Source organism: Athalia rosae, chromosome 2, assembly GCF_917208135.1.
Source record: "Athalia rosae chromosome 2, iyAthRosa1.1, whole genome shotgun sequence".
NCBI classification, from domain to species: Eukaryota; Metazoa; Arthropoda; class Insecta; order Hymenoptera; family Athaliidae; genus Athalia; species Athalia rosae.
The window spans coordinates 12838066-13075767 of NC_064027.1; the positions used below are offsets into that span (position 1 = coordinate 12838066).

Consider the following 237702-nt stretch of genomic DNA (forward strand, 5'->3'; position numbering starts at 1 on the left):
AAACGTCAGAAGTTTGGAACTTAGAAATTAAACACGTTGCATATTGTATCACGCCCATACGTAACTCATGCGAATGTATTCACTCGGCTGACCATCCTATTGAATATTTCATCATCGTCGGTTGTGTGTAGTCGAGGGTGATATTTCAGACCCTGAAAATTCGACTATAACTTTGATGTTCAGCGGTAACGTTGCCTTGCGGAACCTCGCATATATCGAGCGCTGAGAATCAAAAAAACGTAAGCTCTACGGTCTCAACGTTGCAGGCCGCTGAGCTCCCATGAAAGCCTTTCCCCCAAAAGTGAACAATGCAATTATGAAAAAAATCGAAACGAATCAACAATCGCACATTGAAAACATGTTCGTTCTTACCCTGGATAAGGGTTACGGTTTCACGAAGCTTCGCCCTGGATACAATCACCATGAGTGGCTTCGCTATAGTCGAGTCGAATTAGAACAACGCTTTCACGCTATATGGATTTGCTTGGACCCGGTGCGGAGCAAGTAAACCTCGAGGCTTCTGGCTTTGCCGCGCCGTAGTTGGTTACCCAATATTGGGTAGAGACAAAGGATTACCGACTGCAGTTAAGGTAATCAATCCATAGTATCGGATAGCGAATGCAATTACTCGTGTTGTAGATCGCGGGATTTGCAGATCAGGAATCATGGCTTACCTCGTGATTGGGGAAAAATTCGATAGCCTGTTTCCGCGAAAGGCCAGACGACCGATCATACAAAACTTACGGTACCACCGATCGCGATGGATTTCGTCGAATTAAGCTGGAATGCTTAATCAATCACGGATCCAAAAAACTGACTTCGTCGCTCCACCTTACGAAATCCAGTTGATCCTTCGTGGTGTCGACGTTCGATATGAATGTCTAGTGAATCCTGGGCCATGTGACCAGGTTCTACATTTCCTGCAAATTAAGGATCGTCAGTAGCTGAACACGGGAGCATATAAAGCACCCTTGATTTTGAATCATCGAAAAAAAATTCGTGGCAACCGCGGCTACCGATGATCGTTTCAAAAATTCGCATAAAAGCTGACGTATTCACTCTGCGCTAAATCGTCAATATTTATTCACATATATGTATACAGAAGGAGTTTTAGCAGGAATAGCGGCAGCCCACGTAGACTCCGCAATCAGCTTCACACGGTTTCTATTTACTTTGAGGCGTATAGCGATGTTGATGGATAAAATTAGATCGTATCAAGTGCGATATTAATGAACACTGAGTTCGAGCGTAACGCCCTAGAACTATCGAAGCATCAAATATCATTTGCAATTTCGTTGAATTGATTCAAAATTATAACCACCCGCGCTGACGCAGGATGTTAATTTTCATGTTCAGCTGATATCCGTTAATTTATCACCGCGGATGAATGCCCTGCGCGAAAGTTTCGCCCACCGGCATATGCGCGGTTATCATTGGAATTCGGCCGAGCCGAATTTTCAAGGGAGGATTAAAATCGGGATCGGGGATTCAATTATCTGCCGAAATATCGGTAATTTCAATACTGACTGGTATTCAGGCGGGGAAAGATTGACCAAGCAGAAGGGAGAACAATGTATCCGTAAAAAATGACGGCATAAATTCAAACGCATGGGTATTAGCATCAGACTATGTAGTCGAAGGGGCTAACGCATGAATCATATATAGAACCAGACTCACTTGAGATATATGCGTTGCGAGGCAACGACGCACGAGACACAAATGTGGGCATAACTTATCTCGTATGACTAGGTCACTATAGAGATGAGGCTATATATATATTTAACCTTATTCTGAAAACCCACATCAACGGCAATTCAAATGCCAGCAAGGCACCGAGAATACTTTCAGCAACGGCAACCCTAACGATATTTTTTTTTTTCTTCTCATTTTGCAGTTTCCTCTGCTCGGCTCCTGCGACACGTAAAAGCTCTAAGGCAGGTGAAATTTTTATCGAAGAGAAAGAATATCACGGCACCACGACGTGCGTGAATCATAATCTTTGATGATAACTAAAATTATTATAACACGGGGTCTCTTACCGGGACGCCCGACCTTAGCATGACAAATGTCGACCGGAGCGACAAGCGAAAAGTTATTCTTCTGGAGAGGAACTGAATTATTTTTATCGTGTATCAAAGGAGGTATAAGATTATTCCGTGGAATGTGAGAAGCTCCAAGTTTTTTCGAGCGATTTTCAATCGTTGAGTCTCGGGCGAATCAAGTTCCACGAAATTGGTTCTTTCTTTCGCTTTTCTACCAAGTGGCATCTCTTACCACTTGCGATGCAAAAGAGAAAAGTAATAACGTGCGAATTGACTGAGAACCCGTCAAAAGTCTTACGAAATAAGGGGAAAACGAAGGGGAAAAAGAACGTCGCAATACGAACGTAGTATAAATTATCGCAACAAGTTTATAAGTTCCACATTGAAACCGACGGTTTTATCTATTACGTTTCTTCCAATGCAGATAGTTGCAAGCTATTTTTATTTTTCATTAGTTTTACTTATTGTCCACGTAATAGACATCTCTTCCTGTAAATCCGTCCTTCTTTTTCTATCAGGGCACGTTCAATATTTAGATTGTAGATTGGTACAATGCAAGTTCTTATTTGAAGATCAATTATAAATTCGATTTCATATATTTCTATCCAAATACAATGCAGATATACTGCAATAAACTTCAACAAACTTAATGGTGGATATCTTCTCCTTTTTTTTTTCTACTAATTACTTAACGATTAATCATCCTCCGCTGATGATACTTATCTGCTACGTTTTTTGGACATAAATGCTATTTTCAGTAGATTAACAACTGGAGCCTCCAGGGCTAAAGAGATGCAGAATGATAAGAGATAGGATGCTACGAGGTTTCCGAAATACACAATCAACTGAAAAAACAAAAAAAAAGCATTAGAACCGCCCCCGTTTAGAGGTAGGAAGAATTTATCCGTCGCTCCCTGAACCTGTTCCACACAATTCGAATCTTGAATCGCAAATGGAATGAGAGAAAGCTCACTCTCCGGAACATTTTCCAAATCGAAAAACACAAAAGCTCAACGCGCTATGTAGGTTCTTTGCATTTCGTCAAAATTATTTCGAACAAGTTCGGGGGTGACGGAGTGAATAATCTCTCCGACGCCCAAATAAGGGCGACCCTAATTAATGTAAATAGGTATATAGTAACCAGGAGGATGCTTCTTACGGCATCTGCTGGTTTCAGTTTTGTTTTTTTTTGTAGCAAGGACGTAATATACGTTCGTGACAACCATCTAATGACCTTGGGCTAATAGCAAAATGTGGTCGTTGGGAATGACATGGAATGAAAATCTCGTTAACGAAGGACGTGGAATCGGGCACGTAAGGGTTGCAAAAAGTTGCCGATGAAATCATCTCAATGGGGAAAATAGTTCTGAACCCTAAAATACACAATGCGAAAAATAGAACAAGTATTTTCAACCCACCACTATGCCGTTGTGTAAATGCAACGGTCCATCCATCTGCGTTGTGGTGACCAACATGATGATGGGGTGAACGAGGTAAGCGCAATAGGTGAGTCTGGACATGGGATACATGAGTCTGACGGAAAGCAACCCGTCGAGAAGAGGCGCGGATCCGGTACAGCACTGTATGACGACAAATGCCACCGCCAACGCCCACGCGGAATGACCCAAGGAAGCGTACACTGAACTCAACGTCACGCTAATACTGCCTGGATAGAGACCGTAGACAACGGAAAACATGGTAGAGGTGGACATCAGCCATCCAACGAGTTTAGCGTACTGTTCACGGACAATAAAATCCACCGATAACGGTGAGTTGAGTATTGGTTGAGAATTGCGTTGATCCTGTTCGAAGGATTGAGGCAGCGAATATGAGGAAGAAAGTTTTTACTCACCAAGGGCGTGCGCAACTTGCAGTTTGTCTTGAACAAAATGTAGCCGGTAATAGTACCGATCAAATAGGGCCCCGCCCTGAGCCAGGGCTTGTCGTAGAGCTCGTCAAAGAGGGCGAACGGTTCCTGAATTCTGATCAGGGGGAATCGAATAAAATTAGGCAAAGGAGTTATTCAAATTGTCGTGAAATCATTTCTCGTGAGATTAACTTGCCTGGCCACGTAGTCGTTTTGATAGGCGATGAAGAAAGTGGTGAACCAGGATGAGACGATCAGGAGAATGACGGAAACCGTTACGAATTTGAAATACTTTACCGAAAGAAGGAGCAGAAATATACCCAATACGTAAAACTGGGTATCATTCGCCATGTACCAACTCCAGAGCATGCACTAGAAAATTTATTGTACGTTCAAACAATCCGACGATCGACGACACTCGATTATCTATACAGCTGGTCATCGCTTAGTCGCCGATACCGATATGTCATCGTTCCCCGTATACCGCCGATATAAATAATAAACTTCCGATAGGGTAATCGATATTTATGACCAAACTGTTAACTGCAGCGGTAAATTTTACTTGATTCTGATTTCTGCGCCGGATAATTGACCCCCATTACTAAAAACTGATCAAGCTTTATGAATTATCGCTATTCGTACGAAGGGAAGAGTTTGCACGGATCATTTCGAACGCCTTGGTTTCGAGACTAGGACAGCTGAGAACGTGAACGTGAATGGAAAGCAAAGAAAACTGACAAACTACCGGATAAAGAAGTTTTCACAGATCGTTTGCCAATGACTAATTTCGCTTCTCGACGAAGAAAACTGCACTAATTACCGCCGTGAAGGGTAAAACTTCGTCTGCGGTTGATTTCCATGGATAATCCGCCGTGTCGTTCTGGCGTACCATCGGTTCAGTTTCTAGCGCTGAATGGTCTGATCTAGATTTCCACGATTCATTCGACTCGCGGTTCTTTTGTCAACTCACCATTTCCGTACGGGAGTAGAGAGAGTTCAGATAAAGAGCGTTTCTCCACCAATATTTATCGCAGGTAAGATGGTCCATAGCTATGGGGAAAAAAACCGTTCGAGCTTGCGCTTGTCGCATAGCAACTTCGTTCATTCCCAATGCAAACAAGTAGGCAGGCGTCAATCTGTAGGATTTTCATGAGTTACAAACTAGTTGATCCGTTTTATCCTTCACCTTTTTATCCACGTACCTGATGAACCGGTAAAGAATCATGACGAAAAACTTGAGCGCACTGGATTTGAGGAAATTATTCTTGTCAGTTCTCACTCCTCCGAGGGATCGATAGTAGAGTACAGTCACTAGGAGACCACTGTGAAACAGTTGAAGCGAAAAATTACGTGCGTGGAAATTCAACCGTTTAGTTTTTCGAACGAGTTTGTTAAACGTTTCACTGCGATTCGGATAATCTTTCGGAATATATTTTTACTTACCTAATGAAGAAAAACGTGTCAACCGAGAAGGTAGCGTTGCTTATGGTTTGGAAAGTGAAGTTTCGTTCCGTTACGGTCCTCAAAGTTTTGTTATCTACGACATGAGAAATTGCAGAATTAAAATGACAACAATCTCATAATTGCTGTTCCATGCGAAAGTGACGAAGCGTCTCGGTCTTGCCGCAGAGTCCATCTTTTAACGTGAAATCAGAAAAAATAACAAGGACAAAGAATGAAACCGAAAAAGAAAATACAGAAAAAAAAAGGACCGAGAAAGTAGGAAAAGAGTCTTGATGTTGAAGCGTGCGAAAAGTGGTGCGAAAAATTATTGGTGTATAGCCATAGATATATTATCTATCGTATAGCTATTTGAAGTTTTTAATTTTTTAGCCCGAGAACGATGCTAGTCTTTTCCAGACACGCTGAATACGTATACCAATATTTCTTCCTCCGTATTGTAGCGAGAGGTTTGTCTGCTCAAGAACTCAGTTTCAAGGTCATAGAATATTGGCCTTCCGACCTCGGGGTGACCCAGCCTCACTAACATTACGCGTACCACTCACCGGCGATTCGAAACATCTGTAAGTAGGTGTGAACCAGAATGACCCAACCCAACGAAAACACCCTCAGTCCGTGAAGGCAAGTTAAACTATTTTGGGCCGCCGGTTCTGTGCTTATTATTTTGCTTCCATTTTTGATCGGGTCAAACGCCAATAAAAATTTGACCCAGAATCCTGTAACAAAAACAAATAATTGTATATAATAATACAATCATGACGGGAAAGGTCAGCCAGACTTTGAAGCGTGTCAGGTTAAATTCAGGTTTCTTGGGATTCGCTATTTGCGATCGTAAGCTCTGGCAACTGCCGAAGATCCTAACACTAGTGATCAGAAACATGCTGTATGAAAGTGAGCCGATTCGGAATAAATTACACGGGGTGGTTTGTCTCGCCTCCCTGCACTCGCGGTCGAGTGATCGTGCAAAAGTAAAAACCCGATAATGAATATACCAGCAGTTGTATCGAAGGTAGTTTGGAAGTTGAAATTCTAATAGCGGTAAGCAAATTAGGCAGCGTATGGCTAAGGTACCGTCGACGAGGCGTCTAGACCACGTATGGAATTTCGTTAATCTCACGATCTGCTTTATGCGCGCTACGGACCTGGAAAAACATGTCGGATAATTATTCATGTACGTACGACGTTTGCTCTTCGGCTGTACTGACGCCCTTCAATTCACCGGCTTACGAATCACTCGTTACGCCGTCACGTCGGATCACATTGAAAATTTGAATTCGCTGATATTCACCCAAGATTTAATTAAGATACGAGAATTCCAGTGTGTACCTTACGTCCACAACACACGCGTATATTCCCTTTATTTACCCACGAGACAAACGCTCTCGTAATCTATCCGACTTTAAGTGAAGATTGAACGCGGTGAGATATGCTGACGCCCAGGACGAACATTATTATTGCTTATCTGTAGGGCCGCGCCGGAACCGCTTCAGAAAAACGCCTAGATCATGTATGTGGCAAACGAAGCCCTCGCCCGGCGAGAGAAAACCACGTTACGAAACCCGCCCCCGCGCCGCTCCTCGCCCAGCTGCGGCAATCTTTTCGCCGTTAGCAGTAGAGTCCATGATTTTCGTTGCCAGATGAATGAAAAATGATGTAGTACGAATACGTATTATTTATAGGCATACCCTTTTCCCCGTTCGTCTTCGATTTCGTATCTTTGTCCTCGCGTAGCTGCTCATTTTTTTCAATCAATTCCTTGCTGTTATCTTGAATTATGGATATCCGGCGTTCGTCTTGAAAATTTTTATCCGGATACGTGCTCTTCCTTTCATTGTTGTTGCCACTGCTTGAACTTTCTACGTCTCTTGACTGCCGATCTTTTTCCGCTACTCTTCTTTCGTTGTACTCGTACAACGTGGCGACTATCATCAGAACTAATATCACTCCGGCGACGCCTCTGAAAATTAATGATCCATCGCATGCGTTATCCATGTACAGGGTGAAAAGAAATCGAGTGAAAATGGTAAACTTTGAATGGCGAACGCCTCAACGAATCGGGTTCAATTTTCTCCAGTATTGTGAACTAGAGGGATAATAAAGCATTCGTTCGACGTTGAACCTGCACCTAAACTTCTTGTTGTTTTTGTTAAAATTTGCAGTTTAGACTCGAAATTTATCGCCGAATCAGGTTGTAGTCTGCTGCACATATTAGGTAGATAAATGTCTGGGTATAAGCATCGAGTCGGAGATACCACGTTACCGAGGGAAAGAAGAAACGAAAAAATTGGATCAAATGCCACCCGCTTTTGTCGCGAGAATTAATGCACGCGCTCTCGTGTTAATTGAATTCGATTGAAATACGCCCAAATATAGATCAACGCCACGACGAGAAATCAACTCGACGATCCAATCAACCTCATTGCCCGATAGAAGGTACCCCTTTTATGTGCAGTGGCCCATATTTACCCCTTCGTTATTTACGATGATTACGGTTAAATGGCCCGCGATAAGGGTGATTTTTACGGTAGCTTCATGAAAGCAATTTTATAGCATCACGTATTATCCGCTCTTAATGATAATCAATTAACGAATTGAAAGAACATGCTTCTTTCGGTTTCACGAGAAACTGATTCTAGCCGGCGAGTTGTATTCGTTGTACAAAGATTAATTATTCTTTCAGAGTTGTTATGCGGCACGAACGAAGAATATACAATGACACAAATTTACAGAATTAGATTCGATGCAACCCAATTGGAAGTTTTCGAGTAAGAGATATTTTTGTTGTGCTTCTAGTGACAAAATCGAAGGCATTTTGATTTAACTTACACACATATTTTGATATGTACGTGTAATAATAACATTTCAAATAACAGAGAAATTACATCGTACGTATATTAACATCAGATGTCACGCCCAGCACGTAACTTTGTTACTATTTTCTGAGGCAAAGTAAAATTTTCTGGGTCCCCCACGTCCACGGTGTAAGTTTACGATCGAGCGGCTGCGCTGTGCACCATTCCGGTGGTCTTACATTCTCAGCTTCCGCAGCTACGAGACGCTGTTCTCTGAATCATTTCGTTATTAAAGCGCCGTAAAAAATGTGGCTTACAATTCAACCTGCTGCAGGGGTTCCGAGGTTTATTAGAGGGGGAGAAAGTAGGCGTCAGACGGGTTCCCATAACATTGCGGGACGGCGCTCGGCGAAACACAGGGCTCTCTCTCTCTCTCCACTCCGTTAATTATGGTACTCCAGGGCTTAAGGTTCAATCGTCGAATCACGCGGCCTTCGCCCCTGACACACCTCCTTCGCATTTTTGTCAACGACGGTCCGAGAATATTTCACGATCTTTTATCGCGATATCGCCCCGACCGTAAAGAAAATTTTACCCTCTACCGGCTCGAAGAGCACTCTAGACTCGAACGGAGGAAATCCGAGAAAAATCGATCTCGAAGAACGAATCAGTGAAAGCAAAAATCATTTTCAGGGATTGTCTGGACGTTTTTTGCTTTTTGACAATACAGCGATCATGATTTCGAAAATTACCGAATATTCTTTGCGAGCATATTCTGGAACACTGCACCCTGGTTTTTAGGTCAGACGAAATGGTCGTGGGGATTTGAAAAAAACACGAAGTCCTATGAGGATTTCTCAGTTCTTTTTCGGGCGGTATTGAGCATTCATGTTTTTTGAGATAGTCGGATATTTTCCACAGCGCATCTCTCGGCACAAGTTTAGCACATTAACCTTCCACAAGCTTCACGGTAGTAACGCTGGACAGCTCGTTTAAGTGCAAATTAAAATGTATGACAAGTCGGATATAGAAGGCATCATGAATTACAACATCACGACGTTTAATGAGCCTGCAAAACGAAAGTAATTAGGAAGGCATAACTAATTTTAAGTTGTTAATCGAAAACGCGATTCAATCAGAAAATCAAGTTGCTTTTTGCACGAAACGTGCTGCAACGTTTTTATTCGATAAAGTTTCATTTTCAATCCGAATTTTCCAGAATTTTCCACACTGCATGAGTGTTTCGCTGAATATCCTCGTAACTTGATATGAAATTTCACTGGACGTAACGATTCCAATTCATCGTATACATACCCGTACTTTGTACATAGAGATATATCAAACCCTCGTAATATGAATACTATGGATACAACTTTCGATCGGATTGCAAATTGAATCGAAACGGACCCAAACGTTCACATGAAATGCGTTTAAGGACGACAGAACTTTCACAAGAGTGTTGCAACGTTGCAATGAATGAGCTTTCTATTATCAGTTTACATAAGATAGGTGTATGCAGTAAGTATTATGAGTCAAAGTTATATGTTATGTCATCAAAGTGTCTTACCACCGATCTCCGTTTAGTTTTGCACAATTTACATTCTCGATTATAATAATTAAGGTGGGTCAATTCACGGGATCACCTGCACTTGTGTCATTGCTGCGCAATTGGGGCTGCGGTGAACCGCAAGATATACACATGGGAAATTCCATTTCGACTCACCCGACGATTTACCCTAACATCGTTTTGAGTCTAAAAAAAATTAACGTAACGGTAACGCATCGCTATATTCATCTTTTTTTTTTTTTGTTTCTAGTTCTACAAATACTTTGGAGATTATGGCGCAGGTTTCAAACTTTTTAACGCCATGATAACGGACCAGTTCTTGAAATCTGAAATCATTTGCGGGAATCTTGAAAAAATTTCCAAGTTTCGAGTCAAACTAGGCGATGCTTGAAAATTTTGATCACTATTTTCGAAAAGCTATGTCCAGAGTTTTCCTGGGGGATTATTTTTTTGGTTAGTCTACCTGCACTGCACGTTGATGAAGTCGACATGGGACTCTCGACTGTGGGGATAAATTTCATTTACCCTGAGAAGAGGCTCGTGATATATAGACCGGTGTGATTTATGGATTTTTAATCATCGGTACGTTCGCTAGTCGATTAAATTTTCTGCAAGCGGTGTTGAAATTGATATTATAATAATTGCCTCGGGACAGAGCTGAAAAACAATTTTCGCAACGATCTATTTCCATCGCAAGGCGATAATCGTAATAGGTATCCGATTTAAAAATGTCTCAATCTGATTTTTTCTCTGTGCCCGCGGTAATCTGCGGTAAAAGAAATCCTAGATACTCACGGGAGCCAAATCTCCATTGAATTTCGAAGGAATTACCCATGAATAAATCTTTCGATCAAAAAACGATGGAAACTGCGGTAAACGTAACAGTCACCCGTAAAAACGTCTCGTACACGATGTGACGTTCTTCATTCGCCGCAAACATAGAAGTAAAAAACGTCTCTGCGTGCAAAGCTTGCACGTTTGTATGTAGATTTAGAAGGTGAAATAGATGCATATACGTGGCTTCAGAAGTTGGAGTTTTGTTGCTCGTATGCTACGTTGAATCTGGAGCATAGATTGTAGATTACCTTGAACCTTGTCGACCATTTTACCTTCATTATTATCGCATATCGTATGAAAAAAAAAAGTTACATAAATCGATCGCAGATAGATCGAGGAAAAGGTCACAGATTCCGTGATTTGAAAATTGGATCGCCTCTTTTATTACATCTAAGAGAATTTGATTCGAACGGAACCTTCGCATGTGAAAAATATTACACACAAAAGATGATACGCGCTTGAGACATATGAATATACAGCTAATGTATGTGATGTACCATGTGCGCTTGAAACAGAATTTTAACAAGATAAGCTCACATTTTTCAGCAAACAAGCATAAGGATTCCGCTTTCATGCCTCAGAAATCCTACCCACAATGAGCTACACTGAGCATGCAAAAACGCTTCATGAAATAATCGCGTCATTCGCGTTACCGAGGGTAGCAAGAAAATAAAACGACACACACACAATAAAAGGGGGCGAGGTGGGAGGTCGGAAACAGGCACAAAATAATCACCATCGGGGTACACCACCCCTTTGACTCGTCGATGTAGCGGGAGTGCGCGAGTGTTGAACCTTTTGAACTGTTGATCCCGCGTTGTTAATTTCTTGAAAATTCGAACCCTATTTTTATACATGAAACAACCGTCGCGATTGTAGGATACCTACGTCGTATTTCTGATGGGTGAATTTTTTTTCGTTCATTCGGTTATTTATTTTTCGAGTCGCGATAGAAAAACGAGAAAATTTGTTTCTTCTTTACAACGGGCGGGGCGTGTGCGGGAACTACGCGGTGTGTGTCCAAAGTTTCAAACTATTATATACGCTCCGGGTTTAATTTACTCTAACTTTGAATATGCTTTGAAAATAAATTTAATTTTCACGGTAAAGCTCCTCTAGTGTAGATACCGAAGTTGTTCATGGGCGACGCTAGTGTACGGTGGACTCTGCACAGGTGTGTTTTACAAATATTATTCGCTATTGTGCGAAATTTCGAATCGTATGGAACGGGAGAATCGGAATATCTCCATCAATCACGGTACACGGATATAAAGCACAATCGCATTCTGCCGTTGTCAGCTCGTATTGTCGTTCGATAAAACTTTCCTAGCTAACGTCTCTTACGTAATCCGAATTTAAGACGCGATCATGCAGCCGAGTTTATATTCGGCAACGTCACTGCGCTCCGCCGCAACAAACTTTTAAGTCTGCACCGTATGTACATAGTGGAAATATGATTTGTATCTTCTGGAAATCCATTACCGTACAGGGTATCGCATTTCAATTCATGCATTTTTATAACTCTATAGAATGGAATCGTGCCAAAAAATGTATCTTGGAAATTGGGGAGAAAGAGGACTTAACGTGACGGTAGTTTTTCACCTGAACTAACCGTTTTCCGCTTCGTAATCGGACGATTGAATTTTTTTATCCCAAGTCAACGTAGGTGAGAAAATAAGGGCTGTACGTAATTTTTGAAACGATCACGTTGAACTGTTAGATTTGTTGCTAAAAGTTTTCTAAGTATTGATTGCTAGAAGAGATTTTTCATTCGTTTGTCAAATTTTAACCGTGGCAAAAGGTTACCTGACCAACAACGTCGAGCTATTCGCTTCATATTGAATGAGAGAAACTCTGTACAAAAAAAAAAAACATCTTTTCACACGACCTCGTTATTTCGACGGAGCAAAATGCATCGATTGAAATGGAACACCCTGTGAAAACCGAAACAGCAGCTGCTGCTCCGCGAATTATATTCTCCATTGTACAGGGTATCCTATGTCGATTTAACCAGACCATTGCATGGCATAGCCATATCAATTCGTTATATTTCATATCTTTTATTTTTTCAGGCAAATGAAATCTCCTCCGTATGCTACAGGGACTGCCATCGCGAAATTAATTTCAAAATACTCGGAATGTGAAATTTGAGGATTTCAATTTTTTTGATCCGAAAAGCGAAGAATCGGCGACAATTCGATCGTTTCTGTAGATAGATCGTTAACCATTGAACGGTCACAGCATTTGAAAAATCTAAAAGCAACGCAAAAAGCTGGAGTTAAAAAAAAAAAAAAAATTATAAAAACATCGAATCAACAACTGGGGTTGTTTTGAGAAGCGCTGTTATATACGTATAACATTCGAAAAAATTTCAGCTTGAATGCTTTATATACATAGATGTGCCAGATATCTATGCGGGCTACACATCAAATGTTTGAGGTTTGAATTCCCTCGGTAAGGAATTTGTAGTGCAGAATATCCCAGCTGCGATTGGCCCGACGTTATTGTTCTCCTCCATAATTTCGAACATCTCAGGATTAATTATTAATTCTGAGGCAGCTGAAATTGCCCACCTGGAATTGTGAAATACCCGGAACCCTATACGAAAAGGCCAACCTATGTGCGTACAAGTACACATAACTTTTTGGTATACCATCCCACAAATCTAATTGAATGGCTCTCTGACAACGGTGAAGATGATTAAAAATGTTTTGCACCAAAAATAGAACGCTATCAAATTCACGTTCCGCGTATCTACATTAGCAGCCTAATCATCCAAGTGGCTCGGCTTTGTATTTACTTACTCCAAGAAAAGCTTCAAATAATAATTCCACACATCCGCAGCTCTTGTCGGTTAATGCCATTCTTGGAAGCGAGATCCAGATTCCGCTCAAAATAATGAATCAAATCTCAAATGATTGCGTATTCTTCAGTATGTGAAAACAAGACACAAGAAATATTCAAGCATGCTGACATCTGGATAATACCAAAAGTTGAATGAAGATGTTTACTCGAATTGACTGCGGCTCGAAATTTATCGTTTTTATTTCTACGGCACGAAACAGCTAGGAATTTCATGCCGCCGTGCATTTATTATAAGGACAAATTATGCCGCCTCGCAAACGAGACAACGCAACACGTGCAGTGTACACAACGACTACGGCACCTTGCGTAAGAGAACTTGCAAATTCAGGGAAAGAAAGTTGAAAGTCTAGCACGTTACACGCGCGAACGCATCCTACGCTCAATCCTGTTCAAGCTTATGTTAATTGCACGATCCGAGTTCACGGCGACGGAAATTCTCCACTCCTTTTTCAGACGGTATTTATCGATCGGTTTTTCCTCGCGTCAATTACTGGGACATCGAAGGCGATTACGAGCGTAGGCCTGGATGTGATTACGAGCATATGATGAGGCGTTTATCTCAAATAATATCCCATAGAAATTTACTCAAACAATGAAACTAATTATTGCTCCGATAATCGTAAAAATTTGGAGCAACGGGGAGATATTATTCCGGTGCAGTCTCGTGCCTTAAGCTGCATTTTCAATTTAATTCAAACTAAAACGGGGTCATCGAGCATATCCCGTGCATGTTCTTGAACCGTTGAAAACAGTTATAACTAGTTGGCGCACTGCAGAGGATGTGTCAGAGTTAGCAGCGAGAGTTGGAATTTTCCGGAAATATGGCCAAGTTTCGCGGCAGCTGAAGATTAACACCTTTATCTTACCACACGATACTCAACGTCTGTCATCTAACCTCCGTTTGATTTTTATGACCTTCATAAATTGATTTTTATTTTTGTTGCGAAATTTCAATCTGACCGATTGTGAGGATCCGGTTGTTTTTTGAGTAGCAGAATAACCGGTTTGGTTCGTTGATGGAAAAAAAAAATCCAATTCGGAAAATACGTGATATTTTCTTGAAATTCACGCCCTAGGTGCGATTTGACCTCTGCAGGGTAAACTAAATTCCTAAGCATTTCAATTTATCGCTTTCAATTTCAGGTACAGCCTCATTCGTGCTCCGTAGGGTATAGGCAGGGTGGATATAAACAGAGCGCATAAAAAATAAATATGAAGAATTCCACGCCGAGTCGAACGGCGATGGTTTTCCCTCGCCACTTCTGTCGTAATTATTTTTATGTTTTACCGCGTCCTGAAAAGCACTTCTGTTCCTTTTTTCTATATTTCTTTTTTTTTTTTCATTTTTTCATCACTTGGAATTTCAAAATGATCAGCATATTTTTATTCATCTTCCAACGTTGTTATGGTTTTACTTTTTTCTCTTAAAATATGGCCAAAAATAAGAACTTTCGAGGTTTAATTTCAGGGTAATCAAAAATGCCGATGTGTTCGAAGTTCCAAAAATCTGTGAATCATTAAAACGACCCACCAGGAAGACTGAAAAAATACAGAAGTACTTTCAAGGTACGTCATTCGCAAGATGAAAAATTGAGTGCATTCTATCAAACGAGACGGTATAATTAGAAAAAAATACGATGAGATTCACAGATGCCCGTTGCCTTGGATATGATCCGACATTTTGTAAAAATCGTTCGACGTACTATAATTAGCGTATTGGTGTATTTTATAATGTTCAGAGCGTGAGAAGGTGTGCCATATATTTCGTGCAGAGAAAGAACAAGCTTTTCCGTTTTTTTCGTTTCATTCGCGGCACAGACACGCAACCTTGTGGCTTTTCATCGTTACTTTTGCTTAGAATTCCTTTTTTCTTTCAACTTTTCCGGGTCTTCTTCTACTTACAAGAGAACGTGAACCTTCGGATCAAACCAGGGAGAGTAGTCGCTTCCTGGAACAGGCTTGACTTTGGCTATGTGAATTTTCAGTCCTGAAGAACGGTGCGTGGAATTTCCTTCTCTCTCTATTCTGTCGGCAGTCGTCCTTAGCATAGACGTCAAGGAGACGCGATCGCAGGAGGCGGGTAAGCAAAGACCAAGAAAAATCTGCCGTGCCTGGAGGAAGAAATGCAATTTTTCCATGAACCGATTAACCATTATCCGAACAGTAAAAAAAACACAACCTCCGTATCGTTCGTATTTGCATCACATTTCGAGCACCTCACAAAAATATCGTGATTTTCTTGATCACCGGCGACCAGAGCAATTTATTTTTTGAATGTCATTACACGCCCACGCCCCCCCGCTGAACGTCATATTTGATTGAAAATTTTTTCGGAATCCCATTAAAGACACGAAAAGTGTGATTGAAGCTTTGAGCCCACGTCTTCACACGATTCTCCGTTCTATTAGGACACGATCGAACTCCAATTCGCGTTAATCTTTGTTGAATCTTCAAGCTTTATTTGCCGGTCTGAAGAATCGTTTAAAATTGACAAAAGAACTCGTCGGTGAAAATAGACCGGAGAAGGTAAGTAAAGTGTGGAAAAGGTTTACCGAATTTTATCGCTAGAATTTCACACCTGAAATTCAATTTTCGCAACTGCAACTTACCGAAGGTACTACCTCGGTGGGAAAAGTCAAGTACATCCTGGCAACGTGGAATCCAATGGGATAAGGAGGGAAATCCTCGGAAGTATTCTCCAGTAGCTTATCTCTATTCGTTGTACTGCCCAGTTCTCGGCAAAGAGTGCTCGAGCCTAGCCAAAAATCATTACCGAAGTAAAACTGGGAGGAGTATCTTCCGCTGGCGTCGGACACTGCAAGAAGAAAGGACATACAGCGGCTTGGAAGTATTGATATCCTAAAAAATTACCATTTTTTATTGCGCAGCATCATTTTCAAAGAGCCGAACATTATTTGCAAATAGATTTTCGAATACGTGATACGCGTTCCAATTCACCTATAATATCTGCAAAATTTTTTTTTTCCCACTCCACCGCCCCATAGCAAGGAATCACATTTCTTCGGGTTTATTCAAGCTTACGACTTTTGTAACCGTGCGATTACTACAAAGGACTCAATAAACCTGACGACGGTTCTCGATATCTGTTCTTCAGTTTATGTGAAAAGAAGTCTAAAAATATACGATACCATTCACCCAGTTTTATTGTCATTCGTATGGGAATCTTGTTTAAACAGAAGTATACATATAGGTGCAGACGACATTCGCAGCTCAGACAGGGGATGATTTTTATGTGAGGTTGGGCTGTGACATTTTATCATATTTCTTCTACGAAGCCACGTCACATAGAAATAGCGAACTTGGTGTTTTTTTTTTTTCAGAAGATTATGAAACTAAAGAGTTTTCTTTCAGCCGTTATCGGAAAGCGGACAAACAAGACCGCGCTAATTGCCGCATGCTCTCCATGTTTGAACGAACGTTGTGCGGGCACGCAGTCGTCTTTTCAAAGCGCCCGCGTTGAGCTGAGCAAGCGGTTTGGTTACGAGAATTGAAAAGTCTAAACAAACTGAACTGGTGGAGATAACGAAACGCTGCGGAGTCGCCTGAAAATTCAACGACAACCCGAAATAGTTAGAAACCGTTGAACGAAAACATGGAAAATTAATTTTCGACCGTTAAATATGTGAGAGAATATTGAAACATAATATGCCTTGTTTACCCAATCGATGGTTTTTAAAAGTTTGGGGATTTCAACCCTCCATGGTCACATAGGGTTCCAAGTACCCGGAAAACAATTTCGGAGGGAGATCGCCATAAGATCACCATAATGTATCGTTTGGCTCGACCGTTACTCGAACAGTTGCATTTCCGTATTGGAAAAGGTCCAAATATTTGTCGACCATAAATTTTCTCTACTCTTCTCAGCAATGTTTTCGGATCATCCCCCCGGTGCATGTGAGACTATTTTAAGTCGTGTGAATTTTGCACATATTACACGTATATTCCGGCTGTAGGGTGAGTGGATTATCAACACCTGTAATGTCACACAGTTACAGAGAAAAAGTAAAAAAGGAATCGAAAACCAGATAGATAAAATAAAATTGTACAGGAATTCCGGAAGGGGAAGTTTAACTTTGCGGAAGAGGCGCGACGATGCTGTTTGCGGAAACGGATGGAAATACTCCGGAGTAGGTGCGCGATCGATATTATACTTATACGTGAGTAAAACTGCAGCAGCGATTCGAGATAAATTCACATTCGGTTGTAGACAGCAAACTTTGTTGGGTTTGCGCGGGCCCGCTCGCTCGCCGCGGCAAGAGTTCATTGCCAGTTACATAAAATTACCAGTCAGAAACGCGCGAAGAAGAATAAAAAAAAAAAAAACCGAAAGGAAGTAAAAAGTTCGTACGAAGTGTAGAAAGTGCAATCCTCCTCTCCGACGCGCGTAAAGTCAATGTATGGCGCAACGTGCACGGACGTGAAATCCAGTCGTGTACAACCTGACCTGGAGGAGGAACTCGAGAACGTGCAGTCTCCCAAACTTTCCGGAAGTACAATATATTCCAACCTCGATGATATGTATTTTCACTTACCGCGTCGCTATTCCCCGTATATAACTTTGATATCCCTCGAGATATATGTGTGTATCAGATATACATATCTTTATCCGAATGTCGGAAAAAGGTTCAAGATAAATCGAATAAAAAATGACAAATATATATAAATATATATGTCGTTTATTTTTATTGCAAAGACGAAAGAAAGTTTTCTCTTCCTTTTCTTTTGGCTTTCGTTACCCTTGTATATAAGTAATATTATTGTCCGTAGAGTGAAATTCGTTGGAAAATTCAAGTGACAAGTTACAAAGCCGTTAAGGATATCGCCGATAAGGTCAAGTCGATGAATCGTTGACGATAAGTTTTAGGATATCTATATACACGTATCCTTCTAGGTACCTACTTGAGTTTTAATCAAATCTAGGTCAAGCACTTTTGACCCAATAAAATTTACATGAGTGCTATACCTGCGGCGATGTGTGTACGTATGCGATTCAAACTCACCAATTTGTTATAACTTTGCTATTCAGTGGGCGTATTAAACCGAATTCTAATAACTACATCTGTCAGATTGAACCAGCTACGTGCATCAAGTGCAGCGGTACTTAGAGCGCGGGTTAAACTAGGTTAAATAATGCACGCTATAATCATCGGTTAAAAGTGCAACTGGACTTTCTCTATTATATGCAACTCTACATAGGTATAGACATAACTCGCGCGCGGTAAATAAGGTGTATATTGCAACATTACGTGACAAGATTATATGCGATACACGAAAGTTGAATTTTCGCGAAATCGAGTCCGGATTAAAAATTTACCTCGACGGTATTTATATGTATAGATTCCGAATTATTCTTCGCGCACAATTTGTTCGTGCGGAAATAATTTCACGCCATTAAAATATAGAACTAGGATGAAAAATAGAGCTCATTGGCAGCACGATGATCCTCTCTCAGAATCAGAATGAAAATTAATACATCGATCTTTGAAAATCGTCTTTGTCAAGCTCAGAGATTTAGGACGTTTAAAACTTCTAGAATTTTATAATGAAATTCGATTATCTACCAATCAAGGTCTACCCTAAATACTATCATGTAGATAATATTGTACGTACATGTATTTCAATTTTGCTCTGCTCAATTTACTTCTTTTTGAACATCGTATCAAATAAATGGACCGTAAAAATAATTACTCAAATCAATATTTGTTGCGTTCGTTATCAATGTGAATCTTTTTTTTTGTTTTTTTTGTTGTTGCGACAACGGCGATAATCATAACATCAATAACAATGAGAATAACAGTAATAATAATGAAGAAAAGAACGAGCAGAGTAGCGGAAATTTAATGAGATTGACTGGAATTTTTACAGTTAACGTTGTATAAATTCGATACCCTACACTATGGGACGAATATTTCATTACATCGCCGTGTACTTTTTTGCCTTGGGCAGATGGAATATGTATAACGATTCAATTAAAAACTTGTTCAAAACCCAGAATAATGTATTATATAGAGGATACCCGAATGACAGTTAATGTACGAGATTTTTTTTTACCAAAAAAAAAATAAACGAAATGTTAAAGAGTCAGAAGAAAACGTATGTAGAGATTGTGCGGCGATAAAAGGTAAGATTATGAGGATCCGTCAGCTGGGTCGAGATCAAGGCTTTTTGGGAAACTTCTAATTTAACGTTTCTTGAATTGCTCGTGCGGAAATCTCGACGTATCACGTTATACGGTGCCAACATGTGTTTTAGATTGCAGACTCAACGATAACAGTGATGAACTGAAATGAATTAGAAACGATAGCAGAAGAATTGGAAAAAAAAAGTGCAACGATTACATTTGCTACAAAAACTAAAGTAAGTTTTCTTCATTATCATTGTTGTACTTATTATTCTTTTTTTTTTGTACCAGATGGTCTGATAAATACGGTTTTATAAAACAGGGGCGGTACAGTGATGCAAAAGTTCATGAGATCCGGAAGAAGAGCTGCGAGAGCGAAGAAAATTTCACTTACTTTTAGCAGCCCATAGGCTACCGTTTTTCAGAGAGTACAGAAAAACATCCATGTCTTTTCTACAATTTTCACTCAATTTCCCAGGGATCTTTTTCCATTTCAGGGGATCGTACAGATCTGACAGCCACTGAATGCTATTCGCAGTTTTACCCAATTTCTCCTCCATAAAATCCAGGTCCAAATCCCCGTCTATCTTCACGTCTTCCTTAACCGAGATCGTGAGATATTTTTTCCAGTCCTGTTCCGGATTGTTTTTACTAAAACCAACCAGCGGTTTTCGGTCCACGATAACATCCGCGGCCTCCGTAAAATCTTTGCTCGAATTTTTATGCGGTATTTCTACTCGAAATGGTAACGATATTCCTGGCTTACTCAATCGAAGAATATTCGATTCGTTTTCGGACAAAATCTCTCCGATGTTATAAAATGTCACCGTCAATATTACGAAATTTTTCAAAAAAGAATTCATCTTTCTTTTAAGTTTCTTTTTTCTTCTATACTCTGCACGTGATAATTTTTGTTCTCTTATTTCCTATTCAAGAACAATCTTCGTTGCACTCGAAGTTAAGATTAACGCATTGACGAAACAATGTTGTTCAATTATTCAACTACCTAATGAAAAATGTTCACATTCAAAATCTGCACTCATCGTTCTTCGTATTCTATTGATATTGTGATCAATCGACCGTGGGTAGGTGAGTCGGAATTTAATCAGTATTCAAATTTATAACACGTCTATTTAACACCTTATTTAATTCAGCACTTCCTTTTTAAAATTAATTAATGTACGTTACGGGTATTAATGTACGTCAATTATTCTGAACTTTTTCTCCCCGTTATCAAAAGATTATCTCATTTCAAGGAACTCGTTGGACCGCACGTTGGGCAGAATTTTATCGTTCATAAATTTCGTCTTTTTTTTCTGTTTCTTTTTCTTTCCTCGCGAGGGGTCCTTTCACCGATCGAAAAAACGGAACAAAAAACAATAAAGAAATAAAATTCATCAACCCTCTTCGTCACGCGTTTATTCTACCCTCCGGTTTTGATAACTTGCAATTACGTTCGGTGAAAGTTTCAATCGAACTACCGCATGTGTAGGTTTTATCATATGCACTGCATCGAATGCACTGACATACTGTTGCATCGAACCATGCCATTCCCTTTCCAAGTAGATGCATTTCTCTTCGAAGTCCACGGTAAATGTATACTGGTTTTACACTCCGTGTGTATAGCTATACATCTGATATACATGTACGGGGCGTTTTACGTAAGATCAGCCTGCACCCCAATTCGAAACATCGAATTAGAATGTAAGACGAAAATCCTCGTGGGTGACAAGACGTTATTCTTAATTCGTTTTGTTTTGTCTTTATTTCCGTGCGCCGTGATATTCATTTGATATACTATGCAGGTAAACTTGTTTGGTATGCGCTGAGGATTCATTCAATAAATTTTACGACCGACGTTCTGAAACTTTGATGAAACGCGCCCATTACTCCCATTACCCATTTCCAGTAAACTGGGAAAAAAAATTAATTATTTAGTCAAACTACGCCAAAATTTTGTTTCTTTTTCAAGTCGTGAACGTTCACCTATTGTGAACGTTGATAACTTCGGCAAAAGTGTCACGAAAATACAAAAACAAAAATCGAGTTATTCTAGACTCATTCTAATGATTTGAAAAGTGGTCGATGAGGTCGTTGCAATTGCCACGGACGCATTGAGGAGCACCGACGGTAGCGTGTTACATAAAAAGCTGTTACTCATATTACGTTCAAATAAAATCTAGCATTACTCTATGAAAATCACTTTCCACCGAACTACTACCAGAGTGTGGTGTTACATTACTTTAATGAGTGGATATAATTTTCACTCGCGTGCTCGAATGAGCTGTAGGTACGGCACAATTCCACATTGCTGTAGTACAACATGTACGATATGGTAACGAAATTCCGCCAAGGAATTGTTCGTAGCATAAATTAGTAACTTATATAAACTATGGATGAAAAATAAAAGGTGCATTGCGGTAAATAAAATTCCTATCCGCAGAATGATCTGTTACATTTTTTCAACTGAACTGCACATTTTCCATCATGGATTTTTCACCTTACTGCCATGATCGTGATAACACGAGGGGGTGGGATATTTTCAGAATAATTAATGATGCAAGGATGATGATGTACCAAATTTTGTTATCGCACCAACCCCAAATTTTCTACAAAAATATAGGAGAATACAAACGAAAAAAAAACGACCGACATCACGGTAGCATTATGACAGCGCGTGCGGTCAATTATTTTTGGACATCCATGTTTTTTTTTGTCCCGTTCGAAAATAATCTGACGACTAAAAAGTGCGAAAATATGGTGCTGATGCTGCTGTCGCGCACATGACTACCAAGCATATAGCGTTGAACTTATGGTGTATCATAGATTAAATCTAGAGGGTGTTGAGAAACAGATGAATATACTCGTCGTTGATTAAACGCGTGCACGCTATATGCGTACGAAACCAATGACGTTATTATTCGACAAGACATAAGATCCCCTCACGTATTCGCGCCTGAAGCTTGGAGATGATGTCGATAGACGCTGGCATGTGGGCCAATATTTTCCATCAACCTCCCTCGCGACGCTAACAATACCGTTGAAATTCTACGGTACGCTGTATCGACGTCGAAGTTCAACCTTTGACAGATTTCCTCTGACAGATTTATAATGCCTGTCGTTATTTATCGATAGATACAATGCGATGTGACCTTAACTTATTTACGACCCATCCACTTTTCTCTACTTCATTTTTACTCGCTAATTTTACGTGTAGTGCGTGTGTCGAATTTTTATCGAATGGTTATTTAATTTCTTACTCGGGATGGTTCTTGATTTCAAAATCTGTTTCACGCGCTGCGGGAAACGTCAGTAATGATTTTTTTCGTCCGCATCACGTCGGACGTGATGAGTATTAATTGGAAAATGCGTCTGGAATGGGGTGAATATAATTTTTGTAAGCGGAATCGTTGATGAAGATTACTTTTCTCTTTATCTCCTCAGGTCTCGAGAACGCCAGTGAATTTATCGCGCTATCATTTCACCGCCGCGCCACCCCCCGGGGGGCCGTGACACATAGCACCCTTTAACACCGCCGCATGAACCAACCTATAGTAAATCAGCGCCTCCTGAAACTTGCTGTTATTGTGCCTTCGTGTATAACTATTTCAAATAAGCTAACTATAATGCAAGCCACTAAGAGATGAGGGCTCGCTTCACAATTCTACAATTCAAGACGTTTCTATCTCATTTACAAAGTTCATGCGGCTAAATGATACAAGGCGTGCATACCGAGCGATACAGAGTAAAATTATACGCTGCACAAAACGGACGTCATGGTAATCAGCCCTTAAAAATTGATTACCTTACGGACGTTCGGTTGATCGTAGTAGTCTGGAAAAATTAGAATGCTTGAAACAGTTCAATGTTTATGAGTTGATTATGTGAGCTGCTGACTAGGCTAATTCATGCAAACCTGCAGCAGTCACTAGAAGACTTTTCAATGCGTTCACATAGCCGCGCATCCTTGAGACATTACCTCGGACATTACTTAATCGCAGAGCATGTTAGATCTGTGTGTCGTTACAGAAACTGTATTGAAAGCACGGAGTTTGGACGACCTATTGGTGTAATCGTTGGGTCAAGTGAACGCACAACTATCCAACTTATCGCTCGTTAACGAGTGCGAAGAGTACAACCAAATTGTTAGAAAAAACGAATGCAATACATCATGGTTGCGTGCGGGACCAAGCAGACCCTTTCACTTTGATCTGTCGCGTGCTTATACAGCTGTAAACTACCAAAACTGTTGGGACAATTTAGGGTGATATTAGATTTTTTGGATTTCATTTCCACCTATTTTATTTGACAATTTTTCTAAATGTCGAACCAATGTCACTGGGTTAGCTAGTATGAGATCTAAATAGCAAATACCCACGTGTTACCCACTGACTTAACGATTCGACGGGTCAAAAGTAAAAAATCATCGTCACTGCGACCTGGTTCAGGAGGTGTTGAAATGAAAATTTTCTAGTTCCCCAAACAAAGTAAACTAACTTTAATGGATCTCGTTCAACTCGCCTTATTACCCCGCAAAAAAGGGTGGTACGAAAAAAGGTCCAGTTGTTTTTACGCGTCTGGTAAAAAGCTGACGTCGGAATCCGCGCGCGGAACAAACGAAATTCTTCCCATTCGTTCACGTTATGTACCGAGATCTGCATCACTGTATTTTCTGGGCTTTAAAAATAGGTATTTGCGATTCCAGGAAACTCATCGATTAGAATATTTTGCTAAAACATGATTCGTGATTCCTAGTCTTACAGAATGTAGTGTAATCTGTAACTACTACGCACAAAATTATACCATTAGAAACTGATGGGTATTAGATTTTATGGAGGCGCGGGACGTCAGTTTTTTATTATATTTCTTCAGACGCACGTGGAATGTATGGGACACTGTGGGCCAAATCATCTAACCTACGAGACCATACTGTACAAATATGAACGTACAGGGTGACTAACGAAAAAAAAACTATTGAAAATTTGCTATCGTCTCTGCGAGAATAAACGATCCCGATGAATGAGGACTATTTTATGCGATTCACGTAATCGCACACTGTCATTCCCAAATTTGGTCAATTGGCGGTCCGAATTACTCTCAATATTCAGCAGTCGTCGAAATTAAATTCGACGTTCATCGGCATCACCTGCCGTTGTTCGCCCGACAGTGAATTTTCAAAAACCCTTTTCTCCGTAATCACGTTCCTCGTGAAGTACGTGTGGTAATTTTTTCAAATTCCAAAAACGAAGTGAAAGCCTTATTCTCCTAGTTTTCTTACAGAGACAAAAAATGGATAATATTCGTGTGAACGTTCGGCTTTAATTCGCGTCGTTTGGGTCACCCTGTATGAATACACATGTGCGCACAGTTGGTTGTGAGTATACCTATAATACAGGGCTGAAGTTGCACATGATACAGGGTATAAATAAGTAGACGGTATTATAAGCTTTGAAGGAGGAGACCAACAGGGCGAGAAATTGGCTTCAGAAAGCGTGTGCTACCCCATTTGTCATGTTCGGGTAAATGATAGGACTCCGGACGATATTCGATACCAAGGATTATTGGCGAAGACTTTCGCGAGGAAAGAAAAATGAAATAAAATGGAATAGAGAAAGTAAAGAAAATACAAAACTCTGTAACATGCCGGTGATTGATATTTGAGCCGATCATGCACCCGTTCAATGTATTTGGAGAAGAAACAGCGATAGTTCGATATCGGAAGATCAGAGAGGTTTATTCACTTTTTTCCGCATCACTTTACCCCATTGAAACAGCTGCGATCTGAAACCGAGAAAATATACAAAAATAACATTCGCAGCGTAAATGTATGTATACGTACAAAAAAGAAAATTTTCGTTCAAATACGGGGGAAAAATATTCAACGTTTTCGTCAATGCAAAGAGATATCATGGAAAGATTTAGGACATGGCAGTCTGAACAATTAATTTGACAATAATTGTATACTCAACATTACTTGGACAGGGAAAAAGATTCGCTCAACATTTTCACTTAAATTGCATTAATCAACTACGAATAAAACGTTTTGTTTGCGATGATCGGTGAATTTTTCGCGTCATTCATGATCTAGTCACTGACTGCGTTATGCCTCTGGAAAAACTCACTACACATGTAAATTGGCATTCAAGTATTACGTACGTATAAACGCATACAGACGTCAAATAAACGGAAAAAGATTGGGGAAAAGATTGAGTCGCAAATCTTGTATGCCAACTTCTATAGGGTTTTATTTTTCATGCGCAGGAGGTAATCGCATCGGTCCATGTACGGAAGTAATATAAAGTTTGTATTAAATTTCTCTAGACTCGACTCAATAGAGATGTAGATCTGCAGCTCGTCACGCTTACGTAATGTGTATAACGTTGCAGGAAATGCTATAAAAATGTACGTATGTACAACAGTACACAGTACATACATGGTCTGCTTTTTGAAAGCAATTATCGAACCGGAGGGTTCCACTACGAAAACGGCTTCAATGTATCGATTATATCATCATTTTGAAAAGCCACGTAACGTGTAACAGATCTATTAATAGCTGATACAGAACTACAATTATTCGATTTTCAATTATTCTGTGGGGTAAGAATTTCACTTTACGTAATGGACGATCGGTGTATTACGTAGCAACGGGGAATTTTTTCGCGGGAATAGCGTGTAGTGTATAAGAGAGGGCGGGAGGGGATTTCTACAATTGAGAGCTGCAGGTCCAAATAGACCATTCAATGAATGTGGAAAACTGACGGGCATCTACCGCACGTTCCTGTCGGTTCGGCGGTGTTCGAAGAATTTCTATGCTGCACATAACGACAAACTTTGACGCGTGCAGTATGTCTGGTATCGGAAAACTCTACAATTGCGACTCGCCCAAACCCACGCACGATTGCTTTCTACGCGATATCGAAATCCGCTCAGTTGATACGTCGTATCAGTGGCTCACAACCGCAAACGCACGGTGGCTACTCCACGAATGAGTTGAGACACTATACAGAATCTTCGAAAAACAACCAGATAAACGAAAAAAAAAACATAATTGAAGATGTTCCGCTAATTCAATCTTCGTATCTGTTTGTCATGTTTTTCTCAATTTTCCAGTTATAGGCGAATCAGTCCAGAGGTAGTATCATCAGTACATTATAAGTTTAGCATCAGGACGCTGATTTGGAAAAAAATGAAGCTATTCGTCTTCTTAAGTGTTTCTCTTTCTTTATATTTTTTGTTCGCACCAGGTATTGTATATTTCATTCTGAGTAATTCCAATGAATTTTGATAGAATTGTGGCAAATATATCCAATTATATTCTTGGCGATGAGTAAAAAGATCCAAAGCAACGAGTGGAGGGGAAATGAAAGAAAAAGGAAGAATGTTTTCTCGGCAATACGGGTAACGATGTGATTCGGTTCGAAATTGTTCGACGCGATTCTGTACAGAACCGACGTTTGATTAATTTCAACGATAATATTTCTCCTGGAATCAAAATTTATCTCCCCAATTTTCATTTCGCATTTTATTTCACAATCTGTATTAATATCATACGATTACCTCTTTATACCGGAATGTACACTATTACGATTGTCAAAACCTGAAATACCGCTCAGCCTCTTCGTTCCTAACTTTTAAACAAATATTTCGGGGTAAAGCAAGTGCTATCAATTTAAATTCAAGTATAACGAAATTCATCTTGTTTTTAATACCACCCTTCACTCAGGGGCAGGGTCATATCGTTGTACACAAACCGTGATCATAAGTGGAGCATGTAAACATTGCGCGATTTGATTTAGGTTCGTGCAAAGGTATCCCTAGTCGAATTTACAGCAGCGTCACAGCAAAGGTGGGGGGATCGCATCGACCGGCCACGATCTGTTATGATCTAAATCAGATAGCGTCGTGTTTACATATTTCACTTATGACCACGGTCGGTGTACTATCGTAGCCATTGTCATTGTCGTTGTACTTGTTGTCGTTGTTGCTGTTATTGTTGCTGTTGTTATTGTTGATGTAATTGTAGTTGTCATTATCGTTGTAGTTGTCATAATCGTTTTCATTGTTATCGTTGTTATCGTTGCCGTTGTCGTTGTGTATTTGTTGCTGTTGTTATTGTTGATGTTGTTGTCGTTGTTGTCGTTGTTATTATTGATGTAGACGTTGTTATTATCGTTGTCGTCGTTTTCGTTGTTATTGTCGTTGTCGTTGCGTTGTTATTATTTTTTCTTCCTACCCTGCTCGAAAGTGCGTGTTCGTCCCTGCTTTCAGGGACGTATGTGCTACTTTTTCTCCCTACTACCGCGCCATCACTCAGCAGGGAGCAAATATTTAATTGCCGGGACGTAAGTTTTTAATTTTGCGAAGATAAAAACTTTTTCCCATCCCGGGCTCGAACCTCGAACGTCTGAGTAATGATCCGCCACGCTACTCGCTAGACTAGCCGACGCTCATAATCATTAAGTTCAATTTTTTAATATTCTGGGCAACCATGGGAGGAATAACCCATACGGCTACTTCCTCCAAAGCCAATCAATCAAATTCAATATTGCAATGCGATGATTTTGATGATGATTTGAATGAAAACCAAAAAGAGGATTTAGGGAATTCAGAGCTATCTATTTCCAGTAATCGAATCCTTTCTCCAAACTTTGTAACGGCCGGTGAAAGTGCTCTGAATCCGAAACGGAGTTTCATGGACAAGCCTCCAGTAAAAGTTTTTCAAAATCTGAAAAACGCTGAAAGACCAGCAATGAAAACAAAGACCTTATTGTTAGACCATGACCGACGATCTGAGACCATAACCTCAGAGACTTTCAATAATCTACATTTCAATATTGATCGGATTTCATCTTTTGTAAATTGTACTTCCAGTAATTGTGTTTTTAATATTACACCTTGCTCGTGTAATAAAAATGACCGTTCCTAGATAAAAAAATATAGATTAAAATGTTCTTTCTTTTCTTGATAATCTGGGAATGCCCGCCGTCGGCCAGCAGTGTTTACATGCTCCACTTATGATCACGGTTTGTGTACGTATGCCACTTGTCTCAATTTATTTATTACAACCAAATCTCGTGGTATGGATTCGGAATCATTTCAAGTGCGAAGACGAACAAACTGAATTGGTCGATTATCGCCATCGAAACGAAATTCCCAAATCGTTTGACTTGCACATATCATTTCTCACGAATGAGTGAGTATTGAAATGAAGGTAGAGGTGAATCGTCATATGCCAAATAGATTGAAGCTGCAGCGGTTATACGTCCGGTAGCAATTTAACTGCGGAGTTTTGTTTTATCCTAGTGCAACCGATATAATTGACTTTTGGAGCCTCGGTAAAGGTCAGCAGCGCGTAAGGGTTACTCGGGTAGGTTCACTATGCTAGTAACGTCATTCAGCTCACACCTATCGATACATCAATTGGTATTATTCTAAACGATTTGCATTTAATTTATGATCGAAATAGATTCTCATTCACGTGAGTTGCGAGGGGCTCATTACCCGGAATTGATGTGCGGGTGATTTTTGGTACCATTGCAATTTCGAATGAAATGAACATTCGATTCGGGTAAGTTTTAAGTTGGCGGATTGACCTTCAAAAGAAGCCAACCCTCGACACGTTTACTGAACCAATATTCAATCGACGCTCGACAATCCCTTTATCATCTAATTAGACTAATAGTTAATCGTTTATAAATCAGTCGCGCCCATTGACTGTATTTTCAGGTCAAAGTCGTGCCTCACACAAAGTGCAACGAGGTTCACAACGCAACGATCTATTAAACCGTTTGTTCTTCGCTAGAGAAATATGCTCTTTGAAAAGTCAACGCGGTGGCTCTATCTATCGCAAAAGGTGTCTCAGATCGTAGTTCTCCATTTTACCAACAGATCACGATGCAATCAAATACCCGGTGCAACGATCTTCAATTGGATACATCCAAAGATGATCGTATGAAAAAAAAAACTAACGCCAAATTTACCTATATGGAAAAAACCAAACGATCCAATTGGTTCTAATTAAGAACCAATATTTGCAGACTGTAATCAGAAGAACATCACTTAGAAAGAAATGTTATCCGTATATGCCTTTTTTTATATACCGATTTTGAAAATTCTGTGGTTTGAAAGTGACCAATATTTGATTTTCATGATATGAACCGTTTCTCGTAGTCAGGATGGCCGAGCGGTCTAAGGCGCTGCGTTCAGGTCGCAGTCCACTCTGTGGGCGTGGGTTCGAATCCCACTTCTGACAGATCTTTTTTCCCCTGCAACTGCGATGATCGATTCTTTTTAATCTTTGTTTACTAGAGATCGTCTTTCCGTGCTCTTTCATTTTTTACCTTCCGCGTTGCGGTTCTTCTTACCCGACGCGATTAAATTTTCAATCAACGATTCTCATCTGCATCTATACACAATCAATATATTATCTAAATTATTACTAGGCATGTACTTTGGACGCTGATCGGTACTTGAGGCGATATTCTTAACCGATTTAAATCTGGATATTGAAAACTTGTATGGACAATTATGGAACACGATACTCGGCCATTACCGATTACCCAGATTACTACGGCATCCGCAATAAATACGGATGTGTATATCGCATGTGTTTGTAATGCACACTGCGCTTTTGCGGCTGCAGGGTTAAACACCTGCGGGATAACCGGTAGATATTTTTAGCTCCAAGAATGAGTATCTCTTACATGTACATATGCATCTTTATACCCTGCACCGTACGCATACCGGCGTGAACGAAGTGAGATGAGAGAAACCAAAAAAAAAAAAAAAGAAAGATTAAGGATATAAAAAAGACCCGATACAAATAACAAAAAAATAGAACCGTTTTTGCATTAAAATCCATGCTGATGCATGCTAATTTATGGAATTCAAATTAAACTCCGTTTTATGTACAGTATAGAGGTACGTATTATAGATATAGGTATAGTAGATATACTTTGAGACGTTTTGTAAATTCGCTATTCGCCATCTGTTGGTACGTACACGCGTACAAGAGAAGCAGCTTTTCGCTAAGTTATTCGGATCCTGTTAGGGATAAAAGAGAAATAATCTATTTGATAATCAATGTTGAATTTTTTTTATCGGATTACCAATTATCTTCACTTGTCTATCGGTTACGTGCAGTTGGCAGGGATTCAATTAGCTTTTATGTGCCTGCAGCATCGCTGCAAGCGTCTATCTTGTATCATCTTGCATGTCGCCATTGTTCTTTTTTCGACCGTAAAATATCGTTCGCGGTTACAGGGGCTGAAATAAAAATCTCTCTAAGTGGACAAGAAATACTTCAAGGCCGTTCAATGGCTTCAAAAATTGCAGTTCTCGTGGAAGAACGTGAGTATCATTTTTTATTTTCGATCTTCCGATTCCCTGTGACCGATAAAGTTTTGCAGTAGCAGGGCAAAATGAGCCAAGTTCTCGGGGGTGAATGTCCACATCATTCAAAGGTCGTCTTGTAGTCGAGAAGGGGCTTTCAGTTTTCACTTGGATTTGTTCCAAAGTTACCCCACTTTCTGAAACATTAAAGAAAAATGTAACATAAATAGATAAATAAGAAAGCTACGTATAATACATAGACCTACTTTTGGATCAGGATAATATTGGAAGGATTTTTGCGAATGTATTTTCAGTTCACCCGCTATAGTCGTAATTGCAGTACTTATTTTTTTATTCGCTTACTTTTTTTTATTTTTTTTTTTTCAATTCTACGCGAACTCGATTCCAGTTGCGCGCTATAGCTAATTAATAGCCTGCAATAAACTATTGAGAAGTACCAACTGTATCGCAAAAACAAGTCTATAAATATGATTATATGGATGTGCAAGATCCTCGCAGGGTAGATGGACAATGGACAAAAAAAAAATCTCGACGCTTCGTAAGATCTGAAAATAATTTTTTTTGCTCGTATACGTAAAGGAAATATATTTGATACTTTCTTGTATGAGAACATGTTGCTAATACGTCTTATTAAATAATTGAGTAGCACAAGAGCGAATCGTTAATTATTACTGTACAAGCAAAGTATGTTGCAAAATAGTAGCCTGTCGTACCCGACGCTGTGAATAAAATAATAATCACAATGCATCAGACGTGGTGCATAGATAAAATTTTTCTTATTAGCGCGCCTGAGTGATTGATCTTTTATTAAAAGGTAGCTCAAGAATCTCATATCATGCGGAGTAGAAAATTGAAATTTTTCCCGTTAGTCAATCTTAATTGAGTCCTTTCCCCCTCGTACATACTTCCACAGTTTCTCTTCTCTTTTTCATTCCGGTGATACTTCACCGTTCATTTTCGTATTTATATGTACATATTAGGGTGTTTCAGAACAAACTTTATAATTCTTATTCTTAAAAATAGCTTCAAGTTTTATTCGGGCTTAAAAATGCAGGCTGAAATTTCAGTTCTTACAATTAGTATTAATATTTACATATCCCTGATCGCAATTTTCCATTCTCCGGAAGATTAACGTAGGAAAAACGTTGTTCGTTGCTTTCGAACTTTATTAGACCTTAATACATATATATCTAAAAATAGATTTGCCCTCCTATCTTGAGGTCGATCTACGTTCTACAGTTAGCCTTATACACTCTGTATCCCCGATTTTACTCATTCAGACAGGAAACTGTACACCCATTTTTACGTTTCGGCGAGTAATTTCGGCACAGACAGACTATGTGCAGTCTGAGATAAATTTGGAAAAAAAAGTGACAGAAAACGTTTAGTTTTTTCACTCACGATAAGATGACCTCCTTTCCGCGCCCGTTCGCGCGTTAATCGATGTTGAGATCACTACCGTAGACGCGGACCAATTACAAAACCCCCCCGGGGTGCAATAATTTTCATTTATTTGTACGTATTAAAATATAAATGTATATTCATCGGATACACCGCATACTGTGATGGTCGAGAATTGCCGTGGTTATTTTGAATTTACCGATGGGTCGCCAACGTCACGTTATCCCGCAAGGAGGCTGCAGTTGAGGTTGAAAAACTGAATTGAGCTGTAACAGTTCTTTCTTTTTTTTTTTGCTTCTGTTCTCGATAGTTTTGTCATTATATTTTCGTTAATAATGACATCATGACTGTGTTACAAGCCGTACAACGAAAAGACTGGATAATTTGAAGAAGAAAAATTATAACATTCGGTAATAACATTGCTCGAAAGTAGTCCATATCATTTTAGCAGTCCGTGCACTTAAGCGATTTTTTATCGCTCCTCTTTTTCTCCCTCTCTAATGATTTTGTCAGGAATCTCTCCGCTTTCATCCGTATGGCGAATGTTATATACGTTCTCCGTTTCGTTGAGAAATAAGACCCATTTGTACATGAAGATTATTATCCGTACCGTTCAAGTATCAACTTTTTAGAGGTATTATAAAAATTGTAAAAAATTTGTGTAGAGAAAAACGAAAGAAAAAAGAGCAAAATTAGGTGGAAAATATTCGAATCGGACAAACCGGTAAAAAGGAACGTTAGTCCAACTCTCTGTAAGTATGCGCCAAAAATTCCGGTGCGAACAATTTTCGAATTTTTTAAATCACTGTAAGAGTCGTTACCGGTAAGAAAAAAAATCCCATACTTTTTTTTAATAATAGTTCTGTTGAGAATGTTTTTTTTCAATCTTTCCGACTTTGAATCAGATTCTTTTTGAAAATAAGAAACAATAAAAATCATGGATTTTTCATCACGCATTGCGCCGCTGTACAGTAATACGGCAATTTGAAGTTCATCGGCATGAAGTGATAATCATCATATTTCGATCCCGAAGTGTTCGATGTCTTGCGGCGATCACACGACTCCTATTCGATTGACTTTAGAGAGGCGCATATCGCCCTTTTATTTAACCGGCGCCTATATTACAGGAGCCGCAAGGATTACGACCACGTTCATGATTCAGTCGTTCCAGTTCTGTAATACTTTTCAAGGTTGGGAGATGAGTGCGTGGAAGAGCGGTGAACGTACGAGCTTATGTAGATAGAAGATACCTCATACACGCACGCAACGTGCATACGGTTTACCTTGACCAGGTGTATTACCACGTAAAGTTAATGTCTCGATGGAGATGAAAAATGAAGCGATGTCGCTAGGTGACTAACAAAAAGAATAATCAGGTGGTCCACGTACCTTCCTAGAAAAGAGAAGAAAAAAAAAACAAAACATACACGTAATATATCTTTCACGTATTTATTCCGTTCTCGAGTTACGTACTCTCTTCGTCTCTCGCGCTCCGACGACCACGGCCTTCCTAATTCCTTCCGCGAACGTTGCACGGAGATCTTGAACCTGGACGCTATGTACTGTACGTATATATAGTTATGTACCATATACTGTACACCATAGCCGCAGCCTTGCCTCGAGCGACGTGGTCCCGTTACTTTAAACTGTTGATGACGAGCGAGGCTCGGAATATCCGAGTTACGAGTGATTTTGTGGATCAAAATTCATCGTCTAACGGCCTCGCCCGACTTGGGTGATTTTTTGCAAGATCGTTTGAAAATTCAATTTTTTCTAATCGATTTCGGTTTCGAATTTGACACCGAAGTTTCGCCCGAGTCACATAATTTCCAAAGTCAGGCCGGGGCAATTGGGTCGATTCGCAGCGATATTTCTTCACAGATCACCGCTTGATAATTTCCCGCGTTTCAGATTTAATCTCATTCCTCGCGCACGAGTTCAGGATCCTTACTCTGATTTAATCGCAAATAGATGAACGGAACCTGACCGTTATTATTATTATTCAAGTTTCTGCGTGGAATACCGCCGTTTTATTTTTAATTCATCGTTAAATTGTACCCGCATTTACCGTACGCCAGATTGTACCTTTAAAATTCCTGATTTCTCACAATTTGTTAAACCGATATAGAAAAAATGATAAATTGCGTACACGATAAAACAGTATTTCACTGAAATTGAAGTACATGCATACGTGCATGTATTGTCAATATTTATTTTAGTTTGACAACCGAGAATTTTACGTCGACAGACTATAAAAGCAGTCTAGACTTCGCCCTCCGGGGCCATTTCACGCTTTTATATTACCCTCAAAATCCTGAACGACCTCCGAATTTCGCTGGTGAAAGTTGAGAACCGGAAGGACGTAGCCCGCAAGAAAGTGGGAATACCGTATCTTCGAGAAAGAGTTAGGAAAAATAAGTTGATTCCAGCATAAGTTTCAACCTTATGCGACGTTCTTGTCGAACAATTTTCGAAGTTTGGAGTCTTTCCCGAATTAATTTTCAAATTTTTCCACCCCGTTGAATTCTTTAGAGTCATAAACCCTTCCGGCATCACGCGAGGCTTGATTTTTCGAAATCCCTCTCTCAATATCCGAAAAATTTTCTCTCCACTTTCGACGAGGACGTAGACTCTCCACAGCAGCACGACGACTCTCAACCGAAATCCCGCGGGCTACGCCCTTTCGGTTCTTGTCCTTCGATACGAAGGTCGAATCAAGACGGCGCTAAGATATGCGATGGCAATGACCCAGTGCCGGTTTCAGACGTCGTTGTGTAGGTGTCTCGTAATTCACACGGCGATCAACGTCCTCTGCACCTTCACACCTTCACTTTACCGCTCGGAGAACGTTTGTGAAAACAAAAGAATGTTCGTATGTATGTACGTATATCCGACGCCACTTATTCTTCATTCGATATCTGCACGTAGAATATTCATTAGCCAAGCTTCATAATCCGTTGTATTTACATAGACCGGAATAATTTGCTATCAAAGTTCACAGCGAGCGTATACTGCATTTTATGGGAAGGAATAGGAGAACTTGGTCAAAGTAATTTCAAGCAAGAAAAATCGAAAAAAAATGAGCAGCTTGCAGTGTACCCTTCCAGTTAAAATTGATGAGGAAAAGTAATGATCGGAAAAAAAACATGAATGCTTTACCCCGACGCGCAAAAACGAGAACCCAAGTAGTACACGAGTCGCTGACGAGAGTCGACATGCTTTGATCGAATGGCAATGATTAATATCGTAATCGACAATTATTGAGCAACTGATATATTCTCATTATCTGGGTCGATCTTCACTTCGATCCTCACGTTCCCTCGATAGTTCCGAAAAAATCCTTGTTTTTTCTGGTCGGGTAAGACGTATCCGCTCATCACCGTCCAATTACCCCACGGTATATGAAACTCGTTGAGCCAATATCGCCAATTTTTCAAAAGTGTCGTTACACTGAAATTTTTCACTCTCGTTGAGCGTCAAACAGACTGATACAGTGCTCTAGTAATTTTCAAAGTAATCAAGAACCCCCACTGTAGCGGAAATGACAAAGGCATTGTTAGGGTCTCGCGTGTCAAAGTTGTGCGAGTTATTCGTCTTAGTTTCGCACGTCACGCGTGTAGGTATTGGTAAAACTTCGGTGCAAGTAGAAGCAACGTGTGAGTCGAGTCATCCGTATTGAGATTATAGAGTTCAAGGAAGTGACAACCGTGTGTATGCACGTACATATTAATATACTATATGAATATAGAGGTTACTGGCACTCACTGTTATAATTGCCTTCGCCTTCCGACTAATGATTTGATTGTCACTAATTACTAATCATCACCAACTGCATTCCGGGACAGCATTAAATTTTTATTCAAAACTCAAAGTGCACTTCGATATCTACAGTTATAATATTATACTCGTTATATCTTTGCCAATATTGCGTCAAATTTCCGCTCTAAAGACGCTGCCTCGAATCAATATCCTTACAAAGCAAGGAAATGGATCAACCAAATTTTACAGCCCAAAAATTCCACCGGTCATTTTGATTTTCGTAAAAAAAAAAAACAATCATACGCTAGTCTTTCACTACGTACCACATGTCGCAAGTTTCGATTCCTGGTCCCGGTGAACATTTTTTGAGCCAAATATGGCCATTTTGTTTTGAAGGAATAGGAAGTGCTAAGTTCGAACACGTCTGTTGTACGGATACATCGCTACTCGCGAAAGAAAAAACGACGGCAATCTGAAAACAAAAAGAATTCGAACACGTTGTAGTCCTGAACTTTTGGCAGCCTTAGTATCCTCTTTCCACTCTTCAACTCCTTGAACCCTGGGAAGTAATCCCATGAAATTGGCCCCGAAAGTGTCAGCAACAGAAGTAAAACCATGTTTTCTAACTCTCCTATTTTCATCCCCCAGCAAGGTGAACGGAAGGAGGTTTAGCGTATCTTGTACTTTTTTTATCCTCCCATATAAACCCAAACCTTCGTACAGGTATATTTTTTACGAACGTGTTCGACGCATAGAGATCAGCCCTGTCAAAGCTCCTATGAAAGCTTCTGTGAAAAAAGGGAAAAAAAAATGGACAAGAATCGTTGATACGTTTCTTTTTTTTTTAGACCAGTTTCTGAAATTTTTAGTATAATTACGTTTCACCGTCCAGGTGAAGATACACGGAGAGTTCCAAAGTTTACGGCAAAAAGCTCGATCCGTGGCGAATCGTTGCTCGCTTCATCGTCCGTTTGGCAAGATTCAGGGAATTCTCATGGACTTACGAAATTCGGTTCGCCTAACTGTATAATACACCAGCTGGTAAAACTCTCGAATATGGGGCACATGAATTTGCGGTTACGTTTTTCAACAATATTCACATTAAGTTATTCACATATCTTCTTTACATCGTATACCCACCCGTCACTCTTCTGTCGTAGGCAAATAATGGGTACACTCCTCTGATGGTTGAGATTTTTTTACGATTACGCGTCTTTCTCATATTAGAGTGTGCTACCTGGTGAGTCAACTATATAACACCGGTGATTCAATGTATTACATACGAATGTACAGGGCGTTTCGCGCAACATTAGCCACCCCAATTTTATTGAGTAATCAAAAAATTCCCCTTAATTTTCAAACTCCTGATATGCATTCCAATGTTGGTTTGATGCGGGATGCCGCGAAACGTGTTCAGAAGGCATTTTCATGATTTTATTCTCTATGTATTTTCCGAAAAAGGTTGAATAAAACTATGAAGAAGTGCCGGTCAATGTCTTTGACTCAAAATTCAGAGATTGTTACACCCGCCATAGGATCTTTGGGAATGGCTTCGGAATGGCCGAACTCGAAACAGAAAAGAAATGAGGAAGTCGACGTGAAATGCCCCATAGATGTAACTATTTTCAAACAGATGTGCAGAGTTATTTCCTGCGATGATGACTTTTTTCCAAGTGCGAGTGTACGTCATACACGAGGGGGCGTTGTGCCAATATAAATGGGCCACGCGCAACGGTACAAAAACCTCTGACGCAAGATTCTATAAATGGAAATGGTCAACAAAAGTTTTACTTGAAAACCGAACACGACTATAATTTATTGGTAAAATTTCTGCATATATTATACACGAACCATCGTTTATGGTTTAACTATTCGCGTAGTAAATTTACCTATTATGCTAAAATAATACAAAAGTACCGGGCTTGAAATCACCGCTTGCGGCTTCATTCAATTGCTAATTATTTTCTGCATGCTACTCGAATAGGTCAAGCAGAAGGAAACTCAAATTGTTTATTATAATGAAATGGTTTGGCGAATGGTATCTTTGCTCCGGAAATCCAAAAATATATCCGTGTAAAAAAATATTTATAAAATTGATTTGAATTTTTTTTCGTCCACTTGAGGAAGACCCGAATTATTCTATTTCCCATTAGGATCATTCCGACGATCATGTCTACAGGGTGTCTCAAAAACCAGGAATCTCTGCAAATCGAGTCTTTTTGTTTTCTCAATTATCAAGAATTCCGGCAGAACGAAGTTTCAGTCTTGCGTTCCTCGAAAACTTAGAAGTGAAGTTGAGTTGTGCTTATTTCGTAGAAAAATGAATATTACGTCTGGATTGTGTATTTTTCACGATGATCGGACCTGCTATCGGCATTGGCTTCGTAAAGTTTCAGTTCATGTAGCAGCAAATGACGCGATGATGAAAATGAGATCATCTAATCAGAAAAAGGACAATTCCGGCGGTGCGGGGAATCTAATTAGTTAGTTAAAGGATGAAATAAATGGGGTAGAAAAATTAACGGGGTTGGTTATTAAACGCGACTCCCCGCCGGAGGTGCAAGGCGTTGTATATAACCGTTGAAGAAGTCTCTGGTCCCCCGAAGCGGTGTCAAGGTGATGATGGTAAAATGGTGCAATTAACTCGGTTGGGAGGCGAGTCGGGGTCGTTCAGTTAGAGTTGCGTACAGAAATGTTATTATAATTCTCGCATACTTACTCGCAGGCGCGTACAATCTACTGGTTTTAATCGAGCTACCGCCACGCGGTCCTAGGAAATAAATTCAAGTTCACGCTGAGATTAATAGATATTTAACGGTATTAATTATCGCGATTCATTTTTCAAACGGACCTGGTATAACTGCATTAGATATTTGCGAAGCCGCAGCACACTCACTCATACGTATTCCCGTATTAACGGCTCCGAAAGTTTCGTAATCAGAAAAGAAGAGAAGGAAAAAAATAAAAACCTCTTCAAAAGCGTGCCGTTATCGTGTGAACGAGAAGAAACGTTATGACGAAATTTTCAACAATTCTTAGGCAATTAAACAACGAAGCTTAATTGTTCTAAACTTTTGTCACATCTTGCAACGACCGTCTGACGTGACGTTATTCTCTTACATCACCTCACGTGAAGGGCATATTGTGTTAAATTCGTTAAGAAACTGGTCTGGTCTTCGGTGAGAAATGTCAGGATGAAAATATATCATGCCAATGAACTTGTGCTGCAAAAAAATATTTATCTCTGTTGTATTCACACTTCCAAAGATTCTGGACATCGTTTTTTTTTTTTTAGTTTCGTCAAGGAAACGTCAGTTCGCGTGGCGCGGTCGGATCAAATGGATGGAGCATCACGTGAATAAGTTTGTGAGTAAAGAAAAAGATTGACGTATAAATACTCGTGACTTGGCACGTCGTTTGCAACTATCTCGAATATCCCACCGACTATTTGGCAAATAGTTCAAACATTACATAATTTAACGGCTATGTAAACGCAACAGTTCTTTGGGGTTCATCTTCTTTTTTTTTCATTTTTTTCAAGTTAAAGTTATGGAAAAATTCCAACTTGAAAAATACGCTCGGAAGTGACATTCGGCTTCGAATACTTGTGGAAATTTGCATTTCCATACAGTAATGATAACGGCACTTGTTACGCAACGATTCGGATTGACCATTAATTTTAACTTCCGTGATCCGAGTGACGAATGGTGAGACTTTTTGGTTTTTCTTTTTTTTTTCTTGACTTCCTTGGAGAACGTGATATTATCGTCGTTTGATATGCGTCGCGAATTCGGAAAATGTACCGCTCGTCACTTTTGTATGAAATTCATCCGAGGGACGAATTTGCGTTCGCATGCACGCTTAATACCGAGAAACAAAGTATCTTGATTGCATTTAATAGACGGTGCTTCATCGCTGATTACGAGCGGCTTGATTTCGTTCATTGAAGTTTACTTTCATTTCTCCTTTCGTACGTTTCATTTCGTTGAAATTATGTGCACCAACTTATATCGCGTTTGGATGTTGCTCGAGTTGTTTGGTTTCTTATGCAATTACGCGTAAACGTTATTATCTGTGTGAATGCTAAGAGAAATCCGACGAGCGCTGATCTCTCTAGATCGTCTCTAAATCTCACTCCGGAGGATCGGTACGTAATTGCAATATTCAAATAATTACGGAATCGGAACAAAACCAAGTATATGATAATTACTAATTAGCCAGATGATTTAGATAAGGACTTCTCGATCCTTACGTTATTCCGATGCAAATTTTTATCCAATCATACTTCAGGTAATGACTTTATTGTAGGTGCGGTATCCACGCTGGAAAAAAATGGATTCTACATATATCACGTCACGTGACACAGTGGAAAAAAAGTGCGTGCAGACGTGAACCGAAGGGAGCTAGAACGAGAAAATTGTGCGTGTGGTACACGACGATGCATTATCCATGTACAACGCACGACTGCAGAACTTGCTACTATTAATTCAGCATAACCGACGACCGAGATTCTTAATGATTCCTTCGCAATTATGCCACTGAATGTTCTGAAAATCTAGAATCCCTCGATATTATACGATGCAGACAGTTACCGCAAATCTGTTATTAAAATGTAACGACCAACTGAATCTCCGACGTGACGCCGTCGCAGCTAAAATCACGAACGTCCGACGTCTCGACGTGTTGCCATAAATGTTACTAATTCACAACCAAGCTGCAAAGATGCATTTTGACTGGCGAGGAAGCTGTCTAGGAACAGCGGCATCGGCTGGCTCCCGTTAACCCGAAGTAAGTGTATACCGAGCAGATGACACCACCTTCTCCGTGCCGCGAAACCCGTTCCCAGAGCGTGAAAAGTATGAACAGAAACTATAAAAAGAAATTGAGGATCGCGTAGAATCTCGGATCGTGCCACTTCTTGTAATCGATTGAAATTTCGTTGCATGTGTAACGGGGCATTTCAGATCAATTTCACCGGAGTTCAGCACTCACCCGCATCTTCGACTCGATTCAAACTCTTTCAGGCGATAATCTTACCCCGCATTTGAATCAGCGTGTCCCTGAAAGCATTGCTTCAGCTGAGGCGCCGATAAGAATTTCGCTCTCGGGTTTTTACCGTTGGCTGCACTGATCGATGGACGCCATAACTCGCGCATGCTCAAATTGGGTGTACAGTTTCACGATATTTACCTCCTCTACCACTGATTTGGATATAGGCATGTGCCCTCTTCGCATTCTACATGTATGAATTTTTATAAAAATCGCAAGATATCGTAATGCAAGATATCTTCGAAATGACAGTAGCCCTTCTCGCTCGATTTACGGTTAACTATCTCATTAGAAAAAGTCGAGTACGATTTAATTAAGGAGTCACCGGCTTATAACGAACCTTGACAGTCAAATGAAACGTTCAGGCATTCCGGCAGCTACACCATTTTTTATTATGCGATGTAGGTAGAGGTACGGGCACTAAAACTCTTAGTACACCTCACGATCTTCTCTTTTTTTTCTCTCTCAAAAGGCTGTGGACGTTTTACCGGTACATTCCGTACCGTAAAATAGGAACAAAAATTTGAAAAACCGCGTCCGACGTACGTTGCACAGAGGTTCTTATTTCCCACCTATGCAGGACCATGCGGTCCTCGTGGATACAGATCGGACGCGAGTAACAGCTGAGCGTCGGTCTTTACCGCTGGCTGTGAGCCCCGTTAGCCCACGCCATGTTTTTACCAATTAAAGTTATTTTTAATTGTGACGTTAGCCGTGAATTCTCGCGTCGCCGAGTATGCTCCGTCACTTCGGAGACGCTCTGGTCCCATGTAGAAAATTGTATAATTCAAAGATGATGTGGGAATGGAATTGCGATCTCGCTATGACGTTCACAATGCGTCGCTGATTGCGAGCTGCCATACGTCAGAGTGTCGTTGACTGAACTGATTTTCATTTTGGCACATATTTTCCGACAGTTGAGGTTGCATGAATCCAAAACGAAGATTCGACGGAAAAAAAAGGAAATATTCAGAGATTTTCGTAGGATTCAATTTTTCGATCGACAGTCTGGGATCGGTTAATCGCTTCGGGGCAAAATGATATTCATACGCTTTTCGGCATTCTCGCAGGGTGGGTAAGGTCCTCGTGACGTTGCGTATACACGCGACCTTATAGCACACGTTGAATACACGAAGAAACACACGTACGGGTATAGCTATGAATACACGTAGCGTATCAGTCGACTAATTAGAACGATGCGAACTCATTACCTCTGCACGATAATATCGATCCTCGATCCCGTCATCGACCGATGTAAAATGCCTCACGAACGGCGTTGCATAAATTATTTTCCGGAGTGAAGCGGTATCGTTGCGACTGCTGACATCGCAGCTCTAATTTGGGTTAAATAGCCTCCTGGCGCCTCGTTCTTCTTTTTCTCACTCGGTTTTTATCTTTTTTTTTTTGAATAAATTTTTTCTCTCCTCTTAATTCCCTCGAGCAGGTTGTTTGGCTCGTACCGTGTACTACGTGCACAAGCCCCGGGCGTACCAACAACGACCAAAATTACAATGGCCCAGAATCTAAGATGGTAGATAGAACACGTCCTCTCGTACCGTGTGGTCCTCCGTTGAACGGTTCGCTGCCTCCGTACAATGTGCACCAAATTACTGTACTCCAACGTCTCCTATCATCTCACGAGCTGTTATAGGGCCGCAAGTTTGGTTTGTGTGTAGAATTTTATTGAATTCTGTTACTCCGGAGTAGGTGTGGGTGTACGTGTAAGAGTTACGTGCAACACCCGTACACGTCCAGAGGGTGGGTAGAAAAAAAAAAGAGATGACGATTGTTCCCGCGTCACGATCCTTGTTACCTTTGTAACGCGGTATCGGGATGTCATCTCGGCGTAAAAAAATTGTGAAAATTTCATTTTTTCGAAAGACACACGGTTCCGAAAGGCCACACTGTACATACATATCAAGGTCCGAAACAGAGGGCGAAAAGCGGAGCAAATCTAGACGGAATAGATTTCGGAGGTATGTACGTACGTAGAAACGTGAGAGGGTGTTCGCAAGGTTGAGAAAGTATATATGTCTGGGTATTAGGGAAATAGAGATAATGCAATTTATCACCCGAACTTTGGCAGTTTGTTTGAATTTCGCACGTCACCGTGTTTCAGCTGGGCGACGTTGCGTACCCGATCCGTAAATTTCGCTCGTAATGGGATACCGGGATTCACGAGCGGTTCGCCAGTGTCTGAAGCATCGCGTGTATATTACACCCCTCTCGCTTCGGCTCCAATTTTATATCTCGATAGTTTTCTGCTACAATGTGAAATATAGCGGAAAATGTATACACGGTATAATTAACTTGTCTTTTAATAACGACGCGCGCATAATATACTTTAACTATTATACGATTATTATGTAGTTTATAATACAGCCGTTGCATGAACGTCCTCCGCGTAGCTATACTCTTCCGCTGCACAAAAGGTCGTCTCGTGATTACAGTTTGATCGAGTTGCTTTGCCTCTGGCAATTTTCATCGTTCATCGGAAATCATTAACCACACGTACGGTGTGTGTGCCTCCGCTTTGCACTTAGCCATATGTCTGTATACCGTAGGGTAATAGAAAATTTTCTAGGACAAATTTATCCCGGTTACGTGTCTATGGGTATGGTGGCTCATTTGCCTTTGCTTGTCAACTAGCTTTGTAATTACATTACAGCGTCATTATTTTTCTCCATGTACATACAACCCTGTAATTGCTAATTAATTTCTGCTCTTCAATTATACCACTTGTACGCGGGGTATCCCGTGTCAACCACATATCGGCTCCCACCCTCGTGATAAATCGACCCGGATTAATTATTCAAAATTTATTGTGAGCAAACTGTGATTTGATTCGTCAAATTTGATTTATTCTATTTTTACCCACAATTTGAATGAAAATAGAAGAATCTGATGCTTTTGACTTTCAAATTGGCGTTAACAGCCGCTCGAGAGTCGATCAGATATGATCCGGAATCATCAACCTCATTCGTTAGTGACCGTAATGATAACGAACGTCGATCAAAGCCCTGACGTTGAAATTGTGGATTTTATTTCACATTAAATCGAGTATTAAATATTTTATTTTGTGTAAATAAAGATTTATTTGCATAAAAATGCAAATAGGGTTAGGCTATTAGGTGTCTTATATCGCGTATCGTTCCACTTTTATTATACAACGAGTGATAATTGCATATACCTACGTTGTAGTACCTACGCGAGCCCTTTGCTAGGAAAGGAATACGGAATATGTTTAACTCTAATTGGTGTTCGTTTCTGTATTTATCTGTCTTACGGAAGAATAAATCAACTTAAACATATTATTAACTTCGTGCACATTACTTTAATCTATGCGGCATTTAAACCAGCCGCAATTGGGATGTAAATTCATTTTTATCCGAGTTATATCAACATTACACAGCAGGCGATAAACTTAAATTGAATATGAATCCTCCTTTTTTTTCTCGATTTATGTACTCACGTTTTCTGAGAAGGGAACGGGGGGAGAAAATCATACAAAATCACGAGATTCACGCTCGTCGCAAAATTGATCCGGACACGTGAAGTGCGAAAGCAAATCTGACAATGAAAGAAATAATCGTTATCGATCACATGTAATAACCCGCTCGATGAGTCTATATTTTTGGTCTCGTATTTCCTCCTTTGCTGCTGCCGCATTTTATTCTTATTCTTATTCTTATACTTATATTATTTCGCCTTTTTTCGATCGATCGGTATTTCAATTCATACGCTGCAGACTGTTCGCCTGGGTAACTTCGCCGATGTTACGTTCGCTCCGCTCTGCGTTCGTGCCCTAGAAGGACTCGCGGTTGTCGAACATCTGCATACTCCGATGCAAGAAAGTCTTCGATTGCTGTAATCCTCTATACAGGATTTTCGGAGTATTGCTCGGATTCTTACTTTATTCGTTATTGCTATATTTGGTCTCAGGCATCATCTCGCAGGACGAGCCGGTCGTTCAAGCACCCCTTCGCTTTGGGGATCCTCCGTCGAACGCGCCGCTCAGCTGTTACATGCATTTCATATCTTTCGATACGGATTTTTTACGACTGAACGATGTACTCTTGTATAGCCTATACGTGCACAAAGATAACGAGTAAAACCGTTTCGATATTTGTCCGCTTTTGCATGCGGTTTCAATTTAAAAAAAGTAGAAAGAAAAAGGAACCTGCGAATCTGTTCCAGTGATCGGTTGAGACGGAGCGATTCTCATCGTAAGTCAACGTTCTCGCAAGCTGCACGGAGATTCTTACTTTCACGATTAATCATCGTCACTTCTACCGTGAAAATCACCTCGGCTACATTTGTATATGATTTTACAACGTCACGATTTCTTATTATGTAAGCGCAACCGTGAAGAGACAGCTCACGGTCGAGTCTCGCGCCAACTAGATTGAAAACGAAAGAGACGACACCCTGGTAAACCAGGGCCACCGGGGGCATCTTCCAGGTCGACTTGTTTCGTCGGAAAAGCCTTTCGAAGACACCGTTCAGTTTTCAACGGCTCGCCGTCTCGAATTATGAAAGTGCGAATAAAAGTCGAGCGAACAAATCGGCGGAAAAACTTACAACTTACAGGAGTTTTATGTGTTGGAAGTATGCCGGACAGTGTATAATAGGAACAAACCTAGGGTCCCGTAATAAAGTTTATCCTCGTTGAGCCAAGATGCCATTGAAGCCGCACACCGCGGTGGTTGATTCCGTGGAATTCCTGCCCTAGCACTGCTCGGTTACCAACCTCGGCATATCCGAGTATAGGTTTGCGCCGTTGAATAGTAGCCGTGAAGCGGATGAGCCATAGGAATATTCTTATGATACGTATTACACGAGTACACATGTAAAACGAATATGCTTACATATATGAAAAACAAATTTCATCATTGCAGCAATACCACAAGTCGCTTGTATGTGACATCGTTCAATCGTTCGGTCGCTATGGTAGTTGAGAACGGATTCATGATGGACGAAAGGTCTTTCGCGCATTCGTCCTTGAGCTTCGGGTAAACGTGAGTTTGAGGTAGGCATGAATATACATGTATAATAAGATTAAACCCGATGGAGTAGGCGACTCACATTACCCCCCCACCAACAGTTGAAGACCTTGATTTACGTAGGATATTATATTCACCGAGTTCACGTTGGTTCGGGGTATATAACCTTCCGTCGGAATTTTGAATAAGATGAACGAACCGAAGTCGAGTTTCCTCGTGAAACACGACAAATGCACGTCCTCGAAGACTAGCTCTCGAAGGCCTGGATAAATGCGAAATACCTGAACCCGTTTTTACGGCTGAAGTGTGGCTGCGAATGAAATACAAAAAGGAAAGTATTATACACACAGCATGCACCGTACCGCTGCACGGTTACGTAAACATGACGTGCGCTCGGTAAAAAAGATCGATGGAAATATCAATTTCCGGTTATAGGCTTCCGTTGGATACGCCGGTACGTACGTTCCATTATTTATTTTCATCCTGTGTTTGCTACAGACTAATGGCTTGCGATGGCGATCCGGTACAAGCGGGGAGAGACCTCGATGAAATTTAGATGAAATCAGAATTCCAAATTGAACAAACAAAAATGTCATCCGAAAATGAAACTTACGTCATCTTGGTTCTTGAAAAAAAAACAGAGAATTTGTTGAAGCTTTTCGCAACGAAAATTCCCTTATGCATACAACTTGATTGAAGGCAATCGAAGTTTGGGTCTTTTTCATTTATTCGAAACACGAAAATGAAACTCTACCGTGGTTAATTTGTGATCAGAAAAAGCGCGCAACAGCTCGATGAATTTTTCGTAATCAAAAAGTTGTTCTTCGAAGATCATTCGGTAGTTGTTATTCAGTTATTTCCGTTGTCCCGCAAGCCTATACTTATAGTTTCTACGGCAAATCTACCGCGGTACGTATAATGCGGATGTTCGAATACCCGGTAACGATAATAGTTGTAGTTACACCAGTAACAAAGTAGGCACATATCATTACACATGTAGCCTCGGTAACAACAAATGCAATGCGGCTATACCGCACCAATTATCCAGGCACGGAAATTAATATCGAAAATTCAAGTAGTTTGCCGCACACCGGTGGCAATAACGTTAAGTGTTTTGAGAGCGCACGTTATTACGGTAAGTTTATACAAGTGTGAGGCCATACAAGAGTCATTAAACTACATAGATACCTTTTCCACGCTATCTATGCAAAGGTGGAGTATGAAAAGAGATGTTACGACCGTCAGATATAGCTATCCTATGACCGCTTTAGAACTTAGAACTAATTGAACCCGCGACGTGTATTGTATACTAATTTTAACCATCGACGAGCCTAGCGTTACATACTTTTTATTCGTTTCATCGTTCGCACACTTGTGTACAAGTTTTTGAAGAGGAAATTTCATCCTTCCATCCGTACATAGGTAATTAATGTTGAAACAGTCGAGCTGTGCAGTTTATGAGTCCGGTCTGATTACGCCTCTCTACCGCAATAAATGTCTACACTGAGATAATGAACTATTATTTGCCACGTATCGATCAATTATTTGCTGCGATTGTCGACGCAACGGAATAGGCCTAAGAAATTATAGAAAGAATTTGTTACCAGCTACCGAACAAAGTTTTCTCGTCGAATCGCGAGCTATCTCCGCGTACAAATAAATACTCGCGATGTGTACGGCGTAACACGTGTATTCCGGAAGATCTTATTGTCTAGCCGTTCTACGGAGGACTATGCGCAATCTACGGAGAGAGGTTATTATATCGTCGATGCGGCATGAACTCGAGTACGGCAAATCTAAGGATTCACGAATGGAACGAACTACGCCATAAATCTCAATAATTGACAGTACATATACGAAACGATATTCAACTACGATATATATATGTATATATATGTATACCTTTTACACACGATTCCAATAACGTTGAACATCCGGTTCTAAGGTCGGGGTTACTTCTCCGACTGTAACGCAAAATTTATACACGCAAAACGACGATGGATTCGCACGCTATGTACTCGAAACAATGAAAAATTTCACCGGAATTCGGGTTTGAGAAACTCAAGTGTGCGTCGAGGAAATTATTTTTCACGCGTCGTGAAAATTCGATGTAAACCAGAAACCGAATTTAGTTTTTCAAGAAAAAAGAACGACTAATGAAACGTCGGATAACGGTCGGTCGAAGAGGAGACTTCGACCTGTCTCGGACAATCCATAAATCGTTGTGACCCGTGTGCATAGATTTCCTAACAATTAATGTGGTCAGAAGAAAATCCGTTCGTATTGCCGTATATCGATATACATCCCGCTGTTGACCCTCTTGACCATTTGTGAATAAGGTGGCATTATTGCTTAGAGGCCTTTGGGTTACGGGACCGTTAACGAAGTGGCTTTAGAAGGTACAGGTCAGGCATATCCGATGCCTTCGATGCGCTAGCGGTCCGACGGCGTTATACCTTCGGTAGCCTGGTACCATACGTGTAAATAAATACACACGATGGTTAACGTCGACTTTTGTACATGTGAAAGTACGCTGGTGTGTGTGTGTATATAGAGATTGTGAATATATATGTATGTAATACACGTGGGCAGAAGTCGTCGTCGCCAACGCGGGAAAAATGAGAGCGGGTCATTTTTGAACCGTGCATGTGATTTTAACGGAGTCGGTGAAGGCGTGAAGTAGGGACTATGTACGATTAAGAGTCTCGTAATTACATAGAACCTTGATCCGAGCCGCACGCACATTTCTGACAGCATGATGAATCAGGAACCGGAACGTTACACGGAGGCGTTACAACTTATCGGAACGTACGCGTTACAAATCCAGAGGTTTACCGTTTTCGGTTAAACGATCTACCCATATACCTATATATTCAAACGGTAATTCTTACTTTTTATGGATAGACACATCTGGAACGTGTAATTTTCAATATTGGCACAATTTTGTCTTTTCTTTTTTTATTTTATTTTCCTGACCGTTAAAGCACAAACGTATCATCGGCAAGTTTTTTTTCAACCCTCGTCAGATCTGTGCTTGAAACTTTTGAATCTGATTACATTTTCTTTAATCCGATATAAAACCGAATCTGTTACAACTGTAAATCTGCCCAGATCGGATCATTTCTGAATAAATCCAACCTCTGGGATTTTCAAATCTGTCTGATCAGATCTGCAGTACTGCGATCTTGGTCCGGAATCGTTCGCGTCTAATTAGATCTCGGATGACCCGCGGATAAAAATCCGATTAGATTTAAAAACGGGCGCTATGCAGGCACCACGTTTCATTAAGAAACTGCGGAAACTGTGTTGAGAAATGAAGGGTAAAAAAAAATCGTAAGAAAACATGGCCATTAAATTTCTCCCGATAATTATCCATCGGGAATATCCTAGAACCTTCTTTTACATGAAAAATAGTTGCTCCACCGAGGCTATATAATATTACATCGATATACTTACAGCCTCGTACAAGTATACGAATCTAACTGTACCTATGGCAATCGGGTGATCTACATAACCATTTAGATGCATATTTGCTTTTTGCCACTTGCTTTTGTTACTCCCTACGCTATGTTATTGCATCTTATTTCCTTCGGGTAAACATTAACTTCGTGTCCCAGATATTTATTCAATCTAAAGAGACGGGGCGCGTTCTGAGCCAACGCAAATAACCGCGATGGATTTAGAGTCGATCAAAATTGGCACACGTTAGGCAAACCAAGAAATCACGTGCTGCACCTGTTTTATTCGTTGACTCGATCGATGAAATTATTTATTCGGGAAAAAAAGTTTCTCTCTGTTTCTCGATCTAAATATAAAGCCGGCGTAAGATAATTTTGGGAAAATGGTTGGCCTGTAAGTTATTGCGGATGAGCAAAATTTAAACGTTTCTCTTACTTTTCGTATGAAGTTGTATAAAGAGTGATTTTCTCCTTCTGAAGCTGACAACTCTACTTCGATCAGCGGAATCTGCACTCCATTTATAGTGTCAAGTTCAGAGTCAACACTTTTCACGATCTGCAGCTCGAGCACGATTAATCTCTTTATATAAGGTAATCTACTTGGTTTATATAACCGCTAATGATCTCATCTCTACAATGACTTATCCATAACTGTACAAACACCTTGATACAAAATACGTTATAAGACTGCATCTAGATTCTGGTAAACGCTGTAGCATTAAATGTCCGTGGTAGACTAAACCGCACGCTTTACGATCTGAGGATAATTCGAATATGCCTTTGAAAAGTGAAGTTCAACTTCACTTGACTTGTGAGTTCGAAAAATCGTTGTAAATTTGTGACCACAGAAATCATCACTCCTCACCTCATTTTCATCGTAATAAACACCACATCGGTGGAAATGTGAATTTTCGACATTCGTAGTTTTGGAAGTTCTTCGCAACAATTTGCAACAAAGTTTTCGGACTAATTTCACTTTCGTCAAAGATATTTTGCAGGAAAACTTTCTTTTCAAAAAATTTCTACTATCTTTCAGCTGACTTTTCCATTCTCAATGGTTTACCCGGATACCCGGAAAGTGCAGATTCCGTCGAACGGCATCATAAGATGCACACTGGAACAAATTTGTTTTCGAATGATTCGTGGATCGGCCTTTTTTCTCGTCATTTTTCCTCGAAGTGTGTCGTTCAGAGGTTGAAAAATTGGAAAACTGCAAAGTCAACGAATAAATCGGTCGAAAATGCGGGTTGAACGGCCTCAATTTGCTCTGTTCAGAGGGTGCATATCAGCTCTGCAGTAAAATGAGTCGATAGTTAAATCCTTTTGCCACGTACAGTGGCCTGCCTGCCACACCCGGCTATAGCGGTATTCGAAAGAAATATCTCCAATCGTAAATCCCCGTACTGCAATATACATGTTACACATACACTCTGGTGAGAAGGGCCTGCCAAAAGAAAGAGAAAGATAAATACGAAGCGAGAGAGAGAGAGAGAGAAATTATACCGAGGGTACTGTAGGAGGTTCTGTGAGATCATGTTCCTCGGTTCTATTATTTCCCCGTATTCATCTCGGAGTAGTTTCGCCGATGCTACTAGGTATACGGTGTATCGCGTGATTGTAACTAATGGGGCCACGAGTTTACGATTCGCAACACCATTGTCTTTTTACTCACGGACCGTCCGGTTCGATGCAACGCGGTGAATCGTTGCCTCAAATTACTCCGGCCGTAGAAATTGTTCTTGGTCTAATTTTTCTTCGACCAGTCGTCTTCGCCGCAGAAAGAAGGCGATGGGGTGCGCGCGACGTCCGAACGTCCGCAACGTTGGCTTGCTTAAATTTTCCGTGAAGGCGAGCATTTTCCGAACAACAAATACCTGCAAACCTGGCGAAGACGCGAGATAGCCGGAGCGTTTCCTTCTCGCAATTAATTGCAAGACGCATAATCACGATGATTCTCAGCCAACGTTTCTCGGAAGCCATTTCACTCGACACGTAAACACCTTAGTTGGCGATACCATGGAACATTCTCGAAACACTGAAAAGGGCTGAAAAAATTATACGCTCTTGTTTGTGATTATTTTTATACCGTTCCTGACATTTGTGTACACCTTGTTAACCTGTGCACCATAAGCCATATTTTGATTTCGCCACCACGTCAAAAAGGTTGAATCACTTTCGTTTATTGTAAGGCTAATTTCAATGAAATCGGTTGTCGGACAGCTGAGATATGATCACCGATGACCGATGGGTTCGTTTCACGAAAGAGAGACTTTTTTGCACCCGAGGTGCTTTGTTCGGTCGAAATTACATCTAGAAGATATGATCGGACTGACTAACTTCATCGTAATATCGGTGAAGAAATTTCATCATCATCGTAGTCTGATTGTAATTGACGGGAGGCGCCGTGGAGTGTGAATAGGAAATTACAACCGACGGGTTGTAAATGTTTGAGGAAGTTATTTAGTGTTCAAAAACGTGGGTATCGTTACTACTCCGTCACGTGTTTCATAACATTTTCAATTACGAGCGTAACTGCGAAGCCTTCTCATATTAGCTTCTACACATACTACTACGTGCCGTGTATACCTATTGTACACATATTTGCGCATACAAGTGTATTGGAATGTTTCACGCATTCTTTCATCCCGTGGGAATTTCCGTTATCCTGTAGTACTACCCGTACGTGGATCTTTCGCTAGATCAGTGATCTTCAACCGGTAGTTATTCGTTACGAATCTCGTAAAAAATTAATAACGATGTTGAAATTATCAAAAGAAAATAGATGTCCTAAGTCTGAGAATCAGCTTCTGGCAAACTCATATTTTCAGTTTTTTTCAGTTCATGTCGGATAGAGTTATTGGAATCCATCCTAACGTACAATATGAGACGCGGGCTATTTTTATAAGGTACCGTATCTTCGTTCGACTAATATCCATCGAACCTTGAAATGATTCCGAACCAAATCGCGTTAGTCAATTAAAAGAACTAGCACTGAAATCGAATTGACAAGTAAATGAAGTGATCTCTGATCGTTGTATTCCACCTCACACAGATCATTGAATTTCGATCCAATCGATAGCCGATGCTACGCGCTGCAGCTCTCGATGAGATCTCGCGGTTCTTCAGATTCCTTTGTAAGATGAATTACCATGACTGTGAAAATCTTCGTCGGACTGTTGAATTTATTGTTATATTAATCAACCGCTTCCAATTGTTAACATCATTGGATCGGAGGCGATACGAAATCGAGATGAAGATATCGCGTGCATTCGAAGCTGTGATACTAACGCGGACTTATCGCGAACGTCTAGCGATCGAGGTTAAAAATTTGTCCAGCCCCAATCTCGAGCTATCAATAACAATGGAAGAGAAAACTCGGAATAAAGAAAAATTATCGGAGCAACGGGCTTCAAGTAAAATCGTTCGCACGCTCACTGCCATACCAAAGTTTTGTGCATGCTAAACGAAAAGGAATAAAAAAATTGGGTGATGATGAATATATCCCGTCAGAATTAATACGTCTTTACATTATTCGGCATGTGCATCTATGTTACACATAATTTTCCTTCTCAATTAAATGTTGTTCTCGTTATTCGCAAAAGTGTTCATAAAATACACCTACGAAATTGCGACCAACCGAAAAGGAAATCGTCAATTATAGCCCGAAGGTTCCTTTCGAGCTCGTCCAAAAAAATTGAAAGTCCTGAACGCAGCTTTGAATAATAAATGACTAACAGTATACACCGCATAGCGAATTAATCGTGCGGGAGTACGGTAGCTCACCGTCGATTGATCGTGAATTTTAAGTCGTTACAACGATCGATACGATCACCCCGAGTGTGGTTATTCCAATTGAAAATTCCAACGGCGATTTAATTCCTCCGCAGTTATACCGGAGAACTTCCAAAGGCTATTATTTGTATAAACGATCACGCGCAGCGGATCACCGTTCGCAAGAATCGTCATTTCTACGGTAAAGAGAAAGAATAGAAAAAAAATTTCTACTCAAACCAGATGGAAATAAGTCAAACAAGAAATCATCATGAATGTGAGAATATTGAAGAAAGATCAGTTGCGGTCAAAGATTATATAGCGCTGTTTCTTTTTGTACATATTCGCACATAGTAGAAATAATTAACACCTGTTGTTTCAGGCCAAACAGTTCCGTTATACGGAAACAAATCACAAAATCTCTCTACGATCATTTTACTAACAATAAGTAAAAAGGGCAGTGATTTTTACAATCTTAATCAAAAGACTTCGCTTAGAATTAAATCACTGATTGACTAGATAAATTTTAAATTATCCTAATTGAACGAAGATATTCAATCAATTTTCAATTAATATTTGCCTGCTGCAACAAATCCCTTTTTTTTTTGGATGCTTATTGGGGTGGGTTGAAAAAAAAAATTTCTTCTTATTTTCTTAGCATGGGGGCAGAATTTGTACCTTATAAAAAAAGAAGATTTTTCAAATGTGCAAAAAATTTTTTACTCGATATTTTGAGGTAGCTCACTCGTTTTTTGAATGAATAATTAATCAAGTGGGGTACCTCGAGCAAAAAAAAATTTTTTTCGGTCAAAAATCATAGAAAATATCTAAAAATTGTCGATTGTGATTGTTTTTCACTCGTTCACTGTTCGAAATTTGTTTCCTTTTATTTTCGTAATTCAAGTATAAAATCAAAGAATGACGTGCTCTTCTTTTGACTTAAAATTGAAGTTGAGTCGGGGAGCCCGAGCTTTGCTGGAGTCAGCGTAGCCAGCAGCGAAGCGCTTTGTTGTGAGACGTCACCTTCGGGGCTGAGCAGAGGTGACGCCCCAAAACAAACCGCGCGCCCGTGGCTACCTGACTCCAGCTAACAATAAGCTTGGGCTCCCTCGTAGACCGAGAAATTCGAATATTTCGACCCATGCATGGATTGCCAAAAAATGCAAAGAAATGGGGATAACTCGGTCATTTTTGAAGATAGATCAATTTTTCTTTCAGATTCGGATCCCTTTAAAATTCGCATACAAATTCTGCCCCTATGCTAAGAAAATTAAAAAAAATATTTTTTTTCAACCCACCCTAATATTAATTCATTTCGAGTGTTTAGAAAAAGGGTGTGGGAACAAAAAATATTCAAGCCGAAATTATAATGTTGTGAGAATGTTAATTCACGATCCACATATTCTTAACTTTGATGTTTATTCATTTTACTCACTTTCGTGGGTTACGTTCCTCAGGCAGCGTCAGCAGTATTGGACGAATTACGCCGTTGTGATTATCAGACGAATTACATGTGGCTTTATGCGCGTGTTTTAGTGAATTAGAAAATGTCGAGATCTCGTTCACCCAAAGCTGCATCGCGTGGGTATTCAGGCGTGTAGAATAATCGAGGTTGTGAATCTCCGAACGTCGTAGTAGGTTCGGTATAAATTTATGGTATAGTCGGTACAGGTAGGTATAGGTAGGAATAGGCAGAGACCCTCCTCACGATATGTTATTACGTATAATAAACTCCCAGCAGTCTTCCAAGTATCGAAGCAATTGGAAGACTACCGCAAGAATTCGCGACCGGTATCGAATACCCATCTACTACTACTGGTGAGTTAGCTGAGCCGGGTGCATGTTTAAAAACTTATGGTATGTATATCTGGATATACGTAACAAGAAATAAGGTAGCGTCGTAAACAGGAACCGTATGTATTATATATATATATGACGTCACGGACGAGTAACTATACATACCTTATAAACGTAGGTGTGTATTCCGGAGCGTGTACTACAGATTATAGGTAGAAGCCGTACGTATAACGTTCGCACATAAGATATGCGTACCTACGTACGCCGTTCGCGGCCTACGGTGAAACTTGGTCGATTCAAGAGATGGCAGACGACCTCGTATGCTCGCACGGTTAATCTAATTCATATTAATAAATTATCCAGACTTGATCACGCGGTAATTTAGTGGCGAGTTCGTAGCCATCGTCAGCCGTATACATGCACCTAAGGTGCCGCTGCTGCGGTACCGCGACGGTTTGCCGTTGCATTTCTTCAAAGCTGTGTGAAAATTTTATCGTTTCTTTGATGCGGCGCACGTTGATTAAATATAAGACGGAAAAACTATTGGCTCGAATTCTAATTAAAATCCCGTATAATTAACGGACAATATATGAACGCCCTCGCTTTGTGCAGTATGTACGGGAGTGAAGTAATATGAAACAAAAGAGGGGTAAAAAACGTTCTCAAGATTCCGTTGAGCGGTGTAAAATGCTATGCTATACGTGCGCTTGGTTAAGAAAAAAAAATAAAAATGAAGCATCGTAATTAACTTCTAACAAACTAAACTTCGTAGGTTTAAAAACTATAACGATAACGATTTCGCCCCGGGTTTATTGAGGTAACTTTTTCCCTTCAAACGACGTGCAAGGTTCGAACTGAACGAATCTTGCATTTGCATAAGCTGAGCAATTTTCAAACACGTGATCTTCGTGTTATACGAGTAATTTTTCTTTTTTTGGCTTATCTAATCTCGCACGAGTTCTAGTTTTATCGAGGATCTCAACTTCCGTCGATGTGCAACAGAAAAAAAAATGTAATCGTTCGATTTTAGTCCATCGTGTAGTCGGCGCAGCATGCTCTACGAATACGTTATAAGCAGATCATCAAACTCTGGGGGCTGCCAAGTTGGGAGAAAAGCTTGACGGTCGCCACGTGGTGATTTTCCTCCTATTTCTCGGTTATCCGATCTTACGTGTCATTCACAGACAGACACGTGATAACTTGGATCAAAAAATTATAATTTTTTGATTGATAAAATTCATAGATAAATCATCATGGAGAGCTTTGATTATCTGGGAAATATTTCTCCACCGTTTGTGTGGGTGAAAGTGAGAATGACCGGATTACGAGGTCAATTGGAAAATGCGTTTTATAAAAATATACGAGGCGAGCAACGAGCTTCTCATATAATGGTCCAATTGACCCGGTGGTCCAATCATCCTTAATTTCCCTTGTATGTTTTGTATATTGCTCAGCGTTAACGTGAACTTGAAACAGAACGTAGTTATACGTGAGGTAGTAAATGTGGTGTACAACGCAAGTGTACAAGATTCACGTGCAAGTTATTTGAACCGCGAATAGTTGCAGGTAGAAATAGGTATTATGTACGTATATATATTCTTTCGTGCGGTCAACTCGTTTCACTATTACGATGAGATAACAATTGACGGTTACGTCATTACGAAGCGGTTGTAATTCATTGTCCTCGTCACAAGTTCAACTTGCACTGAACGTTTCTCCTTCCGGTTCACTCGCACTTCGATTCAGTGGATGGTTTTCAAGTTTTCTTTTTGCCGGATCGGCTGCCGCGCTCAACTCGTGCTTTGGTATTAACGTCCGTACGCACGCATATCGCGTATATTCCGTAAGGACGTGCATCTTCGTATAACACATGTAGGAAAGAGGAGAAGAAAAAAAAAAAAAAAAAACAACATTTCAAGTCAACATGTGCCGGTGGTTCGACGAAGCACACGTTGTTGCGATCCAAGAATGGACGATGTGACACGAGTTAAATTGGCATGAAGCGTGACCAGTGTCCACTCGGTGATTTCGCTTCCGCATCGCTTTAATTAAAATTACAGTACCGTTTTTTGCTGTACTTTACTAATTGTCTTATAATTCCTCGGGACGCGTAATATTTAGGTTACTCACGCACTGCACACGAGCCGGTGTAAATCTCTACGTGAATCGTTATCGCGTATGATCGTATAAGAAAACGTTACTCTGCGACGATCAATCTCCCGGGGTTTCATTTTTTTTTTTTTTTTGCTTGGCGTTTTTCTCTGCTTTTTTCCGCGTCCGTTTTTCGTGGATGATTTCTGAAATCTATCACAAGCGTCGATTCACCGTTCACTCTTCATCGCGGTTTCGGAATCGGGCATGCCTCGGCAACGAATAGGAACACAAAGGGCGATCCTATGAATTCCATGGGTGATCAGCCGGCACCCAAAGACCAGGGATAAACGTGCGGTAAACTTACGGAGTGTTGGCGTTGACGTAAAAAGTAATGTTCTGCTCGAATACCTTCTCTCCTTCTCCAGACATCTTACCATACATAAACCACCCAGCTGGGGGTTAAAACCCTGTAGTGAGACAAAAAATCAGCTGAGTGGTTACGCGATGCCTGCGAAGCCGCCATTACCTTCGTCACGTGATAAAGAACCCTCGTTCTTAGCTCGTAATATTTTCAAGCGGAATTCTTTACGCTACCTTCCTATTCCTGTTATATTTCGCATCCTTCCACGATTGCCTCCTTGCCATGAATAATGAGCATGTTCCCGTAGATGGGGATCAAGTCGTTCCCATAAGACGAATTATAATTAGTAATCTTTCAGATGGAATAATTTACAATCAGTTACACCTGTTACGAGAATATTATATACCTTTCCATCATTCGTACGTCTGTAATAAAATTTTTAACTTCCTACCGCCGCTGTTACTGCACTCGACTTATATTACTACTACGTATCGCTCCTTCGCTGATTGTCCACGCTATTTTATGAAGCCATCACAGTCGCCAGAAAACAAAAAAACAAGCGAATATACAAATAAAAAAATTAGAAAATCGAAACAAAAATCTGATGCGATAACTTTAATACCTAAGACTTCACTCCAGCTTCGGGCATCGGTGTTGGAGAAGACCTACAACTTCTAAGAAAGAGGTCGTAGACCCTCACAGATCCATCTCTTTACACGCTGCGCTTGATTACCCGACGGTATAGAAACACCTTCGCGAATAAAAACCAGCTCTATTTTCCCTTTCTTTGTTTAAGAAGTTTCGTGTGCTCGGATCGTCTTTGTTTCAGGTTCTGAATGGTCTTAATATTCATCAGTTCAGACGAAATATGGTTTGCAGCTACGGAGATGCACGGATTGTGAGGTGGGATGAAGGAAAATAGAGGTGCGGATGGAAGGAAGTCAAAACTGAGGCACAAAAAAGAGAGGAGATGACAAAGAACGTGGTGAGGGTGAAAGAGGAAGAAGCAAAAGGATGCGCTGAAGCTGCACGAAGGCGTGACGCAAACCAGAAACCAGAAGTCGACGTCCCCTTGGGTTACAGTTATGTCATCCAATCTCGGTAGAAGATACTTCTCCGCGTATCGCGCTAGCCGGTGATGTCATTCTGAGATTTAGACCCTCTGAAGATAACTTTATTATTGTAGTACAGAACTGTTAGTTGAATATATATGGATTTATGGATACAATTACTACAAGTTTCGTCTCTTACATTTTAACCAATTAACTCCCCATCGCAGGAACCACTTCCAACGTTACATCCACTAGGATTGTAACTTCCGCATTCTACCAGGGGAGGATTCTTACGGTCGAACTCGTGTCGTATGGCTCGATTCACCACTCGGAAGAGCTTTGAAATCCGGTCCTCGTCGTACCGAAACTTACAATAACGTCATATGTCATTGAATTTAACGATCGACTCGTAAACATAACATGGTATGCACCTCGGAGATGTCGTGACAGCCGTAATGAATCCCGACGCGTAAATTTATCAAGTTTAATTGGAAACGACAGACGTTGCAGTTCTGACAGTATTTGTTTCGTTCGGATTTCACGAGAACGAAAGGATCGAGTGACGATTAATTTTGAAATTTGCAAATGGTGCGGTAGAAGAATATTTTTTTCTCTCTTTTTTCTCTCCAAGACCAAATCGGGTAATGGAGAAATGACGGGAAATCGAGTGATCATACTGAATTATCGTCGATGAGAAACGTGCAGCTATTCGTATGGTACATCATTCATACCTCACGATATCTCTTATTTCTCATGGCTTCGTCTAACATGTACCTTTTACAATCATCGGCAAATCGTTTTCTAGTATCTGTCGAAGACTTGGAGAGACTTAGAGTTGGTGGGTTAACCTTTGACACCGTGCAACTCAGTCAACGTAGACAACTACGTGACAAGCTAGGATTATCCGCTGTTTCGCCGGACAAGATAATCCTGAGAGCCAGTTATTTGTGGAGGCAATGATCGACCGGCTGCCCTGAAACCGTTAGTCTTTTTTCAACCCTCCCTTGCTCGTACAGCTATCTGCGATCCTCGCTCCTGAAGGCCCAGTGGGTCGATGTTCGACTGAAATCCCACAGCCTACAATAGACCGAATGATGTCCGGGCAAAAAACCGATCCAACTCAAGCCCGGAGCTCTGCTAAAAATTTCGACAATTATCGATTTCTTCGAGTTTTTTTCACACGACCGAGCCGGTGTTCACTGAATAGCCCACATCGTAACCGTTTAGCATCGACCTCGATTATTCCGAACATCCAATACACGTGTAGCTGGACCTTTGTGACCTCCCCCTACGCAAAATTTTTACTCAATCACCTTGCGGCTATGGTCGATTCGGACAGTTCATTTGGCATGGTTTGGAATTGTACGAAACCGTTGGCAGCGATGTCATTCAGAATAAACCTCGCTAAACGTGAACACAACATGTGAAAAGTTGTGGAAGTATGTGCGTATGCAAGTTTGGAAATATGATAACTTCGGTGGAGTGATGATACTCAAAGATAACGTGTCCCCGTAACGTTCTATTTATAGAAAGCGTAATTCATTCCTGGATCGCACAGACGTAGGGTCTGTCGGAGGCCGGAAGGCTTAGTCGCAATGTTGGTTTGCCGTCCGCTCTCACGGTCAGGGCGAGGTATGACTCCTAGTTCGACATCTTCGACGTCCCGTGTAGTTTGCCGCACTCCGGTAGATGTACACTTAGTTCATCTACCGTATTTTCCGGAACGTAGTTCACCTCTACTTCCATGCGTGGGATGCGAGTCAATTATAATCATCTGACCTGAGCACTGCAGACTTCGGAACGTGCGAGACATCCCCCCATCTGCAAAAGACGATAGACCAAGTATCGAGGAGTTGGGAAAACTCCACTTTCTGCGATTGGTAACGTCGAGTAGGTTTTCAACCGCAATCAAAAGCTCGAGTCGCATGAGTTGAAATTGTAGTAATGTGCTACTCTTCTGAAGACTGCAGTCACTGATTTTTCGACAGAACCGAGTAATCTTGTACTTCTCTACCGTCGATTGCAGGGTCTTGCCAAATATGAATTTTGAAGTTGCAATCTACCAAGGCGTGTCCATGACCTGTCAAAAGAATTCAAAGAATTCATCCAGTAAAAGATTGTCCAGTTCCAGAAGAATATCCAGTTTTATTGATACCATTTTCCCCGATATTTGGTTCGTGTAAATGTATCTTCGTTTGAAGAAATATTGGATTCCCGTTATGGAATTGTTGCTGCAGTAAATATTTACGTCTACCAAAGTGCCAGGGAACCAGATACAAGTATTGGTATGTAAGGTATTGTATATATACACAAGATGCAGGAATTGAATATCTTCGCGGTGTTCCATATCTGCGATACTGGAATTTACTCTAGGTGTTGTTCGGTACGGTGAGAGACGGACCTCTCAGGTCATGGTATGCAGTATTGACCTCCATAGAGCGAAGAAGCTGGAATCGCGCGTGCCTATTTCAAGATATTTCCACCAGGGTTCTAGGTAACGTTATAAAACTGAGCCTGCAGATGGTTTCACTGTACAAAACGACCGCGGCGCAGACTAGGCGCCCCGGTAAAAGTATCGCGAAGTGGTCCATGGGAAAGCCGTTAAATCTGGTATAAAATATACGCATATATTTATGGGGTATCGAAGCTACGGTGCCTCGGACATCGCCGCGAAATTCCACGAATCTAAACGATGCAGTTCTTCCAATGGAGAGAAAAAAAAAAAAACCCATTCGAATCGCTTCGGGATGCATTCGTTGTTCTCGCATTCGTTTATGATTTATGCCCTAATAGCTAATCACCATATAATTATCGTCTTAACGACCCTTCGCGGAAAGATTAACTGCATCGCTTCGAAATTGGACCTATGGGTTGCCACGAAATATCGCATGGAGAGAATTTCGCGAAAGTGGACGTCCGTTCTGCGCACGAGCAAGTTTTGGGATTTATCATTGGCTACATCTGACAACCAATGAAAAACAGCAATTTCAGAAAATAGCGCTCGCGCATAAGAATGAGGTGTACGGTTTCACCGGAATCCACCCGTACAACTTGGTCGACGGAGGTCTGCGAGGTTTAGCAAAGTGAGATGTAACGTACGTGCGATGGGGGACCTCTCGCCTCGGCTCAAGTCAGCCGTTATTGCGTTAGGTTATGTTACGTATTCGAAGGCAGAGAATCGGGCGGGTGAGAAATGAGAGGAATAAGTAAAGCTGGGTAATGGTTAGACGGGAGGGAAAAACAAAGTAAGTATTAGAGATCGCGTTCGCTTGGGGTAAAGCTGCAAAAGGAAGAGGGAAGGGAACCTTCCCTCGCGCAACGAGTCCTTGACCGACCGTGAACCTCGAAGGAGATGGTGAGGCGTGTACAACGCCGAGAGCTATACGCCGCCGCTCTAAGACCAAGACCTAAGCGAAGAACTAAAATATAGTGATTATACCCGAGGGAAGGAGGCGCACCGAAGGACGCGATCGCACGGGAGGAACATCAGGGAACAGGTACGGAATAACATGGGGAGTGGTAGTATAGCCGAGTGTATATGACGTTCGGCTACACAGGCCTTTTAGCTATGTCGTAGCAAAAAAAAAAAAAAAAAAAAGGAGAGTAAATAATAAAAACCGTAAGAATCTACGATAAAGGATATCCTCTATGGGCTTCCAATCCTCCGCGATAGCCCGAAGAAGCCCGAAGAAGCTTGCAATGAATATCGTCGGTATTGTAATGAAAATAAAAATAAATCAAACGTGTTTCGTAACGTAGCACTTCTGATTGGACTTTTGCTTTATATAATGGTAAATGCCATTTCCTGCTGCGGAAAAGAGCTGATCCGATCGCCGTGGGAGCTAAACAGTTCGTTGAGAGAACTCGAAGTCGTTCGCCGCTGTTATTCCAGCCGCTTTACAATTAAACAGACGATTAAACTCTGCGTACTGCATCAATAGCTCGTTGCAGCGGCAGAAATTATACCGTAAAAAGGGATTCTCCATGGTCAAAAACAGATTATCCTTATTCTCACTCGAAATTCCCGATCGTATCAGAAGGTACGAGGTGCTTCCTAGTTCTGACGTATGGAAGTCCGTTTGCAATGCGGTTGATATTTAGTCGGGTCATACCGATGTTGTATAGTACGACGTATACTCTCAAAAGTTGTGTACTCGGGAGTGATCAATTCTTGCACGTCGTTCGCACGTCTCCGACTGTGACTGACCAACCACGACATCGGGAAAAACTATTGACAGTCGGACCCGTCCATCTTTCGATCGGTCGGACAAGATCCGTCCATTGGTTTAACGAGAAGGCAGCGCCCGATTCACCGCATCAGAGTTTCGAATTGAGTTTATCGACAAGTCGAATACCGATGTGCGAGGCAGAGCAAATCAAGGTACAGTAAACTCGCTAACGTTCGTTTCTGAAGAACTTTGATTGAAGAAAAACAGCCCGAGAGGAGGTGTCAAAAATACATCTGCAAAAACATCGATACCACGGATACCGAGGTCTGCTCGTGCCGCGATTTCACGAGCTTTTTTCCAGCAGCGTTGCATCGAACGTTACCCGTTCTTTTAACTGAAATCTCGACGTTCGAAAAACAAAGGACAATGCATCAGCACCAGCCCAACAAAGCCGATAACAACGTACCTCTTATCTGACCTGAGTATGAAAGGCGGTCCAAAACAGCTGAGATAAAAGAAGTTAACAAATTACTTCCTGGAAAATACTGCCGAGCGGTAGAACTCACTGCACATCAAAACCATTATATTATGTAGCCGGCCTTCTATAGTCTTCGCGGCGTTTTTATCCGGACGCCTCCAGGATGCTCAAGAACTTCCGTTCAACTTTTCACTTTTTTACACCTCTTACGTACCTCCACTTCTCGAAGAAAATGAAACAACTCGAAGCGATCGTAGTCACATTCCAAGTATCTTCAACTACGACCGATTCACGTACACCGAGTACCTGATTCGTTAACTTCCAGTATAACTCAACCCTAACGTCTACATGTATGTGTCTGAATTAACCGCGGACTTGATTTCCGACAGCGCATCTCCTCTGTGTTCGTGAAAAACGGTGAAAAAAAATAAGAGAAGAGCTGCACAGCTCGGATTTACCTTTATGCATCATGTACCCATCCATGGGGATGTAATTTTCTAGTTAGTGCTGGTTAACTTGTTCCTACATCGAGTTAGAATAATTTCCGATCGAGAACGTGCTGAGATAGAAAAACTGACAATGTTTCGCATCTTTTTCCTTCACTTTTCATACAGGTAATGATAACATTGCAAAGTCAAAAAGACTTGAAGTTAGATACTTAAGTTTGAGTCAAAGTGCAATTCCTACTGATTTTCAGAGTTGCGCACCCTTATCAAAACGACTTCCTCGTCTTTGGACTCTCTGTACGCTGCAGACATCAAGAGGTAAAAATTGTCTACTCTGTACCTACATGCTCGATTCCTGTATGACGGTAAATTTTTCTTCACCTCCAGTTTAACGCGGTGAATTATCTTTTTATCCCCGTATCACAGTCTGCGATTTATCACGTTCTCGAGCTTCCCGGAATGTCTCACGGTTTGAAAATGAAATATCAACGACACGACGATAATTCTGCCATAATGTATCATACGATTCGTGCGGGTGTCGAACGTGGTAAAATATACCCGTAGTCAGTGAAGCGGAAAATTCGTCAAAATTCTTTTCGACGCGTACCTATATACATAATATACAACAAGCGACAAAAATTGTTGCTACATTATCGCGTTATGATTATTGTATAGTTTTTTTTCACACCTAAACTGCAATATCGAGACCACGAAGTGCAGAGATCTCAAGACCGTCCGTGCTTCGGTCGCACGATGATTCGGTTAGCAGTTATTCCTATTTTATATAGATGATTTCGCGACCACTTCTACCGAGAGTTTTGAGACGGAGAAAACCCAGAAGGAGAAAAAAAAAAAAACCGAACCGCCGATGGTGGCGATTCCGTAACTCACGAGTAGTGGTGGTCTAGGCGAACAGTTAGATACTTAACCTGACCGGTCACACTAAATTCGGACGGAGCTCGTGGCATAGCGTTTCCTTTCCGCTTTATGATCAACGGCGGCGATCGCGCCGCAGCATCGTTTCTTTTTCGTACAGTAAAACGTGGAGAACCTCGAGATCATCTCCCTGTGACGACGTGCGGCGAGTTTTCAACTTCGGGGGGAGACGCTGAGCGCCGTGCGACGTGATCGCGTTTCTTTTATGAGAATTTAATTGAACCGTGAATTACTAAGAACGCGGAAACTGGTATATTGTTGGACGGGGTCGCAGTCGCTAGACTAATGTAGAATTACTTTGACCCTCCATCCGGCTAAGGTGTCACAAACGTTACCTAATAGTACCATAATCTCCAACAACCATGATGGATTATATCCCCATCTCGTTTGCCATGCTACGGTTAATTCACGGACGCTGTAACGATCGGAGAATTGTTCCTTTTTTATTTAAACAAAAGCTTCGAAAAACAACCAACAATAACAGATCTGTAACGGCACATTGTACGTGGCATGTAGACCTATACGCCCGTTGAAAAGAGTTTCAATTAAACGTACCATGCATGGTAGCCCCGAAGAGAAGAGATTAAAAAATTCCCAACTTTTCAACGCCGAGTGAAATCTGAACTCGCCAACGAATTTTGGCCAGCTTTTTCTTTTTTTTCTCTGTATTCAAACTGCAGAAATTACGATTCCATTTCATTTTTTGAATTCCACAAAAATCTCTCACATCTGTCGAGTGTTCCTCGGCAAGGAATGGTGATCTTTGAAAATATTTCCTAATTTTCAAGAAAAATAAAATTCATCGACCCGTTCAATTTTTATTCACTTTCGAGGATCCACCCTGTATCCTGGGTTCCGCATCAAACGGAATGCACATTTCCGAAAGAAAACTGAGCAAAACATTGAACCTGAATTATGGTATTGCCGGTAAGTAAACCATAAACGAATTACCTGCTCGTACCATAAATTCGCCGATCGGTATAATAGCCCGTTATTACCGGGATCGATTACTGGTATTCATTCCGAAGGGAAGAAGAGTTCGAAGATGCAACTTCGGATTAGGAATACGTAATTTGATAATTCTTGTGTAGGATATAAATGAAGAGGCGATCTCGCAAAGATATTCGATCCGATATCCGATTTGGAATTAACAAATAATTTTTGTCGTCGCGACATGCGTTTGTTATCGACGCTCAATGCGATCATTCTACAGGTACACCTACTCCGTATAGATGAACTTTGCGGAAGGGATAAAACCGAGGGACAGATACCGAGAAATAATTTTCCTCACTCTCCGTAGGAATTTCCGTCTTATCCGCGCCTTGCGGCTTCGCTAACGAGTTGCAAATGCTTTATAAAGGTCGTTGAAGTCTGAGTTTCTCCCTCGTTTTCAAGGCGTTGTTAATAACCCATTTCTCCTATTACCGCTTCTTTGAACACCCATGCGTATATACATGGATATATACATATAATCGTAACAGAACGCTTCCCTCTTTTTCCCATACATTCGTTCACTTTTGAATATTTCTTCCGACATTGTGTAACCGCTGACTCCGACGTGACCGACCGCTATGTAATATAATGCGGTTGTTTCGTTTCAACAGAGCAATTGATCGACTTAAATTATTCGTCAAAAGTAAACTTCAAATCGCAGCGGGATCACTACAGCTTAACAGGAAAAAGTGGCAAGACTGAAGAATTCCACAAAATATGATCTCCCCCTGCACTTAAATATTCTACGTCTATATTCAAAGTGAGAGGAGCCTGTGATTCATCGTCAGAAGAGATGGGGTAAATCAGTTTTCGAGTAGTATACGCTGAATGAATAGGCAAATCGTGTTTTTGCCAAATTAGGCTCCGCCCAGTTTGGGGTGTAGGTACAAGTCGCCCTGTACACGAAGTACTTTCTCAGTTGACGTTATCTCGCGAGCCCCGTTGCAAAAAAACTAAACCAAATGAACTCCACGCCGATCTGTATCAAGCATGAAAGACGTAAAAAAATGAACGAAGGAAAAGGAAGAAAAAGACTCCCATCGCGTGTGTTGCACTCTGATTGAAACGGTAAAAACTTTTATCTAAGTTTATATATTGTATGAAACGAGCGCTCGGCAAACTTTGCCGCTGACTATCATATGTGGTATAGGTGTATATCCGACGGTATCGGGTTGGAAATGTATTTGTACTCGGAAATTCTTCAAGTTTCACCGTTGTTTGCTGGAATATTTATTCAAACTTTTGTTAATTATTAAAACTAACCCATTGTTACTATACCTATTATAGGAGCTGCAGTTCACTACCTCAACAACAGGGATATCGTAATTCTGCATCGGTTGATCCTCGACGGCGAGGTAATCTTATATCTTTCGAAAAAAAAAAAACAACTCGTACCAACCACGCATAGTTATGAAACCCTTATTACGCTGAAGCGTGTACGATGGAATGTTGTGCAGGAAAACGAACGTGTAACAACCTTATCAAATGAAGGTTTTCATGGGATGAATGAGAAGCTACTATTACCTACAGTTTCTCTCATGTGGACTCTTTTAACAAGTAGGTACCTACTCAAGCAAAATACAAAATATTGTGTCCGATATCGAAGTCATTTCGTTGACTCTATGCACTTGCTGTATAATTCCATTGTAATTACTTTCTTCACCTGCTGAATACAAGTTGTGACTCTTTAGAATAAACTTAGTGTTTCGAAAAAGAAACGATTCAAAACTTCGATTTTGTTTTTAATTATTCTACAAACAATCTAATTGCATGTGATGTTCACTGCAAATTGAAAAACTTGTAATTTGATGAGCAACTCACGCGAAATAAATGATGTTGAAAATGGTGTCTCTCCCTTCCTCCTCTGCAATATCTCAAGTCGAACTTGATAAAGCATTACCGCAATAATCATCGAACGAAAATATACCGCACACGTGATAAGATATAGAATAATTATCGAACGCTCGCTGTGTCAGTTATTTGCTGGTAAAATTCAATTCCGTGTGGCTTTATAATGGCGCACAGATGCATACATATATATGTATAATCAAGTGCATCACGGTCCCTCGGTTTAAACTCGCAAGCCATATTATTGCGATCAAGTTCACATTCCACTTCAATAAACTAGTTGCACATCTAGATAGACGTACCTTCCTTTCACAGTTCAGTGGATATCTGGCATCGTGAGGCTCGCGGAGGTATAGAGGTAGAGATAGAGGTGTTGGGTACATTGTTCCATTTTCATTTGCATGTTCGTCCAAGCTGGTGCGGCGTCTACCAGCCTCATCGATGACTGCGACGAAACTACAGCTGTGTATTAATTTACCAATCCTTTCGGTCGAACGCTAGAGAATCGATTCGATCATCCGCGAACTTCGATGGTCGTATGAATAATTAAAATTTTACTGCTAATCGATATCAGTTTTTTACAATAATAAGGGACGATTCGCAGAGTTTGGGTTCGCTATTCGAACACGTCTTCGGAGGTTTTCAAACTGGTCAGTATATAACGATAAGCTATAACGTAAGATACAAGTTACACGCACTTCATTTGTGTCACCAAGTAGATGATTTTTTTTTCATTACAGTTTTGCAGGCAAATAAAATTGATGATACTTCAACCGACAGAGGGGTCGGTGAAACGGGCGAATAACGTGACATGTTTTTTATGTCTTACATGTACAATACACTCAAGATATAAGATGTATATTAATAAACAAAATTCTATATCCATTTCACCTTGCTCATCCGTGCGACACATCAATTCCACCTCCGTTAACCGAAACGTGATATTGTATATCAACGGTCATCAAATATCCGCTTCCTGGATCGGATGAATTTTTTTTTTCCTCCAAATAGGATTATGATATAATTCATTCGCGAAACACAAACTCAAAATGTATGGGTCATTTTATCCCATGAAAAATGAGATCGTTTTTGAGAAGGGTCGAAGAGAGGGAAAAGAATAAATAGTTTTTCGGGGTGTTCGATATCGCCTTATTCTTCGTAATCAATTTGTCGAAAAACATCATACAATAATTCAATTCTATGAATGGATACAAAATGCTTAGGACGAGCAAATTTTTCAAATCAAATACACGTACAAAAACTATAATATAATTGAATCCGCACTGCATCACCACGAAGCAAATAAACGGGCGGCCACGCATTCGCGATCGTACACGTCTCTAATATTCTTCAAACATTCCATGACATGGTATGTAATAATTCATGTGTACCTGTATCTATAGGGATTCCGTTTATGAAATATACAATATATTAATTATAGTATATATAATACGAGACCAGCTGCACGATGCGGTCATTATAATATATAATCTCTTTCACCCAAACAAGAGATGGAAGTCCGTTAGGTAGCGGCACTATATAATTTAATCGCGGAATATTATACAGCTATGTGTGTGACGCTCGTTAATTATTTGATTTGCATTACATAATACGGTGCATCAAGATACAGGAAGGCTTACGAAATTTAGAGGCCAGAAAATAAGGAACGAGTAAAAAAAAATAATAATAATAATAATCAAAGAATTTTCACACGTGCAAATACCAACTGTACACTCGTATCGCATGGTGGAAACTAAAAATGTGAAACGACGAACGAATGCGAGAGATATTTCAGAGGAACAGAGAAGAAGAGAAAAAAAAATGGAATAGGGGCGAGGAAAGATCGGGAGTAAAAATGTAGATAGAACGGTAACATGTCACTGTAACATGTTCCCTAATTACACAGAGTAACCAGCCTTGAATGTTTAGTTTCCCCCCCGACGATAAGAGTCGCGGAAACATATCGAAGCAGATCCAAAGGACGTTCTGGTACTTGTGTATAGCTGCGGAGGAGGTCTGTCTTTACGTGCACGCGGGTACCGCTAGGCGAAAGGCGAATGAGAATCGCTCTTTGGAAGTCAAGAGCCAATGGTGTAAAATTTTTAGATAGTAAACTCGTCGGAGAGGCTACCTTGGTTTATAAAGTCACGGCTGCCCGTGGCCTCCAAGACAGAGCTGTCGCGGCAGCCCAGCGCTCAAGATATTTCATTTGATTTTTATACAGAATACACTAAAAGTGCGGGTTTTCATTATTTCACCGAGTATACATACGAGTTTTTAATATTAAGTTAGTTTTTTATTTTCGTTCAACCGTTCGATCGATTTGTCATCGAGTTTTACGAGAAGGAACAATTTTTAAAAAGTGCAGGAAGTGTTGATCTATAGTTGGCCGAAAGGTGTCCTTCGAATTGTCTGACTTCGAATAATTTACCCCTTCAGTGACAATTCCGAGCGAGGTGAGTGTGAATATTTGTGACAGTATTTGAGATGGATATTATCAAGACTGTAATCTTCCGTCACACCGGTAAAAATTATACAAGGATTGTGATATTGATTCACGCGTTACCAGTTAATTATCGATTCGAGTCGAAATGAGCAAATATTAAAATTAACGGAAATCTGATTGGCCAGTAGAAACGAGGAATCTGTAGAATTGGAACTGAAGCGTGACATTATCGATATAGGTATCTTGAGAATCACCATATTAATGTCGGCTATTATAATCCCATAAAAATTCAACAGATGTTAATTTATCTTTCTTTTCATCGTCCACATATAAGACAAAATGGGAATAGAACCTTCGGATTGATGAAAATTCATGGAATTTTGAATAGAAAATTTTATATCCCCACCGCGCTACGTTATGGAATGCAGATTTTTGACCCGTTATAAAATCTCTCCGTAAAAAAAATCAGAATAGTCAATTAAAAATTCTAATAAATTACTCAGAAATCAGGGGATCGATTGACGCGAGAATATTTTGCATTTCCTTTTTTCGTTCGACTACTATTTCACTTATATTTTGGGTCTGTCGGAACCGAAGTTACCTCTGCAAACAGCGGCAATAAGTGCTCTCGTATTCCCACGGTTGAGATAGCACGGTTCAAAGTCAGGGCCGGTGAGTATATGAGTTGCCATGTTGAGTAACTCGTTGATGTCTGTTTCGTTATAGGTTAGATATAATGTATATTACATACACGTTGGGATCCGACGAGAGAAAAAACGAGACAAAAATGAAAAAGGGAAAAAAAGTGTCGGAAGAATAAGTAAAGAGTAATAATTAATACAACCTATCCATCTTGGTATAATATACTGGGAAAGCCGACCACTTTTTTATCTCTTATTTTAAACGTATTCTAATCATTTTACTGCAAGGAAATTCAAAATCTATACCGAATTTTATCAATCTTTTCTTTTTTGCAATCGTCTATGAATATGTGTATAGCCGCCTGCCAATTATTGCGTTTACAAGCGAGTGCAGAATAGTTGCAGATTTTTAATTTTTATGGCATGTAATTTTTGATTTTTTTAAACACGGGCAATCACAACAAGGATGATTTAAATGAGTTTTTTTTTTTTTCTAACAAAATTCTTACACGCAGAGATAAAATTTGAACAATTTTATAACGAGTTAATTAACGAGACTGTCTAAGATCGTCTAATTTTTGACCGCCGTATTTTTAGAAGCTTAATCACACCTGCACATTCAATGAAACCTTGGAAAATAGATTTTGAAAATTTGTAGAACGGAAGAGAAGAGCTGAGATCGATTATCACCCACGCGATTAATTGTAAGACATCCACGAATCGAAGCCGATCTACGCATGAGAATGCGCGTGATCTGCAGTTCGTGCTGTTGAGTCCGGAGACTTTAACGCGCGGACAAGCACATCGCTCACACTATCATGTACGCTGTGCATGCATATAAATTCTTCGCGACTGTTTACTTGAAAAAAAAAAAAACGTGTGTATTATTCATTTACTCTAACTTCTGGTACATAAAAGTAATTTGTGGCGTTTTCCTCTACTAGCGAAAATTGAAAATGGTTATCGAATTATTTGGTATAATTCAAGGTTTCTCATATCCGAATCTGAATGACTCGATGCTTTTTCGCTTTAACGAAGCATCGATCGGAGTGCTGCACGTGATGTGGAATTCATGCAAAAACGAAAAGGGCGATAAAAAAAAAAAAAAAAAAAATTTGTCGCAATGCCACATCTCGATGAAATCGTTGTAAAATCTCATGCACCCAAAGGCATCAGATCCGAGTATTCTCCATATGTTCCGACCTGCCCCACTAGCGGCTGTTGTTTGTTATATATACCTATGCATACCTATATATAGTACAAGTTGCCCGGCGCTGGACTCTCCGTGAGGATCTTCGGCGCCTACGTCGACGCCTGGGCGTTGACCCCTCCGAGTTCCAGCGGCAGCAGCAGCAGCAGCCTCAGCCGTTTCATTCTCCGTCCCGGAGAGCAACTATAACGCACGTTATGAAAGCCACTTCGTCTATATCGAAATCGACTTTGGTTTACTTAGAATTTCATTTTATCATTCGCAAAATTTTTACAAGCTCGGCGCATTTACACACGTAGAGCTCGCACGATTGGGTTCTACGTGATAGTTTTACGTTTTCATTTTTTTAGGTCACTTCCATCACGTGTCACATACATGCGTAGGTATTTTCCGTACACACGCATCACCTGCATACCTGTTCTGCACCTGCGTCTCACTAAAAATTCGAAACATCGAATGTGGGCGCGATTAAAATTACGGTTTCGCATTTCTAACACAATGGCTGTTATTCCAGGTACATAGGGGTACTGAGTAAGCTTTGTAACACATCGATTTTTATCGCACCGAATTTCTGCCGGATAAAGTGTTACGGGTTGTTGCGATCCTCGCCAATAACGTCTCGTAAAATAATTATATACCGATCGAACACGCGGATAGGATATCATAATCATAAACTCGTGATAACAAATAAATTTCAGGCGAGAAAAATTGAAGAAAAAATTTTGTTCGTCTTTGTTTTTTGTTTATTTTCGAATAACTCAAGTCTACCGTTTTTTGTTCTGCCTCATCTCGTATGTTGAAGATAGAACAAGGAATGAAAAAATTCAACCGAAAGTAATTAAAATGATGATACAGCGCCGCGGTAATAAAATCGTCGATGTATCGGCGAATAATAACAGAATTATTTCCCAAGAATGTAAAATCACGAGGTGGTTCGTTTAATTTTAAAAAAAGTAACTGCAATGTTAACAGTGCGAGCGACTGGTCGTCGACACACTAGATATCACTCACTCGTCGATCTCTGATTGAAACCTGCAAATCGCTATGATTTCCGCATAGCGTCGTTCAAACGTCGCTGAAAATCAAAGAACTATAATTTAAAAAAGCGCGACGATACTCACCGAGGTGCAGTTCATAAGGCACGACGCGTACCACGTAAAGGAGGAAGTCGTCCGTCGATCCGTGCATGCGTCCGTTGATCGCTTCGGATGACATGCGTGCATGCATTTTGTATAATACATGAACAGAGTCTACTTATCGCATAGAAAATGGACTTGACGGACATCGGATGGTGCGAATAGACGATAATGAAAATGATAATGACAATCGTGATGATGATGATGATTATGATGATGATGATGGTGTAGGTCCGACGACGCGATGTGGTATAACTTCAATGCCTCACCGTTGCTCGGAGCCGGTACTTTACAATGCACGTACATACGAGTACCTACACATAAGTATACTCGGATGTATACTTATACATCAGAAAAATTGATTGGCGAGAGATGACGATGATGACAGTCCTTTCGATCGTATGTAGGATGCATGCAACCTATTATGCGTACAGTTACGATCGTGTTATATGTGTTCGGTAATCGCAATGAATGCACGTCGGTGGCAAAAAAAAAAAAAACAAATTGTCGATAAAAATGGAAAGCTTCGAAGCGCGAATATAAAAGCCGATCAGGCGATTAGATCTTCTCGACTGTTTCGTTTCCTTGAGATGTACGTAGTAAAATCGCAGACTGTAGGTATATCCGCTATTAAAATTTTTGAAAACCTCGTTAGAAACTACTCAATCAAAAATGGCGCAAGAAATCACAGCCGTCATAGTTTAATGAAAGATGTACGAATGTAAGAAATAAAAAAATTTCTTATCCCCGAGAAATGATAAAATTTAGATACGTATACGTATAGTACAAATATTTCGTACGGTAATTATCGGTGTACGATACACAGAAAACAATTTAAAAAAGAACAAAAAAAAAAAAAACCACGGATACGATAGGTACAATCCGCACATGAGTACGATTTTTATTTTTTTCATCATGTCATAATTATGTAAACAACGTGATAAAGTGTACCCACCGTATACCGTATAGTTATTTAAGTTAGGCGCCGGTATACGGTATAAGTATGTATACATATATATGTGAAGTACGAAATGCCAGCTGAGTTATAAATCATCCGTCTAAATCTTTCCTCATATCAAAAACGCTAATGATTGGTAGTTTTAATCTTCATTATTATTGTTGTAATGATAATTATCATTATTATTATCGGTACAACATATTGCTATGCAAATTCATAAATTAACAGAACAGTTTTTATCCTAATATTCGAGCGCAAAGGTGGATTAAACTCGAAAGTCTTTCTTTGATCGATGCGAAAGAGGTACCTACGGATAATTGCTGTTGCGTAATCACGAGATATCCGGTTGCACCAGATATTTGAATTCGTACCGCGGCTGAGATCGGGAATCGCAGAATAGACCAAACCGTATATAACTCCTTCTCGCTAATTTGCATTCGTTTACGGAATAAATGGGATGAAAATAAAACAACAACGCGGTAACCAGCTACGCGCGATACGAAAAAAAAAACAAAAAAAAAAATGAGAGAGAAATAAAAAAGGGAAAAAATCGAAGAGAGAAGGTGCAGAAGGTGGGCTAGTAGTGGGAGTGCGCGAGTTTGTGGACCACGCAACGGTAACCGTGGTCTCGAGCACTTGGCGCGAACGTTCCGAATGAAACACCGTTATACTTTGGTAGCTTCTTACCTCTCGGATCGCAACAGACGGATATTAATAACAATGAAAAAGAGGAAAAAAGTACGATACGAATGACGTGAAAAAAAATCCAAAGATGCATCGATTATTTCTACCGATCGTTCGCTTAGCTGTTTTAAAGTTGAAATATTCTTCATCGAACGTCGGGAACTGAAATATTCGTAAGAGAAAATAAAAAAAAAAAATAAAAATCGATCGACAAACAAAAACACTAGGCAGGACGGATCAGAATGGATTTGTCGTACCGAAAATCAAGCGACATCGCTGCATCGTAGAAAACCAGTTCAGAACTTCCGATGAAATATACAATACGTTACGTCGCGTCGGCTCCAGTTCAGGTAGATTGAACGAGACTGACACGAGATGCGGTATGTGTATAATTCGAGGTTGAGAATTTTCGCGAAGCTCGAGAGAAATGAGATTTAATCTCTTGCTCCGAAACGTACGTTATTTCAGGAGGGCTCGACAACAGCGTACATGTACGAGGTATACATCGGTTACCCACGTTCATATCGTACGAAGCTTTGCCATGTTCGTTGAAAAAACCAGGTCAATATCGCTGCCGCTGCTTCCGCACCGCTGCTATTCAAATCTCGCGCATTTGATCAACGAAGTATCGCTACATGCGATACGCCCGTTTATATCAAATCTGTACGGATACGCACGATAATACGAGCGCGCGTGCAACGCGCTGCAAATCCTGATATTCTCAAATGAAATACGAACGAAAAGGTCAATGTCGAGTCATTCATCCGACTCATTCACAACCGCACCTGTATCGTACCTATACGATGTGGTGTCTGCGTACGCATGTACGTACGTATAATGACGACGTACTGCAGCATCATTAGGAATATGCCGAGTCACACGCGTCAGCGATTCATTATATCAGATACGGGAGAAAATATCGCACGCGTACTCTATATTTAAACTCATCGTTATTTACTAGGTTTTATTCTCGAAAACCGCTATTATTATCTCGTTAATTAAAAACATGAGCGCGACGTATTTTTCAATGTGAAATTAATTGCGACGGTTACATGAATATGGAGTAGAGCTGTATGACCATGTATTTGCACCGGTCCTTCTGTAAATAATACACTGCGTAAAAGCATTTTTATTTTTCTTTTCCTTTTTTTTTTTTTTCGTTTCAATTCGACGTCGAGAGCAAAAATTAAAACCGTGTACGAAATACGAAGTTTTTGCGACAAAAATATATCCCTATACTTATAACGTTGATAATTTCTTCGACGAGCCGGGGTGATTTTGATTCGGTTTTTTCGGATTAAATTTATTCCACGTTTCCAACGCACCGTTCTCTTCACGAGCAACGTACGAAGACGATTTCGTATCAGATAGCGTTGATTCGATCAAACCATAGAAACCGTTAGCCAATTGCGGGAAGACGTTTATTTGTCATTTTTAAAAGCACGTAGATCAACGTGTAACGACTATTTATAAAAATTTGATTGGAGACAACGTCACGGTGAACGCTATAATCAGAACCTCGACAATTTTGTTTTATTTTCTCCTAACGAAGCTCGAAATATGGCGAATTTGATCTACACAGTTACAGGACATTCGAACTACTGTCACGTAGAATCCTGAGAAGGGTTTTTTTTAAGATATTTTAACAAGTATGATGTGGAACCGTTTGGAATCCGATGGCATTGTTGTACAAAAAAAAAAAAAAAAAAAACAGAACAAAACTAGACCCTGGGACTTTGTCACGGCTTAATCCGTTGGCAATTAAAGTAACAATACAACGTGCTCGGTTGAGGCTCCGAAAAAATTATAAGTTTCCATTGTAGTCGTAATCGGAGTAGCTATGAAAGGTGCCCAAAAATGAAAAAGGAGCATGGAGAGAAAAGAGATGACAAAAGAGAAGGAGAAAATGATAGTGACTCGCGTTGAACAGGATCGATTATATCGGAAAAAGGCCCTTCCAATAACGGATCTAGTCGACCATCAACGCAACGAATGAATTCTACGGCGCAAAAAAAAAAAAAAAAAAACAATGAATAAATAACAAAAAATTACGTTCCTTTTCGATTCATTAGCCGATCGTGAGACGCTCGTATATGGTAATTTTTTACTTCTGTATTTTCACAACCGACCTTCCATACCCCTCACCTTCATTATTAATTTTGAATGAGTTGCGCAACATCCATTAGATCGATTGAAAAATTTCCGAAGAAGATCGACCGAACCGATGGTTTCTATTAACAATGATCCGTGAAGTTCCGTGGTAATTGAACCGGTTCTGAAAATAACTTTATGGTTAGACGGCGAATGCAGATGTGGAATATATTGTACGGCGAGCATTGAATATAATACGACTAAAGACTCATTGGTTTTGCAGAATTTTTTATTCCGTGCTAAGGTATTTGTGTCACTGGATACAGAACGGATCGAAAGGTCGCGAGTAACGGTAACCCAATACGATCATGGCCGCCTAAAATGACTCGACTTGACGTTCTGTTCCCCGATAATAATTGAACGAGTCGAAAATTATTTTTCGTTTCATGTGCGTCGAAATACGAGGAGGTAATTGGTTATCGCAAATATTTGCATTCAGATGCGAGGAGAATCAATAACACTTTTAATAAAACGATAGAGTTGCGGTACGTTCCAAACCTTTGTTCGCATCCGTTTTATAGGAATTAATTGAAGATCATTGCGAGACAGCGATTAAATTTACCGTCCACTAGATCGTTGAAACGAAATCACAGTTATCCGAAATCCTTCGATGACATCACTGATTATTCAGTGACTCGAATCATAAAATCAAAATCTCACCTGCTTTTTAAGCATAGCGGTTTCCATTAATTTATACAAACAGTTTAACTCGAATTCTTCCGAGGATCGCAAGTCAACGTTACATAACAGTATAGCTACGTCCACATGTATTCGTGCAAACAAAAATATGTAACCTCGGGAGAAGAGAGAAATAAAGAAAAAAAAAGGAAAAAAATTGCCAACGGTATAAAAGTGTCGCCAAAATTGTAGGTCTACGGACTACGTGAAATTGGTATTACTTCGCAGCGGTTCGCCGCAAACTAACTTCTTTTGTTTCTGACTTACTGGTTTTAATCATGGATTCCTTTATCCTCATGTGATTCATATATATACGTAATTATAGTGATACTGCAATAACCGGAGCGCATTGTTCGCGGACATAATTTTGAGAGGAGTCCGAAGACAATTATGCGGAAATTGAAAGAGAATAATAAAAAGCAAAAGGTGCAGACGTCGTCGAAAGAGGTTTGCGACCGCGCGAGAACGGTCCAAAGAGATAAGACAACCTGTTGCTTCTTCGTTCGAGAACCGCGGCGACCACATCGCTGACAGGCGCCTGAAGTTTCTCAGGGAATACAAATGACTAGTAAAGCCGGGCGCGTTGAATAGCAATTAAAAGCTGTACACTAGCAGAAGCAATGAATTTTGCTGAAAGTCGGTTCCGCTGTGAAAAGCGGAAGAAAAGAATTGAAAATAACAATGATTCAGTTTAAGTCGTGTGAATCGAGCTCTCGCAAGCACGGGGGGAATTCAAATGAAAACAAATGAAAATCCCGGTTTGCAGCGATCGCTGATCCTCCGCCGCTCACGTTCGTTCGTTAGATTCGGATCGGAATCCGTGCGAGACGGATAAGAAAATAAAGTAAAAGAGAAAAGAAGGGGGAAAAGGAAAAAAAGAACTCTCCCAATCCAGCGCGGCTAATCAAACACCTGATGAGAATACAAAAAATCTTCCACGATATTCGATTCGACTGAAATTCATTTACCACAGACAAAGAGCATAAACGCGTCCATCATTGAAAATTACGATAATGTATAACAATCAAATAACTAAATAAATTGCATTATTACCTCGCGTACGTGATTCTGTTAGACGTACTTTAGCTTACATAGAGTAGCCTAATGTTACATACACGTGTACGTTTATGACTATGATTGAATTCCTCCGATTAGTTTCAGTCGTTGCGTCACGTTTCTTCGGTTTGGCACGCCTGCGAACCATCAAGACCCGCGCTATTCTAACGCCGGAGCTAACGATCTCATCCACAGAGTTCAAGAAACTTGGAAGATCACTAGGCGGTATTAGTCGAAATTTTTACAGATTCGAATGATCCCAATTATTCCGGATCTATCGACTTGACGAGAAAATGACGTAATTATTTCTAGATTTACTCTTCAAATTGCCAGCTATAACCGGATGCTTCGTACCTTTATTAACTCACTTCTGTCGTTTGAAAAAGAAAAGGAAGAGGAAGAAAAATGAGGAGGATGGATGGATGGAAAAAAAAAAAACGTTGCAACGGACACGACTCTTTACACGTACGATGCGGAGAGGATAAAGCGATGATGTAAAAAGTTCTAGGAGCTCTAATTAAGATATACGAAAAACAAAAGTTACGTACTACTACCTCGTCACACGTGTATCACTACGAGGTGTCTGCAGAAAGTTTTTTTTTTTTATAAATGGCTGAAAAAGATGACGACTTTCTGTATACTGTAAGAGATATACATGCAAAGTAATTTTTCAGATTTTTAGATACAATGACTCTGCCATTTTTACACACTCGGTAAAGAGAAATTTTTTCTTTTTTTTTAAACGTTGGCCAGCAGTGGATAAAAAAAAAAAAATAACGAAACAAAACTAAATGACAGTCGTTTGGTGAGTTTCGTGTGATTCGTATAATAATTATAACCGGTATAGCACGAAAGTAATGACAAGCTTTAGAGTAATTATCCGAAATAATGATCTTAATTAGACTAAAGATGATAATCTGCATTCGGACGATCTTCTAACTTATTATCTTCGTTTTTCCATACATACGACATTTATTTTATTCTAAAATTTTAAAAGGATGGTTTTAAATCATGACGCAAGACACAATTGCGGCTGAATAGATCCAAACGGAAAATTACAGTGGTCATCTTTAACGCGATTTCATCCCAGTCGTTTGTCGTTTATGCATTCGTCGTTTCCCACTTTTCTTTAACGAAAAACGCATCTTCAAATCATGATAAAATTGCAGGGTGTCATTACGACCGCAGATTAAATACCTACGTATTTGAATAACAGGACTTTTTCCAGAGGTCCTGCACAAGGCCAAGCCGCGGTGACTATAGGTACAGCGCACAAAGAAAAGCAGATAAAATAAAAGAGAAAAAAAGATTGTTCCTCGAGTTACAGTAACTAAATAATTATATCGAGCCACGCGTCGCGACGCACGATTGATTCGGTACAGGCTATCGAGGCACGTACTTCTCGCCAAAGTTCGTTATATCCTCACATAAAATACGGGTACATAGGTATGTTTAAGTTTTTAATTGAAACATTTTCAACCGATAATGTGACATGAATTTTTTTTAGTTATTTATTCCGTTCGATGTAGTTCAGCAATAGGAATGCGTTTGTATTTTATATCCAGGCGCGAGTGAATAATCGTTTTTCATTCGGCGGTCACGGTTCCAAATTGATTACCTTGAATAGCGGAAGAAGAATTTGGAGGCGAACAAAAAAACGAACAAACAAATGGAAAAGGAATATGTAATGTAGCATAAAATTGTTCACGCTCTTATTCGCTATACCTACACCCTATTCGTTTTTCGTTATGTTTGTTTTTACGGTACGGAATGATCTTCTATTTCTGTGATGTATAGTAATCTGTGCAACCGTTATGATCGAGAGGCGTAGTCGTTGCAGTAATTACTCGATTACCCATTACAGTGTATCTAACTTCGATAATACAACGTCATGAGTACCTTCCGAAATAATGAGATATCTTGGCCGAAGCAAGTCACGAATTATACTATAGTGACGAAAGTAGAATCATTATACACAGGATAAGGTATATTTTCATCCTTCTCGGTATCATTAGCCAAGGTAGACCCTTTGTTGAATTCTTTTTTTACCTTCTCTTCTCCCATCTTCACTAGAAGTATGAGATACTGTTAAAGATAATTATTATCAACGGAAATGATCAGGGGAATCTATGAGAAAAGAGAGACGGAACGATGCAACGGAATTTCTCTTCGTGTAAAAGTGAAAAACGAAATTTTATACCTCAATTCACTCACCGGACATCGATCCCCTCCATATGTTGCCGGAACCTATCTTATTACTACCCGATAAGAACCCTCCGGAACATTTTGGGGTCCGAATCGTTGCGCGCCTGAGCCGAAAATCCTTTGACCCAATTCTTTCGGCGAATCAGGATGTCATCTTATTCTCTGCTGGTAGTAAGAATTTCCTAAACGACGTCAAAGAATTCCCGGAATGCGTTGCGACAAATCCCTATGGGTCATGAATCCCGAAGGTTGTCTGCTACATTCTACACGTGGTATAAGAGGGATGATATCGATGTGAAATTGTTAGTAGTATTCGATAAAAGTGAGCCAGCCAACCTTTACCGGATGATTGGTACCTTTTTCTTTTTCACCACATCCTCGTCACTTTTTGTTAACCTTTCCCCGTTCGAAGTATGAAGGAGGCGCGAGATGACGGTGAACTTGAATAGAGTCTGGGATCTCGTGGATTACTCGGAAACATCAGCGTCAACGACCACCTGGTAGATGGCTGGCTGACGATGGTTTACCTCCTCGTAACGATGCCCAATGTGTAGCGAGCCAGTTCGGCTCGGTAGCTTACTCCAATCTTCTCCGTTCTACCTTACGCTCGTCTATCCGCAAAGGATACCAAAGAACCGAGACGAATACTCCTCACCCTTAACCACCCGAACCGCTCTTCGATTTTGCCCTTTCCTTGTCGAGCTGCCGACCATCTTTGTCGCTGCAGTAATACCACCTCGTCACAAGGATCCCTTAAGGCGTTCTATTTTTATAACCGTACCATTTCTTTGCTTCGAACCTCTCGTTCCAAGTTCAAGTTCAAGTTCAAGGTCAAAGTTGAGGTCACGGTCAAGGACAGCCTTCGAGCAAGAATCATTTGGCGAAAAAATCACACGCATCACGTACGTTTTTCGCTGTGTCGTTTGTTGAGTGAATAAAAACTATTCGTTCTGCATCTTGGATATGAAAACTTGCGACACACGTCGACGAAGATCGAGATCGAAAAGCGATCGAGCAGAAACGGACGGATAAAGATTTATATTCTATAGCCCTGGGGTTAAAATATACACGGGGAAAGGTGGCGATGATTGGATCAACAGGTAGACTGAACCACTCTATAGGAAGTACATCGATCGCCCTATACTTTCCTATCGAACGGCCCAATTTAACTGGAGGTCCAATCATCTCTGCATTTCCCTACATCACCGAAATACGATGCGTACACAAATATATTTTATGCTATCAGATTTGGAAAAGTATAGTGTCGACGGTATCCCGCGAAATTACAATTCCTCATCAAGCCCGTTCTCCGAAGAAAGAGAAAGATTGCAAAACGTGATATACGTAGGGCGGTCCAAATTAGCCTCATGATTTTCGCAAGATTGATAAAAGCTGAACTCGCCAAGGAATCCCGTTGAATTTTTTTCTCACAAACGATAGAAAAATAAAGCTTTCGTTCCAGCCATGCGATTTCAAAAGATGTGTATAGGAATACGGAGAAACACGCGATTGCTAAGATTATCAAATATTATTCAACTCAGTTGTGAGAATATCCGATGTATTTCGAGTAGCGACTTTTCCAAAATCTCTTTTCGAGCGACGATCGTTCGAAGTTTCATAAATCAAACGAGTGCTTGATTCTCTCAGTTTTCGAAAAAAAAACAAGATTAACGCGATTTGTACGGTAATTTTCGAAGCCGACCATTCGTTCGAAATTCTTTTCTTGGCCCCCCTTTATGCACACCGCGCACAATATATCTCGCTGCAGCGCCTGATGGGTTACGAGTACTCCGCCGTTACTGCAGTACTGCTGCCGGTGTAATGGGAAATTATTCGAGGTAATGAACGGGCGGATTGGCACGCCAGGCATGAGGCCATCAAGACGCCAGAGTACCTACTGCAACATAGACTCCGTAGAAACGAATGGTACTGCTAAATCATCTTCAGCTCTGGGAGCCTCGGACTATTTCACGCTGGACTAACACAGAGACGCATCAAACCGTCGGTAATTACGCGGACGGTAGGGTGCAGCGGGCACGCTGCTTACTCATTGACAGCATCTCTGGCTGCGATCGTTCCGCATCGTCGCGCGATTGCGCAAATAAAAAGTCTAGGAAATGTATAGAATAGAAACGAGAAAGAAAAAAAAAAGAACGGAAACACGGACGATATTACACGGTTGAAACTATAATAACGATATGCAGGTTCGAAATATTTGTGTTATTCTTCTCACGATACTCCGAATAATTTCGCCGGCTCACGGTTACGCATAGCTATCGCGAACGCGATTACGTTATACGCCAAAGAAACTTGGTTGCGGAATATCCTTGCGCAGATTCGTTTTCCCTAGAATGCACCCTCGAGCCACGGAGAGACGGGTCTTCTTCCACTCTTCCTTCTCGAAGCGAACGACCGCCGTCTCCGTGACGGCCTTCCACACTTTTTCTCCCTTCGCTTCTTCTCGTATTCCTCCGGGGCATTTGCATCCGCAAGAAGAGCTCCAACGACAAACCGAAGGTTCCGCAGAACTGCCGGAGAGTCGGATGAGAAAAAAAATGTTCGAAACACGAAGAGACTCGCTCCGCGCACCATCCCCGTCTACAGCGAAACAAAGAAGCGACCGCACAACGGCATGATGTATGTATATACACTATACTATAATGCAACGAGACATCAACGAGAAATAGACCAGTCTCGTATGTAAATACACGTAGCGCTGCACGAACCACCCGATTCCAAGAGATCCTTGCACGCGTCAAAGCGTATCAACGTCCGGAAATTTATTCTCAAGATCTCGACGCCGAACAAGTTTGCCACAATGGCAGCGGATGGAAAAAATATAACCCCGACTATTTTCAGCACACTGCAAAAACATATCGCCCGAAAAAATGTTTCCCGTTCGAGTACCTCGTGACGTCTCCGTCCGCAAAAATTAATCGTACGCAATGCGGCGACTCGGAAGATGTTCGGTTTTCACGATTCTTCGCCGCATCCTAGTTTCCGTACGTTTCTCGGCACTTCTCACGTGCAAACGGCTAGATGTTAGGTGCCGACGACGATGCGGTCCAACAGCATCGCCAGGATCAGCTCGATACCGAGCTCGTCCTCCTCGGCGGCTGAGTCAAGGGCTCGAGAAACGGAGGTCGTTGCACGGAGTTGAAGTTGAAGGTGACCTCTACCACCCCCTCTACTCTCGGTTCTAGTATCCCATTCGTTGAGACGAGATCGCTGCTAATTACCAACAGGATTAGCCGATAACTCAAGCGTGTTGCAGTCAGGAGCAAAGCGAGATGCTCTCCGCAGCGGATCGCCCCGTAGGAATACGTAAGCGACTCCTTTGAAAGACTGGTTTGGGCGGAAGGAAAATACATATATTCCTCCACTCCTCAACGGGGACGATGATCCTTTGGTATTTATTACGCGTGAACTAGAGATTCACTCGAGTCTAGGATGAATACTCTACATCGGAGTTATGCTGCTTTGTGGAATTCTTTTGTTTTTCTCTTTGTCGAATGGAATGTTACGGGAAATTTATGTTTCACCCGCTAAATCGTTCTTAGATTCCAGATGATTCAGATGAATCAGTACAAATTGATCGAACTGTACCACCACATTGTTTGATTTTTTGGTTGGGAAATTTTTCGAAAATTTCATTAAAACTTTTTCGTTCCTCTCCTAGCGTTGGTAAGATTTATATTCATGATCTTGTAGTCGCTCGCGTAATCTCGATCGGCCATTAAAGTAGTGGTCCTATAATCTATTGGATAACGGTGACATTGTCCAAGCGTAGCATGCACACGGTGTACTCTTAAGAAGTGAGCATCGGGGTGAGCAGCTGCTTTACTTCACCCGACTTCTGTACGTTTATAGTAATACTGGAGTAAGAAACTGCCGGTTCTATTTCCAAGAAAACGTTGATACCTCTTCCGAGGACGTTTCTTCAAAGATTGATGCTGCACGGCTGCAGTTCGCCGCGGCAACCGGGTTTACGCGGCAGCGTCAACCTACACCGAGTTAGAGTCAGCTTTTCCTTATTCAAACAAGACAGATACTCCGGGTTCCGGTATTAATCTAACCAACGGGGACGTTAGAATGAGTATAAATTTGCATTCGGTAGCCGCGCTCACGCTCCCGCTGGAATCGGTACTTTGACTCAACCGGTCATACAAACCTGAGAACTCTATCTACTCGCGATAATCAGATAGCCCGGCGACTTTACCCGACGTGGGAGCAGAGTACCACCACCTCGTGTCCTTTCCTCCGGCTATACGGGCGTAAATGTCGTTACAATACACGTCCGTGTACTGTAATGTAACGATGATCTTCATCGAGTACTGCTTTAGGTACTCGATAAACGACGTACAAATCTACGGCACTTTTGCCGCCACGGAATTCCGTGTCCGACACTTGAGAGCTTAAACTAGTCAAAGACAATTATGAGTGCAGCAAGAGTTGTTGATTTTCTTGAGAGCTATTAGTCCGATATCCGAAAGCGAACGTACATTGGGTACTGGTAAATAAATGTTCGGTCACGTTTTACAACTTACAAAAAATCCCGTTTCCATCGAACGAGAATAAGTTCCTCGAAAGCATCAACTTTGCTGAAAGAATCTCTTCATCTCGGAGAATTATTTTTCAATCCACGGTACAATGTAATACCATCATGTTATCTTATTTCTCATCTTATTATCTCATACATACCCACGTTGCGGCAGAGATGAGGGAGGTACTTTCGATCGGACACGACTCGAGGTATAGCATCGTCGTGCATCTTCAGGGTCAAAAAGTCATCCTACGGGACGCTCGACTCCCACTCGCGGGTATGACCAGAGCGCTCCCCCAACTCGAGTACCTACGTACGTACCTTCTTCTCTCTGTACGTTGGAATGAAATATTCGAAATCGACTGGCACTCCACCGATCCGATCGGAAAGATTTGCTCGGATCACCTATCGCGGCGACTCACAATCCAAACGTGTCGTCACATATTTTATTACACGATTCAAAGCTTTCAGTTCGGTGTAAACCCTTACGAAATTCCCTTTCGGGGCTTACGTCACGTTCATCCGTCGACCTTCCGTGTTTTCAACGCTGCGTGACGACGTTTCGTGCGACCGCGAAAGTGAGTTTGCGTAGAATGTCAACGTTGTTTCTGGAATCCCAAACAAAAGACACGTTTTACATTACTTCTATTTTTTTTTTTTTGCCTCAAAACCTCGCTGAATACTTCGAGATCACTCTACCCGTCTTACCGTACCGGCTAATTCCGACTTATTTCAGAAACAACGTTTACTTGAAAAAAAAGAAAAAAACAGAAAAAAAAAACACGAATGGCGTTAGGTTACCATCTTCCCGACTGGTATACGCGAAGGTCGATGTCCTCTGAAGTTGTAAGAACGATAGAACTAATGAAAAATAGAGAGAAAAAGAAAAAAAAAAAAAAGAAATAGAGGGAAGAAAGGAACAAATGACGATTGACGATAGCGCGGGTGGTCTTTTTCTAGTCTCCGGAATAAAGTGTGTTCCACACGTAGTGTACACGTACCTCTGTAATACCCTACTACCTTCCGCAGAGCATAGAGAGACGCATGACATTCTTGACCCTCGTGTAGCGATGAGTCTTAAAGCACGAATACGAACTCCAGAGGTCGATTCGTGCGTCCGCGAAGATTAGTCTTATCGTACGGATGAGTTCGCCTTCGTGGCTCGTTTCTTCTCTGTTGATCCGCGAGTACGCGAATCATCGCGTGATTTCGTAGGATTTCAATTTTTCAATTTTTCAATTTTCAAATGATTATAACATTTTTTCATGACAACCTAGAGACGAGAAAATACCGCGTCATCGTCTCGGCAATTTTCATGACGATTTTGAGGGGTGAAGAAAAATACATATCTCATACAGCTGTACCACACAACGAGAAATTCTTGACGGACAACAGTCTGACAGGTTTGGCGAAGGGAGAAACGAATATTGGACAGCTGAATTTGAATTTTTTGTAGTAAACATAAAAGGATCAAGAAATCTTATCACGATCCAAAACAATTATTTATAGACAATAAGTAAAAAGCCAAAGTATCGTAGACTTCGACGACGAAATTGATGGATAGATCGAGCTTTTTTTGTTGTCCATAGATCTCTTCGGTAGAAACGTACAAAGTTTTGCTTACTACCGAATTGTTTGGGGATAAAAAAAAAGAGAAATAGATCCGATAACGATCGGAGGTTAAAATATTTCTTTTTATGCGAATGTGTCGGAAACAATTCCCGCGCGCATTTCTGACCGTTGTGCGAGTTCTTGATAAATGACTGCGATAGAAGTTAAACTGGTTCAGTATACAAAGAAATATGATAATAATGAAAAGAGAGAGAGAGAGAAAAAAAAAACAACGAGAAAAAATCTCGGCGAAATTCTTCACCGGTACGTTAGAGCGAATCCAACTCATTCTATACTATTTTATAATTCTTCTCCGCGTTCGTCTTTCCGCGTCGATTTGTTCTTCCGTCCAGTTGTCTATCAAACTCTGACAGCTATGAGCGGATATAAAAAAGCGTAGAAGAAGATACGAACTGAAAATAATAAATTGAGAAAACCTAGCAACTGTTTTTACGCCCGATCAAACGGCATTCGTAAAATATTCTTTCAACATTTGAAAAATTTTTAAAAGTCAACTTTTGTCAAGACAAAACATGAAAATGACGAACCGTAGATTTGTACGACGAAATTTCGTATCATTCAATTCAAACGAAATCATTATCATCTTTCGCGCGAACATGTCGAAACAATGATATAGTACAGTTAAAGTTGAAGTGATAAGTGGAGTTGGAGTTGCGTCATCAATACGGTCGAAACTATTAAATTGGGTAAAAGTTTGTGACAAAAAAAAAAGAATAAAGCGTTTTATCCGAAAACTTTGGCAGAGTTACACCGCTTATATTGATTCCATATATCTGGGTGTGTATATGCTGGGCACCTGGTTGGCCAGCGACTTCGAATGCCCGAGCGATTCCCGCTTCATTCGACTTTCGAAGTTCGGTACACAGCGAACCGGTGCAGATTCTCCGTAACACTTCCTGTTGATATATGTATAGTACAAAACCCACGGGATAATATCGAGCGAATGTCAAACAAATCTGCGATGCGTGTAGCGAAGATACACGTTATATGTATACGCGCGCGTGTAAACAGGTTTCGTTGCAGGAAGCAATTTCAACGTTACTCTAGAATTTCTCCCTCGATGTATTTCTGCATATTTCTTTTACGGGAAAAGCGAGGGATGAGAGACCAGAACCCATTGCGATAATCACTTGACAAAAACGATCATAATCTATGTACACGATTATCGCCGAGTATGGGTTATTAAATTCTCGTTAACCACATTTTTATTCGAAATTCATGCGCGTACGAAGAGTACATACTCATCGGCATAAAGTTATTACCATGTTAATTAACGTGACCGTAAAACTCCATCTCATCTGTTTATTATGACTAGACCATCGGTATTCTTGAGGCAACACACATTTTGCTATAATAAACTATGCATTATAATTAACAGGGAGTTTATTGTTTCTTCGTTTTTTCTTCGATCATTTTTTTATTCCTTTATCTTTATACCGTTCGTTATTTTTTTTTTTTTTGTTTTTTTGTTTTCGAATCGAAAAAAACTGGAATTGCAAAAAATTTTAACGAAATGATTTCATTTTTGTTTCAGATGGGTTCATTTCCGGTCAATCTGCGAACTTTGGCGTTCGTTTTGGCGTTCGTCTGCGGCGCATCGTACGCGGCATTAGGTATTTAAGAATTTCGAATTACGATACACGGTGAGGGTTTTTTTTTTTTTTTTTTTGTTGTTCAGCTTCTACCGAAGATCTAGCCGCTACGCGACGTCTTGTTACAAAGGACCAGTGCCTCGTGTAGTTTGCCAAGCGAATGAAAAAGCTAGACGATGGTAATGGTACATACTTACGTACGTACCTATGCGACACACACGTTTGCAAATACGCCTCACGCAATTCTTAGCGTGGAACTGAACCTGCGTGCACTTCTGGCGTAACGGTAAATCATCCGATGAACAACGCGGTATTGCTTTATAGTTGCAGTATTTCCTTAAGCGCTTACCGATGTCAGAGGATATGCAAGCTTGATTGTCGACAAACTAAAGCACTATTAACCGAGTACCATGCGACGTGAACTTATATCAATGGCACTCATAGTCGGTACGAACGTTACGATTATTCAAAATCTTCGTTCTTCGGTCTACCATAGATCATGGGAATTCGAAAGTGAACAAAAGTTTATGGAAAAATGAGAAAAGATGTATCAGATCGGAAAAATCGATCTTATCCACGCTACGAATTGTTCTATCATAATTATATATATTCGCAGCGTGATGTTTTTATACTTATGTTTCATGGCGTGTCTGATCGTCGTAAATCGTAAACAATATTTCGTTATCCTCTGCGTCCTCTCGGTTAACGATCAATTATATCAACAAATAAAATAATAGGACGACGCCATATTACGAATTCATAAATAAATAATCAGTGGAACATCGAATGAACAGTCTAAAGTAAAATACATGGACAGGATACACATAAATAAATCGTACGAATAATCACGAACAATCGAATAAAGCGACGAGATTGGCGAGGAGCACATGTATCAGTAGGATTGTAAGAAGATCAAATATGAATATATAAAAAAGATGGGTGGAATCAGATACCAGGAATAAGAGAAAGATAAAAATTTTCAAACATGGCTCAATCGCCTGGGTGGATTAACAGTCGATAAAATAAGACGTATATAACGAGCAACTATAATTACCTTCCAACGTTCGTGTGCTCGTCACGACGGCCCTGGGAGGAAAGAGCGAGTGGGGCGATCGGCAGGTCGCTAATTTCTCTGTCGTAATATTTCGATGATAATCGACAATTGTCGTTTATCACTCCTCCCTGCCCCCACCAGACAGGTACACCTATGGGTAACCACACCGGCGCTCACATCAATCACAATCGCAAAAATATATATCTATGATTCCACTGATTTCAGAATTTTTGCGCACTTATTGTTAGTAAAAAGAATGAGAGGATAAAAAACGAGATCGAAGATTGTAAATTTGAAATAGGAATATTGTCAATTCTATAGGAATTCATCGAATCATGAATACGATATCACGAGGATATTATTGGGAAGATTATTTTTGTAATATTTAGTTTTCTCAATCATGGAATTTAATTTATCAACCACGCCGTTGTATCGAATTGCGTTTTTCAACTTTCAATGTCAGCAATTTTATCAGACGAATAAGATTACGGGTTCCATTATTTCATTGTTTATTTTTCGCCAGCCCGAACGGCCTTCGAGAAATTGACGGATTACGACTACAGAGGACTGACCTACTACACGGTGCGAAACCTGTCCCTGTACGAATGCCAAGGATGGTGTCGAGAGGAAGCTGAATGTCAAGCGGCAGCCTTCTCTTTCGTAGTTAATCCTTTAGCGCCGATGCAGGATACCGTATGTCAACTGCAGAATGAAACGGCGGCTTCGAATCCAGCCGCACAGCCACAAAGGGCAGCCAACATGTACTACATGGTCAAACTCCAACTGAGATCAGGTACAGTTTTACCCACTTATTCGTACCATAATATACGTACATAACTTTGGTCGTACATAGGAACATATGCATGTATAGGTAGTTCAGGTGTACAGGTACAAGCCGTCCGAGAGGCATCAGCGCTCAAAGGTGAAGCAAAAAACAAAAGAGGGGTTCTCTACTTCGGATAAGAATTGCATGATTTGAATATTATGCATAGAGAATTTCGCTTCCCTTAATCCGTTTTATTTCAATGAAATTTTTCACGGTCTGGCGTTGAACTCTGGGATAAAACTTTGTAATTGTATAAATTTAAAATTCGCAGTGAATATTATTTAAATATCATTATCACACCCAATCTGAATATATACCGACATATTTCAGGGAGCACGTACATGTACCTCTAGATTAACTATAATTCGAACTTACAAAATAATGTTTTTCTCATTCAGGATTTTGGTAAAATTTACAAACTTCAGAAAGGGTGTCAGAGGATTAGATCCTCATAATCCGCAACCCGTATACTCCTTTGATGTAAAATATCGTAGCGAACTCGGTTGCAAAATACAAATTCATCGATTTCTCCAGTCATCAATTGTCTTTAACCTTTTTCATCATCTGAAAAAACCACGTTGGACGTCGAAAACTTTTATTTTAAAACTTGTTGCGAATTATATTTTAAACAATCTTTTTTCTCTGAAATTTTAACCGATCAAAATACGTCAGTACGTCCTCCTAGATGGTGAGAAACGGGTAATTTCTATAATATGAACACTTACAAAGGTCGTACTTACATTTTTTTTTCCCCCTAATCCCAAGGTAAGATCCTATTGGATCGTGTCCCTACTTAAGTTTTTTGCACCCAAACCTTGTATCAGGACCGACACCTGTGTATACAGTGAAAGAAACAGCTCAGAAAAGAGCTAGCTGCCTGAGGCATGGATATGGTTTGGTAAGGTATTGCGGGGGTTGAACGGCAGGTATAATTTCCGAAGGTAAATTCCGAAAAAGGACACTTGAAATTCCTTTTGTTTGCGCAGCGGTGCACGATAATAGATTTTCCGTGAGGATTGCTGGTGTCCAATTTCTCGGGGGGAGGGGGGTCACCTTTCCTACAATATTCCCTCTTTTGGGGCCGGAGGACAGTCCTAAACCCGGTATAACCAAGAATACGCTGTGTAAATGCATTAAAATGATGTTCCTAGGCAAACATCGTACAATATGGAGACCTGCGAAGAGTTGTAGGAGGGTCAAAGAAATCCCTAATGTTAGCTCGGTGAGACGCCTGCTGGTAGTTTGTTGCCCGTTAAGCCAAAAGAGGTGTACTTATACCTATGATCCGTAGGAGCTCGAGACATGTAATTTTCATCCCTGTAACTCCCGGAACTGCTGCCTCATAAATCTGCGCAATTTGCCCACGTATCCTCGGGCTTGAGTGCCGCGTGCGCTTCTAACGGCATTTTTTAGATATCTTGAAAAAAAGTTTTTCCAGAGTCAGATTTACCTCGTATCGGCATTCGTGTTCAACGTTCTCGTGCAATCCCGTAAATGTTTCGGCTAAAAGTAACACGTACGTACGTACGTAGGACATTATATGTTATGTAGGCGATAAAACGTGATTCGGTTTCATGAGTCGCAAAAAAAGACGCCTTACCGACACGTATACAAGAACGTCTGTTTGGTTGCCTAACGCCGGCACAAACGACGGATAATCCGGTTTCAGGGAATTTCCAGCTCCAGTGATCTTGAAGGAGCTAAGTATTGGAAAAAATCTTCTGATTTTGTACTACAACTTAAATACGTCGTTATCACCGGATATTTTATTTACGGTTTAACGAACGGGAGCTTAATTTCAATGGTAGATAAAACGCGGAGTTGAATAACCGCGAAGCCTGTAGTCTGTAATTCTCGGTTGTTATAAACCACTAGGTTCGCAGAAAAACCTTTTCTTCGATATCAGCCCTGAGCCCGTTTACAACGTTTATAACGTTGTGAATATCTGAACGGTAAGATAAGTACGGGGTGCGTGAATTCAATGCCGTGAAATCGTGCTAAGCGGTTTGTTGGAATACCCACGATTCCGGCGATAAAATAACTCCGATTCAAGTAGCTCGTTAACTCCTGTCTCATTAAAAACTAACTGTTCTTTTATAGTACACCAGAGTTTACGACGATCCCTGCAAACATCACCCGCAACACTGCATTGCGTTGATAAAAGGGAAAAGTGGGAGCAAAAAAATAAGAAAAAAAAAAAAACGTGAAATACATACCACCGAACACATTTACCCCGAACGCCGAAAGACCGGCTACCATAAACCGTTTAGTGCCCATATCGTATAATTTGGGTCCCTCCAGATGCAGGAGACCTAATCCCGCAATCCCGACACCCGGGCGAAGGGGAATTATTTCTCCTAGAAACTAATTCCCTGTTCTATGAATTCTGTATTCTTTACTTATCCGTTGGTTTTTCGTTTGTAGAGAACGTTTGTCTTCGCCCTTGGGCCTTCGAACGGATTCCGAACAAGATGATTCGTGGATTGGACAACGCCCTGATTTACACATCGACGAAGGAAACCTGTCTATCGGCGTGTCTCAACGAACATCGTTTCACCTGTCGATCCGTCGAGTACAATTACGTCACTCTGCAGTGTCACTTGAGCGATTCTGACAGGCGAACGACCGGGCAATACGTCCAATTCGTTGACGCTCAAGGCGTCGACTATTTCGAATCGCTCTGCCTCAAAGGTCAGATTACGTTCCCTGTAACGATTTACCTTAAAGGTCCCACGCCTGTAAAGCGACGCGTGAAATCTCTAGCTTGACAAATTTAAAATATTTCATCGCACCGATGCAGCCGCACGATCTGATGAAAATTAGTTTTTGTTTTATTTACCGATTCATTTTCTTCCAATCGCAGGTAAAGACGCCTGCAAGTCTCAAAGAATATTCCAAACGCCTCGAATCGGAGTTGCCGATGACAAAGTAGCCCAATACGCGGGACTCCATTATTACACCGACAAAGAGCTCCAAGTCCAAAGTGAATCCATCTGCAGACAGGCGTGCGAAATCGAAAATGAATTTCTCTGCAGATCGTTCCTCTACAGAGGACCTCCTCAGGGCACGTCTTACAATTGTCAATTGTTCCATCTCGATCACTTTACTCTACCAGAAGGACCCTCGACTTACCTGAACGCCGAGAGGCCTCTCATTGACAACGGCGAACGGGTTGGAACCTATTTCGAAAACTTCTGTGAGAGTGAGTTTTGTGATTTAGCTTTCGAACGATATTATCGTACACAGAATGCCCTCGACCCCGCCGTTCCCCACATCATACGCTCTCCTAATGAAACGTATTAACGGATATTCCATGTACAATGGAATACGACCGTTGAATACTGATTCACTACGCACCGGATGGAGCGCTGTGAAATAAAAACGCAATTATTCGTCACTTTAGATTATACGAACATTATACGTATGCCTAGCGCGTTATGTTCTATGATTTAGAATTATTAAACCGGCTCTGGTCTCCTGCACAGATCATGCGTTACTCCACTCGCTCCGCGGTGTAGTTAACTCGATGCTCGCGACTGCAGTCAATCAACGAATAAAACGGCTCCAAAAATTTCATATCCACACCGTTATTAATGTTTATCTTAATCGTCAATCTGTCGAAAACAGAGAGCCTGGGACCCCACGTGGATCCTCTTCCCGTGGTATTCGACAGCACGGAAGACCCGACGGTTAACAATCTTACACGAGCCGACGTTAATTGCGACAAAACGGGAACTTGTTACGACGGTAAGGGGAAAGAGTATTTTCACTCGTTAACGTCGAGTGGATGCTCCAGAGTATCATATAGAAACTGCGTAATTAAAGAGTCGTTCGTAACAACGTTTATTTTATTCGCAGTGGCCGTTGACTGCAAAGATACGAGAATCGCTGTTCAAATTCGCACGAACAAGCCGTTCAACGGTCGTATTTACGCATTGGGCCGTTCCGAAACTTGCAACATCGATGTAATCAACAGTGATTTGTTCAGATTGGATCTAACAATGAGCGGACAAGATTGCAACACTCAGAGTGTGGTAAGTATTGGCCGACTGCGCGCTCGGATAAAACATTTCCTCAATTATCCAAAGAGGTAGAAACATTGAAATCAGTTGTTATTCATTTATTCTGATTCATTGAATGCATAGCGTGACGGTTTTCAGACGGGTATATACTCGAACACGGTTGTACTGCAACATCATTCGGTCGTAATGACGAAAGCAGACAAGATTTACAAAGTCAAATGTACCTACGACATGTCGTCGAAGAACATAACATTTGGGATGATGCCGATCAGGGATCCGGAAATGATCAGCATTACGAGCGCACCAGAAGCACCGCCTCCAAGGATTCGTATTTTGGATAGCAGGGCCCGGGAAGTTGAGACCGTTCGCATTGGGGACAAACTCACTTTCAGAATTGAAATTCCTGAGGACAGTAAGTTGACGATTGGAGATTACAAAATTGTTGTAATTACCGCTGAAAAATTATGGTGACGATTCGACGGACAATGAATACTACTGTTCGCTATCACTTCGAACCGACAACTAGATGTATACCGCGAATGATAGTGGAGTAAAAGAATTCCGTCAACCTACTTCCACTCGTTGTCAGAAAAATCTGACCGCGATAAAACGAGTTGTGAAGATTTCAGTTTTCACGGGACTAGCGGCATTCGCCGGATTTGATTATTTGAACGATATCAATGACATCCACATCGAGTAGCTGCGTGTTGAGAAATTTGATAATATACAAAACTCGTGTAATTCTTTTTCAGCTCCATACGGTATATTTGCTCGTAGCTGCGTTGCCATGGCTAAAGACTCGAAGAGTACCTTCCAAATCATCGACGACGAAGGGTGAGTTCGCAGAACTTCGAAACGATGTATTTCAAAAATTCGTTAAAAACGTCCTCGCAAAATGAATCTAAACATGACTAATTTGTTATTTAGATGTCCGGTGGATCCTTCAATCTTTCCCAGTTTCACTCCAGATGGTAATGCGCTGCAGTCCGTTTACGAAGCTTTCAGATTCACCGAATCTTACGGCGTCATCTTCCAGTGCAACGTCAAATATTGCCTGGGGCCATGTGAACCGGTAAATAAATTCGCCCCGCTGTCATGAATTATGCATTAGAAATTTCCAGAAGAGGACGGGATTCAACCGGAGTTGATTTTCAATTTTTGGTTTTCTTGCAGGCGGTATGCGAATGGGGTCGCGAGTCGGTAGAATCTTGGGGCAAGAGGCGCAGGAGAAGTGTTGCAAATTCGACCGAAGAAAAGGGTGAAGACATGACTTTGTCGCAGGAAATTTTGGTCCTTGACTTTGGTGATGAGAAGCAGTCGGAGTTCTTGCGCAACGACGCCAGCATAGACTTCAACGAAGCAGGTAATGCATGATGAACGATTCGATCCGATTCGTGTCATCGATGTTCAGTTCCTCGAATGTCGACGTCAAACTTTGAATAATTTTTACAGAAAAAACTGTGACCATCGTGGAGCCCTGCCCAACGAAAACGTCAGTTCTTACGCTCGGTGTGACCTGCGCTCTTCTGGTTTTGATCTACATCGCAACAATATTTTCGTACTATATGAAAAAATGGCTGACACCTCGAAAAATGATGTCATGAAGTGACAATGACGCATCACGCTCAGAAAAAGTAAATTACGAAGTACGGTAGCTCATTACAAATGGTTAAAGGAACGTCTGCGAGATACTCAGAAGGCTATTTGTTTGTACTTTTTTTTTTCCCATTTTTTTTTAATTTCCCTTACCAGAGCCACGAACAATAACATGGTTCTACGAAAATTTAATCCATAATATACACTCTCATATCAATAATATCGTACTTTATAGCATAAGAGATATTAGACATTATTAAGTATCATTTTTAGCTACTTTTGATTGGGTTGCAAACGTTCAGAACTCAATATGTTACCATCCAGTCATACACCGGATCACATCATATTGTAATAAGCATCTTCGGACTTTCGGTTCTCGCAAAGTAGAATGCAATCGATAGAAAATGAAAGAAGAATGAGTACATGAATCGATAGATAAAAAAGAAGAAAAGCGGTAAAAACTCTTTGCGCGGTGTTCAACAGGGATATTATCTGAAATCGATATGTGGAATGGTTTGTAAACTCATATCAAGACTAGTAATATTTAACGGTTCGCTCCTAATTAATTATATCTATAATTCTAAGAATCAACAACAGCAGTAATTAGCGTAAGGAACAATAGATTACGTAAGTATTGCCCTCAAGGCGTAATTAAACAGTATCAAGCACACGTATAACAGGTAGTGCCCAAAATATGAATCATATGAACGTAACTTTTTTAGTTTTTGCTGTTTCTTTTTATTTTTTTTTTTTCTTCTACTTTTCTCATACCGATATGGTATTACAGCGTAGTTTTAATATGCGATAAGCACTGCCTCGACCGATGGGTACGTTGGAACAAAAATAATAAATGAAATAAAATGTAATTACAACAATAAAAACAGCAAAAATGGCATCTGTTACGCATCAGCTGTGTTTAGCTTCTTGGTAAGAAATATTTGAATGAAATTCGACGTAGACGCTCGAATTTATAATTCTTACCAAACACATACAGCATGAATAATTAGGTAATAATTGTGATTTATTGGTAAAGGTGCTCATGTTTGAGAAAAAAAAAAAAAAAATTATTATTTTATATTAATTCAGACCATGAGAAATGTCATTCCATCTAAAAGATAAAAAAATGTATATATTATTATTGTTCAATTAATAGGCGTACGTAAAACATAATATGCTTACTTGTATTTGTACCCTATATTTACACACATGTTTTAATAATTAAACGAGATAAATTTCAAATGACACGCTTAGTAATCATTCGAATGTCCCCAATGTTTATTCGATATCCAGGTAGGATTAAGAGTGAACTACGATCCACAAGTGTTGCACTGACTCAAAGACCATCCATCAGAGGTGATCAAAATTTATGAACGTCAGAACAACGTTATTCATACATCATGTGTTTTGAAGCTTCGATATTTTAAATCATTTCCAATTTTCAAACCCTCACTGACGGAGGAGCGTATCCGTCAGAAGTTTGAAAAAATCGAACAGCGAAAAACTTTACGACATGGTTTGAGTGAAATTTGGATTTGAAAATCGAGTTTGAACAAAGTTTTCACGGGCTTACCATCCTTCCTCGAATGAAAGCATTTGGTTCTTGGTCCTCGATATTGATATCTGATGATATTACACCGCAATAATAGTGGTGATGTAATTTTACTATCTTCGTAAATGACGTTTATTCGTGCTTTGTCCAGTATGTTACACAGATTGTATTTACTAGCGTACGCAGATAATGACGGTTACGCTGAACTTCAGTTCTCCGGCGTTTCAATTTCTAGATGTAATATTCCAAGTCCCCGCCCAACCCATACATTTGCAACATCAGTTTATAATTGCAGAATATTTATCCGTTACAAACGCTGATCACCAATTTACGCGTGATACCGAGAAAATTTATCAATTAGTCGCTATAAAATGCTTTAGTTTAGAAAATTCATATCATACACTGATGGAACATGAGGCGCGGTTTATTTTTTGTCATTGTTACCGACGTCATTTAGAAATATTCTTAAGAATCAGTCCGTGTGTAAAAATTACTACCCGGGGCACAGATCTCGCGCGTGCATGCCGAGGCTATCGAAATGTATACGTATAATTACTGATTAATATTATCGTTTGTATTATGTAATTCAAGTATTCCGATAATTTGTACGATGCAGGCTGCAGGTTTCCCGTAAAATTAGCGCAACAATGATTCCGGTACAGTTTACTTTGTAAGCTTGTTTTCAAATAAGAACAAAGAACTTTCTGCAGGCGGTTTGTGTATTATAGAAAATTGATTGAACCTCGGATCGATCTATCAACTGAGATGAACAATGAATTTAGACGGATCAACGAAAAAATACGACGATTACTATCCTTTTTTCTACGTGTGTACAAAGGAAGCGCAGCATGGCGATGAGCAAATAATCTACGCATATATGTGTACACGGATAAGAAAATGTTTACCGAAGATAAGTTCTCCAAGTCACTGCGTTCAAATATTGATAGCAGATATCAGTTCAGGCTGTAGAATTATATTACGATTGAGCACTCAACCAGTTCTATGCCCATATATGTATAATACTGACGTATTATCATAACGCTGCACCACGTCAGGCGCAACGTTCCGTAATAATAAACGATTGCCGCATGGTTTGCTATGTACTTCCGATTATAAAACGTACAGTGATAGAGAAATTTAGTCGAAACGAAGTAATGTCAACGGAATAGTATTGAAATCTTGATACCGCGTTGACTGCGATTTTCTACATTATCGCGAATCGAGTCAGACACGAAGGTAAGTGAAACGATAGTAAAATCATCGGTCGGTAAAATGCACTATTGTTTATCTAGCTAAGGTTTGATTCGATCGATTATTGTTAATTTTACATGAATATAGAACGTACTAACAATGAGAATAACAAAACTCTAGCTAGTCGTCGAACATCTAATATTGCGTATCTCGTAGTGAAGCACCGAGTCTTTCTCAATATTTGACTGCATTGAAACGCTCTAAACAAAAACTGCAATTTGAAACGCGAAGCTGCACAATACCGGATGATTATGTGTGTACCATTCGATAGAAAACGGAACGCTACGCAGCCTACTCGATGTATGTAAACCGCACACATCTTCAAACTCTACGATAAGATAAGGTACTCTTTACAATACAATGCCGATCGCATGTGTGTCACAAAGTTTGCTCTCATTTCCCAATAATATATTGTATATATGTATATATGTATATATGTATTTCATTCTCATACATTCCTGTACCGTACCGCAGGTTATGTGTATAGAGAAGCGTAAATAGCCTTGTATAGTATTAGATATAGTCAAACATTGTACATAGAGTTCTCTGCAGTCTCGGGTATATTATTTCGGCGCCGAGAAGTCTGGCGCGGTCGCCAGAGGCGCGTCTCTGGTTACTCGCCCATTTGGGGCGCCAAGGGACGACCAAGGGGGTGGCCCCGTCGACTTCCCTTCTCTTCCCTTCCCTTCGCTCGTTCCCTTTCCCCCTTTTCCTCGCCGACCCCGCAGACCCCCTTCGGACCCCGATGGGCCCCTGAGGCCACATTCCAGGCGGACGCAAGTTTTCAAACATGGCCGAGCGTGAATGTAGGTCCTCGACCGATCCTACGCCGTGTGGCAGGCGATTCCCCCCTGCCTCTACTTCTCCTTTTCCCCCGGTGCGGTTCCATGACCACGTTCTTCTCCCCCCCTTCTCGCCCGTTCTCCGTATTTCCCTCGTCGAGCGAGGCTCCGTTCCGTCGGGTCGTCCGAGCTGGCGACACCCTGTCTGGCAAGACCAACGACGGACAAAGAAGGGGAACTACAACGTTGCCACGTTTAACGGCGCACCTATCTTTGCCCAAGGACGAATTGAAAAATGATAGACTTTTTTTTCATTTGTAAAGTACGGTTGTTGGACAAAGCGTTGGTCGGTGGCTCGGGTAGCTCGAATGATGTAGGGCAAATTGAAGTGTGGATTATTCAGAGGTTGATAGATTTGATTAGAGGGAAAATTCTCGGCTACTTGCGTCACGTTGGGTATCGCATGCCTATGTGGTTAGATCTGGCAACGTTTTCAGAGCTAAACTGCCGGCTCAGTCCACAAAAACAAGATGATCTCATTCTATACCGCATATGAGAAACTCGACCGTGCGTTGGTTATATTCCTCTTGCTCGCTCGATCTGCTTTTCCCTATGCCCAACTCTCTTTCTCTCCCTCGTCTCTCTCTTTCTCCCTCACCTTCTCTCTTGTTCTCTCCCGTATTTCCTTCTTTACATTGCTTCACCTCTCTCTCTAGATTCGAAGCTTGATTCGAACTTGTTCGACGGTTAGAGGCGTCGAACTGCGACAAGCCGCGCAAAGCGTCGGCGCCTCGAAGCGCAAATCTATATGAGATCAGCTAATCTTGAAATGACGCGCGTGCTTTTATCTGACTAGCGCAACCTGCGAATCATATGATCGCGGTCAAATATAATCATAGTTGAAAGAGGCTAAAATGTGAGAAGATACGAGGGGCAGGAAACCAAGACTCATCGTGGTAACCGTGATATCGACGGGGAGTCGGAGTCTTGGGTCTCGACGTTGCGCTATGTTGCTGACGGTGATGCTGCTGGGCTACGAGTAGACGGTCGCAGACAACATGGCGCCGCGGCAAAGTCTTTCCCGCGCGTCATTAACGGAAGTGAGGCGACAAAATGGCGGAGTTTTACGGCGCTGAGGTGTGAAAGGGGGGCGCCTACGAGAGTTTTTGTGGCGTCCAGAATGACTGGTAGTAGTGTTGCTGGTAGTGGACTCGGTGGCGGGGGCACCGGAGTTAGGGCAAAGAGAGGTGAGAGGCAAGGCTATAACCGTTGGAAGCGCGGGGAACAGAGGGGTTCGACAGTCACAGAGGGGATCCGAGCCCGAGCGGTGCCGTGGCGCGCCAGCCGACGTGGTGGGGATGTAAATTAGTTACGGCATCTCCAAAGACCCAAAAGGAACTCCGCGCGCCTGCCGCTCCGTGCAATGTTACGTCGTGGTTAAAGGATATTTTGCTAGGTGTAATAATACAGTGGATGAATAAGTGCCTTTTTTGTGAACAATCGCGAGTGATTATTTTCATATGATATATATATATTGTAAATATACGGTATCATAATTATGGCGCATGGTGTCGCCGACGTTTTAACAGCCGCCGATGAAGATAACTCCGTTAAAATGGTGACGAAACAGCAGCAGACAAGCGTTCGAAAGACCGTAGGTGTGATGGGAAGCAGACGGATTTTCGCACCAGCTTTCAAACTGAAAGTCTTGGACTCTTACAGAAACGACATCGACTGTCGTGGCAACCAAAGAGCAACGGCAAGGAAATACGGTATCCATCGCAGACAGATACAAAAGTGGTTACAGTGCGAAGATAACCTACGATCCAGCTGTCTTGACGCGTCCACATCTCCTCCTGTAGCGACACCGGGACGTGGTCACGGTCATTCATCGGGCAACAGTTCAATCGGGAATTCCTCAGTTTCCGGGGCCCTCGCACTCGAGGGCCCGCGCGAGGCTGCCACAGCTCCAGTGCCGGCCTTGAACCTAAGTCGCGCCAGACTGCATGGCGACGAAGAGTTGTCTCTTCCACTGGCGCAACAAGGGCCCCCCCTTAGGCAGCAGTGTCCCGCCTCACCCCGATACGCAAGTCCGCGTCCTGCACCTCTGCAAAATTCGGGGAATTCGGCGACATTGTCTCCCGGACATCAGCCCAATTGTTCGCCCAACGATCAACAGCATCATCATCAACAGCATCAGCACTTCCTGGGTACCGCGCAACGTGACTTTCATCTTGGTGTAGGAATCGCTGGTGGCATCTCCGAGACACCCCCGGGTCACCTGGACGCCTCCTCCAACATACATCAGTACGGGGCTCAAACCGAGAATCGAAAGGGGTACTACCACCTATCCAATGGCAGCTACGAAGTTGACTCGGTTTCGTACGACGAGAGTACCGCGGATTCCAAGATCATGTTCGTCGAGGGATTGACGTCGTACGATCGTAATCCGATCCAACGATATCCCCAAAATACGATTCGCAATGATAATTTCCCGGAAATGTCCGGTGCACCGCAAGATATTGAGAGTCAAATATCTGCTGCAGCAGTAGCGATTAAGAACGAGCCAGTCAGCCTAGACGCAGTGGCGACAGTAGTAGCTACCGCGGCACCAGGGCCGTCCGATCCACGGGAGCAAGCGACGGGGCACCCGAGTTATCGCTCTTCTCTCTCCCCGTCGCTGGCACCATCCCGATGTGGCTTGTCACCGCATCAGGCCACCGTCGTAGCCGTTCACTCCGAACGATCACGCACGAGTCCTCCTCCTATGATACGAACACAAGCGAGCGACAACGATGACGGCGGAGGTTCGCTTAGCGTCGGTGCTAAGGCCGGCGAAAATTCCGGGAACGCACACAAGGATGAGAACGACGCTACGGCGTCGCTACGCCAAGCAGCAGCAGCAGCAGCAGCAGCAGCAGCAACATCGACGGTCGCGCGTCCGCACGCCTATCCAGAACCACATCAGCAACCGCATTCACATCAACATTCTCACACAACAAACCCACATTCACACGCGCAAAGTCAGCATCAGCATCTAACCCTAACAACGCATGGATATCCTTCGGGGGACGGCGAATATACCGATCGCAGTCAGCCACCTGCTTCGGCCTGTTCAGCACCGTCACAATGCCGTTCCTCCGGAGCGTGCAGTCCCCCTCGGGAAAGGGTGCTCTATTCGGAACCCCTCAGTCCGGGACAGAGTTTACCCTGTAGCCCGGAGAGTTCTCGGGGCCTCCTAAGTTCGGGGCACTCGACTACGAGTTCCGACAGCGAAACGGACGCCCTAGACTACTCGACGACAACGTTGGCCCCCACCTCCAACGACCTTGCGAGACGACGTTCCTTTTCGCTTCGGTTCAAACTCGACGTTCTCGATGCTTTTCACCGTGACGCTGGCGTCAGCGGTAACCAAAGGGCCACGGCCCGAAAGTTCGGCATAAACCGACGCCAGGTACAAAAATGGCTTTCTCAGGAAACCGAACTCAGAGGCGAGATAGCTCTGCGCGGCGGTATTTCCAGGCAGAGACTCGGCCCTTTATCTTCTACCGACTCTCCGATTGATCTACGGACCAATCCAATGCACCCCGAACAATTTCAAACGCCACAGAGATCCCCGCGGGAACGGGATGCTTCTACGGATTCGTATTGCTGTTACAGTCCAGACACTGTCTCCCCCCAGAAACAAGGGTACTCAGTTTCCGGTGAAACATCCGAATTGTTACTGAGCTCTTCGTCGGGTGGACGATGCAATTTGTCCTGCTGCGTCGACAACGTATCCTGTTATTCTCAAGAGTCATTACGAGTCTCGGAATTAACAGTCTGCGGTAGCAGCTACTCCCGAATCCAGAGTTGTCCCACATCCGAATCTCGCTCTGTCTTCGCGTGCTTCTCAAACAACGATTCGAGGGAATTGAATTCCATCGGTAAGAGGGAATGTCCGACGTCTTGCTACGATTCGGAACATATGGAGCGAACCACCACGCCACCCGAATCCTCGTCACCTTTGAAAAGATCGTGTGCCTTATCCTGCTGCAGCATCGGCTACGCTACTTCGCCGAAGAGATTACGTTCGCATACCACAGCGGAGGATGAAAATCCGGCACCTCAAGACGCGCCCCTCTGCCTGGTCAAACCTAAAGGTATACCAGAATTCCCTTCCCAAGTTGAACCTGTTACCAGCACCGTACCAACCCCACCGGCACCCCCGACCGTTCCACCGGTTCCAACATCTGTTGCTCCGGCAAAACGAGATGCCATCCTTTTCAAACCATACTTGGATAACCCCATAGCGAAACCCACCGACGATCGAGTTCTATCCAACAGTCCTCCTCATCATAACAACAACAACAACAACAACAACAACAACAACAATTGCCATAGCGTTTGCAATTTGAACAGTAGTATCAACAACGTACTCACCGGAAACAGGAGCGGCGATAGTTACGCTCTGGAGTTAAGCTTGAGAGTTCCGATCTCCTGGGGAACACCGGCGCGAGGTATTTATTCCGATATATCGCAGGTAGGGAGTGCTTTCGTCAGATATCCATCAGCTCCCCATTACACGTAATTCAACGTGCGCTCGAATCTGCGATCATCGATCCGCGATCAACCCACGGTTATTGGCATCTATGATCTTTCTTCGTTCGTTCATTGTTTTTTGCGTACGTATTTTGAAAAAATTCTAAATTCTCAATGACGTCGGTTTGACGGTTGTAACAGGTATTAAAACATTGCGGCATATGAATGACGATACCTTCAAATGTACACAACACGCGCAGCAGATATATTTACACAGAAACCCGAGTGTCTTTTACATACACAAAACATACACACATACACGCGAGTGTAATTTGTTAAAATAACTAAAATACGTGAGTTTTATCACGTATTTCACCGTTGTATTCTATTTGAGAGCATGACCAATCATAGAAGATTCGATAAGACTCGTAATCGATGCTCGGACAAGATTAAACCGCTTAGGGTAAAATTGCCATTGTCTGAACACCGTTACCAAAATTGTACGATTCTATGCAGGAAATATATCACGCTTTCGTCATTATTTCCCATAGAGCGATACGACTGAGGTAGCGTTACTAACGTTTGAAAATTTACCTTATTTGATCTTCAGATCAAACCTAGATTACGATGTATAAAGCCGAGGAGAAACAGTTCAGATGTACAAACCTTAGCGCCGTGTTAGCTCTGCAGCTTACCGAGACCACTATCTCTTCACCCCACTTCAAATAGGTATATAGAAAACATAAGCTCGCTTTGTTATCGCAGATAAACCAAGTACATCAGCTAGGCCGTTTAAAGGTCGTTGAAAGGCCGATTGTACGTCGGGTGATCTATAATTATTAAATTACGTCAGATATATAATATATATAGTTCTACACTTACGGAACAACAATATACACACACACACACACGCGCGCGCGCGCGCGAACACCCATACACATCTATTAATCCGAAAGATTGACTATTTTTATAGATGGTAGGTGAAAAACAAGAACCCAAAGAAGATATTGCAGAAACAGATGAAATAATAAAAAATCGATCGTAGATATTCTATGATAGAATTCTGCAGAGTATATTAGTTCTATTCCGCGAATAATCATTAATCAAACCGCATGACGGCGTTGTATATAACGCGTCGGTTGTATTAGAACCGACGAATATTGAATTGCTCAAAAAACGAAAAAAAACAAAAACAAAAACTGCTTCCACATAAAATTATTATAACTTAAGAATAATCACGTATTTTTTATACACTAAACGCGAGATTGTACATAACAATGTAAATAAAAGCATGTTGGATCATTATTATTTTTATTATTATTAAGAATATTCTTATTGATAGAATCATTGTTCATTATGTTGCTAATAATATTATTATAGATGATTGGTTTCTATCATTATCGAATAGGTATACGAAATTTTGTCAAACTAATGAAACATTCGCAGATACAATTCGTACAAGTGCAGTGCCTGTCCGTGTAAATAGCAAAGGGTATAGCTCGTATTTATGTCCATATCACCGAGTCGGAAATTGAAATATTATACCAGTGAACGAATCTACGTAACATTTGAAACGAAAAGTAAGAATAAAAGAGGGGGGAATTTGTTCAGCAAAATTTTATGAATATTTAACACATGTATATTGGGGTGTCGACCAGTTAATGTCGAAACGATATCCAATACCTGTGCCTTACACTGTCTTGGGAAAATCGATGAACTTAGAGACAAAAAAAAAAATAAAAACCAACGATCAACTTCGCATCATGCCTCATTCAGCACAGGAATAATAAATTCGAATGAATGAATAACAGAGAAATTTAGTAGAAGAAAAAAGAATAGATGGTCTTGCTGCGAAATGCAATCCAAGTATACAAAAAAGAATAATATATGATGGAAAAAAATGGAATAAAAATGAATAAATAAATGAAATGAAATATAATAAAATGAAAGTAAGAAAAATGAATGACATGTACGGAAATCTTAAGCCATAATAATTGAATATATTTATACATACATATATATAATGCCATAATGTTGACATAATAAAACGAAAATATAGTATTGTTGAATGACTGAAAAATATGCAACTCTAATTATAGTATATTGTAGATAAATTATATACACGTATATGTATATGTAGGTACACGACGATGAATGATGATGAATTTGTATTACCTATTGTACAGCCCCCAGAGTCTAATACTAAAGCAATATATTTTAAGCGTATCATATTAAGTATAAAACAAAAAATAATGAAGAAAACCTCTAGATTTATATTTATCCAAATGATATTTTAATACGGGATTTTCAAATGTTATATCGTATAGAGATTATAATATAGAGCGATGCCTCTGAAATTTTTTTACCAACAAAAATCACTGTGCCTTAAATATATATATTTATGTATTCTTGAAAAACAAAAAGAAACAAAATGATCAAAGATGTGCCGGAACAAAAAAAAAAAAAACTAAATGAAAGAATAGAGAAATAAATCTATAAATTTTGCCAAAGGCAGCTCACAGTGTGATATATCAAACGATAATTGAATGATAAAATTATGTAAAACTTGTAGGAAAGTTATAATTGAAAGAAAAAAAAAACATTATTACCTACAATGTATTCTGGATTTTTGCAGGTTAAGAGTTTCGGGAGCTTATTGATATTATACATTATTAATAACATTAAATAAAGAATAATATTCTGAATATAAGTTTTCACTATATAAAAACAACTCACATACAGTCTGTATTGTTTTCATATATTTATATGCATTATATATGTATATAACAAAAAAGATATCCTCTTAACGTTATACATAATATCATCCATTTGGCAATTCATTTTTTGTACATTCGAGAGAAATAAAACAAAAATAAAAGTAACGGATAATGAATAATTGTTGTATTAATAGTGTATTATACATATAGAAATTTACCGAATGTGAGGAGAAATATATTATTTTAAAAAAATATATTTTGCCGAGAACTTTTTCTTTGATCCCCATTAACAATTGAGCTATTCCTTTTGTCGAGTATTCGAATTCCCGGAACTGCAGTTCAACGTCACCTCCTTGCGCGAGATTTTACCGTCGATAACCAAACATTGTTTCGATCAGTGGAGAAAAGTCAGTTGAATGGTTCTTTCGTTCAATAAAATTATAGTTCTATTATATTGCGACCAAAATTATAGCAAACGATCGTGAGCTTTAAATCCAACGGCATATCAGATTCCTACATCCAAAACGTACAAAAATAGATTGAAATGGAAAACCGCGTTTTCTATATATTTTGATCCTCTCGTAACTATTGGGTATTTCAATAGGTGTGCAAGCAAGCATCGGCTTTGCTGAGAAATTCTTTCAGGGTGACGGTTGTCTTGATTAGAGTAAATCAGATAAATTTTACCCCGCGGTAGGTTTACAACGTTAGTTCAATTCTGAACAAAAGACAAGCGTTGCAGGTATAAGCTGTACATACCTATACACCTAGATACATACCTTTACCTGCATACTATATCTGTACGTCGTATTCCTTTGTGGTACTCGCAACCTTACTCATAGGTATAATTTCTATTAGCCAATAGCGTGCGGTTTTTACAGAAGCTAATTTTCTTTCAAAATGATTTACAATTAGAGTCAGGCTGATCATCACGTACACACTATTTATCAGCAGATGTATGTTTGTATCACGTGTATGTTCATGCAACAATAACCCAAAATCCCGGACTACAACTATCGCCTCAAACTATTATATCTAACGGGGTAATTAATGAACTTCTCAGCTACGGCTAGTTCTCAAGATTAGAAACAAAAAAACGAAAAAATGGATCCGCAAAAGTAGAAACAAAAATAATTCCTATAATAAGTATAACGGGATTTCTGCGATTACGGAACATTTTCGATATAATATTATACGGAAGGCCGCGCTATACGGAATTTTATCGTCAAACACTGACAATAATACATGTATTACATATAATATATCGCGACATATGTATGTGTAAAGCTGTATTGCGAGCCCTGCTGACGACAGGCAACCACAATGCTGCCTTCTAATTCTCGGAATAGGATGTCACGTCCCCCCAAATGAAGTCGTCTCCTTGATTGGCCGTTGGTCCGTATCACCCGACATGCCGTTGCTGAGGTGGAAGAGGAGCCCCGAGGAGGTTTTCTATATTCGTCGATGAATGATTGACTTAATAAACCAGCTATACCTCCCATAAGACTAAAGCGAAGGCATTTAATGAAATTGAATCCTTCGCCATGAAACCGAATAACATATGGGTAGGTGTGGATGGAATGAAATCACTTCGTCACACGTGTTTCATTCGGTCATATGTGCTACATTCGGTGAAATTTTTTCTATTAATTAACGACACATATTTGTTGAATCGATATCTACGTCTAATACTGGTAATTAATTATAACAAAAAGTTCCCTCTGCAGACTAACGCAGAATTACCTCGTTAAATTCATCGAAAGGTTTCAACGAAACAATTGTTCGTTAATCACAAAATAAACAGAACAGTACAGAAAATTTCATCAACTCTTGTCGAATTCAGAGAATAAACTGCACGTGAAAAAATTCTTCGTGATTCATTCAATGAAACAATTTAGTTACATACATCGCAACACACTTTATTTGTTGGGACAATATGTCGTTCCGATGGAGTTGAATGTGCTTACCTAGAAACTATAAGTACAGTTTTATTAACATCGAGCAAAAATGTTTTGGCTCTTTAACAACGAAACATATTTCCATGAGCGATGTGTTTCAGAATTTGTGCATGCATGATGAGCAGGTCAAATACGAGAACGAGAATTCTAGATTCGGATCGAGCAACAATGTTTTGGCTCTTTAACAACGAAACATATTTCCATGAGCGATATGTTTCAGAATTTGTGCATGCATGATGAGCAGGTCAAATACGACACCGAGAATTCTAGGTTCGGATCGTAGGTGAAATGCCTATAACTATAATTCTATAGTAGGTATATCGACAAATGCCTTGCAGGGAATCTCACGGTACTCCTACAAGACATTAAACGGCGTAAATATTACCACTTCACAAGGCTGGATTCGTGACTCATTATCCGCGGTGGTTCGACCTCGTCGTCATCGTCGTCGCGGGGTACGTTGTCGGTAGCGGTTATCGCCTGTATTCGGATCATCAACGTCGGCACGCGCGTTCATATGCATCCGATGCGTGTGTGTTCGATATTCACCGTAAAATTGGCGACAATTGCTGTGCATCTACGGGGTGGGTCACTCGGAGTGTCGAGAATGGGAGGGACTCAATAGGCACGAGGCCCCGCTCCATCAGCCGATGAATAACCAACCACTTTCCTATTCCGAAAAATTGTATTTCGTATAATTTTGTAAGAACTTCGTTCAACCAAATTCTTCTAGTTTTTAATTGGTTGAATCGGCGAAGCCTCGTGCCTATTGAGTTCCTCCCATTCTCGACACTTGAACTGAACCACTCTGTATATATACGCGTGGTGCATAGCTATACTTCCGTACCTAATTGTACAGGAGATTTAATTTTCATTATCATATTAGCGACACCTTATATCATTGATATTGTTGCGATGATTAACTTTTTTTTTTTCTTTCTCCAACGACTGTACAGATAACGCGGATGATTAACCGGGTATTACACCTATATTTCGTAATTGAAGGTTGTTGCTTATATCGGGAAGTGCAGTTGACTACGTCGCGATATTTCGAACGATCATACAACGGAGAACGATAAAGCAGACATTGTTGTGATTGTATCGAGGGCTGAGGACCAGAAGGGCGTAGCCTAAAATATTCTGTGGATACCGCCGGAAGGACGCATCGCCGCCAGAAAGAAAAGAATCCGATAGAAAGAATGGCAAAATTTGATTTCTATTCTAGTGTTTTTTGATGTCCGTCATTGTAGAATAAAGAGACGTGCCAAAAATGAGTCACGGCCTTCCGGTCCTTAGCCCTCGACACATTTGATCTATAGGAAGACAATACGCGTCGCCTCGGGGAACTATTTCGGTACGGTTTGACGGTAGGTATTATGCAGATGCAATGCTTCGAGAACCAGGTTCTCTCTGATTGAGATCCGTGTGACGTTATATCATCATTGGGTCACCTAATCCTGGTTTGTACGGACATTATATAGATATATATGTAGGTACACATAATATACAAAGGTATGTGCCTTGGCTATAGAAGCACCAGCAGCTATAGCGATATAGCGGCAGCGGTAGTTCACGATCAGTTCGAAACGACAAGCGTATAGGTATAGGTGTAGGTATAGGTATACATATATCTACATTGATGGAAACGGGGCAAGGTACAACCCGCGTGCATAGTTATTTGTTACGCAAAGGTAGCGTGTGGTATAGGTATAGCCTGCAAAGTGATCGTTCGAAATTGCGCAATTTCTCTATCCGTTGGACTGACTGTCGAACGCGAACGAGTATCGGTGTGGCTCCTATCAAAAACTTTATCTATCTGTACGATGTATGCATACCTATAGCCCAGCGAGATCACACGCATATTATGTACATATATGTGTTACGGTATTATATATGTGCAATGGCCGTCGCGAAGTAAATATATGTGTGAGTATATCGGGCACTTTACGTGAACTCGAAGAGCAATTTTTATTCAAGATTTTTGATCCGATTCACAAATGTATAGACATTTTTCTCCAGTACCATAACTGTCGTCATTCTGGGCAGCTATTCTGAATTTCCTTAGACTTTTCGAACAACCGTTAATTATTCATGAATTTTTTAAACTTCAAACTCATCGGCATCCGGCATATTCCCCATATGAAATTCGATTCGAGTTTTGGTACATGAAAATCGAAATTCCCGTTTATATATGTATACCATCACTAGCGTATGTTTAATTTGAAGGTAAAAAATAGTCAAAGATCTACTTTTCACCGACTACTTAAAATATTCATGCATACTCATGAATAGCATCGTCGCGCGACGTTGAAAATGGGTCCGTGTAGAGGTCTTCATGCATAGATATTTTGTCTCAAAGAGGAGATTTTTTGAGATTGTTCTGAAAACTTTTGAAATGTGCATACTTCGTGAAAAATTGCTTTGTTTATTCTGAATATCTGAAAACCGACTTTGAAAAATTAGGCGGAAATTGATGAAATTTGCATCGCAAAGTCGAACAAATTGACCTAGCAACAAAGTCCGATACCACGTATAGGTCTGAATATGGCCCGTTCGAGCGTAATCGCGTGCCAATATGAGATTTCTACAAAAAATCATCGAGACAACCCGGATGTTTGAAAAATCTTTGAAAAATTTATTTTCGCCCTCTCTGGGTGAGTCTAATATGTTAGAAAAAAAGATAGTTCGAAACAAAAATGGTCAGGGTCGAAGGCGTGCGAGTTGGCGTGGAATGCCCCACATATATACGCACGATTCGTATGTATGTGTTTGAAACTGCAGCACATATGAATGCCTTATATATAGATATCTATAACTATGCGTACGTAGTGCTTCGCTATACAGGGTGTCCTATTTCAAATGACTATTCGTCGAATCGAAAAACAGCTAGGGTCAAAGTTGTTGGGCCTCAAGCGGGACGTCATATGGTTAAATCAGTTTAACGATAGGTGGCGTTAACTTCCAGAAATCCAAATGATGCCCATTCATTCGAATTCGAATGGGATTCGATTTTCTTTTCGTTAGCAAACAGTATCTGGTTCATGAACGTAATACTTAAACTCTGTAGTTTCGAAGACTCAGGCGTTATGCAGCTTCAGAATTGTACAGGCTGTTGTCTTTGTATGATAAGTTGTCTGCTTGCAGGCGTCAAACCATTGGATATTGTGCGCACCCGCTTTATACTTCGAAGCCCACGCGACTCCTGGTCTTCGAAGCTAATTGTAAGAGATTTTGTTGAGTTCTTCCTCTTCATTTCATGCAATTCAGCTTCGAATCAACTACAATTTTCTCAAAAAGAGTGTCAATCAACCTGGGAGTGCTTTCAACATTCGATGCCTCTTTGGAAGACTCTACAACTTGCAAATCTAAATGGTTTTTCCATACGATCATTGATTTTTTTGAACAAATCAATCGTCTCACTCGAAAAAGGGCACCCTGTACATACCTATGGAGGGACTGTGTAGTAGCACAGGGACGTATAAGCATGAGAAGAAGAAGAGAAATAAAAATTGAAGGGGAGAAAAGAAAATAGAAGTTATAAAAAATAAGCGAGATTTTTGTAGCGTAGTAGTAGGCATTGTATTCCTTATCGAGAATGGTTGCAAGCGAAAGCAATTGGCAGACCAGATGGTGCACCCGCAGAGTTAGAGTTAACGTTGGAGTTGGAGTTGAAGTTGGAAATGTAACAACGGTGCAGCTATCTAAATCTGAATTAACAGCAATGGCAACATTAGTAAACAACGTTGTCCCTAAAAGACTCAACGTTGATGTGCACGCTCTGCACATTCACAATGCAGCAGGTATTTAACCGTATAATCCACTAGCGTTTTTCAAATTAACCGTTAATTAAACTCGAGGTATTAAATTTTATTCAATTTACACCTGTGCAGTCGGCTTGGGGTCGCGCTATGCTGACACATACCTTAGATTTGTATGCAACATGATTTATGGTATCGCGCAAAATCCTAATTGGCGACAAAATGTCATTAACGCGTAAATCACTCTACAACGCAAGCTTATCTTCTGCAATTAGAAATATAATTCCCCTGCAATCGGAAGTGATTGACTGTAACGATCAGTTTTACAAATCGAATGATATCGTAGCCGTAATAGTGTACAAAATGTGTGCACGAAAACTATGTAGGAAAATCTTTTGAATCCCGACAAAACAACGCCACTAGATTTTCAGTCGCCTGTAAAGTTCATAGAAAACCTGGAGAGAAAAAAAGATTAAAAAACTTGGCTCGATCTAAACGTGGGTAATCTGCGGTAGACACGATGTATGTACAACGTTTGTCCGACAAACGTTTGGAACACGTGTGGACCACCCTTTGCGTTCATTGTTAAAAGCCGCTAATTTCACGTAGTAGTTAGCTTGACAATTAAGGGTATCTTGAGTTACAACAGGTTTCAAGCCATACCTATACATTACACTGCATAAAGTATACATATGTGTAATTACATACCTGTGACTGTGTCGAGCAGGTTTGCTATTCGCGGCATTGAATTGTGGGAAACGTTGATAACTTTTATATGAAATATATACACATGTATACGTATATGTATATTACATGCCTATGTATAATGCTGCGGTTAAAATGCCTGCCTAGATAGGTAGAATCACAAATCCGTGTGCACGCAGTATATATGAAAGGTGCATAGGTATGGCTAAGTAGAGAGAGAAATATGCAGACATACGTAGGTGTTACAATAAGTTAACAGCGTTGCCTCGCTTACTACGGATGTGGAAAACCATCAGGAATATACTGTAAAAACAATTTTGGCAAGTTCCCAAATTTCAATACACAGAGCGGAGATTTTCACGGTACTTCACATCGGGGGCATCGCGGCAGAGTATCGTTGTGCAGTTAGACGTTTGTCACTGACCACATATGTATTTGTGCGTTATCTTATTTCTTTCATTTTCCCCTTTTCATTTCAGACTTATCTCGTCACTTTTAGCTCTTTCACGGATCTCCTATCCGTGTACCCAGCATGATGCCCGCGGTAGTTTTGTTGTATACGCGGAATATACGTTTTACCATAACGTTCTTTGTGCAAACTTTGACTTATTTTTGTTCTAAATTCAATTCACTTCATATATCATGCCCTAGACTGCACTGCGTACGAGCGCGATTTCAGTTCCTAGAAATGAAATGAAAGAAACAACGCAGCGGAACGAAATCGCGGTATGTATACTGGAGATTAGCCGCAATATATATCATAAGTTGTGACGAAGAGCAAAGTCGTTCGTACCTAACATCGAGGTGCATGTGCAAAGACATCATGAATATGATACACTTATAAATGCATCTAGCTAGCCGAAGAGACGCGACGGATTCGAGTGATGCACGGTGAAGAAGAAGAAGCCGCCTTGTTGCCTTATTTTTGACTGAAGCTAATTATAGCGAGCCATGCATGCTGCTGCAGAGATACATTTGTTTTTAATGAGAGCTTAAGTCAAGTTGGTATGTATATGAATTGGGTGGCATACGATATTTCTACTTATCATTAGTCGTTACTCTGAAGAATCTTTGCCTCATCGTTCTCGCAAAAGAGTTGAAAAATTTATTTCCGTCTCCATTAATTCGATAATCGTTGCCAAAACGTGGTAGGTCACAACAGTCGCATATTATATTCACACCTCGTTGCCTTAGATTCAAAATTATGTAAGATGTCCATACGAAGAGGCGTGTTCATCAAGGAAATCAGCATTGCATAGGTACATGCCGATTGTCGCCATCAGTAGGTGCGGTTGTGGCGTGGGTAAAAAAAAATGGTAAAAAAGGAATAATTCAAAGAAATTTGACGGAAATTTTCAGCGATGCTGTTCCATGCTCATAATTCTGTGATTCACTCATGATAATGACGCGGGCCATTATTAGGATTTACAGTTTCTCTAATTCGTTATAACCACCTACGATGAATATGAAAATTTGAATACGATTTAACTAAAGTAGTATTAACGAAATGGAATGAATTTTGTTACAGCGTCGAGAAAGATGTTCATTTTTTAAATGGCGGAGATCATGATGACAAATACATTGCCAGAACTCAATAAATGACGGCGAGATATGAATGTCCAGATCACGAAATAGGAGTACGAGACGTACGGAAACGTTACCAAGATACAGCATTAGTAATTTTCCGAGTGAGTATTGTGTATTTGAACCGTTGAATGACAATGCTAAATTTGAATAAAAAGAAGAATGTGTTCTCACTTAATTATTTCAGGAACAACTGAATCGACCTGAACGGCAAGGCAACTACGTAAGCTTTGGCCCGAGCCGAAAGACAATGGAATACAGCAACAATGGTAATGACGTTGTCGTAGTGAAAAAAATTGTAAAACCACCGCCGACAAGGGCTAGACAGACGTCTTTGAAACCGAGCGAAAAATGCTCCATAATTTAAGACAATTGAGCAAATTACAATTGCCTAGCCAGGTTTATGATCAATTTGTTATTTATTATTACTTACAATATAGAAATTCAGCACATACATATATACATAAAAATCACTGAACATCATTTATACAATACGAGAGTATTATCTAACTCATCAATTTTGGCATTGTATTTTATATTTCGTATAATAAAAGGAATAAAATTTCGGAACGAACAATTTAACGCGAGGTCATTTGTTTAACGCCGACCGACCGGTGGCTGTTATTGGGACCGAGAATTCAGTAATTCCCACAAATATTCGTATTCTGTGACAAAATATATTTGGGTATCAGACTTCTTTCGGAAGAATCTGCATTACTGGAAAAATTCACAACCAAATCAAATATGTGCAAGGCGAAAATGTCGTTGATGACCGAATCCCTAGATATTGAACCGGAACTGTATGAGATGATTCCGACTTTTTTATTACGAGAAACTTCACTTCAGATTCGACTCAGAATTGAATAGCAACGTTCCACCATCTGACGTATTCATTTTAGGTGAACTTCAGAAACAAAAATTCGCAATTCAGATAATTTTCGATTATTGACCTGGAACAATGATTCGGTTCGCACTCTTCTCAGTAGCAGTACAACTTCGTGATGGCAGAGTTTTGATATTTTCATTTGAAAACGAGGATGAGGAGAAAGGGGTATAGATTGCGCATAAAAGTGTCATTCTTTACTTAGATGGTACTTCTGGTGACCAATTTATCAAACATAGATGTAAAAAATTATCTGGGTAACTTAGGTGCTCAGACAACCACTGTAGAGGGGTTTCTGGGAGCGGAATAATTCCGTGTGTTCGGACAACCACTGTAAAAAGGGTAAGCATTACAAGGTACACATTCACGAGTTTCACATCTAGAGGGCAACATACCTTTTTCTTGATCAGGGAAAACTTCAGATAATAAATGTCCCAGTTTTTTTCTTTGACCCTCTTCATTAACAGGTTTAACCAATTTTTGAATGTACTTATCTTCATTCAGGTAGCATCTAAATGGAATATATTTGAAACCGTCGTCATTATTAGATTCCATAAGTCGTCTATTTACTGCCCAGAACTGATCAAATTTGTCATTGAGTAAACCCAGCCATAATTGATTATGGTCTTTTTTTTGCATACTAGAAACAACTTGCCCTCGGTGTTTCAATACATCAGATTCCTTTATACAGGCTAGAAAATACGACTCCACGACTTCCCTGCAACATAATTTTTCATTTCATATTCTCAGCATTGAATTAGAACCAGAGGTGTATTGTGAATCAGGTATGCCAGCCAACTTATTAATCTGTACACCATATAATGCATATTGCACACTGCACCTAACAATCAATATTTTTCATAAGGCAATATAAACTTTGGGATATATTTGACATATTGTGTAACTCAAATTAATTCATGTAGAATTCTGTGTGTTAAAATCTATGTATGTGTGACATGTATGTATTAACGTATAAATGCTTATCCATACTTATTTTGACAGTGCATAATCAAATTTTCTGGAAATCTATCGAAATGAACAGTTATATTCCAAGGTAGTTGAATATTTTCGGAATGCAAATCCAGAAGAACACCAACAGGTAAATGCCATTTCAATGGTGCTCCATTATATTCCAACCACATCTCATTTTCCTGTTTTTCCTTTTGTATGTGACGTGTGAAATGCTTGCGTACCTATACATAAGAAAGAGAGAATTAACATGATATGGTATTATGAGAGCACGATGCAATAAAATTTTATTTACCTTGTCTACACATAGAGGAAAGTAACTTAACCTAGGAACCATTAAATAATAAGGAGCTGGTGCTTGTAATTCACAAACTTCTTCGGAATCAAGTTGAAAACAAACTGGCACTTTGCCTTCCCAAATTTCTCGTAATACTTCTCTATCGTTCGCCATGTTAACGAGAACTTTTATCGCTCAAAACTTCAATTTAGTGTCTTTTCCGACCTTACAATGACAGTAGATCACTCTTCGATAGGTTGTATTATCTGACACCCATGCAACCACTTTAGAATGGTTCTAAAACGAAATCTGGTAAGAAAAATGTGATTTTGTCACTAGGAAATTTCGGGTTGGAAGTTGCACTGGTAAAGAAAATCTTGAGGATACCTAAGTATGATAATACAGGGAATCGGTAACAAAAGAGACGGCAAAGTAGAGTTCTAGAGTTTCAATGTAAGGTAAGAATATTCGGTTCAGGACCCTGCAGTATCGACTTAAGGTCATAAAAATTGAAAAAAAAATGTGTAGAAATGACAACCCATTGGTTGCTTACTTCGGTTACTTGATGATATCCTTAGATATTGTATGCAATACAACTGAGCGACGAAAACATTAATTTTTACAAAACTTTTATTCACAGTCATAGTGAAATTGATGAATAACGATAGCTCGTCAATGGCGACAACCAAAAATTATGAGGGTTTCAGTTGTAAATGAAAATTTGTTAGCCGTATATCTATTATAGCACCAGTTAATGAGATAACCGAAAATATCGAACACTCATTTTCACTCGCTTTTACATGAAAATCAACTGTCTAAGTCTTAAGTCGTATGGTGCGCCGTTCGTTTCGAAGAGAGAAATGCCTGTAAAAGTATAATTCATTAATTACTGATAACACTTGTACGACAGTACATCATGATTCGTTACTTCAAAAGAAAAAATTTAAAAATCACCAAGCTCCGTATATAAAACTTGATACATTAGGTTTACAAAGCCTTACAATCGAGCTTACAATAGTCAAAAGTTGTATAATTTTGCTCATCATGTGCGAATCTAAAGGCTATTTGTGAAGGTAGAAAATGCAATCGCTTTTGCAGAAGAAATTCCGAGAAGTATTGATTGTGAGATTATAAAGTGCCGCGCCGAGTGCAGCGCGATTCTCTGGGTTACGAAGCACAGGAAATTCTTTGTCAAATCTGGAACAAATCCGTGCTGCAATCCGAAAGATATCGATCTCTCTAGGTTGAACCTGCAAAGAAGAAAAATGAGAAGAGGACTGCTCTTTTTTAATAGTTCTGATAGTTAGTAATCCAAATACTACTCATTGTCAACCAATCTTGACTGAAATGAGTACTTGAAGTCTATAAGGAACTGGAACTCTTCATGCATGCTTAAAGTTCAATTGTGCATGACAATGAGGTATGAGTCGGCACCTCAAAATTTATCTAGCAACAGTTCGTTGCAAATTCTCCATACAAGTTGTTCTCAAAAAGTTTTAATAAATTATTTGGTGAGCATGAAATGAATGCGAAGTTTCGCGCAAAAAGACAAACCGCGGACGTCAAATAAAGGCCGAAATGATCATATTTGTTTTGAAAAATTGTTCAACCCCAATTCTATTGCCATTCTTTTCGTGTCTTCAATGGACGAAGTAGTTGTCTCGGTAGTATGATATCAAGTCATAGAGAATTTTCAAAATTCAACGTAGCCTTTCTTCAACGATGAAACAATACGATTTATTATGTTATGTGGTTGTAGTAGTCAAATCAACGGAATTGTATACTTAAGTACATTATTTATTGTTTCTCCTTGAAAAAAGAATGAACTTGGAAATCGGTTTTGGGTTGGATCCTGGCGAATAATGATTGGGCTTTTTCTAAGCGACAATACACACTAAGTTTGCAAATTGAACTAGTATTATAATATTTATGTATAAGTAGGTATCTTTTTCATTACTATGTATAATAATACAACGCATTGTTTTATGCCTTATATTTCTTTCTTACTTTTCTTGCTTTCGTGGTAAGATTAAGTTCGTGCGCATGTCATGTACTGTGGCAGATGCGTCCTTAGAATAGTTTTAACTTTAAGGTAGTAGTCGATGGATATATGCTACAGTAAATATCTGAAATTTAGTAAACCGCCAGATACAAAAGTCTAATGTGGCTGAATATTCAGCGATAAGTATGTACAAAAAAAAGATAGATAAAGCGTTAAATTCTGCACCTTTAAGAGGCACACAATGATGTTTATCATTTTGGTAGAAAAAATTCAACTAATTATCTTTGCAAATTTAGAATAATGCATCAACTTTATATATATCATGAATATATATATATAAATAATATATACCGGGTGTCCCATTACAAGTGAACCATTTTGATCCAAATGGTTCACTTAGAATGGGACACTCTGTATACATCAAAATAACGACATTCTTCATTTAGCTTGCTACATATCTCGACATTTACCAAATTCCGCTTCTCACTGTAACATAAATACGTGTTTATATAAAGGTACAATTTTTTTTATCTTTTTCTTTTTGTTGAGAAAACAAGTTTGTTTTTTTTTCGTTTTTGGTTTTTTTTTCATATACATATATAATAAGTCATATACAATAAGTTTATAATGATACGAGGCCGAGCAGGGTGCTGCAGGGTACGAAACGACTCAAAACGATTATGGAAATTTAAAAAATCACATCCGACCCAGAGAGATTTAAATTCCTGTTTTGTCTAAATGCAGAGTACGGGTTCTTCACGTAATATTTTGAGCAGTCATTTAGGTCTTATCCGTTAGATAAAATTTAATGGTAGAAATGTACTTGGAATTCTACGAGTATAAAGTCAACATCTCCGGCATGATTACTAGATCAATATGCGTGCAAGACTTATTCCACAGCTAGTGAAGACAAAAAAATCTTTGGAAAATCAAAGACGGAGAAGAAAGAAGATTACTGTATTGTACTATTAGAAATAAACTACAATCCAACGATATTGCAAATATTCGCTTACGCGAGTTTTCTCCCTTTTATTCTTGACCGCGTGTACGGACATAGAAAGTTGAACGAAAATCGAAGGAATATCTCTGATTTACACAATATACCTTCGCAAGCAAGAGTTTGTGTTATTTTATTTATTTTCTTGTTCATTTTTTTTATTCATAAACAATATCATAAGAAGTTTCATTTACTTTTCTCTTCAATATAATTTATAAATATTTTTTCATTCGCTGATGTATTTGTATTTCTTATTATAATGTGTATCGGTAACGCTTTTAATGATTTCTCATAGCTTTATTCGTAATAAGTACAAACTAAATATAAATTATCTATAGGGAAAAGCATCCTACAGCATTCAGCTAAGCCTCCACTCACACAACATTATTTTTCATAATTCATATTTTCATATTCAATACATTACTTTATACCGTTAAAGTTAGTTTATTCAAAGTTAAAGCTTTCCATGGTTTTTTTTTAATGTTGTAACAACGGACTACAACGAATCGCAGCCTCTCACAGGACACAGCTAGCCATCGCTCGTTCATTTCTCTTTGGTTTTTGTGTTTTTTTCTCTCAATAGTTTTAATTCTTATGAATCAGCTTTTTGATTTCTTGTACTTTACTGCTGTTATAATTTTTTTTTCGTTTTGGTTTTTTAATTTTGTTTTTATTTTCGAATACGTAATTAATATATGTCTGAAGTATATATTTCCGTTTTATTTACAGTTGGACGATAGTATATTGTTATTATTATTCATCTATACTTTATGTTACATATATTATATTTTTCGGAATTCATAATACGTTTTAAATATTAAAAGTTTCAACATGCTCTTCGTTATTTATATACCATACCTGGAATGTTCGAGAAATCTATATATATTGTTGCGGATCACGATATATTAACAATACATATTTGAATTGATTAGAATAAAAGCTGACATAGTTTTCAATTCTCGATACGCTTGCGCCAGTCGATAACATAAATATATATATGTTTATATATATATATATATTTATTATAAATAAATTCTTCCATTTACATGAGTTCATTATTAAATATGCCCGTCGCGAGTATATTTACAAAATTTTTCCCCAAGGATTGAGTTTGGTAGAATAAATGATAAATATTGATTGAAATTTCAAAGGAATTATACTTTCAACCGAACATGATTTGCTATCAAATTTCATTGCCCTTTGGTACATACATTTTATCTGCTTAATTTTTTCGAATGACTTTCTATCAGCAGCGTTGACTGCAATTGCATGTCCTTAAATATACAATATCTATTCATGTGTGTATACGTATATATTTTTTTTGTCAAATTCAACTATGTCCAACTGTACAACATTTGTGTATGAAACGAAAGAAATATTATCGTATTTTAAGACAAGAGTTTCGCAAACCACGATTACGAGTGTTAGTTATTAAGGCAACTTTTGTTACAAATTTAATGATTCATCATATAGGATACTTTTTTTTTCTTCTTTCTTTCATTTACTTTAATCTTTAAATAGAGAGAGTAATTTTCTATGAAAGTTTAGTTTCAGCAAGCCTGAGAAGCTCGGTACCTTGAAATGCTGAACAAACCGGATGTATTAGAAATTGATGAATTGCTATTACAAGTATTATATAATGTTCATAAGTATAACGATCAAAATATCATGCTCCAAAAATAGAAAAGAGATGTAAAAAAAAGAAGTAAAATAACAGTAAAACAAACAAAAGTATATTATATATATTTATAGATTCATATATGTACGTATCGAAATAACCGTCGTGGCATTATTGCTTAGGATTTTTGAGTTGCACAATTGAATTCACATAATTATATTGATGATGAATAACGATTCAGAATTCAACAGTTATGCTTGGTAAAAATTTCAACATTCATATATATGTGATTTTAATCATATAATATTATTCATTGATTCTCCAGCACTATATAGATTCATAGATAAAATCAAATATGTTGTAATGTACTATACACAAATTATGCAACTGTATGTAATCGATAACTTGATGCATTCATGCAGAAAAAAAATGATTTTATTATAGAAAAATGTGCTAGGAATTAATAAGATGTACACTATTGGGCTCCCGAGCCTCAGAGCATGACCGATCAGTGACGAATGTGATTATTATCGACAGGGCGTTAATTAATATAATACGTTTTCATATTCATTTATTTAATATTACTATTATTCATTTCATTATTATTATTATTTATTATTCATTTATTTTTGTTATGATTATTATTATTTATTTTCATTTATTTTTTTTTGACCATATATAGATAAGTAGAAAAACTCTTAATTGTAATATTTATGTGTCTTTATTAAATGCAAGTAATGAAATCGTATGATGTATATATATATGTATATATATATATGTATAGGTTAATTAATTTTATTAAAGATTTTTTTCTCTCACTAATCAATGGGCATTTTGAACAAGTCGAGAGAGTTGCTAGCTGCGCGAATACTTTGCTGTTTTTTTTTTTGTTATTTTTTTGGGTTTTTTTGTTTTTGTTTTGCTCTTCTTGTGCAATCGGTTTCACGTATTCAAATAATTTTCCCATGTTACGACACCTAGTATATATAACTTGCGGTGAAAATAATTAAAATTGAAATCGATCGCATCATTAGAATAATATATATGTAATATATATATTATAATGTTACATTTTAATTTTCGTATATATATATCTATTTTACTTTTACATTATCATTATTAATATTTATAATTTGTATAATTCATGTTTTTTTTTTTATTTTTTTTTTCTCTTGAGTTGTGTGTGATTGTGTATATTACAGTATTTTCATAGTACGTGTATGTATATAATTATGTCATTTAATAATAATATATTTATATAACTTTAATGATTTCATAAGAACTGTAATAATCAGGATAATAATTAAACTTGAACAATTTTTTTTTGGTTTTTTTTTTCGTTTTTTGTTGAGAGACACAATAAACATATGGTGACGCAAAAAATGCACGGGAGCAGTCTGATGTATTAACGGTAATTTGGTATTTAATATTAGTTATTTTAATTGATATATAAAAGTTACAGAATTTCGAGTCCGTGAATAACATGAATAACATATATTATTATCATTATCACAAAAGCTCTATTTACATGGTCAGATACATAATGTACACTTATGGTAGCATAAAAGCAAGAAATTTATATACATATATCCGGCAACGAAATATGTATGTACACGTTTTTAAACTTCAATGTGCACATTAAAATGTTACTTGAATACGTGGAGAAATGATAAAAAAAGAAATGAAATATCAATCACTTCATAACTACGATAATGTAAAAACGTGTGAATAAAAACTTATCAATCGTGTGATGTAACTTGAAGAAAGTGGACTTGAGAATCTGTAATTTTCAGATACCTGTATAATTCAATATTTATATACTTTGCGAGTACGAATTTTCATATAAGAAAATGGCGACATGCTATGTATCAATAGTATGGTATAGAAACAGCTACGTTTTTACTTTATTAATTATTCAAGTATGTGCTAAAAGTTTTCACTTTAGATACTTTTTACATACGCACTCCTGCCTACAGCAGTTTATTACACTCTTAATCACCTACAAGAGTCTTTTCTTTTGTTTTATTAATTAATTTATTAGTTTTAACGTTAGTTCATCGTTAAAGTCTTGGTCATCTGCTTGCATAAGACTAGGTAAAGATTAAATTATTTAATTTCTTTTTAATATTGTTACAAACACTTCGAGGTTTAATCGTCCAATTGCGATTCAAGGGGCACGACCCCTTGTACTAAGATTTGGATTTATCACAGAAAAACATTGTAATAATATTTAATCTTATATTTTCTTCTTTTCTTTTCTTTTCTTTTCTTTTCTTTTCTTTTCATTATTTCTTTCCAAGTTATTGGATGAAGTTCTGTTGAGTACATCCACGATATTTGATGAGAAATGAACGAATTTTTTATATTTTTTTTTTCTTTTACTTTTACTCTTATTAGCAACATTATGGGACATACAGAGTATGATTGAATTGGTAAAAGCACTTACGGGAAGAAATCACGCGGTTTTCAATCGGCGTGATAAAATTAAGAGGCTTCTAAACAGTATTTGATTTTTCAATATGATCGTAAGATAAAACATGTAGACATGTATTGAGTTTGTATTATCGTAATTTTGCTCATTGAAATTGGGATACTCATCTATGAAAGGATTTGGATCCTCGAATAATCCAGTGAAAATCATGGTGATTTTTCAAACGGAAACATTCGTCGAAATCAATACCCTTGCGGCCATACAGCGCCTGAGCTTCCAGATACGTTTCTCTATTCTGCAATTTGATGTTTTCGCTTTCTTCACATTTTACATGTATAAGTATACAAGAAACGTAATTGAATACTTGCGCTGTCTGCAGGGGTGCATAGTTTGACGATAACGCGACCTGCAGAATTTGCATTTTTTTGTTATGAATAAACCCATACGCTAAAAACATCAAGTTCTGTTTTTCATTTTTGTTTCATTTTTTCTAATTTTTTTTTATCAGTAAATCTTGGTACTTACAGACAAATGAAGAGCGGAGCATATAGTTTGTGGAGAAAATTATAAAGCCGTGCCAATAAAACAATTCAATAGATTTAAATTGATAATTGAGGCGGGGCTATTTAATTAAGATACTACCTTTCTGGCTAGCTAGTTAGTGAAAGTACGACATAAAAGTCAATGTGTTGCCTGCAATCACAGTTGTAGATGAAACTTGAGATATTGAAGGACTTTTCACACGTAACAAAGATGAAATAACTTTCATAAATGAAATCATAGTTCCAGCTTCAAACGACCGACTAGGGTCTTTAGACGACCTTTATATTCAAAGATTTTAAATGACGCGATGAGAAATTGAGGTTTATTGATAAAAAAAGGTGCAAAATCTACGATTTGTATATCCAATATAGCGAAATATTGGAACCAATGTATAAATACATAATTACAGTCTTCAAAAGTCTCTTAACACAACGCAGTGGTTGCGTCAGCCTGACCATATTCAATATACTACTCAAATACGCGATTATTCATACACATTTGCCCCATGCAAGCATGAAATACTGAAAACTATAACTCCTTATGTCACGGAGACAATTATCCTCATTTCGTACCAAATTATCTTCTCGAACACCTCGTACCATTGGCAGTATATAACGTGTTAATATCCTGGTAGGATAAATTCAATTATTATTTTTGGTATTATTTATTATTATTTTCTTTTCATAAACAAATGAGATATTATTATTTATTTTATCAATATGTAGCACGTGGTATTAATAATTTATATGCAATATTTTACAAGTGCAGAGATTCATGAGAATATTGTTTTTTTTTTTTTTTTTAGTTTTTCTTTTTTGAATATATTCATATGATAATTTTATTCGTTGACTAGATTTTATGTGTTCAAATTGGAAAAAACTTGTACATTTTGTTGTATTTCTCCACCAGCGCAACCCATGCGTTATGTCTCAATGGTATGTGAAATTAGCCAAAAACCAAGAATTGTTTTTTTTTTCTCTTCATTATTCTATGCGTATACGTTGTTTTCACAATTGGCTAATCTGACTGAATTAATATAATGACATGTTTAAAACCAGTTGAAATATTAAATGACAATGAAATCATATCGTGTGCCTTCGAACATACCTTATAACTTGCACTAATATTAAAAATATAAAAAAAATGTGTCGAATAGAAACCTGTTTATTTCACACACATTGGTTTCCTTTAATTATGATCACTCTGCAGACCAATATGCTTAATATCCAATATCTCACAGCGTATTTTGACTTTCATGATGGAATGGCACTGACTAACGAAGTCCAACTTAACAAGTGATTAAACACATCAAGACGGGTTGAGAATGTCGCTATATATGCAGCGTAGAATAAACCAATTTGGTTATACACTTTTTAATCACCGTTGTTGATTATTATAGCTATTTTTTTTCTCTTTATTTAAATTGTCTTCTTTGTTTTTTTTTTTTTTTATATCATATAGATAACAATGAAATAGAAATCAAAATTCAATGGGATTTACAACTGACGTATAAATAACTATGGAGAGTTCATGCAAAAAATGAACGTAACAATAATTTAATCACATATAGAGAATGTCCAAGAAAAATAACGTTATAATTGTTGTATCGATTCTGATCCTCTTTATTATTGAACGTTGTTTCTCTAAGTTAAGCAACGAAAACATTTCAAATTTCTTGTTTAAATTGTATGCATGGATGTTCATTGGTAGCACGATTCTTGTCACATAATCATACCCTGATAAAACGATTTACTATATGAATTCTAGATGGATTGTATTGAAAAGATGAAAAGGCTTATTTTTAAAGCTGGTATTGCATATGAAGATTCAGATTGCGGTTCTGTACAAATTTTTAAATGATCTATTCTGGCAGGTTTTTTTTTTTCTGAATGTCTTGGAATCTCACCGGTCGCTGTCGCACGATGTATCTTCATATGAAAAATTTACTCAACATATTTTCCAAAGTCTTGTGTAATTATCAGTTCGTTCTTTTATACATCAGACTTCAGTGAATTAATTCTAAAGAATTTTTTAAGAGTTCTTAGCACTTTTTTTTTTTAATTTACATAAAGTCTGCTTCCTGGAAGCTTAAACAGAAAAAATAAATGAAATAAAAATTAAAACTTTTGCAGTTACACCGAAATATCTTCACTCAGCGTGACTTGAAACACAACGGAAAATGGGATAAATGAAAACTGGAAATGTTGTAATTGTATTTATAGGACAATTTGATTCGTCACCATCAAATTGCGTAAAACTTTTCTTCAATAGTTTGCTCAGCAGTCAATTGTCCAATGTCTTCTGCGAATGGAGCAGTTTTTAGACATGGAAGTTTATAGTATTCACACTACGCGCAAACTGACAAATCCCTAGGTAAGTCCAGTTCTTCACTCGACAATCCAGGGTTCCATGTTAGCTAGCACCAATCGTCCTCGTCACTGTCCGAATGCCTAGATCTTGGTGTTCTTTGTTTTGGCTGAGACGGTGGCGGTTTGTAACCATTAGGTACTGGGCTCGGCAGCAATCTTCCACCTCTTCCCATCGCCACAGCTTGTTCAAAGCTCAATGGACAGTGGCCTAATGGTATCGTCGGAGGGGGTGCGTGTGAATTTTGCGAGACACGCGTGACGTGTGGTCCGTGGGTAGGCGAAGCATTTAGTTTTGGAAAATTGATGTTCGCGGGTTTTAACTGAAGTGTGGATGGTTTGTTAGGAGTAGGTGGCAATCTTCGACCCCGACCTCTTCTTGTCACGAGGACCGGATAGCTGTGCTGATGAGGGTGGTGCGTGTGCGCTGGTTGTCTACCACCTGCGGGACTGGGTGATCGAGATCGTTGTTCCAGACTCGTCGTTCCGTAAGGTCGACCATGACTCATCCTATGAACGGGACTAGGAGATCGTGCTGGACTAGTTGAAGCACTCCACGAACCTGTCAAAGTTTTCAGTGAAAGTCTCCTCATTATCGATCCAGATAACGATTTATTCGAATACTACTGGGAGTAAATAGATTTTCAACTAAATATAATATTGGAATCTCAGTTTACTGAACATCGAGGAAACGGGACCATGGAGATTCTCATACGCCACGCGCGATCAAAGAGCTCCTTGTCAAAGTGCAATCCTTTCACTGTTCTAATACGATATACAAGGCATGACACTTGACTGCATAACATTCTAGAGATAAAACAATAAATTTTACCGAGGATGTTCAACAAAGCTTAGAACTTATCTGCATGGAAAAATAACTGAAATGTAGATGCTAAATACATACATTGCGAATGTTCAACAATCGAAGCTGTATAAAATAAACATAACTTTCACTACGATTTTCATATTCGCTGACTACGTGCGTGTAATTATGTACACAATGAAAAGATTATTAAAAAAAGAGTACGTACATGCAATGCGATGTCTTTCAGTGGTGACGTATCAATCACAATTCACTTAAAACGGCATGTTAGCATACCAAATTATTAAAATTTCTCTACTGAGCAGTATAATTTGATCTGTGAGTCAAATACTTACTGGAGGATTTGAATGATAGGTAAATTTATTAATGGATGCGTGCAAAATACTACACACGAAGTACAAGAATCAGAAATAGTGATGAAATTACCACAGAGCTTTGTACAATAATGAACAAAGAATTGCGTCAGACAAATGTAACATGATCAAGTGATTTCATCATTATTGCCTAATTTTGCTGAACTAACAAACGAGGTATACACTAAAAAATGTATTACATAGACAGAGATTTAGTGGTAAATGATAATAATGCGTACGATGTCCGAGATTATTTATAACCGAAGAGAAATTGGAATAATATAAAGGTATCATAGGGTATTAAATGATAAAATGCAAAGGTTAAACAGTAAAATTACCATCGTCGTAATAGTTGTAGAAGTCGTAATAGTCTATGTAGCGCACAACAGAACAGAATGAAAAATATATTACATCGAGAAACATTGAGCAACTTTGCAAGAACCGAATAGAGCGAAACTCTACGATCCAATCATACATTAATTTTGACTACAAATTGTATTTGATCAAATTCAACGCAATAAATCCAACTTAAAAACCATTGTACCATTATCTGAATTTCGTGGGAAAATTTTTAGTAAAGCTGCAAGTTGGTCGAAGTTACTTCAGCAAACCTTGCGATTAATGTAGCCAGCACCGCAATACCAAAATTATATTAATTATGGTGCTCGTGTACGGTAAATCAGGTTTTTGTGGATGGTAACTTGACTTGATTTGTACACAAAGTAAACAATGCATCATATATCTACGACAATGAAAGCATTTCAAATAATTTCTTCAACCTTCGTAATTGCCTCTGTTCAAATGAAATATTTCTCACAGATTAACTTTCGCTTGTTACAATCAATATAAACTATACACATAGTTTATGATAATTAAACATCGTGAGATGCAAAATTCATAGGTGTATTTTTTACTTCAAACAATATTTTATACATCGTCGCACATCTCGTTATAGTTATTTATGATATCCATTCACAACAAGCTATTGTATTCTATGGGTTCAATTTTACCATTCATGAATTTAAAGTAAATTATCCGTGTGAAGATGCTTTGGGTAAATGAATAATTTGTAAAAAATACAATTTGTAGCATGAATGATGATGACTGTCGTATAATTGAATGCATACGCTGAATAGTTGACTTACCTCGCATCTTGTGCCGATGATTATACTGCGATCCGTGTGGATGCTGCGTATGCCTTTGGATATCAACCACATTGCTAACGGTATCACTAAACCCAGGTCCCTCGTGATAATGATGAACACGATGGTCGTACCTGTGTCGTCTGGGTGACGGTGATCTGTACCAGATCAGATAATGTTTCATACAGAATAAACTTAGACGTACAACAGAATACAGGCAATATGAAAATAGGTTGAAGTTCCACCTTAAGCTGGGCGATCTGGAATGATGTCTATGTTGAGACGTCGGATGATGAGGGTGTAATCTTTCGCCAGGATGCGTTAAACTCTCCAGGCTTCCAGCCCGAGATTCGCTAACTACGACATCCTGTAGCTCCATCTAAACAAATTTTATAATAAGTTTGCATTCTTCAGTCAATCGTGATATGGGAAAAGGAAGGGACTTATAATTGGCTCGAAATGTTGACTCATGAAATAATAACTGAATTTGAATTTTTCTCAAATAAATTTGACCCTAAACTTTTGGTATCGCACCTTTTGCCTCGATTTTTGAAAGAAGCATTTCTTTCAAATGGTTCTGAATTTTTCATCTTGTCGTTATTGTAATTGAAAGAAAAAAAAAAGGGTTGAATAACGTCTTTCGCTACGGCATAATTCTCGCGGTGCCATTGCAGTTAAAAACAGCTCACTCAAGTACAGTACCCATACAAAGTGTCGCCAAGTTGCAACGCGTGTATGATGAAACAAAATTCAGAAACCATTTGAAACAAATGACTTAATTTCCATGTATATACTCTCAGTGTAAAATGTAGCATAGAACACTAAGATTGTAACGTAGAGAAATTCTATGTATTTCATGCTTTTACATGCTCATGCTTCAGGTAATAATCATGTGTCAGTCAGTGAAATCACTATATTTTTAAACGCTTAAGTGCCCCATACTTACCACCCACACATTAAAGGATAATTTAGAACACAAAGGAACATATATCCAATAACATTTATAAGTACGCTAACACCCTGGAGGTGAAAGCAGCTAGGGAAGGGTGGGACGATTTCTAGTTTCAACATGACTAGTTGTAGGTGTTAGTTTAGTGTACGTGGATACCTATTCGTAGGAAGTAAACTGATTTTACTCTAAACTCTAACCAGGTACCTGTAAAACACTGTAACTACTACCACGTTCATTGGCAACTGAGTATCGTCTAGACTAAGAATTGTATTCTCGTAACGTTTTTGTTTCCTATGGTTTGTGTGAGTGATTTGCACAAAACTTAGTCCTGAGAAATCCAACATTATGACATTGTCTACATTCGTAATTGTTCTATGAAAATATCGGACACTTTACACTATGATCTATGTCAGTTGATTTGGATGAATATACAAAGGATTTCTATTGAGAGTAAAACTATAGCGTGTGGGTCTAAGGGCTAGGCTTAGAATGTTGATGTGAATATATGTTCAATTGGGAATGACAAAGTGTCATATTCATTCAACATAATGTTACGTGGGAACAAAAGTGTCATACTATTTGGTGTAAGACTATTCAGCGGAAGTGACATGGTTGAAGATCATGGCGTTCACCAAAATACCCTCAACAACGTTACCGATTGCCATAGAAAAATTATATCCATGTCGTTAAGTGGTACTAGTCGAAATTGGAGAAAGTACATGGACATATCGAATCGGGGTATTTTGATTTGAGAAACAATAATTATAATTATGAGATAAGATCATTGTCTGATTGCTTGAAAGATTGATTTGAGTTTGGACTGGAACCGAGACCTTGAGGTAACGGATTGAGGAGCGAGGTACGAAAGTGGTGTTCTGGTGTTGGTAGTACGAGGGTCGGTAGTAGTTGTTATCGTGGTGGAACTCCTGAGAGGGCTCAGCTAACAACGGTTCTAGCTCGGGAGCTCGATCGAGGTTGTTAACTACACCCCCACTCCCACCCCCTCCCTGGCTACTCTCTCCGCTGCTGCCTAGTTTATCGTACGGATGGGACACCATCCAGTTCACCTTTTTATTCCTGGGAAACACAAAGAGAACAACATTTAGTTGGTAGATATGATCTGGAATACAATTTTTTTTTTTTTATCAAGCAGCAATTGGTGCAATCGGAGATTGACTGTCATAGCATCATTGGTAAGTGTGAATACAAGCGCAACAGTTAACGGCTCTTCGACTGACCTGATGCTACGCTGTCGTCTTTGCTCGGCGGCAGCAAGAGCCCCTAGAGCCCCTTCGTCTTCATCTCTGAGCTCTCTGCGATCTCCTCTCAAATCCCCACTGGGTCGCGGTGGGGGCTCTAAGCTATTAGCCCGGCTATCACCAGGTTGTGCAGCGTGATTATTTCCTCCGGTATGGTTGACACCAGCCATATCCAGGAGACAGTTGAAGAAGGTTGAACGCTGTTCGAATGTGCGAAACCCGTGTCAAACTCACAATACTTCACCCCTTACAAGATGTGACCTTCACCCACATACAGGCTTCACCCGATAGAGATATCAAATTTGTACAATGTATAGCGTAAATAGATCATCCCCCAAGCATTAGTGAAAATATTAAGTTAGTTTTAAAAGAGATTGGAAAAATGTCTCAAACCATGCCAAAGTGTGATGGTGCTGAGTGTAAGTTGAAGGTCATGTTATATTTTATTGAATTAGATCACATGAGTGTGCGGTATAAGATTCGAAAAAGATTACGGTAGCGATATTTGGAAGTAAATTTTTTCAAAATAACTCACTTGTGAGGGTGCAATATTCAAACTCTAATTGCGATCGTATAAAAAAGCAATTGAAGTTTTTGTCTCTAATCATCGACAATTTATAGAAAGATCTAAGCATTCCGCACAAGTCGGCGCATTAATCTTTTCTGTGTATCGTGATTCCGGTTCACAAATCTAACTACTTCAGCGAACCATTCCCATACCGTACAACCCTTCGTGATCAAAGTAATTTTTAATTTACAAAGCCTGTATATGTTTGTTATTAAGTTAAATATTATATTTCATTTAGTCATTAATTAATGTGTTTGGGCATATATATATGTATAGGTCTATATACATACAAGGTGTCTCATCTTACTACCCTCAGGCCGATTTTTCCGATACTAAGCAGGATGCAAAAAAAGCTTAAGCACACTTTTTTTACCGGTTCTATCCGAGTACCCACCTTGCTTAGTTTCGGAAAAATCAACCTGGGGAGATTAAAACGGGACATCCTGTATCCATATAAATAGTCAGGATATTGTAACAAAACGATTACATACGAATTAATATTATAAATTGCGAATGCAATTAAAACTTAAAAATTCAAAATGAAACATGCACAGTTCAACGTTGTATGTTACCAACATCGTATCAGATTTATCGATTGAAGCTACTGCAAAAATCCGATTGATCGTAGACGAATGAATATCAAATACATTTTCTTGAAACTCACGGTACTGCAGCGAAGTGACAGTTTCTGATTTGGATAAATTGTTTGCCGCATAGACAATGATATTGGTAACATGATTTTATACAGATACATGAATGCTGAAAATGTAATAGAGATGAATAAATGAGTGTACGATACATTTTTAAATGTTAGGTACAAGTAAACGCAAGATTGTACAAGAAGTAGCCACCAACAGAGTCAAGATAAACGTACCTACACACAAATACAGGGACGAAGTTAAGGGAACATGCCTACGGGTGCTAGACAACGTTGTTTAGCTTCCTTGTTAATATTCCGACAAATTTTAGCAAACAATTAGATATATCTTATCTAATTGGTTTACCAACATTCCCATAGAATTCCAATACCAATGAAACTATGGTCACTCCAATTTCATAAATAACCCGGACTCTGATACAATCGATACTTGAAACTTTACGTGAAACGAAAATTTTCCACGGACTTTAAGGTTCACCGTAACGTGATTGGCTTGTGGTAAAAAAAATTGTAAATTTGCAGGCTTTGAGGTGGTCATGGTTTCAAAGGTAAAGTGAGATAAGTAGTTTTTAGGTGATTATTTAGAAAATTCCTTAATATTTCACATCAGCATGTAATAATGGAAGTATGGTCTAAGTAACAAGGCATAAAAACAAGCAAAAAGTTCTAAAGATAATTTTTAGAGGTCTATTCAAAATATCTGCTAACTATACGAAGATATAAATACGCAGTATTATCTTATGAAGCTGTTGAAAAATCTCTAGAATCACACCACGAAATTTTCAAGAATTGCATTCGCTGTGGTCTTGCATAATAATCAATTCTCATCTAGTGTTATAATAACAAACCTTATTCTTTGTTCATACACCAGATTCAATCAATGAATATGTTTCTAGAGGTAACAGCAAAATCTAGTCAAGTCGAATGTGCGGTAAAAAGTATGAAAACTTCTAAAAACGATCTAAAATCGCTATTTGTATATCTATTCTTGGGTTGAGGCAAAAGGCAGACTAATTTTTAATATCCATGATTGTTTACATGATCGACTAACAACGTCATAGGGCGTAGACTAGTGTATTACTCACACTGCTATTGGTAACCATATGTGTAATTTAACTAAAATTCATAATGTCACAATTGTATATATCATTTGCTTGTTACATCACAGTGAAAAATGCCAATTCTCAGAAAATATTTATAGTGGTATATAAACGCTAATAAATAGTGAGCCGAATAACCGAATGTTTTTACTTGCAGAAGCCATAATCGGAAATCTTTTGCGTAATTTACGCGGCGGCGCTAGCGGTAATTATATACTTTGAGCGAAGCGAAATATAACGACTTTTTTTTTTTATATATCACCCCATAAATGCACTCTCAAGTTGACTGACAACAATTCGATGAAATAATAATAATATAACGTCTCAAAAATTCCTAGTCTATTGTAAGTTGTTTCAATTATTCCGCATCTGATATGAACTTTTTTGGTTTCGTTTTGGACATGATATATAAAATTGGGTAACATCGTACCGAACACGTTAATGATGGGAGTTTGATTAGTGGGTTATCTAGTCTCTAATATATTGAATATATTTGGATTAATTAGACTCTATTTCTTACTAAGGTGCGCAAAGTATTTGAAAAACTGTGTGTTATTCTACATAAGTGTCGATATCACAACTCCAAACTCTGTGTTGTTTCAATTCTCACAAATTCAATGGTCGTCGGCTTAATCGATTTAGCATATCAACGGAAAATTAAATCATCGTTGGAGTTGTGATTGGAATATTGCTCTCTCAATTGTGTTGATACGAACAAACAAAAGAAAAAATAGAACAGGAAACCAATACGTGTGTAAAAATTACCGAAAACTCAACAACCTATGAAACGAAAAGTAATCAACTCAACTCAAATGTTAAATAAGTTCAAAGAGTTTTTAAGGTGATAATATGATTGATGATTATACAATCTAAATACCATTTCCTGTTTCAAGAATCGAAACGACAAGTATTTCTCACGACTGAGTCAACTTTCGTTACATTCTGTTGCAGCAGGAAATTGTATGTTTCGATGTGTGTTAATTGGTGAACAGAACAGATTGCGTTTAAGTGCATCGCATACAAGTGTGAGCAGATCATTTGAATCAATGGAAGAAAAACCCAGCAATTTGGCTCCTCTGATAACCGATCAATTCGGAAGTATTCCTCGGGAAATTCAGATATTATCTAAACGAACAGTCTCAAATTCATATCACAATACGACAAACAAAAGTTACCTGTACGATCTTTCTTATCGTCACTTCCTAAACGTACTTAATATTTTTTACAAAGAAAAACTGATGGTACAAATTTTAAGCAGACGGAAATGATTCCGAACTTGTAGAAAGAATATTTTGATGTACAAATTCAAAGATTTTCGACTGAAATTTTGATGCTCACATTTGGCTACGAAACTGTGATAGAATTAGTAGATAAAAATGCATAAAAATAGTGTGATAATAAAGAAGTAAGAGAAAAATTAACGTACTACCGCCTGGGCTGCAGGACTTTGCCCGGCATTATCGTTATCGATATGATCGTTATCATTCTGAAAAATAAACAGAAAACACACACAGAGATGACTGAGAGCTTTTACCATCTGACGTTGTCGTGGCAAAGTATTGTATACTAACCCTACGCTATCTAAGTTTCAATTAAATATATCCTAGAATAAACATCAAATGTTTTCTAAAAATCTATTGGTATTCATCCAACTGCTCCTAGACATAACGACGAGGGCTTATCCCGAAATCAGCTATGAATAAGGCCCTCCATTTGATAATTTCAATATCAGAGTAATGAAAACTTGTACACTTTTGTTGCGGAGTATATCGATGATGGCTAAATTTCAAAGTGCATAAAATAACTTTTCATTTATCTGATAATGTAATCTCATCTTGTTGACATTTGAGAGAAAACGACTTTTGAAAATTAAATCCGTCGAATTTTTGGTATCATGAAAAATATACCCGTATATATATATATTGATACAGAAAACGTGAGCTTGTGTAATTATCTGTGATTCTATGACACGATAATATTATTTTCAAACGTCGTTCTGCTCTTTTCTAATCAATTATGAATCTAGATAGATACATTGCGTATTTCAGTCCTTCATAGATATGGCTAAAAGTTAATGTTTAAGTACGATGTAGAAAAAATTAGGGGCACGCTCTAACTCGATATAAGTATGAATAAATCGTTCAGGAAGAAACACAACAAATGGATTCTAATTATTTTGAACCTACCAATTCAATATTTCAACTCGGGATATCTAATGTAATCGTCATATGCTCGTACAAATGGCTTTTCTTCTTTTTAACTCTGGGACGGGTAAATTAGTAATTCGTGTGTTTGAAGCAGTCGAAGTAATTCCGAGAGAAAAGTGAAAAACATCCGAACTTCTGTCAAGAGAATCACTTCGTGGAGTTTTTTCTCGGTGAACCAATAAATACGATGCATCATTTTCTCAACACGATTCATGTACTTTGACGTTCACGTAATTTTCAATTAAAAATAATAAATTCATCAATTTTGACATACGATGGGGGTTTGAGTACATCTGTTACACATCAGCGTTTTTTTCCGTTTCAACGGGTATAATTATATATGTTATATTCGTAATTATCAGCACTACTTGCAGCATATAGAAATGATTGCGATTTCAGAAGTGGGAAAATGGAGAATCGGTTTGTGTTTAAATGTTAAGTGTGTAACTGTAGTTCAAATTTGGAGGGTAAGATGATTATTTACTTTCTCATTTTTATGAATTCCTTTTTCGACACAAGACACAGAAACTGTTACTCGAAAAACTAAATGTCGTATTGAACTTATGAATGTAAAACAGTCAAAGAGAACACGCGGATGACTTTTGGTTTTTTCTTTTGAGAAAACAACTTAACACCGATATTGAGAAAACTGGAATACTGGAAAGTTTAAACATCAGAATATTCGATTTTAAAAAACAACAAAGAATAAAGAAGTTGCATTAACAAAAACCGATATATCAGGGTTTCTATGATCTACAGGATTTGTTTGGATTGCTAATCTTGGCAAAAATTTTCACACCGGCTGTCAACTTCTACGACGATGAAGCCAACGAGAAACATTCATTCCTTTTTTCTCATGAAATGTATGATAGCTATAATTTCGAAAGAATACTACCCCCACAGTAATCTTTCTAGTTTGCTGAGCTTATGTAAAAAACTTTCAAAATTTTTATTTATATAAAAATGCGATCATATGTATTGAATGTAAATTTTACTCATAATAGGGAACTGTTAAATATTGTATAACTAGACAACGATCTCATCAAAGTGCTCACCTGTGGTCCGGTTGGTTCTATTCGACCGAACCTAGTCGTCCTCCAGCTTTCAAGGATCAGCAGAGCTGCATATATCTTACCAACAGTTAATTTATCTTTATGCAGTTCTACAGAGAAAAAAAATATCGATTATAAGTTACGCAGAGGAAACCATTTGGTTGATGCGAATGATTGCCGGCAGTGCTATATAATCAAGACTGCTGCAATTATCGGCATAATTACGACATAATCCATTTGTAAGTTCGTACTTTCATTCCGTGGTATCAGAAGATCCAGCATCTTTTTCGCTTGTAGTGGCCATATATTTTGTATGGTCACCCTGAGCTCGTCGTCAGCTCGATCCATTTCTTCGGCTAACAGAAAAAATAGGTTGTAAGTACGATACGACAGTGAAATCATTTTCTTCCGTTAAGCGATATAGTTCGTATCTCACCTGTTCTCATTTTAATGCTCAAGTTTTCACGAATCAGTGCAAACAGAGTTGTAGTGAAGTTGACTTTCCCATCGACGTCGACCGGCATATTCATTCTGATTAATTTCTTATATGCGAGTCTGTTGGGACATTTATTACCAAACCCCAAAGGAGGATCCATATTTTTCAACATGTCGTACATCTCAGTGTAATGTATTTTTCCAGTTGCGTTGGGATCGTATTCGGCCCATATCCTGACAAACTCATCCAAATGATGGGCGCCCAAAATGGATGAGTCTCTCGTTAAATAGTCAAAGTTGTCCATGATGACGGCAACGAACAAGTTCAGCATGAGAAATGAGCAAAAGAAGATGAACGAGACGAAGTAGGCGAATGTTAAATTTGATCCGCAAGTTTCCGCTGGTCCGGTTTGGTTCTTCGGTGGAGTAGCGCACGGACTACCCTTCTTACAGGATAACATTATGCTCGGCCATGCTTCGCCAGTGGCGCATCTGGGGAAATGTCACGCAACATTACAATGTAATCGCAAAGAAAAAAGGGAAAAGCAAATCGACGATCGAGGCTGCCGGCAAACTAATAAAAATAATAAACACACCACTTTCGTTTGGTTGAGCACTTGTGCCTACAATCAAGGATACTAGGTATTGTACAAGCTGCTCAATTGTCTTGATAATATCGTGAAAAAAAGCATTGTAAAAATGTACATTTTGTGCGAGGGGAACATTTGGTCAACTTACCTGAATAGTAACATCAGACCTTGAACAAAGCTTTGGAAATTGTTGTGGGTTGTGATTGATGATTCAGGATCCAGTTTGATGTTACCGAACACCTAATCAGGCAAGCAGGGAAATCCAAAAACCATACAGTGTTAATAACTCATACTTTTTGATTATTACGGTAGAGAGTGGTAATTGTACCAAAGTGAACGTGAATTATTGCATATTGTGTTAGGGAGATTCAAGAATTCAGTAAATTAAAGTAATATCGGAAAAAAAAAGAGAATCAGGTTCTACTGTAAATAGTTGATTAGCACTACGCAATTGTTAAATACTACCTAGCTTATACTTGTGGGTAAGTCATCAATGTTTTTAAACTATGGAGTCGCTTGATATATTCAATTTGATAATAACTATGGGAGCGTGAATGAAAAGATTCAATATGCATTTTGAGGATGTCGAGCAGCTTACTTTCGTTAACTAATGTTCAAGATGCAGCGTTGTAGTAGTAATCGATGATCATTGTTATATCTGAGACGAATTAATTTGATTTTTGAAGCGTCGTATCGTTAGATAGACAGTTCCTAACGATGAGAGCAAATTGTTCACGAGACAAACTTTTACAACGCTGCATAGTGTTCTCTTCTTCCAGCTGCTCGACTCACCGAAACAGCAGCAAAAGAGAGCCGAAGAATGATTGAAAATTGTTGTGACGATCGATTGCGGATGCTGGATCATTGCCCATGTTTCCAAACACCTATAGAGATGAAATTCGACATAACTAATATCGCAAACACTCGAAGCCAAATCCCACGTTTTAGTTTCCTGAATTCATATTCATGAAAAATATTCCAAAATAGCAAGAGAATGTTTCCGCGAGTTCTCCCTACAGCACGTTTTCGTAACAATTGTTGACCTTGCGTCAGGCTAACCATTCGTACAAGCAGATGTATTGTGAAAAATTATTTTACCTGCATTCCGATGATCGCGTAGATGAAAAACAGCATGGCAATCAGGAGGCAAACGTATGGTAAAGCCTGTAAAGAAAATATAGCAACGCATTGTCATTTGTGTTCTATCGGATTTGCACGCGATGCGACTAAAACTCGATGGAAATTTTCATACGCACCTTGAACGACTGTACGAAAGTCCACAGTAATATTCGTATGGTGTATCCCTGTCGTAGAAGTTTGATCAATCTGGCCGCCCGAAACAGCCTGAGAAACCCGACGTTGATGAAGTTTTCCTGTAATGGGCAGAGGAAATTGCACTTAACGGACAAATATTAACTCTGACTCCTGTTAATGGTAGGCTTCGCTTAAGTATACCTCGATAATCAATATTCAGTGAAACGTGCACATCGGATTGACACAAGGCTTACTCAAGCGAAGCTATAAAACTATATCGACGGATATTAGTAAGTTATTTACAAATTTCAGCTTCAAGTTCTGCAACAGATTACGGCATACCGTTTATTTTTATCTATTCGTTACGTGACAAAATGAAGGACTTCTTTTCCATAGTCACATCGGCGAACAAACCAGACTAATGGACATCCTGTATCTGACTTGAACACTGAATTCAAAGTTGAAAATTCTTTAACCCGACCCTCACAGTAAGTGTTCACCTCGTCTTGTTTGCAACAATACTTTGCAGCATTTCATGTAATCATGTTTCCTGTTTTGGCGGTACAATTTTATAAAATTGCAGACTCGGTCATTTCGAGCACCAATGTTTTTTCTCTTGAAATTTCAAATTATTCTTACAGTTTTGAGTATCTGTCCGAATTACCGGTGCTGTCACTGTAGATAAAATATCAGCAGGTTTTATCATAGATCTGAGCATACTTGCTGTATGATTTTGCGATTCGTCTGAAATGATTTCTCTCGATAATGTTTGGAAACGTTACAGTTGGTCTAATCAGCAATGTCTCCGATTGTGAAAATAGATCATGTCAGTTGTTACAATCGTTACTGAGAATACTCTTCGAATGTCGTTTTTCTTCATTTATTCGTAGTTCTTACGGTCAAGGCGATCGTCATCGGAAATTCATGTCAGTTTTGCAGTTTTGTGTCGTGGGTACGGAGGTCAAAAAGCTGCTTGAAATTATACCACTATGGTAACACTTACCAATATCAAGTGCGGTGAACGTGTTTTACCAAAACGTGCAAAATTCGGATACATTACCTTCACCGTTGTTATTTTTTTCTACCTTTGACGTTCGTTAAAATATACAGGAGTATTTTTACTGGTTGGGAAACATGCGGGATGATTCGTTTGCTGTGAATTTTCAGCTTTGCCGTGTGTGCATGTTGTATTTGTCGTCATTTGAACGACGTGATTGTTACCACCGATTGTTTCAAACTCAATGATTGGATTTACACGTGTGTTCCGAGTTTGGATGTACGCATTTCAAGTTCGACCTTGATTATTTGTCTTCGTTGGAATTTCACGCTGCTTTGATTTCGTTCAAAATCGTTCCAAGTTGATGTATTCTAGGTTTTCATTTCTTGTTTTTTGTGCATGCGTTGTTCATTGATTATGAAGGTGCGTTCCAAGTGTTATTCAAACTTCACTCATTGTCAGTTGAGTGTTTGGTGTGTTTGTCCAAAAAATTTGATACATATTCTCTCTTACCGAATCGTGTTTCATCTCTCATCGAATATTTAATAGCATATGTTTTCATGTGTAATAATTAATCGTGATAGTGTAGCTTCTTACCGGGTCCATCTTGAGTTTTAAGAGGTCAATGATTGCACGGATAACCGGTTTCTATAAAGGAATAAGCTAGTTCATAAATAAGGTAAGTGTTATGTATTTGTTGTTGGATACCAACTTATTGTTAGCTGCAGATATGAGATGTGACATAGTGTGAGATGTATGGTGCAACAGGTGCGCTACATAAGCGTTACGAATAAAGAGTGATTCGATCATCGGTGTTTGTACAGGTTCGAGAATCTCGAGGTGCTTCAAGTGATGGAATTAAAACTACTCGTGCGGAAATAGTGAAAAATAAACCTGCTCGATAAATTTTTACCCCGACGGAATGGTCTACAAATGGGTTACGAATCAACACCTTTTCATTTTTGATTTCATAAACCTTGCTTCATTTATTTTTCCGAAAGTCAAATTGCGAATGGTTGTTCAATGTTAAAGTTGGATTATTCGACGCATTACAATGTTTTCAGCATCAGGTTAAAGCGGATAAGAAAGCAAGTTTTAAAAAATGCTGCGATGAAGCTGTGAAATCGGCGAATTATAGATTCAAACTTTACATACCCCGAACTCGATGACGAGAGCATCCACGATGCTTCCAATCACCGTAATGAAGTCAAAAATGTTCCATCGATCTTTGAAGAAATTCTGCAGATAGAAAATTCAAAAAATTTCAATCAGTTCACCAAAAATTACAGCTATTTTGTACACGTATGAAATTTTTAACTGACGTATGTGATATCGATACAATGAGATATTCGACCGGTAGAATAATTTTGATATAACCGTTAAAAATATCATCGCATCTATGAAATAGCGGATGATCAGACTTATTCAGCTGCTATTGTGAATCTGTTATTAAATACAAAAGGAAATGAACGAATATAGATCGAATAAACGCCGAGTTATAAATCTTGTACATATGGTTCAAATTCGTTGGAAAAACTATTGCGAGTTAAAAATGCCAACGTATTTATTTATACATTTTTTTTTTTCTGCTAGCGAAAGTTTATCATTTCTTTATCGTTGATCATAAATAGTGTACAAAATAGCCTGATATTCATGTTAAATGTTTATTCTAATTATGTGAAATATGATAATATGTGAAATGCAATGTGTGTATGTGTGCAACCTATCGGCGAGTGATGGATATTGATATTATTCTATAGGTATATTAATATCGTTGTATATTATAACACTATTTGGTAAGTGGAGTGAAGTGACAGGACCTCTCTAGAAATCTAAGGATAGAGCATGCCGACAGCAAGCAGCTACAAATCGATATTTCTTAATTACCTACGGAAATATATTAATTAGTATAGTTTTTCAAATGAAATACCATAGTTATCATATATCAAGGGACGAATATAGGAAAACTGCAGATATTACATTGGTTAGACCTATGCCACCGCATCTCTCACGGCTAACGAAAACACCAATCAGGATAAGTAGGAATTATACAGCTCCGTTGTTACTGAATACTCAAATTAAATCTAATAAACAATTATCACACCGCTTTCGCCGGTTCATCATGAAGTCTTTTCCAAATCCATTGCAGTTATAAAAGCTCAGTGAACTTACGGTTAATCATGACTTGTAACTTTCATACGTAGGTAATCATTAATCGTTGTCAAAATATTACAATGCTCAATGCTCCGTCACCAATCTTTTTTCGACTCAACTCACCATAGGATTTGTACATAGGTATATAGCTGTGTGTGTCTATCACGACCAGATATCTCGAAGGTACGCAAAGAACGATCGTTTACTCAACTTTTGAATAAAACATAAGAAAATTAAAGTACAGCAGGAATTACAATTTTTATCAATTTCGATCGTTAATTCGCGAAATCGGGGTATTCCATGACGAATTATCCTTTTATCGTTGGGAATTATTCTTTGTCGATTATCCAGATGAAAACGACGGTAGCCGAAAAAAAAAAGAAAATTATTGTAGGAATTTTTGAAATCGAAGATTTAAATTCAGCTCGAGGGAATAAATTTGGTTTGGTATTATTGAATACCAAACCAAACCACCCAATATAGACTATTCGTGAAATTTTCAAAATTTCAACTATGAACTAAAATATCTGTTTCGGAATTTTTGGGGTGAGGATTATGATACGAAAAATAAATCCGTTAAAATAGTCGCGGTAATAGACGATAGATAATGTGCCGTGGAATGCCCTATAATTGAAGGCTCGGAATCCTTTTTTATTCGAACAAAAGTAGCACGAAATTCAACCTTCGTCTGCAGCTAGGGTGCAGTCTAGAAATATATCGAAGTCTGTTGTTCTTTTTTTCTTGTGATTCTGAAAAATGTATAAAATCCACTGAAATGTATCCGTCGTATTGATAGGGTGCACTATGTTGTGGATCAGTGGATATCACAAAGACTTACTTTCGATAAATTCATGTATCATTGGAATAGTTGTAAGTTACACAAATGAAGAATTTGAGTAAAAGCTTGGCTGTACCTTGAATCCAAAGGCGATGAGTTTAAGGATGCACTCAATGAAGAAAAGGAGGGTGAAGACCAGGTTCATGATGGCCAGGCTGTCCACTAGAATAGGCGGCGCCTCGTGATACTACAAACACACCCAACGCACAAACGTAACACCCAACTAATACTCTATTCTGCACTGCCCTTTACACTCCTACCGCATTCTTCTCATCAATGATTAACTTTTCATTATAATTATCTAATGGGACCTTTGAATCTATGAATTATTATTCAATAGCAGCAGGAGCAGCGGTTATATTGTATTAAGCGAATATTTCTATTCAACGTTTACCTGCAGGTGCTATAGGAAGGTATACGTAACTATATATCAAGGCGAAGCACTGAAATTTTCGTATATAAGATGCAGGAAGCAGATCGTTTTCGTATTAAAATTATTGGTTTTCATCAAAACAATTTTTCTTCATTTCTCTCGAGGCATACATGTCAGTCGAAAAATGTCAGTGCGTGCTGCCTTCGAATTATTTGTCAACGCTAATTATGTGGGACATTCAAAATACATCGGTAACTGTTACGACTTCGTGAAGAAAAAGACAGGAATCTTTTCCGCGGCTTCTCGATGTTCGTATCTCTTACTATTCTATTTTTATCCGGGTAAATTGTCGTGCATTTCTCGGGACAGTAGAGTGCGTAATTTTTTTCAGCTGCCTCAAATAGCAGCTATCTTATCGGGTTTACTACGATCGCAAGGAGCGATGAAAACGATATAATAGGTAGTGGTTAGAAAGCTAATAACAACATTCCCATTAGAAATAATTTTCAACACAGTAGGTAGTAACATCACACAGGGTATCGACCTCAGAATAAAAGGGCTGTTCACAATGAGAATTTTGTTATCAAAACAAAAAAAAAACAAAAAAGAAAAGGAAAAATTTCCACGAACAATTATTCCGTCCCTCTACTTACAAACTGATAAAAAATGATAAATTATTGACGACAAATTTCCATGTAAAAACAGAAAGCAACTATGCGGTTCATCCAGTATCATTACCTCTAGTTAGTTCGTACTATACATAGTTTAGATATAAGATGCCTGAAATAAGATTATGACATTGTATACGTGTCTATATTAATGCCGTTTCAAAAACCTTCATTTTTGAGCTAATCATTTACTTAACACTAAATTTTATAAACTGAAAGAATTTTTCATTTATTCTCTGTGTCTAAATAGTGACGTTCAACATGCAAGTGTATCCTTTATCACGATCGTCGTTGTTATTATTACTATCATTTATTACGATCATTATATCTGTTCCAATTATTATAATTTATTATTTTTGCTATTATGACAAATATGTTTTATTTTTCATCATGGTTACCATTGTTATAACAAGGTGCAGAATCATTAGGCCAATAGACAAACTTCATTCCCTTGCCATACATAACGGATGCTGCACGACATTCTCCTAGATATTTTTTGGTAGGGCTTCGACTATGGATATTCCTACATTCATTCGTAATCATACTGTGTAAATAATTCAACGAAGAAACAAAAATAAAGAAATTATATACGTACTTCAACATTTCTTTAATCTTATACCATGGCTGATTCGACACGCGAGATTTCGGGTGAACATTAATAGTAAATTTAATGTGAATACCTAGCCCGATTGTCAAAGCATAATTTGATTGGAAAATAAAAATCTCGTGATATCCTACTATATTGTACGTGACTTAAGACGACGTGCATGCATGTTATTCGTGTATAAGTATTTCTATTGATTCTTAAAATCCAATTCAATAGCCAAAATGACGCGAAACAATACGGCAACAAATAGTTTTTTGTTCCCTTTGTTTTTCTAATATAGATCTAAGCATGCCGTTTACAGCAGCTCATGGTTATACCAATCACTACATTTTTACCGATTCTTTTTTTTCTCCTAATAGAACGGGATCATAGAACCGAGTGACACAATATGTCTAGCAAGTCTAACCAATCTTGCAGGGTGACGTACAACGTGTATGGTTTTCCCTGTGAGTATGTGTGTGGTTTTTTTTTTTTTTTCTAATTACTAGTTGCATTCGTGAAAACATGCAGGGCAGGAATATTGTTTTTGTTCTGATTTCTGTTGTCTGTTTTTTTTTTTGTTATTCGAGTAGGTATTTAGTTTACTGTAATTCATGTACAACCATCATATAAGGCTTTCATGCAAAAACATGTCAGCATGTAGTCAGAGCGTGCATATGCAACGGGACATGCAGGGAGTAGAGGATCTCTTTTTATTCGTTTGCTTCTTCTTTCGGATAAAACAATGTCAAACGTAAAGTATAATTGAAAAAATAACCACGTGTGTTGTTTCTTCTTGGTTTTTTTTTTTTGTTCGTTGTTCGTTTTTCACGGACAAGTCCAAAGGGCATAGTGGAATGGGATTTTCATGAGTTTTTCACAAATTATTTTTATGAACAATGTCATGTGTAATGGTTGATGATATTCTATATGAAGTAAACAATGTGTGGTTCATAATCAAGCATCGAAAAATTGTTACTAAATATTATTGTGCAAATAACATTGTTACTAGTAGTCTAGTTTATATATGGAAGTAGCACCATACTATCGGAAATAGTTATTCAGTATTCGATACTTAATTTTATGATTTGTGTGTGAGTGTGTTGTGTGAAATATGTTTTTTTTTGATACGATATCCTCAGCACAATGAAATTTGCCGGTAGATATACGTATCGGTGAGGCAAACGCACTAGACGTTCACTAATAAGCAGGACTTACCAATTTGAAAATTTTTGGACATGACGTTTTAATACCAAGTATCGTTGATGCGATATTAAATGGTCAATGTATGTGAGCAATTACTCCCCATGTCTACATGGTAGGACGAGTTGAGTTTATGAAAAGACTACAAATTACTATTTCCAACTGCGGTTTTGAAGCGAAGAAACTCATCTTCAGATGAATTTCACATAAAGTATAAGATTGTAGGTGATCTTTTGCAAATTTCGAAATGTAAGATTTTGAAAATTCAACGATATATTTCCGCAGGTGTTGCTGTAAATCGTGAACATTTGATAATGCTAATTGAAACTTGTACAGTTTTCAGCTTTGATAAACTTTGAATTGTCAGAGTTTAGACAAGCTCGTAAAAAGTTGTGAAAAGCTGCTCGAGAGCAAGGTGAATTCTCATTGTTGTGAAAGATAAAAGATCTACTGCGCGGAATTGGCGTAGAATAAAAACGTCATGTCCGGTTCTGTTACGCCCGCCATTGTTAAAGTGGTGGGTTGGAGGGGCTTACCCTAAAACCATATGCGGCAATCTTCATAGTGCACTCGACGGTGAACATCGTGGTGAAACCCCAGTTCATGTACTTCAGTATTTTCTTTTGCAAGTCGCTCTGATCGTGGTGCTGTAATGCATACACTGACAAACATACGAACCGACAGAGGCAAACAAACAGCAAAATGCTTCTTTCATAATTTACTGAGAACGTCATTATCGCCATATTTTTATGGCTTGTCCCGCTCACGCTCCAATTAATACCAAATTGTAACGTACAAAGTATACATCATACTGCTCAAATTAGGGCTGGATCATTAACTTATAGAACTTTGAGATCCCGAATGAGATTGCGGTAAAATTTTCGAAAATATTCAACGATTTCCAAATTGAAAGAAAAAAGAAAGAAGTTTTTTACTATTGGATTGACCAATCTGTCGATCCGTCCAGCAAATAACAAAGAGTATTTCGAATGACCATCTGATGTAACAGTACATGTATTTATGTATGCTTTGTTAATTCATGATTTTTCAGCTATTCGTTTAAAATTAAGTGATGACAGAAGTCTATCTTTCGGATATATGGGAATATAAAACAGTATATGGCAGCCATGTCATATGTGACTAAAAATAATGTTCAGTTCATTGCATATAAGACAAATGTTTGTAAATGGCTGTTGAAACAATTTTATCAATAATTGGTTTATGATTTGCAGTAATGTTTAGTAATGAACACATTAGTATTAGTAAAAGATGTGCCATAGCAAAATAGTGAGACAGAAAAACAGGCTATGCTAGATATGAGAAAGTTTCAGATTCATTAAGGTGATTACCTACGAATATTTTAATATCAATACATATTCATAAGACTCTGCGGTATCGCCATAAGATATTTCGCTGATTAATACACTACGCATATTTTTAATTTCGCTATTTTTCTATGACCGACACATGAAATGATGTGTTAGTGTCTAAAAATCAATAGCATATTATCAGAAATAATTGAGAAAAACAATTGATTGAAATAAATTATTTTGGAATTACGAAACGTATAATAAAACGAAAAATATATGTAAGTATAATTAATTGTTAAAGGTTTCTTTCCAGGTTATCGGTTTAGAAAGGGGTCTGGAACTTGTGTTGTGTTAGGCTAACGCCCCGTGCATACATTGGTCAACATTCGGTTAATTTTCTGGGCAGCCACCATGCGACACATATATTACATAGTCTTTGTATGTATATGTATGAGTATTAAAAATTAAAAATGTCACACGCTACAAGTGAACATGACAGAGAATCTATCCAGTTCTAATCCGATCGATTCATCTGACTTCTATTATTCTTCAAAGTTTGGCACAATCCAAGAATTGAGCCAGAGTGAATCGTTGGATATAATATGTATTTCAAGGTATCTCGTGTCATGTCTATTGGTTGCAGTGAGTGTATTTTTAGTTGTGCCAACTGACTTTTCAAATTTTATGCAAATAGAGATTGTGTTTGTATTGTGCATTTGTGCAGGATGACAGTACGTCCGAATTGGACAGTGAATAACAAAGAAAGGCAAAACATTTCATTGACATCAGTATGGCATTAATTTTATGTTACAATTGAACATTAGAAATTCTCGATACTGTTTTAAAGACTTGTAATATCATGGAAACGAATGTCTCGCCGATCGTGTGAACCAATGATCGAATTATTACATCCGGAAGGAAATCTTTAGACCATCGGGGCTAATTCTATATTCCGAGGATAATTATATCTCGGTAGTTATAAAGTTGAGACAGAATATTGCACAAATGCTGCATATGCGAGTTACGAATATTTTTTGCAAATTGAAGTTGATCATCCAAGGAAAGCAGATTGAGAATTATCTAGTTTTATTCAAAGAATAACTTGTTGTTTGTAAACTGAATAGTAAATAAATGAAATAAGATGATACGGTAATCTGAGATTGAGAATTGGAATTGTTTCGATTTTGTGTTAATCTGTATTATGTAAAACACTTGCCACAGTTTGCGACAGTAACTATATTTGTCGTTAATTCTACGATCCAATAATTAAGCATGTTTTGTGCATTATTCCAACATCGTGAAGTTGTGGTGCAATTTCAAGGAAAAAGTGTTGACCAAAAACTACTTTTTTGAAGTATAATTATATACGGTCACATGAAACAGGGACAAGATGCTGGCCATGCAATCTTCGTGAAAAACAAATTCAAACGAAATGAAAATTATCAATGAAGCTTGGTAAATTTTGACTTTTAAAAAGGAATGGACAAATTAATTAATAGATAATGGTCAAGATAATGGTCAAACAATCCAAACGAACGATAAAAATATACACGTGATCTCGTTCCTAGGTCTCACGTATGGCCGGTGAAAACGAAAATATAGGATTATCAAAGAAATCTCAAAAAAAAATAAGAAATCTCAACATTTATCATAAAAAAATCTCATGTCAGCTAAATGTATCTCCAGATAGATACGCATACGGTAAAAGAGGATTTGTTGCTTTGATACAATGTAACGTAATAAGTGTTACCATACTGTGAAGTTTAGAGAGCTGTGTGTTGAAAAAATATAAACATTACACAAAATGTAAAATAACATATAATTATGCAGGCAAATATATATGAACAAGTTTGAATATTGTATTACGTTAGTTATATCGTTAATTCAATCATGTTATGTCAACTCCTCGTACCTCTATCTTTTTGTCTTGTCACAAAAGCGACACTAGAATCAACGTTACTGTTTGATTGGTTAAAATTGCCAAAACTGGCAAGCCAAATGATAAAATATGTTTATGTCAATTATAAGGGTAAAAATGTATCGACATTTCACATCGTATCATGAAAAGTCAGTTATTTTATGAATTTCATTCAGTCACGTATTTTCAAAAATCACACCATTGCCAAAGTATAATAATCAGCACGAATTTTCGTCAGGATCGAAATTTTGTAGCAAATATGTTAGATGCAACCAATTTTCATGATACCTCGTGTATTGTCGAACATTATTTTCATAAAATTATCCAATATTTCATATTCCCTGTAATATTTTTCCTTTCATTGACTATCGTTAGAGTTGAATATTAAAAGTGAAGATAATAATGCGTACCTTCATCATAAGCAGCAGGGTGTTGAGAACGATGAGAATCATAATGAAATATTCAAACGGCGTTGACACCACGACCCTCCAAATTTTGTACTTGACACTGTTTCGTTTCGTTGGCATATACCTTTCTAGTGGTCTCGCTTGTATCGTGTAGTCAATACACGATTTCTGTTGACAAATATGTATAATCATTCAAAGAAAAATACAGACTCCGCTATACAATATACGTGGTACAACTTCTCATCACTCCGAATAATCGCAAGGTCAAACTTTGAATTTTGAAGAATACATGTTGTTTGGATCTTAAGTCCCGAATAAATGCTCACCTGATTTTTATCTATTTCACCATCCTGTAATTCGGCTTCACCCTGCTCTTGGAATGTGATGATGATTAAGGCCACGAAGATGTTCACGAAGAAGAATGGAAATACTATGAAATAAACTATGTAGAAAATCGACATCTCAATCCTAAAATTTCGAATAGGACCCTCATTCTCGTGTGTGGCAGCCATTGAATTTTGTAAAACTTGCGGCCAGCCTTCCCCAGTCTGTACCGCAAATAAGGTAAGCATAGCCGCCATTACGTTGTCGTAATGAAAGCATTGAGTGTCCCACACCCGCTTTTTCGCGATAGGCAGAAGGGATCCAGGTTCAAATTTGAAATATTGACCCCTGGAAAAAATTGAAATGAATCAATTGATAGACGAATTTGCAAAACAATCATAGAATTGCTCAAAGTGACGTTTCTAACGAACTGGTGATAATAAAAGACGATAACGATCTCGATGACTTTCATTAATAAGGATATCAACCGAACTACCCGATGATGAATACAGGTCATTTTGAAAAAGAATGAAAGATGGTTGTGAAGACTTACTGGCATGTCGTTTTTGTGTACTTGCTTTCATCGTTGCAATAAAAAAACTTTCCATTGAACAGCTGTACAGCGATAACAGCGAAAATAAATTGGAACAATATGTACACTATGAGAATATTTATAACATTCTTTAAACTGTTCACAACACAGTCGAACACTGCTTTTAATTTGGGCACTCTTTTAATAGTTTTAAGCGGCCTCAATACTCTCAGCACACGAAGAGATTTAATAGTTGACAAGTTTTGGCCCATCGATGACGAGGAGTCGTCTATAAAACCGAAGACGATCGAAACCCCGGCACATATCACGACAACTGCATCCATAATGTTCCAGAATTCTCGTAGATACGCACCCGGATGTAATATGATACCTAAATCAATTATTTTTAAAATCATTTCTACAGCAAACACTCCCGTGAACGCGTGATCGAGCCCGTTCAACACTGTGTTTCGCGTTGATGTTTCAACCACTGGGTCTTCCGCGGCTAATGCAATGCTGGACAGGGTTATCACGACCATTATGAAAAAGTCGAAGTAACGTAGATTCACCACCCAATGGGCACCTCTCCTTATGCTGAAATATAGAAACAAGAAAACCCACGAATAGAATTGCGAATGATCGATGTTCAGAGAAGGCTTTCGCTGCGCGAAAGAAGAGTAGCGGTACTACTTACGGGTTTGTTGGGGATAATATAAACATGGAGGAGTATGGCAGCATTGGTTTTGGTCCCGTGTCCTCGTCAGCATCTTCTTTCTTCTCCTCAGAAGCCTGCTTTCTACCTTTACCGCTTTTGCTTGAATTTAAGAAGAGAACAAAGTCTACCATCTGTACAGCTGTTGCATCGGTTTCAGTCAATGCGTTATCAAAGATGAACTTACAAATTTTGTGTAGGACTTGGTGGACATATCTCCATATTGGGTGCTGTCCCATCAGCTCCCATTTGTAACGCCTCCATCTCCTTCTCTAGTTCTTGCATCTGCTTCTCTTTGTCTTCTTCCTCTTGTTCTTCTTCAGCGGCAGTTAGTTCCTGAGCATTGGCAAGATTGTCGACGGCGATAGCCAAGAATACATTCAACAGTGTGTAGTTACCGAACAACACTAATATTATAAAATACAAGGAATACATCATTCCCTTTTTGTGGCCACCCTGAGAATTGATGCCGTGATACATCACTTCGTTCCAGTCTTCACCAGTCAATATCTGTTCAACAGACAGGTGCTGAATTGAAATCTCCGGAGAATTTTATTTGTACAAATGTGATCATCATAGTCGCAGTTTACAATGTCATCAATCCAATTGATATTTTTTTTTGTTGCTAAATTTAGCATGACAAAATCAACGCTAATGAACAAAATTCATGAGATTATGCTTCGCTACATCATTTCATATTTCTTGAATACAGGCAGAGGCAAGATAACGTTTTCTCTTCCTTTTGAAAGGACATGTTGAACGCAAACGTATGTGAGAGCATACATGTACCGTGGATGCTGTTATAAACAAGGTACTCACTTGGAAGACAGTAAGCAGCGCAATAGGAAATGTGTTGAAGTTCGTAGCAGGTGTTTCTTCGTCAAAATTAAACTGACCACCGAAGAGCTGCATGCCGAGCAGCGCGAAGATCAGTATGAAGAGGAAGAGCAGGAAGAGGAGAGAAATGATGCTGCGCATAGAGTTGAGCAGGGAGATTACTAGGTTTCTCAGGCTAGCCCAGTACTTGGTGACTTTGAAGATTCGTAGAAGCCGAAGAGCTCGCAGGACGGACAGGCCAAAAGAGCCCGACTTAACTGCAGACCAGATCACCTCGAATATTGATCCGGAGATGACGACGCAATCAAATCGATTGAAGCTCGACTCAAAGTAGATACGTGGACCGAGTGCATACATTTTTATGAACATCTCCATCATGAATAAACCAAGGAACACGTACTCTGCATAAACTGAAAGTACAGAGAGATTTGATCATGAAACCATCAAATTTCAGTACATGATAATTATTCGATTGACACTGTCGACTATATAGTTTACGGTCCAAGAGAACGTAATGAGAGTTTGCATTGTTTCTTGTTCTTTTAACTTGAACAAAGTCAGAAGCATAACGGCGACGTTACAATACTTTCGCAAACACGTGTGGCGTGTTCTAGATTTTGTTATTAACGAACTCTATACTCACATAGAAACGATTCGAGCCAATCTGGCTGGTTATAATGCTCCACTGCCACACACGCAGTGTTGAAGAACACAAGAACGATCACAAACCAGTAAAACCACTGAGTTTTAACAGTATGACGAATCCAGAAACGAAACCTCTTTTCCACTCGCCAGAACTGTAGACATGCACCTTTGTTTTTTACCTTTGATTTGAGGTAGGAAGCTCTTGAAAACCCTACAATCACAATTCATTCTTGCAATAGACATCGTAAACAAAGTTGAATTTCTTGTACATACATTATCATTTGGTATCGAGAGAATTCTCGTATTATTCGTGGTGTGGAGGAAATATATAAGTTTTAGGTATTCATAAAATAGTATACGCATCCAGTAGATTATGCCAAAATATAATGATAGTATTATAAGCTCATCTAACAATAACAGCAAACCTTTTTGACATATCTGAGTTAAAACAAATGTAGAAATGTTACAAACCCTTCAATTTACCGAACATGTATACACTTTTACGCAAGGCACATTATAAATTTTTCAATGGAAATTCTTTAACGACGAGTTCATTGGATTGAATTTCATGGTATAGAACTCCACGTATCAAGAAATTATCAACGTTTCTGATGAGATTATTATTTCGTCATACCATGCATTTCAGGAAATTTTATAAATTTATCTATTTATATGAAGGAGTATTCATGTGATACAAAAATGAATGAATTATATACCATTCGAGAATGTGAACCAGTCATCGATTAAAATGGATTGAATTATCTATCGCTGTTCAATGGCGTGAGATAATTTCAAAAATAGCCAAGAAAAGTTGATAGATACAAAAATAAAGGGAATCGATTATGAAAATTATGGACTAAAAAATCATCCTCAATATCCTCCTATTGTGCAATCACGAAGGGTTCCTTTTTCACATTATTTTGTCGTTGGTAGTTTTTTTTTTTTTTTTCAAATATACGTCATCTACCGTTTACGAATATCATTCATACTCAGGCTATGAAATATTACAGGAACGATACAAGTACGTTAGATAAGCATTAACTTTACGAATTTTCTATTTCATCTCAATACTGTGAGGCTATAATTACTTTAATGATGCTAAACTCAGATCTCATTGGTATTATCATACTATATGTAATGACAATTTATTCTAATCTAACGTAATTTTACTACAAGCAGGAATAACTATGTGACAACTAGTTGTTTCTTGTATATCAAAGAACTGCTCTAAAGGCAGCTGGATTATATTCAATCTAGAGGAATGGCAGCTACTAAAATCACTCGAATTTCACTAATATATCACTACTTTTTACCGCCCTACAGCGGCAATCAGCTAATATAACATCAATCATTGGTTCAGACCTCTCCGTCACCGCATACCACACGTAGCCCAGAGCAATCACATATTTTGTGGCTTCTTCCTATACTCTAATTTGTAACGTAAATTCTCTCAAAAATTTCTTATCTCCGTTTATTTAATGTACGCAATCAATTAATCATCGTTATAATTTTCAAAGAAATAAACGATATGCTCCTATAGAAATTACAGGGTAAAAAATGATTGTAAATGTATATCTATAATCTATTGATGTACTCAAATAGTCCGGAGAGAATCTCACGCAAATTAACTTTCAAAGATGCATGTATTGTGTCTGAAATATGATTCATGAGATAAAAAGGATGCGTTCATCGGGCCTGGCCATTTCTGAGAAAATTATAAGAGAGTAACAAAACGAAGAAAAAAAGGTAGAGGAACTGCTGTAGATGGATGATATATTGTAAATACTTTGTATCAAAGGAATTTATATTTTCACCAGCCAACAGAAGCAATACCTAAAAGAAAATTAAATTCGTGTCGTTTTTCTTTACTTTCTTTTTCTCTTTACTCCAAATATCACGACTCTCCGTCGTGTTTCAAATAATTTTAAGTCAAATGACGATGAGCATAGAGTTAATGGATTTTAATGTAGTATAAAAATAAAACGAGAATGAAACTGAAATCAAGGAGGTATGTCATAGTGATATTTGATTTTCTAAAACTCTGCTGCAATTGTTTCTAACTCACTTATTATTAATTTAGATAATATCGATCGAATAATTCTGGATAGTTGTACACACCCCTCTGGAAATTCAGTGGCCATTTTATGAATTTTTTACACCGTTACTTCGCCATGATTTCTGAGTTCAACGGTTCAGTGTTCGAGAACACGTTTGTCTACTTTGGTTGAATGGCGCATGCTGATATTCGATAAAATATATGATGTTACGCCATTTAGCTGGACCCCAAAATGAGGTGATAATTTTTGATATCCAGTAGCTCTATGCTATAATTAACAACAACTCTAGCTACGCGACGCAGCCAACCTCATAGCAGTGGCACGCGTCATATACGTTACATAATTAAGTATTACTGTTAACGCAATTACTGTAATCTTTTTTCAAAAAACCATAAACAGTTAATAACAACATTTTACTCGTACAATACTTGTTGCATCATGTAGTTACCTTTCAGTTTTTTCTTAGGCACTGAAACAAGAGGAGCATCTGATAGCGTGTGTTTAGAATGTTCGTTGACAAATTGGCTGTTAATTTTCAATATTTTATTTGAAATTAGGACGTATGCTAAATTATTGTTGGCATTATAGTATAAAATAGATTTCGATTATCGAATCGGAGTATATGAGCAGCGGATGATTATATTGTACTATGGACATTCGTGGCAAATTTCGTGATTATTTATCCTTCGTGTCAATGGTTTGTAACACGTTATAGATATTGCGCAGATGATCCGATGATAGCGATGATGAATTGATTATACGTCGACATTTTTTCCATTTATTTTTTCGTTCAAGTTCACGCCGTCACTGCCCTTACTTTTTTTCTTCTCTTTTTGCTCTCATTGCCAGAAATACTATGTGGGATAAAGCTAAATTGATCGGAGTAAAATTCACGGTATGATCAAGTATTCTTTCTCACTTCACCACAACAGCATCTGATCATCCATTATGCGAGAAAAAAAATGAAGAACTAGTGTAACGCATCTAGATGGGCAGTTATATCGGTTCAAATTGAAGACATTATGATATCGTTGATTTGTGACGAAGAAAAATAAAATATAGTGAATTGAGAAATTCGAAAAAGAAGGATTTTTAGATTGGAAAAAATACAACTCACCATCATCAGGGTCATCATCACCCTCCTCCTCTTCTGTGTCGGTGCTTTTGCTTTTTCCGAGGTTTTTTAATTTTTTTCTTTTTGCTGCAGCTCTTCTTCTCGCTGAAATCATTGAAATGTAAATTTTTATCGTTTTCCTCCAGAATGCAATGAGATGCAAGATGATTTGAATTATTATTTGATGATAGTTCGGTAAATCGAATACCTTCAATTATGTGCATTTTCTCTTCTTCCGTCGTTCTTTCTTCGGCAAGAATTACTTCCTCTGAAAAATCACATCGATATCAATTAAATTTTATCGGCGGAATGACTCGTAAATACCACACGTTTACTTTGTTTCGATAGCTACACAAGAGGAATATCATCGCATACTTTACGCTCTGTTCAATTGAAATTGAAAAAATAATATTAGATCACTCTAAAGATTATCCGAAGCGATTGCGGGGGGTGAAGAATCTCACCTGCTTTGCAGATCCACTCTACGTAGCCATTGAGTTCTCTTTCTAGTTGCTGCTGTCTTCGCAGTTTTAAGAATGTTTGACGGTTTTCCACTTTCTCTCTCTCTTTTGCAAACTCACTACAAGCGGTAGAGATTGAAATTACATTTATGGATTACGTTGGGGAACGAAATTGAAAAAAAATAAATAAATAATTATCGTTATGGCAGGGAAAGCATGATGCACACGATCACGTGAATGCGGGGGATAATTTGCAGTATCACATGTACGTCAAACTTCGATCAGCTTTGATAAACGCTGTTCACTCACGAAGCTGCTCGTGAATTCGATTCTCGTTTTTTTTTTTTGCCACGTGTGTAGTTTGAATTTTCTACGACTGGCTGGATACTTTGAATTTAGCAGATACAATCTAGCAAATCTACCGTAAAACGTGATCTTTTGAAAAACCTGCTTGTGTGATCCATTTTAAATAAGAACTGATTGCGGTTGTGAAGAGCCTTTTTCTTTTTGCGTTTTGATAGGCAGCCCGTCTTTCCACGCGAGTTCTCTCATTCGAGAACTCTCTGTATCAACGAAAGTAACAAAACTCTCAAAATAATTCAAATAAAATCATACAATCATAAAAAATTGATTACTACGTTGTACTTATTGCGATGAACTTTCGAACGTGATATCGAACTCACAATCAATAAATGAAATGATAACAATCAAATAAGAGAATGGGAGCACTTGAAAGGCTGTGACAATCAATTTTTCATGACAATTTCAATGTAAATTGAATTACTCACCCACTGAGAACACCAAGAACTAAGTTGAGCATGAAGAAAGAGCCGAGAACTATCAAGGGAATAAAGTAAATCCAGTTGAACATACTCCCGAGGGCGTCGTTTGTCTGTAATTCACCATAAATCAAACATCATGAAGAATAATCTATAATTATTTCAGTATCACCCACTTAGACACCAGTTAGCAAACAACATCAAGATTCAAGATCCAAGACAGCATATCTTCACGAATAAAGTTGGCAGTACAAACGTATAGTTGACAATAATACGTACAAAACACACGATTTATGAAGAATAAAAAGTAAAAAAATCATCAGTTTTACTTTATCGCAAACTCTGCGAATTTCTCTCTTACTTTCCATGGCAACGATATAATCTGCCAACTCGTTTTCAGATAGCATTGCATTCAGAGATATTTTTCAGAATTATATTTTTCTTCCTCTTAATATGCCAGCTCTTTTTTTAATCAAAATGCATAAATCGTTACCCGATGTTCGACAAAAAATTTCATGGCATTGAAAATCTGGCATTTAATATTTTTTTGTTTTCCTCTTACTGCAGTTACTACACAAATCCGCTGTGCAGAATATCAGTGATGTTTGAATGGATTTACTATAATCCACTTTAAAAATGGAAGTAATATTACTACAATTACAGCGCCGTCAGGATACGGCATCATTGTTTCACGGATCGACAAGTTTCAGGTTCAGATCAATACGTTGCAAAGTTATTGAATTGAATGTAGTAAAGTGATTGATCGTTATTATTTTCTGCACAGCTTGACTCGATGAATTCTTTATCTATAGAATACTAATAATGTATTAACTAATGGAGGACTAATACTGTCAATGTCATACTGAGCAAGTTGTATACATACGTCAGTGTTTCGTAATATTTAGTAATTTGTGCATAATCATAATTAAAAGGTATCTTTTTTTTTGTTCAAATTGTTTCTTTCTCTGATCGACAGACGACAACCACCCAAGCCCCGTATATTCATATGAAAATTAGCCTACGTTAATGAAACTAATAATTGCCAATATATTTTTCAAATCATATAATCACCCATCGTATTGTGAAAACCAAACACAATGATACATGAAATGCACAAAGTAAGCAAAAACAGTGAAACACATATTTTATCAAATTTCAAACAACAAAAAATACAACATGAATTTTGATTTACATATAACAGTCAGCGCGCAAACATCTCGGGAAATTTAGATCGGACCTCTCGTATCAGCCTTTGCTGTTTAAAAATATTTGTCAAAATCTCGCGATTATGTAGCGCATCGAGTAATATTTATTACATTCCAGATTCGCGTATCCAAATTTCGACAATCCCGACGTAGATTGTTCTTTTATTTTCGCGGTTAATTTACTTTGAAACATGTATCCAAAAAATTAATCAGGATATGCAGTTGAAAAGATACGTGTGTAACAAAAGAAATTTATCGCGGAACATAATTTTCTGAAAACCTGAATAAATTTTGCAGAAATGATCTATTTCGTCTACCGATTTTGACGAAGAATCAAAAATTTTGACTGTTAGACATAAAACTCGTTGATATATGTAATTTTAATTTACCACCAATATGAATGAATAAAAAACCAGTACACACAAAGATAATGATAATGAATAAATAGTTAACACTGAAGGACATATCGCTTGCGTTACCCAGTACAATATGGCAGTCCAGCCCTCCATAGTGATGCACTGGAAGACGGTGAGCATGGCAAATCCGATGTTGTCGAAGCTGGTAATCCCATCGTTTGGCCCATCCCAGTGGTCCATGCAAGTAGATGTGTTAGGGTTACACGAGTAAGCACCCCAAGGTCTCTCCGTTTGGTTGTCTGTATTACACGGCACAGCAGCGTCTCCTTCTTTCATTATTACATCTGTTCGAGGACAAAGTGTTCATCAATATCGCGCATACTTTTGGATCGGTAAGCGCACTATTATATTTCAACATGTTCGCTCCAAAGAGCAAGATCTTTCGAAAGGGTACGGAGGAAATTGGTGGAGTGGGAAGGCTGATTTTTCGTTTTTTTTGTCGTACCATTTGATATTTTGGTAACATGTCGCAAAGTGATTGGAAAAATGAAAAAATTCATCAGAGATGAACGTCGGTTGGGTAATAAATGTTGATAACTTACTGATATCCTCTATGCTGTAGCATGTTTTGTGCAAAGCGCCTGAATAAAATTCCAGACCAATGATGGCAAATATAATAATGGCGAACAAGACCAACATGCCTATCTGCAACAACGGTGCCATCGCCTTGATGATAGATTTGAGCACCACTTGCAGGCCTGATTGAGAAAAAATAAAGAAAAAGAAACAAGGACAATGTGGTATTTTTCATTACGTCTTAAGGATATGTACATTAATGTGATTTTCATTTTCAACGAATAACAACATCTCGTGAACCGTCTCAAAAACTGTCCTTAGTCAAACAAGAAAACTTCCGTGTATCGATGACTTTGATTTGAAAATAGATTATATTTCGCTTCACAGCGATCCAGATCAATAATGAATAGTGTAGTGAGAAATTCATTGAAAAACTCTGGGTCAACTGGAATTCATTTTTTATCGAATAATATCCGCAGATAAGATTTTGAATTTAATATTTGATTAGCTAAAAGTGCACTGGAATGTAAATTGATAAATAACTATATACGGTACGATAAACTAAGGTCGCTCCAGTTACTATACAAACACGTATAAGTGGGTGAGAGTTGTGCGTTCGTAATCGCACTTGAAATGTATGTTGAATTTTTTCTCGAATTTCAGAGTGTAAATCGATTGCAATCGTCATTGTTAATCCGTTACCTTTATCTCGGCGTTTACTCCATATAAACAAATGTACTCACTAGGAATGCCGGAGACAAGTTTGAGGGGTCGCAACACGCGTATAGCACGCAGCGTGCGAAGGTCCATACCAGACGTGAACACCGTGATGAACCTGCCCCAAACACACACACCCCGCCACACTTTACTACGTACTACTCTATAACGCTAAATCACTACTTATTTACTTCTTAATATACATAACTAGTCTCTATCGATAACCCTATTCAATATATCTGTATATTCGGTATACCAAATATCTATGTAAATCAATAGCTTTTTTCAAGCTTCGAAATCAGGATTAATTCTTTGCTCATTAATTTGACAATGACTCGTCGCTGAAAATGTTCAGGAATGTTAAGCAATATTTTTCATACTTTCTTAGAAAATCATCAATTTGGCCAATTCGTACCGTCTGCATAATAAAATATTACAAAATGGAGGACAAAAAGAAAAACACTTTTTATCAAAATATTTCTGGTCAAAATTCAACCCTTGTAACTTTATATTCTTTCATAGAATCAAAAGATATCTTTTCAAATTAGACACAGAAGGTGGGAAATTGAGTAGGAAAATATCCGTGCCCTAATTTGAAAATGAAAGTAGATAAACAAAAAAAACTACAGATTTTCGGTACAACAATTATTGGACTTGGAAAAAGGCGCGTCAATTTGATCCCCTTAGGATTCATGATTATTAAAACAAAAGTAAGTTCTACGTTTGAAGAATTTCAATTTACTAGAGACTTGATTTAATTGATAAAAATTTTGGCAAAACGAAGACAACAACTGACAATGAGACAATGTTAATACGTGATTAGATCCGTTTTCGTAATTCTATTCTATGGACACTTCTATTTCTATTTCTATTGTTATAAATATTTATTTTAAACAATCATATAGTGGACATAATAAGTTAGTCGTACTATAACTAATCTGGCAAAACACAACGCAGTTGATGACTGTTTTCACATAGAACCAAATAGCAGTATGGAGATTGAGATGACGTAGTCATTACACACCAGTATAATTTCTTGTGATTCGAATTTGAGAAGAAAATTTGTAACAGATGATTTCAAATGATAATTCACCAATCGTCAACTGCGTAGTATTTGTTATTTTACGTCTCTAACTTCAAGTTATAAAGTATTAAAGGTACACTTTTCAAAAATCGTCTGAAAATTATCTTGTTATAAAATGATATACAACACAATGGAAACTACTGAACAAAAGTGGATGATACAAAAAAAAAACTAACAATAACAATAACAAATTGAATGAAAATAATCATTAATAATATCTAGAAGATAGTTTAAACAAAAAAAATAACAAAACAAATAATGGGTGCGTTTTCATAAAGGTCATTATAATGTAGATATTCATAAATCTATGACATGTATTATAAGTATTTACCTATATTCAAATTCTATGTACCTAAATTCAGTAGTAAAAATGTGTATAATGCATGAACGCATCAAGGTGTATGGACGCTATCGGGGTAATATGATCATTAGAATTAATTTGTTTCAAAAACAAAGAAGAACGAAAAAAGAAATATTGTACTATTTTTTCAAGTTTCTAGCGAACGAAGATTATCTACCGATATTTTCAATCATAGATAGGTATATATAATAGGTATGTATAATTAGTTTAACTTTCAACGAAGAAACTCATCTAGCTAACATCTATTGCACGGTCCGTCTGGTCTATGACCGATAACTTTGATACACACTTTTTTCAGAAAAACGTAAAAATCTATGAGAATTATCATCTACTGCCAAGTTCAGACGTCACTCCTGTTTGTCATGGAGATTTTTTTCTCCAAGGTCAAGAAGGGGTGGAGGGAGAAATGGAATTGCAACTTTGGCAACGTTTAATAGCGGCATACTAGCTCACGTTCATTTGATTCCTTATGAAAATGATTTATGGCAGATGAAAAATTAGGGACACGATTATATCGCTGTGCAACTTAATCGATGATTTGAAATTGTGTGCGCACCGTTTCACCGAAAGACAATAATTATTATTGGATGAAATTTTACTTTCAGTATAGTTGACACACAATGTCGTTCTCCGATAGGTGAATGATGGTAAAAAAAGGATACGTGTTAGTACCATAATCTGATCTTGGCTGGTTAAATTGGAAGCATGATCTATGTGAATTACTTTTGGGTTTATCATTTTCTATGACATTATATAACGTAACGAATATAGCGTAAACTCTATCACGAAATCTATTTCAAATGGACTAATACATTTGTAAATATAATCTAATACAAACTGGCTAAGACACCGACAGCAGCTATTGACACCTGAGATTAATTGAAATTTTGATAGCCTCCCGACTCACTTGGAATTTTTGAAACCAGCTTTAGCGGTCTGAGGACCCTGAACGAACGCAGCATACGGAGGTCCACATCCACGTTTGTTTCGGCAAACACCGTCATTGACCTAATCCAATTTTTATTCTAAAATCTAAATGACAATCACCTACGTACCTTACCGGTATTGTTACTCATAATTTTCTTTTTTTTTTTTATTTTACTTGACTTTACTTGAAAAGAAACCACGTGGTTTCGCATTTCACGACCGATCATCTGATCTAGACAGCATTCATTGATTTTGTGAAAGTTTAATTAATTTAATTGCACTGTCCCTATATTCATATGAGCTTTCCTCGAAAAACATCCATAGGCGTGTTATAGATTAAAATTGTATCACAAAAAAAAATCAATTAACGTTTATTCAAATAAGAGAATTAATTAATTTCAATGAAATGAATAACTGAACGAACATAGAATGTTATTTGAAACAAGTAAAATATTTATCATGACCATGATTCAGTGATCGGATGTTATGTGGCTCCTATGCAATAATGCCATACCATAGAAAATACAAAAGTCATATAGATTCATGATGAAATCTTGAAAAAATGCTTCATTAAAAATGATTTGTAGAAAAATAAAAAATAAAAAATTCCAAAAAACTCAAACGTATGTTGTAGGGTCAGAGGACGCAGCTGACATTTGCGAATCCAAATCTGATTAAGTTAGAGGTCATGTGAGGTAGAAGAAATAAAATCGAGATGGTTGACATTCGTATTTTAATTCCTATTTTACTCCACGTGCAGAAACGACGATCAAATGTGATTAAATTTGCACGAAAGTCAGCTGCGCTTCTAAACTACACGTGTACGGTAAATATATATGTGTGTTTTTTTTTCATTTCTTTTTATTCACCATATCATTTCGCCGACAATGAGATATTTTCTACCCTGGTATGGCATTTATAAAAAAGATATTATCACGTAAATTCAACGTATATATATATATGATGCGAGAGAAACGAGGACGTATAACATATGTGCGTATGGCTACTTACCCAGTAACCACAACGAAGAAGTCCATGATGTTCCAGACGTTACGAAGATATGAACCACGATGAAGAACAAAGCCAAGTGCCAATATTTTAAGACTCGCCTCGACGCAGAAGATACCCAGAAAGTATATCTCGGTGGATTCTAATTTTTGAGCAAGGATGGTTTTATCGTGACAGGGCAGATGCTCCTCCAAAGCAAGTACCACGCAGTTAGCGATGATCGTAAGTAAAACTGCGTATTCAAAGGGTGGCCACTCGATTATGAACCTTGTATGTTTTCTGATACAGTTGTCTTCGCTCAATATGAACAACGACGATGGGATCCTGTTGCCCCCACCCCCGCCCCCCTGATCCCGGCCTGGCGGCATGACGACCAGACCAGGTACCTGCGGGAGAACAATTATTACCTAATTATCTCGGCAACGTTGCGCAATCGACTCGGTCATCGTGATTTTCAATCAAAGGACGTTGGGGAAGATGAACCGATTCGTCGCACAAATCCCATCAAATTCTGATCGAAAGAACTTTGGGCAGAAGTGAAGATTTTCCAAACATTTCTCAGTCTCAAACCCTCCGTGCTATTTTACATCTTTGCGTCGACGAGTGAGAAATTTTTTCGCATCTTTTCATTGCTTTTTTCAAAGAGATTTTGGATTCTCTTTTGTTTTTTCAGGTACTCGCTGACCTTTGCGACAACAAATGACACGCGATCGTGAACCCTTTCCAAATCATTCGATCTTTCGTCACGAAGATCGGTCCACTGCTGTCTTATTCAAAAAAATAAACAAACGAAAACAAAAAAACATAAGAAAAACTGCTCACGATCAATTTCCACCCTGGTACCGTTAGTACATGATTACGTGTGCTACCTTTACGCGCGTGTCAACCGTACCTACAATATCCGGTATGAATTTCCACGCGGTCCAATCCGCAGAAGCGATGTCAATTACGGTCTATGTATTTAATTATCATTAAAATGATATCCCACCTCCCCTCCAAAGTTAGTCCAGTCACCGAGACCACTCAGTCCGGCCAACCTCTGCCTTCGGCGGTACTGACTCGTAAATCCAGGATCCCTTTGAGCCGCCTCTTGTGCTGCTGCCAACCTGAAACGAACGGCGAAAGATTTTTTATCATTTTCTTTCACTTTTTTTTTTTTGTTTTTTTTTTTTTCATTTATCTCTTCCGTTTCTTCAAACCCACGACGACGGATTTCATTGACTGAAAATTGAAAGCCCTTCGCAGGAGCAGCTGATACGAAATCAAAAGCGCAGAGACCGCAACTGCGGGTGATAAGTGCCGTTATTCTCAGGGATAAATCATCGCACTATTTCACACTCCCACGTCACTCGGGGACAACGATATATCAATCGGTTAAACACATGCGACGTTAAAGGGGATTAAATTGTTCGTTTTTATGGCTCGGGTCGTATGCCGTTTGACAATTCATATACGGACATTTATTACACCTGTAGGTAGACACCGTCGTGGAAACGTACATCGATACGGCCGCGTACCGTATAACTAGAATAATATCGTTGCACTCGTATGAAATGGACGGAAGGTGACGAGAGGTATCATTTATAACCCGAATATTCAATCACACGATATATACCCAGTGATAGACTCCCGATAACCCTCGACACGTTGTTGAATGTAATGTGAAACAGACAGCTCTTACGATCGATGTTGTTTACAGAGCATTCGCAGCAGACCGACGAGAACGACGATTTCACCTCGAAATTTCAAAACAGTTCACGAATCACCGTCAACATCGAGATAAATATACTCACACACAGCTACCTGCCCAACGTACTCTGCAAATTAGTTCCACGGTAATAACGCGTTACGACGGAGTCGGGGAGAAAAAAAAACACGTATACACACATCCAGCTCGATTATTCAACCGATGATGATAGGTCGTAATAATTCGAGGGTGATACGCGGAACCAGATGGGAAAAGATGACGTTGAGTTTTTTTTTTCGGTTTTTTCATCGGGTCATTTTTAACGTTTCACACAGACAAACGTTGTACGTAGAGAGTCGTGTGTTAGTGCTCTAACGATAAGCCACGGAATAGAACTATAAACTGAACTTGGTAAGTCGATCGAATTTAGGCTTATATTATACACGCGCTCTACCAGCTATTATAGTTAGAGGGGTAGCTATACGCGGCGGGCATACCGCGGAGGCATAAAATAGCTCGATAACAGTTAATGCAACATTCTAGCTGCCCGTTAGGTGATGGAGTTCTCGGTTATTACGTTAAAGGGACTACGACCAAACCGCGACACTGCGTGTCAGAGCACCGAAACTTTCAACTGATGCATTTAATTAGCCCCCTTGTTACGCGCGCAAGTTTCCATTAGACGTCGTAAACTGTTAACTGAATAATTCGTTGCACGAAAAATCGTTGCCGTATCGTGCATTCGAAGTTCGATGCATCGGGTAATTCCATCTTTTCTCTCATGTCAGACATGTATCGCATATTCGCCGATTGCTCGGGCTTTGTAAAAATTTTAACTGTTAATTTAAGATTTTGAAAATCCGATAACTCGATCAGTTCGATGGATATTCAGATCGATCTCCTTCATATTTAATCATTGCATTTGTTATCCGTGTATCTAATTAACAATTCATTTTTCCAGTGTTCTAATCTATTGATGAATCTTGTGTGAGATGGGTACCTTATCTACAATTTGTGAGGGTACTGAGTAAAAAAAAAAAAAAAATTCACGACGTAAGGACGCATCAAAATTGCTGAGTGTAATCCCGTATGATTCGGAGGAATTTGCTGATCCTCAAAATGTTCATTCGACGAATTACATCTGCCGGGGTTTGAAAAGCAAAGTTATTTTTAAAATCCGTGAAATTTATTTCCAAAACTATACGAGGTTTTATAAACGTCCACGTATACCGGTACGTAGCGGAAAAATTCGTCGCCGGAGGTTGCGAAATCATTCCAGTTACGGTATTGGCAGTTTCCGTCGTTTGGCCAGGATACCTGCCAATTCAGTTATTTCCAACTCGTTTCTATATCAGCGGGCGATCTGTCGGCGCCAACGAATCTGAGGCACAATAACTATGATTATAATCTCCACTGAAATCCGTGCGGAGGGATGTGATTATAAAAATATTACGACAATCCCATGCGGAATGACATCGCACGGAGGATAATTCAGTTTTACGGATCTGAGAAATGGAACTGATTAAAATGCGTTTGAAGTGTAATAAAAAATAGGAGGGAGGAATTTTTTTTTTTAATTTTATCTCGATCGCAAATGAACATTGTGATTACTGGTGGCCCAGTGTCGCCTCGGTACATATTCGCTGTACCGCGAGTATAATTACAAACGTTGAAATTTATTTGAAATTTCTCATCTGCGTCTCACGAACAATAATAATTAATTATGCGCAACGTTGCGGTCAGTGGAAAATATATGGTGAACTAGGTGTATAAAGAAAATCGGGTTGTTGTCGAGTCGCGTCGGCGTCGTGGCGCCCCGTGGGCGTCGCACAGGATATGCCCGACCAACCCCTTTACAATAACAGAGCAGAACATAGAAAGGAAAAAGGAAATAAAAAAGGGGAAAATCACACGGGGCAGCTATCGGGTGACCCTGAAATTCGGAATCTTATTATTATCGCGTAACATATGATCGCGGTATTTTTTTCATCCGTCACTTGTGAGCCGTTCGTAGCAAATTAACCGATCACCTCATACGCTGAATTTTTTCCTACGCATTCAACAGTTCCCACCCCAAGGATCTCAAAAATCGTTTTTTTTTTTTTTCTTTTTGGACTTCCTTTGCCATTCTTGTTGAATGAGTTATCCGAACTTTCTTGCAGAGAACGTCGTTGTTTTTCATTCGAGTTCGAATTGATTCACGCGAATTTTTTTTGTAAAAACGACCATTTTTAAGATGAAACGGAAGCGGGATTCCGGTTTTTTTCCGCTCTGTTTTCCAGAGGGGTATAAATGTTCGAAAGAGGATTTTGAGGGTCTGCATGACATAATTTTATCGTCAAAGCGTTAGTCAGGTTTGAGTTTCGCAAACATATCAGCACAGTATGGATCGGTTGATATTCAAAAAATCTCTAGAAAGAGTTTTACAATTCTCATTACATTCACATTAAAATCAATCACAATCAAATCATTTACGAAATGAATTCGATTTTTCCGAATATAAAACAGAAACTTCATACTTCGTTTTCGATAAAATAAGATGAACCGAGTAATTTGTATTGAAAAAATTTTTTGAGAACGAACTTGAAATGCTTTATGCCACGCGTGGACAGCTAGTTCGATTTGACACGTAATACCCCCTCATGTATGCGTAAAATATAGTATATGTACATTTTTTCTACCTCCACTCAAAGTAATTACCTAATACTTCGAAAAAATCAATATACTCGAATTAGAATTCCTCATTAGGGGCTCCGTTATTATACTCATGACATGACCCGACCGGCACATCGCTGAAAAAAACTAGAGAAAAACGACGTTTGTATAAATAATAATTGGAATAATTTTATCTGATACGAAAGCTGAACGACATTTGAGCATTTATTACGCTGCAGCTGTATGATAATCTCCGGTGTAAAAACTTTCGTTCCGCACCTTTTTCCTTTGTCACCAAATTTGCAATATGATATAGACGTGTATTTGTGCCGTTTGGTTGGTACGATGCTGCGGGCTTTTTCCTCCACCCCTATATTATCGTCGAATCTCGTTTACCACATTCCCTCGTGACGCGTATCATACGTACCCCCCCGGTGTTGGTTGCAACACGACGATTTGGCAGCGATCGTAACAGTGGCAGCGCCCGCCACCAAGGCGCAAAAACTCCATCTGCCCTGCACGTTGCTACATTGCTACATGAATTGCAGAAGATATAAGCTTCGGACACGTCATGTCCAGACTTTCAGCCAGAGGTTTTTAGTCCGATACGTTTTACCAACGGACATAAACTTCTTGCGCTTATACCCTACGTTTCTCCGGAAAAACTCAGATTACGCGATTTTATCTAAGAAAGAGAGAGAAAAAAAAAAGAAACGAATATGTACTGCAAAGACGTGATCTGCACCGACGAACTGATGCAGTTTTGTGCGAGTCGGTGTAGGCGGAAGAAGATTGAACGAAACAAAAGAAGAAAAAAAATAGAAAAAAAAGAAAAAATAGTATACTTTTCGTTTACCGATCGCTGATTATCGTCACGTGATTATACTATATCCTTTTTACCGTTCAATAATTGGCTTGTCGAGTGTTTCAATTATGGCGTCGTCTCGATGAAAGGTTCACATGTATATATATACGTACACGCCTCCGGTTTAGGCGTGACAAAAGAATATTTCAAGGCATATTAAGTATGTCGATGAAGTACCGTGTTGGGGTATATGAAAAAATGAAATAAAAAAAAAAGTCCTGGATCAAGTTTGGTATTATAGCATAATAATTCAATTTTCTTCCACCCCTTTTTTTTGTTTGTTGCCGAGCTTTTTTCCCATCCCTTCATGACTTTTTGTCGGAATCGATGGTCGATGGTTCTTGAATTAAGGGTGGGTTAAATATCCGCATTCGCGTAGTCGAGCCAACCGCGCAGTCAGCTGCAGCGGAACTCTGATGACAAATAATTTTCACGTCACCGCGGTAGTTAAATGTCCTATTTCTCGACGCGTTTTGACCCTTTTTTTTTTTTTTTTTTTTTTTTTTATTCAAATTTCAACATCGGAAAACTCGATACACGTGATATATTATTCTCCGACTGCAATCGTCGTAGCTAAAAAACACGTGTCGTCGCATGCGGTGAAATTTCGAGTCGAGTGCGTTGGTACGAGATGAGAAGGAAGTGGAAATTCTTCGAAAATTCTAAGGGCTCGGATAATTGATACGTAGGTGTGTGTGCGTAAACGCGTGCGCGGTTACGAGGATTCTCAGTAATTGCGTTTTGAATTAACAATTCGGGTTGAATCTTATCACGATTATGGTGCAGGTACACAATTTCTCGATAACAACCCAATCAGCTCGCATTCAGCGAAATGGAATGCGTTACTTTACCGCGTATAGACGTGTAGACCTTTGCCTGCGCACAACATACAACCGTTGTACAATGCGAACATAAACACGTAGAGTAGAAACTACGTCCTTATTACACTGCAAGGCTATATAACCCAGAACCCCCGACCGCATTGACGCGAACAACCCATACTATGGGTATAATTATAAAAAGCGTATTACGGCACGGAAGGTCCGCTCCGGCAAGGTTGACTAATTCGATTCGATTCGCAAATCCTAGTCTCATTTCTCTGAGAGATTTATTCAGAATAATCAGATATTTTCTAATAACGAGAAGACGGAGATAAGAATGAATCGATAATAATGATCCGTGGACGCTGCCGCGAAGCGCTGCTACATTTTTAAGAATGAAGCTCGCATACGTATATGTGTTGTATGAATATACATTGTATACGTGTCAGCAATTTGGTGAAAATTGTTTTTTAGTTTTTTTTTTTTTTTATCGCGAACGCTTCGCTAAAATGGTATTTCCGTGTGGGACGGAATCCAGGGTGGGGAATACGCACTCTTGGGTGATATTGCGAAGAAGTAGCCCGAGCATTTCTTTTAAAGACCAATACAAACCCGACAGGGCAGCGCCAGCCCGCGCCCGCGCTGACGTCATCGGTCAAGATGGCGGCAGCTACGTGACGTCATACGAACCACCCCTAACTCTCCAACCCTCCTATTATACTCCCACTCCTACTCTCTTTCAACCGGTTATACCTACCCAACCTTCGTATTTCTCTACTGTACCATGCCGCAGCCATGAGGGTTATACAGCAAAGAGGACGAGGCGATTTTTGGCAAGATTATTTCGTGTATTTAGGCGCCAGCCACCCTGCTTCAAGCTGTAACGATTTCTTCAGAGTTGAAAGAAGCTTTAATGCAGAGGGTGCCCCAGTTGTCTGCCAACAAAGCAACTCTTTATCATAGAACTGCTGGTATACGCCTCCGAGCTATGGGATAAATATTGAGAGTATACCTATTATACTCCTGCATACCTACCTGTATTGTATAACCCGACGCAAGATGATGGCCTGTCCAAATTAAAACCGCTTACTACGCGCGCACGAGTACGTAGACCTGTGCGACCGCATTTTCCGCCAATTATCGACGATCGAATCACCCCGGCCGTTACAAACCAAAGGAAGAAGAAAGAAGAAACTATTCATCGATCGGTTCATTTTTACATTTTGTAACATCGTGCGATGTACCATAATTGCGGTGAGATCGGAAGGCCCGCGGATTTTCGGGTCGTTTGCGCGAGAAATTCCACGTTCCTCATTTTTTTACATTCATTCTCGGACCTAGTCGATCACCGAAATCGTATTCTTATACTCCGTTCGTCTGAATGATTATTATTGGTATTATTATTTTCATAAGAAAACCGACGAAGCTCTGTAAATACGGTATACATACATATATGTAGATAGCGTAAATATTTGTTCAAGATTAGAAAAAAAAAGAAAAAAAAAAGGAACAGGTCTGCAGCGCACGTCATAGGAAAATTATACATTGATTTTAGGTAGGGCTGAGTAACTGCTGCTGCAGCGTATGCATGGAAAAAAAAAGAATCTATCCCGTACACGCGGCGTAATAACGAATCTTGAATGAATAGGGTTCCTTCCCTTGGAAAAAGAGATAAAAAAAATATACGTATATATATATACGCGTGTGCACGAATACTTTGATGACTCACTTCGCATTCTGCAAACAGACTGAATTTGTCCTATAATTAGAGTATACAGCCCTATAGAGTCTGCACATTGTCGTCCTTGAAATACAAACGATTCATTAATTCGTCATCAGCGATATACGTAGAGGCGTACGTATATATATATCCAAACGACTCAGTTGTCTGATATACCGAAACTTTTACGAATACAAGAATAGTTCATACACAAATTATACACGTGTATCGACTAAATTACGGATCGATTCGACTGGCTTTTGGTAATTTCTTTCATCATTTTTCAAAGCTTCATCGAGAATTTGTAGTTCTTATGATTCGGTACCTCAACATTTTTGTAATTTCAATGAAATTCTAGGGGATGTCACCTATTTTCGACCTACGTAAGCAACGTGGGCAACGTCTCGAGAATTCATTCGCATCATCCAATGGAACAGATGCCAAGGTGGTGGGACTGAAAACTGAAATCTTTAGAATCCATTATTTTTCTGATATTCAAAAACATGTGTAATTCAAATAGTTGCATAAAAAATATATAAGACGGAACAGAATCTCAAAATTTTGCAATCAGCGTATTGAAAGTTCGGCTCACAATTCTAGTCGAATTGACCCCGGATGCCCTATTTTTATAGTTATTTACATACGCGTATAGCTATTGGGCCTGGAAAATCAACGTGGATTTCATACCAGCGGTGGAAAATTTATCCGGATAATCATGGTCCTTCGTCTGAATCGTCGTTGGATTCTGGTGGGCGTTGTAACGTCACCAAGTTCTTTCCAAATACTCATTGTACGTGTCATGGCGCCTCTGCGAAAATTTTATCTACATGTGCTACGGTATTGTACGTATATTATGTATACTTAGTAGATATATATATATATTTGGTATATTCGAAGACGCCGGGTTGGCTGGAGCGCCGTGCCCACGCAGGCACAGTTCTGTGTCTCGATTTTTGGCAAGTGCTGCTGTACGAAGGATCGAATCGAGGACACTTTTTTTTTTGCTCTCCTCTTTTTTTTTTTTGGATTTCTCACATGCGTCTGACCACAAGGCGCCACCACTACTGTCACAGAGTTTTGGCAGATTTTCGTATGTAGGTATACGTACCGAGCTAATACATATGGTACCTATAGCACATAATATGACGCACCCCATGGCCTCACCCCGGCCATTTTAAATTTTATGAAAATTTTTTTTTGCTAATGGTCATGATTCTCGTAATGCTAGTATCCGACAGTTGAAATTTCACCGATCACTCGTTCGAGTTCATCCAAAAAACAGCTTGACTTTTGATTTCGATGAAATTCATGCAAAGTCGATGACGAAAAAGGATGCTCTTTCGACAAAACGGAGGTGGGATTCTGTTTATTTTTGCCAGAGATATCCAAACACGCTTTTCATCCAACAGTTGCTTTCCAAAGTTTGTATTTTTTGTACAGTGATCGATCCCGAAAATATCTGAGGTACTTGGTTATTTAATTCTCGCAAAACCTGAAGAAAATGGCAGCCAAAAGAACTTTAAGAAAAAACATACGCGACCATGTATAAATCAGGAAATAAGAAATCTGATTCACCACATTCGTTTGGGTTTTCAAATAATTGTTTTTTATCTCAGACTAGGTCAGCTTTGAAGAACAATCGGCATTTTTTCGCAAGTCAATGTTCAGTAATTAAATTGGAAGTTAATCATAATCTCGTCTCGAAGCAGGATTGCTTGTATTGTTCGTTGAAAAAACTGATAAAAAAAAAACAACAACAAAAATTTCAATTTTTCGTTGTCGCGAATGAGGAGACAAGAGAACGATTATAGCGAAAAAAAATATGGAAAACTGGTTAGGAAATGTAACAGGGTTTGGCATGGAATGTCCCACATACATATGTATATAAACCGCGCCCTTCTCAAATTCCTTAACCCTCCGACGACTGCGTGGGCAAGATAACTATAGTTCAGGTTTGTTACAGCTGATGCCTTGTGGAGATATTATAATATTATAGAAATCGTTTTATAGGGTAGGTATACATAATGTTCTTCGAGGGCCTATTTACCAAGGACTACACACTGCAGATGAATATATGTATACACACAATTATCAGAATTCAAAAGAAGAAACCTGATTTTTTATGTTCTCATTTATTCAGTACCTAGTCAATGTAACGAGCCACGTTATAGAAGTGGTTGTGAAAGACGCTTAAGGGCCTGCCCCCATGAATGGGGACCGGAAAAATTTTCATAGGCGATCCAAAAAATTTCTTCCAAATGATAGGGAAAAAGAGCGAAAAAAATTCTGATCAAAGGCAACATTCGTCTCGTGGAGCTCCAGATTTCCCACATTGAATTTTGCGTAATTATTTTTATCAAACATTTTTCAAATTCTTTAACTCGCCTCTGGTCTAGTTTGAACCCTAGTTTGGTCTAGGGGGCGGTGAGGTGTGAATATTCTCCCATCCCGAATTTTACCAGACATTCGATTTGAACGTGAAAACTCAAATGTGCTCTCCGCCCTTTCCGTTGTACCGCGACCAAAAAAATCCGATGGAATATTAAACAGACTTAATGATTGTACAGGAAATGACTCGGTATTAGATACGTCGCAAGTCGTCAGCTTCAGAGCTGTACAAGTACGATAAATGAAAACGAAGTGAAAAATAAAATTGATAAAGAATTGGGTTGATTTCATCCTTTCAAATGTGAGCAATATGTTTTTCGTTCATTTCTTCTAGACGTACAGTTTCATGTACCAACTAGACGGTAATCGAACGTTTAAATAATTTGAAAAGTCGAACATCCGATGATTCAATTTAGGGCTGTTAACAGGAACGCACTTTAGGTCAGACGGGCATCGCTGTGCCGCCTGCCCGCTGTCCCTACTCGCCAAGTAGTAAGAGCATTGGTCGAGTCAGCCGTCAGAAGACGGTCCGCTACAGTCGCGCTACGTACGGTATTCGTACAGGGTGGCTCATAAGTATGATTTTTTTTTTTTTGCATCGCTTTGATGAGATCAAACGGTTGACTGGTACTTTATTTCGACGTCACAATCCCGATATACGTAATTTCAATACGTATTGTTTGTTTCTTTTTTTTGTCTTCAGAAAAGTTCGAAGGATGAGATTTGTAATTCGGTGAAAAAACAACAAGAAAAAAAAAACGAATGAATTGAGAAACTCCGTAGAAATAACTGGATGTTTTCGTATAAAAAATGAACGGTTACTCACTACAATGCACACTCTTGTAGAGAATGTGGAGGAAATCAAAGCTCCGCCTATTGTTTCGTGTCTTCAAGTAGGAAAATAAAAATGAAGAACGAGCGACGACTGCATTAGGCAAGGTGGAGAAGTAGCTACGGAATAACGAATGAAAAACAGAGTGACTATACACGTACTATACAGTTAACTCTGTAGTGCAGCGCGAACTACAACTGTATCATTTCTATTTCACTAATTACCCCTCCATCCACTTCGTCCACACTCAACGTTTTCACGTTTAAAAAGACCAGGCGTCGTCGTTTGTCCATTTTCAGAGAAAGTTGTTCACTGCACCTCCAGACTTTCCCTGCTAATGTTAAGGGTTCAAATTTACGACAATGCACGTGGCGGCGTCACTACTTTTATGCAAGAGAATTCTAAAAACCGATGCGTGAGGAGGTCGCGCCGCACCGCGTGCGCCATGCCGCCTACGGATTTCAGTAGTAACAAACGTTGTTGGTCAGACCGGCTATAGCCGAGCCGGAGAAGTATCGCATAAAAGCGAGTCTACTCCTGGAGTTTCTCTTTCAAGTTCTGCATAATGTAACGTGGAAAATAAACGTCTCTTCTTCGTTATACGTATTCACCGTCCCCTCCGTGAAAACACATGCTCACTCGGAAACTTGCACCGAAGTAATTTCACCGAGCACTCCGCAATTTCGCGACTTGCAGCGAACGATCGCGAGACATCCGATGAAAGAAAAACTGCGTCAGATTTTCCGACGCCTAATTACTGACTTTCTTGGCTACGATACGACCCGCGATACGTATCACAGCGGGAATCAACACGGACGCTGAGAAGATTTTCAAAAAAATATTAATTCAATAGATTTCAGAGCTCTTTCGTTTGGAAATATTTCCACGACGTATTTGATATTTTCGAAGCTTGAAATTAGAGTTTCGGCGAAACTAAATATTTTATCGTATCAGAATTTTCCGAGTTCAACCAACTGTATATTTTTTGGTTTCGTTAGATACATCAAAGCCTGCACAAAATTTACAAAAACAAAGACAAAAAAAAAGAAAGAAATTTAAGCAACGTAAGGGAACGAGCATTTATTCGTATTTGTCAAAGTTGGTTGAATTCGACATTGCGACGCTTCGAGCTATCCGTGTAATAAAAGGGCGAATATGAGTACTTTTGAATAGATAAAAAAATTAAAACACCGTCCAATCATCGCGACACGAGGGTATCGTCTACGTGGCGTCCCGTAACACATAAATTCCCAGAATATTTCTGAGCCGGAGAGAAAAAATCGATCGGAGAGTACAGTGTTCGGAGAAAAAGTAATACATATATTTGAAGAAGAAAAAAAAACGATACAGTTACTCGCTGCGACCGCAGTGAGCGAGTAGTGGTAAATGAAAGAATGTACAACTAAATCCGAGGGAAAAGTCGAAACGAAAAAAAAACAAGCAACAAATTAATAATAAGTAGATGTAAAAAAGTGCGTTTGCGAGGGCAAGTGACCGCTATATATCTATTGATCGTTCATTCATGGCGCCTTTCCCTCCTCCTGGCTCCGCTATTCCACCACCGGCGACCTCCTCCCACCCGCCCGCCCCTCGTCGTCGTTCCTTCCTTCTACCCTCTCGGTAGACCTCCTGTGCTTTAGTCCAACGCTATAAGTATAGAACGGTAGTCAGTTCTGCCAACTGAAATCAACCCCTCGGAGAGGATCACGTGGCGCTCACTGACGCACGAGTGCCAACTTAATAATATCGCGGGCGTACGTATTTACATACGTACGTACGTACGTACATCGTACCCTACGTATACTACATACGTACGTGCGTAACGACATTATAAACTATTATATGCCTGTACACGTATGCTAATTGTATATTCAACTTGTTCTCCGGATGGCCCCTGACACGACGCTTCTTTATTCCTATACGTAATTCACGCGCACGTAAAAATTCGCCAGATTTTTATTACGACTGGATTCAAAATCCAAGCGAAAACCCGAGCTTCGATTCCTCCGGAGTTCAGTCGAGGGGACGATTACGATCCACAAATTATTTTCAGATACCGCAGTAACTGCATCGTACAAATATACGTCGACCATTGAGATGCGGTAGAATTGAATTTCCGCATTTTTCTTTTCTATCTCTGAAATTTCGAACGCCGCACGTCCGGCGAAGGCGATGATGAGAGAAAGAGTAGAAAAGAAAAAAAAAAAAATACCAAGCAGACAGACGGACATGGAATTTTTTGTTCTTTTTTCCAACAAACGAAGTAAAAACCATTAATTACCGAGGATTATATTATATGCAGCATATACTGTTCGTACGTGTATCGTACATGTATGTATATATAGGTTGCGGTTTCCCCGCGTTATTCTCCCCTTTGAGTGTACGTATTATATGTACATAGGTTTATACATACTTTTATGAGGTACATAAGTCATATATATCTGTCTAGGTATATGAATACATATTCAGATGTATATGTATAGATGGATATGCGTATGTACGTAACGTTTCATTGTATATATAGATATACCGACACACACGAATAGAAGAGAGAGAACGGAGACATATTCGTTGCGGAGGTAGGTCGACGTGACCATATAATTTATATATGTATGTATATACCTATACCTATGTATAGCCTGAATACATAAGCGATGCAATCGGTATGACTGATAATAAGTAGGTAGACGACGTATGTACGCCTGTATGCGCAAAATCGCCAATTAATACAGGCATGGAAAAAATATATGAGAACTACAATCGAGACAACGATTTGCGGACGTATATGTATACCTACCCTTCTTCCGTACCGTTTCAATAGAGCGACAGCTAGTAATCGCTGGAGGAGAAAATTTTTCCGAAGGATTTTTATTCCCGGTATTAGCTGTGTATGAAAACTGTATGGTATTTTTTTTGTATCTATCTGGGTATGCGTTTGTGCGGTACAAACTGTAATTCTACCGGCGTATTTGTGACGCGGACGTTCTCACTGCTATCCTATCGTCGTTGTACGATATACATAGGAGTTATCGACGCAAAAATGGACAATTTTGTTTTCGAACTCATCCCTTTGAATGACGAGTTTCAGTTTTGCCTTTTTTTTTTTTCTTCATCAATAAAATCCCAAAATTGCTGATCCAGTATTCCATTTTTCATCAATGGCGTTCTCAGATGACATTTTTTTTGTTAGCAACAACCCTTTCCGATCAATTCTGCATACGTGCGAATAGATATTGGGAAAAAATTGATGCGCTAATCCTCCACGAATCGGCTGTACGTCGTGATTAAGAAGAATATGTGAAACTTTGTCATCTTAAGCGGAGGGAAAATTATCATCTCGTTACTCCAAGAAGATTTTCGATGTTTCTCTGCGCCACTGAATATTATATCACATATATATACAAGTATATACCTATAGTTACTCGGCGCTTACTAGAACGGAATAGAAAAATCAATCGAAAATATAATATACGTAAACGTAACTTAACCCCTCTGCACAGATACGGTAGAAATGTAACGAACTTTATATTTAAATAATTTCAATCTCCGTAACGTGTATAAGGTATACCATACGTATCGCCGTAGCTGCACGATGATGTGCCGGGAACAAAATATCGCGTGATCGATTATGCAAAGAAATTTTAATTGCTGCCGCAGTTGTCTCTCTCTCTCTTTTATTTTATTTGTTTTCTCGTTTTAGTTTCGGTTTTTTTTTTTTGTTCCTTTCCTTTCTTTTTTTTCTAAATTGTGTTCCAGTGAAATGCAGTATTTTTAACACACACGTATAAACGTTCGTTATAGGTGTGTGCGGGGAATACAGATAGACAACGAGCGACGAAACGTTCGGCGACGTTGTAATGAAAACAGTAAATTTAATGGATAAATAAATGGCGTGCAGTTCGGGGGTGAGGGTAAAAATTAAACATTCACTCTATGGTGGGCGGTCGAAAAATCGGTTGATATACACTTCATGAATATACATAAAACGGGTAACTCACTCCAATTATTTCTGTCATTATTTTATTTTTTTTTACGTACATTATAATTTCAGCCAAGTTTTATCATATACCTATCTGTTATGGAAACTTATTTTTCAATTCAATTATACTCGTTACGACTATCCAATTATATATTTATACGTACGTATTGTGCATCTGCAGTTTACCTGGAATACCTGTTTTTCATGTGTGTACCTGCATTTTTTTAGAAATTCTTTCGCAAACTATTCCAGCACACCTCACGTATAGTTTGATACAGGGATACGAATGAGCGGGTGACCTTTTAGATGATGTAATTGACCTCTCTCATTCAATAAAAATTATTTCTATCGACCCCCTCGCAAGATGAACATCACCGAGCATATCAATAATTTTGTCCTAAGGACCGATAAAACGTGGATATTTTCAATAATTTTCTCCATTTATAAAAGGTTAAAATTTCCGAATTATCATCAGCCATCGATCGTCTAATCATAAAAATAAGGAAAAAACAAATTTTTTTTCTATTCTTCTTTCCCTCAGAATAGAGCGGAATAGATTTTCCTTTTTGATTCTCGCTTCGCTGTATCTAGAATCGCCTGGACATGGTTACTTTTGATTTTTTGATTTGACACATTTTTTTTTTGTCGCTTCGTCGTTCTCCTCATTCTTCGAAAAGTGATAACACGCAGGTTCGAAATATACTCTTGGCAAATTTTCTTCCGAACCGAGCGAATATCGCCGATATCATCGCGTATATGTGATTTCGTTTCTGCAGGGCGGTTTCCTCCATGATCAAATGAGAGCTTCGCAGAGTTTATACATTCGACTGAAACGACCCTCTGACTCGATTTTTAACGCGAGCAAAGCACACACCTGGTTTATCCACGGAACCAGCGTCTGAGAATTATGATTTACAGTTTTCATTAGACAAAATTGGATATCCAAGACAAATCTAAAAACTTCGTGCTCGAGCTCAGAATTTTCTCGTCGTAAAACAAGCACGCGTTGTTTTTTTTTCTTCGCCACTTTTTCGTCACCTTTCTTTCATCCGTTTCTTCGGGGTTCTCTAGGGGCGAAATTTAACTTTTGAGGGCAGAGCAAACGTTATCCGAAAGAGCTGAGCTTTCGCCCCATCCGCGGGGTGACCCATATAAAAATGAATGAAAATTCGCACGGACGAAGCACATAAGGCGGATGATGCGGAAGGTATCTCGGCTTCGAAATATCGACGTCCTCGTCGATATTATTTGATATTTTCGCATATTTCATTTTCACTTACCTCTAGAGGGAGGCAGGGGCTAGATGCGGCCATGTTCCTACATGCGTTCAGAACTCTGCCCTGCTGCTGGCGTATATCTGCTCAGCGGTACAACACTTTACACCTTCTTATATTTTTCAACCACTTTTTACGTCACCTCCAAGCAAACTAACACAACACGCACTTTATCCACCACTGTATGTTACGTGCATAGCACCGTTCGCGAGGAATGATAATTATATATTTTGTCCCTCAAAAGCCTCAGTCTGGTAGAAGTTTCACACTATCTCTACTCGAGCCGTTCGCTCGTGGCCGCTGGGACGGTCGGACGGTGCCTCGACTCCACAAAGTATTTCCCTCTCAGTCTCCCATTCACTCGCTTACTCGCTCACTCCGCAACCCTCCCGACGAACTCCCCCTTTTCTACCCCTCGGAGGGCTCTGTCACTCGCGAGCTTCAGGGTCGGCGCTAAAAATCGGTGCCCCAGACTTCGGGGGATACGACAACCACCCCTTATCCGCATGCTATGCGATTCGAAAGGAGACGAGAGCTCGACGTTCCCTCGGGCTAATTTTTTGGCTATTTTTGAAAAGCGATTTCGCTCATCGGGTCACCGTATTTCGATCGTTACATTAAAATCGAGCCAAGCAGACGAACATGCCCCTTTAAACTCCGGAGGACTCGACCTCGATGGTGTGATTCGACGAGCGAACGCTTTCCACGGGATCTTTCGCCTTCGAATTACACGTGGAGCGAATGAATTGATTTTTTGGACGTAAGTTAGACCGGATGGAACGTACTTTTGGACTATGGGGGTTGAGACTGGTTTTCGGTTTGATTCGAAAAGAGACTCGCGCCCTCCGAGATTCTCGGAAAAAGCTCGGGAATTGGTTGGATGGAATGTCGCCAGATGTCACGCGAACGTTCGTGTTTCACGTGTGTGAGTTGGGAGGGTGACTTTGGAAAGAGGGATGCTTAGAGGGTGTGTGTTTAACCGATACTGTGCGGGGTTGCGAAGCATGCGCTTAACGAGATATGCGAAGGAACGTAGGAAGCGAACCAAAATTTAGGGATGTAACACCGAACATCCGAACCACGCTCCTAAAAAACCGAAAATCAAATTTTGCAACGTCCCTCTCGAAAGTATTTCCAAAAAAGTCCGTCTCTTCGCAGCGAAGTTGCTTTATTCTTTCCCACTTCGAGGGAAATTATTATTTCAAACCGCTTCCTCATTTCAAAAAGTAGAATCTCGAGGCAAAAATGCGTCGAATTAGGGTAGAGAACCAACAAGTTTCATGGCAAATTCGTATCGATTGAAATTTTTCGCGAGTTTCGCTGCAACGTGTCGGTTTTTTCTCGACGTTACATGTGAACAGGTAATACACCTGTACGTGTACACGTATCAAGAATTAATTCGATATCGTTCTCCTGTGCGAACTACGAAGGGGATTAATTAGGTCGAAAATGAACCTATATGACCCCCTCACGACCTGCAGCGGAACCCTCTCGACTCGATCGTTTCTGCACGTGTGTTAGTATCTAACCGATAAAAAGTTCGAATAAGCGAAAAACACTTTCCGCACAGAAACGATCGCAGGTAGCCAGCCAGCCACCCCCTCGTATCTGTTCGGTTAATTTCAGCCATAATATATCTACCGCGTACTACGAACGATTAATATTCCGACTAATTTTGATATTTCCGCTACAAATGTATGGGTGCAAAGTCGGTATAGGATGCGGGGGCGACGTATTAGGCATCCGCGAAGGGAGGTCAAATCACGTTGTAATTCGTCGCGTATGCATCGTGGTTCTTCGGCTCCGGGTCGCGCGAGTGCGGCGACCCAGTGCTCCACATTCGTCGACAGCCTCGGTGGAAGTTCGAACCTCGGAGGTGGATTCTATGGTTGCCCGGTTCCCGGCTGGTGCAACCGCCCGCGGAAAAGAGGATAGCCGGGATACGATCCCACAGATATACGTATATACGTGCATACATATATGTATATTATGTACACGCAGCCACGGTCTCTACTACCGGAAAGGACACGACACGAAATGTTTCTCCCTGAAATATACCCCCTCTACCCCCCGCCCCCCTCTTTTCGTCCCCTGATGATGATTTCGTAATTACAAGTTTTCCCGTTTGATTGTAGCTTTTTTTGTTTCAATTTTTTCAATTTTTTCACGTCGGTACGTAACGAAGTTGCATTCGTTCTTGACCCAAGAAATTTTGGGACTCAAATGAGGACACAACCGGAAAATTTCAGAGTCCCAAATTTTTGGTAAACAGGAGAATCAAAAAATCAAAATAAAACAAGTTGACATCACTTAAGATCAGAGTGCGTAACGAATTTTTTTTTGTTATTGCATGAGATATTTTATTACAGAGAAAGGATTATCCATATTTTGGTGCATCGTGTAATATGAAAGTATGAAAGATTTTTAGTAACGATGACGAGCCGCACGCGACGATACTATACTTCTACTATGCCCCGTTAAATACCTCGTAAAAGCTCGGATATCGGGTACTCCAAGGTTTTCAACGTTACATCTCAAGGTCTGTTATTCGCTCTTCGCAGTTTTCTTATTGCGCAATATCTTACCTGACTATAAATACCTGAAAAGTTAATTGGTGTTAATGCCGCAAATCCTCGTATCACAAATCGGTATAGGGTAGCCCTATATGGTACGTATTCGGCGCGGACGGATTCGAGGAAATTTTCTCCACGAGATTTCGATTTTCGTACTTTACGAAATTCAATTCCTCTTGATTAGGAACAAATGTCTCGAAGGATCGTTTCGCGATTTCCGATCTGTCGGACGAACGAAAATCTGAGCAGAACTCGGTCTTCGATTTTGAATCGTCGCTGACGATGACGATATTGATAATAACCGACGATCTTTGTAATTAATGGACGTGATTTTCAACGTGTAAAAGATGTATCGATATTACGTCCAACTATTGCAGCCGCACAGAAACATGAACTACGCTATATTTCGAGCGTTCCCATTCCGGGAGTAAAACAATTTCAGGTATTTGAAAAATTTAACAAGCCGCGCGCAACAACCAACAAAACTCTAATATTGTCGGGGTCGCTACTCAATTATTTCTCACTTCCGTGCTTTCACTCCTTATAAAAATCCATCCCCGTAGCCACCGCATAGCAAAGTACATGCATTACACATACCATCCACTTGGTTACATGCATACATTCGCGCGTAATACTTGAGCAGTACGGAAAATAATCGAGTTTCGATATCACCGCGGAATGCGAACGGGTAACGATCGCGCGTCGATGAGATTCACGCGTATAAATCATCGGGAAGATCGTTAGTCAATTTTCGACGGGTGCGATTTTTTTCTGATTTTTTGTTTTTTTGTTTTTCGTTTTAATTTCTTCTAATTAACGTAGTTGCACGGGGAGCACCATCCGGCGTATCATCACACGCTTTGCAAGGTAATAATAATTAGGTATGGCTGTTCCAGCAAAACAAAGTTCGACGACGCGAAGCAGTAGTCTAGTTAAGCCGGTAATATATCACTAGTAATTGCTAAGCTTACTGGACTCGACTGCTCTTCGTGCTTAGTAATTAGACCAATTTACCAAAAGTTCCGGTGACATTATAAATTTCGTCTATACCAATTCTGATTCGAGGTTCTATCTTAATGCATTGCAGGTTTCGTTGCTCGTTTATACACGAGGTACTTACAACCTACGGTTGGCCCACCCCCGTTACCTACACACGACAACGCGTTTATCGTTTCTAAATTGTGCAACGGATATAAGGAAGTTAATTATTTCAGTAATTATTTTCCAATTTCAAAGTGTTTCGCCTACACATACGGCGATCAACGTAGTCTCAGAGTTTACGTCTACCGTTAGACGTACAGCCACATTAGAATTATCGGAAATGATTTTAACCAGGTGCACGTCCGGATAGAAAATTCGAATCGTTTTTCCCAGTTTTTCGTAATTTCGACGACGAAATTTCGTCCGTTATTGTTCATCCTTCGATCAACATCGTTTTCGTTGTGGAAATAAATTTATGCTCGATTGGAAAAAATTTCATCGATCGGGAGCGGATTCTCGATTTTGGAATCCGCTTTGGTCCACGTGAACCGATATAATTTTCGCGTAATTTTTTCGTTCGGTTCCATTTTGTGGGTTACGCCGTCAGAGTAGCAGCCGCAATATTTTCCTCGGATCGACGTTATTTTGCAGGTGTTGTCAGTAATCGCCATGATGCGACGCCATGGTGTTCGGATGTGATGGGAATAGGGCGAGGAACGAATACAAGGTAAAGGGGCTAACGGCCAACAGGGGTGACTCGGGGCGAGGTTAGGGTGGTTAGGGGTTGACAGGAAGGGGAAGAGAAGACGCGAATCTGGGTCGCCATGCACTACGATCGGGGTTTGAACTCGGTCAAGTTTCCTCTACCTGCAGGCTACATCAGCCATATTTGATGTATTATTTCGGAAGAAATTTTTTCGACTCCCTATAATGTGGACGTAAAGTTTCATATATTATACTTTCATTCGCGCATTTACTTATTAATAATTTTTATTTCTTTTTTCGTACCACCTTTCGTACATCGGTATAACTATACGCACGTGTACATAGTGTGGAGAAAAAGAGAAATTCTTCTTTTGTTTGAATTGAATAAAATACAGCGTGATTCCCGTTGGAATAGAAAATTTTTCATTTATATAACCCGCATGCTCGAAATACAGTGTATTGTAAAAGAGATTTCAATGCTTGATATTTAATTAGTTAATTGACATTTGAAATAATTGGACGACTCCGTATACATATATAGATACGCGTTGCCGGGGTGTCCGTATAATTACAGGTGTGCATTACACTTCACCCCATGATATAAAATCAATGGTCCGCTCATACATCCGCGTGTATATAATCTATGGGCAATTTCAAAATACCCGTGGCAGCGTATAAACTGGATTATGACGAATCGCTTTTTGATTATTTCAAAATACATTTCGAGTTCACCGTTCACCGTATCCACGCGACAAGTGAAATCCGTTCACAGTTCAACACGATTCGCGGAAGAACACGATACCAGAATTATTTTAACTCCGAGCGTCGAACGTCTCCTCTTCGGGAATTATGCTACAATAATTAGAGGAATTCCAGAGGGGAAAATAATGAAGGAATAAATAAATCGAAACAAAATTTCAATTAAAAATAATGATAATAATAACGATAATAACACTCCGGGCGGAGCTGCTAGTCGAACAATAAATGCAACGAGGTATGCTTCGCTCGAAGTCTGAGAGGCAACCCTTATATTCATCTCTTCGTTCCCGATGGGATCTGCCGCGAGGCCGGCGGCGAGAGATGGTCTAAAAAAACGAGAGAAGTAAAGAGAAGGAACGGAAAAAAAGGGAAAAGGATGAAGGGACGAGGGGGAGGTAAGCAGGTATAGGAGAGAAGGGAAGAGAAGTCAAACAGAGAGGGCGGGGGGGGGGGGGGGGAGTGGAAACGAGGGTGAAAGAGGAAAGAGGAGGGAGGATTGTAAGTCTGGGGATGAAAATAGGAGGTATAGGTACGGTAGCTACCCAGGAGGGAGAAAATGTAGGACATCGAACTCTCCCCTATAACAGGGTGCTGCCTACCGGCTTTCTCCCTCCCCTCCCCCCACACCCGTTCCTCACCGCCTCCCCTGCACCTTCTAACTATCTTTCCCTCTTTCCCACTATCATCGTCCTTTTGCTGGCCAGCCAGCCACCACGTATCGTCCCGCGCACGTTCTTCTTCTTCTTCTTCTTCTTCTTCTTCTTTCATGTCGGCATTTGTATAAACCACATAGTTCGTTGTACATGTACGTACACACATACTCACATTTGCATGTACATAGGTTGGTGTATAAGCATGCGGGAACTATTTACAATAGACTAAAAATTGCAGTTGCTGTACAAAGAGGAGAAAAAAAGGAAGAGAAAGTAGATGAAAAAAGAAATTTTACCGACATGTTTAAGGCGTGTTGATGCATCCGAACATCATCTTGCCTCACATGTGTGCACGCAACCTGCATGAATATGTGTACGTGATAAGCAGCTATATGTATGCACTTTCATCGCGGTAAAACATCATCATAAATAATACACCCCGCATATACCGAGGGAGAAACTTTATTCAGGTATTATATTCACAATCGACGGACATAATTGAATATCGTGAAAGGGGTTAATAAAGACGTTAGTTTTTTATAGTCTCTCTCTTACTTTTTTTCATGCTGTAACGAGAAAAATTCTGACATACTCGTGTGATCGACGATAAAACGCCTCGTTGAACATCTAGAAAATGAAAATTCTATCCAATTATTGACTTTGATTTTTGGGTACAACGTCGCAACGGTAATATTATTTCAAACCGAGCCAATTCGATTAGAAAAAAGGAAAATTTTTATCCGATTGTATTTTGATAAATCGCGGTCCAAATCATGGTGAACTATAATAGGAAAGTTTGAACCCGGGGACACCGGGCCCGGGAGCCGCGGTATCAGGATCTAAACCGCTCGAAGCGAAGAAAAAAATAGAAAAAAGTAAGAGAAATACTTAAACTGGAAATAAAAAATGCAAGTCCTCTTTCTTTCCTCATTATGCGAATGAGTAATCCAGTCGCTTTAAGCGAGTCCCTTGCACAGAAATCCAATAGATACCAGAACTAATAGGGTTCAGATGGATTGACCCGAGAAGCCCTGTGAGGTGTCCGGAAGCGGGTGCAACGTTCGTTCAAACTCGTAGCTTCGCGGTATTCGGTCGGATGAACATCGGAACGGAAGGAAAAAAAAAAAAATGTGATTCTCATCGACGAGGCGAATGTGTACATATGGATAAAATTATCACGAGCAAAAATAATCCCAACACTACGTACAGCATTATCGCAAATACACGATGGAAAACTTGACGTCATAGACACGCGTACGTGTATCGGTTCTTCATTTTTTTAACGGTTCTTATTTTTTGGTCTGTTTCGATTTTTCTTTTGCAAAAAAAAATGGAGCCTTGAGGTAGGTTCCACTTGAAGTCAGCGACGAGGCGCACACGGGGATCTCTTACTCGCCTCGCTATGTGCGTGACGTCACAAAAGCCTTTGACTAATCAATCGAATGATCAGATTAAAATCTCACGTGAGGCTAAAAATATTTGTGCAAGCCCGAAGTGCGCGACGGCGGCAAATTTCGCGTATGTTTGTGAGAAAAAAAATAGATAGATAAATAAATAAATTGAATAAAAAACACTCACACACACACATACACATGAGATTGTAAATGAGATGCACATCGCGATATACGTTACTGTTCTCGAATTATCCACGTGATTGACCAAAGGCATCGCGATAACCACGTATGTAGGTATAACGATTGGTATAGTTGACGCCGAAATTTCTAACGACTTTCAGATCCATACCGTGTATGTGGGTATGAAAGAAAAAAAAAACAGGAAATAATAATAATAATGTATTTAGTATTAATGTGGCACGCGATTGAGTTTTTCTCGACTATCGTTTGTTCAGCCTTGCGGAAACTAACGATTGCGATGCTTTGTTACAGATACCTGTCCATGTAGTACATGACGTTTTTTTCGACCTACCAAAACCCGTATGGAAGGATAATCGATTGATCGTAATTACCTATCATTAATTGAATGCGCTTGTGAAACAAAAGAGAGAAAAAAAAAAATACATGTACACGCGGATGTATCTGCAGCGAATAGATTTTTCATTTTTCGAGAAAAAAAAAAAAATCCATCGACAACCCCAATCGAACCCGTATGTCTAGCAGGTGTTGAGATTAATTAATACCAAATTACGGCGGTATTACACGAAACGAAGGGAAAAAAACACAAAATTTCTCGACGCAACGTTCGTAACGATCCGTCGCTAAATATCATCGACATATCGAACGCGATGAAGGAAAAGTCTCAAAAATCGGGTTACATTTCTTGCGAAATATTTCTGAAACCCGTTTTCTCAGCTAAAAACAAATTCCACGTTAGTGGAGAACCATCGAATGGGAAAGTTTGCTAATTTTTCGAAAATAAAAAGGGAGACAACAAGTCGGGCAAGCGTGCATTTAAATGGTACTGATCGGCATCTCGGTATTTCAATGCGTCTCGTCACTTTCTCCTGGCTCCTCGTGGGCATAAAACGGAGATAGCTTTATGAGAATCATTACAAGAGAAAGAAGGACAGGGAGAGGCCACGCGCAATGCGGGTATTGATTCACGACGGCAGGGCGCCTCTCTGTTGCCTGCTGCCGCCTGCCTGCCGCCTGCGTGCTTTTGCTGCCCCCGTAGCGAGTCGAGGTTTAGGTTTTAGGCCTCCTCACTACTCTTCGTATACCACCCGGTATATGAGTTAGTAAGCGAGTATCACCCAGCTGCTGCCGTACAGGTGTATAATAACTTCGATGACTAGGCTGTGTATAATGCTGACTTTGAACTGCTTCAAAGAATCGGAGGGAGTCAAATTTCTCCGTACCGAAATTCACATTTAATCTTTCAAAATTGAACTCAATCGGGGGTTGGGCACCACGAGTTCCAACATCCTTATCACGTGAACTCTATGAAGGGAAAATTTACTAAAAAATTGAGACACGGACTCATTCCCCTTGAAAAAAACCGGAATATCCCTTCTACGGTCGAGAGTATTCCAGAGCTGTATACGTACTAGACTGATAAAATCTGATCAATGTTCATTTGCCGGATTGAATGGGGTACTTGAGAATAGTATGAAACGTTGTTACCAAAAATTTCACGAAGAACTGTCAAACAGGGTGATAAAAAAAAGGAGAAAAAAAAAAAAATTAAGACCCTTACGCCGAATATCAGGTGTCGCTGAAGTGTGCCGGTAAATAGTTATAAGGATTCTTATAACCAGTTCTTAGCGGAGAGAAAAAATAATGATGATAATAACAACATAAATGACAATGACAGTAAGTGAAACATAATATGTAACGTAACGTTCAGTAACGACAGCTGGCCTGTGTGCTAAAAATATGAAGTAACGAGAAACAATCGAAGAGTGATCGATACTATCAGTGGTCGTTGAAACATTAGCTCTGACAATGAGTACATCACGGACACCCTAACTGCTAGCATTAGATATTAATTCAAGTTCCAGTAGTACGAACAGAGTTTGATCCGACGAAGATTTGGCGCCAGCTCGCGGTGATCTCAACGAGCAATGGAAAGCTTTTGTCTTACAGAACACCATTTCGGTACGAACGTCGGTAAGGATGATGAATGTGTCGAAGCTCCGTGTGTAATGTATCGTGTGATTATTCTCGCATTTGGACGCTGGTAACATTTTCATGTCAAGCTACTGGTGGTAAAAAGCTCACAGTAGTAACGGCTGAGTATTCGAGCGATTGCTGAAGAGCTCTGTAAACTGGTTTACCGACTGACTTGAGCTTTCGCATTATCTCAAGGTCGCTGTAATACCGACAACAGCGAGCTTGCACAGATTTTGCAGGGAACTGCAAGAGTCGATATCTGATGTCATCGATTACATCGAACAGAATCAGCCTGCTTCGGTAGGATTATTGTTATAGCGAAGTAGAAATAACACAGTGCCTCGAAGACCTGATATACCATCATTTTCAAGCTATTAAATTTTTCAAGTTATTCAATAAATGAGCGGCTAACAACGTAATGTACCCAATCACGTCGATTCAATAAAGCAAACCACACTTTGAGACAGTCCGGATCTGGGCAGATTTACTTTCGATCGAAAGTGAGAGAAGCAATTTCAAAGCTTCAATCGTAATGATCGAGTACCCCCACTGCTGTTACATTTAACCATACCGTAACATCGAATCCAACGATATCCTTTTACGATAATTGTTTTCTCATCCGTCAAACGTGACACGTATACTCCGAGAAGGTAAATTCTTGTACGGTCGTAGTTCGTAACGTTCTAAACTTTTTAGCGAAGTTTGAACTTTCCGGTAAGCTGTAAACTAATATACGTAGTAGATTTACCATCTGTACTCACATAATGTCGCCGAGCTTGAGTCTGGTCTGGATAAGGGCGCAGCTCTTGTGGTCACTGGTAGTGACGGCCCGTCTTCGGCGTGTGTATCTAGGTCCATCCGGAGGGCAAGCACCCGCATCCCCTGCGAGCAATTGGGCTCCATAGGGCATCGGGCCCACACCTCCGCGCACCAGGGGGCTGCTGCCCCGCCGGCGCGTAGACACGTGTCGGCCTCCAACGCCACCCAACATCCTGGAATTATTGAAATCAACGAGACTTTTAATATGTTACCTTACTACCGATACGAGATTGTTTTATAGTAGATCTTTCAGAGTTTTTTCATTTTACACCAAATGGAATACCGAATCGGCTTGAAAACAATCGCATTTGGCAGACATTTTTGTTGTTGCCAAGACGGAACTTTTGCGATTCGAAAATTTCCACCCTCCTCAAGAACGTGTTCATAGAGAGCGACTGATTTATTATGCGTAAAAAAGGGTGTGCGGAAAATTTATTCAAAAATTTCCGTGAAATATTAACCCCAGATGTATAGATATAGGGAAAGTTAGCCGAAGGAGTGAGACAAGGTATTGCATCGTACGACTTTTAAAACAAATCTAAATTTCCAATTGTCGAGTTACTTAACGCAATTAAATTTCGAGGGTGAATTTCTCGCGTAGTTGCCGGTGGATATTTCATTATTTACCTGACCGTCGTTTTCGAAGTTACCCGGTTATAGAGATTCTTTGAACTTACAATTTTCCCTCGAACTTTTTTTTTCCTCAATTTTTCTCAGTATTTCACATTCCACATTTCGCCACCTGAATCTATCAAAGCTTTTCCGTGTATATCACAGCGAACTGGAAATAATGAAAACTGCAAATACACGCGATCTCCGTACACCGTAAAATTGTGTGACGCGCGTACCAAGCGAGATAACCGAGTTACAACAATGTCTTAACTACGAAATATTTTGCGTTGCTAGCAAAAAACCAAAAACCAATCGTTTGTCGAAGGAACAAAACAGATTTTTTTTGAAACTCTTGCGAAGTTTGTCAAGAAAATTTTGTTCCGTTGTTGAGCCGAATTTCTATCATGTTACATCTCGTGGACAGGCTCACATTAATCAATGGAACAACATTCTGAAAAAATCCAATCAAATTAAAAGAGAATCATCGTATAAATAATCTATACAAATCAGGGCAACAAAACTACTCGTCGCTTGTAACCTGGAAAAATTCTCTTTTCGGGTAGATAGAGCAATAAGGTGCAAATAAGGATGAATGAGGTTTATTTTCACGGTGAAATCGACCTAAATTGTTTAATACGCTTTACTTATTGTCAGGCCAAGATATGGCTTATCTGCGAGCAGAGCCGGAACTTAGAGTGTAACAGTTGATTGTGTCTCTCAACAGCGGCTACGGTCACAAAATAATCCCAGTGGCCAAAGTAAACGAGCCGAGTAATTAATGAGCACGAATTATGTATACTTAGATACAAGTGTATACCTATGTATACAATGCTTCAGCTTTTGTCGTGGCGTATGAAAGCTCAGGTTTCTGTTACCTCGTCGGTTTGTCAAGCTGCGTGTCTTCCGGTTTTTTTGTTTCATTTTGTTTTTTTTGTTTTTTCTTTTTGTTCTGCCCAGGGGGTGGTTTACCGCTTGCGGCACGCTACGCGTTGTTTCTTGACCGGGTATGTTTTATCAGCGATTATCTGCCCCAGATTTATATACTTTGAGTTTTGCTCGCCTCAGATCTTGCGTTATTTCTTTATGTAGCCGTACACACGTATACGCACGTACGTATACGCGCGCAGACGTTCACTAAAGCTGTATTTCACGCTCGCGTGTTAATTACATTTATTTTTCATCGATGCTGCAGCGCATAAAAATCACGCCTTTAATGTAAATACGAGACATTTCACGCCAGCTCGACCAACGATTTTTCCACACTTATACTGTTTAATCTGCTTTGAAGTTTTTTTTTCTATGATTAAATCGGTCCTAAAAAGCGCGATTTGATTTTATTGGCGAGATTTTTCTTCAAAATCGTTGGTTACAATTTTCTGGAATTGAATAGAAAAAAGATCATTCTAGGTGAAATTTATTATTTTCAAGAAAATTGATAATATTATTTTGATTTAAGTTTAAAAAATCAACCGAAATTGTTGGCCAACCTGACCTGGATCACGTCATATCACAAGAACCGCCTTTCTTACTCGAAGGAAAGTGAACGGGTTGTATAGATTTTGAAAAAATACGATACTTTCACGCATTATATTTTTCCGACGTTTTTGTTTTTCGGAATTTCACAACCGTTCTGTAATTGATAATCTTATTGTTATTCATTACCTAAGGTTTGTTGTCGCAGGTGCTTTCGGCTCTTCAACTCGGCGGCAAGCTTGGAAAAAGTTAATTTCGTTTGCCGAAGTAAATGGCATAATTTACAACAACAAAGAACGTTTTAAATTCCCCCTTGACTGTACAAACGAATTTCCCCATCGCCGCGTTGCGATCGAAGCGTCGATTAATTGGTACGCTCGAAGTTCGAATCACCCCGACCGGATTCGTTGAAGAGAGAGTAGGTAACGCGAGCTCACGAGTAACGATATCGCACATGATTAACGGATTGCGGATAAATCAAAAATGCCGGAGAAACTCGAGACATCTCATATCCTGCGATACAAATGAGGGTTTCACGACTGTAGAAGACCAGCTTCGAAACGCGAGGGGAACGAAGAAAAAATACGAAATGTAATTTGGCTAAGAGAATTTTATTTACTCGGCGCGATAAAAGTATACATGGAAATATACGGTATTGATCGTACAACCATTACGATATGGAATTATTGATCGTTTGTTGTTACACTTTAATTCCCGAGTGTTGAAAATGGAAATGCGCCTTAAAGTATCCCGAGCAGATCGTAGCTATGTTTACCAATACACCGCACCGGGCGGGCGAATCGTGAGTCACCTTCAAGACATCGACGAGCTCGATTTTCTTCTCTCTTTAGGATCGAGTTGGGCAGTCCGAGACCGATATTCCTAATATTTTCCAAATTCTCCTACGGAGTTCTCGTGCGTTAAGAATTGCCGAACCAAAACTTCACTAACAATAAGAGGGTGGAGCTGCGAGGTAGCACCGAATACGTCGAACAACTTCTGAATTTCGTTAGCGTTAGTTCCTTGGGGGTAATGTCGCGGTACTCGTACTTGGTTTCGCGTTGTACAAAATTGTAACCACGTTGACGCGATGTCAGATGACGAACAAACGCGTACATGTATGCGCGAAATAATACATGGTCATGTAAACCATAAGTACATGTACGTACTTGTGTACAATGAACAGTTTGTACCTACCTACCTCCCGGAACGTTGGAACTTATGTTAGAGTGCCCCGGAGAATTTTGCGGCTAATTGCTTTTGTCGAACGAAAATGGTATTATGTTATATATTGTATACGGAAATGAAAGTATACGGAAGTATTCTTTTCAGTCGATTTTATACGTAGATATAATAATACCTAAGCAAGAAAACGTTGGGTGACAAATGGGTTGGAGATACGAGTATACCTACTCTAATGTCTGTAATGACACTCCGGGGTTACTTGTAGAGCTCACAATGTGTCTAGAACTGCGAAATTAGTTCCGTTTACATCAGCGGGGGTCGTAGAATTGGATTCCCACAGCAGAAAACGAGATTTATTCTCAAGGCTCTGCGTGTACGTGTAACTGTTGCATGCGGTGAAAGTAAAATTTCGTTACTGTTACGTGATCTCGCTTTTTCTACTTCATTTCATAAATTTCATGAGTGATATTCCACAACATGCAGAATCATCACCGGCATCTTACCCTGAGCCGTTGAAAGCATTTTATTTTGTAATCGTATCTACTTTTTCACATCAGCAGATGACTAAATTGCGACGACAAATGATTTCGATATTCCAGCTTTCTTCTGGGAAGTGGCTTTTTTCACCGAGAACTTCATTTTTGTAAATCTCTCAAGAAATGTTCGACCAAAAGTATTCGCGGGGTTCTGAAGATGTAAAATTCTCAGCGGCCTCAGATTTGTCACAGAACCCCCTATACATGCTATTGCTTCAAGTAAATTTTTGAACCGTATTGTTCAGCTTCTATACTTACAGAAATATATATATATTTATTTCGTCACATAGGGCGTAATATAAAGTAAGAAGTGACACAGTTACTCCTTCTTAACACAGGGATATACATACGTATAGCGGTAAAAAATGTGGCAGAAGGTGGGAAATTATGATAATTTAACTGCACAATAACATTTACATGGGAGCATTCGTTTGTTGTGCAGAAGCTTTCTAGGTATTCGTTGGTGAATGTAGTTGGCGGGGTTATAACCGCGTGTGATATGAATATTATACAGGTTGGACCACATCGAACTCCGGAAATGGGAGGAGCCTGGTTAGGTAGATACTTGGTTTCCCTATTCAAGGGAAGCACGTGATTCTCAAATCAGCTCTCCCCACTTTCTTCATTTCGTCAAATCCTAGATCGTGTACTATAGCTAAAAAAAAAAACAGGATTAGGCTCCTCCCATTCCTCAAGTTTAAAGTTGACTCACCCTGTATATTTACAGTTAAATGTTCGCGGAAAGCAAGCGTTAAAAATGAAGAAAGATGAGGAAAAGCTTTCGAGAAGAGGGAATTTCAGGGTAGCAACCTGTTGCCAGGCACCCCGGGGAACTCTTAGCCCTCATGGTCACGCCGTTCCCGGCCAGTTTTACTCCAAGAGAGTCAATTCGCTTCCGGCTTCTGCGCGAGCGCCGGATATAACCGACGCTACATACGCGTATTACGGTATATCGCATTATTGTATACACGCAGTGAACCAGAATATCCATACTCGTATGTACGTTATGTACATTTATTCTCGGTATGATTAAGAGGAGGAATCTCGCTGCGAGATAAGAAACTGCGGGGTCAGTTCATCCATCATCGACTTAATTATTATCGGCGCCCTGATTATACGTTAGCCGTTCGATATAGCGTGGCGGGAGGGAAGAGAAAGAGTGAAAACATGAGGGAAAAAATAAATTCACCATGAGAAAATGTTGAAGGAACGTTCGTATAACCTGTATGCGTGTACTATAGAACGTTTCATGTGAACTGGACCGCGTCTGATCGACGCATTTTTCTCGCGCTGATCGAAAGCCGGATGATGATGGATGATAAATAAAGTCAGAGATTGCCCAGAAGTGATACGCTTGATCGAAAGAATTGGGAAAATTATGATGTATTCGGATCCAGATCTCATAATGAGGATAGAATGTCGCCTCAGGTTTTTCTTTCTCCAAAATAATCCGAATTGGAGATAAAAAATTTTGCGAATTTTTTCCTACATTCAAATTTGAGATATGTAACCTAAACGCTCTCAGCTCCTTGGGATTTTGAAAAGTATAAAAGATAGGAAAAAATTGGGCTCGAAAACATTTAAATGAAAGAAAAAACTAGCGAGGGTCAGACCTGTGCGATTTGACGGGGAATGCCTTATATACCTAATACGCAACTCATCTTCCGATAACGCGGTGCTTTCAGTTGTGTGATTTTTCCGCGCCACTGAACGGTAAAATAGTGAAATTTGAAATCCGAGATTTCACCATTCGCGGATAAAACGATATCCGAACAGAGTAATACACATCAACTGCGATACGATTTCGTAACGTATTACGACCACTTGATAAGCTCGTTAAAACCCAGTTTTTGTCTCTCCTCTGTTCTCGACTTTTCACAATTAGTCACACTGCGAGTGAGTCGTCTCCTTTTTTTTCTCCTTTAAAAATTGAATCCCCTGAAATTCCAATTTCTCCTCTTTCGAAGGGATTGGATATCTGAAATTCTTACGTCATCCGCACCGCATCAGCATGCGTTTGGTTAACAATTATCGCATCTTCCTAGACGAGTGACACTCAGCCCATTCCATAAATTTCATCGATCGCTCGAGTGCCCGGGTATTGCGGAGATATGAAAGCAGGTTCACCACAGCGTATTTGAATTATATACTACGCAAGAATTTTCTCTCTGATGGAATACGCGGGGAATTTACTCGAGAAAATACCATTGGCTCGTTCGAGGCGGAGCCAAAAGTGACAGCTACTACTACTTCGCAGTAGTCGAGCTACACGTGCTCCCGGCCAACCGCACTGAACGTGCACGGACTTCGTGCATCGGCGAAATTGAAGAATGAGATGACACTTTGATTTTTTTTCTATTTTCTAGAAGATTTCTCAAGAAATTGAAATTACTCAAGTGGATTGCCCTCGCCCTCGTATGATTCGTATTTGATTCCCTGAGTTCTGAATTTTGTTCAGCCAAAAATCTACAATTCCAAACCAAAAATTCTGTAAGCCGCTGCTCTTGGACGGAAAATATTTCATTTTCGCATTATTATAATCTGATCATTACGAGCTCTCTGTTGAATATAAAAATCTGGATCGAGAACATCGCAGCTTGACAATATTTTGAATAATGATTTCAATCAGAAATTGAAAATTGTTATTCTTTTATGCGTCACACGCCGATTAAATCTGGTGAATTCGATTGCATCGCTGTGATCACGTTTGGAGTTTGGAAGAAACCGAATTATGCATGAAAAGATGCTCCTTTTGGATTATTAATGCGAGAGCACTATGCAATGATACAATATTCACATGTAACTATAGAGGTGATCGCACGGAGGACTAAATCCCCAGGGATTCATTGGTTTTTGTCCGAGCGCATCCGCCGTGATGGTTTCTACCGTGTATACGTAGTTATACCTACCTATAAATAATTAACTGCGCTGCATATGGTTGGAGATACGAAAATAAATGATAAAATTCCAACTGTCCAATTAAATACTTTTCGGTTTTCTTGTTGAAACAAAAAATTTCGATAGGCAATCACCAATCGAAACGACAATTAATTTGAAAAATTTACGGAACTCAAATCCATTCGAGTAATTCAAAATAAATATGAAAAAATAGTTTCTGCTTTCGATGGTCTTCGAAGAGAAAGTATTCGAGGACATTTTTCGAAAATTAAAAACAACACAGGCAAGATCGATTACCAAAGTCCGGATCGGCACTCTGCATAAAATTATTCCAGCTGTCCAATCCAAACGAATTCATGAAGTGCCTGTATTTGTGCAAGTATACGTCAGCTGGTGATATATTCTTCTCGTCAATTATTTTCCACCGTTAATTGACGAAACGTGGCCACTCGACCGAGCAAAAGGAAATCAACTCTGTTGTTTGCACGTTTTCTTTTTTCCGTCGGTTGTTTGTCGTTCAGTTTGTTTTCGTTTTTACTTGGATTTCATTTTTCCTTTGCTTCTCGCAGTCGTTGGGGCAAACAACCGTACAATTGCCGTCAATTCTGCCCGACTTCCGTTACTTTGGCGAGATCCAAGGTCGTTGGGACGAGACTCCTACGAATTTACGCCGGTACCTTTCACTTTTATTCCACCCTTTGCTGTTATCGAAATAAAAGAAAAAATGAAATCTTACAAGGTCTCGACATGCTGAGCTTTTTGCACAATTCGAACAAACAAATCCTGATTCGACAAACGTACGTTACGAAATGAACGGAGGAACGTAAAAATTTGTTTTGAAGGTTTGCTCGGTAATCACCGTCAAAGATTTCGAGCATAACGTCGATTAGCCCTGAGATGAATTACGATTTCTCGCAAAACTGTCAAAATTTAATTGCAGCGTAGATATGTTATATCTACAATTGCAGGATCATACTGCACAGACTCACAAACTAGGTGTATTCCTTTGGATGAGGTACCTTTTATTAATTTTTTTTATTCTTTTTAATTACAAAGTTCCGCTGGGAGTTGACTCTGGAATCGAGTTTAACTACAGGGAAATGAAATTTGCCGATTAAATTAACCTTATCCGGTATATGATTCGTAATTGCGGAAACTCGACTCCGGCTAGACGAGACTAATTTGATGATATACTTTTCAAACGCGTTATCGCACCTCCAGTAAGATTCCGACGGGCAACAGAATTTCAAAATCGAGCTTTTTTTTTGAACCAATTAATCAGCTCGAATTTTTATAAATTTTCCGTTTATTGGATCAGTACGGCATGTCTCATGCTAGATTTTAGTCCCTTGACGTTTTTTTGTAGAATAATGTTAAGGCCTCGCAATGGTTGACCTTGGATTGGTTGGAATTCTATTTCGAAGATCGGTGTACCTCTCATACGTTTCGCTTTGCATCTGCGTAAATTAAAGCCATTGATGGAACACTAGATCCGCTGTGAGATCTAGAAAGGGACGAAATGCCTACGAAATGTTTTAACCCTACGTCCGAAGCGTTCTCCACACTTAGGACCATCCGCGTACCACTTCGGATGAATTAATTACGTACAAGGGTATACGATTAGACCTACATCTCGTTGATTAGAAGTCCGACCATGTTACGTAAATTATTTAAAAATATACGTATTCTCGTCCCACGGAACGTTACTTTGTTCACGAACGTGGAACGTCAAAATTATCACAAAGTTCCTGATTATGCAATTTATTCTCGATCGATTTGTGCGGACCACTTTTTTGGAATCTATGGATTCGTGGTAACATTTGTGCAGCCAGATTGAGAAGATAAAGGTGGCACCGCGTACCGGTCCGTTTGAAAATTAAAAAGTTCACGAACATAGAAACCAATAAGAATCAGATCATGAATGACGAGGGAAAATCATTGTTCGAGTAGACGCGGAATTATGTCTCGTACAATTTTGTTCTCGGTTCAAATATGCTTTACGTAAGCATGCTGGACGAAAGATCGGATTTTTCGAAGAGAAAAAAAAAAAAAAGAATGAACTTTGAAAACAAATTGGCGAGAAGATACCCCGAGCATAAAGTTATGCAAAATTTATCCGAGCGAAAATTGAGTTGAAGACGAAGAGTGCGGGAGCTCGAAAAATATCCGCGAGTAATCAATGGAAGCTTCAACAGCTGTTATAAAAATTTTGACGCATGTACCCACCTTTGCACCTGGCAGTTAATTTTTCTGGGCGTATCGCGTGATTTTATTAAAATTCCATCGTTTTGGTTTTGTTTTCGTTTAATCCAACTGGGGCCGGAATATGAAAATACAAACGTTCTCATCCCGGAGGTAAAAAGAAAAATTAATTACGATCAACTTCAATTTTTGTATCGACCGCTTTCGCGCAGGAATTGAATTTTTCGTACGCAGCTGCCGACGACAATAAAGTCGCCGAAGTTACGATGCAGGCTATACAAAAGTGTTTCATGGTGATCGAAGGATATTTGAATGGCGATCCCGATGTGCGATGTACAATGTACATATGTATACATAGGTACATGTATCATATATGCAGCCATAAACGTAGCTAACGGAGCGGATCGCGGAACGTGAAACATTGAATCGGCGCATGGATTGTCAGTCGGATAAAATGACGGGAGGTGATGAGCGAACTCCGAAGGTAAATTATAGTTGCAGCTGCAGTGAAATTAAATGAAAACTAAATTAAATTGTATACGTATAGGAGCGTATGCAAACAGCGAACAACGACGCGGGAATAATTGATCCGAAGCAGCTCATCTGTTTGCTCTGAATGGGAGAAAAAAAAAAAATTCTGAAAGCATACGTGTAATCCTATATATTACTGAAACACGAATATTTCGTAACGCTCATTTCGACGTATAGAATTCAAGAGGATTTGAGACCTGCATTGCACGTATAACCCGAGCGTAATGAAATTCGAAACGAGCATACGAAGTAAACTTGATCAATGAGATTTGATATTCTTTTGGAAATGAATATCTAAATCAATGTTAAAAAATCGTACAGCCGAAGCGGTCAGAGCCCAAAATCCTTTTTCTCAGTTTTCAGTAAAGGATTTTAGAGAGAAGTAGTCAAATTTCCGAGGTAGTATCAAATTGTGTGGAGCTCAACTGAATTTGGAAATTCGAAATCATCAAGATCGTCAAAGTCATCTCAAAATGATGAAAATAAATAGCTCGAATAAATTTTTTTTATCTTTTATGCTTGTTGAAACCAAAAATTCAGGGTTGGGAAGTGCTTGATTACTAATTAGTAATTCGAGGTATTCAGTGGAGATTCAGGTTTCTATACTAATTAACCAGGGCTTTCGCCCTTTGTATCTGCGTTCGTGCTCTATCTATGGGCTATGGAAACAGATATACTCCTAGTGCTCATCCCTGGACCTCTACCATTTAAATCAGCTGAAACGTGGCTTCAGGACGTCGATATAATTCGGCTGATGTACGCATCATGCCTATAAATAGACACACACGTGATTAACAATCGACGTAACATCGCACGCTCTGCGCGGTGCCACAGGGCTGCAGCGAAAAGTATCTAAAAAAAAAATTGATAACGAGGAGCAAAATAGCTGAAAAAAAAAATTCCAGTGATTGTAGTTTTGCGGCATAGCTCAAAACAATCGTTTTACCGTTGAACAAATTGAAAAATATCAAATATCTCGAAAACTAATTTGATCTAGAACTCCGGGGATTTCATTATGATGTAATTCTCATCGTCTGTAGAAAATAAAAATGATGCTCGATCGATCAGTTTCTTTTGTGAAAAAATTGCTACCTATTTTCTTTTTGATGGAATTTATTTTTTCACTTGCGGTTCATCTGTCGATAATAGATACGGGAAACATTCTTGCATAATAATTAGGATGTACATAATAGAAATTATGAAGCCGAAGTCGGTTCAGGATTCTTTTGTAGGTGAAATTTCTATGGATATGTACCTATAGTCAGTTTATTCTTATTGTTGACACCCTTCGCTTGGTAAGGGTGCCAAACCGCCACTAGATATTACATTAATAATGAGCGGCATTGTGTCTTGCCCTTTGGAGCGAGAATAGGCTACGGCTGGTGCCCTCTATATTCAATGAAACAACACGGTTCACGTTCATTCGCCCTTCACTTCTCGCGGGTGCTTCTTTAGCACCTATAAATCTACACCCTTCGTAGCGACGATTCAGATTTGAATTTTTCAAAAGCACCTGGTTCGTTTTCCACTTTTCATAATAACGGAGAAAACGGGTCAAACTTTTTTGGGCAAACGGGTACAGCTATTTTAATTTTTATAAAAACGATTCCAATTACGTTCAAAGAATCTCAAGGGTAATGACGTTGTCCTCACCGCTTCGTCAATTGCGAGTATGAAAATATTGTATGAAAAAAGGAAGAAAATTAATTAACTGAAGCGAAGAAATGCAGCTCGGATTTTCAACGATCAAATATCGATTCTAACTGCAGGCTTAATACCTACATATAAAAGAAGAATGAAGTATACCTATACCTATACTACGTCAAGCAACATCAGCAGCTTCGGTATTTGTTCAGGGAACAGAGGAATAAGTCTCGAAGAAAAAAAAAAAAGGAATAAACAGAAGAAAAGAAAAGTTGTACTCCAGTTTTCGTGCGGCTGAGCGTGTGCCCTCTAATAATTATTTTCTTGAAAATTCTGAAGTTAAAAATTTACGCTGAGTCTCTGCGAGATGTGAAAAAAAGCTCGCGTACCGCTTTATCATTCGAATGAAAGGAAAACATGTACGAGGAAGAGGAATTAATGACAAATCAAACTGATTTAAAAAAGCTAATTATCTCTCGCTCCGCATTCACACTGATACGATGTTAATCCGAACATCTGCCCGCGCATATTTTTATGTGGACTCACAACAACGCAAGTACCTTAATAATTAAAAGGTAAATACACCCGCGAATGGATTAAATATGTCGGGACGTAAGGATGAAATAAAACTGGTCGAAACCCCAAGTTTCTTCGGCAGTTCTACAAACTTTCGCGCCAAAGCTTTCAATCCTAATTATAAAATATTTCAGCGCACAGAAGGATAATATTATAATTGGAACGTAACCCGATTAACCACCCCCCCGATGTGATGTGAACTTTGGTTTTTATTTTTCAAAATAATAGCGCAAGTTATACGAGACTCACCACTCATTTTCCATGTAGTTTCATTCTCACTGCACCGTCCTCCTTTACTACAGATTTTTGCTCGGTTCTCAACCCAGCTGCGATGATTATCCGTCACCATTGACAACAATGATAAGGCTCCTTCGTATCGGTCCGAAGTTCGTCTCGCCCCGCGCGAAATATCGATTGGAGTACACGCGGGTTCTTTGTGCAGGTATTATAGATGAAATAAAAAAATAAGAATGAGGAATAAAGAATAAAAACTGTTCGAGGAAGGTAAAGGTGCTAGATATCTTGTAGCATGTCGCTCGTTATTTTCTGTACAGGTGTTCCCGTCGCTGACATAAAAGAATTATGTACCATACGTAACGCACGATTCTGTACGGTGAAGTTTTTTTAGTCACAGACCCTTCGTACTTTAGAGTCACTAAATGAAACCTTCATAAATGTTTTAAGCGTATTTGTACCGTATAAACGTACGGATTAAAGATGTAATATTTTTATATCATCTTAGATATTTAACAAGAATTTATCCGAATCTTATTATTTGGGCTTTGCAAACCCAACGATTGTGAATATTTTTTTGAAAAATATCAAGCATTGAATGTTTTGATTTTCCAAAAATTTACAACACTTCGACAAATGCAAATAACGATGAGAAGTGATACGGAGGTTGATCATTCGATTGTCAATGAAAATCCTTCCGGTTTTAATTAGACTATTTTTGAAATGCCTAAGAGCCTCTGGAGAGTCTTCGATGAAGCGGAAGTCTTAGGAGCCACACCTGTTCCAATAACTGATTTTGTTTGAGTAAAAAAAAATTTTTACCTTGATTTTCACCTTGCCAGACTGAAATATAAAACGTAATCTATTCTATACAGTTGTACTGTATTTTGATTATAGTTCATTCTATGATTAAGAATGTCAGAATCCACCCCGCTGAGCCTATATGGGATTAAAATCCATAACTGACAGAAAATCGTTTTCAGAAATGCGGAAGGTTCGTGCTTCGTATAACGAGAATATACCTAGTACGTCTAATACAATATAATATGGCCACGATATAACGAGGGCGTAAAACTTGATGTAAAAAATTTTCCGGTTATGTATAATAAAAAAGATTCTTAATAAACCACCGCAACTGGCCAATTACCGGGGAAATTATCACACCGACGACAAGGTATGGTATATAGGATCAACCATAATAAAGTATAACGCAAGCTCGGAGGTGATTTTTATAAACTTAAATTACGCAGCAGGAAATTCCAAGATTCTGAACGATAATAATCGAAAAAATCCTATACCAGCGATGAGAATTATGATATACAATGTATGATCGATTGCTATTGGAGGTGAAAAGTCATCAATGAAATATTCACTAGATTCGAAGAGAGCCGTTTCCGACAGTCAGAAATGGCGTGACTTATAAGCAACATTATAATTTTTTCTCCTTATCTTTTTTCCGTTCCCATCGACCCAACGATACCAACTATCGCATCTGGAGTTTATCGTAATGTTAGTTGACACCTATTTATTGAAATTGAAACGCTAGATAATGATGAACTATTAAATTTCATGATGAAGTATAGGCGAGTTTTTGGCCGTCCGAGGAATTCGTTTTATTAAAATTATTATCATTTTATTTTCATTATATGGTGAAAATCATCGTGAAATCGCCCGATGCGAATCGTACAAATGTAATACATAAATTGCACGAATTACCACTGCCAATTACAAATGTAATCGTTAATCGAATCTTCCTGTATTGGAAATCACCCGCTGTAATGGATGTGATCGTCGATCAATTTTAATAATCTACCCGAATCGTCGCCGCAACTATTGTTACGCGTCATTCACAGTTTATAATTCAATGAATCATCCGAAGTTACGAGTATTTTGTTTCCCGGACATAATTCCTTCCGATTCACTACTCATTCTGCTTGTTTCGGAAAAAAAAAAAAATTCGGGAACTCATCCACCTAAAAAATTAGGAGCGCATATCATACCGCGAATTTACTATGCAAATCAATATTCGCAAATATTGTACGTACGGTAACACGAAGTCCATTTACCTGAATGTAGCCATACCTCAAGTCTCCGCAAAATTCAGGGACTACGTCCACAACTTGCCTCAACCCTGAATACGTTCGTGACAAGTTGAAAAATCAGTCGTTCGTTTTGTAAGTTCGGCAAAAAAGGCTGAAGGTCGAGGACTCGAGTCGATGACGTAGCCGATTTGAAAAAGAACCGAGGTGCAAACAGCGCTAGGAATTGAGCCAAGTAGGTACTTTTGGACCAGTTTACACACATTTTTCATATAGATAGTTTCTGTGAAAATAGCAGATCTTTGAGACTGGTTCGCTTAGAGGTACAATATAACGCATTCGTTCCGTGAATTCCAGCATTCATGCGCTCTATACATGCAGGGAAAATACTCTCGGTCAATCTGCTCGTACGGAATTATTCGATCGATTTAACGCAAATGTCAAAGTGGCATAAATTAAATGCTGGTATGTGCGCCAATCTCGATAGCAATCATTTCAGGAGTTTACAATTTCAAAAATAACTGCATGCTATGATTGTGAATCGCTAATTCGCAGCCAACTGCGCGTTTGGACGACTTTTTCGTGTAGCTGGGCGTGACCGTTTCCTCATTTTACCGCAACTTTTTTCCATGCGTGTGAAAAGAAACAGATGAAAACTTTATTCCATCAATTTTTCGAACTGATTTTTATGAGGTAAGAGTATTAAGGGAATTCAGGTCTCCTTCTTCATCAAGCCAACGGTAGGTACGACGAACATTTCTCGCGATAATTCCTTTCCATACACATGACGATCGAATTCGAGAAAGGCTTTCGATTGACGTATAAGGGAAGTGTACGTTATACTGCAGTCCGGATGAAAGTATATACCGGCGATGAGAATAGCGAGGTTGGTAGTAAATTTTATCGTTTTATTCAATGGGTACCTACTCAGGGTACTGGAAAAGTAGGTTTATATCCCAGAGCACGGTATGAGCTTGCAACGAGTTGCTTTCTGATACGGGCATGATGTAATACTCATCGAATGGTTTACTGCTACCAGCTACGACCGATATAACAATATAGACTTCGTAATACTCTTTGTTCGCATAAGCGTTACTCAAAGTTAATTCACATTCGTTCGTAACGATTCGCGACATTCGATGTCTGTAATAAAGAGCTCGCCAAAAGAGTTGTTCCACGACTAAAAAATTGCGTTGTCATAATATATTATTATCCATGACGAAGTTCTAAAAAACGACCTTCGATTAACAAACGTACGTCTTCAGATTTTTAGAACATTTACTATGGGCTGAAAAAATAGTCGGTGAATCAACGTCCGTCGCGTGAATCGCACAAGTTTGGTATTCGATAGTGCTTCGAACTTTCCAAACTGTCGATTTGGCTGGGTTACGAGCCAGCGGTTTTGTTGATTATCAGTCTTACGTTATAACTACGTGCAATGTGTATTACATGAAAATCATGCCTCAAACGAACCGTCCAGAAGCACCTTCAAAGTCAGAGATTAGTTTATCTCGATATGCTTGGAGCTGAGAGCTTGGAGACCAAAGGGCAACGCGAGGTCGAAAATTCAGGTTCCCTGGTTCAGCGGACAGTATTAGCGTTACAGTGTATTACACAATAATGCGGATGCGAGCCTCTGATGTTCATGGCTCATCTAGGCTTTCTGTTCAATGCTCGAACGCATCACATGGATCTCTGGCATCCCATCCTGTACGCACATATATTTTACCGCCATTGCACGTACAGAGTAGTCCATAGTTTCGCAAACACAGTTTACAAACAGAGTTTAGAAGAAAAAAACGATCTTAGACCGAAGTTACAGGGTTCTGAAAAGAAAACACCGTTTTGTGGAAACCACCCTTATTGTATGAAAACCAGTCCAACAAAAACAACATCAGTTCAAAGACTGCGAATTCCAATGTTCGAAGTGAATAACTCTCCGATCTGTTTAGCTAGGATTGTCGCCTTTTTAGTTCGATTCTTTTTAAAGCCAGTTAAGATTCTCGTTTCAATGATTTTATTTTTTTTGGTACGACAATAATCAATCTCGTGATGATAAAAGCCTACGATCGAAATGGGACACACTGTGAGTAGAGCATAACGTTGTATACCTATCCATGCATAGGTACACAGATATATGTATATTCAAACTTCAGAGATCTACGGGCGCCCTGTTGCTCCGGTTCATCCCACCCCGTGGTATCCCCTCGCCGGCTATAGGTTCACCCACACTGGTAGCATATAGATATGGTGCATTTGCCTACATCCACCTGTATCCCCAAGTGACTCTTTACACTTATCCGCATATGTTCGGTATTATAAAGAAACCTTGAACCTTTTTCTCTTCGACCGAGAGCGGAAACCAAACGCACCGATGGAAGGGTATGAAGGTGGTACCATGTGGTGCTAAATGTGGATAGGCGTATCAGCAGCTATGGAGCTCCCAGGTCACTAGAATTAGTGGTTTATTCTTCATATTCACGTTAATGATTCCATCATGGAAATGACTTTTGAGTAGCTTGTTTTTCGAATATTATTCTGACAGGCACTGAAAGAAAAATTTCAAAGAAATTCGGCTCGTCTACTTCACCTCTGTACTTGCTTGACGCGTGTTTTCCTCCTTCGACATTGCGCTGACCTCCACGAACCAGTGGTACGAAAAACGATCCGGAGCCGACGAATGCCCCCGTATGATTTTCGGCCAGTCTAAAATTTTTCCGAAGATTTATTTTCGATGTCAGACTTCAAATAATCACGAGCTCGACGTATCCGCTTATGATTATATGTATACACGAGTCGAGAAGTTGTATAATTACGTCGTAATGTCTGTGAATTTATGACGGTAAACACATGAGTCACGTATATGCGTTATTATTATAGACAGAGGGAAATGTTTACGGAGAGATTATCACGCGAGGATTGAAGCGAGTGCGATAATCTTCGCCAGGACTTCTCCGCATTTCGCGGCTTTATCCTTGCTCTCTGGATCTGGGTCGCTATTTTTATTCAACTCTTCTCGGTCTCGTTTACTTTGGAAGCTCGCTACACACGCAAAGATGGCGGGAACTTCGACGTGTCTCGCGTACTTCTATCTCAAACTATTTTGTTAATCTGCTTCGTCAAATCTACTTTGAAACGACGAGGCAATATGGATAAGTATCCTCGTGTCGGTTACTTTCATATGGTCGAGTCATGCTGCTTTCCAGCTTTTCCAAACATGGAAAGACCCGATCTCATTTCGTGCGAGTTTCTTGGCCGGTGTAGACGCCGGCTGAGGGTATTGCGTTTGACCGTCGCGTGACCTCAACTGCACAGGAAGTAACTACTCAATGGAGACCCCTTCTAAACCCTATTGACGGCTCACGACCCGCGAGTATAACTGATCAGGTCATTAGGCGATCGTGCAAACAACGCGAGGTATACGTAAAGTTGTAGAGAAAAAAAAAACATAAAATTTATTTTCAAGTGTTTTCGCTTTTTTAACCCCGACAACGATCTTGCAAAGTTCTCGACCGATTCGCCTAACGGACTTACGTCTAACAAAGGAACCGTTCTCAGCCTTTGAATTCGAACGAACTTCAACCCAAGTGAGCCGAAAACCACCCAGTTATGAAAAAAATGCGGACGCAATTTTGTACAACGACTGAATATTATAATAACGAGTCGAATCATTTTGTTTCCCCCTACCGCTGTAGAACCAAGCGCGGAGAATTGTATATTTCTTTACTGAAAATTAATAATAAAAATAAAATTGAAAAAGAAGGGAAGGAATAAAAAAAAAAAAATAAATAAAACGAAACACACCGTTTGGAACGACGAAAGTGTTGGAAAGTTAAATTATAATCAATTAATAAAGCGCGTTAATCAGAAGCTGTGGAAAAATCTGATTAAGTCCGGATGGATTTGCGAGGCGGAGTATATTTTAATGAATCTCATTAAAATCACGTCGTTTTATTACCTCAACCTCGCTTTTTTCTCCCTCTAGCTTTCCGCATTCCTACATTTGGTATTTTTATGTTTTCCAAGAAATTGGAAACTGACCCAGCGTGCAACCAACGAGCGCGAAACACCTTTTCAATCAATTATTATAACCTCCGATGCACTGCGTATAAAATAATGATAATTTGAAAAAAAAAAATTGTGAGATAAATTCTAAATAAACTTCGGACTAACGAAGTATGGTAACGAAATCCTATAAAAGCGGTGGGAATCGAACGAGCAGAAGTTACCGCCAAAAGTGGAAAAAAAAATATTGTTCAATCCGATCCACTTCTCTAACTTTTTCGCGGACGAGTGTGTATCGGTAAATAACGATCGTTATTCCGAATTTATTACAAGTTGGTATAACAAGAAAAAAATCCTGTTCAACATTTTTCGTTTGATGGAAATAAAGTTATTGTAAGAGAAAGAAAACAAATTACAAAAAATCTGACGTACGTATACATATCCACTTACATCCCGGCTCAGACGCCGTTGGAGATGAGCTTTTATAATTTCCCGACTCGTAACTTATGAAGATTTCTTTTTCTCCGGGCGCAGAGCTTTATACGGGTAAGTTTCGCGGAGCATAGGTAGTACGGTAACGATTGATTTACGTGTAAACCACGAGGTTTTATTCTCAAAAAATATGGAAGATCCGGTGTTCCGATGCTCCAGGTAAACATTCGATGGTTTACGACTTGCGGATACTAATAACATCCCGTTTTTGCTTGCCCTGATAGAAATAGTGTGCGTAAGCGCTAGAAAATGAAAGACAGACTCGCACATCTGTTTCGAAAGTGGATTCCCTTTTTTTTTCACCTTCATCTCAAAATCTTCTCTACCTCGAATATTTCAATTTCACCAAGAGACTTCAAAAAGCGGTTCTTCGACATCAATAATTCACCGATATGGTTGAGGCCCATTATCGGATTATAAAGTAGTGCAAAAAATGCAAAAAAATAAAGAAAAAGAAACTATACATTTGACGTAAGTGAAATATGTAGTCTCGGCCGGTAAGTATGTATGTATAAGATATCGCGTATTTTTTCATATGAAAAGAAAGCGGGCAGCTCCCGTCAAGGTTTGGGGGACGAAAGATACTATACCTTCTTTTCTGAAGATCAAAGTTTTCCTTTACCCGCAAGCTCATAGATTACGTGTCAACCTTTGAAACCGACCGGAGCGGCGCTCCGAAAAGGTATATGGTAAAAAACCAAAGAAAAAAAAAAAGCACAGAAAATAAAAGTTCCGCACGTAATTCCGTAGGCCTTATAGGACTTTACACGATGAAGAAGCGAAAAATTATCACGAGTGCATCGAGCACATTAGTCAATCACTCGTCTAGCTGGTTTTTAGATCGACGGGCCCCAACAAAAAAAAAAAAGAGAGAATCAGAAGAAGAACGTACGTTGCACCGCGATGGCAAAACAAGAAAAATTTCAATCAAATCTTTTGGCATAAAGATTTCGAAAAATTCGCACAGGATTTGTCCTTTTCTTTTTCTAAATTCGTTTTTTACTCTGATACATGAAGGTTCGGCACGAGTCTCAGAGTGGAGCGATATCGAAAGCTCAAAATATCGTCACTCCGGTATAGGGGTGTAAGTACCTTAATTACTTCTCAGCTCATACTTTGGTTATGAGACCATTTGCTAGCGCGCGCGGGGACGTGTTTAACACGTGGCGAATTTCTCAGCTGTAACAGGTGTGTCGTAGCCGCGAAATAGGAGATTGGGGTCACATCGTCGAATGTATCAACCCTCCGATATAGTCGTAGCTGGCGACTACGAGGGGTGTTTGTTCCCGTGTAATATAACAGCCTCTTCTCCTGCTCGGATTGCTACGTAACAAAACTCGGTGGTGGCGCCAGATTTTCGTCAAATATTAAGTAAATATAATAATACACAGAACCTCTCCTTTCGGAAGAGCGGTTCGATCATCCCACGAATGATATTACGTATCAAAGAACCGTAGAGACCAGGGTCCACGGATTTCCGGAGGGCGTGTGGAACTCGAAAAATTCCAATGGCGGTCATTTTTTTTCGACGGAAACTCCACGTTGTCTTCCGACCCCAAAATCGTGGTTTGGTTCAAGCCAAACTAAATGAAAAAAAAAATTGGGTAAGAACTAACGATCTGGTTCAATGAGAGTTCGAAGTTGTTTTCGTTCCATTCATGTTCTTAAACTAGTCATGATTTTGACATCGGATGACACATCGTTTTCGAACAATCGAACCCTTCACTCGGAAAATGGACCATCCTCTATGCCCGATGTACTTGTCGTGTCTACCAGAGATTGAGCTCGCATTGTCAGGTGTAAAAAGCACTCGTGCTTACGTGTATCACCGGTACTGGGTACATATTGGCTCTGTGCTCTTCTGGCAAGGGACCTCATTAGCTCTGTATATATGTATGTATTTATATACTTACACACCGACGGGGTGTGTACCCACGTTATACAGAGCGGTTCATTTACCTTTGCGCAGTAAAATATTTCTAAACGGTATACTTTGTGAAAAGATATTTTCAAGATGAGTTTGCACAGTTTTCATCGAGTTCAGACGACATTGCCTAATGCCATCCATATCATTGTATTGAAGTTCTTTGAACAATCATCTTGTTATAATTATGTGCGAAGGACATACTCTTTGTCATACTTAGGTACGTATGAATATAAATTATATGAATTCTAAACTCAAGGGTTGAGTTACGTGGTAAAACTGGTCACGTTGCTTTATGTACACAAACCGTGTTCATAAGTAGAGCATGTAAACATTGCGCGATTTGATTTAGGTTCGTGCAAAATATCCCTAGTCGAATTTACAGCAGCGCCACAGCAAAGGTGGGGGGATCGCATCGACCGGCCACGATCTGTCATGATCCACGGCGTGTTTACCAAAAATATTTATTCAATTGAATTGAATAAATTAATTGATTGGCTTTGTAGGAAGTAGCCGCATGGGTTATTCCTCCCATGGTTGCCCAGAATATTAAAAAATTTAACTTAATAATTATGAACGTCGGCTAGCCTAGCGAGTAGCGTTGTAGATTACTACTCAGACGTTCGAGGTTCGAGCCCGGGTTGGGAAAAAGTTTTTATCTTCGCAAAATTAAAAACTTACGTCCCGGCAATTAAATGTTTGCTCCCTGCTGAGTGATGGCGCGGTAGTAGGGAGAAAAAGTAGCACATACGTCACCGAAAGCAGGGACGAAACACGCACCTTTCGAGCAGGGTAGAAAGAAAAAATAACGACAACGACAACGACAATAACAACGACAAGCACAAAAACAACGACGACGACAACGATAAAAAAAACGACTACAACAATAACAACAACAATGACGACAACGACAACGACGATAAAAAAAACGTCTACAACAATGACGACAACGACGACGACAATGACAACAACGACAACAATAATAAAAACGACAACGACAACGACAATAACAATAACAACGACGACGACAACGATAAAAAAAACAACAACAATGACAACAACGACAACGACAATAACAATAACAATAACAACGACGACGATAAAAAAAAACGACTACAACAATAACAATAACAATGACGACAACGACAACGACGATAAAAACAACGACAACAACAACAATAATAAAAACGACAACGACAATAACAATAACAACGACGACGACAACGATAAAAAAAACAACGACAACAACAATAATGACAACAACGACAACGACAACGACAACGACGACAACAACGATAACAACGATAACAATGACAACAATAACAACGATTATGACAACTACAATTACATCAACAGCAACAACGACAACGAGTACAACAGCAACGACAACAAGGACAACGACAACGCAATGACAATGACAACGATAGTACACCGACCGTGAAATATGTAAACACGACGCTATCTGATTTAGGTTCGCGCAAAATATCCCTAGTCGAATTTACAGCAGCGCCACAGCAGAGGTGGAGGGATCGCATCGACCGGCCACGATCTGTTATGATCCACGGCGAAAATATTAGTGGCGCTGCTGTAAATTCGACTAGGGATATTTTGCGCGAACCTAAATCAGATAGCGTCGTGTTTACATGCTCTACTTATGAACACGGTTTGTGTACAGACTCGTAGTTAGTACATCATCTCATCTTCAGGTCTGGTATAACGAGTAGATGAAATTAGATAAGAAGAATCCGAAACTTTACTTTCTGCGATGTGTATAGAAATTGAGAGTAAACAACGGAGATCTGTTGGATTCTTATCGTTGGTCGTTCTTGGAGCCAAATTTCCTTGACAAATTGAATGCGTACATATTGGCAGACCTTGTAGTTATATCTGGATCTTCTCAATAAACGCAGCTAAATGTTGTTTGATGGGACGAAGGATATCTCGTTATACCTCCTATTTATCTTTATCCACCATTACCTGTAGATTCTATGTTCAGGACATTTCTCGAAATGTAGCTTATCTTTGAAACTCACGTGGTCTTCGATTCTTCTACAGTTGTAAAGTTATTTTATCTGCACTCAGACACGACTCGAGGTGTATCTGTAGATGTTCTGATGAAACCGTTCCTTCGTTCCAAAAAAAAAATAAACTGATAAAAAATGTCGGAAGAAGATTTTTCAATTATAAGAACGGAGGGTGTATTGTGAGTATATAGATACTTGCACGTATACCACCAGCCGCGGATAGGCAACTAACAGATTTCCGAGCAGTTTGTGTCGAATAAAAAATTTCCTTAAGCTGTGAATAATTTTGCCATCAGTTGTACGGGGGTCTGTAGCACTACCTATTTGATTGCGTTTCAGTAAGAGAGGAAGGGTCGTGGCGAAGGACGTGTCGAGACTGCGAAACTTTTTCGTGCAAAAACAAGCCATCGACGTCCTTTTATCCTTCCCAACGTTCGCCCGAGTCACCGTGCACCTTCCCGTGTTTTTTCTCTTGCTTTTCTTCGCCTTTGCAGTAGCTGATCCTTTTTCCCCTTTTTTCTTGATTTTCTCTCCTTTTCTCGGTTTTTTTTTTGTTTTTATTCTCTTCCCTAGCTCTATATCCGGTGTTCTTCCTTCCACGTCGTACGTCACTGTACGAAGCCTTTCATCGTGGGCAGAAAGAGAAACCCCGTGGGGGACCCGGTGATCACAGCCCGTCGTTTCGAATATATGCAAAGGAGTGTTAGGTACGGTGACTGAAAAGCCTTGACCCGCAATATCTCCCTCAGGTTCATTCAGTTCCGTCCGATGCAGCTTTGGTCCTTTACATTTTATTTCATTTCATTTCATCCCTTGGATATAATATATCTACCTCAGGTAATCACACGTATGATCTTTTGTTTGATCTCTTTTATTTCACATTTATACATGAACTTTTCGTTGAGTCGCTTGAACGTGTTTCATCTTGAAATTTTTTTTCAGATCCGATTACATCTCTATTCTTAGATTCTTAAATCGGAAAAAAATGTCCCGTAAAATCTGATCAGATCTACTCCAACCTGAGATCACATCGGTTTCGATCCGACTAGATCTGTCGAGGTCAATGTCCGGATGAACTTTACAATCGAGTCCAACCGGATCTAGCTGCGATTGAACTTACCAGCAGAACTGACCGGATCCGATCGGATCTGATTAGATCTACAACTTTTCTCCCAAGACACGTCTAATTTGAATTTTATCTTTCACCTTCAGACATAACAGGTGGCCTGGCGCTTTGACAATTTATTTCCTTCATACGGCCCTTTGAATTGGCTCAGGATTGGCTGAAGCTTGAATAGCCGAGGTATAAGAGCCTCGGGAATAAACCTAATTTGTTTATATCATGCTTGAACCAATTTGTGTACGCGAACTGACGATTTGTAAACTCACTTCCACTATCAGCACGTCCGTCGCCGATCCCAACGGATTTGATGAGAAAAGTAAGAAGAAAAAAAAAAAAAAAAAAATAAGGAAAAAAATTGAAAGAGAGAGAATCGATCTGAGCGACAGTATATGTAAGAGTATCCTATGTGACAAGGGTTTGCTTTGTCCTTGTGCTCCTGCCACGAGGGATTCGTTCACCGTCGTACACCCACGTCAAAACGTAAGGCGAGTGCGACAACTGCGATACCGCAAAACAATCAATCCCTCGAGATAAGAAAGATTCAAGTAGCCTGATGCTAATTTTACCCAACGATTCTGAATATCCAGATGCGGTTCCCTAGACCTAACAACTACGAAAGAATAAAAGGTCGCACTCACAAAAACTATCCAATTAAAAATTACGACGCGAGTGTCCGACCATTTAATATTTCAACGTTATTCTTTTCCCCCCTGTTATCTACGTTCTCAACATATTTTCAGTCAAGAATAACAAGAGATAGAGCAAATAAGGACCCCTGCCGCGATGTGACTATCCCGATAACTCGCTGATGAACTGTCGAGATAAATTCTTTGCCCATGTTGGCATAGGAGTTATATGTAATTACGTTAAAAAAAAAGATAGGTGCCTCAAGATACATTTGAAGGACTGTCTAGGTGCGGTTTATTTTCTAAATTTCAACTGAATTGAATTTTAACTCAATACACCCTCGATTCGTTTCAGCTGTATAACGTCGACGAAAGTTTTCACTCGATAAAACGGAGTTCGAAGATTGTCAATACATATAACGGAAGTAGCATCGGCAGGCTTACGAGTAGCACTGGTACTCCGGTGGAATCTCGTGTTATGAATATGCGCGCTTCAAAACTAATTAACGACTGCACTTCACAGCTTTCCATATAATCCAGCCGCAAAATGCGATGCAAAAAATGAGGTTTTAGGGCGATTTAAAATTTTATACGCCACGCATGTTTTCTGTGCACGATGAACTTCGGTTCTATATCTTGCATGCGATTGACATTCATGAAATCCAAGAACAACAGAACAAACTTTGAGTAAAATACATTCCTTCAAATTTTAAGATAGAACTCGAAGTCGAGCGCCGCGTACCTCAGAATTGTTGTAATGCATCTACGCTGTAGCTTATTTCTTTTGAGATCTTCGACCGATTTGAAATTAGGGTAACTTTATTGATCTTCGCTGGGTAAACCGATAACGTTATTAGATATAACATCATGAAGGAAGAAAAATAAAAACTTAATTACCTACTGCGGCATATTATCAATAAGATATCTGTGCAGATAGAATAAAAGCCCGAGTATATACCGAGTTCCATTCGTTTCCATTTCTGTCCATACGGAAGCCTCGAAACCCCGAAGATGAATGTTGATTGAAGATAATTAATCATAAAATATCGAACGGCGGAAGGAATAAGTTGCGAAGTCGAAGAGAGCTTGCGCGTGCTTCGCGTCTCTCCCTCCTACTGCACGGTATATAATGTACGTTCGTACATCCCTCGGAAAGTAATTCATGTTTTTCTAAAGACACATAGCACTTCCACACAGGCTCGTAACTATGAGGTTTTCCACGCGAATAATGGATCGATAATCCGTCGCCATTTTTTTCGAAAAACATGGGTTTCTAAAAATAAGAACAATTAGTTGTACTAAGAATGAATTTTTCATTTTTCCATAGGTTATTAATAAAGAATAAAAAATGAATGCACTTTCTTCAAGTGTAAAAACGATGAGAAAAAAAAAAAAACATTATGAACTCACTTACAAAATGATGAGGGAAAAGTAACGATCGAGTTTACGTGGAAAGTCTCGTAGATAGAATTTCTGAAAAATAGGGGGGATTTCCCAAAAAAGCGTACAGCAATCAATGAACTGTTACTTTCCTACTCCTCGTATTATCAATCTTTGTAGATTCTATATCGTTGCATTATCGTAGCCGCCATCGTCCATTAGATTCTGATCCTCGAATATACGCGGTAGCGGAGAAAAATGTAACGTAACGTACGTAGTACACGATGATAATAGTAATGATAGTACTAACAACGCAGCGAGAGATTTACTGCTTCTGATATAGCTTAGTTCACCCCGTGGGCGAATAGTACGATGTGGACGGATTCAGAATTTTCCAAGATTTCTGAGGTAGCTTCGCAGCGCGATTTTTTTTTTCGACAAGAAATACCCAGGTTCATAAATATCCATGCTCCTTTATATCAGAAAGAAAAATTGCGTCTCAAAATTTATATATACAGGGTGTCGCATTTGAAATTACACGCAGCAAAATAGGTTGGGAAAATATATACGAAGGCGGTTCTCTGAAAAAGTTTTACGATTTCGAGAGCGACGTCGCTCGGTTTTCGTTTTTTTTTTTTTTTTTTTTTTTCCCACGCAGTGAAAAACAGGAAAACCACATCACTGTGGATGAAAGGTGAATCGGAATTCAAAAAATATCCTAACTATCGATTGTCGCGGTTCCCAATAATTCGTTTTTTGGAAGACGGTTTTCGCAATTTTGGAAAAATAACGGGTGACGTCGTAATCGGCGGAAATGAGAAGCCTTCCGATTTATTACCGAAATTAAGGTATCGCGTATATATTGAAAGTATGGAACAATAATTTTTCCTTAATCCTTTATTTCGGCTTTATATCCACACCGGGCTGAGCCAGGCTCGTATAGCAACAAGTTTTATCGCCTATCGATTGCATCCCCTCAGTAGCTTCGGTGGCTGGCGATGGGAAGAAAAATAAAGGAGGAACGCTACAGTCTCTTCGAATGGAGCGAAAACAACGACGAATAAAAGCGAATACGGCCGTAGTGGTAAAAAAAACAAGCAGGCGTCAGAACCACTTACTGCCACGGTGGTAGTTGGTTGAGCCGGTCTCTGATCCCAATTGACTCTAACTCAACGCCGAGACCTTCTCTAGTCCGGCTTTATTAACCGAACTTTTATTTTTTCAATTTTCTCTTTTTCCACTTCCTGGATACACGTCAGAACTCATACAACGCACCGTCGCTGGTAATCGGCGGTCGAACATGCCCACGAACAAAGAAAAGTAAAAAAAAAAAAAAAAAGGAGGAACTACAATCATAAATCCGGGAATTCAACGCAGAAAAGTACGTACCATTATACGTTCAGAGGATTTCAAAGTACAGTAATAGAAAATATACGTGAGCTACTTCGAGTATGGATTACCACAAAAGTCCTTTCATCTCAATAGCTGCCCGCGATGGAGATTCAACTACAAATGTCCTTTCATTCCATTATTAAGATGTACGGACTCTATTTTCAAAGTCGATGGATGTACCCGGACTTACCTACAGTTTTTCTATTCTTGTCGAGGATGAACGGAGATGGTGTTGAAACACCAGCGCGTTTGAGTTATCGCAGAATTTTCATTCCCTGAGAAAACAAAACCAGTCAAACATGGCGGGGGTGAACGAAAATTTTCCCTGTTTCGATGAAAGTTGATCTTTCAGTTTTCTGCGTAACGATATTCTTTCGTCAATTCGGTTAGACAAAAATTATTCAAACTTGAATTTCGTCGCATTTTATTCAGAAGAAACAAATGGGCGACCTTATCTACGTCGCCGCTACGAATAAAGTAGTTCCATCATCGTTGCGTACGTGTGATAATAACTGTTTCTTTCAAGTCGTGAAACCCGCAGCCTTTCTCACTGGTAACTGTAATAGATTCTGGATTTACATTACAATAATAATTATCCTAGGAGACAGCAATATTCGCGGTTGGGTCTGCAAGGCTGCACGGTATAAACCAAACGTAGCCACGTCGTATACCTATTCCATAACTGTGTGTACCTATAGGCTTCCACACACCATAAACACGCGCCATTAAAGAATTATTTCCCCATAAAGTGTTGAGGCGTCGCTCGAACGGTGATAAAATTGTTCTTCTTCGCGGTAGCTGGTATACTCATACCGCTGTCCATGTACGGTCTTGTAGCCACAGCAGATCTGGGCAGGGTGAATGAAAAAAGAACGATGGAAGGTAGAGAAAAAATAAGCTTGCGAGTTCAGAGAAAAATAAGGGATGGAAAAGGACGTGCGAAAAATTCCGACTTCTGAACTTTATGTAGATTGGCTGGGAAATCGACAGTGGGTGTAATTAAACCGCGTGTCAAGAAAATGCATCGTGTTCGGTTCTCCAACATCCGGAAATCGGAATTCCTGGACCGAACCCCTCGGAGCACCCTTTCGCGCCGTTTTTCTGCTAGATGATGATAACAAGAGTCCGTTTGGCTTCCAAACACGAACTCGCGAACGTTGGAACGCCCCGGGCAATAATAACCCTACCTACCTCTTTTCCTCCAGAGCTTTTGACTGGTAAGAATTTAATAATTATATGCCCCCACCTAACCAATAGCTAACGCAATGAATGATGATGATGATGATGATGATGATGATGATGATAATGATGATGAGGACAATGATACGCGAGTCTTTGGAAAGTTCACTCGGTGAGATCGAAATCCGGGAATTCGACTTTGAGCTGGACTGGTACATAGAAAACTTTGATCTTTGCTTTGCTTATAAAATTTCAACGGGGTGGGTATTAGCGAGGGAAATTTTTCCGGGGTGATAATTTTCGGCTGCTAAACTTGGATAATAAGAAAAATAATATCAAATTATGGCCTTCCATGGCGTGCGATATAAGATTAGATCGATCGCGTATCTAAGAAACGCACCACTTATAATTCGAATATCCAACGTGAAAATACGAGGACAGAAATAAACTTCCATTGACTAACTCCGTCGGAATCCAGGTGAAACTATTCTATCAGCTTTACAGGTACGACAGTCAACCGCGAAATGGGTGGAACCACCCCGATAAAGAATGTGGGTGTCTCAAGAAGAAGCGGAAAATATAAAACACACAGAAAAAGAATGGTACGAGCTAAAAGAGCGAGAAAGCTTTGGAAGGGAATTGTTTCCGCAGAACTGTCAAGTCGAATATGAAAAGTAAGGACGACAGTGCCGAACGACCTGCGCTGAGAAAAAAAAAAAACGCGGTCTATTCGGACTTCGTTACATCACATCATTTTCTCGTCGACTCTCCTTGGGCCCTATAAAGAACTTCGTACGAAGTCTTCAAAACTTTTTTTCTCATCTGAAGAATTCACATCTTAAACTTGTACTTGAGCTTTTTCTCATATCGTCGTAAGCAATGGGATATGGAGCTTGTTGGCATAGAAATAGATCACATCATCACCTTGATTTGGAAAAGAATGGTGAAATCTTTTTTCGCAAATATCGAGAGCGGAACATCGAACCTGACTCGGTTTCACCGTTTTTTTTCACAGTGAAACTGTGGAAGGGTTCAGATATTGATAACCGAAGACGTTTCCGGGAAAAAAAAGAAACGAGTTGAAATTTTGTTTTAAAAAAAGCTCGTGTTTCAGAGTCGGCACTCTATCGCCTCAAAAAGTTCCGACCGAGTGGAAAATAAAAATGTAAAGCTCCAAAACACTGGTTGGATTGGTAGGGAATGTTCCATATTTATACATATAAATAGGATATAACTCAATATTTCTCTTCAACAACGAGTGCAAAAACTTTATACAAATCCATTCCGTGGTACGGTACCTGAGAGAAATTTCACCGCGGGGCCGATATCGAAAAGCAGTTTTCGCGAGAGAAAATGCGTCTTTAGACTAAACTTGAATACCTCCGCAACGAAACACGACAAAAGACTTACCCCATCTCACACCGTCCTCGTCCCCAAGTATATAATAATTCAGGTAAACGCGGGAACTGAAACAACTGCGAACAACGACACAATAATTCTCTGCAGTTGTTCATCGAGTATATTATACTATTCTCCATAGGGATTCAAAAATAGTACGTTCCAAATAAAGATCGAGCCAAATATTATCATACCTCATATAATAACGAAACAACCGATCTCTAACGTCCGTTATCGGATAAACGAGCTTTCTTTCGATTACCCAGAAAAAACGAACTGCAAATCGATCGTACCAAAAAAAAGGAACAAATTTTTTATTCGGCTGATGACGAGCCTTAACGATTCCAGTTCAAGGTTCCCAAGCACAGCTCAGCTCGCGAGTACATCGCGTATTCTTTCGGTTTGTGAATAATATCGATCTTTAGCAGCCCCGCCGGCGTGGCGGTCTAGCCGAGCGATAATTCTCATCAGCTATACCTCAGCAGTTGCTGACCTGCAGGACTAAAATACGGCATATTTAGTGTTGTATGGGTATATCCACGTCGGCCTAGAGTACGGTAACAGCAGCAGGAGCTAGCTAGAGCGTAGAAGTTTTCTGATAGCGTGTGGATTATCTGAAAATCTGACCGACACGCCAGAACCGTTAGACCGAACTACTCCCGGAGTAGAGTCTCGAAGCTTCTGTGCAACGATCGCGTAAGGGGTGGAAGTTTTGCGGAGGGGGGTGAATAAAATCGAGGAGAAAAAACGAGTACATATGTACGTATATATAACGTGGGTATATAGAAAAGAGAAAAAAGGAATCGGAATAGAATTAGGATTCAGGACGCGAGAGAATAAGGGCCCATTTGCGAATGGCGCCGCGCCTTTTAAGGTTACAGCGTGCGAGAGTTATTTTTGGCATATAATATAAGGTTGTACCTATATAAGCGATACACTTCGCGGCACGCGAAAAAAAAAAAAAAACAATCAAATTAAATAAAACAGAAGGAATGAAAAAAAAAAGGGAGAGAAGACGATTCGCGATTTATCGCCGAGGCATTGCTGAAATTATTTCACGACTCTCTCTCTCTCTCTCTCTATTTTCACCCCTCCCGTTTTCTCCGACGTCTAAGCCATTTATCGGCATTTTGCGAGGATTAAATAATACAGACATGGGCGTGTAACACATGTACACAGCCGTATATAAAACTGCGTTATATTATACACAAACATTAATGACCAGCCACCCGCGCAATGTCGTAAAAAACATAAAATAAAAATAAATTATAATGTATATGGTTTGAGACCCGTTTAAAATTCATATGCCCAATGCCCTAATCTTAAATTTATGCTAATATTCTTTCTAACATAATTAACCCTACCCGACTTCCTTATGATTATTAAAGCCGGCGGAAGCTTTATTTTTATTTTTCGTCAGCCTACACCCTTACGAACGCGATACACACGGACCTACGAGTGCTATGTGGAACTTGCAGTCGTATTTTAAAGTTATTACGTGCATTATAGGACAGATAAAAGTCTGCGCCGAGTGAAACCAAATTACGTTTATAAAACGCGTCGTGTGCCGTTATTATAGTTATGTTACGCGTGGGTCGTTATTGTAATCGGAGAATCAGTATTTACGAGTCAAATAATCCACTGCCGACTGTGTTTCCGGTAGGTGCAATTCCCTTAGGTCGCGCGGCGCTATTCGTAGAGCTACTCTATACATGTAAAATACTATTATAGGTATACGTGTATCGTGTATGTACCCTATAAATCTATGTACTTACTGCACATACTGTACATCAAGTGCTGTACATACTTCACCGTACGCGCGGAAAGCAAAAGCGTATCCTACAGCCTGGCAACAGGTGGGACGTGACTTGAGTTCAGAGAAGTTCGTACCCATCGCGAGTTGCCCTTCGAGGTGCGCGCCAGTCATTCCATAAATTTTTGCGAATTTGATTATTGAGATTACAGAACGAAAAGGAAAAGCGTACATACGTCGAGTCCTTGTTCCGCGCGAGTCAAAACCCCTGAAATCTCACCCCATTTCAGACCCAATATTTTTTTGCATCGCTTTGTACCGATGGTAGAACTCGCAAAAAATCCAACATCGATTGATTCAAATTAGAAAGAATAATGGAGCGAAAAAGGCATGAAAAGCTGCATTGAGCTGGAGAATTTTTATCGGTAGTTTTACTGGTTCAATAAAAGCTCGCTGGAGATCGAAAAAAATTTTTTCTAGCCGATGAGTCATCGGGTTATTTGCACCGAACCAACGAATCATCTGTTTTAAAATTAGTAAGTTTCGGAATTTTCAGTCAAGCTCAAAGTAGTGTTGATCGCTGTATAACTTTGGCATAAGAATTCTCTCAACTGGAGCTTTCGTGGGGACGTGATCGGACGGACGGACAAAAGTTGTGCCCAGGATCTTTACCTCTGTCGAATAAGAATCGCTCCAATGTGCACCGCGTGTACACGTGTACGATATAGCGTTGAGCGTTCACGGTGTTTAACAATTCCGAGTAAACGAATTACAGATGTCACGCAACGGAAGCATTTTAGGTGGGTCAGAAAACGAAGATGGAGGATTACTTGACTCCGATGTAAACGAACCAAAGCATTCTACGTGATTTGTGGCCATTGAGGAAGTAGATTGATCAGTTCCGAGACGGAAATAACTTTCATAAAAGAAATTCATAGCCGCTGCTAATTCTGTTGAAGAACGTACGGAATGGCTGCATGACTAAATATAAGCTCATACATCTATGCTCATACGTTCAACGAATAAAAATTATCAGACCCACTTCAACCGTCCGCATCCCAGAGGATTCTACACGACCAGCCGGATTCCATCACCCGCCAATAATTCGGTAAACGACCGATTCAACAGGCTGTACCACTCCCGATATAGGTATACCTGCAGTACACCGCTTGCACCCCGAACGGATTGGCGATCTTTCATCTCGACGTTACGTGATAAAAAAAAATGTACGATTCAGTGTTTTTGGAAAATGGTAAAAAAAAATCTGTGCCCTGTAAAAATTGGAGAAACGATTTTAGAAAAGAAAAAACGTGTACGGTTATAGAAATGAAGCTAGAGGAGTGAAAATTTTGGGATTGCAAGTAAAGTTGTTGAGGAGGTGTACGAAGATTCTTAGACGTACACTACGAAGCATAGCTACGATGACATGGGTCGACGCCCCCAAAAAGTACTGACGATCAGTGAAGGGGTTAAAACCCCGAGATCCGTCAGGAGCAGGGAGCAAGCAGCTCTATATATAGAGCGTGCCCCGGGCATCGATCGACGAACGAACCTGGGACCTGGACGCCTGATGTGTTCGCCATCTCAACCGACGAGCGAGAAAGCCCGGCGATGCAAGCATATCATAGGTTAAACTGGATGCGTCGCCCAGCGGCACGTAGATGTGTATCTAGTGAACCTGCGGTATAGTCAGAACTGTAGTTTGGATCAAGGAGTTTCTGATCCATTGTCATAATGTCGATCAAGATATTGCCACGGGCTCGCATTGCACGTATATACCTGTACCTAGAAACGAAAAATAGAATTGAGAAAAACACGTTTTGTTCAAACGATAAAACATTTTTTTTTACTCGTACAACTGCGAGACACACCAGTTGACATAAGAAACGAAAATAATGTCAATAGATTTTTTTTCAGTTCGTTTTTGTTTCCCCAATTTGTTTTTCATACTCCGACGGAGTAAATTGCGAAAGATAAAGGACGAAAAAACGGTCAGGATTTTTTCTTTCGTCCAATCGATGGATCTATGCAAGATATATTTGAACACAGGGGAATAAAAATGAAGTCCATTAATCAAATAAGACACTCGATGATATTCGATATATCATACACAATATTTGTTGGTAATCTAATAAGTCGATACATGTAAATTATTCATACCTAGGTACGTACGTAAATGGGTTGTGCGGAGAGTTGCTGACCTACAATTTGCGCGTACATGCATGGTTTAAAAAAAAAGTAAACGAAATGAAATAAAATAAAATAAAATAAAATAACGTGAGGCATTCACCTGGATTTTTGTTATTATTGCATCATTAAAATGGATCGTTGGTTCTGTGTGATTATAATTACAACGTATAAAATAGGCAAGTAGTATATATATATATATATGCAAAGGAACGTCATTTACACGCTTTTGTTTAAAGAGAAAAAAAACTGAAATAAAAAAATGTGAAAAAAAAAAAAAATTAAAAAATAGCCAAGAGAAAGTCTTTGATGTCGTAAGTACGTGAGAACAAACCTGCGTTCGCATACCTCAGTCTTTTGCGAAGAACTTCGAAGTCTCGCACCATAATTCATCTTCGTCGGATAATATCCACAATTTCTTTCGTATGATTTTCGGTCTTTGGGACACACGGTTATCCGACGTGGACGTATGTTTTCTATATCCGATTATACCGTACTACATCAAATTACCATCAAATAAATAATTCACTAACTTGTCAGGTACGTGACACGCTCGAGTATATATATAGATGAAGTCCACGTAAGGATATAAAGCTCGACTTCGTGTCGTCCATGCGAATGTGCGTTACATTCAACACTAGTGTATCACGATACGTAAGATATGTAGTTCGAATGGCTTTTGATTGATTAAAAAATGTGGAATTAGAAGCGTCCTGATTGGTCGCGATACGTAGAGACATACCGTACCGCGAGCTATTTCTACTTTTTCTTCCTCTCGATCTTTCGAACTCACGGCTTAAGTCCTCTCCAATTTCATAACAAACGAGATACAAATCCCAAAATGTCCGGCTTAACGTTTAGCCGCCCGTCATCTGAAACGTGGGCAGAATATATTTGCCTTATTGTTAGATTTTCTCGCGTTTCGGAGATCCGCCAGTTTATGGGTATTTCACGACTACGAACGCGCGAACGCAGACACCTGCGGAATGGAGCTACGGAACAGCCACATCGTTATAACCGCGACGTGATCGCACGTAAACAAATGCTCCTGTACTCCTCACCGTAATCTCCTTTTGCCCGCATCGATTAAGAATCAAATTCCAGGTCACGACGTAAAATCATTTCGCTAAAGAAAATACTTTCAGGGCTGTCGTACGTGCGAACTTGGCGTTTCGATTGTTGGAATATCTAGAATGAACTGCAGTTCTGATTAGCGTCTGGGAAAGAGTTACAGAATTTCGGAAATAATGGTCGCGGGCCCTGTTCAGGATTAGACGACGTTGTATTCTTGTTTAATTTTTAATCCATCGAATTCCGAAGCCGTTCGGTTTTCGTAAGTTGTGAATTCTTTCTCACCTGATCAATCAGACGCAGCGAACAGGTTGCCCGAGGACACCCGATACGTCAGTGTGATAAGTGAAAATAAATTATCATCACACAAAGCAACGAAATCAAAGAATTCGTGAAACGTTCACAGCTAATTCAAGCTCGTTCATTTAAACAATTTCAGGTGCCACATATTCAATTTATTTCTACGGTTTGTATGTTTAAACACAATGGATAATCATAGACTGTACTCGTTTCAAAATTTATTTCCCATGTGCATCCGATTCGAGGGATATTGCCCGAAAATTTGAACGTCTATTGTGAAATTGTAAAAAGTCATACATAAATTGAAAGTCAGAGTAGGTAAATGTAAGAAATGTTTGGTACGTATACTTTCAAAATGTATACGTTCGTAGGATGTTATGATATAGCAGGTACCCGGTTTTATTACCATTCTTCGTGATATTGCCTTGCTTTATTAATGAATACCTGCAGCTCATACCCTCCGTCCCGGGTAACGAATATATTGCAAAATCAAACAGCAGCGCAGCGGCACGAAAGCTACCGTGCAGCACTGGAAAGCAAGCAGCGGAGATATTGTCTAGGTGCTGAAAAGAGACGGAAAAAATGTATCTACAAATAAAGTAACGTCAATGAACGAGTAATCCTATTACATCGTAACAAATCGGATTAAAAACCAGCGAAGGATTAATTTACAAGATACTTCAGATTCCGCTATAAAGCCTATGGAAAACGTCAAAGGTGTACGTTACTCCATTAAGTTGAATTTTTTTTTTTTTTTTTGTTAGTATTTCTTGAACCGTTAGAAGGAATTTCAAATTATTATATTACCAAGTCGGAATATTTCGAAAATGTTTTTCTAGCTAAATTTTTTTCTTTGGCCGGGAGACGTCTACTCGGCACATGATTTTATCGAAAATCCAAAATGTGTAGATCCGGTACTCCCGTGTGATTTTAGCCCGCAAAATAATCGCGACAACACTCAACGAACATGAGAAATGAATGTAATAAAATAAAGGCGAGGGGTAGCTGATTATATCGTTTTTAAATGGCTTTGGAAAGAGTGATGAAAAAAATTATTTTTTTGCATCAGACGTACTAACTGGCTGCTATTTCCTGGGGTGTTTGCCCGCGGGATTCCTCCGGAGGGCGAAACCTTACAAAACGTAACCTGCGGAGGAAACATGGTTACGTAACAATAATAGAAAGCCCCTCGGAGTCGAGCGAATTGACCCACGAGTTGCGACCTATGGCGAACTCGGCGACAAGGAGACAAGGGAAATCTTGAAACTCATTGTCAGTTACCACACGTTTGATCCGCGCGTAAAGTATACACGGTACATATTGGCCAACTCCTCGCTAATTATCGTGACCGCGATACACGGTGAATATTCGAACGTGTTTTCTTTTAAAGAAATTAATTATCTCCCCAACCGTATTGTATCTCAAAGATGAACTCGTGCCGATACCTTTTGCCGACTACCACGATATTATCAAGATCCCGACCTTACGGTTAATCATCAAACTCTCTTATTAAACTGACTCAATAAACATACCGATTCTGAATTGCCCCAGAAGTATCTCATTACGACGATGTATTTACGTACCTATTGTCAAACTGCAAGAATTCGAGAATCGTATATACAATTTTACCGGTGTAGAGAGGTACGTATACGAAGGATGGTAGGAAGGGCGAATAGACGGCAGACGAAGACTCGGGTAGGTCTATAGGGTGGTTTCAATCGAGGCGTGCCAGACTTCTGCGGACATCAAAGAGTTGATTACAATGTTACGGAGCAGCCGTACATGTGACGATGTGGTATTACCAGTACATTGTTATTCCGGTACCAACACCAGGTTACCATATCGCATACACGTGTCACCACATCACATTGACCCCCGGTGGTCAGGCTAAACTATGGCTGATCCAATCAAAACCTAGACGAACGCCATCCGATATCGCATTTTATACAATTCTCGCATGGCGTGGCAATCTAAAGCATTGCCAGCTTACCGCTGTCCCTCCCTTAGAATACTCGTGTTTGAATTTATCGGATATGCGCGAAACCGCATAGTTGACGCCGCTGTTGGGATACGGTCAAATTTTATCAGTTGAGACAATTTCTTGCTGAATTGTTCCGAAATGGCGATGGATATTTTTGACGACCAAAGGACATAGGATTGTTGGATGTAATTTTTGATTGAGTTTTTCTATTGCGATTCGTACGGGATCGAAATAATTTTTTGTAACCGACGACTTAAATCATCGGTTCGATGAACGATTAAAATATGAAATTTTAAAGCGTCACAATTCCTGAATACAATTTTCCACTTTCTCGCGGCAGCAAATACGTAGCACCTGCAGCCACCGTATTAATAAGGAAGCAGATTTGTACAACGAGAACTATAATACGAACTCAGCGAACGCCCAGCTGTCACTACTGGTTCATATTTTCTATGTAATATACTGCTAATATACGAAATTCATATAAGTAGGTAGAGTTGTATGGGAAATACGTGTATATATAATATACTCATACACCTACATTTACGAAGATCCTCTCGATCCCGAATGGCCGGGCGGCACTATACAAGCCTCAATATGACGGGTACAATTAACGAGCTTAGATGGGAATCTCAACGTGGCGGTCAGGTTAACGAAGCTCACGATGAGACGAGAATCTGAAAGCCTTCGATATTATAGCTTCACCCGTGTCGCACCTATTATATAGTAACGGCATAGGTAACGGTGAATCAATATTGATTCATACTCATATTTGACGCGCAAATATACGAGGTGTGGACCGATTTGCGGCGGTTCACCTCAACTCGCCAGTTCCCCGGATGACCTCTCCATATCCGACAAGATGGATTGGTTTTTTTTTTTTTTTCCAGTTACAATAACGTGTGAAAAACGCATGTAACCGTGCGATTTTCATCCATTTACTCAGCATTCCGAATCAAGAAACGGAATTCTGAAATTTTAAGCTTTGCGTTTCGTTTTTTCGAAAATAAAGTCCATAAAATCACGATCAGTCTCATTGTCAGCCGCTCACGGAAAACTTTGTTTCGGAAGCATATTTATTGAAAGTTCAGGTATGCCCTCGGAAACAAGGGTAGCGTTGAGGCGGTTTTACGAATATTCAAATCAAGTCGCGTACAGACTTGAGCATGTTTGCGCGCACGAATGCTCGTATGTGAACGTGCTTTTTGTGCATGCGGATACGTTTCGGCATGCACGAACACGACTCGTCGCTGGCCGGTCCGTCGCAGGGTTTTCGTGCGAAACAGTGCACGGTCTGGACGACATGTCGTTATCACATGGCGCGGAAGGGACACTGCGAACAAACGCACAAACGCAAACGATCGTTGAGCAAAAGTGTTCACACGCAAAAAACGTACGTAGGTACGTGCGAACCGTTTGTGCGCGCAAATGTACTCAAGTGCGTACGCGGCTCGAGAGTTTGCGACGCAGCTTTTTTGATTTTCCGTAGCTTTGTCGTCCGCTTATTGGAAAAGTGTAGTTTTAGAATCTGGAATAGTTTGGAGAGAGCGTGCAGTGTCAAATACCAACGAAGGGGTTTGCTTCGACTTCTTTTCGAATCGCGGTTCGTCGAAAATTGAAAAATTAACGCTGAAATCGAAGCCCAGGATTCAGTTACACCATAATGCTTCCAATAATGGACTTTCAAAAAATTTTACTTGCTCTTCACGGACTGAGGTTGGTGAAAAAAATAAATTCCCGGTCAGATCCTAGCAAGTTTCGTCTCCTTTTTCGGGTAAATAGGTACCAAGACTCCGAAAAAGCTCGAGCTTTAGCAGTTTCATAAACCAGCTAATACGTCACATTATCATCATACGTAGACGCGTGAGTTCACACGCCATACGTCGGTGTGAGGACCTCTGCCGTGCGCGTGTAAGACGCGTAGAGATGCGCCCAACTGGCTGACACGCTGTAATTGCGTGTATCGACCAGTGTGACGCACCCCTGTCAGTTACCCACCTCCCTGTGCGGCATGTGCCAATAAAGCAACAGGGTGAATTTGAATAGGTACAAGCGGAAAATTGAAAGGTGTGTACGCGTGTGTGTACGTGAAGCTTATGTAGTTTACACGCCTGTCGAATTCCTCTCGCGATGCATTCGAGCTTCCAGCAAACACAGCGTCACAGATCACGTTCGCTTCTCTACGCCGCATCATTTTTATAGCTTTGGGGTGTTGTCATCGTCGTCGTCGTTGTTGTTGTTGTTGTTGTTGTTGTTGTTCTTGTTGTTCTTGTCGTTGTAATTATCTGACGAAGGGTGAATCGAAGTTCGTTTCATTCAAAGTTGAAAAAAAGCATTTTTCATAACATGAAAATTCTGGTGAGATTGGAATTTCGGTATTTCAACGACACGATTGCGATCCTTTCAAAATGTAATTGACGTTACGAGTAAAATATGAATAAAAAGAAAAGAAAATCAATGTTTCACATTTTCCCAGAAATGGGGTGTACCGTATTGTACCTGATTGTGCTCTAGCAATTTGCTGCGATGTGTCACCAAAAAATGCTCAATTACCTCAAAAAACATGCGCCGAAATAGCTACATTAGAACCTCGGCCAATTTCGAATCACGAATAGGTGACCAAGCAAGAAGTTCGTCGCATTTCCCTCGAAGTTTCAAATATTTTCCGATTGCCTCTTTACTGAGGATAAAATCTACGCGAAAGTTCTACGATCAGGCGAAAAATGTCCACTAAAGATTTTAGTTACCGAATTCTATTTTGCGACCGGAATTATAAGTTTCTTTTTTTCATTCGTGGCCTTAGTGTGTGCCAGAAGTTTAGGGTAGCAGGCGAAATTTTCCGTGAAAAGATTTATAGTGAAAATTCGCTCATATAGCCCAAGAAAACGGAATAGCAGAGAGAGAGAAGAAAATCCTTTTGCCAAATACACTCCATACGAGGGAAACAGGCGTAGATAGAATAACCGAAAATCCGCTAGAATTACATCACAAGTCGGCACCCTTCAATCTCTTGGCCCGCTGATGAGGGAAAAAAATTCAGGGAATCTCGGTGTAGCTGTCGCATGAAATGATATCATAAAAGTTTATCGATCGATCGTCTCGCCCATCTGAAAAATGCGACCCTGTCCGCGACGCGATCTACATCAGAATGTACTCTTTTGGTAAATCTATCTCGAAAGACCTTCCAAAGCTTGCATAAATCACGAAGTAGGTATGTACCTACCTGCAGTTAATGTTTGCCGTTGTTGAAAATTCGAAAAATCACCCGATAACTTGAACCTCCGAATCGCGATCATACGCCTGAAATACACCCTTATAAAATTAGGACAACTGCATAGGTAATTTTTTTATCAGTGAACCAGACAATCTTCGTTAGTAAAATTTCCATGGATTTCCGATAGTTTCGGAAATATTATACATATAGTTTCTAACAATTTGAAGAAAAAAAAACTCACCCTGTATGCGCGGTATATAGATAGTACATACTCGCCATCTATGTACAAGAGGATAAAGTGTATCATTGGTTCTACGATGAAACCGTCCTGCCGGGTCTCTCCGGGTGTCGGTCGTGGTCTTGAGACTCGCATCGGTTCCGGAATCGTTAACACTTTATTCGCGAGGTTTTACGTTGTACCTGTATGGGGCGTTTCGTATCAACGAGGCAATATAGGTTCTCATTTTTCTGAAGCTCTGATAATTACTCGAAGATTTTAAACAAAAGAAAAAAAAAACAAATTTCTGCTCCTCCTGTTTTTAGGGCGCAACTGTAAAAAATGAATTTTTGGGTAAAAATATGGAGAAAGTCGAAACCAATTCCGACTTGACATGGAGTGCCCTATCGAAGCTATACATATTGCGTTATACCTTGATATTCCGCGAGGAACTAGGAGAGGATAATCAAAGGTTCTGTGAAAAAGTTGTTTTTTTTTTTCCCTCTTCTATCCGAAGTTTGTAAACACGCCAATAAGTTGGAGAAAAGTTTAATTAAATATAGTTCGATCGAGTTCACCTGCACTATAGCACGGGCATCGTCAGACAGGAAAGACAAGTACCGGAAATAACGTTAATCGACCAAATACCCGTGCAATGAAACTATGCATTCACGATGAACTGTACGGATAATAATTTGAATATATTATGCATAACGGAATTTTTCCTTAAAATGAGAAATTTTCGTTACACGACGTGCCTCGTGCAGAACGCATAGTATTTCAATGTGAAGAAAAAATTCTGAAAAGTTGTGCGGAACGTTCGCGGAGCAGGAGTATAGCAAAAACTCGTGATTGCAGAAAATGATAATACGCTCGCCTCTAATTCACCTATGAACTGTACGTCTTCGACGAAGTCTGATTGATAATCAAACCGAAGCTCCACAGGTTGCAGAGAGTCTTCTGAGGCGGTTCGCTTTCTTTCCGCGGCCATATTGCGCTTGGCTTCACCCATAATGTTGGTCGTGCTATAAGTCGCAAGCATACAAGGACGTTAGAAATTTTTTTTCAATTTCTAGGTACTGCTGTAACGATATACCTGGGTAAGAAATTTACCGAATTATGCAGGTGGGTCCATAAAATAATCTAAAAGTGAACATTGTCGGGTTTTTTAACGGTCACATCAGAATTGAACCGGCAGTATGGGGTTTCGGTTTAATTTTCTGCGACTTATTTGGCCCATGGGAGTTATCAAAATTCTAATATAACCCAATTAAGGATCACCCTACCGGGTGTATATTATACCTTCCTTTGACGAGATGCTATTGACATGAAGATAATTCACTTCATTTTAGATCTAGGTTGAAAAGCTCAAGACCACGCCTTTGTATAACAATCCTCTTCGTTCTGTACCAATTTATTTATCGCTTGACGCACGACGGAACGAGTCAAACACGGCCAAAAGCCATTTTCCACCCTCCCAAACTTCAATACGGATTATTCCCATGCAGCCCATATACGTATACGACAGACATAATACATATGTATACATACATTCTCAAATATGACGTACCGTATAAATTTCCGATAATACATAAGAATTCCCGATTTTTTTTCTGCCCTCGATTCGATCGCCAATCTTGTCATATAGATCACGAATCTTTCCAATTTCGTTTCAATTCCTATCCATGTCATTATCACAACGAAAAAGAAATGCCAAAACCGGGGAAAAAATTCCACACTCAATTGCGCGAGACTCTCGAGAAAAAAATTTTTCGTTGTTTATGTAGTACCATGTAGTACATTACTTGAAAATACTTAAAATATATTTTCAGCTCGCATTAGAATTCGGAGAGAATCAAACAACGAACACTCGTGCAATTAAAAATAATTATTCTTTTTTTTTTTTTTTTTTGTTGTGCTTATTCCAATTCTCCTGGATCTTATCCGAGCTTTTTTTCCAATTACACGAATTCAATTATTATTTCAGCTACGGCATAAAATCACGAATTTTATTTCCATCTTAATACTCCACCCACTCCGTTTTCACCATTCTGAATGGACGCGTCGTAGTGATCCAAAAAAATTCTGATTCCGATCGATAATTTTATCAATTTTCTGAATTAGTCCTAATTTCTTATTTTTTTCTTTCTGTTCTTTGAACAAAATTTTTGACCTCAGAATATTAACTTCACGCAAGGTTCGCGTTTGTTTGTCCTTTTGCAAGGGTATCTAAAAACATACTCGAGGGGTTGAAAATTGTAATGAAAAAGGTACTTGTTCCATACGAGATATTTGTGTCAACTGTATTTCATACACTGCTGCAGAATAAACTTCGAGAATATTTGTCTTCCAAATGTTGTAAATTTTTCAGGAACCTCTGACGTATGTAAATATGAATATCTTTGCTCAAATTTTTTTTTAACATTTCCATGAATATCGACGTTGCGGGAATGTAGAAGAATAAATCCGTCTTATTCGGAGCAAAAGGAGAAAATTTCCGATGAATTCAATTGTTCTTAAAACCCTCGTGAGCAACCCCCCAGAAATTTGTTCGATCGTGTCAAAAGTTTTGAAGGGTTTTCCCGAATAATGAAAATCGAAATGGTTTGAGGCGGAACCGGAAATTATAGATCAAAAGTCAAAAAGTTGCAGTTACCTTCAGCCACCCTAGTATCGGTGTTAGATTTTTTTCAAAGCTTTTTTCTTTCTGTTTCACTTTCAGTGTTGATTTCACCCGGAGGTGCTAGCAACCATGGCTCTCGCTTATCTCTCCGGCTCAGAAGTCAGGCAAAGCTGAGCGAAGCCGCGGGCAACGTTGGCGTTGCCGTACCTGCTGCAGCCCCGAAAATCCAGTTCTTCGGTAATTTACAGGACTTTACCAAGGAAATTGAATTCACTTCGGTTCCGTTCAATCGCTATAGAACGCACTAAGCACAAAGAAGTAATCTGTCAACCCTTATGTACAATTCTTACATAATATCATACCCCCTAATACGTACGTGCCAAAAAAGTGTGAACAATTCTGGTTACATATTTAACATTAAGGTACATATATATATACTTGCAAAATAAATATATTCACGCCATCAAACGTCAATTATTCAACGCATTCCTTTCAGAAATTTTGACGATCTTGACTTTCGCTCTGGCAGCCTCGATGTCTTCCACGAATTTTCTCCCTTGCTGATAGACCTTTCACTTGTACTCGAAACCTTTTTCGCCTTCAGTTATATAACATTTCTCATCGTCATATTCTTTTCTTATATCATCAATATCATTCGCCAAGTGTAAGGTAATTTTCCTCGAAAATATTACGATTTCAGGTTCGCGATATTATTTAGTTTCGTAATTGAAGGCAGGTGCAGCTTATCACCGATGCCGTTTTTGAATAAAGCTCTAAAATTCGTGTCATACACCACACCCCGCATGCAATGTGAGCTCTCTCATTTACCTACGTTACCTGTTTTCATCCTCGCTCATACATGCACCTCTTTCTTGCGGCATTCTTCTTTTTCACACCTTTATTCTTTTTGCTCTCTTCCTTTTTTCTCCGCTCCTCTTCGTAATTTATACACCCATGTAATACATACACGGTATATGCCCATATACTTTTCTGCACTCTCAAACAGCCTTTCGTGCGACGGATGTGACAAAGGAACGTCGAGAACATTGTCAAGTCGAGTGGATTGCTTTTGACTAATACTCGTTACGGTAATTTAGACTGACGGAATCACATTCCCTTACCGTCGATCCTTCGCAGCCCTTGGAATAAGAAGCGCGTATTTCCAAAGTATGGAGAAGAGTGTGTCTCAAACTAACGATGAGATTGCCAAGTGCATGTTTTACTTAAAAGTTTCACCGAAGAATAGGGTAACAGGTAAAGATTTTTTGATGCTTTATCCCCCTTTTTAATAGCAATATTTTGTCCAACTCGGTAAACTGAATGCGGTGGATCGAGTGGTCGCTTCATAAAAACAAAAAATAGATTTCGATTGGTTTCATGTTCTCCAAGATGAATTCATACCCAGCAATCGATATCCTTGCAAAACTACAGAGGGAAACGAATCCAATTTGCGCAACAGGTATTCCGGAATTCGTTAAATCTTTGGTATAACAAGAACGAAGTTTAATAACGGACCATCGGATTTCTCTTGAAAATATTTTTAGTTTAAAATGAAAAATCTTTGCCTATGACATTTTAATGGAATTTGATGATTTTTAAGGAATGATATCTTAACACACAAGTATAGGAAAAACAAATTGATTCTTTATGTCTTATGCTCAATTACGAACTGGATCGAAACGTCGAGGACATAAGAATACGATACTCTACACACTCAGGGGAATGAAATGGAATTCGATTTAGTTTGAAAATCGGAACGAAATATTATCCTTGAATTGTGCGTATAGGTTTGAAAATGTAAATCAACTCACCTTCCACCGTCTCTGCAATCTTCAGTTCCACTATAGTATTAAAAAAACCGGGTATCCGTCAGCTGGACATTCTACGCGTTTTCTATAATTTCTATTCCGATTATTTTATCATTGATCACCTTCACTTTTTGCTTTCCCACACTAACACTTGTATTATTTATACATTCGAATAATTTCATTATTACGTTTCATCACTAAAAAAAAAAAAAAAATCTTTACATTTTTCACTAAAAATTCACTCTCATGCACGGTTAACTATAAAGCTACGCAGTCTACGCGTAGCGCTTGCAAGCGCCGCACGGTCGCTACACTAACTGGCGCTTTCAATTGAATTTCGAACTCCGCAATCTCGCAACCAATGAAATTGTTCCCGGCGCCTGCGCAATCGCAACCTCTGACCAATCAGCTATCGCCAAATACCTAGAATCAGGCAATTCCATAATTTTCAATTACGTTTTTAATCCTTATAATCTCACACTCTGATATAAAAAGTTAAGTGTTCGCTAGATCTACACGTATTCAGGTACCACACATCGATTATGTTTTCGGTCCAATCCGTCTAGTACTTTGAATGGATCAATGGATTTTGATCGATTTTTTTCAAGTCGTTCCGATCCGATTCGAACGTGCTAGGTCAAATTTCGAAATCAATCCATCACACGGAGTTACTTAGCGGCAAAAAACAGCCACACCCTTCACCCTTCAAGAAAATGTGGTGCAAAAGATTTGTAAATTGCCAAATAACGATTTCGATATGTCGACCTTGGTCTCTAGAATTTTTTCAGGTGCAATAAAACTCAAAAGAAAACCGAGAACCTAACATACCTTTTGCTCTTCCAACGAAGGGTGATTGATTTTAATGAGTACACCTACCTGGAAATAATTCGAGCGTTTGGTTTGTGCCTGGATATATTGAACTATCTATGGTTTGTGACATTTCTACTTTTATCATATTAGAACTTTTCAATTAGAAGTAACATTTTTCGAGCTTGCAAAAAACTATTCTATACCGATTAAAATTCTGATAACGTGTATAATACTAAAGTAAACGGTTGCGCTAGTTTATTATATTTTTCACAATAGACAATTTATTCGTTTTTCAATTTTCGTATATTACTCATTCACGTTAACGCAACAGAAGTTTTACGGAAAACATTTAAAAAAAAAATATTTGAAATACCAGTAATCCACATTTTAGAGAGGCAAAACATTGTGCTATTGTACTTGACATGTATATCTACTGCATGCTTCCTTTTTTTCAATTCTGTTAAAATTACTTCAACATTCCAAAATCAACATTTTTTTTGAGCCATTATGTAATATTGAACTTCCTACGTCCGTGGAACCTTTGGCAGAACGTTGGTAGTATCAGGAAAAAAGTTTTTACTTTCCAATACGGCCTATAACGAATTAATCTATGCTTCGAGTAAAGAATTTTTCGGATTTGTTTTAGGAAAGTGAACAAGAAATTATGTAATTGAAAGAAAATAACATAGTCAAGTTATAAATTAATGATGTCAGAGGAATTCATTTGTTAAGTTGACGAGTAATACCTCGCATATGTTTTACAACAATTATCGGTACAGACGTTAAGATGAACCTCGGGATTAACAATTGATAGCATCGTTAAAGCTTAATGTGAATTTGAGGCTGATCGAGAACGCTCTAAGCTCTCGGAAAAAGTTTGTAATCAAACGAAGCTCATAATTGAGGACACGTCAACGCGAGTTTCCTGTACTGTGAAATCCGTTGAGTCTGGCAGTGCTCAATTCTGCAGGGGATGATATGATGTCAACCAGAAGAGTGCGCAAAAGCATTTCCACATGTTTATGATATTAAACTCATTTCTTTTTGATTGTTCTCCCCGCAGTTTAACTTGTAATGAAATAATAATATCCATTGTTTCTGTAAATTCAGCTATGTTTCACGACGTACGGGCATGAATGAATTTTACAAATTCTATTTCATGTAAATACCATGCGGATACAAAATGCCCACTCAAACTACGAGCTGAACTCCGTAATACGCAGTGAGGGGAGACCGGTTTGTTCTCCCTGTACGGGATAATCTGATTCGCTGAGAATTTTTAGCTGAGTGCTTTTAGACTATAGATTCGGAAAGGGAAGATCCACCGATGACCATGAATATGAGCGACAAAGAGCAATGATAATAATTCAAGTACATATTCAAAGTAGATATACCTACCGTATAAGTCATTTCATTTATATCCCGAAAAGTTATTTCAATTACAACAGTGAGCGGTATAAGATCTGAACAAAATCAAGGGCAGTTCGCCCACATTTATAAACTATATTTTCGTGTACCTCGAAGGGATAGTATTGAAATTGGATTTAATTGATAGAAATTTTGATGATGTCTATTGCGCTGTTATAGATGCGGATCTATCAATTCCCTTGGAAGACTTGGTGGTGGTATTAAAAAAATTACTTTTCACCTCCAATGATATAGAGCTGACTGGGTCGGATTTTTTTATTTACCATGATCACCAGTCAAACGAATCAATCATTTGAATTTTCAACAGTTGAATTGTGAAGAGCCCCGACGACTCGAATACGTGACCCGCATTATTTTGGGGTGTTTCGGGAGAGATGAGCGCTACGAACATTTCGAGAGAATTCATCGAGCTTACATAATCGTAATCACGTTATTTCAAATATACGGGGTGATTCTGCCCAGCCCTCGAAAATGGGAGGAGTCCATGAGATCCCTAACTTTGCAGGTGCCAAACTTACATTTTTATCTTATACAACGCTCTTTCCATTGGCCAGTCGAGCTCTCCCGCTTACCCCATTTCTCCTGAGCTTATTGACTCACCCTGTAATATGGAAACGACGTATGTAATTTTATATTTGTTATTTCTTGCGAAATTCTCCACTTTTTATACTCCCTTAGATTAATTTGAACGCGAACATTGTTTTGCGAAGGTTTCACAAAAAAGACAAGCTTTCAGTTTAATTTTCGTTCTTATAAATAGTGCCGTACGCCTGCGGATTTTCAAATGCAAATAACATGCGACTTTATACATTTTGTAGTGTTAAAATTGAACTACAGCTACATTCTGAAAACCAAAAGAGCATTGACCACTTTTTCGGTTTTGAGCTATTAAGTCATCATCGTTTCTCATACAATCAGAGACAAGCAGAATTGAAGCAGAATAATTGCGTTACTTCGAGCGGACCGTGGTTCGAAAATCCAATCTTTCAGAGTGTTCTGATCAAATCGAGATACGACCTCCTGGTAGATGATGGCTTTTCACAATTACAGATAATTTACTCTTTCGTGCTGCCATGTACGGTGTACCCCTGAGGAATTTCATGAAACCAACAATCATAGAAATTATATTACTTC

General features: G+C 39.2%; 6 protein-coding genes, 1 long non-coding RNA gene and 1 other non-coding gene across 51 annotated transcripts; 5 read left to right on the top strand and 3 right to left on the bottom strand.

The window, feature by feature from the left end:
- Positions 1 to 2622: 2622 nt before the first annotated feature.
- LOC105684752 (nose resistant to fluoxetine protein 6) lies at positions 2623 to 30819 on the bottom strand. 5 transcript variants are annotated; one of them, XM_048650581.1, is made up of 15 exons: positions 30682 to 30818; positions 29914 to 29978; positions 29732 to 29844; positions 25206 to 25354; positions 16041 to 16246; positions 15334 to 15542; positions 7056 to 7327; positions 5916 to 6086; positions 5353 to 5446; positions 5112 to 5231; positions 4880 to 5045; positions 4106 to 4281; positions 3895 to 4024; positions 3461 to 3778; positions 2623 to 2887 (listed from the first exon to the last, which is right to left on the bottom strand). In XM_048650581.1, the coding sequence occupies exons 4-15, from the start codon at positions 25213 to 25215 to the stop codon at positions 2762 to 2764; spliced, it is 1998 nt and encodes a 665-aa protein (XP_048506538.1). In that variant the 5' UTR covers positions 25216 to 25354; positions 29732 to 29844; positions 29914 to 29978; positions 30682 to 30818; the 3' UTR covers positions 2623 to 2761. The 5 variants fall into 5 exon arrangements, with proteins under 5 accessions (XP_048506538.1, XP_048506537.1, XP_048506535.1 ...); XM_048650580.1 differs by lacking the exons at positions 29732 to 29844; positions 29914 to 29978 and having other exon boundaries at positions 30682 to 30819; XM_048650578.1 differs by lacking the exon at positions 25206 to 25354 and having other exon boundaries at positions 29732 to 29978.
- On the top strand, positions 29743 to 29825 carry Trnal-cag. Its single transcript has one exon. It is a non-coding gene; the product is annotated as a tRNA-Leu (tRNA).
- Positions 30785 to 58532, top strand: LOC125499964. Of its 2 annotated transcripts, none has more exons than XR_007277088.1 (4): positions 30785 to 30922; positions 39381 to 39451; positions 40394 to 40873; positions 58448 to 58532. It is a non-coding gene; the product is annotated as an uncharacterized LOC125499964 (long non-coding RNA). The 2 variants fall into 2 exon arrangements; XR_007277087.1 differs by lacking the exon at positions 30785 to 30922 and adding an exon at positions 37614 to 37906.
- Positions 58533 to 69700: 11168 nt separating this feature from the next.
- Positions 69701 to 97212, top strand: LOC105684847. 2 transcript variants are annotated; one of them, XM_048650582.1, is made up of 12 exons: positions 69701 to 69996; positions 88415 to 88493; positions 90050 to 90319; positions 92777 to 93043; positions 93216 to 93554; positions 93980 to 94099; positions 94211 to 94386; positions 94498 to 94786; positions 95127 to 95208; positions 95302 to 95446; positions 95548 to 95737; positions 95827 to 97212. In XM_048650582.1, exons 2-12 carry the CDS (start codon positions 88415 to 88417, stop codon positions 95976 to 95978), a joined length of 2109 nt encoding a protein of 702 aa, XP_048506539.1. In that variant the 5' UTR covers positions 69701 to 69996; the 3' UTR covers positions 95979 to 97212. The 2 variants fall into 2 exon arrangements, with proteins under 2 accessions (XP_048506539.1, XP_012253944.3); XM_012398521.3 differs by having other exon boundaries at positions 69702 to 69996; positions 94513 to 94786.
- Positions 97213 to 98448: 1236 nt separating this feature from the next.
- On the top strand, positions 98449 to 115201 carry LOC110116933. Of its 8 annotated transcripts, none has more exons than XM_048650585.1 (3): positions 98449 to 98755; positions 114740 to 114899; positions 114983 to 115201. In XM_048650585.1, exons 2-3 carry the CDS (start codon positions 114810 to 114812, stop codon positions 115160 to 115162), a joined length of 270 nt encoding a protein of 89 aa, XP_048506542.1. In that variant the 5' UTR covers positions 98449 to 98755; positions 114740 to 114809; the 3' UTR covers positions 115163 to 115201. The 8 variants fall into 8 exon arrangements, with proteins under 8 accessions (XP_048506542.1, XP_048506543.1, XP_020707353.2 ...); XM_048650586.1 differs by lacking the exon at positions 98449 to 98755 and adding an exon at positions 98796 to 99070; XM_020851694.3 differs by lacking the exon at positions 98449 to 98755 and adding an exon at positions 98799 to 99113.
- Positions 99151 to 106685, top strand: LOC105684751. Its single transcript, XM_012398375.4, has one exon. The coding sequence runs from the start codon at positions 101111 to 101113 to the stop codon at positions 104120 to 104122; it is 3012 nt and encodes a 1003-aa protein (XP_012253798.2). The 5' UTR covers positions 99151 to 101110; the 3' UTR covers positions 104123 to 106685.
- LOC105684765 (autophagy protein 5) lies at positions 115196 to 117210 on the bottom strand. The gene is made up of 4 exons (XM_012398390.2): positions 116943 to 117210; positions 116669 to 116871; positions 116074 to 116396; positions 115196 to 116009 (listed from the first exon to the last, which is right to left on the bottom strand). The coding sequence occupies exons 1-4, from the start codon at positions 117096 to 117098 to the stop codon at positions 115876 to 115878; spliced, it is 816 nt and encodes a 271-aa protein (XP_012253813.2). The 5' UTR covers positions 117099 to 117210; the 3' UTR covers positions 115196 to 115875.
- A 586-nt stretch (positions 117211 to 117796) lies between these two features.
- On the bottom strand, positions 117797 to 234635 carry LOC105684834 (voltage-dependent calcium channel type A subunit alpha-1). Of its 31 annotated transcripts, none has more exons than XM_048650561.1 (35): positions 234334 to 234635; positions 189646 to 189876; positions 164412 to 164529; positions 163427 to 163809; positions 162396 to 162496; positions 159353 to 159508; positions 158874 to 159094; positions 157199 to 157302; positions 156414 to 156529; positions 156158 to 156217; positions 155953 to 156054; positions 155284 to 155304; positions 152777 to 152989; positions 152116 to 152543; positions 151484 to 151806; positions 151279 to 151398; positions 150606 to 151178; positions 150055 to 150400; positions 149732 to 149896; positions 146630 to 146740; positions 141427 to 141510; positions 140869 to 140919; positions 139277 to 139393; positions 139119 to 139184; positions 138169 to 138260; positions 137432 to 137922; positions 137247 to 137351; positions 136999 to 137105; positions 135163 to 135222; positions 131390 to 131610; positions 131219 to 131228; positions 129445 to 129578; positions 129203 to 129357; positions 128396 to 128428; positions 118704 to 127443 (listed from the first exon to the last, which is right to left on the bottom strand). In XM_048650561.1, exons 2-35 carry the CDS (start codon positions 189873 to 189875, stop codon positions 126932 to 126934), a joined length of 6129 nt encoding a protein of 2042 aa, XP_048506518.1. In that variant the 5' UTR covers position 189876; positions 234334 to 234635; the 3' UTR covers positions 118704 to 126931. The 31 variants fall into 31 exon arrangements, with proteins under 31 accessions (XP_048506527.1, XP_048506518.1, XP_048506515.1 ...); XM_048650558.1 differs by having other exon boundaries at positions 130985 to 131228; XM_048650577.1 differs by lacking the exon at positions 138169 to 138260 and adding an exon at positions 138813 to 138904.
- Positions 234636 to 237702: the final 3067 nt, after the last annotated feature.

Bases quoted from the DNA above. Each gene is read 5' to 3' on its own strand.
- LOC105684752 (XM_012398376.3), bottom strand. From the start codon at position 20,436: ATGAATTCTTTTTTGAAAAATTTCGTAATATTGACGGTGACATTTTAT. The intron at 6,087-7,055 runs GTATGCCTATAA...TTTTTGTTACAG, and splicing joins GAAGACGAACGGGGAAAAGG to GATTCTGGGTCAAATTTTTA. The intron at 5,447-5,915 runs GTGAGTGGTACG...CTCATGTCGTAG, and splicing joins ACAGATGTTTCGAATCGCCG to ATAACAAAACTTTGAGGACC.
- LOC105684847 (XM_048650582.1), top strand. From the start codon at position 88,415: ATGGGTTCATTTCCGGTCAATCTGCGAACTTTGGCGTTCGTTTTGGCG. The intron at 93,044-93,215 runs GTCAGATTACGT...TTCCAATCGCAG, and splicing joins CGAATCGCTCTGCCTCAAAG to GTAAAGACGCCTGCAAGTCT. The intron at 94,387-94,497 runs GTAAGTATTGGC...TTGAATGCATAG, and splicing joins ATTGCAACACTCAGAGTGTG to CGTGACGGTTTTCAGACGGG.
- LOC105684751 (XM_012398375.4), top strand. From the start codon at position 101,111: ATGGCGCATGGTGTCGCCGACGTTTTAACAGCCGCCGATGAAGATAAC.
- LOC110116933 (XM_048650585.1), top strand. From the start codon at position 114,810: ATGACGGCGAGATATGAATGTCCAGATCACGAAATAGGAGTACGAGAC. The intron at 114,900-114,982 runs GTGAGTATTGTG...TAATTATTTCAG, and splicing joins CAGCATTAGTAATTTTCCGA to GAACAACTGAATCGACCTGA.
- LOC105684765 (XM_012398390.2), bottom strand. From the start codon at position 117,098: ATGGCGAACGATAGAGAAGTATTACGAGAAATTTGGGAAGGCAAAGTG. The intron at 116,397-116,668 runs GTATGGATAAGC...ATTATGTTGCAG, and splicing joins ATTATGCACTGTCAAAATAA to GGAAGTCGTGGAGTCGTATT. The intron at 116,010-116,073 runs GTATGTTGCCCT...CCCTTTTTACAG, and splicing joins TTTCCCTGATCAAGAAAAAG to TGGTTGTCCGAACACACGGA.
- LOC105684834 (XM_048650549.1), bottom strand. From the start codon at position 189,875: ATGTTGGGTGGCGTTGGAGGCCGACACGTGTCTACGCGCCGGCGGGGC. The intron at 137,923-138,168 runs GTAAGTTGACCA...ACATTTCCCCAG, and splicing joins GGTCTGATGTTACTATTCAG to ATGCGCCACTGGCGAAGCAT. The intron at 131,229-131,389 runs GTCAGTCGAAGA...TGTGTTTCCCAG, and splicing joins AGACGACAGCGTAGCATCAG to GAATAAAAAGGTGAACTGGA.